Source organism: Diplotaxodon limnothrissa, linkage group LG11 (genome assembly GCF_057381915.1).
Source record: "Diplotaxodon limnothrissa isolate DT_005_m linkage group LG11, D_limnothrissa_male_GT1.1, whole genome shotgun sequence".
Classification (NCBI taxonomy): Eukaryota; Metazoa; Chordata; class Actinopteri; order Cichliformes; family Cichlidae; genus Diplotaxodon; species Diplotaxodon limnothrissa.
The window spans coordinates 8,839,406-9,126,082 of NC_140606.1; the positions used below are offsets into that span (position 1 = coordinate 8,839,406).

Below are 286,677 nucleotides of genomic sequence, written 5' to 3' on the forward strand. Positions count from 1 at the left end.
AACCTTATTACCAAGTACACCTCTAAAAGCGTTGATGATTACATGTCAGACAAATTACAAGAAAAAAATAAATCTCCCTCTAATGCAACTGTTCCTTTCACAATGTTGAGTCACAGGTTTCAGTCACGATGATGGTTGGACTGGATGTTTAAGCTCTGCTGGTTACTGGAAATGAGGAAAGCAGATTTTATTTTGCCACGGTCGCCCTCTAATGACCTGAGCTGCCTCCTGTACTGTGAGCCAGGCAGGCTGGGGGCCTTTCTTACATCTATCACCACAGTCAGAGGGTAATGATACAGGCGAGCCAAGGGGAGGCAGCTGAAGGGCCAGACATCTCCATCTTCCTTCTCAGGAGTCATGCTGACCTACACACACACACACACACAAACACACACATACAAAACCCAGACACTTGGATGACATTGTGCAAATCTACTCTCTTTATTACTGTTTCTCCTTGGCCCGCAGTCCTGGAGTACATTTATACATTTCAATTTTCTCTCAGATTCTATAATTACTTTCTTCTCCCTGAGATGGAAAAGATTGACTGTTGTTCTTATTTTGGGTTGGCCCTTTGTTGATATGTTAAAATGTCACCCGCTGTCACTGTGTACTCATTTACTGATTTTTCCATGCTGGTTGGGTGCTGCAGTGGCGTTTTGGATTTTGTCCCAGGGGGAAAAGTCTTTAAAGGTTTAGGAGTAAACAAAAGCAGACTGATATAATTGGACTCTGAGGGTAAATATTATTTCAAATGAGCTCCCCAGAAATCCTGGGAGAAGATGCTGGATATACGCAGGTTTCTCATTAGGATTTGAAATGTGAGCACAACTTTGTGGCTGAAATGCAGTGAAATGATCTCTGTGTCGCTCAGTTATTCTGCCAAATGTGTGCCATAACCTTATTTGTACACTTGAAAGCTCTTTGATATTTGAAGACATGTTTCATTATTTAAACTTGTACAATAATACATAATTCTTTAAAAAAAACAACATATTTTGGTATTGTTGGGATTATCCTTTACACCAGGTGATAGTGACTGAGCTGCAATGTGTGGTTTTTCTGTGCTCAGACTAATTAGTTATGAGCAGCAATATGTAAAATCCTTCTGCCTGTCTGCTCAAATTAATCTTGAGACAATGAATTTCAAATTATCTCTCTGCCACAGGAGCAAATGAGTCTGATTGTTCGAGTCACTGAAATGTGCATGCATGTATGAATTATTTGTACGATGAATAAAAACAAACAAAATACTGACACTGATTAAGTGACAATTTTACCAGTCACAGCTACACAATGATGTGGAGAGGATTCAGCTCAAAGCATTAATGATCATTTCTCATTTTAAGAACTGGTGTCAAAATAAAAATGGCCTTCAAATTAAAAAGATGGAAATCGATGCAGTTAACTGTTCTGAAATATGAAATGATGCAAAACTGACTTTTTCATCTGGTTTTATTTTTGTTTGTTTTTTTAAAGAGCTGCTGCCTACTTGTATCAAATAGCTCTTTACCCTTTAAACTGAAATCAATAACACTAAGTGAGTGTTCTCTGTTGAATTTCTGCTGCTGTTATTGCGTCCAGTGGGATAGCTCCTTATCGCAAATGCTGACCAGAAAAAGGGAGAGGGGTCCAAACAGCTGCATGCTCCCCCTGTGGGATCATAAAACTTGTTTTTATCTGGACACAGTAAGAAGAAGAGGGAGAAAAAAAGAAAGAAATATGCAGGTTTGTCACAGCCATTCATCTTCTGAGTTTACGGGCTGGAGACAAATTGCTTTCTGTGAAAAAAATAATTGAAATGTAGCACTGAGATAAGTAAAACTAGAACTTTATCTCTATGGTGTATTCTCCGGAGAGCAGTGATAACCATAAACTAACTACTGAACTTTCTCTTCAGTTCTCCCTTACTGTGGACTAACTTCTATTTTATGACCATAGTTTTATAGTCTTTTTAGAACATGTACTGATTAATATTTTAAAATTGTCTCTTGGGAACTGAAATGGTGATGCCATTAAAAAAAATCAAATCCTTAGCGAATAGATTTATTCAACATGTCAGCTCTGAATGGCTGTTGCCATGCCTGTCAAACTGTTTCAGATATTGTGTCAGTCACTTTGCTGCTATAAATCCCCCTTCCAACCCTCGGGCTTACATGTGTTCCCTCAATCAGGATCGGAGTTAGACCCTAACTCTCGTATTAAAAAAACAAGGAAGTATGTCATGTATTTTTCTGTTTGTTTGATTGTATATTTAATACACTTTGCTTTAACCACACATCTGAAGTACTGTTGCAACACCACAATTATACATCGAGACTCTTTTGAAAGAGATACAGTTACTTCAGACATACTTATACAACATGTATAGCTGGAAAGTGGACTACAGTGTGACACTGTAAACAACTACAGCATTCTTTGTCTTTTTCATCAGATGGGGTCAGATTTTTAGCCTGTTTGTTGAGCGGCCGTATTAGTGCACAGCGAGACGTGATGTTCAGGCTGTACATTTGCTTATTTTTTCATTGTGATAGACACAGAAATGAACACATTATTGCACTGAGCTACAGAGAGGCAAACGGTCAGACATCAGTGGAAGGAAGCAGGCTCTCAGTCCAGAGAATTTCAGCACTCTGGAGAGCTCCTCGGTAGGCCACATGTATTGAACAGCGTCACCCGACCTGACTGACAGAGTGTCCTGTTTCAGTGTATTGATTCGTTTAAACTCTGTTCACTGGGTGAACTCCGGCTCATGTTTGACAAGCTCGCCATGAGGGATTTGACTTTGTGTGCGTAATAATTCCTCAGGTTGACCGAGGGCACCTCTTTTATCCCCTCGTCGAAGTCGCAGCTTCTCATTGCGATCTCCAGCTGTTTCTGTCTCTTGTAGAAGAGGGAGAATTTGTTGAAAATGAGCGTAATCGGAAGCACAACTACTAAGATCCCGGCCAGGATGCACGCAGAGGCGGTTAGTTTGCCGGCAATAGACACCGGCACCACATCACCGTATCCCACGGTAGTCATGCTGACCGTGGCCCACCACCAGCATGCCGGAATGGTGGTGAGATCCTCGTTATCCTCTTTCTCCACCGTATAGGCCATGACGGAGAAAAACGACACCCCGACTGCCAAGTAGAGGAGCAAAAGCCCCACTTCTTTGTAGCTGTTCCTAAGTGTGGCTCCCAGGGAGCGGAGCCCCGTGGAGTGACGGGCCAGCTTCAAGATGCGGAAAATTCTCATCAGCCGCAGCACTTGCGCAACGCGTCCTAGATTTGCCAGTGCGGGGCTGCTCTCCACCACCAGGTTTATGAGAAGTGTCAGGTAAAACGGAAGTATGGACACCAGGTCTATCACATTTAACGGATGATCGAAGAAGTGCAGCAGATCTGGCGCCACAACGAACCTGGCCACCAGCTCCAGAGTGAACCAGCCGATGCCAAAATGTTCCACAGATTCGAAACGTGGGTCCTCTGTTGGCTGGCCTTCGCTGTCCAGCAGGCTGAACTCACTCATACTGTTCATGCACATAGTGGCTATGGAGCCGAGCACCACCAGGATGGAGAGGATGCTGATGATGCGGCTGGCCACGGAGTAGCCGGGGTTATCCAGCATCAACCAGATGCGCCTCCGTGCGCTCCCGAACAGCTGCTTATCAAACTTGGAGGCGTCGTTGTAAAACTCCAACAGCTCGTCAAAAGATGAAGTGGTGCTTCCTTCATCGCTGCGGTCATCCCAGTCTTCCCGGTCCTGGTCCATTTTCCTACAGTGGTAGGAGCTGCTGCAGCAGGAGTCGATGAAGAACTCGTTAATGCCCCAGTACTCGATCTCCTGACTGAAAGAGAAGATGCACAACTCTGCCATGACGTGCAGCCGCCCCGTGTTGTAAAAATTCAACACGTAGGGAAAGAGCGCTGGGTTCCTGTCGAAGTAAAACTCTTTCTCCGTGTCGTCGTAGTCATCGCACAGTTCCAGGATGGACTCTTTAGACTGGCAGTGGAGCAGACGCGCGAGCCTCGTCTCGGGAAACCGGGAGAGAGTGTCCGACTGGAGACGTTTCTTGAAGCCGCCCACGTTGATGCGGATGGCGGCGTTTTCATCCGTGTGAGCCCCGCCGCACGGTTCCCCCAGGACCTGACCTGTCATATCTGGAGAGAGGAATACACAGAGACACACGAAACACAGAGAGACAGAAAGAATGGGCGACAGACGGCAGACACAAAGCGGAAAACACAAGAGGAAGTTTTTGTTTTTCGAACTGCAGTTTTATCAATTCACAGGCTAATAAACCTTGTTTTTAAATGTGAAAGACCAAAGTGATGAGCCTTTGTTAGAGCCACGTGGGTTCTATGAAATAAACGAGAAGAAAACAGGAAGGATTTCGGCTTTAGCCGCGCCGAAACAAAGACAACTGTAAGAACTTACTTTAAAGCGCGTCCAGTTCACCGAATCCTCCGGAAAGAAGACTCAACAGCATTTCAGCTCCAGTGATGGCACGTTTTAGTTTGTGGGTAACCTGCGCGCCTGCAACAAACGCCGAGACCTTTGTTCACTGGATTCCAGAGAAGCGGCTCTGTGCCAGGTTTATTTGGTAGAGGTGGACGCCTATTTCAAGCGCAGTCGGCGCGATATCAAATATAATTTCGCCTCCAGGCAAAGATCTTCAAATATACCCGAAGGCTTGTTGTAGATAGCAGCCCTTACATCCTTCATCCATTGGGCTTTCCCCCTCCTCCTGCTACAGGTATCGGCTACACTTATCACAGGAAATTCTGGGAACCATAGGAACTGATACACGCCCTGGCAGACGCTTTTATTTCTGCGAGGGAATTCCTCTCTCTCTCTCTCTCTCTCTCTCCTTTCTATCTGTTGCTGAGCAGCAACACGTAGCTCTCCCTCTGCACCGCCCTCCCGAAGTGATCTCAGCATCACTGTGCTGAAGGGCGAGGTGCAGATTCGGGTAGAGAGGGAGTAGCCAACCAACGAAGGCGCACACACAGGCAGACACAACATCACAATAACTGGAGAGTGGCTTTTTGGAGCCAGCAAATGTGGTAGCATATAGGTTTGATGTTGTTACCGTAATAAAAATACACACACACACACACACACACACACACACACACACACACACACACACACACACACACACACACACGGTATTCATATCTTGTGGGGACATTTAATTGACATAATGCTTTCCCTAGCCCCTTACTCTAACTCTAACCATGAAAAATGGATGCCTAACCCTAACCGTAACCGTAACCTTGTCACTAAAACCATATTTTGAGTCTTAAAAATCCCTTCAAACTTGTGGGGATTGGATTTTGACCCCCATAATGGCTGTTGGTCCCCACAAGTATAGTAAACTTCCAATTTTTGATCCCCACACAGATATAAATACACGCTCACACACACACACACACACACACACACACACACACACACACACACACACACACACACACACACACACACACACACACACACACACACACACACCATTCAGCTAACATAAATGAAAAAAAACAAACAAACAAACAAAAATCTTTAAATGGCCAAAATAGCCATAAATATGTCCTGATTTTTATGACTGCTATAGCTCCAGCCTCATTTCATGTGACTCGTTTTTGTCTTGCTAACTAGATAAATGCACACACCCTAAAATTCACTTTCCGATTTTGTAAGAATTCTCAAGGCCCAAACTGAGAAAGCCAAAGTAAGGCCTTCAGTTTCTAGTGCATCAAATTTCTAAAGCTCCATCAGCATCACAGAAGACACCAAAATAACAGACTGAGAAGAAACTATCATGATGAGTAAAATGAACTGGGTTTCCAAAATCTCGAGGCTGTCTGCTCATGTTAGGCTGAAATAGCCCTTTTTGAACTAGAGAGAAACCTTGTACGCGTCCTGAATGCCCTCTGTTGTTATTTTTGCGCAGATGTATGTAAGTAAGTAAGTAAGTAAAATTTATTTATATAGCACTTTTTAAGACAAAAACTCTGTTACAAAGTGCTTCACATGAAGACATGTCAAACAAACAATATAGCAACATAGAGGAAATATAAAAGCATATCAAACAAGCAATAGTACAATATAAATATAAAATAAAACAACATATTACGCATTAACATTACCCAAATGCCTGTCTAAACAGATGAGTTTTAAGCTGTTTTTTAAAAGAGGCCACCATGTCGATGGTGCGTAGTGAGGAGGGTAAAGCGTTCCACAGTATTGGAGCCAGGGTTTGAAAAGCGTGATCCCCCTTTGTTTTCAGACGAGTCCGTGGAATAGATAGACGACCACTATCAGTGGATCTAAGAGTCCGCTTCGGAGAATAGGGTTTGAGAAGCTCCGAGATATAGATGGGGGCCTCACCTTGTAGAGACATAAACGTAAAGGTGAGGATTTTAAACTTATATCTATACCCAATCGGAAGCCAATGCAAGGATTTTAGTATAGGAGTGATATGGGAAAATTTATTGCTGTGGGTTAAAAGCCTTGCTGCAGCATTTTGAACCGCTTGGAGCCGATTTAGTGAGGCCTTAGATACACAGGAGAAAAGTGCATTACAATAGTCTAGCCGGGAGGAAATAAAGGTGTGGACAAGCATCTCCAGTTCGGTTGTGGAGACAATAGTCCTGAGTTTGGCAATATTTCTTAAGTGAAAAAAGCAGGAGCGGGTCACGGATTTAATATGAACGTCAAAGGACAAAGATTGGTCGAAAATTATCCCAAGATTTCGAGCAGTGGCTTTTATTGTCGATGAAAAAGCACCCAGATGTTGACTAATTTGGGGCTTGATATTCTCTGGGGCAAGGATTAAGCACTCGGTCTTGTCTGCGTTCAGTTGCAGGAAATTGTTTGTCATCCAAAGATTAATTTCCTTAAGACAGTCCATAAGAGTGGATAGCTTGTCTAATTCCCAAGATTTAAAAGAAATGTATAATTGGATGTCGTCTGCATACAAGTGATAAGAAATATTTTTGAAACCGCTAATGATCCGGCCTAAGGGAAGAATATATAGTGAAAATAACAGGGGGCTTAAAACCGAACCTTGTGGGACTCCACATAGAAACTTCGCCACGTCTGATTGGAAGTTTCCCACTGAAACTAGGAGCGTCCTGTCTTCCAGAAATGAGGTGAACCACTTTAGAACAGATCCAGATATCCCTACCATGCAATTTAAGCGATGGATTAAGATCTGATGGTCAACGGTATCAAAGGCTGAGCTAAGGTCCTTGCCCAGCATCCCTGGTTTTATTGATTAAGAGCTGAAGGTTTGGTCTCACACATGGCAGCATGTCTAATGAAGGCGATAGTGCCTGCAGAGAAAAAGCTGCCTTTTCTTGGGCGAATTCTTAGTGGTATACCATCAGTTAGGTCTTTGTCACGAGAGATTTTGCACATAAAAAAGGTTTGATGCAGGTAAATTGTTTGTGACTAAGCTGTCGAATCAATCCACAAGAAAAATAGAGCATTATTGGTTTGTGCTGTTTGAAGTTTTCCATCGCAGCACAAACTTATAAGTTGCCGCTATAAAGCTCTGTTGAATCTAGTGAAAGCTTTGACAGCATCTACTTCTCCCCCAGCTCGTGCCACTACCATCGTTTTAGCTTTCGTTCTTTCCAGCATCATTTACTGGCCATCTTGTTGAAGATACCGGGCCTTAGTTCCAATTTGAAATACATTTAGGAGCATTGGATGCAATTTCCTACTCACTGTATTGTATTGCAGCACTTGTTTGGAAATATAATGGCCACAGGCAGCACTGGAACTGTTTACAACTAAATAAGATCTTTCCCTGCCATATTTTTCCCCAAGCAGGCAGAACATTAATATTTCATCACGTTTTTTTTGCCCAACAGTTGGAGCTTAACATGAGTGTGCAAACTCATGAGACTGCCTGAACAGATTGGGTCTTTACAGTTTCTTTCATGCACTGCATTGTCATTCTGCTTTTAGGGTTTTATGAAAACCAAAAAAAGTGCTCTATATGACGGTATTATAGATCATCTTGTGGGCCTCTGCAGATCCTTGACACCCTCTCACAGCAGCTCTGCAGGATTTGGAAAGCTTAACAAGAGCCTAGAAAGGACAAACAACCACTCTCTGCTGATTACAATATTGCAAAATTACAGACTTTCTCTTTTCGCTTGTGGGATCCATCTGTGTTTGCATGGGAATGTAGTGCTGTGGGTATAATCCTATTTAGTCTATCATTATCATCATTCAGCAGGATCTCATTGACTGCCTCGGTATCATCCTCTGTTGACTGTGATTCCTTGTTTTTTGTAGTCTGTATTATTTGATTATTTCTTATAGTATTTCCTCTCACTGTGCAGGAGTGCCTTTTAAAGCTAATGTATTCAGCAACATGTCTTTGCATTTGGATGGCTTTAGATGTCAGCATCTTGGGATTAGAGGGCAGTCAGTTTTATTTGTGTGTGTGTACACGTGTTGGAAAAGGCCCATTTTCTGTGCAGGGTATCTGATTTAGGTGATAATATAGGTGCCTCCTCACTCTGCAAGCTTGATCGGTCTTGAATGCTATCTCCGACAGCACACACATACACCTCCCTGGATTTAATTAACGTTGGTGAGCAAGCTTGATGTTTGTAATAGCAAATGACGTTAGGACTTTGTTCAGGATTACTGGGGCGGTTTTGTGCTAAATTATTTGTGATAAAAGACTATCATCTGCCGATTATTCACCTTCTGCTTTTCATCAGAACTGGCTGCTTTTGGTTCATTTTTCACTCGCATGGTTGGGTTTAATGTGCCGCTTTTGTAGCAGATGAACTATTGCCCGTAACTTGTTCCTCAACAAGTCTCTTTAGATCTTCTGTCACGATGAAAGCAGATCGCACTTTCTAGATCAATCCTTAAGTCTCATTTTTCATTCCATGTTTGGTTTAGTCAGCTATTAGAAACCTGCAAAGGTGGAGGAAGTACTATCCACTCCCAGTACACTGAAGTAACGATACACAAGTGAAAAAGTGAACGATCTTTATTTATGAAAAGTATTATCAGAGTATGAAGTGTAAAATCTGCACAAAAAATGTCTCTTGCAGTTGCCTTACATCGGGATATCGGCACCAGTGCATCTGTGATTTAATAGTCTTTGGTGTTGTTGCAGATCGAGGTGGGAATTATTAGACCGCTGTTTACAGTTAGGCAGTTTAGCCTAAAAGGTCAGGCTGTCTCCAAAGGCTCACAAGACACATGAGAGGGCTTCTGACATGATTAATGACAGCACATCACAGGGACATGTTTGGGGATTTTTGTCTATTTGTTGCAATTGCTTGTAAAATGCAGAAAATGTGCTTTCATAGGCAAACATATTTTATAATCACCTAAAAAAGTTTAGAGAATTGTCTCCCTGACATCCAAAATATGTTCACCTTTTAGGCCTAAAAGGTCAGGCTTTCTCCAACGACAGCTACTTTTTTGGTAAGAGATAATGAGCTAAAAGGTCAAAATCCACTCATAAGTCTGTGATTTTATATGAATTCACATAAAATCATAAACTAGACTGTTTAAGAACTGTCAAATAAATGATGTGAGGCACATATTTTGCTCTGAAATGCCATACTTGGATAAATATATTTCTGTACTTTAAACTCTGACAAACAACAGTTCAAATATCTAGATACAGTGCACTGTAGTTAGTCAGCTGGGTGGGTTTTTCAGTTACTGGCTCTTCAGGAGGAGCAAAAACTGTGACAAAAAACACATATATACACATATATGCAGGCCTTTGTTTTTCAAAGTCTCAATAAAATGCCTCCTGAACTTTAAATCACTCCCATTTTCATTCTGTGCACTCTTGGTGAGCTTTCATTCACATCTCATATCTTTTGATGGAGCTATAAATTTAATCATAAAATAATAGACAGCTTTATTTTTATGTCTTAACCAAAACAGCTGAACAGTAGATAAAGAAAATAAAATGTCCTCTGCATTAAAATGCTTGACAGCTTGAATTTTAAGCCACGACTTTAAACCTTTGAGACAATTTACAGTGTGTCTGAATTAAATACAGAGCTGTTAATCATTCTGCCAGTTTCAATTCTTCAACTTTGAATTTCATATTCAGTAATCATACCCACATGGTCGAGATGAGGCGGTACATTTATCTCCTAAGAGAGACATTTTCTGCTGCCTATTGGTAAGCGAGCTAATTTGAAGAAGATAAAGCAAAGTGTACATAAAGCATGCATAGAGAGGAGAGAATGAGAACGAGACAGACAACAAGGAAAGAAAAACATATGGCTGCCGTTATCTGTCTATTCTTTCTTTTAAAGCCTGAGGTGCAGGCTCAAGTGTGAGCGTGTAGGAGTTTTTGTGTGTCTGTGTTGACTAAATCTGCTGCTCCCTATCTTTTGCTTGGCTGCCTTTATCTCTCTTTCCTTTGCTTTCTTTCCCAAACCTCGCTGTTTTTATGTGTCTCTCTTAACATTTTATATCCCTCTTTTCCCCCTTCACATATATCTTTTATTCTTCATCCATATCTTTCCCCGCTTCAGTCTGCCAACATCTTTCTCTATTAGAGGTCAGAGTTCAACAGTGTGTTGACCTCATCTTTGACTGAAAACATCAGTGTGTCATCTGAAGCCTCGCTGGGCGGGGGGGGGTCAGCAACCACTGGGGAAAATGTCACGGCCCTGTATCCATGACAAAGGTTGTCATTCAAAGCTCACTCGAAATCTCTGCCAGCACTGATGGATAAACCAGCAGGGTCCTAGGAGATTTATGGAAATAGTAAAGAGGGAGAATCTATTTAGTCATGTTATTTCAACATGTGAAATAAAATGTGCTTTCAATCGTCTTCCACTTCACGCCACAGTAATCACATCAAACGGCTCTTGATTATTATGGCAGAGAGAGCTGGCTGACTCCGGACAGAGCGCAGACAGAGAAGGAGCAGGATGAATACAGATGGAAATCGGAGACGCTTATTCTTCTGCTCCCAGCTCTGAGAGTATGAGTGTAAGTTGAAGTCCAGTAACTATACATAAAACATATTAAACATATTACTAAGCCTGTGTCCATCTGGCTGGAGTCTACACGCTGAACATGGCAAGCACAAATTGGCTCAGGTATCAAGCATTAACATGGAATAATGTGGAACACTTGCAGCATGTTGACCTACATACAGACTCAGATACATGATAGTAATTGGAACAATAACATATTGTGCACAAGGTAGAGGTCTGCCCACACAAGGAAATGAGTGTTTAGTGCACAGATACCAGTGTTTATTTCTGCGCTTCACCTTTATGTAGTTCTGGGTTTAGTCAGATGGGAGCTGGTCCACCGCATCTTTCACATTAAAACACTGACTGTCCTCAACCCTTTAATGATGTGGAGACTTCTCGTATTTCTATGTTTTCATCTACTTTGAGTCCATTACTAATGCTGCTCAGTGTTATACTGATGATAAACATTACCAGTAAACTACACAGGCTCTGCTCGGGAATCTGACCGGCCACCACAAATTACCAAAGTGAGGAGGAGTAGATAGTTGGTGTGTTAGTATCACTTATTTCTGTGTAAACCATTATTATTTCTTGACAACCAGAATACTTCAGAATAACTTTATAATACATCTTATTGAAACTGATTTGCACAAAAAGCTTCTAAGTTGTTTAATTGCCTTTAAAAAAAAAATCAGTTATAAGTGTATTGATACCAAGAATGAGTTTTTAAATTGTACATTTTATAACTGTTTGTAAGATCTGTCTCTCAATGCAAGTGTCCAGTACTGGATATCAAGATGCAAACTGCAGTAATTTGTCACTAATTGTGTCTGATGTTAGCAATGTGCCAATCAATATATGAGGTCAACCTGAGAGTTTTAAATGTGACCATAGGTGACCATATTAAGGATACCCGGTCTCACTGACATCACACAGTGAGAAAACCATGTCTGGAAAAGAGCAATCTTAAGTGGATTATGTTCAATATGAGAATCCATTATTTTAATAGTGTCTGTAAATGACAGGGATGAAAGAGAAACAGCATATTCAGTCCATTTTAAAGACGTTTTTGCAGCTATAAATATCATAGTTCCCTCTGATCATGAAAAGCATGTATATGTGTCAAGACAGACTGCTCATACTCAAAAGAAGGCAGCAGCCCCATCTGCACAAGCTAATTTTGTTTGTGCAGAGACAAACACTCTTCTCTTCACAGACGCGGATCAGAAAGATGCCACAAAAGACGACACAGCGATGTATCTCAGTTCAACCCTTTGACTGGGATGTGGAGCTACTCACAGCTGGACCCAGACTGAATAGAGATTAGATGCGGTCCTACTGATGTAGCCGGACTTGTCTGCATGCCCATTTGTTATGATGATTCTTATTTATTTATTTGGTCTTTCTTTCAGCTGCTGATGAGGTTTCCAAAGGGGTGATGAAGAGCGAATAGGAAGAGATTGCAAATTCAGGCACAATGACACACCTGTTGTCTGTAGGTGAGAACATTACCAGCCTAATTAGAAGAGGGACATCATGTGGCTCTAATCAGATGCGCTGTCGAACCATCTGCAAAACTGCCACTCTCTCTCTCTGTGTGTGGCCAGCAGGTGGCAACATGTTTAACAAAAACTGGAGCGCTGACATGCCAACTTGTTTGGATTTCAGGAGAATTAGTATTTCAACTTGTACCCCATCTTAATACACATTTCGACGCACTAAACCAAACAGGACAGCGGCTTGGTGTTTGTCTTCGTCAAACTTCTATCCTTTAACTAGAAGCTTGCGCATGGCAAGTCCCGATCCAGTGGGTTCAATACTACTGCCAAGCAGAAAGTTAAATTCACTTTTCATTTAAACCCAAACACTATAAATCTTCAGGTCATGGGGCCATTTCAGTCTAGCCTGAAACAAAAACAAGTGAAATCTCTAACTTTACAATCAGTTGGATTCTGTTTACTTCCATTCTAAGCCATCTGATCGATAATGACGCTCAGTCTCGCATCAAAGTGAATGTGTCCCAGTATTTGTGGTCAGTGCGCTGCTTTGTGTGCGCGACGATAACTGCGGCTTTCCTGATGCCTACTTCAAGTCCACAGTTATGTCGTACATCAGAGCGTCTAACTGCCAATGAACATGACTGAAAACATCAGTGTGTCATCTGAAGCCTCGCTGGGCGGGGGGGGGTCAGCAACCACTGGGGAAAATGTCACGGCCCTGTATCCATGACAAAGGTTGTCATTCAAAGCTCACTCGAAATCTCTGCCAGCACTGATGGATAAACCAGCAGGGTCCTAGGAGATTTATGGAAATAGTAAAGAGGGAGAATCTATTTAGTCATGTTATTTCAACATGTGAAATAAAATGTGCTTTCAATCGTCTTCCACTTCACGCCACAGTAATCACATCAAACGGCTCTTGATTATTATGGCAGAGAGAGCTGGCTGACTCCGGACAGAGCGCAGACAGAGAAGGAGCAGGATGAATACAGATGGAAATCGGAGACGCTTATTCTTCTGCTCCCAGCTCTGAGAGTATGAGTGTAAGTTGAAGTCCAGTAACTATACATAAAACATATTAAACACATTACTAAGCCTGTGTCCATCTGGCTGGAGTCTACACGCTGAACATGGCAAGCACAAATTGGCTCAGGTATCAAGCATTAACATGGAATAATGTGGAACACTTGCAGCATGTTGACCTACATACAGACTCAGATACATGATAGTAATTGGAACAATAACATATTGTGCACATGGTAGAGGTCTGCCCACACAAGGAAATGAGTGTTTAGTGCACAGATACCAGTGTTTATTTCTGCGCTTCACCTTTATGTAGTTCTGGGTTTAGTCAGATGGGAGCTGGTCCACCGCATCTTTCACATTAAAACACTGACTGTCCTCAACCCTTTAATGATGTGGAGACTTCTCGTATTTCTATGTTTTCATCTACTTTGAGTCCATTACTAATGCTGCTCAGTGTTATACTGATGATAAACATTACCAGTAAACTACACAGGCTCTGCTCGGGAATCTGACCGGCCACCACAAATTACCAAAGTGAGGAGGAGTAGATAGTTGGTGTGTTAGTATCACTTATTTCTGTGTAAACCATTATTATTTCTTGACAACCAGAATACTTCAGAATAACTTTATAATACATCTTATTGAAACTGATTTGCACAAAAAGTTTCTAAGTTGTTTAATTGCCTTTAAAAAAAAAAAAAAATCAGTTATAAGTGTATTGATACCAAGAATGAGTTTTTAAATTGTACATTTTATAACTGTTTGTAAGATCTGTCTCTCAATGCAAGTGTCCAGTACTGGATATCAAGATGCAAACTGCAGTAATTTGTCACTAATTGTGTCTGATGTTAGCAATGTGCCAATCAATATATGAGGTCAACCTGAGAGTTTTAAATGTGACCATAGGTGACCATATTAAGGATACCCGGTCTCACTGACATCACACAGTGAGAAAACCATGTCTGGAAAAGAGCAATCTTAAGTGGATTATGTTCAATATGAGAATCCATTATTTTAATAGTGTCTGTAAATGACAGGGATGAAAGAGAAACAGCATATTCAGTCCATTTTAAAGATGTTTTTGCAGCTATAAATATCATAGTTCCCTCTGATCATGAAAAGCATGTATATGTGTCAAGACAGACTGCTCATACTCAAAAGAAGGCAGCAGCCCCATCTGCACAAGCTAATTTTGTTTGTGCAGAGACAAACACTCTTCTCTTCACAGACGCGGATCAGAAAGATGCCACAAAAGACGACACAGCGATGTATCTCAGTTCAACCCTTTGACTGGGATGTGGAGCTACTCACAGCTGGACCCAGACTGAATAGAGATTAGATGCGGTCCTACTGATGTAGCCGGACTTGTCTGCATGCCCATTTGTTATGATGATTCTTATTTATTTATTTGGTCTTTCTTTCAGCTGCTGATGAGGTTTCCAAAGGGGTGATGAAGAGCGAATAGGAAGAGATTGCAAATTCAGGCACAATGACACACCTGTTGTCTGTAGGTGAGAACATTACCAGCCTAATTAGAAGAGGGACATCATGTGGCTCTAATCAGATGCGCTGTCGAACCATCTGCAAAACTGCCACTCTCTCTGTGTGTGTGGTCAGCAGGTGGCAACATGTTTAACAAAAACTGGAGCGCTGACATGCCAACTTGTTTGGATTTCAGGAGAATTAGTATTTCAACTTGTACCCCATCTTAATACACATTTCGACGCACTAAACCAAACAGGACAGCGGCTTGGTGTTTGTCTTCGTCAAACTTCTATCCTTTAACTAGAAGCTTGCGCATGGCAAGTCCCGATCCAGTGGGTTCAATACTACTGCCAAGCAGAAAGTTAAATTCACTTTTCATTTAAACCCAAACACTATAAATCTTCAGGTCATGGGGCCATTTCAGTCTAGCCTGAAACAAAAACAAGCGAAATCTCTAACTTTACAATCAGTTGGATTCTGTTTACTTCCATTCTAAGCCATCTGATCGATAATGACGCTCAGTCTCGCATCAAAGTGAATGTGTCCCAGTATCTGTGGTCAGTGCGCTGCTTTGTGTGCGCGACGATAACTGCGGCTTTCCTGATGCCTACTTCAAGTCCACAGTTATGTCGTACATCAGAGCGTCTAACTGCCAATGAACATGAACGCAGCGGGGCTCGAAACAAACAATCTGCTGTTTGTCTTGCTGCTTCCAATCCCATCGTCACAGAAGTGATGAGCACAAGTAAAACATAAAAAAGATGCACATGTTTGTTTGCTTTTTTCTATGACTTTGTTAATTTAAAATTCTATTTTCCCGATCGTACCTGAAGCCATCACCAACTCCTGATTCCTGTCCTCAACAATGAAGAACTTTTACCCTCCGAGTTTCCACTGAAGCGACAAGGACGTGTGGGATGCCTGGGACGGGATGAGGTGAAAGTGAGATGTAACGCCAGACATGTGAAGAAGGAAGGAATCGCGACAAACAAGTGTTTCCTTTTTACGTGATATGGAAAAAATGGCGAATTCAAGTTCTTCTCATGTGTTTCCTTCCTTGACCCCGGTCCTGGCTCACCGCGCAGAGGTCCTGGAAAATCCGCTTCAGGTGAGTTTGTTTAACTTTGAAACGTTTTGGCAAGGTGAGATTAAAAACTAATATTTAAAAAAAAACTTTCATAAGATGTATAAGTGACAAACTTACAGGTAACTTGTTCTAATTTAACAAAAACCTAAAAACACAGAATGCGTCGTAAATTTAAAAGAAAACCATTTCTTTTTTGAGCCATATTCTGTGCACCGTAGTTATATTTTTGCCCGCTTGTAATATAAATGATATTGAGCCTGTTCCAGCTGCAGCTGCGGAGATGAGAGCAAAACTTTTTTAATTTTCAGAAACTTCACTTTTTAAACTCCATTTAGAGCAGAAATTTGCACTCCAATATCCGAGAGAAGATTTAGTTAGTGCCTAAAAAATAATCTTGAAAGTCAAAGTATAACCTCAGCCTCTAAAGCTCTTTAGGTAATGAGCACTCAGTGTGGATGAGGAATCTAGACAGGGCAGAGATCTATTGGTGCTGGCACCTGTCACAACTATTTTTTAAAGCAATCATGACTAAATCATTGCGTTGAAAGGCTCTCTCTTTCTTTTGAACTTTTTAACTTTGTCAAGTGGGTTTGATTAATCTGTCCATTAAACAGAGTATGCAGACTGCGTGCACTTCTGTTTGTGTGTGATAATAAAAAGCAGTTTCCTTGAATGTGTGTGTGCAAACGTCCTGTTATGTTATGCCAGTCCTCTTTCCTCCCACTCTTATGTAACCACACATTCCTCTCACCCTCATTTTCCCCTGTCACTGTGTTTCGCCATGTTTCCTAAGTGTGACATTACCACTGGGGGCCAGAGAGAGAAAGGGTAGCAGAGGAGGACTGAGAGGCGTGAGTAATGAGTAATGACCCATTGGTGGGTTGTGAGAGAATAGATCTACTGTAAGAGTCCTGAACAGCTGGCTAATGGTCCCAGCTCCCCCTCTGTCCATGGCTACCCACCATCCCACAGAGCATCTCAGGATGGGGACAATATCTGTCTGTGTCACACTTTGACAGCGTTTTAGAAGTGAAAAAATGCTGCTGAAAAAAATGATGATGATTTGTCATCTTGGTTATACTTCACAAGTGAGACTTAGTCCCAGTATCTTTGAAAGATAGCTACTTCCAGTGATGTGATCCGTTACGTTAGGTAACAGAGGATGGGTAATATTTCCTAAGAATTTCTTTACCAGTTTTTGCCTTATTGCAGTTAGTGTGGGGAATAGCGGGCAGCGGAGCTTCCAGGCTGATTCAGTCTATGGACAAAGCTGTTCACTTTAAGCTTATTCAAACTCGACAACTGTATTTTATCTTTGAAAATTGCAGAATGCATGTGCTGCTGAACTAAATACTGCCAATTTCTATTGGAGGTAAACGAGGTGGGTGATGGGAGACCTGTACAGAATCTGCTGACAGCAGATAGCACAGCGCAACAGTAAACCCAAAATTAGTGTCCAGTATACAAGAGATTAGATTTTAACAGATAGGACTTACACATTTTCTCCCTCAAATAATAAAAAAGAATACATTTTAAAGATCTAATTCCTGGACCTCTTCTCAGCACTATTACTTGCAGAGATCTATAGCCAGCTGTGTTATTTATCCTGGCTCTAGATCCTGATCAGAGCCTTTACTCAGTAAACATACGGTTTAAGGTTAAATGTGACGCAATCCACAAATACATTTTGATAATGGTATTAAAATGTCTGTTTTCTTTCTACTACTGGTATCCATGTTTCTTCTGTACCCACCACTCACCCGGAGCAGAAACTGAAGGGCTGCATCCAGAGATCAGCCCATCCCAGTGAGGGACAGATCCCTATTGTCAGTGGACACAAAGGACCGTGCTGTCTGTACGTCTGTCGGTCTTTCTCATTGTTGGTCAATGTCCTAGTGAGGAGGAGGAGGAGGATCAGTGCTATCAGGCCCTTCATCAGCCTTCAGATCCATTCAGATTTAAATTATTTTACTCAGAACAGTCACATGTAGTTTCCGGGTTCTGGTCTAATCCACTAATTGGAGTTTGCTCTGTGCTTATGAAACGTTCCTGAGCAAAAGAAGCTCAGGCTGTCTTATCTCTGACATTTAAGTAATGGAGTTTATACAACACACGGCCCACAATTGGTGGTAAATTCCCTCATTGTGTCTCGATGATGAATGTTCTCACGCACAGAGTTAGAGCCCACTTTTCCTTTTGCTGATAGCGATATTCACGATATTGCTGGACTGCTGCAGTGGGAATCCTTCTTGAGTTTGTGTCATTGTGACTTTTAAAAGCACAAGAATCTTTATTTGATGCTTTGCCTTTCTCACAGCCAGTATCAGTATCAGCTTATTGAATCCAGCCCTCACAATAATCGTAGCATTTCTTGTTAAATCTGGCAGCAACATTAAAAACTAAACATGCTGCTCAGGGGCTGCATTATTGTGTTGCTTGCCAGTTAAGTTGTCAGGTCTTCAGAATCATTTGCTCTGAAATGATGTACAATCGAATTCCTTGACTGTAACAAACAAATTACATTTTGAGGAAGCTAAAATAAGACCGCAGTAAAAGCAGATTTCTATTTTGGATGGCCTCAAACAACCTGTAATTACAGAGGACGGGAAAGACAAGAACTTCTGGATACCTGCTATTGTCCAAACATAGATGCAGTGGAAGGAGGCGTATATAGATCCTTTACTTAAGTGAAAATAAAAATACCAAAATGTTTAATTGCTCTTTTATACTGATAAAATCACAAAGACAGTCTTACTGCTATTATAATCATTCAGCGATGAAAACCTCACAACCATATCCTAGAATTCCTTGAGAGTAGCCCACTTAATATATGGACAGTACAAAAATACTCTGCTCAGAGGCACTGTTAATAAAACTCTGGCCAGTATAATTAAGCAGCTGATATTACTATTACCCTGCTGATAAACATCATTACCAACATGGGAACCCATCAGCCAAGATTTCAGCTCTTCCAGAAGAGATTTGGGCAAATAATTCACATTTTATGCACCCACTGTTAGGATATGTTTTAAAAAGCTAAATGGCTGAAACCAGATGATAGCCAGCACTTCCTATATTCAGATGTTTTTCCTCTTATTTTCCCTCTACATTAAATGTTTAAACTGCTCAAACGTGATAAATCAGTACTGCCTGGACAAAAACAGAAACCAAAAGCCTCCAGTATCAAAAACTGTTCCTTGCCTACAAATTCTGCATATTTATGTGCAAATATCTCTTCTTAATGCACTTGGATATGGATGTAATACAGTATAAGCAGAGCACAAAATGGACAGGCTCAACTAAATTCAGATATTTTAAATAATGTAGTTGAGTAAATATAAGTGATTATTTCTACTTCTTTACGCGTTAACTGTCCTTATATTAAAATAAAGTAAGATGAAGAATGTGCAGCAGTTTAAACGGTGCTGTGGTGTGAAGTGTGTCGCTTTCCTTAAAGTGTGTAATGTTTGCTAAGCAAGTCAGCCAACAAAAGACGCTCCCAGTATACCAGCCTCGCCTGATCCAGCAGCTTTGTTTGCTCTTCCTCTGACAGGAAAAGTCTCTCCCTTTTAACCCCCCCTCCCTTTCTCACTTGCTCTCCTGCTTCTCTTCTCTCACACTCTCGCATGAATTTGTCTCCCTCGGTGGGAAGAGCGTTAGGCTCCTGCAGCCTTGAGTCTTGGCCTTGATTCCCGCAGTGACCACCTGTACCGCAAATGCACACCCTCCAACTTTACACCAACAAACGAGAGGAATGATTTATTATAATAAGGCTGAAAACACTTGCTGGTCAGCTTAATATGAAGTGAATGAATCCAATAGAAGTTAAGATGAATCCTTCCTCACATTTCAAATTGCTATCTCCTGTGTGAAGTCTGTGGAATGAACTGTCCTCAGGCTGCACATCCACCACCACGTATTCTTAACACACTGTTTCTCACGCACGCACACACACACGCACCCACGCAAAGTTAAACACCCTGTTCTGCCCCCGGCTTCTCTCAGCATTAACCTGCAGCTTCCCCATGGGCTCAGTAACAGCAGCGGCAGGGAGCCACTCACACTCTCTCCTGCAGAGCTTGACAAGGTTATTGATCTTGGTTTAGTGTACAGACCACAGCTGCCTGATAGGTGTCTGATCATAAATTACTAGGGTCATATTCTTCTTCCGTACAGTCGGGAGTCACAGTCCACTCTCCCCGTCAGTCTGTATGCCATATCATTAGAGGACGCCGTCTATCACTTCACACCCACACACACAAGTTCAGGCTTTTTACCTATCAGTCCCCTAGGAAACCCATCAGCAAGCCGCCCATCTCCTCCCCTCCTCCTCCCAAATCCTGTTTACCTCTCCTACTCTGCAATCATCGTGCAAGTGTAGGAAAACACACATGAACTAAATCCGGTTTAGCACTAGCGTCCTCGCTGTAGGTTTCAGGTGAGTGATCTCATCCAGCTTGGTGCCAAAGTGAAAAGGGAGAGAGAGGGTGAAGAGAAGATGGGCTTGGAAGAGAGACGCGAGAGAAAAACTGGACTGTAATGTGGTGGTTTTGAATGAAAAATTACCCATAAGTCCCCTAGACTTCAATTTCTTATCAAGCTGGCGAGGAGCTGATATGCTGAGTTATGCAATAAAAAGTAGTAGTTTTACTTTATAGTGAGCTGCTGGATGGAATTAGGAGTGCCATGAGCAGATAAATCAAAACTAATTGAAAGTTGGCTGTAGGTTTTCTTATAGCTTCATATCTACTCTGGTGCTTAAAAGCAAGGAACACACTTTTGTCTTTTCCTTGTAGACTAACAGCTGATCAGAGTTTTCAAAGGGACCCATGTTGTAATTGACCAGTCTCATCAATATGGATTTATTATAGACTTTATATGGATTCACTTGACATTTTATTCAGACATCAGTGTCGCTTTAGGGTAACATTGCAGTATCAATCCTCTGGGTTTTCTTCAGGCGCCTTTACCAATTTAAATAGTTAATTTGCCCTCCAAAACCTCTCAGTGGGACTTTGCGTTGCTTTCTTACTTGCTCTGACTAGTGTATTTAACTAGGGTTTGCAGCTGTGAGTTGTACTGAACCTGACTGCTGTGTCAAGGGCAAGGACAGCTGAACCGCAAGGAAATCAGGTGTGTGAGCTTGTCGCCACATGTGTATCCAAGACACGCATCATGATGCAGTTCACTGGGAGTAGGAGTGGCTAATGGTTCATTAGATGGGCAGAGGGGTTGTCAGGATGATTGTGGAAATATCTGTGTTGCTCTACTGTTCCTGGTGTCATTATTATCTGTAATGTGCTCTGCGGTGTTGTTTACACGTCCACACTGTTATACAAATAGTCAGTATATGTGAATGATTACCGATAAGTGATGTGCATGAAGCAATTTAGTCAGACATTCCTGACAGTTTTCTGGTAAGTCGGACACCATTAATAGAGAAATGAAGTCCGCCAGTGAATTCCATGGAGCGAGAAACAGTTTTTTAAATTTATTTTTGTGCCTAATTCATTTGATCATAAGTAAAATCACAGTCAGTCTCCATTAGTCTTTAAATATATAAATTACACTAAAAAGGATGCTCTCCTCAGAGCAGCTGCTGTTGTTGTGTGAGTGCATTCAGTCTCAGTTAGTTATGTTTATCTGATTTTGGTATGAAGCATGATTCGAGGATGTCATTACACCGTCACTAAATATTTGAAAGTTAGTGATTAATAAAAGGATCTGAGCTCTATTATCTTGTTCAAATATTAAACTTAATGAACCTATTTCAGGTCTGCAGCAGGCTCGAGTTAAATCTTAGAAGAAGTGACGGTAGTTTAGGTTATTTGTTGTGCACACAGATAAAACTAAACCACAGTGAGCAGCTTTTCTGACAACAGAGCAAAGGAGCGCTTTGGCCTAAAAGATGCAGTATAAATTCATGCTCCACATTAAAACTGCAAACAAGCAGCATTTTATTGTCTTTGCTAGAATACAGTGTTTCTTATAACCTCGGCCTTTATTGCTAAACAAACATGAAAGTGTATGACTCATAATTGTGCTGGAGTCATATTATACAGTGGGGCAAAAAAGTATTTAGTCAGCCACCGATTGTGCAAGTTCCCCCACCTAAAATGATGACAGAGGTCAGTAATTTGCACCAGAGGTACACTTCAACTGTGAGAGACAGAATGTGAAAAAAAAATCCATGAATCCACATGGTAGGATTTGTAAAGAATTTATTCGTAAATCAGGGTGGAAAATAAGTATTTGGTCAATAACAAAAATACAACTCAATACTTTGTAACATAACCTTTGTTGGCAATAACAGATGTCAAAGTTTACTATAGGTCTTTACCAGGTTTGCACACACAGTAGCTGGTATTTTGGCCCATTCCTCCATGCAGATCTTCTCGAGAGCAGTGATGTTTTGGGGCTGTCGCCGAGCAACACGGACTTTCAACTCCCGCCACAGATTTTCTATGGGGTTGAGGTCTGGAGACTGGCTAGGCCACTCCAGGACTTTCAAATGCTTCTTACGGAGCCACTCCTTTGTTGCCCGGGCGGTGTGTTTTGGATCATTGTCATGTTGGAAGACCCAGCCTCGTTTCATCTTCAAAGTTCTCACTGATGGAAGGAGGTTTTGGCTCAAAATCTCACGATACATGGCCCCATTCATTCTGTCCTTAACACAGATCAGTCGTCCTGTCCCCTTGGCAGAAAAACAGCCCCATAGCATGATGTTTCCACCCCCATGCTTCACAGTAGGTATGGTGTTCTTGGGATGCAACTCAGTATTCTTCTTCCTCCAAACACGACGAGTTGAGTTTATACCAAAAAGTTCTACTTTGGTTTCATCTGACCACATGACATTCTCCCAATCCTCTGCTGTATCATCCATGTGCTCTCTGGCAAACTTCAGACGGGCCTGGACATGCACTGGCTTCAGCAGCGGAACACGTCTGGCACTGCGGGATTTGATTCCCTGCCGTTGTAGTGTGTTACTGATGGTGACCTTTGTTACTTTGGTCCCAGCTCTCTGCAGGTCATTCACCAGGTCCCCCCGTGTGGTTCTGGGATCTTTGCTCACCGTTCTCATGATCATTTTGACCCCACGGGATGAGATCTTGCGTGGAGCCCCAGATCGAGGGAGATTATCAGTGGTCTTGTATGTCTTCCATTTTCTGATGATTGCTCCCACAGTTGATTTTTTCACACCAAGCTGCTTGCCTATTGTAGATTCACTCTTCCCAGTCTGGTGCAGGTCTACAATACTTTTCCTGGTGTCCTTCGAAAGCTCTTTGGTCTTGGCCATGGCGGAGTTTGGAGTCTGACTGTTTGAGGCTGTGGACAGGTGTCTTTTATACAGATGATGAGTTCAAACAGGTGCCATTCATACAGGTAACGAGTGGGGGACAGAAAAGCGTCTTACAGAAGACGTTACAGGTCTGTGAGAGCCAGAGATTTTCCTTGTTTGAGGTGACCAAATACTTATTTTCCACCCTGATTTACGAATAAATTCTTTACAAATCCTACCATGTGGATTCATGGATTTTTTTTTCACATTCTGTCTCTCACAGTTGAAGTGTACCTCTGGTGCAAATTACTGACCTCTGTCATCATTTTAAGTGGGGGAACTTGCACAATCGGTGGCTGACTAAATACTTTTTTGCCCCACTGTATATGATATCCCGTCGACCTTAACGCACCACTTTATGTTTTTATAGGATTTTTTATTTTTTGGTTTTGAACTGGATAGGTAGCACACTAAGGCAGGTAAGGAAAACATCATTTTAACCTGTATTTCGTGGATGTTTACTCTCATGTTTTCATGTGGTGCTCCTGTGTACGCTTCCGTGTATTCTCTGAGCCTGGCAGTAAGAGTAGAGGATTGCTGATATTTCCATTGTTTGCACGATGAATTGCGACTTATGCTTAAATCATCACAGCTATTCCCTCTCAGTCTGGCAAAGAGATGCTTCATATTGTCACTGAGGATTTCTAATGATGCGCACTGATGGACAATAGGCGACCTCTGGATCGTGCGGTAGTGAGCAGCTGTTTTTGGAGCTGTGTTTGGAGACCAGAGGAATTAATTTACACTCCATTCACTCCCGTGTCCTTTGACCACGGCGGTGTTATCTTATTGTCAACAACATCATTTGAGCGCCTAGTTCTCTCCCATCTCAAGACCCTCACGGCCCCCCTCCTGGACCCCCTGCAGTTTGCATATAGAGCCAACAGGTCTGTAGACGACGCCATCAACATGGCCCTACACTTCATCCTGCAGCATCTGGACTCCCCAGGAACCTACGCCAGGATCCTGTTTGTGGACTTCAGCTCTGCCTTCAACACCATCCTTCCAGACCATCTCCGAGGCAAGCTTTCCCAGATGAATGTGCCTGATCCCATCTGCCGGTGGATCACTGACTTCCTGACGGACAGGAAGCAGCACGTGAGGCTGGGGAAGAATGTCTCGGACTCCCGGACCATCAGCACCGGCTCCCCTCAGGGCTGTGTTCTTTCTCCTCTGCTCTTCTCCCTGTACACCAACTGCTGCACCTCCACCCACCAGTCTGTCAAGCTAATCAAGTTCGCAGATGACACCACCGTCATTGGGCTCATCTCTGACGGGGATGAGTCTGCCTACAGGAGGGAGGTTGAACGTCTGGTGTCCTGGTGCAGCCACAACAACCTGGTGCTGAATGCCCAGAAGACAGTGGAGATTATTGTGGACTTCAGGAAGCACACAGCCCCACTCCCCCCCATCATCCTGACTGACACCCCCATCACCTCTGTGGACTCATTCCGCTTCCTGGGTACCACCATCACCCAGGACCTGAAGTGGGAGCCCACCATCACCTCCGTCATCAAGAAAGCCCAGCAGAGGATGTACTTCCTGAGGCAGCTGAAGAAATTCAACCTGCCAACACGGACGATGATGCAGTTCTACACTGCAATCATCGAGTCCATCCTCACCTCCTCCATCACCGTGTGGTACGCTGGAGCCACTATCAGGGACAAACAGAGACTGCAGCGTGTTGTGCGCTCTGCTGAGAAGGTGATTGGCTGCAGACTCCCATCTCTGCAGGACCTGTACACCTCCAGGACACTGCGGCGTGCAGCCCGGATCTCAGCTGACCCTTCTCACCCTGGACACAGTCTGTTTGACCTGCTCCCCTCAGGCAGGAGGCTCCGGTCCATTCGCACCAGAACCTCTCGCCACAAGAACAGTTTCTTCCCCTCTGCTGTTGGACACATGAACAATAACCACATGACTGTCCCCGCCACTAACACATGACCCTACGCTGTGTCACTGCATCATTTCATGTCTGGCACTGATCACCACCTGCACTCATGTATATATCTTTCTACGTAGCACTCTTAATTCTTATTCTCATGTATATATCTCATGTATATCTCATGCACATATCTTTCTTTCTACATAGCACTTTAATTCTTATTGTTTGCACTGAAGCACCGCAGCAATTTCCTAATGTTGTAAACCTCAACATCTGGCAATAAACCCATTCTGATTCTGATTCTGATTCTGATTCTAATACTGACAATAACCCACTGTCTGTCTTATCAGACAGAATGGACCACTGAACCTGAACATTAATACTTATTTCCTTTTTTTTAATCTATTGTTGCTGCATGTGATTAAATTTCCCTCTTATTCTCCACCTCACTGTTGTTTCTCATCCTGTTGTTTTAACTCCCATCACCATCCACCTTCTCCTTGTCCATCCTCCACCTCTCTTCCTTAAAGCAATTTCAAGGGATAAATGCTTGGCTGCACTTTCTTTTACTTCTTCAAGAGTGATTGAGTTCTCTTCTTTAGGTTTTATCCTTCACATTCCACCCCCACTCTGTGCTATCGTTCCTTTATAAACTTTGTCCACCCACAGCCAACGGTATGTTAATAACCCAGAATTCAATTTTCTTTTGGCAGTCATTTTCCTGGGATATATCAGGGACAAAACAGCCAAGTATACTGTTCCAGCACTTTAAGTGAATGTATCTCGTTTCTCCCTCCATCACTTATACACCTACTCTGAGGAAAATTTGCTACAAACATCTGATGATACTTTTTTTGTTTTAATTAAGGTTGCACTAAAATTGAATTTGGCTGTTTTATATAGCAGTTTTACTTTGGATGTCTCAAAATCTTTGTATTTAGTTACCCAAAAAGCCCTGCATAGTTTGAAATTATTGTATTTATGGTGTACAGTGAGACATCCACTTTTCCTTATTGTTCAGGATAAATTGCAGCTTTTGCTAAAATGCTAGTTTCTTGATGTGGATGCTATTTGCAAGTCAGAAAGTCCTAATTGCAGTATTTACAATATGAAATGAATCCTGGGAAAGTGTTACTGTGAGTATGTTGGTATGCAAACACTAAAGATGGTAAACATGATAGTTATAGTTGAGAATCTCCATTTTTGCCTTTGTCAGCTTGAGTGTGATATTCCTAGAACTTTGTGCGTTTATTTGTCTGAAGGTGTGCACCAGCCTACATCCAGATCTTAATGAGGTGTCAGATATTGTGTGAGAACTTGGATTGTTTTCATTTTTTGGCATATTTGTGTCAAATGTCTGTTTGCTGTTTTTGTTTTGTTTTTTTACTACGTGTGAGAATACAGATTTCGGTGTTACGAAGCCTTAAAAGCCTCTGTTCCACAGGAGTACAAACAATATCTACACACGCAGTTGTGCCTTTGAACACAACACCAATGGAGCAATGCTCTCTGTGGTTGTCATGGAAATGACAGATGCGACAGCTGGAGGGAAGACTTGCGAGAAGTATTATGGGGTGTTTGGAGTCGTGTGACAACTAGAGCGTCACCTAATCCTCTGTCTGTTTACTGTTTGTTTCCACAGACTTATCTCCTGGGAATCATCATCTCCATATGTGGGAATGTCCTCATCAGCATCTCGCTCAACATACAGGTAGGAAACACTGGAATCCAGCTGTGTGACAGACACTCAGCACAGTAGGCGTTTAGCGCCTGTAAAGTATTTCTAGACTGTCTTTCTCCTCATGGTTTGCTCTCTTTAGCAAACTCTGTGTGCTCATCAGGATTTTAGTGCGTGTACCCTCGGGCACTGTGGCTGTGTGATGTTCACAGCAGGCAGTGTGCATTAGAAATGACTGCATTTCATGACAGAAAAGCCTGTTTGAATTAAAACGAATAGAAGTGGGTGTTAAAATATTGCAATTCAGTTTTAATATAGTGCAATTAAGTATTCAAACAACACATTTTCTGCACAGTCTGGACCTGAGTAGGGTATTAATAAGCTGCCCTTAGGTTGATAGCTCTAATTCAGGTGAAGTTTTACCATTTTCTGAGCATCACAATGTTAAAAAATAAGGACTTCATTGATTAAATGTAATGTAAGCCTACAAGCGCTAACATTTACCAGTCTGAGAAGATTCATCTAAAAACATTATTTGTCTAAAGTGATCTTTTTTTCTGGGGAACTGATAATATGAAATAAAGTCTGCATGGCAGCAGCATGCAGAGCAAACTTGGATGCCGTGACAGCTTCAAGTAGATGTGAAAAAGTGCTAAAAGAGGTTGATAACCCTTACTTAGAAGCCAGTATAAGCTTCCAGAAATAGAATTGTTAATGATTATGAGGTATACTGTAGACTTGTGTTGGGATCATACAGCTTCTTAATTGGTGTCATGTCTCTTCTGAGATGAAATGGTAATCAGCAGAGAGTGTGATGCTGCGTTTAGAGTTGTGTGACAGTCGGTGTAATGCTATATTAAATTGATTGATTAATATGTTAAGTTGCACCTACTTTTTTAGGATTTGCACAGTGCGGTGAAGTTATTGTCTGTGTTGTGTTGCTGTAGTTTGTACAGCTCTGTTGGGCCCACTTTATCTGACTGTTCCCCTGGCTCCTCTGGCTCCCGTTCCCTCTCTTCCTGACAGAAATATGCCCATGTACGTCAGGCACAGCGTGGATCCAAACCCTACTACACATCCGCCACATGGTGGTGCGGAGTGGTTCTCATGGGTGTTGGGGAACTGGGAAACTTTGCTGCCTATGGCTTTGCTCCAGCATCTCTCATAGCCCCACTGGGCTGTGTGTCTGTTATAGGTAAATATAATCTTTTTTGTTTTTTTAGTGTCATGCATTATCCAAGTGTGAAAGCAAAACTAACAGTGGAAGGTGTTTCCATGCAAGGCCTGTGTTCTTTCCTTCTGATCCTGTTGACAGTGTCATGCCAACCAAAAACTAATGATGTTTTATCCAGTCATTTTCTATTAAAATTTTTTTCTATAGACTTTATTTAATCTGTAGCACTTTATAATGCTTATTTGTATATTTTATGCATTAATAAAATTATATGTGCGAATAGTAGTCTCTTAACCAGAGGTGGCAAAAGAACAGACATTCTGTACCTAAGTACTGATACTAGTGTTGAAAAATACTCCAGTAAAAGTTGAAGTACTGATTCAACTTCTTTACTCAAGTAAAAGTTAAAAAAAAAAAGTACAGGCTCTGAAATGTACTCTAAGTAAGAAAGTAAAAAGTAGCTCTTTGGAGGACATTTCTACCAGCTGTTTTTATGCAAAGCTAACTGAACCTTGTGCTTTATTAATGTAACAATAATATTAGAAGAGCTCTATTTTCTGTTACCTACATTGTAGAGGGTGACTTTGCCTCTAAGCAGGAAATGAGTAGGGAAGAGATTAAAGTGGATTCAGCAGATGGGGGAACCCTAAAATTAGTTGAAATGGCTCAGTGTGGGGCAAAGAATCACAGCTCAGTAATTTCTATTGAGCGCTCCAGTAGATTGTCTTATTGTACAGGCTGTGAGTAGCAGACCTGCTGCTCTTTGTGGATGTACACAACGTGTTACAATAAACACGTTACTGTAATCCGATTACTTTTTTCAAAGTAAAGTAAGGGATTACTATTGCAAAAATAATTACTTTCCCGTAAGCACACTGCATTTCTGCGTTACTAAACCGTGATTTTGTTTGTGAAAGGGTCTCGTGACAATGACGTAAACACATGCAACGTTCGTGGTAACAGATGTGTGCAGATCAACAATGGATAATATGGAGAGCAGGAGCGAGTACGACCATGCAGGGTTTAAAGCTTGGAAGTGCTGACATTACTTTGAGTTTGATTCTGTAAAAAGTGACAAAAACATTAATGTATGCTGTACACTCTGCATGGGAAGAAAACTTCTTTTTACCGTGAAAAATTAAACTGCAAATCTGAGCAAGTACCTAGCACGCTGCCACGGGAATGTGAAATTCACAGAGAAACCCCCCCGGATCCCCCCACTGACATGACCGGGCAGACCTCCACCCGCCCCACTCCTGCTAAACAGGTGAAAAAGAGCAACGGGACTTAGTGCCACTGAGACTTTGATTTTATTTATTTTTTTGCTGTGTTTTACTTGCATCTATTTGAAAGAGAGTGTAAACACAAAACATTATTTTATTTCATATGCTGGAATATGCAGAAAATAGGTTTAAATGTTAAACAAATTTCTTTCTGTGAGAGACTGTTGCATATAATTTAATTTTTGCTTGATGCAATGCGCATGAAGGTAAAAGATTAAAACTAATAAAACAAGTTTTAAAAAGAGATTTTTTCATTTGATTCAATTTTATATGATGGATTATGCAGAAAAAATAGAATTGGGCTGAAAGGTCTATTGCTTTATTACTATTCAGGTTATGTGTCATGTTTTAAAAACTAACTGGTCAAATGTGACCGAAACATTAAGTAAGGCGGTGGGGGTGCACACAACCACAGGGTTAAAAAAGTAACTAAGTATCGAATTACTTTTGAAAATAAGTAATCAGTAAGTAAAGGGATTATTTTTTTGGAGAAGTAATCAGTAATTGGTTACTAATTACTTTTTCAAGTAACTTGACCAACACTGTACACAGCTGAATTCAACCAGATGTCAGCAGATGTTTCATGAGTTGTCCTGGCAACACTGACAGTACGCTGTTTATATTAACTTTATTCTAGACGACCACTGTGCACCAGTCACACACTGTTCCTTTCTTTGAATCCATCACAGTACAGCAAACTAACCTGTTCATGCTACACTAACCTGCTGAGGATTTTCATGCAACCTTTAAATAGTGAAATACAGCAGCTGTATCTTTAGCTAGCAACACAGTGTGCGACAAACTGCACACAGACAGTTTGTGTGTTGAGCTCATAGAAATGCTGCGTTTGACAGTGACACCAGCTCAGGTATTTGGATTAGCATCCGAGTGGCTTCCAGATACGGGTTGGTTGATTTCCTTAGAACCATTATTGTTATATTTCACTGTAACACCACAGTAGGCTGACTGGGTTTATTTTTCCCACTTAGCTAGGTAAGCATTGATAACTTAGCTAACATCACTATATTAATGGGAATATGAATCATTGTGAGACTTACTGCTGGTAAAAACAAAACAAAACAGCTTTCTTCTTTTTGGTACTGGGAATTAAATCTTTTTGCTCTGTCTTTATTACTTGCAGAAGAAATCTCCTAAGAAACGTTGTAAAATGTACGGTGGCAGACCTGGGTAAAGACTTGTGTGTTTCACATTCATTTTTATTCCAAAGTTGACGTTTGCTGTTGTTTGTGGAGCATCTGAGAACTGCAAAGACTCTCTAGGATTTAATGTATATTGTTTGCAAAAGAAGCATTTGATTCAAAATAGGAAATAATAATCATCTTAAAATAGCTTGCATTTAAACATACACAAGAAGACTTCACGGCAGTAATGCAACTTATCGATTATACAAATTCTTCCCCACATTCATTGGCTTTCAGTTTTAGAGGGATATATAATAATATATAATATTAGGGCCTTTATAATAGGGATGCAGAACATATGATGTATTTTTTAGATTGGAGGCATAATATTGGCCTGTATTATTTATTTATATGAGAACCTTAACTGAAACATGTGAAATTCAACACATAGACATTAGTTAGTAAAGGTTTAAAAGTGACAACAGAGCTAAGTTACTTAGGTTTAGTAACTGTACTCCTTTTATTAATATTTTAAATGTAGAAGCATTGCAAGGAAGTACTGAAAAAGTACCTTAATCTGTTTCTATAAGACATTGTTTTTACAGAATCACGTAAAATCTATTCTTATCACGTAGTAATGTTTCTTAATAATCATTATATTTAAGTCCCTTATTGCCTAATAACCATTACATATTGTAAGGACATTTATATTAAATGTCACAATACACTGGTACTTAAATGTGTCTATTATCCTATTATTTTGTGCTGTACTGTACTGTGCTGCTGTATCAGTGAAGTTCTCCATCTGCAATAACAGTTTTATTTCTCTCCTGTGTTTCCAAGCTACACAACTGCTTATAACTGATGAGACTAACAGTCTTCACTTTATTCACTGGAATCTTCAAGCTTACAAACCATTCTTTGTTATTTAAGGTGTTAATTCAAAAGTAAATTTAACAAATTTTAAACGAGCAGAAACAGTGGGTCATTGTGTGAGAGTGGAAGAGTGGTGGCGGCGGGGGGAGTTCATGTGTCATCGTTTCAATTCCTACCTTATACCCAGCACTGAACCCAGAAGATAAATCTCTACATTTTAGCTCCAGAGATTAAATTACATAGGAAGTCCAATTATTCCTGACATTATGAATCTAACACCACACTTGAGAAACAATCATTTTTACGGCCCACAGTTGAGCTAAAGATGTCACAGACTAAGACGGACTCATTAGCCAGTCAAAACAAAGCCTGCCCCATTGCTACAGCTGGCAGCTGCTCAGTGCAAACACTCTAAACGCAGGTTAAATATTGAACAGGTTCACTTCTTACCTTCCACCGCGCATCACTCACGGCGCTGGAGGTGGTGGTGACTCATGGATATTAATGACAGCTATTACCTCCACGCTTCCTATAGTCACGTCTTGCCAGTGGATGAATGGTTTGAATAAAGCACTAAGCGAAACCACAAATCTTGCTAAGAAGGCTGCACCTCTTGTTCATTGTAGTTTTGCTTGCCACTGTATTTGCTTCAGTGAGCACTTACCAAAGAAAAAAATGCTTTTAGCAGAAAAATAAAGCCTCAGTTCGGTGTTCTGTTAAGACCAGCAACCTCCAAATGTGTTGTCAGTGTGTGTAAATCTAACCTTGTGATGAATCTCTTTAAAACCACAACCATTAACAATTACCGTACTCATTTCCATTTTACTATCAGATCCTCGTGAAACCAGCCGATTGCTAGTGTTGCACTGGAGTTTGAATGAATATTATGCAGCTGAAGTGCGTTTTCAAGGAGCCTTTTAAATAATTAATGCATCTGAGATTACGGGGTGAAAGGAAGAGAAAGAAGAGGAAGATGTCTGCAGTCATGACACAGTCTGTCCTCAGCTACAGGGGAGAATCTGCAGGTTGGCTCCTTTCTTTGACTGACTGTACCCCTCAGCTCACACTGACTCACACGATATGCAAATGTGTAAAGCACATACATACACACACATAAAATTTATGCATAACTGTAGCGGTGTGTAAAAGGTCTAGAGGATTGTGTCGACTTGGGATGCTCCTCTGACATATGCACACACAACACACACCCTTCCTGCTGTGCTGTTGTGCCTGTTTTCCGAGAGCTGTGTGAAGGCACAGAAGGGGGTACAGACAGCAGGATGCCTTCACTGGGTAAACAAGAGGGAAGTGAGTGGCTGGCTTGGAGAAAGGCTGAGGTGAGAGGAAGAAAATTTCAAGGAAAGGAGAGCATAAGTATGTGAATGAATAAGACACAATAGGCAGAAGCAGAGGAGTAAAGGGCCGGGATCGAGAGAGCTGACGATGCCGCTGTCATCCGCCTGTCCGTGCATGTCACGCTGGCACTCGTGACGTTCCGGGGAGAGCAATTACTACTGTCCGCGTTCACAGAGCCCAGTCCTCTCTATTAGGAATGACAGCATCAGCCCAAAAGCTGTTGTGTGGAGCAGAGAATCAGCTCTCTCGTTCAGATACCGATGTCATCGCATGCAAAAGAGGAGGGGAAGCTGGCAGTGTGGAAATGAACAGAAACCTGACTGCATCACTCACGGATGTCAGACCTGCAGCACTGTATTATCCATTAGGATGCGGTGTTAGCGCAGTGTGAAGAAGTCAGGATGTAATGTAGATGTATAAATAACACAATGATTTTAAAGAATGACTTTACAGTGTGACTGTATTTATTCAGGGTCAGGACAAGATCTCATTTCAGATTTCAGAACTCCTTTACAACGTTTGTGTAATGTTTTCTTGAATAGCTTCTGAAGGACGGTTTTGATTCAAGTTATCAAAAGTTCCTGTTTGGGAAATTGTGAATACAACTTTTGTTTTCTTTTACAAATTACACGTGCACAGCTCCTATATTTGAGCTTCTCTGGGTGATGGCAGTCAGACTTTTGTTGCTTTCATCTTGCTCATGACAGATTTGTGTTGCACAAGAATGATTGACACTGTATGTTTCGTCCTCACTGGTAGGTACCCATTACTACACATCACAAAGAGCATGTATAGAGGTGCTGCGCACACAAGGACACAACGGCAGTGACAAAACTGCGTACCCCAGAGGTTCCCGTTGCCACATTTCTCATTATATCAAGCCGTGCGAAGCTCACTTTGTATGGAGTTGCTATGGTTACTTGTTAGATCCAGCTGGTCCCAGAGGCAAAAGAGTCGTCCAAAATGTGAGTGCGAACATGCTCTCAGTATGAAATATTTAACAACTAACTGTTTCATCAGAATATTAAGGAGAATCTTTATAAACTTCCAATTAGAGCGTAGGGTCCTTGCGGCATTGTGCACATCCATGGCCTGTTCTTTCGGAAAATGTGTGTTTGGAGATACATAGCCTATTTGAAAGAAAGTGTGGCTTTAAATCATGGTTTTAAAATGGCATTTTTGCTTATATTTGATTTGTTTCAGATAAACTTGCAACTATATATCTTTAATATCCATGTTAAGAACCTGTCACTGCCTGTCATCCAACACTGTGTCTCTGACACATTGAGCTGTTTACACTCTGTATCTAATCTCCTTATGGCGGAGGCAGAGCCCATACACAGACTCAAATGCTCTGTCTGTTTCTCTTCCAGTAATTTCCAGCAATTTCTTCCATTCAATTAGTCCCCGTGTCTGTGTGCCATCACCTGCTCACCCAGATTGCTGTCTGGCAGTCGTGTCGGCAAAACATAGCGCCCATAGTATGCTCTGCTGTGATATTGGTGAAAAATGCAACATCATAATTCCAACTGGTTATATAAAAATGAGCTTTCCACTTGTGTTGTTTAGTGAGGAGACCTCCAGCACGGCAGCGTCAGCGTGTTATGCAAACTGACCTCTTCACTGTGACAGGCCGCTGTCACTTGCATGTCAGTTTGCCTCTCTGTCCACTGGCCGTTTGTCTCGCAGTTTGTTTTTCTGTCTCAGCCAGTTAGCGTGCCTGTGTGGCCATCCATCTGTGTGTCTGCCTGTTTATCGGCATGGCTGTGAAGTCTGCACGCATTTCTGCCCGCCTCGCTATTTGTCTCCGTGACAGCCGAATGCCGTGTTTCTCCCTTGGTTCGGTGCAGATCCCGGGGAAACATTAAGAAGACTAATCTGAGGCTTAGCTGATGTGAGACTGATTGCTTTTCAGTGTCGCAGTTTTTGACAATGATATTGATGGATAGGTTTGCAAAAAACGTGGCGTGGAATATCATAATTTCATGCTGGTGCTATGAAGTCCTAATGAGTTCCATTTATCCAAGCATACGGACCGATTTATGTTGGTCTAATATAAACATGTCAAGCATTGTGTACATGTATTTATGTGAACACGCATTTACATATAATAATATAGTGTCACTGTGTGAATATGTGCATAACTAAATACTTGTATCACTGCTGCTTGTGTAGACATAACACCTTAAAAAAAACCTAAAGATGGCTTGTTCTGATGTTAGTAGCCTATTTGAATATGGCTGCCATGAAGGGTGTGTAAGTGGTGGTTGGGAATGTTTAGGAAGGAGGTACATGTCAGTGAAATATCCACACGAATACCAGGACCCAAGGTTTTCCCTCAGAACAATGTCCAGAAATCGCCTTCCTTCCATAGTGCGTCCTGCAGCCTTCTGTTTCCCAGGTAAACCATGCAATCAACGTGATGTAAAGCAAAGCACAATTTTTTTTAGTATGTGCCTCTGTACACTGCAACAGTGGATTTTAAATCAAACAGTCAATGTGTGACTGAAGTGTAGACTTTGAGATTTAATTCAAGCAGTTTAGGAAAATTTTCCATGAACTGTTTGGGAATTACAGTCATTTTTATAAATCGTTTCAGAGCGTCAGGAGTAATTGGACAAACTAACATCATTTTAAACATGAGGATTGTTTTTAATACTTCGATGAAACTGCCTGAAGTCTCCAATCCGTGGACATCATCACATGCGTTGTTTACTCCCTTGAGATGTTCTGCAGTCACCCTTAGATGCAGCTTGTTTGTCAGTCTCTTCAAATTTGTATTTAATAACTAAAAAGCATGCTCTATAGGGTTGAAATCAGATGACTGACTTAGCTGTTGAAAAATATCACATTTTTTTGCCTTGAAAAATTCTTTCTTTGGTCTTGCAGCACGCTTTGGGTCATAATCCATTTGCTCTGTGCAGCGCTGTCTGATCAGATCAGAAACATTTGGCTGAAGCAGAAAGCGTAGCCCTGTACGCTTCAGAATCTATCCCTCTACTGGCCAGTGCATTCCTTCTTTGTAAAATATTAGTGATTTGGCAACTCCCAAAATCTTTGATATCTCTATTGATTGATTGATTGGTTAATTGATTGATTGATTACTTTATGCATTATGATTACTTGCATCAACATCTCCTTTGACTTCATATTGAGCATTCCAGTAACAACCACCAAAAACAACTCTATACAAATAATTCTGCTTCATTATTTTAAGACCTCACTGCCTCACAGATGCTTTGATGTGGTTGACGTGTGTGTGTCTGCAGTCAACAATGTAGACTACCTTCAACATTACTGATGTGATTCTTATGGAAATATAACTATGTTGGTATTTACTTTCATTGTAGTGGACTGAATGGTTTGAATTGCAGTTAAACTAAGAGACTTTTTTTTTGTTGTTACAGCCAGTGCTATCATATCTGTGGTTTTTCTCAAGGAGACGCTGTGTGCCTCTGACATCGTTGGTAAGTAAGCATTCAGTAGCGATGATGGCACTTACAGTATAAGTGTCCTCTTGCGATGGTAGTTTGAGTTCAGAGCAAATCTGAATGTAGTTTGTATATATGCCAAACTGAGTTTACAGATGATAATTCAGTCACAAGAGAAAAAATATCCTGAATTCCAGTTATGTACTAGTAAAAATGCCCTCTTGCTTTTTTATCTTTGTAGCTTCGGGAAAGCGAAGGCACACTCAGCACAGACATATTTTTTGTTTTATGAAAAGCTTTTGTTTGTCATAACAATTTGGTGATTCTGCTGCTAAATGGCATAATTGTGATGACCATTCCTACTCCTGGACTGGAAATTCATATCAGCATCACACAGCTCTGTTTATTGTTGCTTTCTTGGATAAATCGGCTGCAATGTTTTTGCCATTTTGTTTTACAATTGCCGAATGCCATTATCAACCGCATATTGGAAACAGTTAAATGCATGAATGTTTTATTCATAAAGGGGCATATTAGTGGGAACAAGCTCTGTTTTTCTGCCTGTGTGCAGCCAGCGGCAGAGGTAAAACCTCGAAAATGATCATTTAAATAACAAAAATAAAGATGAATATTAAAAACCACTGCAAGAATGAACACAGTAACATTTTAGGCTTCATTTCAAGTTCATTTTTCAAGTTGAGTTCATTCTTGTGTCAGAAGTTAGGAACAAAAATATGACACAAAATGTGTTTTAAAGTGAAGCCCATTGGTAAGATATATAGTCACTGGATCATTTGTAGGAAAAAAAAGAGCATTCGTACCATTTCAATAAATGTCCCGTTTATCTTTTTAGCAGGATGCCTATCGCAAACAATCAAATAAATGTCAGTGTGTGCTGCAGGGCTGTACCAATTTAAGGAATGGAGTGTATAATAAACAAGAACTGGGCCAGTTCTTTTCTTTTTCTATCAATCACTGCACTACTCATTTTGCATCTTGGACAGCTCTATCAAAAAATACAGGGAATCTCTATATTCACTTCGCTTTTTTAAAAAATGACATCAAAATGAAAACACTTCTTTAAATAGCCATATGCAGTCATGTGGAAAAGAAAGGAGGCCCTCTTTCTGTTGTAAGGTTTTACGTCTTAGGACAAAAAAAAAAACCGTGTGGTGAGGTGTTACATGCGACACTGTGTCAGTACTTATTTAACAAAAATGAAGCCAAAGTGCAGAAGCAGCGTGTGAAGAATTACTGTAAGTACGATCTTACTGTTTCCATGGGGATTAAGAGGGGAAGTGGCAGCCAGGTGCTGATAATCAAATTAAGTTAATTAACTGATCATCAGCAAGTGTGAGCGCTGCTAAAAGAAAAGCTTTGCCGTTTTCTAGTCTCAACCATTCACACGTGTTTTAACAGACTGCCAAGAAGAAGAGAGATCAGTAAAGATCTGAAAAAGGCTTTGCCCATCACTGCCCAATAGTATGAGTTATAAAGCCATTTCCAAACAATTAAAAGTCCATCATGTACAGTCAGAAGAACTGGACACAAGTGTAAAACATTCAAGACAATTGAAATATTCCCAGTAGTGAGCGTCCACACAAATTCACCCTAAGGTCAGATCGTGCAGTGCTCAGAGAAACTGCAATAAATCCGAGGGCTACAACTGAGACTCTACAGCTCTTAGTTAGCTGGTTGCATTTTTAAAGATCATGACATTACAGTTACAAAAAGACTGAACAACTATCACTTGTTTGGAAGGGTTGCTGGCAGCGTGACATCTGAACAATCCACATGACTTCTGGAATAATGTCTTTTGGAAAGACGAGACTAAAGTTGAGATGCACAGCGCTGCGTTCGGCATAACCCAAACAGTATATCAGCACAAACACCTCACACCAGCTGTCAAGAACAGTGATGGAAGGGCGAGGATTTGGGCTTGGTTTATAGCCACAAGACATGGGCACCTTGCAGTCAGTGAGTTGACCATGAACAGCTAAAGTCAGGTGTGAGGGCATGTGTCCAGCAGCTTAAGGCAAAAAATTGGCTGATACAGCAGGACAGTTTAAATGTTTACATAGTTGTTCAAACACTGCTTCTGCAGTATGGCTACATTTTAAAAAATTACACTGTAAAATGTGATGGGGGGGGGACATAAAACCTGAAGAGGGTACATTTTCTTTCTCACATGACCGTAGGTGTTATGGATTTTAGCTACTCCCAGTAGTAGTAGCAGAACTACTTGTAAGATGAGGTCAACTGAGCTGTCAAATCAATATAAAAACCACCTCCAATAAACTCACCACTCTGCTGTCTTTCTTTCTTAGGTGGTACCCTGGCAATAACAGGAACATACGTCCTGGTGACCTTTGCCCCCCACACCTCCACACACATCACAGCCCATCTGGTCCAGTACTACACTATCAGCTGGCACTTCCTGCTTTACCTGGTGTGTCCTTTAAAATGCTCCCTTATAAGTCAAGTAATACACATTAATGTGTATTCGTTTAACAATATTTTTTATTTATCAGTAACAGAGAAACCACATGTAATCATAGAATGCATCATTGTGAGCTTTATTGCACAACACCGTGGTCATGTCACTGAAAATCCTAATGTAGCACACCACTGTTGGTCAAAGACAAGGTCACTCTTTACAACCAGCTGCTGCTTGGTAACTTTTTCCAAATGAGACGAGGTCTTTTCTACCACTACTCTTAGGGGTCGTTCCCTCAGCTCTGTTCTCTGTTGTGTGTCTCTGTTGTGAAAGTGGTCAAGTGGGAGAGAGTCCTTTTAAGCTTAGATAGCGTTTTCATACTCGGTAGTCACGAAATACTCCCTCCAACAAACAGGCTGTGAGTGCATTAACACTTACCCATGTACCCTCCTAGTCCAGTTTCACCTCAAGCAGCAGTGGCATAAACATAGCTGTTGCTATAGTGACCAATCAGAAGACAAGTACAGAGCTAAAACAACATTTTTTGTTTTTGTTTTGTTTTTGTTTTTTTGTCCAAACCCACTCATCACAAACGTAAATGTTGGCTCAGAGCTAGTCTTGATTGAAAGCACTTCTTAGACGCTTTTAAAGGAGCATTTCTGTAGACTGGGGTCATTCACATCCATCCAGCTGTGTCTGAGTCATTCCCTGACTCTCATGCACCTTGCATTTCATGTTTCAGGTTAAATGTCTCCTGTACCAAACACTGCGTTTTGTGCCTTTTAGCTGTGATGTCTCAGTTAGTAACTAGTAAGTCCTGAGCACCACATAAGACCTATAGGCTATCAAAATACACTGCATTTTTTTCATTTGTTTCCTATATTACAGAATATACCACAAATACAAAAACACTTTTCTACTGACGCTATCTTTCCAAATCCTAAACATTTAATTTACTTTTTTTGAACAACTTTTTTGAACAACTGCACATGATCTGTCAAGCTAAGTAGAAATAAATGTAAAACGATGCTAGCCAATGGCGGAGAAGGAGAACGTGCCCCAGGTGGCAGTGCCATCATTATTCAGGGCACAGCATGTCACTCACGATTCTTTTTCTATTTAGTAAACCATTACAAAAAAAAATCCATGAAAAGTGCATAAGAAGATATTGGGCAAATACAAATGGATAACTAGAAACGCAGAGGCTACGCTGTTTGTGAATACTCATCAGCCTGCAGAGGAACAGCCTCCAACAAGTATGGGATTAACTTTAGTGGGTGATTAATCAGAGGGAATGAAATACCCATTGCCCCTTCTTCTTATTACCAAAGATCATTCTGTTATCAGTTATCATCTGGAAGGACCGCTGTAATGTCAATCTGAACATGGATTGGGGTATCTGCCACAAATGCCTGAGGTCTTTGTTAATCCATTTTCAAATCATAATTAATCCTTTTATTTAAAATACATACAGAGATACATGGATGATAGCTGGAGGCATTTTAAAGGTCAGCTTGCCCTTTTTCCCCACTTTATTCTGCTTTACACTCTGTTGTTGTTCTTTATCTACTCGAGCTGCATTAGAGGATCCTGGAACAGCTGAATGCTATTTGACAACCCCGAGCTCTTTTCATTTAAAACCCAGCAATTCATTTCATTTTTCCGCCATAGTCATTTATTTCAATTAAAGTGTCCTGCTCTCTGGCTACATGCTGCACTCTCTTCCACTAATAAGACAGTCAGTAAAAGTACAATTCAAGTGCAATTCAGATTTTCAATTTCTGTGCAGCTTCGAGGAAATGGAATCTGCATTAATGATTTGTACGTCTCTTTCTCTCTCAACAGTTTATAGAGATCGTCATCTTTTGCCTTCTGCTTTATCTGTACAAGAGGAGGAACATGAAGCACATCGTCATTGTGATGCTGCTGGTGGCCCTGCTCGGTACGAAAGAGTGGAAGTTGCCCAACTGAGGGCAGATGCTGTAGATTAAGTTGGAGGTTGCTTTTGTTGCTTGGCTACCGTATAGAGCTGTTATCATTTTTGAAGAGAACCAAGTTGAGAACAATAGAAGGAAATAATTCAGCGTGTTCACTAAATTAACCGCCTCCACGATTTAGCATGAACTTGTGAGGTGCTGCAGCTAAATGTTAAAGCGATGTCTTGCTTGTGTGTTGTTGCAGCCTCTCTGACAGTGATCTCAGTCAAAGCCGTGTCAGGGATGATCACAGAGTCGATAAAAGGCCAGCTGCAGCTCATCTACCCCATCTTCTACGTCATGTTTGTTGTCATGGTTGCTTCTTGCGCCTTCCAGATCAAGTTAGTCAAAGTTTTCTGTCTCTAGTTCTCATCTTTAAGCTTTTTGTCATCGCTTAGATCTCACGTTTGTCACTGGCTCGATGGCTGTTCAGTGAAGAGTGAGGGAAATCACATATTTTACATGATGACCCTGTACCTGCTGCATTTCATTCACCAAACTTCTCAAATGTTGCTTTGTTCTCTCTCTCTCTACAGATTTCTCAATCAGGCGATGAAAATGTTTGATGCCACAGAGGTGGTTCCTATCAACTTTGTGTTTTTCACTGCAAGTGCCATCCTTGCAGGTCTGTTAAACAGAAAGCTGTTGAACAGCTATGTGGCTAAATGAGCAGAACAGTTGCTTCTCTGGGCCTCAGGTTTACTCTGTGGTCCAAAAATCTTAATGACCTTATAGCACCATATCAGCCTATTAGAGCACTTCGCTCTCACACTGCAGGCTTACTTGTTGTTCCTAGAGTATTTAAAAGTAGAATGGGAGGGAGAGCCTTCAGTTTTCAGGCCCCTCTTCTGTGGAACCAGCTTCCAGTTTGGATTCAGGAGACAGACACTATCTCTACTTTCAAGATTAGGCTTAAAACTTTCCTTTTTGCTAAAGCATATAGTTAGGGCTGGACCAGGTGACCCTGAATCCTCCCTTAGTTATGCTGCAATAGGTGTGAGCTGCTGGGGGATTCCCATGATGCATTGAGTGTTTCAGTTACCTTTCTCACTCACTATGTGTTAACAGACCTCTCTGCATTGAATCGCACTTGTCAATAATCTCTGGCTGCCTTCAAAAGCATGTCTCCTATCCTGTCTTCCTTCTCTCTCCCTAACCGGTCACGGCAGATGGCCCCGCCCCTCCCTGAGCCTGGTTCTGCCGGAGGTTTCTTCCTGTTAAAAGGGAGTTTTTCCTTCCCACAGACGCCAAAGTTCTTGCTCATAGGGGGTCATATGATTGTTGATTATTGTAGGGTCTACCTTAAAATATAAAGCGCCTTGAGGTGACTGTTGTTGTAATTCTGCGCTATATAAATAAAATTGAATTGCATTCAAAAATGATTTAAAAGTGCAAGATTTAGCCACACTCGAGCCACAAAGTGACATATTCCTTTATGGCTCTTATCAGTGCCAGCTTTTTGTACTGTGGACATTGTTGTGGTGTCACGAACACTCACCACCAAACCAAATATATATTCATCGGTTGCTAGGAATTGCAACTGCATAATTCATTCATTATTTCTTAAAGCTACGGAAGCCTGTTAGACAGAAGTGTTCTAAACTGGACCAGTATAAGTACAGAGTAATGACCTAGTTTAATAAACCAACAACTTCCCTGGTTTTTTTAGTATAAAAGAAGTATTCTCAAAATGTTTGCATTTAATGTATCATACAGTGTGGATGTTGAAGAGCCTGAGATGGTAACTGTGTGTCACAGTAAATCTATGCACAAAGCCTTCACATGTAGAACATCTGGGAACTAAACAATAGCCCATTAATCCCCCTACATGTCAACATGTAGAAATACTCGTGGCCTGCAGGCTTTGTTTGTCACATCAGTTTTACTGCCATGCTAGCAACATTGTCTGCACTGGATAGATACTGATCACTGCAACGCGGGAACACCTCATGAAAGCAGTTTTGGAGATTGATTCCTACTAAAGAAGCAAATTAAAGGGTTTTAGATGTTTCATAAGATTTACTGGCAATAACAGACAAAGATGTGCTCCAGCACTACAATAGCTGAAATCGGGTACACATACATTACACACACAGGGCACGATCAAGACAGTGACTCACTGCTGTGAACCACTTAGGAGTCCTTGCTCAGCAAACGCTGCAAGGTATTTATAGTGTGTGTGTTCTGCCAGGTCAGGTTTTTAATATCTAATCAATAAACCAGAAAAACAGACAAAAGTTTCCCCCAAGTATTTTGGCTTGAAGAGAAAATCCAGAGTAAAACACTTCATCACAATGTAAAACCCTTTTTGGCAGGACACCTTGTGTTACAAAATCCATTTTCTTGTTTGCTTTACTTCTGGATAAATTGCCCGAGTGATGTCATTTCAACCCATTTGCAGCATGGCTTCAGTGGAGTGTAAAAGAAGAAAATGTTCCAGCAGTACAAAACATCAGGCTCAAACAAGATCAGCTCCGGTGTCGCTCTCATACTGCAAATGCACAGCAGCGTCTTTCACAACGCCGCCCAATACAGAGAGACGCCTGTGATAGAGGCGGCACAGGCACGAGATGAGCTGTAGTTTGAATTACTCTTTACTTTCTCCGATATTGCTCTCAGTATTACTATTGCTCTGTCCGCCTACACGAATAACCCACAATTGATTGCATTGAACAACAAATTGCTGATGTATTATATCTGGCGGTGTAAGAACATCCGTGGGCGGACTTTTACTTTAAGATTAGTTTAGCTCCACATTGAGGAAAAATATTGTTTTGGTCCTAACCCGGTGACGGTCACAGCTTAAGACAGTGAAGTGAGCACTGGAAAAATGAACTCGCTCTCTGAGCCAACAGTGGCTCTCCTACAGTCTCTGCACAGAGGACATTGTTTGTTTTTGCATTCTGTCAATATGCTGAGCAGTGTTTACTATTCATCTCTCAAAACTGCACCCTTTCACTTAATAATTCTCCCCAGTGTAATGCATGCTTAGGGTTTTAGGGCCATGTTTCACAAAGAAAGCCGCAGAGGTGATGTGCATGTTTTGTTACTCTGTCACATTAAATGGACTTTTTCATTTTGCAGGGATTGTATTCTATCAGGAATTTGAAGGCTTGGCCTTGCTGAACATCGGTATGTTCCTGTTTGGGTAAGTGTTCAATAAGCTACCAGCCACTGCAGCTTATCAAATTATGCTTATTGCAAAATGTCAACAAACTTCTCAAACTGTTTCCCCCCCAGTTGTCTTCTGTCCTTTGTTGGAGTTTTCCTGATAGCCCGAAACAGGCCAAAGATAAAGCAGCAAGATCGCAATTTTATCGCAATGAATAAAATTCCTGGTAAGATCTATTTATCGTTTTTTATTTTGTTGCCTTAGAACCTTTTTTGGTTTTTATGGTTCACTTATTAGCAGATAGCTTTTGAATTATATCTAGTGGCAGTGATCCTGGAATCACCCAGCTGCTATTGTCTGCCACCCGGGCAGCAGACTCCATCTAATGAGCTGCACTGTCCATATTCACAGGGAGAAGGCACACAGACAAAGTTCAGCCTGAGGCAAAGACTACAACATACGGATCACTGGCAGCCAAACTTATGTGCAACAGATCGGGCCAAACAGACGATTCATAGGCCCAGCTCCATCTGTTGAGACTGTCATTTTGATGCGTTTGTGTGTGCGTCTCTCTTCTTGGTTCATTTAAAATGTGTTTATAGAAAGAAATGATGGCCATCAGTTAAAACCAGTGCCAGCTGAGCATCAGAACTGGTGGCCATATTGATTTTACATTTTATGCTCCAACTATTAAGTACCTCTCATTAGGTAAAATATCTATTTGTGTCTGAGCATCATTTCCCACACAGGTATCAGAAATACCTCAAGAGGAGTCACTCCAACATAAGGAAACACCTCAGGATGAAAGGTCAATATTAGATTGTTCACAAGCAACAATTTTTAATTGTGAGGAGAGTAGTGGTTGAACAAAAAGGTCCAGGAGGGCACTCTGACCGAGCCTATCAATATAACATAAGGTTATATGTCAATGAGCTGAATAAACCGCTCTGTGTTGTGTGTAAATAAATAAGGACAAAAAAAAGTGTTCCTGTGGTCTGAGGGTTTCATTTGTTACAGAAAAATAAGTGCACTACTGCCCTCTAATGGTGGGGGAGGGACTCCCAAGAAGACTAGCCAGCCCAGTTTGTGCCATGTTGATCTGACATGGCCTAATTTTAAAATGGGGAGAGAAAAAAAAAAAAAGTGCTTCAGGAGCCATGTTTTTAAAATCTTCTGTCACAATAAAGTGGCTCGCACCGAGGCATCGCTCCGAAAATCTGTTACCAATAAAAGCAATAATGTTCACCTCGAACTACATACTAAACTTTAATGTTGCCAAGCAACTATGCTCTTATCTTCCACCTACATATTATGGGATGTGCAGGAAACTGCTTTTCCTGCCAGTGTGACTATAAAAAGAATGAATGTTAAAGCATCAGTTGTTCTGAGCACTTATGTTGATTGTAGGTTAATGGCTGTGGTTTCCCACAACAGCAGTTCTGTTCAGTATAGTACGCCTATTTCATAGCATATACTCAAAACCTCTTCAATGCAATGGAAGCTGCAAACACCCTCTTAAACACAAAGTCTGTAACATAACTCATCAAATCCATTCATTCAGGAAACCCAAACTTAAAGTTTTAATCTTTCTGAGACAAACCAAGGCTCTCATTCATTTACAGTATTCAACCGATTCTTTTACAGATTATTGATTTAACTAAGTAAAACAAAAGGTAAAGATGTATCTCAGAGTATACTATACTCAACTAAAAAGTCAATTAGTTGCTTGTTGTGATGCCATGCAAGTCAATAAATCTTCAGTCAAGGCACACAGATTCCATCAAATCACTGAACAAATGAAACATCAAACAATTTACTGAACTCTTGGCATTAACTTGCATAGACTAAAACAGACCTCAGACCTCTATGTTGATCTTAGCAAAGCGGTAGTGCAAGGAGGTGGGGTTCCGAAGCAGCAGCTTTCCTTTGTGTTCGCAGGTCTGATTGAGGAGTGTATTAAGGAGCCCAGCAACGCTCACAAATCCAAGAGCCTCCCCGCAGCCTGCAGACATGGAGAAGTCACCCTGAGTGACCCAGCCCACGGTCACCCGGGAGCAGTGAGAGGCAACACTGGGCAGAGGATCCGGCCACAGCCCTAGGACGAGGTCTGAGGAAGACTCCGAGAAGGATTTAGGGTCTTTGGATGCGTTGGTGTCTAAGTCAGAAGCAAAGATGAGGTCTGCCTTCTTGCCATCAGGCTTATCAGGAGTTACAGAGGGTGTTGCAGCCTTCTTAGGGTCCTTTTTTCTGCGTTTAATTCTGCCTTTAAAGTGGTCTCTGTGTGGTGGCTCCTGAGGACCGCCAGTTCCTTGTCGATTTCCTAGCGCCTTTAGGTCATCTGGAGTTGGCACGCATAACATGGCATGGTACTCCGGTTTGCCCTTTGACGGCAGCGACACATGCACCCACACCAGACTCATCGCATGTGCTGACAGGAACGACGTCACAGCTTCACAGCTGATAGGCGGTAGCTCGCCAACACGGCATGGCCTCTGACCTTTGGATGTTGTGGGTCTGCACCAGGCAGAAAGCAGCTTCAAAGCCTTTCTGTTCCTAGGAAGCAAAAAAGAAATTTGTTTAAAAAGCCCCATTTAAATCAGGTGATTAATACTAAAAGGAAAAGTAGCATTTTCATTGGCCCCATTAGCCATCCTCATAGACCAAATTTTGTTGGAGAACATTTTTAATGCCTAATGTTGAAAACAAAAAGGGAGCCAATGGACGGTGAAAATCAATCCAATTTTTTTCCCATAAAGTCAGTCATTACTCAAAGCTTATGTGATGGTTTTATGAGGATAGATGCTACTTTTCCCCTCCACTAATCACAGTGATGTATTGCAGCAATTTAAGGCTGGATGTACTTTGGGTATTCTCATCGGGGACATTATGATGAAAGGGGGGTAAGACTGGAGAAGCAGCATGCATCAAAGCTGTCAAAAGCAGCGATTGTGTCTCTTAATAAAAAATACAAAGAGGAGGAAAGAGATGATTGGAGTCCACGGCCTCCCAAAAACACAGCACATTAATCTCAAGGGACTCTAAAAAGTCTGCTGCATTAATATTTCTAAAAGTGCGATTTAGACGTGTGTGATAAAGGCACTTTGGGAGCACCAGTGCGTGTATGTTAGTGTACACGTCAGTACTGATAAAAGTTTATCTTCACTCTAAGAAAAGAACACCACAAACGTTTAAAACATGTACCTCAGTACAGTGAATCGGCTCGGAGGTTTTGTTATGCTGATCGCCTGTTGTGATGTCCTCTCCTCGGTCACAGCGTCAGCCTGCGCTGTGGTTCGTGTCTGGGTGCCTCCTTCCCGCACGATGATCTCCCACTCCTCTGCCAGCTGTTGCCAAGGGCAACAGAAAGGAGCCACACAGCCATGCTTAATGTAATTGGTCCTCTTGGCGGGTGGATGCCTACGGAGAGGTCAAAAGGGCAAACCTTGTCAAACCATTGGGCAACCTTGCCAATTTATGCAAGACATCACAAGTGTCGAGCAGTGGATAGAAGGGGACAAGCGACTTTATTAGCATCTCATCTGCATGGCGACAGAGAGCCGCATTATGAAAATTAACTGGGTCACATCTTTGGAGTGCTTCCTCTTATCAAAACCTCTAATCTACTGCTGATCTCACCACTCAGGCTGTAGATTATGAATATTATTACCCCCGTTTATGACTTTACACTAAAAACAGAACACGGCGAAGAGTTTTTAGTTCCAATAAAGTCTCATTATCACCTCAGCTAATGTTTATGTAACTAAAAATATTTTACCATCACATTTGAAAGATTGCTTTTAACGTTGCCAGCAGTTAATTAAAACAAATTGGAGAAACATATCCAACATGTATAAACGACTTTGAGATTCTGGGCAAGTTCTTAAGATTCTGTTTTCTGTCTGCAGGCTGACATAGTAGTTAGACGCCAGAATAATATTACAAGATACACAAAAGCTTTGGCAGGACAAAACGTCCCCACTGAAAACGGACCTCACCATGTTTGATAAAAATTAATCACACACTGCATTAATATTTTTCTTCCTTCCCTACTCAGTATCCAGCTGACCTTTTAAACTTGTTCAGCAGCTCGGCCTCCTGCTCCTCCTGAAAACGCATGCCTGCGGGGCAGTCTGGATAATCACGGGGAAAGTGAGGCGCTGCTTTGTTTTGAGAGTGTTTCAGACTCATATTGAGTCCACCTATGCGAACTCCTCTGTACACCTGCAGGAGGGAGAAACGACACAGAAGAGATGGATTTTTAGCTGACTTCAGAGGTAAAGCAAATCTGAGGGCTTCAGTCAATTCAACTTTATTTATATAGCACAACAGTCACCTCAAGATGCTTCATTTTGTAAGGTAAAGGCCCTACAGTATTATAGCATATCTTACCAACATCACTCTACATTTTCAATAAAATGAGGAAGCAAATATAAAGTGAAAGCCTGAGAATCTCTGATATCACCATCTGGCTTATTTGCAACCAGTCTAGGTGATCCAGCCTTAAGCAGTTGGGTAGTAGGTTATCAGATGAAGGTGGTGTTATCGACATGTCAAGTGTGCTTCCTTTCATGCAGTTTAGGTTATTTGGGGGGGTTAAACCAAGAAAAAGATACATTGTTACATTTTTCATCTGCAAACCAACAGACAAACAAGAAAAAGAAGAAGTGACCATTATTAAATGTTTCTGCTTCTAATGTGCACATGTATGTTCTGTGGAGTCAGGATTCAAGGAAAAACAACTGATTATTAACTCTCAGAGCTTACAGTCCACAACAACTTGATGGCAAACAAGTAAAGTGGAAATATAGTTACCAAGTGACCCTTTATTGTATTTTTATTTTTTTTTAAAACAGGCTAATTATAAGATCATTTCTTGAACAGCTGACAAGCAGATGTATTTTTCTATTCTATAGTTTTTTGATTTTATCATACACAAAGGGGGAAATGGTCATTTGATCTCCTGCAGAAACTGTAAGTTAGTTTAATTACAAAGAAATTAACAGCCTTTATTTTCATGGAGAGAGTTGGAACATGAACCAAAATCCAGAGGAAATAAATTACAAAAGTTATGCACCGTTTTACTGATTTACGAGTGAAATAGATGTGAAGTAAAACAGAACTTGCTTACTAGGTTTGCACTCATCTTTACAGCAGCTCTAAATGCTTTACATTTCTTGGCTGATTCTTGGTAACTCAAAGCATACGCTCCCTCCACAGACTTCATATTGAGGATTGAGAACTGGTTAGCTGTGATCTTAATGAGCTTCTTTTTTAGCCACGTTTGGGTAATGGTCATGCTGGAAGACCCATCCTTTAGCCGTTTTCATCCATGATTTTTATGCCAGAATTCTGGATCAAATACCATTTCACTCAATGACATGTAAATCAATTTATAACATATGTAATGCATTTATTCTTGATTTTTGGTTGATCTCCCTCCATTAAAATTAAACTTCCATAAAAACTGCTAGTACCTAGAAGACACAACTATGGTATCAATTTTAGATCCTATGTGGCCTTGTTGTCAAGTTACCACATTCACAAGATTGTCAGAAAACTTGACCTCTGAACTTGAGGTCAAGATGAGCCATATTCGAACTTGTCCAAGATTTTAATGGTATCAATTTATCGGATCCACACTGGCCACGGCGCAGGGTGATGACAAAATCCCATAAGTGTTTTTCAGCTGTGGAGGAACAGCAAAGAGAGCAAAGCTACAAATTCAGTATGGGATCAAATAATCATTCCCCCCACTGTATCTGCTTTTGCCCCACTCAGGGTTCATACACATTTTTCAGGGTCAAATTCAAGCACTTTTTAAGCACATTCCAGGTCAATTTTCAAGCTTTTCCAGCACATTACCAAAAAAGAAGAAAGCATGTTTCACTTTGCATCACCTCAGTAAGACCTTGTAAAAATTTAAACAAATCATCTTAGGTCGACTTAAATGTCTTTTGTCCCCCTTTTGTTAAAAGAGAAAAATGCAGCACACAAAAATAGTGAAAGAGGAAACGGTTGCCTTACATGCATATAGTGCACAAACTCAAAAATCACATTCCTCTTAAAAATTAAGATGTGCAAATGTGAACAAATCAACTTGTTCGAGATCTTCATCTCCACTGTAAATAAACAACCCAGAAAACAAGAAAACTGCACCAAACACCACAAACACCAACAAATTAATGTCTTCTCATCAGATATTGAAGCTTCTTTCCTGTGTGACATAAAAAAAATAGGAGACAGATGTTTGTTTGTTTTTTTGTTCTTTTTAACTAGTTAAGCACCCACGCCCAGAAAAATGGTAAATGGCCTGTATTTGTATAGCGCTTTACTCAGTCCCTAAGAGCCCCAAAGTGCTTTACACGTTCAGTCATCCACCCATTCACACACACATTCACACACTGGTGATGGCAAGCTACATAGCTGTAGCTATAGCTACAGCTATGTAGCTATAGCTACAGCCACCCTGGGGCGCACTGACAGAGGCGAGGCTGCCGGATACTGGCGCCACCGGGCCCTCTGACCACCACCAGTAGGCAACGGGTGAAGTGTCTTGCCCAAGGACACAACGACCGAGACTGTCCAAGCCGGGACTCGAATCGGCAACCTTCCGATTACAAGGCTAACTCGTGAGCCACGATCGCCCAGTGGGGACATTTCATTTTCGAGCAGGAAGCTCCCCCTTTTTGTTATACCCTTTAGATCAGGGGGCGGCTCTTTAGTCCTTATAGTGCGGCTCCGCGTGGTTTGGGAAAATAAATTAGTATTTAGCTGAAGTGTATTTTATTTATGTTAGTTCTTTTTTTTTTTTTTAAACTTGTAGTTCTAAATTGGAAGATTATTGTGATTTTGCAATATACAAATAAAATTATATTTTGTTATTTTTTCATAGCTCAAAGTAAGCGTCACACTCGCGGAAGCCGGTGTACTCGGTGAAACGCCGTGCATTTATCGAGACTTTCAACCCCAGATAGGCCAATTATGGATCTTCGGCTCTTTGGGTCTTAAAGGTTGCTGACCCCTGCTTTAGATGAACAGAGTTTTTTAATTAAATACATATTCTTTAATAAATGTTCTCTTTTATAAAAAGTAGGATAATTTAAAATAACTTTTATTATAGCTCTATTGCATAGAAAAAAAAAAAACTGTCTTGTTTTCTGTTGTCTGTTATATAATATTAGGGATGTTTGTGACAATTAATTTCATAATCGGCTGGACTAACCAATAGTCCACAACTAGGAAACACTGAAATTTTAAGTTAAGTTTGAAAACAGTTTAAAAAACAGTTTTAAAAAAATACCCCATTCCAAAATGTCTTGTGACAATCTCATTGGCTTAGGGAGTGATGATTAGGGGTGGGTATCATTTAGGTTTTATCCGATACCGGTGCCAAACCGGTATTTTTGAAACGGTGCCGGTGCTTAAACGGTGCTCAAACCGGTGCTTAAAGAATGGAGAACACAAACTTTGTCCAAAAACCTCTCATGTTTAACTGTTTTCCACTTTTTCTTTGGTCATTTTAGCCTTTTTGGCCAGGGTGAAGGGAATATCTGCCATCAAACAAGAAGACAGCCGTATGTAGCTATGATGATGTTTGCTAGTTCACCTTACATGCATTAACGTAATAACGTGGTTAGCCTACTCAACGTAAATTACACACGAACAACATTAAGCTACTCACGCAGAGAAGAACGGCTGCTGCTGCTACACTGGCAGGGCTAGGGGCCAGGACTCTACTCTTCGGGTTTTTGGGGGATGTTGCAAACTCCAGGTCTGATAACAGGCAACCCACGCACAGTAGATGTGCACGGTGTGAGGTCTCGCAGCAAGCTATCAAATACGGCGCATTTCTCGGCTTTTAAAAAAACCCGCTATGCGTCGCCAGGTGTTTCATCGGATTTGAGGTGTTACCTCCTTTGCACAGTATCACAGTATCAGCTTAAAGCACTTGTTGCAGGCTGCTGAGTTTGCATCTTTTGCTGTGAAGTACAGCCAGACTTTTGACCGCTTCGCCTTGGGCATTTTTAATCTGTAGCTCTGCTCTAAAAGAACGTACATACCTGGGCCCGCCTACTATCCTCGGAAACGTAAAATGATTGGCTAGAATCTAAAGTGTATGACATCTCAGGAAGAAAAAACACCGAAATAAAGCACCGAAATGTGCGCTGCTTTTCGGTCTGGTTACTACCGTTTATGACAGAACCGGACACCGGTACCCATCCCTAGTGATGATGTCATAGGGAGATCTTAAGAATCTTAGGTCCTTTGATGCGTTTCCTTATGTAGGGGTGAGAAACAGCAAGTTTTAGTTCGTTTTAGCAGCATCTGTGTTTGCAGCCTACAAACGTTCACCACAGAAACAAAGTCATCGTATTGAAACTCGAACATGTTTCCAAGAAAAAAAAAACAAAAAACAACCAATTCAAAAAGATTACGCCGCCTCTCCTTCCTGGCGTGGCCGGCCAATTTCCCCAAATGGCGTGTCATCCTTCCAAAGGGCGTTAGAGGAGAGTAGGAAAGAAAACTACCTTCTCCAGAAAAAAATGCAACAAATTGAAGAAGAGAAACTTCAACTGGAGAACAAGTGTAGACGAATGGAAGCCCAAAGTAAAGAGCTGGAAGACAGACAACAGCGCCAGCCGGACATAAAAATTATTAATGAGGGCTGGGGAATCAAGTTTGCTCAAACCCGAGAGCAGATTGTGCACCTCATTAAAGAAAACAGGCAAAAGAGTGCAGAACTAAAAGAAATGACCAACCAGCTCCAAGACAAGAAAACGATGACTGATAAGATACAGTCTAAAACTGCAAGAGTTTTGTAATCAGCTGGAGGACAAAGCAACTAAAGCGGAAGAAGAAAAGGACAAACTGGAGAAACGCTGCTCACAGATGCAGCAAAGGATCGAGCAAAATGCGAGAAACAACTCAGAGCTCGTTAAGGTGATTTTGGTGGAATATAATAACTTGAAGCGTGAAAACACTCAAATGCAGGCACAAAAAGAACAACAAGACAAAATACATGAAGACCTGCAGCTCACGCTCCAAGAAATCCAGAAAAGAAACGAGCAGTTAGAAGACAAGCACAAAGAAGTGCAACAGAGAAATGCAGACATGCACAAGGACAAGCTGATACAGGAGGCAACATCCAAACAACTCCAAGACAAGCTTGAAGAACAACAAGCAACATTAGAAGAGGTGGAACAAAGATGTGAGAGACTTGAAAAGCAAAACACAGAAACAATTGATGAGTTGAGAAATCTCATCCTGGAGAAAAAAAGCGCTCGTGGAAAAGTGCCTGAAAAAAAAGAAAAAATGGTTCCACTTGTTCCGGAGGAGAGACGCTACTGCTTCCTCACCTGATGTAGCCTCGTCTTGCTCCACCTCTGTTAACCCCCCCAACCAGTCCCAGCAGTTGACTGTCCACTCCTGGTTCCTGCCCGTTTAAAGGCAGTTTTTCCTCCCCACTGTCGCCAAGTGCTTGCTCAGAGGGGATTGTTGGGGTTTTCTCTCCTCTACCTTGTTTCTTCATTTACTTGCTTGTTTAACTTTTTTTTCAACTTATCTAAATAAACCATTTGAATTTATCCTTTGAGTATTTTTCATCTCATCTTTACAGAATTTTTCCAAAACACTTTCAAACATTCAGATCTGTCTTTTATTTTCTTCTTGAAACCTCCACTGTAACAAGAAATAAACCACACCACAGTGCACTGTGAAGCAAACTAAAACTCACTATATGAGTTCACAGTACATCAACCCAACAACACAGCAAATAAGTAAACGTGGCAGCATTCGATTTAACCAAACCAAGTAGTGTGAAAGCACCCAAACCACTCCAAGGAAAAGTAAAAAAATACTCCAAAACGTATTACCAGTGGGATCCAGAAGGCCATCCCCCAGCCTTTGGGAAGCAACAGGTCCCATCCAGCACCCCACGAGCTCATCTCATGCCCAACCTGCTTGCCCGGCTGCTCAACAAGGAGAATGGGGACACGACCCTGCAGGGGAGTTGGGCTCAGCCTGGAGCCTGGCACCAGCACCTCACTCCTCATACGGTTCAGCTCCTGCAGGCGGTAACAGAAAGTGTAACAAGTAAGAGCCACATGTGCTCTTTCAGGAATGGAGAGGCTAACGCACGATACGACGACAATGCTAGTGGCGGGAGAATAAGCTACCTGCTCAGATATCTTGTTATCGGTGACATTGTCTCGCACAGACTGTTCCCAAATGAAACTCTGACAGCAAGGCTCTGGTACTCCCTCCAACATCAGCTTCCGCCTCTTCTCTTCGTCCACCTCTGGAAGAAACACACATACATGGCATACCCCTATATAACCAGCATCACTAATGTGAGGTGAGACAGAGTCCCTCGACCTCTGCTTTATGATCTAAAATTTTGATAAGCAGGTGATTTATCAATGATTTAATAAAAACAAAACAACAAAAAAAACGTTGTTACATCTGCAGAGTTTTCATTTATGCAGCCAAAGTCATGTTTGCATCTCTCACACTGGGTTTGGCCTTAATAGAACTTGATTTGCCAAAATAATTCAAAACACAGAGCGTTAAAGTAATAACATATCACGGTGCAATGCAGTGCTCTGCTGGGAAACCTTGGGTCCTGGAATTTATGTGGATGTTACTTTAACATATACCACCCACATAAGCATCGGTGCAGACTAGCACACACCACCATGGCAACAGCAGGGCAGGTTGTTTTAATGTTGCAGCTGATTAGGGATGGCCACAGAGTGATCAATCATAATGTTATGCCCCTGTGGGTCCCATTTCACCACCGATTTACCAAAGAGAAGCAAAACACCCATCTAGTACAAGAAAATCTGTACTGTGTCTAGTCATCTGTATAGTCAATAAAGTCCAATATGAAGATTTAAACCTGACTTAGTTCAGATGCTAGACATCAAATATGCATTTTCTATAATAACTCAGTACTCCTACTGTAAAGCAGGATGAGGCAAAGAAAAATAGTACTGAGCAATATTACCCAGATATCACAGCAAACCTGTTTGTCAGAGCTCCACCCACATGAACAATAAAAGGTTCCCAATTTACACTTATTACAGCCTCATGATGCTGCGAAGCCATTAAGGCTGAGGGAAAATATAAAGGCATAAATTTATTAGCCAAGCAGTTCTATTTTTAATTGTAGAATTTTCCTGTTTATTCATATGTTCACATATTTTTTGTTGCTTTTCCCTCACAGTCTGAAATATGCCTGATGATCAACTTCCTACTGAAATTTGATAAAAGAAAAACTAGAAACTAACAGCTTGATATAAGACATTGAATATCAAGTATAATAATTATGTTAAGATAACAAAAGAGACTTTTATTCTATTTTTCCATTTATGCAATGAGAATGGATCATGAATATGGTACATCTGATTTAAATCACTAAAGGGCCCTTTTAAAAACAGACCTCTTTCAAGCATCTTCTCATAAGTCAGCTGTTGTCAGTCACTAAGGGTGTGTTTCGAGTACAGGGTTCTGCCAGGATTCGAACCTGGAACATCTGCATGGCGAAGCAGAGGCTCCCCGGAGCACAGAACCAGATGTGTACTCACTGAAACAACCTCAGGACCAGAAACAACAGACTGACTCTCTGCTATGTCAGATTTTGCGGCAGGAGAGAAGCAACAGTGTCGATATACTGTGAGATGTACAAGTACTCGACTTTAAAACCCCTTTCCCCTCCTCCACCGTCATATCTGGTATATCTGATTTTACCTTGTGCCTGCTTTACACAAGGCAAAGCTTTAACTCTCTTTCTTGGTAAAGTGAGCCTCGGGTCATCCACAGTCAGACCCAGCACCGTGCCTGAGGGGAGCTCGGCGGTCGAATAGATGCCTATGTGAACGACAGTCAGGGTGAGACAGAAAAGCCTGGACACACAATCAACTAGCAAAATAAGTAATCAGGGATTTTAAAAAGTAGAGGAAAAACAAACCTTTCAGGATGTTAAAGATATCAGCTTGTTGTTGATGCAGAGTCATCTTGGCCTCATCTGAGCAGTGCTGAGGCCACCAGAGGGAGCACGTCTGGGATTTCAGCACTTCCTTGTTTACAAAAAACAAATTCAAGCATGAAGTGTAAATGAAAAATGCCTTTTGGGAACAATTCAAGTTAATAACATAGTACAGTTCTTACATCACAGCCTGTAGCAGCTTCTAAAGTGTCTACCAACACCGAATGGGACTGTGGTCCAATCAGCCGATAGCGTACAATCTCCATTGTGAGATCGCTGCACGCACACACACAAAGAATAAAGTGAATGAAACAATCATCAACATCTACAGTAAAATCCAATCTCCTAAATAAACGTTCAATCAAACGCTTCGGTTTGTTCCTGAAATGACACAAACTTTATAACTATTCCATTTGAGCTGGACCTCCAGCTCACTGGGGTGGAGCGTAATCTTGTTCCATCACCCAGGATCTTCTTTGCAGGGGGTCCAGTGGCATCTTTACAGCTACGCTTTCTCTTGGTTCCAGGTACCGGCTTGGCCTCAGGTGTGTTTTCAGGCTCTGACTCTGCCTCCAAGGTGGGATTAACCTCTACTGGTGCAGCCGGAGGTAATACAGCCTCACAACACTGACACACAGTTTGTAATTCAGGCAGAAGATCCTGGAAGGAGGATACCGTATATGGAATTAACAGTCCTGCTGGAGTCATTTGTAAATGTAATAATATCAAGTAAAAATTCGAAAGGCCAACCATAAAAATAATTTACAACCAGCAGACCTCTAAAACCAGTCACACCTGCTTAAGAGTGGGATGAGCCCAGATCCACAGCTGCCTGTGCACTGAGCCCTGTGTGCGGGGTCTCCAGAGGAAGGTGACGGGCCCCAGGGGCTGTGAGGGGTACCGTCCAGCTCTGTACACCATGACACTGCCCTGTCTCCTTCCTGACAGACACAGTGCTGCAGCAAACGTAGGGCCTAGAAAAGAAAAGAAAAGGCATATAACTACACTACTTAAACTAAATGTGTAAGTTAGCAGGAGTTGCTGATAAAAACCCGTCTGGTTCTTTTGCCATCAGAACTATTGTCTGAAGGCAAAGAGAGAAGCCCAACGGAAAACCTCAATTATTTCTTACCTGCTTCCTTGCTGGTCAGCTGTGAAAGAGCAGCTAGAAGCTTGTCTTCGTCCCCCTGCAGCTCTATGCAGCAGTAATAAGAGAGATCCTGAGCAGAGATAATGCAAAATGTAAGCTGATGTTCCAGACAGCGACATTACAGTACGTAAAAACAAATTATTCACAGAGTCTGTGTGAACAGCAGGTGGTTACCTGTAGGAGGCAGTGGCTGCTCATTGCTCTGTAGCAAGCCCGGTAGCATTTGTATGTGGGCCTGTCCCCGAGGCAGTAACCCCACTTTTTAACCATGTGGAAGCGCTTGGCGTGCCAAATGTGCGTTTCTAGCCAAATGTTCTTCCGCTGACGGCGATTGAACTCCAGCAGCAGGTTTCCGTGACGCCGCCGGGCCTTGCGGCTCTTGCTCTTTGCTTGCTCCTTCTTTTTGGAGCCAGCCTGGAGGCCCTTCTCCCGCTGACAGAGGAAGGACAAGTGAGTGGACATGTCCCAGGTACTCAGAGTGGAGGACTTTGTATATAAAACAAGGGTATGGAGGTGTTTGTGAGACATTCAAGTGCTGAAAATAAAATACGTCCAGAAATTTACCATTCTGTTGGCCACCTCTCTCAGTCTGTGAGGAAGCCGCTTGGTGTTGTGGCTCATGGCTCGTCTCCTCATGTGTTTGGGCAGAGCTTCAAACACACGGCTGCTGCTTGTGGTCTTTCTGACAGCTTTCAACATGGCGCTCACCTCTGCAGCCCTGGCCCTTGCAAAAGCTCCAGCTGAGTGAGGAAGGTAAAGATGGAGATGGAAGTCATTCACTGGACGGTCTCTGTTCATGAATACCTTTACAATTCATTTCTTTCATGACTGTCTATGCTCTGAATTAAACTTAATATGTAAAATATGGGGATAGGTTAATTGGATAATCCAAATTGTCACTAGGTGTGAATGTGCGAGTAAATGTGAGTGTGAATGGTTGTCTGTCCCTGTGTGTTGGCCCTGCGACAGACTGGCGACCTGTCCAGGGTGTACCCTGCCTCTCGCCCTATGACAGCTGGGATAGGCTCCAGCGCCCCCCGCGACCCTGAAAAGGAGAAGCGGAAGCGAATGGATGGATGGATGTAAAAAATGTTGAGATTTTACCAGTGACGTATTTGGGCATCTCCTTAGTGTAGCCACCACCATCTTTATGATGTCCACGGACCCATCCGCTCTGGTGGGGAGTTTTCTTCTGCCTTTCTGTAGCGGGGTGCACCTCCGAAAGACCACCTTTGAGAGGATCAGCATTTTTTCCTGTCGGGGTCAAACAAAAGTGAGAGTGAGTCAAGTGTGGTCTGCCTCTACAAATGCGTGAAAACTCGCCCAACTTAATAAGGCATCTAACATCTTTGTCCTCTTGTTTATTCTGTTTTCACATGAATCTCATCATAGAAACAACCTTAATAAGAAGGGATTCCTCCCTTGGAAAAAATATGTTCCCTATATTCACTGTATGAACAACACATGACAGAGGAAGATGAGGAACTAGAAAGACAAAAATTTGGAGGGCACTTAAAAAAAGTTTTAAAGAAAAAAAAAAAATCATAAGAACCAAGTGACAGACAGTCCATAGGGAAGACTCACAAAATCTTGAGATACTCCTACCAGAGGTGCAACAAAACAAAGCAACAGTAATAATTTTCTTGAAGGTCTCTTACACATGAAATAAATTCTTGCATAAAGTTATTAATGTCAATTGGAAAAAGCTATGTTAAACAGGAGGTGCTAGACCTGAACTCAGGTTATTTCACTATAAATGCTCTGATTTGTCCCAAATTAAGTGTGACCATGGACAAGGGGGTCCTCTAGATGCCCGAAATGCCCTCTAGATGTCCTTTGGACAGAGGCGGTGCCTTACGACACCAACTGTCTGCCATCCATAATCCAGTTTTGAGATCCCTTTCCAGACGCCCTAACGCCCACTCACATCCTTGGTCATCTGACCTCAGTAAGTCACATGACAGGGTGGGGCTAGTTTTCACAGTGGGTTCACCCAAAACCTTGGCTGATTGTGACCCACACCCGTTTTCACACCTTGGCTCATGTGATTACGTAAAGGATTAATAGGGGGTCAATGACCCTCTTGGGGGGGGGGGCACTCCCATAGGGCTTAAAATCTGGGACTCTCCACCATTTGACCCTAGAACTGAAAAAGCTTCTCAGATGAAACGTCTTCAAGAAACTTAAAGAAGTCCAGACGCTTTTCTTTCCAGGCTCCTTAGACTATGATGAGCTGGATGATTGAGAACCTTCACAGACAGATGCAGTCCTATAAATGCATACATGTACATAAGTACTCAAAGCCTTTGCTCAGGACTTTGTTGAAGCACCTTTGGCTGCAATTACAGCCTCAAGTCTTTTTGAGTTTAAGCTCTGCACACCTATTTTTGGGCAGTTTCTCTTATTCTTTTTTGCAGACCCCCAAGCTCCATCAGGCTGGATGGGGATCAGTTATGTTTGTTATCTTGGATGTGTGCTTAGGGTTGTTGTCCTGTTGGAAGATGAACCTTCATCCCAGTCTGAGGCCCAGAGCGCTCTGGAGCAGGTCAGCATAAAGGATGTCTCTGTACACTGCTGCACATGTACAAACATCCCCCAGCATGATGCTGCCACCACCATGCTCCACTGTCGGGATGGTACTGGCCAGGTGATGAGTGGTGAATTTACCACAGGTGGGCTCCAATCAGCTATGAAAACAGTCGATCAGTTGAAACAGGATGCACTTGAACTTGACTCTGTGTGTCATGGCAAAGGCTGTGAATACTCATCTACAAGTTATACCTTTGTTTTTAGTAGATTTGCAAGAATTTCAAGCAAGCTGTTTCACTTTGTCATTATCAGAGATGTCATGTACAATTTAGTCCATTTTGGAATAAGGCACAACTAACATGTTTTCATGAGTCTTCCATGACAACACATGGAACAAGTGACACACTGTGAATACTTTCTGGACGCACTGCATGGCAAGTAGCAGAAATATCAGATATGACATATATCCATTTACTTAGACAGGAAGAATGTTCTGTTGTGTTTGATATTTAATGTATAGCTATATCAGATACAGTCATGTATGACCTTATCTTTCAAGTATGTATGATACAGTCCAAGGAGAGCAAAACTGTTCAGTTCACCTTGGCTTTATTCTGCTTATGTGGTTCATATTATCTGCCGATTTAACTATTTTGGCAGTAAATTTTTATACAAGAATCCATTTCATACGTGGAAGAAAACACATGTGTGCTTTGTTCTGCATTACTGTAGGGGACTCGCTGGCCGTTCTTCCAGTTTAATATGTAATAGGCTACGTGAAATAACCAGGGAAGGCAAGAGTACCGGTGCCAGGGGCGTCTGCTCCATTCTGTGTGCTGCTCTCCACGTTAGATGAAGAAGATGGATACTGCACACTGGCGGGCTGATTTCTCATCTTCTTCTCCCGCATTTTGACTTTAGCCGCAGACATTTTCTGTAAGATACAATAAGACGCTTGAGACCTCGCTATGTGAGCACCTTCTAACCCAAACAGTTGAATGCTGAGCTAAAACGCAGGCTTGCTAGCAACGTTACCTGGCGTAAAGTTGGGGAGTTGTTTTAACTAACAAAACCAAAGCAAAAACATTTCTATACCAAACGTACAGAGGAATTACACTTCATAAGGTTACCTCAAGGTTCCCCAGTGTGATGTGTGTCAGAAACGCTGTTCCAGCTGCAGGGACCCTCTAGTTTTACGTTTAGCAACCATGTGAGGTTTCCTCACGCTGGTGCTGGTCTTGTTTGCTTCCGGATATGACGTGTTCAGGGGGCTTTGGAGAGTATTCGCGCGTCAACAAAAAAATCCAATAAAAACCAAGGTACGTTTTCGTAAGATTATGTGATATGTTGTCACTATTGTCTCTTACTTGAGTTTTAAAATGTCTGAAGTGACCAGTTTTGGAACTAAAATCTGTAAAGGCAAATGTGTTTGCGCATGTGATATGTCTTTTACGGTAAAGTAGCTCTGACGTCCTTCTGACATCAGCGCTTTTTCTGCTTGCAGCCTTCTGTTGTACAACTTACTTCTTTCACTTGGGCCGATAGATTTCCAGTGAAATGGCTGCACTAATCAGGAGGATTATCAGTAGTGATGGTGAGATGAAGCCTCATGATGAACTGAAGCTTTCCATCCAATTGGTCGACTCATGGTTCGAAGCATTGTGATGATTCATTTGCTCTACTGCGCCATCAAGTGGACAATTCAAGTGAAGCAGGCTCTTTGATTATAATGATGTGTAAACCTTATGTACATCTGGATAATGACACAAACTAGTGTTTGGTGCTTCACTTTTTAATAAACTAAAAGACAGAAATCAGATTATAGGATGTGTAGTGTTGTTTATTTATATTTTGGTGTTTATCATTTGTGATATTTATTACTGTGTGCATACTTTATTAGGAGAGACAAAAAAAAAACAAAAACATCTCTTCCTTGCTGGTTCCATCGAAGAAGAAATGCACAAGTAACTATGTAGCACGTACGTAATCCAATTCCACAACACGGTGTGATGGGGAATCAGCTGTTTTCCTGCCCATGTTATTTCGAATCTGGCGCGAACCGATGAACCAGTCCCTGAATCAGTCACGTGGTACGGACTGCCCGCGAGGCCTCGAACGTCACTGCATACGTAATCAAAGCAAGCCTCGATACGCGCTTCAGAAAAACGCCCCCGCGATTACCCGACGCACGATTCGAAGCTTCGACACACAGGACACATCACTAATTATCAGCACAGCTAAAGCTCCTGCTGCTATCGGTCCGTACAGGTGAGAAGAGCTTTGAATCATTGCCCTAAGGTTAAAGTTGCAGCTGGCACACACCTGCCGCAGCACCAACCTACATTACATTTGGACTGTTAATAGCACTGACTGCCAATTCATTGATGACACACCACGACTTTTTTTGCTTAATCTGGTAATACAGCTATACTGAGTTCACTGTTTCGTCCATAAGATTGCTGCTGGGAGAGGTGGGATAGCATATGCTCTCAGAGCTTTTGGGAGCAAAGTTCAGATTTTTGGATGCTGCACTTTAAACTCTACACACCACTAAAATGTTAAACAGCAAACTGTGCCCGAGGTTTTTCAATACTTTAGTCTGCCATTAATTAAATTCAGTTTAATTTTATTTATATGACGTCAAATCACGACACCAGTCGAGTTTTTTTTTATATTGTTATAAATGGTAAAGAGCCTAAAATAATACAGAGAAGACCCCAAACAATCAAACGACCCTCCTGATCCAGCTCCAACTTAAGTTTAAGCCTAATCCTAAAAGCAGAGAGGGTTTCTGTCGCTCACATCTGCACAGAGAGCTGGTTCCACAGAAGAAGGGCCTGGAAGCTGAAACCTGTGCTTTGAAACATTGTAGGAAACACAGTTATCCCAGTTGTCTGAGAGCAAAGTGCTCTATTGGGGTGATATGATACAATGCTCAACTGAAGGCTTTTTAGGTAGTTTTTAGGACATCCATATAATAATGAGTTACAATAGTCCCACCTAGAAGAAATAAATGCATGAATTATTTTCAGCATCACTCTGAGACATGATGCTTCTAATTTTACAGTTACTGTACAAATGCAGGTAAGCAGTCCCAAACATATGTTTAATAGGGGCACAGAAAAATGACTTCAAGACTCCTCACAGGTATAGAGAGTGTTCTCTTTATCGAGAAAAGAAGCTGTGTATATATTATTAAAACAGGGAAGATGCATAAATGCAATTTTATGAATCTATTATTCAAAAGGAAATAAACATCAAAAAACAACCCTCAGTTAAAACCCTACACATGGAGAGATAAGTGACGTAATAGTCAAGCAAACATACAACTTTTTTAACCTCACTTCCTTCATTATTAGTAAATCTTTACTTAGCAAAGATCAGCAGAAAGGACAATAAGATTTAACACTGTGAATGAAATAAACCCAGAGTAGCTAAGTCTTTGTCTTTGCATGTTTGTGTGTGTTTTCCAGCCAAGCAGTGGTGGTGGATCGAACCATGTATATTTCAGGACAGCTGGGAATGGACCCTGCCAGTGGACAGCTGGTGGAAGGTGGTGTTCAGGCTCAAACCAGACAGGTGACACTGGAATCCCCATCATCACTGATTCATTCTTTCATTCATTCATGAACATGGAGTACAGCGACACTTGAAAGCGATCCAGATATCAGTAGATGTTCCTAATTCCTAACTGCTGAGATAATTGCAATGGAGTTGAGCTCACAACCAAGCCATTGGGAGGCTGCTACAGTGTGAATAAATGCAGTCCATTATTTAAAAGAAAATCTAGTGACAATGCTTTTAAAAATAGTGCCTTTTGAAAAAACCCACCAGTTTTCCTGCGGGAGACCAATTCCAGGTTAATTCCTTAATTCTCTGTAATGCTGCAGAATAAATTTAAGACTGGTCTAACGCATCCTTCCTACAGGCTGAATGAGGATCTGAAAGTCATCCCAAAGTGAGAATTACTTTTGCACAATCGTGTACATGACTTCTGTTTCTTCAGGCTCTGGTGAATATGGCTGAAATACTCAAGGCTGCTGGGTGTGGTTACACCAACGGTGAGAGAGCCTTGCCTTTCTTTGCATGTGCACAGGACAATTCTTTCAACTTTTCAACCACAGACCCGATCATGCACTATTTTCTTTCTTTTCTTGTTACTTCCTGAAGTTGTCAAAACCACAGTGCTCTTAGCCGATATGAACGACTTCACCAGTGTCAATGACGTGTACAAGCAATGTGAGTATCAATGATTCAGTCATTAACGTGTATCAGTATGTGTTTGGAGTTATCTGCTGCTGTTGGCTTTCATTTTACAATACAACGTTAGCCACCAGGTGTCAGCACAGTCCAGACGACGTACAGCGCTGCTGCATAACAAGCAGATTTTATAGACTCTTTAATTTTCCAGTAATGTATTCACCCAGAAGGCCTTTACAATAACTCAACTAGGGCTTCAATTTGCCTCTTTATATTCTAAATATGCTGTGGAAACTCCAGAGCAAGTTGAATTATGAAATAAATATTCAGAAACACAGGGGCAGAAACACTCGCAGGGAACGCTGACATTTGCTGAGTCACTTAGCAGAGTGAAACCTGAGCTTCCCCCACCAACGGGTCTTAATCTTTATCTAAATGTCAGACGACAGACTGCCACATCTGACATTCCATAGATTAAATTTTAAAAAAAGTTTAAGTCTATTCACAAAGCCCCCATATCCATTTCATTGTTTAAGTAGTATGGTAGAAAAGATAGCTGGGCATTTTTCTAATGCCAGTTAATTCAGGTATTGCTCCTACAATTAACTGATCCAAGCACCCAGGTTGATGCACTCTGTGTTGAGTCCATTATCCGTGATTACATCAGTACAGTCAAATCAGATTATTCTTTCAGTCCACCTCTGTCTTTAAAGGCCCTGCACCAAGTCACAGGTGTTTTCACTTTATTCTGGTTGATTAGGCTTTTGCTATGGTTGAAGTTGGGTGCAGCTATGCTGCTGTTACATGAACCGACAAGAACAACAATGGCATAAATTCTGCTGCCTGAGCAGAGGCCTGTACTACAAAACAGGAACTCATCTTATCCAGGTAGCTTTGGGGTTAACCCCAGGTTTTCTGTACCACAAATGTGGTCACTTCTTACCAGGGTACATCGCCATGGTAACTTGTGCTTCCATATTAGAGGTCAACAGGTATGAAATCACCACCTACTGACCAGTCAAGTCTCCAGAAAATAGCGTCACCATTACTTGAAGATCCCTCAGACCTCTGAGAATAGGAGTGTCTAAAGTTTTTTAATAGCATCAGTAATAAATACCTCGATCGGGAAACCCTTGGTTAACTCAGTGAGTGGATAACCAGCTTTGTGATCACGAGTGTTAGGTTCAGTGAATCCAGATAACAGAGAGATAACCAGAGATAACTTTGTAGTGCAGTGCCCAGCACAATCAAGGACACTCTGTAGTAACTCATTAATGTGTCTTAATTATTGCTGCGGCTTTTCATTGTAATACATTTCCCATTGTGCATCTAATAATGTGTTGTTTTGGTTTTTGTACTGATGAAACTGTGTGAATATATATGATAATTATACACTGAATTTTAGATATTTGATGTATATTGTGTCTAATATGTGTGAACATAGTTAAATTGTTGTGCAGATTAAAATTGTCACAAAGACAAATGTTCTGTTGATTCAGTGCTATTTGCAGGTTTATGTAAATCCAAAAGTGTAACTAATAAGATGAATAACTGCTTGTTCAAGCTGACTGATGATGACGTAGAGCCCTGATTTGTGTACTCGCACACCTGTGTTTCTCCTACTCTGACAGTCACTATAAAGAGCTTGCTTGGTTTATCAGTTGATATAAAGGCATGTCAGACAAGGACAACACTATAAATGCCAGGTACCAGTAGTTAATTGGCTGCTTTGCAGTCCTGTAAGCTTCTGTAGATTCTGTATCTGTGAGTCATTGAAAGTCTGTATGTGTAAATGTGTTGGTGGCCTAACTCAGCTGCTTTCTTTAGTCTTTAGCACCAACTTCCCAGCCAGGGCTGCCTATCAGGTCGCTGCTCTCCCTCGAGTGAGTACTTGACAAAGACTTTTTATGCAGTTATTCTTTTGTGCTTTGAACCCAACAGAAAACCACAATTCTCACCGTACTGATGCTGTCTCTTTCTCCAGGGTGGACTGGTTGAAATTGAAGCAATTGCTGTTTTGGGCCCTCTGACCGACACTTCCTAACAAGTACATTAAACAAGCAAAAACTAGAAAGAGCTAAAACCACTGAAAAGTGTGAAACTGATGTAATTATAGGTCTAGTATCATCAGCGATTTAACGCTGTTTTAACATGCCACAGGTCACCTAGCAGACTAACAGCAGTCAGGTGTGGAGCACTTTCTCCTCCCTCACTGACAATGATGAAATGTATTTGAAGACAGCACTGCATTTTAAATCCACTCTGCTCACATTTCACTTACAATAGCTGAGAAGTACCTAAGCTTGTTTGTTGGATTGGATTACACTACCGTCCTGTGTTGTCATCATGACAGTGTATCCTCTCTCTTTGTACCAGGTGATAGATGATCGAGCATAACTGAATAATAAAAGGTTTTAATTTTCCTTAATTGCTTCTTAATGTCAAGAAAACCGCCTGTAGATGATCACTGTAATCTCACATTGTCTCATGTACACTAAAAAGTCCTCAGCAATTCTGCAATAACTATGAACAGAGTTTGTTTAACAGGGTTAACCCATGCCAGAATGGGTTGTTTATTTGCAGGCTTGCAAACCCATAAAGAACTATATGATTTGATTAACTCCTGTTGGATTAATGTGTCTGAATCACTCAGTATACTTTGGGGCTAAATAAAAACCTTCAGCCTGTTGGAACTGCACAACGCAAACTGATTTTTAAAACAGCAGTTCAAGTCTTCATGTGCATACTAAGTATTAAATATTCCAAAATAATCATTTTATTTTCAGAGAGACTTAGCTTCTCATTCTGGTACTCCGTGTTCACATGCTTCATTACATGCATGGTGCAGTGTGTCAGCAGGTGAGTCAAATATCGGTATGGGGGGGAAAGAAGAGCAGCGAGCAGCTCGTATGCAAAGCCTGAATTCATTTAAAGGATGTAGTCGGACCAGGGCGCCTTTTATCCCCAGCGCCACACTCTAATACAGCAACAGAGTATTGTGACTGTTCAGATATCTTATGCTTGAGTGGTTTTAAGTACGTATGCTTCTCTAAACACACTACAGTATGCACTGAGGTCTTGGAGAGACTGTGGTCACCATATACTAAAAGCCAATATAATCTCCAGTCACAATTCAGTTACAGAGACAGAGTATTAGTGAGTAAAACTTTATTCTGTACACTAACAGGTTAGCAGAATCATAGACACGGTCAGAGAAAATGAATATATTACAGAGAGTGAGAAGTAAAATGAAAAAGATCAAAACAAAATTTGTTCCCAAAGCATCATCACATCTTATGAGGTTGCAGTAATTTTCTAATGCCCTTACACTTTTAAACTCAGCATGTAGAACTAATTAGTTACATATTCTGCCCACTAGGCAATGCAGTGTAATGCCCTCAATCTAAAACTGACAAGCGTATGACATCAGTGTTACCCCGAAGTTCCTTTTGTTGGAAGGTTCATTACAAAGAGAAGTTCACAAACACCCACCAGCTACGGAGCAACCACAGAAGGGTTTCACAGAACAGCAACATGGCCTCGTCTGTATCCTTAACCCGCCAACGACTGATTATAAAAGTATATATAAGTGCTAACCCTCTGCATACGTGATCTTTGCCCACTTTTCATTTAAGCAAATCAAAACACTTTAATGTGAACCAATTAAATGTTGAAATATTGAAACCATGTGTGCCGAGTTACTCAACACTTATTACTGTCATTCCTATTGAATAAATGAGCCCCTTTGGAAAGGCTGCAATTAATGTGCAAACAGTTAACAAAAATATATGGTTTAATGTCAGAATTATAAACTAGAAATTCAACCAATTACAAATCAGTTTAATACAGCCTAAGTACAGTGTACACCTAGCCAGTGTGTGTCATTCCAGGTTTGTATTCTTGTCAGTTTTGAGTTCTTTAAGTTTTTTTATTCACAGCTGTATTCCTCAGAAGCAGCTTCTTTAAATAACCGAGTATCCTTCCCTGTATTTCAGCACACTGCCATTCGAAACTCAAAAGAGTTGCTAGCAAGAGTTGACAGATTTTACAGAGGATTGCACCCTCTTGTCACAGGCCACATGTGTAGTACGTGGATCCAGAGACTTGATTTCCCATTAAAAAACACATACTCCTCCCGTTCCTCTCCTGAAAAGGTTTATATACAAATATGGGAAAGATTCTTAGGAAAGCTTTTAAGGCACAGTGAATATTAGGAAATGTGGTGTTTGGTGAGTGCTGATGAGACAAAACTGAAAATCAGTTGTTTTATTCTTCTGTTTACTTCATCTTGTCCTCCTTCCAGTAGGTTTACAGTGGTAGCTTTGGGCGTTTTGTTGCATTCTTTCCTCTCTAAAAGGAAAAGAAAAAAACATGTCAGCACTTCAGCATCTGACTCACACTTTCACTCTTCAAGTTTATCTTTGTAACTGAGTATAAACAGAATTCAACTTAATTCTGTTTTTTCTACCAAAATGCATCCAGTCCACCTGTAGGAGACTATTTTTTACAAGTATGCACTGACTGCAGAGAAAAGTCTAATCCTTCAGAGTTTGCACTGGATTATAGTTTGGTTTGTGGCTGTGCTCTTACCAACTCAGTCCTCCTTTTTGGCTTTCTCACCCTCTGTATCCTGAGACACCTCGCTTGCAGACTCCACTGCATATATATGTAGACACAAACATTAGCATGGCATTTTCATTAACTATGATAATGTCAAAACTGACTGGCTCTGAGGATTTATAACTGCCAAATTTATAACCAATACAAAACAGCATGAGTCCCTCTGAACTCGTTTACAAGTTACTACAATGTACACACACATTTGCTTCTATATCCTTGTGGAGGGTATTCAGTGAAATAATGCATACCTTAGTGTCTTACCCTAAAACTAATTCTTAACCATTAAATAAACAGCTTTTTTGTGCTTTTATTGTCCTTACAGCCCCTCTCATTCTTACATGTGCAGTTAGATTGAAGTCCCAACCAGGATATATAAACGTGAAACACAGAAACTAGTACATAGCCTCAAGCAAAAAATTCTCATAAAAATTATGCAGTACAGCACGTCTTCCATGCCAGAAGTCCATTCGTCTCATGCTGCGTGGAGGCTTGTTTCTATCCTGAAAGTACAACATGTTCTCTGAACATAAAGAGTCGGGTGAAGGTCAAAAAAGAGATCGTGTGTGCAAGGCCTTGCAAAGCACTGGTGACAACTGGAGGTGCACATTATGATTTAATATGCAAGGTTACCCAGTAAAGTGTAGAGAAAGTGTAGAGATGTAAAGGCTTACTTTCTGAAGTTTTAACTCAGTCACTGCACATTGTAATGAAATGTATAGGTATAAAATCCTGCTTGTTAGAGTGGAGCAAATCACCGTGCATTCAAAATCAAGTTGACTCAATTTTTCTTTCAAAATGAGCCCTTAAAATGATTTTTCTTCACAAATTTGCAGGATGAACTTCAGTGTGTTTTAATAGTCGTATAATTGAAAGCAGCAGGGCATGATCGGTCTGTAGACAGTGCATAACAGAGCACAATGAGTGAGAGTTGCCTGACTGGAGCTGTTGTGCAATAATTGACACTCTCAAGACGAGCCTTCATTTCTCTTTCTGAGTGTGTGTGCTTTCTGTTTCTCACACTGCACTATCTGTTCGGCCTCACAGCCCAACAATAGCCCGCTGATCCTGTCAGCTCCAAGCAGTCACATTAGTACACAGAGGAGTGTGTGGACGGTTGATTAGAATATGGAGAGTTTGGGGTTATTAACCACATGTGTGTTTAATTACCAGAAGTCTCTTGCTTTGGCCGAATGTGTTGCAACAAGATAGATCTGGTGTTTGACCACCTGACAGACCGTTAATTGTTTACTTGGATGCAAACATACTCTTGTCCATTTGTTACTCATTACCAGGTTTGTTTCTGCTCAGCTTTTTCATCCCCCTCTGAGCTTGTTCCTACATGCTCAGCATCTATCACATGTTTGCATAGAGTTCTGCAGCTATTTCAACCGGCAATAATGCTGCTGCGCCTGACCTCCACCCAAAAACTGTCTCCAACATCAGGATGATGGGTTGACGTGAAATTTAGCGTGACAGGTTAATCAGTGAAACAACTCTGTGTTTAGTCAAGTAAATAAATCAACAAGAAAACCTGTCATTATAAACTCCCTCAAGAGGCTCAGTGGCAGCTATCATCCTCTAAAACCCAGTTGTAATCCTTCAGCTCTTATTAGTTTTACTCTGCAGGGCATGTGGCCGTGGCAAATTGCAGAGTATGAACTGTGCCAAAACTGTGCCAAAAATCTGTTTTGACAAGTAAGAAAGAAAAGGTAAGTAAGAAAAGGTAATCTGGAGCCATTAATGGTCCATACCACCTGGTGAATCTTCAGGAGCTGGATCGGTAGATGGGGCTGGTGCTGAAGGTGCTTCAGTTTCTGTAGGGGTGGGCTCAACCACAGGAGCCTCCACTGCTGCTACACTGTCTGCAGTGGACTCTTGGGTGACACAGGCTGGTGGAGCTTCTGAGGTTACCCCAGAAGGGGTTTCTGAAGCAGCTGGAGCAGGAGCTGGAACCTCTGCATTCTGGACCGGCTCAGTAGCAGCAGGTTCAACTCCTAAAGCTGGAGCAGGGGCATCCTCTGCGGTGCCAGGTGCCTCTGCTGGAGCAGGAGCTGGAGTAGGTTCTGTCGGCTCCTCGGCAGCAGGCTGTGGCTCAGCTTTGGTCTCATCTCTGACAGAAGGTAACGCTGGCATCTCTGGGATAGTTGCAGCAGCAATCTCTGTGTCTATTACCGGCTCTGCAGCTTCAATAGGCACCGAGGGTTCAGCAGGTGGTGCAGCTTCAGTTGGTTCTGAAATTTCAGCTGGTGCTGAAGACTCAGCTGGTGTTTTTGTTAAAGCTTCGCTTGGTGCAGGTAAAGCAGCCTCTGGTTCAGAATTGTCTGCTGAGGCCTGCACAGGTGCAGCCACTTCAGCAGGCGCCCCCACAGCCTCGGCTGAAGCCTCTTCTGTAATAACTGGGTTCACAGTTGGCTCAGATATAACCGGTTCAGCGACAGGCACTGCAACCACCTCCTCAGTGATGGCAGAGGCCTCTGCCTGCACCGCTTCAGCTGATGATTCAACAGCAGGGGCCTCTTTTGCAGTCTCAACAGGAGCTTCAACCTCAGGAGGGGCTTCTGCCTCTACAGTTTCTACAGGAGCAGCTTCTTCAGCCAGGGGTAGTGCCTCAACAATTGCTATAGCAGCCTCAGGCTCAGCAGGAGCAGAAGCAGGAGCAGAAGCAGCAGCCTCTGGCGCTGTCTCTTCAGTAGCAGTAGGTTCTTCCTTTACCTCAGAAGCAGCTAGAAGGTCCTCCCCAGAGCCAAGGTCCTCTTGGGCCTCCAGGGCCACTAACACAGCCTCAGCTTCATCATCAGCACCCCTCTGAAGATCATCGGGTAACGCAGTCTGCACAGGAAGCTGCATCTGGTCCTCGATGGTTTGAGGATCTTCTGCAATGATGCCGTTTTTGACTGCTGTCAATGCAGAGATGACAAATGAAGAACTCAGTTAAGACTTATGACTGACACAAGTTCAGCATTGATCAGCAGGCTCAGCTAATGATTATCATGTTAGTGTGTAACACTGAATTCATGACAATACTGAATAACAAAAGAAGGACTGTAGAAGGTTCTTCAGGTAGTTACATGTTTAATGGTTCTTTCCCAGTTGTTTTAGTCCCACACAAAAAATGTTTTGTAAATGTATTGCATCTATATGTGGACCACTAAAACTGTAAAAAACCCTAAACCTATCAATAGAGCAAAACTTTTAAATCAAGTTAACATGAAACGCAGGGGAAAGGAAATTAGCAATAAGGGGCACACAGAATGCGTGCTGAGGAAAACTTCCTTTCATTTCCGTAGTTGAGAGCTCGTGTTTGTCTAGAGCCCTGAGGACACGCACTCTCAGAGGAAGAACAATACACGCGATGATGATTTGCTGAATTTAAAGAGATGTCTCTACCTTTAGTCTCCCTCCCCAGTCTCTGCTCTTCCACACACTTTGGGTGTGAACAGGCTGCAGTATGCAACAATAGTGGGCTTGAATACTTGGACTCAAATATCAGAAATGTCAATGCACATCTCAGTTACGGGACTCGCAGAAGCTTAACAGCTTTTGCCCTGTCTTATTTCACAGCTAAAACACCAAAAGGATATTGTTCACAAGCAGAAGGGTTCAGTTAGCTGAATGGGTGGATAGTTTGGAAGCTGCAGCTTCCTGATTTTATTTGTCTGTCAGAAGCACAAAAAGGGCTGAGAGTGATGGGTGGAAGGGAATGTGACGGCCTGGCAACTTGAATGAAAATGAGCCAGTGGAAGAACACGCAATGCATAGAGGTGTTTATGTGAGCTCAGTGTTGTTATTAACATGGTGACTGAGGGAATAGTGTAAAACTGCATAAGAGTGAAGGTGTTTTCAGATATTTTTATCGGTTTTCCACCAGGTCCTACTGTTTAATCAATGGCACCCACTATCAACAGAGACTAGAAAGCTGTTGTCCGGACAATAACCGAGAACTTGTGTTAAAAAATATGCGAATGTGTGTGTTTGGGTTGAGACAGACACAGCCACTCCAGGCATGGATGACTTGTGTGTCAACATGATTTCACAGCCAAAGATGACAGAGATCCCAGTCAAAACAGTGCCATTAGAGGGAGGAGGGGGGCACACAGACCAGGGGCCCAGACTGGGGATGGGACCATTGGTGGCTTGGATGGTACACAGCTGGTTTGTCAGACAGACCGTATACTGTACGATTTAAAACCTCCACCCATTCAGACACATTTAGAAAAAGCCCGCCCAGGCAAGGAGCACAATAACTGGTTTTCTTGCCGGAATGATGTAAAAGCCTGGAAAAGAGACCCATGCTTTTCCAGGTGACTCAAGCTGGTTGGCAGGAGAGACAATACTGTGACACAAGAGCAGTGCAGTGGCACTGGGGAAATGGAACACCTCACAAAAAGAAACTGTGGCGGGCAGGAATATGTTTAGAACATTTCAGGTTACTTCCTCAAAAGCGAGATTACATCTTTCGACTGCTGTCACACTCTCTAACAAGGCCTGCGTGTGTCCTGCTGCGTGTGTGTATGTGGGGAATGTCAGTGATAACATGCCGTACATGCAGCTGTGCTGGCATGGCCAAGACATGTGTCACAAAGTTGTACGGAGCCGTGAATGAACAATCATGGGCTGTGGCAGGCCATTTGATGGGTTTCTGCACAGGCTTGAATACGGAGCACATATACTGTATGCAAAACCTGTCAAACCAAGGCAATTACACAGAGAGCAGGACTGCATGTTTTGGATGCAAAACTTTTTAAGAGCTCTGCTGTGCAGAATATCAGAACATCAGTGTCCAGGCTTGTAAAAGAGCAACTTTCAGACACTCCTTAATTATAACTGAAGTGTTGCATGTTTTGATAAAGGAAATTTTTAAACATCAAGCAATCATATCTGTTTGATTTTATTTCTTTAAACTACTGTTTGAAATATCAGTTAAAGATCCCATTACAGTACAAAACTGTCTGGATTTGCCTCAGGCTGCAAATAGGCCTCTAAACACTCCCAGCTGGCTTTCACACAGCGATATGCTTTAAGAGCTGCACTCAACCCCCGATGGGTTCAAGCAAATCTAAACGCTGAATTATCTTTAGGGAACGCTTTTTGAGGATTTCTCAAAATTTCTCAGGTCACATTTCAACAATAAAACATAGTGATGTTCACTGTTTTGTCCTGATACATTCAACCATCATTCTGATGAGTTAAAAATGATTCAATGAAAAAAGAAATAATAACAACCACTTATGGGTTTGATAAAGTGGATAAGCGTGAATGTTTCTTCCGTGAGGTACTAAAGTATGCTGCCTAGCAGAGTATAAGTGAGAAAGCACAACATGTACTAGAGCAACCAGCAGCAGCACCCCTGAGCAAGACCTGACTGAGTAAAGTAACAGGAGCAACCACTGTATACATTTTATGAAATGCATACATACTCATGATCACTACTTACCCACTGTGTCTCCATTGCTCTCCTCAGGCTTTGTGCCTGGTCTTTTTTCTTGATCAACGGTCTGTGCACTGGATGAGGAGCACCCCATGTTTGGGGGGAAAAATGGGTTGAGATGAATCAAAAACTTGGAATAGGAGCAAGCAAACACGAGTCTCAGCGCTTTCTGTTTTCAGAGACTGTTTGGCAGTGAAAACGTGGAACGCTGAACTCTCTCCAGTTCCTAAGAGTAACTGAGCACCATTATATCCCCTTGTCTGTCTGTGTGTTCATGCATGGCCTGCTGCCCTCTTGCCCCAGACAACGATGTGTTATGACCATGCAGCTAGGCAATGCAGGCAGTACTGCTGAATGCTCCCTGACTGCCTCCTGCTCACAGTCACACTATTCATACAGGAGGAGGAGGCAACATGTGCATGAAATGTGTGTGCGTGTGTCCTCCCCTCTATAGGAGTGCCCCCTCTCGATGAGATCCACCACCTTGTGGTCATGTTTATAATAGCAAATTCTTAATAAGTAGATATTTTTTTAGTTTTATTGTTGTAATATTTTTCGTCAGCAAAACCAGCAAAAGTTTAAAAATGCTGAATGAATCCATTGCTTGCTTTTTTACTTTTAGTCAAAAGTTTAAGTGCCGTAGATGACTGCTTAGAATCGTTTATGGTGAAAATATCATTTTTAAAAAGCCAAAATTATGAAGTGTAAAATGTTTATTTGTCAGTCTTCTGTACAAAGAGTTAATTATGCGATATTCCATTACATAACATTAACAATACTTCAGAAGGAATACACTGTAGTTTTAGAAGAGCTTATAAATATCTTCAGTAAGAAGAGCTGCATTTGCATATGTTCCATCATAGCGTGTTGAGCAGGATTAAAGGGATCCTGGAGATGCCGCAGAGTAGAGACTGATGAGTCTCGACCTTTCATTTATGCACAAGTTGATTCTCAAGAGTCTCCAGCCTCTTTGACATGGCTGCAAGTAGGCATGTTAAGGAGTTACTTATACCTCTCTGGCCAGTGAAGTTTTAGACCTGTTACTGGGAAATGATTGGATTTCCTGATGTAGTGTAAGTAAAATGCATTTGCCACCCTTAAAGCTGTTTATACTGTCATGTCATCAGTGTGATTGAGGTAACTGAGAAATCAGCTGACAGATCTGGTATTTATCAGCCTCTGCCTGCTCCTAATCAAAGTTTTAAAACCTTCTATGAAGCAACAATTATGCTGATTACCTGCAACAATAAATTTAGTCTTTTGATCACAAGTTATATATGTATATAAATTTGATCTATGCAGACTTTTCCCAAAAGGCTTTCCCTCTACCAGCTGCCGTAAGATGAAAGGAGGGCTACACCCTGAAAATGTTGTCAGCCTATTAGAGAGCTCCCAAGTTTAATATGAGTAACCAGGGTCCCTTTAAAAATGTGTCATAATTGAAATTTTTGACGCATAATGAGAGTTTTCTGAGATCACAGGACAAAAGAGACATCGTGGGATTAACCAGCGTCTGATCCCCACTTAACCTACATTTTAAAACTTGTCCTTAAGCGAAAGTGAGCGTCAATGGAATAATCCAATTTAGCTGCAAACTGTGTTCAAGGTTTTAAAAAAACACATAACAAAACACATGAATGACACATGAAATAGTTTGTCAGTGGCAATCCTGAACATTGGTATCTGTGCAGTGAGCACAAAAGGATATTATTCTGAACCAGGCTCTTCAGCTTCTCTGTGACTTGGTTTTGAAACATTATCATGTTTTCACACTGGCACATGTTTTCATCAGATGGTTTATCTGCAGAAGAAAAGTTGATAGGTTGTGAAAGACTTTCGGTCCCTGGATTCTTTTTCTTATCTCGTCCTTTCTCCCCTAATCCTTTTCTGCTTTCTTGTCTCTGCCTGTGGAGAATGTGAGGGACATGCAGGAAGGACATATGACTGCAGAGCATAAAAGACTGATGAGTTACTTGATATAATACAGTAGACGGTATTGCACAGAGTGGCTGCTCTGCTCACAGGTTACCATGGCAGCAGCAGATAGGTGGCAGTAACGCTACATTTTTTCACCAATCTGCCCTTATTATAGCTCCACTTTACCTGAATAGCCTCAAACATAGCATTAGTTTCATCTATTAAGAAAGATCACACATATTTTTGAGACCCTTGCAGGGATTCCTGTACTTCTGCCTTGTGTGGAGTACCTGCACATATCCTGGACTTGAGTTTCTTTGTAATTTCTGCCATTTTTTCAAAATCCTCAGCGTAATACAAGTGCTTCTCATCTGGCTCCGACGCAATTTCTCTCAGCTCCTGTTCGATGGCTTTGCCAACTCCCAAAGCGTATATCGTGATCCCTGAAAAGTATCAGAAAGCATCATAACAACATGAAACTTGTATTAGGAAGAAGATACTCTGAGGTTGTCGTACATCGGGATGACTAGAAATACCGGAATTCTTTGCTTTCGTGGCCCATTCAGAAACATCATCTTGTGATCGTCCATCAGTGAACACGATGCTGACACGGGGAATGTTGAACCTGCCGCCTTCTTTGGTTGAAAAACTAGACTCAAACATGTGGCGCAGGGCTGAGCCAGTCATGGAGCCCCTTCCCATGTATTGCATCCTGTTCACGGCACTCTTGATGTGTTGTGCTGTGGAGTACTGGCCCAAGGTGAACTCTGTGCGTACCTTTGTGGAGTACTGAAGAAGACCCACATGAGTGCCCATCTTAGAAATGTCCAGCGAGTCCACAATGCTGTTTACAAACTGCTTGACCAACTCAAAGTTGTTGGGGCCCAGACTCTTGGAGCCATCGATCACAAACACAAGATCCATGACTCCCTCGCTGCACTCGGGTTCTGCCGGAAAAAGAAGGATATTTAAAATATATACCTTTATTTATTTCACATTTTATTCTCAAGAAAACAGTCCATATAAGAGTAATCCTACTTTTGCAGCTCTTCCCATCCTCAGCCAGCATGAATCCTTCAAAACATCTACAGATGTAGGAATCATTGGTGCTGACACACTGATGCTCACAGCCATGGTGCACTGTCTGACACAGATCCAGACCTTTCAGTTTAATTACACAGAATCAAAGATTACCATGATGTTGCTGTAGCAATAGTAGTGTAAGTGTATGGCAGAATTAGCATTTATATGATATATTGTGAGGCTACAAATACAATAAATGGTCTAATAACTCTCTGACATTATGAATGCTGTGTGGTGGTAAACAGAATATCCCTTAATCCAGGGGAGGGAAAAGATATATCTTTTGGTGAGCCATGGATTAGCACTGACCTCATAACTGGGTTCAAAAACACACTCAAAGTTATGCAACACATAAATACCCAAATAGGGGACATAAACAATCATAGAAACATTTGAAAACATGCAGATGAAAAACGTCACACTCTGAATTTGGTTTATTTTTGTGTGTTATAGTTCTGCAGATGAGATGCCTCTAGAGAAAACTAGTAAAAGCAGAGAAAAATAATAATAAGACTCAGTGCAACACAGCTTACTGAAAAGATTCAAACGTAGTTCTATGCTTAACCCACCGAATGCCTGCATTTCAACATCTATCATGTATGTGATGTTCACTTAACACTTACCCCCAACAATGATTCCGAAGTATTTCGGCAATCAGTGTTTTCACATTACAGTTGTGATTCATGGGTCACTAGAAAGTGTTAAACAATTCTCTGGTGGAGAAACTGTTATTATTTATGACACCGAATGAGCTCAAACTCACTCTGACATGTTTTCCCATCAGGTCTGAGTGTGTAGCCTTTCCTGCATTTGCACACACAGCTGTCTTCAGTGCTCATGAACTCCTGCTCACATCCGTGGGTGCCATCGGCGCAGTGATCGATCTCTGCAGGAGAGCAGCGCTTCCATTATTGCCAAGTTCTTTTAATCAAATTCAGATAAAGCTGAATTCAAGACTCAGTTCAATGCAGTGAATCTATAAATCTGTAATTAATCTCTTGCTGTACTCTTACTATAAGTGATGAACGGTGGAGGATAAATGTGTTGCATCATCATGACTACAGCCTCTACTGTTATCAGAATGTGAAAGAAGTTTATTCAAGAGTGGGTAACCCTAATTATTACATTGCTTATTGTGCTTTAACAACATTTTTACAGAGGCATGTGGATGTCAGTTTGCAGCATAACACATGATATAAATCATTCAAGTGTTGCCTCACATTACAGGTATAAGCAAAAGTGTTTTTGTGACAAACCACAGCAATGACGCGGAAACACAGTTTAGCTGCACTTACTTTTGCAGGTTTTCCCATCAGGTTCGAGTGTGTAGCCTTTCCTGCATTTGCACACACAGCTGTCTTCTGTGCTCATAAACTCCTGCTCACATCCGTGGGCGACATCAGCGCAGTGATCGATCTCTGTTAGGAATCGTTTTGACGGATCACAGAGACAAAGGAGAAATTAGGTAACAAGCAAAAACAGAAGGTTTTAACTAAGTGTTGAATTTTTACATGAAAAATTGTGGATCAAACTGGTTAAACTGGTTTCTATTATTTGAAAAATACGCAGAACATTTACATCTTGCAGTTTTTATGTTTGTTTTATTTTATTTTATTAGTGAACACAGAAACAGAGGTAAGTTCACATAACTGAATAATCCTCCCAGACATCAATGTGACACATTTCTATATCAGCCAGTCGAATTCCTTCCATATGCTGAAACATGGTTAGAATTATATGAGACAATAGATGCAAATGTACACATCATTAGACAAGCTATGAATCAATACTTGGGTGTTTTTATGCTCTATACGTATGAAGAATATGTGGAATAACTTTAGAAAAATATGGATAAAAACAGCACCAATAACATGGAAACAGCTCATTTAAAATTACTTTTGCAGGTTTTCCCATCAGGTCTGAGTGTGTAGCCTTTCCTGCATTTGCACACACAGCTGTCTTCTGTACTCATAAACTCCTGCTCACATCCGTGGGCTCCATCAGCGCAGTGATCGATCTCTAGAGGAAGTCATTTTATCAGTACAAAAAGACAGGTAGTGATTACATTTACTAACTTGCAAATTTTGCATTAAATTGTAAAAATAGTTTCCGTTTTCGAAAAATACTGAGCACATAAGAGCCTGCTATAAAGAAAGAGCTCTTCAGGCTTTCCTGTATATTCTTTTATTTCTCAGCTCTGAACAAACAGAAGCAATCCAAAGACCCAAAAAGCTAGATAATCATCCTAGACCTCATGTGACACTTTTACATCTCAGAATCATCCACCAATGTGTCAATTTCTGTACACTCAAAGTTGGCTGGAATGGTATCAGACAGTTGTTGTAGATGTACAAAGCTTTACATGCGTTGTGCAATGTAAAACAGGCGGCTTTCTATGCTCTCTATATGAAGAAAATGTGGAGCTTTTTTTTTTTTAGTTAAATATGAAAAAGCACTAAATTTACTTTGGCACGTTTTCCCATCAGGTCTGAGTGTGTAGCTTGTGATCGCAGTGATCGATTTCTGCAAGGACGCATTGGGTGAAATTTATGTCGTGGTTGCTGTAGCAGCACCGTTTGAATGTTTCATAAGATGCTGTATATTTGCTGTGTTTTCACTTTATTTTGCCGCATTATGAATGATAAAAAAAAAGTACTTACTGCTGCAGGTCTTGCCATCGAGATTGAGGACGTAGCCCCTTTTACATGTGCAGATGTAGGACTCTGGAACGGTGACACAGTTGTGCTCACAGCCATGATTTCCCAGGTCACAGTGGTCTATTCCTGGAGAGGATGAATCTCTTATTAGATATTCCACTTTTTCACTGGTTATTTTGTTGTTGTTTTTTATGACAAGACTTTTCAGATTAATAAAAACATGCCCAATACAGAAGAATAAGACTGCTAAATCTAATTATTTCGTTTAAAAAAAAAAAATCCACTCTAAAGGTGCAGAGTGTGAACCCACTGTGATGATTGAACTCATTCTTGTTTGGATTGGGATATACTATGACACTCCAGATACACCTCTACATTTCAGCAGCTGCACTGCACTGATGATTGCAAAAGCACACTTCCTTCAGGAAATCTCCCCCACTTTGCTTTTTGTTAACATCCACCGAAGGAGCAAAGGGAAAATTTTCCATCAGTGGGTTAACAGACATCACTGGTAGGAAAAAAACTTCTCACGGTGACTGTGCCTTTGGGCAGTGTTGGCTTCATGACGCTGAGTTCCTTTATCCAAGACCAGATAAATTATTGTACTTTATTCCTACTTGCTATATATGATGATTTAAAGCCAACACTTTACTCCACAAACACAACATTGTGGCAGGAAGCAAGTTGTGTTTCCATTATGACTCTAACAATAAGTCATGAAATTTGAATAAAACAGTTTCTTATGAGTAAAAAAATGTAATATTACTGTTGCACGTCTTCAGGTCTATGGTGAGTTGATATCCTGGACGGCACAGACACTCATAACCACGAGGCAGGTTTGCACAGATGTGTTCACAGCCGTGATCCACCACAGCACACGTGTCCTCAGCTGCAACAGTGTGGAGAACAATCACCTACAGTTCAGTGTGCAGAAGGAAACCTGCAGTAACCAGTCAGTCAGGGACAGCAGAAACTAAATATAAGCCAACGAGTGAGACTTTTTAAACTGACACTCCCATTTTACTTTGCTTTGATCTGAGTGAAACTCATGAGTCACAAGTTGTGTCAGTCTGGTGTAAAAAGGCAACATGAGGGTTTCAGTGATTGTTTTTGCAGCCAAACCGTGAGAGTAAACCAAAAATGAAAATAAGGTGGCCAGATGGGCAAAATCTGTTATGCAAAAGGTCACGTGATCCATTTTTGGTCCTTAAGCCATCAGACCATCATCAGGTCCTTTGTACAAGTTTTGGGCAGCGTTAAAAGACTGTAGCTATGTAAATAACAGAAGGGAGGGGGTTACCTGTGCACGTCTTGCCATCAGGGTTTAGGATGTATCCTTCCCTGCACTTGCACCTGTATGAGGCAGGGCTACTCACACAGATATGCTGACACTGATGGTCCACCACCTCACACATGTCTGAACCTAATACACGCAAAAACATTCACAAACACTCAAGCATGATTAGACACATATGCATTTTAGAAATAAAGAGAGACATTTAAAATAGACGGGATTATTCACCTCCACACAGTTTGGACTGGAACACAGAGATCAGGGTTTCTATCTGGCTAAAGTTGGCCACCAGATGCACATGCTCCGAGTGCGGCTCACTCCCTATGGCCCTCAGTGTGTTCATATCCACCCTGCCTACTCCAATAGCAAAAATCTGGATGCCAGCCTGTCTTGCCTGAGCTGCAATCTCCTCTACTGTGTCCTGAGGTCTTCCATCAGTCACAATCATAGCAATTCGTGGGATGTGTAGGTTCATTGGTCGGGCTCCATGTTCCTCGGTGAAGGCTGTCTCCATGGTGTACTGGATGGCCAGACCCGTCATGGTCCCTGTGGCGAGGTGCTCCATATTCCTCACTGCCTGCTCTACCTCGCTCTTGGTGGTGTAGGTGCTGAGGGAGAACTCAGGCTGGACCACGCTACCATACTGCAGCAGACCGACCCGTGTTGCATTATGGCCAATCTTGAGGAACTGAAGCAGGTTGATGATGAAGGTCTTCACTTTCTCATAGTCATTGGGACGGATGCTTCTGGAGCTGTCAATCACAAAGATGAAATCCAGCGGGATGGCTTTACATGGATTCTCTAAAATCAAAGACAATGAGGAAGTTTGGGATGAGTTTGGGATGAAATGGCAAAACTGATACAGAAATGCTGTGGTAACCGACTAATCACCTACCAACTGCTTTGATTGGGAAAGTTGTGTTGCTTCTTGCTGTGATGGGTCTGGGGCGGCGTCTGTACGTCTGCGCTGCGTTACAGCACAACAGGCAGAAAAGGCCAAGAGCCAGACACCTCATTGTGATGAAAGACGACAACTGCAGCAGAGTGACGTAAGCACAAAAACAAGAGCTGATCCAGAAGAAACACTTCCACAGCGCAAGTAGGGTACAAACCTGATCACCAGGGAGCAAAGATGGAGAAGAGAGAGAGAGAAGCTGCCAAATAGAGGAACCTACTATTTATTTTATATATGTTTGTCTACATGTAGAAACATGGCAAGAAATCTGCATTATAAATGGACTGGTTCTTATAAAGTGCTTTTCTACTCTACTCGAGCACTTAAAGCACTTTATATTACACACGTCATCCACGCATACATTCATACAAGCACTTTTTCTGTGTCTAAGTCCTCTCTATCTGACATTCTCATTAACACTGAATGAGATGCAGGGATCCATATCTTTCCCGAGGATACTTTGGCATGCAGTCTGGGGCAGCAGGGATCAAACCACCAACCTTCCAGTTAGTAGATGACTCGCTCTGCCACCTGAGCTACAGCCACAGCGTTGTGTTATAATAAACACAAAATCTGACACATGACTCGCACACATGACGGTTGGTTGTGATTAGGTGAAGCACCTAGTATCTGGGAATGATTTGTACTGGGACCAGCTGCACACGAAAGGTGAGGCTGATTGCAACTGATACATTGCACGTTGAGTAATTTCAGTTTAATGCAGTTTAAATCAAATAAGTTTTGGCATAAACTTACGATATGGCAGAATGAAAATGTACTTGTTACATTTTGTGACATTTGCAATACATTTGTGGAAAGAGTGTCAACAAGAGAATAAAAAACAATTCCACCAATATTCTGTATAGTGTTTTGCACTTTATATTCTTCATATGCTTGTTATCTAATTTCCTTGAAATATGGAGATTGTTCTCAGATATTCAGCACTTTAAAATAGCATCATCTGTTCTATAAACTCTGTTTAAAGACGTGGGCTGTACAGTACACCAGTGTTGTGCTTCCTAAAGCATTCAAAGAAAGTCAGTGAGCTTCTGTGAATGAGAATGCTTTGCTGCATAGGAGGTTTACAGTGATTTAAGAGAGGCTGAAAAACACCAGACTGCTTCCCTATCCCCTCCCCAAGAGACCCACTTGTTACCCGTCATATTCAGACTCCAGCCTTTACTACTGTCTTAGAAATATCTGTGATCAGTGCAGAAATTACAAATATATTCAAATTTGAAAAAGGAGAAAAGAACAATACAGGAACAATCTTACGTGAAGGCAACATAAAACTTTTGTTTTGGATTCCCAAATGAGAACTTCAGCAGCTTCCGTGTGTTCAGTTAATAAAAAATCAACACTTCTACACAGAGCCAGGTTTATATGGTTGACCTGAGACCTGCAGAGGTCACACATGCAAACCCTCATGGAACACTTGCCCTCTGAACTCACATGTGTTTTACGTCTCTCTGCCGCCACCCTGATAGTGTTTTCATCTTCAGATGGCAATCCCAGCAGCAAAGGTAAAATCTTGTTATGTGCTGTAGAATTTCATGACACTCCACAGCGTCCTAAAATGTTTTTTTTAACTGGCATTTCCTCTAAACACATGAATCAAAGAAATGAAGAAAGTTTAGTAATTACAGCATTTTGGTTATTCCACAAAAGAGCAGCTCCTTTCATATTTCCCCTGTGAGTGGAAGCCAAAGTTGTGTGTTTAATATGAAACACAAAAACATCATGTACTGAGCAGCATTTATGACACTGTGTCTGTTTTGCACATCCAAGTTCTCTGATGAGTTTTCATGATGCAGGTGAAAGGAGCACAGGATGTGTCCTAACGCAGATAAGAAGTCAACACCACACAGGTGACTGGTGGTGATTACTCTTTCTACCCTGCTATTAAAACGCTAAAGAAAAAGGATCGGTTCTTTTAGAAAAGGGAAAACCCACAGTATAGCATTTTCAAGATAACAATTTGAAATCTACTCACCATTATATAAAAAATTATTTTGGAATTTTTAATTCAGCGAATTAAAATCTCTGAAAATCCAAAAACTGAGCCAACAGTTGAGCTCCAGCAGGAAAAGTCTGTCAATGCCTTAGCTCCGCGTTGCAAATGTACATATATCCCAGTCCTGTCTCTATCTCTGGAGGCTATTGCATTGCCTAGTCCCTTACTCCATCCACTATTTCTCTGTATACTCCCACTCTGACTCTGACTTTGGAGACGCCTCTTGTTCTGATCAGTCTGCTGGTAAAACAATAACTATGAGTGTTTTATTCCCATTCAGATCATCTTACTCATATTTATTCCAGATAAGTGGAACTAAACTCCCAATTTTACATATTGAAAACACTTTAAACATTTATTATTTGGAGGAAAGTAGAGACAACGTAAATGTTTCATGTTGTTCTTACATTAAAGTTTTAGAGACGTGTACTTGGTCAGCCTGGCTCCTGTTTTCAAACTAAGGAACATGAGTAGCTCATCAAATGATAGATAATAATGTAATGGAGTCAGACTGTCAGAGGCCTGATAGATTTAAAGTCTAGTGTAGTCTAATGGGTCATCACTGCTCTGAAAGAGGCGGATTGTACTTTTACAAATTATGCTCAGAAGAATTGTACAAAGCCACAGCAGCAGTTTATGGAAAGACCTGGTAAGTAAAAGTCATCACAATTCCACTCTGGGGGTCCCTGCCTCCCACACAGTAGACACATTTATACACAGACATGTCTGTGAAGGTTCTCAGTCATCCAGCTCATCGTAGTCTAACGGGCTTGGAAAGAAAAGCGTCTGGACTTCTTTAAGTTTCCTTGAAGACGTTTCACCTCTCATCCAAGAAGCTTCTTCAGTTCTAAGATCAAATGGTGGAGAGTCCCAGGTTTTAAGTCCTATGGGTGTGTCCCTCTTAAGAGGGTCATGGACCCCCTATTGATCCTCTACCTAATCACACTAGCCAAGGTGGGAAAACGGGTGTGGGTCACAACCAGCCAAGGTTTCAGGTGAACCCATTGTGAAACCTATCCCCACCCTATCATGTGATATATTGAGGTCCATTTGACCTCAATAAATCACATGACCCTCTTGGGGACACTCCCATAGGGCTTATAATCTGGGACTCTCCACTAGTTGCTCTTAGAACTGAAGAAGCTTCTCAGATGAGAGGTGAAACGTCTTCAAGGAAACTTAAAGAACTCCAGACGCTTTTCTTTCCAAGCTCCTTAGACTATACAGTCACTGCTCACTTCAGTGACCAAATATATTTTTCGACATCACATCTTCCATTTAAGCTAGAGCTTAACTCTTAATAGCAGAAAAAAAAACCCTAACCAGATTAATTTAAATAATTCCTGCAAACACACACACACACACACTGAGCTCCATTTGACCCTTGAAACATGTCTGCTCAAGTTCATATACATGTTTGACAAAATAAAACACACAACATCTATCAGTGAAATTGGATTTTAATAGATAAATATATGTCACATCTTTGTTTTCCATACAGAAGGTTTGACATTTGAGTCCTTGCAGGACATTTTGTGTCCAGGGACGAGTGGTTTGCCAGTAACTCCATCTGGTGGAACAGACTTGTGTAATGTTTACACAGACAAGAAAGCTCCCATTAGGCTTAACTGAAAAAACACAACCACAGTCCATATTTATTGGGCTCCGAGTCCTCTGTCCAGCAACCAACTTATAGTGACTTCAAAGAGCAAGCTGATTCCAGATCAGTGCTTCTAGATAAACAGCAATCCAAGACATTTGTCATCAATCAGTAGAAAGACACAATTACATTAGAAAGTTATGAATATCAGTCAACGCAAATCAACACTCCTGATTTCTAGAACACGAGACCGTGATTATGTCTGTGGTAGAATACGCTGATATGTTTGATATACACTAGGTTGCTCCTTGATCATGTCAGAACACAGGCAGGTGCATTTCTTTGGGAAACTTCCCGTCAAGGTGACACTTCACACGTGGCTCCATGAAGTGCACCCCATGAGAGAGAAAGCTATGAATGAAGGCAATCCAACCCTGATCACGAGCTCAGACGAGACAAACAGGAAACACGCAACGGCTCCTCACTCGTTAATGTGAGCCATACGTTGGGTTTTTTGCATTTCTGCACAAGTTAAATATGTTTGTGAAAAGGTAGGACCCACAGAATACGATTACAGACACAGAGAGCATAAATAGAATTAATAAAAATATATATCATCTATCGAACTTTCTAGTGCTTTTGTCTTGTTTCGCTTCAAATGCATAAAAGTGCACATCGTTTCTGGATGAATACTAAGACACAGAGATACACAGAGAGCTACAGGAGAGAAATACATAAGAATAAGTAAATAACAGGAAGGGATGAGAGGTCACGGTGGTGTGTGTCTGTATATCTGTCCAAGGTGTTTTTGTACATATGCGTGTGAATGCATTAAGAGAACGGTAATGTGTGTGTAGCTACAATATATCCAGAAATATACTGTACAGTGGAGAGGCAGTGTGGTGCATCAATTCTGCTGTGCTTTTATCAACAGCAGTCGGCAGGATCCCGGGAATGTTTTCATGCTGTAACAGTGGTGTAAGGTGGAGGAGCCTGCTTGGGAGGGACACTGACACTGTCATCATAAGGAGGTAACAGCACCTGGAAGACAAAGAAATGAGGACATGACTCAGAATAAACACCATGAAAATCAGTCTGATCAATATGAACATGTCTTTGGTAAAGTTGCATAATATTACATCACTTTTGATGTAACTTGAAACAGAAAAAAATGAAATATTAAAAATTTATTTTGGATTAAGTGAAATATTTGTAAGCCCAGAGAGAACAGCTTGCACAGAAATCAGTCTGATTCCCCAATAAAATAGGCTAAACTGCAGGGCTGCAGTTAAATATGATTATATAACATGTAAAATGCAAGTATGGCAAGATGACCAGTCTTATTTGCACTGCACATTACATAAGCAGTTGGAGCGGTTGATTGGAAGCCTTCTTAGACAAAATATTAAAATAAATGTCATACATAAGAAAAAAAGGCATGCAAGCAGCAGGCTGTACTTCAGCACAGTGCGGCTTTGACCTACCATGCTTACAACAGCAGTGCTAACATGTAGTAGCCATCAAGCTTCCCATGCTCATTTTTGAATTTATTTGCAGGACTTTTCCCTGTTATTTTATGTAAAAAAAATTTTTTTTTAAATCTACTACTGAAATACTATTACTATTATATCAGGAAGGAAATGTAGTACATGAAGCAAGTGTCCTAAAATTGTGCCACGTGAAAATCAAAAGCATCTGTCAGCAGCCAGATTTAGTTTAGAGCTGTATACAGATAACTAGAGAGGACAGATCTACTTGTTCATCTTTTATTATTCATCCCCTACACCAAAAGTAAAAGTAGGATAAGTGGGGAGTTCCAAAATAAATTTGGCTAATGGTTGTCTATATGCATCACATAAGGCACAGTCTTAGCTGGACTGATGTCTCCACTCAATGCTGAGTCCCGTTATGTGATATGAAAAAGCCAGAATTGAGGTCCCACCATGAAGGAACTTAAAAAAAAAACCTGATGAATTTTAAGGCTGTATAATGTTTTCCTGGATCTGAAAGATTTCTTTCAGCATTCCAGCACTCATTCTCACAACAGAAATGTGGGCTTCCTCAACAACGCTATGTGTTTGACCGGCATGTGGTATTAAGTATTTAACAATGAGTCAATGAGGGTACAGTCTTGCCTTTGTGACAATAAACTTTAATGATGTTGAAATAAATATGTGGGATATTAAGTAATCAATAACTTCCTTTAGGCCTGTACTTGCATATATTAGATCATTTTAAAGAGTTTCAGCACATACTGAAATCGTTTTAAAGTGCATACTGTAGCATGTGGTATGCATATCATGAACTTTAAGGTTACTACACAACTTCAATCATCTGTCTGTGCCCTGCTGTGACACATGTGACATCATCTGTTGTCCAGAAAAAGAACAGTGCATTGCATCTGGTCACATCTGGTGCATTAGATTATAAATAAAAAAGAATTGACCGAGTGCAGGAGAGCCAGCACAACAGTCGGCGAAAACAAAGTAATTCAATGGAAACAAAACACACCATATATAATTTAAGGGAAAGGAGAAAGAAGGTACAGGTGGATTCAACTGAGACAATTGTGAGCTGCAGAAAGGGAGGGTGCTAAAATAAAGAGAAAGGAATATAAGGACGCTAAGCCCAAAATAATAAAATAGGAAGCAAACTGACAGAGAGGGAAACACAGGAGTCAAGATTACAACCGGAAGCAAGCAGCACAGGAATCACTATGGCAATATTGGGGTATAATAAATCTTCTGCTGCATTGTGTGTGTATTGGAAAGCATCTATGGATACACAGTGGATCAAATCTAACAGTTGCTATTCCATTCTAGCTAATAAATCCCCAGTCTGTTACTGTAATCCCAGTAACCACCATCAAGAACTGCATGTGTGCCATGCCTGAACGACACCGTGATCTGTGGGGAGTGGGGCCAAGCAAGAGTCAACACCCACACCAACTCCATGAAGAGAAATTAAGCATGCTTTCTTCTATGATGCATTTATTTATTGTTCCAATAAAGCACCTGTGTGTAGGTGTCAATTACTTTTCTTTATGCCCAAGAATACAGTTCACATGCAATGCATTAGTGGACCATCTAGACCTAACCATCATATAATTGATGTAACACCATGCAAGCTGCTAACCAAAAGCCACAAACCCGGCTGTGGTATGTGGGGGAGCTTCCATTAAATATGGCTAGCTCTAATTGAAAAAGCATCCCTGCAGACGTGAGGCTGATGTTAGGAAATAAATGGCTGCTGATATTCTGGCACTCCTCACTGATGATGTCAGTCAGCTGGAAAGTTGCCTCCTGGGTCTCTCTTTACAGCCCACGTGTTTTACACATCAGGAGCGAGTGGAACTACAGCGCGTAGACCATCAGGTGCTGTTTTAAATTGTGTGCAGTGTTACGCCCTGAGGGGTCTTAAGTTGCAGACTGGGAGCACAGGTTTTGTCAAAATACTTGTGAAACCCAATATATTGCAAGGTCAAATATCAGTCCTGATGGGGCCAGTTACTGGCAGCTCCTTATGTGTTCAGACCGAAAACCACGTTTTGCAATAGTCAAAATAGTCATTAGTGTTTCTATAGCTCCATTAGTCTTCTCCCCTCTGTCAGAGTCAAGCAGTTAGCTGTGTGGGCAGTGGGGTAACAGTGAACTGAGAGCCAGGTCCGGTCAATAAGACACCAACATGAGGCCCTAAAAAGAGCTTACTGTACCCATCTAATGACTTCACCAGCATGGATCCTCGTCTCTCTTTCCAAGTCTGTCCATTCATCCATGCTACTGTAGCTTCTGTAAAACTACGCGCTACTACAGCACAGCTTTAAATGTTCTTTCTCTCATCAACATAGTGACTTTATGGCTGCCAGACTGGCCTGAGCAGAGGAAACCTACGCAGACGATCCAAACGTGACCTGCAGTCTGGATTGCACAGAAGCTGCTTTTCTACTTCTTGGAAAATGCAGAAAAACAGCAAAGATCAGAAACTGTTTAATGTTAGTTCCCTAAATGATGATTTAGACATGAAAGAGGGTTTAATGGACTTTGAGTATAATATATTATACTTATATTTGTATAAGTTTATTCTTATTTGTCATACATTAATAACTGCTGACTTGTAAATTACAAGTATTTGGACAGCTGTACACTGCACGTGAGGAATGAGTGCATTATTAGTGTTGAAGCGAGAACCCTCACATGTCTGGCGAGCTCTGCACACAGGCGTTTGTAGCAGCTCACTGGAAACATTTGCACAGGTGGTCTGACAGCAAAATAAAGTGCTGCTAAAAAAAATACTTTTTTCTTCTGCTAGTCTGATTTATTTCATTCTTCTGTGCTGTAGAAGTTCAGTGTTGGCTAAAACCCATTGAGAAAAACACATAACGTTGTGTTTTATGACCTTAATTAGCACACACAATCATTTACTCTGGCTCAGTCCCACAGAAAGTGTGCTGCTGTTGCTGTGAAAATGTTTGGAGTGCCAAATATATATTAATTTCCTGTTGAAAATAGTTCCAAACAAATGCCAAACAGACCACTGCATTTGTCGCAAACTGTTACAAGTACAACTGGAAAAAGTGGGCTTGATGCTAAATGCTACCAATATGCATGGAAAAGTCCTGAACGGACATGATATCATGACATCACCAGTCTTATCATTTAAACAAAGAAGTCAGCGTTGTTCTCAGTACTTACGGTGGTGTCATTGGTCGTGACGTACAGCAGGATTTCAGAACTGCCCCGTCCGCTCACATATCTGTAGCAGTTCCACACGCATGCTATCAGGTATGCCTGAGAATGGGAAGAAAGAAAACATAAACACATGTTAGACACATGGACTACGTAACACAGTTATGGTAAATAACAAATCATAGACAAATTATTATCAGCCCCGTTGGTAGCACGGCTCAGTGGATGCTTGTATTAAAGCTTTAAGTCAAGCAGCTTCTCCTCGTTACTATGCAAATGAATTTTCCAAGGTGTTCCAGATATAACTGGGTCATCTTGCCCCCAGAGAAGCTGCGGTGTAAAAGTAAGTTTTCTGCACACCTACTGACACAGATGGCATCACTGTCACCAGAATGTAAGGCTGGAGTAAAATTGTTGTTATTCTAAATAAACTCTCGCTCTTCTTTAGATTCAGATTGTGTTTGCAGAATCTGTCTGACGATTAGACGTCTCTTTATAGTAGCAAGTTCCTGTTGTTCTCTGTCATCCAGAAATCATCTGGCTCTCAGCAGGCGGCTTGCTACTGAAATGCCTCGGCCAAACACAACACCATCTGCTACATCCATCCGCTAGCAGGAACCAAAGCCAGGCTGAGCTCTCAAACATTCTTACCATAAGAACCAATTAAGTATCAGCCCTAATGCTCTGACAGCTCTGTTATTCAAACAACCTCCACAGGAAGGTGCAGCAATCGCTTAATTTACTTCATGGTCCACTGCAAAACCATGCTGACAGTGTGATAATGATGCTGATTGTGCAAATCCAGTTATTTGAATCAGAAATTATTCAGACAGTGGCGCTGATTAAAAAGATGGATTTGGGGTAATTACATGGGGTTTGCAATCTAAAAAGGCCCTGATCGACTATAGTATGAAACATATGAGCTTCTATTAACCGTTACAGTTTATTTTATCTCAGTTTATCTCAGGGTTAACTTTTTGTTGTTAAAGACTACAAATGTTTTGGTTTTAAGCAGAATCACAGCAACTATCTGACAGGATTACTGGCTTTAGATACATAATACAAACAAGTTATTTTTTAGGATTTTTCTTATGTCTTCATGGCTTTTTAAAGTACTTTGCAACTTTTTTTAAGAGGCTAAATATTGCACTGACGCTAAAGCGCCCTTTACCTTACACAGGTTTATGTCAGAGCACAAACATCAACTGCATCTGGACCACAAATTAAACTATCTTTAACCTGCTCTCAAGTACAAAGCCTGTGCGATGTCCAACTGCACCCATGTAAGAATAAGGCTGGTGAATGTGCAGTGAACTCACAGTGAGCATATGAGCATCTTGTGTGACACCTCGTGCAAGCTCTACCCAGGCAGCACGCTCACCTAAGGTGACCTAGCTTGCCCCTCCTATGTGCTTAAAGTGAGAAATGTCAGCTTTGGACAATGGCCTGACCTGATTCCGTCCGAAGTTCATTAACAGCTCAACTCCACAGGATTTAACGGGTGCGCCCACACTTTGCAAGTGGCCAAGTGCCTGCTTGTTTTGTGCACATTTCCAACTGCCACACTGCCCAAGTGACCATTAAGAGGTTTATTCTAGAGCTCCCAGGGACACACTTGGATAAATAAGGAGTTTGCTACTGCAAACACACTTAGTGTGCATGGCACAGGCCAACTTAGATGATGCAAGGAAGTAATTGGTTGCCTTGGAACCATAAATGTTTGCTTAATTTTACTAAACAGTGTTCAGTAATTGAGTATCAGAACACACTGACCCTCAAAGAGCCACTTTAATAGTGTGGCTGAAAAAAATTAATAAAAAAAGAGGAAGTAACTCGTCCCTAGGGCTGGTCGATTATATCGGTATACAGTTTTACATGATAAAAAAAATATTGCAGCGTCAATGAGATTGCAAAGCAAAGAGTTTACGTTTAGGCACAACAACACGACAAGCCCAGAACCTTCTGGAGCGAGAGCCGTATGTCAGCCAATGATGATTTAGTAAAAAGTGAGCTACTTCAACAACCTTCATCAAACTCTGCAAAACATGCAAGAAAACTCTTCCTGCTCCTGGTTGAAAAAACAAACTTGTTTCACCGCTACAGGTTTAAAACGGCCCAATTTCTTGATTTATCGGCTATGGCAGTAATCAGGCCTGGGTGCAGCTAGTGAAAGTGAACTCCTTTCCAAAAAACTGATTTAACAGGGGGAGAATTACTTTTTCACGCAGCACCGGGTCGGGTTGGATAGGTCTTTCCCCTTAATAAATGAAATCATGAATGAAAAACTGCATTTTGTGTTTACTCAGGTTATCTTCATCTAACATTCAAATTTGCTTGAATGTGACAAATATGCAAAAAACTAAGAAATCAGTAAGGGGACAAATATTTTTTCACAGCACTGTATATATGAGTTATGCTGTGTCACCACTGTAGCTGCTGGCACCTCGTGGGAATAATTCATACTTTACATTGCATAAATAACCAAAGCTCATTGGAAAAGAAACATTAAACATGCCTCCTTGTGTTTTTTTCACTGCAGTCACCACATTGTTCAGCCTTTCTTCTGTGTTGTCATAAATACCATCATCACAAATTTCCTAGAAACACTGTAATATAATTTTGAGACTACACATATGTACACTCCTACACCCGACTCTGACTTTAAATCTTTCAGAAGGAAAGCTGAGAGTAAACCTTATATTACAAGTATAGTACTACACTTCTTCCTTCTCACTTTGACATATAAATAATAAAAGAAATGGTGTCTGAATTCAGTGTAGCTGCTTTGGGGTTCTGGTATTGTGCTCTCCGCTTTTCCTGCTGTGATAAATCAAATATGTCTGCTGTGAAAAATACAGTCCCATTTCCAACAACTGTTGGGATCATGTATAAAATGAACCAGCAACATTTTTCTAAACATTTGAGACAGGGGCAGGACTGCATGAGCAAATTCAAAATAATATACTTAAAAGAGAATCTGGAAAATCTGCCTGATTACAGTTTTTTGCCATCAGTGCCTGAGTCCTAACGGGATCCCATTTTTGGGCCCGATCTCAGTCAGGCTGGACTGAGACTGTGGTCTGATGAACCAGAAGCTAAAATTCTTTTTGGAGCTTTCAAAATGTCTAAATCCTCCGTCAGAATGAAGAGAACAGCTAGCTTATTATAATAAAGTTCAAAAGCTAGCATATGCAATCGAATGGAGGTCCATTGGTGCACATATTATGTGAGGGCATCATTAATACTGGATGACAAACAAAGTTTGGAACAATAAGAGTCCAGAGTTAGGGGCCATATTGGCCTACTGAGAGTCCAGACACATTACTCACTGAAAACATTTGACACAAAATACAACAAAGGAGGCTTCAAACTGTTGAGCATCTCAAATCCCACAACAAGGAGTGGGAAGCACTTACAGAGTGGTGTAAAACAAAAAGGTGTCCAGACACTGAAAACGAGCACAGTCAAAACAATACAAAATGTCTAAAGTGTCAACATTTGACATGTTGTTTTGAAGGTTTGCAAATCATTGCATTCTGAGTTTTTACACAGCTTCTCGGCTTTTTTGGAGCGAGGTTTTATCCACAGCACGCTTTCAAGATTCATTCCTGGGCTCTACTTTACCTAGAACCAGTGAAAGCTAATCAATTTCCACCTCACTTCAGTCACATCACAGAGCCACATGTGAACAGAGGGTTACGTAAAAAGGCAACAGCCTGTGTAACAAGGTTGCATAATATTGTCAGCAGACCAGGAAACATTTCTAGGTGCTGCTAAGCATATGAGACAAATATGTAAACTGGGCGCAGAAAACTTTACCTTAAAGCCGAGAATACAGCCGATGAAGAGCAGCACGATGACGACCAAGCACACGTTACTGAGAGCAGCAACTTCCTCTTTGTAGGGAAAGTTCTCAGGCTGAGGAGGAATCAGAAAGACAGCAGTGATGTTTTCATTTCATGTCAAATTATAAATGATGAGTAAAATAAATATATACATATATCAGATGTTTCTCACCAGTTGCTGCAGGTAATCCTGAATGGTGTTTGGGTAAACTACGATGCTAACAGCCACCAAGGTGTTAAGGGCAAAGTCAAATATTTGGTAGCAGAAAAAAGGGATGATCCAGGCGGGACGTAACTGAAATAAAGACCTTAACGTTAGATATTTGGGACACAATGGCTTATTTATCAAAGAGCAGAGAATCAACAGGGAAACAGCAACACGTGAAATACAATTATGAGAGTAAAATAAATGTTTTTTTACCTTGTAGGCACCATATGTTGCCATCCCACAGATAAGTATCATCAGCAGAGAGATCGCTGAGGCGATGCACATGTCTGAAGCAACAGGAGAAAAGGTAGAAATTCAAAAAAGCTGTACAGATCTTTGCTTTCTATTTAATTCAGGCTGTAGTCACATTGGCTGTGGCGCAATCAATCCTGAATTACATTTATGAAAATGTTTAGAACATGGTGTCATCAAGGGACCACAAATGGAGAGCAGAAGAAAACAATGGCATGATGCATCTGTCAACTAGAAAAGGATTTAACCTCTGCTCTGGGATACACATCGTGTCAGCCTGACCTGAAATCAACTCAACAGAACAGAACTAATCATTCTGTTACATAAGCGCAGGGCCGAGCAACCTTAAAATAAAAGTGGCACTACAGGGAAATAATAGTCACTTCAATGAAACGCCACTTTTTTTTCCTGCCTGACCCATTATTTTCCATATTCTTTTAATAATGACCTGACAATCAGTGTTTCACAGCTCTGAGTCACAGGATGGATCAGATTTGTGGTTTAAAAAAAGAAAAAAGACAACTCAGAAGTGTGACACTTTATTCCCAGAATCTAATTCAGGTAAATGGCAAAATACCAGCATAAAAAGCTTTTTGATTTTATGCCATCTGGGGCAGCAGAAACAATTTTGCCGCCTGGTGATGTTCACCCCTTTTTGTTTTATTTTACCAGCTAATGAGTAAAATATCTGGCAACAGCTGAATTCTCCATTATGTTCACAGGCTTGTTGCTAACCTTCCCTTCTTGCTATTTGGTGGTGAATGCTTAAGCTATTATACATTTTACACATAATTTCAGAATATAATAATATTTTGTTGTATAATGACTGGAAGCCAGGAAACTGTGCCCCAAATCGATATAGCAACAAGTATAAAGCTCATCCATTAGCATGTTATATCTTGTCTTTAAGTGCCACCACAAAACATAAAAATGTGGCTAAACGAAGGTTAGCTAGCAGAAAGACTAGCTTGTCTTTCTTCCCCCAACATTTATAAATATACCCAAACATTGATTCTGTTTGGTAGATTATAGCTAACCAGAAAATTTGAGCTTAAAATCTATCACAAAAGCTCAATATTTATATCATATACCTCGTGTTTAATTTGGCCTAAAAAACATTAAAATGTGACAAGCTAGTTGTTAGCTTCAGTGTGTTTATAATAAGCTAATGAGCTACGGTAATTCCCCTTCAACTCCAGTTACACGCTGAAAAAAAACAAATGGAACCAGTAGCTTTCTTCTCATCTAGAGTCAAAGCCCTAAGGATAATGATGTTGTTTTTCTCAGGGGAGAATTATTTTACTAAGAAAAGATTAAAACAAAAGATGTTTACTGTTATTGCACAAAAGCAAGCGTCAGTGCATGTTACTGAGTGAACTGATACTTATAAACCTCAGAAATCTGAACATTCTATGCATGTGATTGTAAAACTGCAGTGGCACCGGCTGGTCCAGCATGTACTAATGGGTCACAGGACAACGCTCATCCTCTGGAACTGGGACAATAGTCGTTCCCAATCAGAGACTACCAGCACCATGTGCTGTGAGTCACCCCTGGTCAGACTGTTCCAGCACGCACCTGGTGTGTTAAGAAGGCTTTTCAAATGCTCTGCACAGATGGACATTGGGTTTTTGGGAGGCTGTGGCTTTGGGTGTTTTTACTTATACAGAAATGAAGACTGTCACTTTAGACAATGTCTGAGGTCCTTATAATAACACAGTAAATTATTCCATTAGTTACATGACGGATCTACCTACACGCAAGAGTTTAAGAAAAACACCACAGAGCCCACTGGGTTTTCTAGCAAATCTCCATCAAGATTTAACCCTCGTATACAAAAAGATACATGGATGTAAAAACTCCTAACAATAATCTACTTCATAACTCTTAGAGACAACTTATGATACATTTACTGCAAAACACTACTTACTGGCATCATCCATGACATCCAGGTCATTAGCCAACTCTGCACTGGTCAAGTGGTACTGCTCAGGATCGTTGAGGGCAGTGAGCAGGATGAGTAACACCACAGCATTGATGAGCTTAGGGACAGAGAACATATGGACAGATGAAGGCAACAGTATGCACAGATGGCGCACCAGAAATGTAAACCTCTTCACCTGACATTCCACACATAATTAATAATCTGCAGAGCAGTGTCTGTTAGTGCTCTTTACATTACTTAACTTTTTATCATCACAGACTGCAGCCAGTAACCGTCCTTAAATTCTTAAGTCTTGGCGTGGAGACAGTGCAGCTATGTTAAATGAAGTACCTACAGTAGAAGTCTTTGTTTTGCTCTGGCCAGCACCTCTCATTATTCAGGTGACTCATACATCCCCATTGATCAGGTGAGTGTAATGGAAAATTCTCCACAGTCAATTGGCAGCCTGACACAAAACCCTACCTGAAGAGGCCCACTGCTTATTTATTCATAGGGAGCAGAGAGAAGCTTTTTCCACATGTGGTGTTTGGTTTAGTCAGTCTGATATACTCAACTACACCAGCATTAATTCACAGACATGCTCCACAAGAGCTTAGTGCCACAACACAGAAAAGACAGAATTGTTTCATTAATCAATTTTAAAATACTTGATTAAAGTGTCTATACTATAAGTAATTTCTTAAATTAAGTATTATCAATAATCCTGTATTTACAAATAAAAGTTTGGATAAAGTAATTTAAAACAATGTCATCTTTATATTTTGATTCCAGCTATATAAATATCAAAAAGGCAAGTACAGATCAAGTCTGACGTGAAATGATTTTAAATGACAGATTATATACTCTTAAATCCTGTGCTCATATCATGTTGTCTCTGGCTCTGCTGTTTCTTGAAGTCTACACGCATGCAGTGAGTGACAGAGTTAGGCGATGCTCACCATGTACCAGACCCCCAGGATGATGGTTCCCGTGCGGACATGGCAACACAGGCAGCAGCGCGTGGAGTACCAGCGGTCCCACGGAGAGGCCGTCATCATCATCTTTTGTGTGTCTGCAGGCATTTACAAACGGTGTCGGTGTATGTGAAGGAAGAGTCCCCGCTGTCCTATCGACGTCTTCACCGAGCAAGAGTTGACGAACAGGCTCTGACTGCCCCTGACCCGTCCGGTACTTATCACGGTGAGCAGCTTAGCGGACCAGAACGCGACAAGCCCGCGTCACAGTTAAAATCACGACTTCCGTTTTTTCAAAATTAAACACCAGCGGTCTCACTGTGCTCTTTAAGGTGAATATTTATTGCTTTATTACAGCAATATTGCAAATACTGATGTATTTAGCAAATACATCACCATTTATTTTCCTTAATCTACGGATTCAGTAATTTCAATTCATTGTTCTTCACTGCGTTAAGCCAGTGTGAGACATTTACATTATTTTAAAGGAAGACAAACTCTGTCCCGCCCAATATGTGTGTCACATATTTTAACATGGATGTGATTTGATGTACATTTTGTAATGATAACGATGACATACGGAGCAAATAGTTCCAGATTAGTAAAATAAGATTAGTTTGATGAGTAATCAAATCAAGCGGACCAAATTCAATTTGTCAAAGTCATCAAATGGCAGGCTAATGTGTGCTTGTGAAATCAGTCGTATAAAACTTTTTCCTCCTCTTTTCTGCACACTACCCGAATGACAACTTGAGCATGCTACTATTTTGAAAAGAAAAGGATCCCGATGCTTCCGGTTATAGTCTGATCAGCTTTGCCGATCCGCTGCAGAAGGATGCATTTACTCGTCCTGAGGATGATAAACACTGGAGCGTGTGACAGATTAGATCGGATCAAATCCGATGATGTAACCCGTCATTTCCATAAAGTTATACAGCCGGGGATTAAAATAAGTACTTTAATCTGAAAGTTACTGGTCGCGTCTTTAAAAAGCACCACTGCCTTATGCAAGGGCGATCGTGGCTCAAGAGTTGGCAGTTCGTCTTGTAATCGGAAGGTTGCCGGTTCGAGCCCCGGCTCGGACAGTCTCGGTCATTGTGTCCTTGGGCAAGACACTTCACCTACCGCCTACTGGTGATGGCCAGAGGGGCCGATGGCGCGATATGGCAGCCTCGCTTCTGTCAGTCTGCCCCAGGGCAGCTGTAGCTGCCTCCACCAGTGTGTGAGAGTGAATGAATAGTAGAATTGTAAAGCGCTTTGAGGGTCCCGAAAAGCGCTCTATAAATGCAGTCCATTATTATTAAGGAGAAACCTGGCTACTTTTGATCCTTGCAAGTCCACTTTTATTTTCCCACTTCCACATAAAGTGAATCTTCTAAAGGTGAGGTTGCAGGCCTGAGGCCTGAGCTCAACAGCAGTAACACTGTTTCTCAGAGTGATGGGACAATCCACACTGTGCTATGAAGAAGCCCAAATGTAGAAAAACTGGCCTTTATTTAGTCTTTTTACATATGGCTTAAGCTTTTCTTTTGTTACAAACAGGTTTTACAAAAGGTTCTGAAGACTTCGGAATCACTCACTGGTGGAAAATCATGAGGAGGTTGATGACACTGCCGTGACACGTGTACGATCAGAGGCTCCCACGCGGCTGCGCTCCTAAGAGCAGTCACAGACAGTAAACACGGCAAGGAAACTGTTGTCTCGACACACTGCAGTACAACAACAGACAGGGGACAGACCAGATGGAGAGTGTGTCCATGAAGTGTTCAAAATTACATGGAAAAAAAAAAGTAAAATAAAAAATACAGTGCGGCTCATGAGTCCCTTTTCCATGGTCTCACAACGCTCACAGCTCATTTCATGTCACAAATGTTTACGTGCCGTCGAGCCCAAACCGCTGACACAAACATTTGATCTTCCTGCTCTTTTCACCGGTGCCACAGCTTACAAACATCAGAGCAATTTAAGAAAAGAAAAAAGAAAAAAAAAAGGACAGCAAAGCGAAGGCCTAGTGTCGTGTAACCTGATGCAACCGTTTGCATTCTCTACACAGTAATTCTGCGTTCGACAGCCACCATGATAACACACTTCTAAACATGATCAGTAATTTCTACACGTCTAATTACTACAATACAGCTCCTTCAGTTATTGGATTCAGTGGAATTAGAAGACACAATCAGTATCAAATGCATACTTAAAAATCATCAACACCGCATTACATTAGATTGCACTGCATCTAGTTTCAGTTTTCAACGATGCGCCTGCTGACACGTGGATGTGTATAAAAGTTGTTTCGGTTTCCACACGTTTTCAAGGTAGAGTCCATCGAGAAGATCTTTGTTCAGAGTTCCTGCCACCAAAGGTGTTGCATAAACAGAGTATCAAGTCTCTTGCATACAGAGGCCTGCAGAGTGGACTCCGTCTCATGTCTCTCTCCTCGCCTTCTTCTTCTTTGCTGGTTTGGGCGCTTGGCTCTCCTCAGGTTTTTCTGTGGAAACACACAAAGGTAGGAACACCTTTAAACATCTCTTTCAATGAGCATAACCCCACATCTGTTTGATTCACTGGTGAGAAAAAGAGTTTGACTTCCACTGACAAAATTTTAACCCATCATTCCCAGAAAAAGATGGCGTGGGTAATAGAAATGAGCTGAGCACAGATTTAAAGAGCTTGATCAAAGCATACAGTATCAAGAGCAAATGATCCAAGTTGTTGCAGATTAAATTTCCTAAGATTATTAACAAGCTTAACCTTGAAACACACACTTCAGCATTGTCACATGAACGTGATACTTGAGTAACAAGTTTATAGAAAATGTGATTGTACTCATTTTTCAACGTTATAATTACTGGAGACACTGGACACCAATAGTTGTCCCAACTTCAGCAACGGATCTACTTGTTTTTTGTTTGTATAAAAAGTAACATAAAAAAAAAAGGTTTAGACAAAAGTAAAGGAGAAAAGCTTTAAGACCCACATCTGGATTTGGATACAGATTTGTTAGTGAAGGAGATTCAGTTTGCTTTATATTAATTTGCTTTACATTAATAGCACGCTGCCAAACTGCTCAGAACCTGAAATTGTAAATGCTTCAAAATATGCAGCTTATGTGCATCTGATACTCCAATACAAGTAAATCAGAGTTAACAACTAGACAACTGGGAAAGTCATATTTAGCTGCACCAAATGCCTCAGTACCAGCATGCACAAGCTTCTGGTGTCACATCTGACAGTGTTTAGCGCTTACTTTGTTGTGTCGGAGCAGGAAGGTTGTTCTGCTTGGCAGTTGGTTCTCCTTCATTTGGCTTCAGTGGCACTTGTGTGACAGGGGATTTCTGGGATATGTTGTCTTTCACTGGACGCTCTGCTCTCACCTGTTAGGAAAGGGAAAACAGCAAGTTAAGAGCGAAAAACAGCTGCAAGGCTACGGGTCAGAGAACAGAATAGCCGCGTTTTTCAAGATCATCTTTGATTCCTTCTTGCCCGTCAGCCCACTGACCTCGACAGCTGCTTTGACAGGCTGGACGGCAGCAGCGTTCTCCTGAACAGGTGGCTGCTTCTTCACCGAGGCTGCAGGTGCAGTTTCCTTCTCCGGCTCCTGAGCCAACAAACAAACAAGTGGAATTTAGACAAAAAAAAATATCCAGGAGAATGAACATCTCACCACTCTTTGTTTTACACCTTTTAAGGTTACTACACTCAGCGGTGCATTTGCTCACAAGCTGTTACCTGACCAGCTGTTCCTCCCTCCTCAGCAGCCTTCTTCTTTTTCTTTTTCTTCTTTTTAGTTTTAGCCGCTCCATCAGCAGTGGTCACTCCCTTATCCTTCTCATCGTCACCATCCTCCTGTGAACCCATGAGGATAAAACATGACTTAAAAACGCAGGAACAGACACTATATTAGAAATTCTAGAGCAAATGGGAATGCTTTGGTAATTCCTTACTTTTCCACTGTCTGTTGGCAGAAGCAAGGCACAGTAGCACATGACAACATGTCATCGCATCAACATTTAAGTAAACTGCTATTCACTGCAACATTTATTACACCTGTGTTTGTCATACTGTAGAAAAATGTCCGCTATGAGAAAGGCCTTTGAAGTCTATATGATCTGTACACATCCACATACTGGTTTCAAACAGCCGCCATAATATGATAAACTATGTTGTCTATTCAGTCTACTGTGTTGAGCCACTGAGCTGCAGGGTCACAGTCAAAAGAAAGAACGAGGACAGCTCATTGAGTCTAAGCCCTGATGACTCATTAGTTAATGGGTTGTTATTTTTAAAACTTCTATAATGCTTATTTTTGTCCAGAGCTTGGCCACACTTACTGCCACTCCGATCAACAGATTAACCTTGGCTGGCTCAGGGAGGGGCTGCTCCTGTGCTGGAGGAGGCTCGAGGGTGGGCTCTTCATAGTTGCCCCATGCTTCAGAGGGGGCGTTCCAGTCAGAACTGGTGTCCACAGAACCACCGTCTGAGAGACAAAAAGGGTGTCACGAGACATAAACGTGAAGGAGTACCACAACAGAGATGACATCAAGCAACATCAAAATTAAACAGTGCGGTGAAAGAAAACCAGTAAATGGCACTTACTGAGTCCAGACCACTCATCATCTAGTCTGGGCTGACTGATCCACGGCAGGTCGTTCACAGGCTTGGGCTCTATGGAGACAACAATTACCGCGTTAATACAACCAAATCTGGGCAAGACAAACAGTGCCATCTAGTGGCAGGACTCAGTTTTGCTGCAGTGTATACTTACCAGCAGTACCAATTCCCAGACTCGGTAAAGACATCAGATTTACCTGGGTTGTTGGCATTCCCCTTTTACTCACAGTCCACGCCTCTGAAAGACACATTTCACAGAAGTTGTGTCATCACTGCTCAAAACATTGACCTTGGGGATTTTAAATTGTCTGAATGGGGCCTTTAAGCAGCTGTATATTTAAAGTAATAAAAAATAATAATTCAAGAGAATTTTACTGTCAAACTTTAGACAAAAACCTATCAAAAACAGATTTAACGCCGTCTGTGCGTAAATTTTTAAAAACATGTATAGCACTATCTTCTGTTAGTACAGAACGTGATGTCATGTTGTTGGTTGGTTGTTGCTAATAGACCTACATTAGCTTATGTTGGCTAACTAGTGACAAAATCGATAACTCAGGGGAAAATAAGGACTGGGTTCACTTTTGTGCTTTCCCTGGGAGCAACAATGAGTTTTATGTTACGAAACCAAGGATATATTGTCCACTTTCACTCTGTCTCTTTAGCAGTAAGTGGCTCTGTTGTTTGACCAGTTACACTCAAACGGGAAAAATCCACCTGGCAGCTGTAATGTTCTGATTTGTAAAGCACTTTATGAATGAGGACTAATGTGCCCTAACAGACTAGTTGGTACCGTTGGTACTGAGGGTGAGTTAATATTCAGTAAGCCATTTTTAATATGAAGCTCTATTACACTTATAGTTTCTTTTTCTCCCAAACACAACAAATCTAAAGATGTGTTCAGGACAATAATGAAGAATTAATTGTTTTTTGGAAAACCCAATATAGCAGGAGCCAAAAGGAGAAAGAGTAGACTGGAATCAGGTTCAAACACCATCTTCAGAATTTATAAGAAGTTTTACAAATTCCCAGCCTTTTCTCTAAGCCCTACACTTTCTTTGTTCTGTCTCAAACTCAACGATTTATAGATCGTTTGCTAAAGATGAAATGTTTTCACACTTGTCTTTGCACCTGCTTTGTATGCACCTGCACCATGTGAAAACTTTGCTTTGTTTTTGATCTGAATACACCATGGGGGATATTTTGTAGATGTGTGACTTTTTAAACGAGCCAGTTAATTGTAATAATTATTTTAAAGCACTATGCTTAACAGAAGTCAAGATCAACAATGAAGAGTTTAGAAGTACCATCAATCCCCGTCTTCCACAGTGGTGGTTCCCTGCTGGTGGTACAGGAGGCAGTCTTGGGAGCAACAGTTTGAGCAGGAATCTTTACCGGCACATCAGGTACAGCAGAGGACACCTCCACCGCATTGTTGCTGTTAACTAATACCAAGAGAGAAACATTTGATTCCACTTGACAGGCTAGCGGCACATCAACCCAGACTTTGCTGTAATTTACTTCTAGTACGTACTAATATCAATGTGTGATGTCTTTCTCAATTTCATACTGATAATTACCTTTAGAGACAACAGCCTCCACCTTCTCAGGCTTCACTTTTGTGGATTCTCCTGAGAATAAAGAGCAAGGTCAAGAAAAAACACTGCAAAAACAATTCTGAGAAAGCTCACTCGAGACTCAAATTCCCATAATGCCTGTATTCATAGACTGTTTTGGCCACGAGAGACCAACGAAAGGCAACAACAATGTATACAGAAACAACATTTGTGCAACTGTCTACAGGATCTTTAAAAAGAACTCTTCAAATGCAGAAAGGACACTTAAAAAGCCACCTTTTTTCTTCTTCTGGTTGGTAGGTGCAGGGGCTGTGGAGGCCTTGGGCTGCTCTGTGGGAACACTCACAGGTGTTCCCCCTCCACCGGGGCTGGCTGAGCCATCGCTGGAACTCTTATCCTTCTTGCGCTGCTCCCGTTTCTCCTTGTTGCTGACCTTGGTTTCCCATGTGCCTGAAAGGTAGCACTAAGTTCAGTGTAGAATTTGTCACAAAATACTGCAGGAGTTCATTACAGGATTAGTGAGGGGGAAAAAATGGTACAGATTAAGCAGGGCGAAGGACTGGATGTAGACTTGAGGCTAAGTGAATTTTACTAAGACACCGATTGCATGTAACTAAACCCACGCTGTTAATTATTCCCTTTGTGGTTCACTGGTCAGGTCACTGGGTATGTCTTCCTTATGAGGTAAGCTAAACAAACTAAAACAGTCAAATACCACAGATAATACCAGAGTATCACTTTGAAAACAGCTAAATGATGACAGGACTCAGAACATTTTACCTTCTTCTGGTTCTTTGCCATCTGTAGTCACTGTCTTGGTCTCCTTCACAGCCTGTTTGGCCTTTTTCTTTGACTTCTTCACCTGGAAAACAAAGAGCGGACATAAAGTTGCAAACAAAAGCCAGTATATTTGACAAAGACATAAACACACAAGGTTATATGACAGTTTACAGAATCAGAAAGATGTTGATAGTATGCAGAACATATGATTTATTAAGGAGGGGGAACGCGACCACATGCTGAATGAACCATGCTGCACAGCAGGCTCAGGCCTCGTCTATTTATAAGTGAAACTACATCCACTGTACCTAAATCTTCTACATGTACTTTTCGTGAGCACTACTTTATCTCCTGCGTGATTCCACGTCTGACTGCCGAACCTTCCGGGTCACCAATACTTTTATATTGTGGTCTTTAGAAGATGACACTATGTGCTGTGATAAGCGGACATCTCCACATTTGTGCTGCATATGACAGCTGAAGACTGTAACCCAACACCAGTGGCCGGTTGCATCATTAAAGAGTGAAAGGGCGAAAATGTTCTTTTTTTTTTTTTTTTTTCCTTGACTACATTCAGTGAAGACGTCAAAGTAGTAACGCGAATGATAGAAAATGCTACAAAAGACAAGCATTATCGTAGATAAATTAAAATAGAAAAATTAATTGGTTTGAGTCCTAACAGAGTGTGATTCTGGCACGATTTTAAATTACCTCAGCAACCTTCTCCGGCTTGACTTCTGGTGGGGGCGGTTGGTGATGTGGCACTATCTCTTCAGACGCTATGGCTTCTTCCTGTGGCTCAGCGATAGCTCTCCCGTTTGGCTGAGATTTCTGGAAAGGTCATTTAAAATTCACGAGTATCATTACAAGTTATACCGTTGTTACTTATGCATAAAACGCCAACCATTAACGGCATAGCCGGACAGAACACTAGCCTGAAGCTTGTTTTAGCCATGACATGAGATTTAGTTGTCACCGTGGCGTTAGCCTGACAGCTAGCCCTGCTAGCGGTATAGGGAAAAGCTGGAAATAAAACAGACTTCATTTTACGTGCCTTTTCCGCTTTCTTTTTCTTTTTCTTCGGTTCCTCGGATTTGACGGGTTTACCGACAGTTCGCTTTAGTTCAATTCCGTCGTCCGCATGGCTCATAACAGGGCGCTTCTTGAAGAGACCCCGACAGACTGAGGCCCACAGAGCGACCATCAGCAGCAGCCCAGTACCTGCCAGCAAAAGGATCATCCATGGCGGAATGAGCTCCGGCTTCAGCCCCAAATCCACGCCGAGTTCGGAGCGCAGTAGCTCCAGACCTCTGGACAACAGTTCATTCACACGATCAGTAAGCAGGCTGACCTGCCGAGAGGCCGCGTCCTGCCACTGCTCCATTCCTCCGGTTTCTGATAGACCGATTAGTCACGCTTTGCTTACCACTATTAGCTGCGCTAGCATGCAGTGCTAGCTAAAAATAACGGAACGATTTCGACATTATGAAAAACAACGAATTCATCCGCCAGCAACATCAGCCAAGCCGATCAGCCAAGCAAGCTAGCGAAATGTTGTAAGCGCTGCGGTGGCTAAACAAATTAGCTAACTGATATCATCATAAGATAATTTGCTACCGTTAGCTGACCACCACAATGAGTCCAGTGTGAGGAGCGCGAGTAAAGCAGGTTCACCTCATATGGCTCCGTTCTGACTGGAAGAGAGACACGCTGCCTTCACGACAGTCGTAAACCTGAGTTTCCGGGTTGTGAATTACAGCTACGTGTTATAGCTGTCTTAGATTATTTATCAAAAAATACATTATGAACTTGAATTGTTTTGATAGTTTTTTTTTATTTCAAGTACAGAGTTGCACACACGTACTGTGTGCATGGTGTATTATTTCTATACACTTTTGTATCATATTTTTGTTGCCTTGGTCCTACAAATGACAGATCCTGATGTTGATACCTAAAAGTCTCTGGTCAAATTAACAGCTCACGAGTTTTTATTTTTTATTTTTTTCCGCACATAAAATCATTGGAAGAAATAAAAAAAACGGGTTATTGCAGGTCCGTTGAAATAGGCAGGGCTACAACTTTCTCCATGCTGATTGGTCAAAATTCTTGATTCAAAAATGTTTCCAGTACGCCTTTAACACAGACCTGCCCCACCCCCCTTGTACAAAGATTATCAAAAGGACAAAAATTTTAATGAAAAACAACAACAACAACAACAAAGTAATAGAGGAAAAATGTTAAACAAAAATAAGTTAACCTTTGTTTAAAGTTTTTAATCTTTGAACAGAGGGGGGTGCCTTAGCTAGCACATCAACTGCCTGCCACCTACAATGCAGTTTTGAGATCTGTTCCCAGGTGCCTCAACCCCCACTCACATCTTGCATCAGGTGATCTCAATAGGTCACACGATAAGGCGACGCAAGGTCGCCTTGTCATGATAATGACCCGCACATTTTTTTCACATGAGCCAAGTGACTCCACTATTTGGTTTCAGAACTGAAGCTTTTCGGATGACAGGTGAGATGTCTTCAAGAAAATTAAAGAAGTCCAGCCCCTTAGACTACCATGACCTGGATGACTGAGAACCTACATAAACATATTGCATCAAATGTAAAACTTGCTGGAATGATGATGAATTTCATGACACAATCATAGAAAAAGAATCCCATTTATTATATTAGTATATATATATATATTAGGGCAGCACGGTGGTTAGCACTGTTGCCGCACAGCAAGAAGGTCCTGAGTTCAATTCCACCATCAGGCCGGGGTCTTTCTGTGTGGAGTTTGCATGTTCTCCCCGTGTTTGCGTGGGTTCTCTCCGGGTACTCCGGCTTCCTCCCACCGTCCAAAGACATGCAGCTTGTGGGGATAGGTTAATTGATTAATCCAAATTGTCACTAGGTGTGAATGTGCGAGTGAATGTGAGTGTGAATGGTTGTCTGTCCCTGTGTGTTGGCCCTGCGACAGACTGGCGACCTGTCCAGGGTGTACCCCGCCTTTCGCCCTATGACAGCTGGGATAGGCTCCAGCGCCCCCCGCGACCCTGAAAAGGATAAGCGGAAGCGAATGGATGGATGGGTGCAACGATACTTGTATCGATATTGAACCATTCGATACAGTGCTTTCGGTTCGGTATGCATATGTATCGAACAATACAAAATTTGTAATTTATTTTATCAACTTTCCTTCTGACGATGCTGTCTGTGTTGAGCGCTCAGTGAATCTGCGTTCGACTACTCCGCCTAGGCTGCACTGTCGAGCGCAGATCCACTGAGCGTTCAACACAGACAGACAGCATCGTCAGAAGGAAGAGCGCAGGGCAAACTAGCGAGACAGAAGTTAAGCTCTCCTTGCAAGATGGACCTCCCCCACCCTCATTCAGATCTGGCGTTTGGAATTATTTTGGTTTTCATGTGACATATGACCCTGAAGGTAAGCGCGTCATGGACTAAAGTAAAACAGTATGTTGGATGTGCCACGCAATGCTCAATTACATGGGTGGGAGCTAGTGTGTTAGCGCAGTTAGCTCGTTAAGGTGTTGGCCGTCTAGCCCCACGCAGGGGTAGCTCGTTAACGGAGATTTGCCGTGTTGTGGCGTTAACGTCATTTCAACGAGATTAACGCTGACAGCACTAGTGGGAACACAACGAATATGACTGCACATTTACACCGACATCATCCTAGTGCAAAGACAAGTGGAAGCAGACAAAAACAACAAGCATGCATGCTACAAACTTTACCCGAGTCATTTAGACAGCCGTTAGCACATGATTCTCCTTATGGGGATCTGATATGTTTAATATTGTGGCGAGCTCAGACAAGGAGGAGACGGAGGTATCGTTTGGTCTTGCTTCCCGTGAGCTAGCCAGGGAGCACAGCCGTTTATTGACATCTGCAGAAGAACACTGCCGCTAGCTAACTGCTCAGCGCGGCAACCGCACAGCAACAACAACAACACACAGAGCGCCCTCTGACTCCGGAAGGACACACCGTTGCAGCGAGAAGGCGTCACCCGTCACTATGGCAACATAAACAAAACATAACTGTACAAACAGAACCCCGAACAGCCCTGACCCGCTACATAGCCCCCACCTAAGGGGTCAGTCATCCCCGACGACCCCATTACCCCACACAAAGTCCTGCAAATGTCCAGGTGCCTTCTTTTGGCGCACCGGCTGGTCACGACCGGCGGGGGAAAAGTCACTCGGGTCAGAACATGGGGTGCCACCATCATCCCACTTCTGACACCAATGTGGCGAGCTCAGACAAGGAGGAGACGGAGGTATCGTTTGGTCTTGCTTCCCGTGAGCTAGCCAGGGAGCACAGCCGTTTATTGACATCTGCAGAAGAACACTGCCGCTAGCTAACTGCTCAGCGCGGCAACCGCACAGCAACAACAACAACACCACACAGGGCGCCCTCTGACCCCGAAGGACACACCGTCGCAGCGAGAGGGCGTCACCCGTCACTATGGCAACATAAACAAAACATAACTGTACAAACAGAACCCCGAACAGCCCTGACCCGCTACAATATGCTGCTGAGAATATAGCCCAGAAGAAGCGTATAGTATAGCTTTTATTTTGGAAAGAGCCATTTCTCTGTAATAAACTCTCTTTTCCAAAGATGAGTGATTCAATCAGATACAGGGCTCGCAAAATCGCTAGCCCGACGTCCCGGGGCTAGCGATTTTTCCAGTCGGGCTACCAAAATCTCTCTCTGCCCTGCCCGTCGGGCTATTGTAGGAAGGAAAAATATATGCCAATGCTTTTGCATTCTTTCAGAAATGTAGCTGGGTAATTATGTCATTGGCATCGGTGAGCCACTGTCAATATGTGACATATTGAAATCGCGTTTGAATTTGCGCTTGTTTTTTGCTTTCACTTTGCAATCGCGCGAACTGTGTATAGAGAGCGACAGTACTGATTGGTGAGTGATGATAATTTGCGCACCAATTCCTCTGACATCGTCTTATCAATCGTTAGCTTACTATGCAAACATGACAAGTGAAATCTCCCGCAGCAAGCTTAAACATATGAGAGGTTGATTGAGCAGAGAATCGCTGACCGTTATGTGTGTGTATGTAAAAGCAGCAGGATATATATTTTAGTTCTGCTGAGCCAAATAAGACAGGTCAGGGTGAAGAAGTGACAGCCAAAGAAAAGCTTACCACAAAACGGAAAAGTTATGACAAATCAGACTATAAGGCAAAAAGAAAGTGCAGCTTTATGGTTTCATGGACAAAAGAATTTCTGTGGCTGCAATATGACGAGCTAAATAACCAGGGCTGCACATAAGTGGTCCGCAGGTGCGCATTCGCTGTCAAAATAAAAAACGCGCACAAGATATGAAGTTGCAACGCGTGTTTGCATACATAAGATTTTCTGGAGGAGGACAGACATTTGTTTAGAACTCTTAAAGATGTCGAAGAAGCTCCTTTAAGCAATTACTTTGGTGTTCCTCCACCTCCAAAGAAATGTCAGAAGGAGTCCGAACCACAAAAGAAGCGCGTATTCTCAGAAAAGTGGTTGCAGGAGGTGAGCTGGCTTCAAACAAATGATGAACGCACAGAGATGTGGTGCGGAATGTGCCGTGAAAATCCCACTCTAGCGGACAAAAACAGTGCTTTTTATATGGACGCAAACGCGCGTTGCAACTTCTTATCTGGTGCGCGTCTTTTATTTTGACAGGGAATGCGCACATGCGGACCACTTATGTGCACCCGTGTAAATAACATAATGTTCTGCCGGGTGTGTTGTTGGTTTTCTCTCGATTTCTGAGTCGACAAGCGCCTTTGTTACTGGGACCAGTCATTTTAAGAAAGGCCCCCATTAGAACCCATGAGAAATGCAAGAAATGCATTATTGCTCAGTCTGCAATATCTTTCCCAGAACAAACACCAATTGCAAATAACATACTAAAAATAAACCTGAAAAATCTGTTTAGAACAGCGTACTATGTTGCAAAGAGTGAACTACCACTGGCAAAATTTAGCAGTCTTTGCAAACTTCAAAAAGCAAATGGCCTCGATCTTGGTTCCACTTGTCTCTTACCCGTGACTTCAGCGGAAATTTCAAAGTCAGGATCTGACACAGACTGATTCATGTCCTACAGTTCTTACAAGTTCATAGAAATTTCTGTTCAATTAGAACCAAGTATTTGAGTTGATGATTGTAATTTTTATACAATGTTGTAATTTGTTTTTCAACATTTTTTTGATTAATGTTTTGTTTCCTTTACAATATTATACTTTAATGTATAATATTGTAAAGGAAACAAAACAGGAAACAAAACATCAATCAAAAAATTGCTCTCTTTTTTTATTCGGGCTACTTACATTTATTTTGGGCTACCAAAAACTGAAGAGTCCCTGCCCGAAGGGCTACCAGGGATTTTGAAATTTTGAGAGCCCTGAGATATATTTATTTTTTTAATTACTTTTGTTTCAGCAACATTAAATTTAAAAACTGTACTTTTGAGTTAAAATATATATTTATAATTTTAATAAATGACAAATTAAAAAGGCATGAACATTTTTTTTGTATCGAAAAAATATCGAACCGTGACACCAAAGTATCGAACCGAACCGAACCGTGAATTTTGTGTATCGTTGCACCCCTAATATATAGCTATAATATATATAAACTGGTATGTATTACAGGTATTAACACACCATTCTGCAGCTCTGTGCAGCTGGACAAATACATAGTGGATGAGATTGAGAGCTCCACTGCTGGCTCCAACAAATGAGTTCACAGAGGCCAAGAGCAGATTCATCCACCTGATGGTAAAGAGGCCAAGTAAAACCAGTGACTGAGGAAGGTTTTTTTGGTTTTTGTCCCACAGGAGCTGACTGGAGGGTAAGTAGTTGGATTAGCTGCACCTGAACCTGAAGTCGCTCACATTCACACTTACTGCCTGGTTGAACTGGCGTATGTTATTGTGTTGTAGATAACTGCACATTCCTTTTTAATGACATTTTTGCAAGTGAATATATCCGTTATCCCTCCTGTTGTCTTACAAGCTTGTCTTCCAAGCAGTTTCTGGATGGATGCAAACTGCATTTCTTTGCTTTGAACTTGTGACATGTGCAATGAAAATAAAGTTCAATTCTATTCTATTCATACCTTGTCACAAAAAGAAAGGAAGAACACTACAAGGATTTTGTACGATTTTTCTGTATATATTTTTGAATCCATGGGTGGGGAATTCCAGGCCTCTAGGGCAGGTGTCCTGTAGGTTTTAGATCTCACCCTGGGTCAACACACCCGAATCAAATGATTAGTTCATTACCAGGCCTCTGGAGAACTTCGAGACATGTTGAGGAGGTAATTTCAGAATCAGAATACTTTATTAATCCCGAAGGAAATTAGCCAGTAATTCAGCTGTGTTGGATCCAGGACACGTCTAAAACCTACAGGACACAGGCCCTTGAGGCCTGCAGTTGGACACTTGTGGAATATACAACTTTGACACTTTGTGTTTGCTCTTCTCAGGTCAAAGCCCTGAGAAGAGCATGCTAAGTTTAATAATTCAACATTATAACGCATGCGATAAATTGTGTTTTTACAACACTGCATTATACATTCTTTTTTGGGAGAAGTTTTCTGGCATGTGGATTAGTATGGAAGTATCATTACTGGAACATTAAATTTTTTGCTGGTGTTATTTACTCTTTATATTCCTATACTTATTGTGTACACCCCTTGGTTTGTAAGCTCATCAATCTATTAACTACTACTAATAAAATGTATTACCTGGTAGTCTATTGAAATAAGTAGTAACATAACTAGAGACCACACACAAACAATGACAATGTATTTGCATCCAAGTTTATTTTGAAATTCCCTACTCCCCCTGTACAAGAAAAAATGACTTTCCACAAAGGCAGCAGTGAACTGTCAGTGATAGTACGTTTCTAGGGAAGGAAAAGAACAAAACAAAACAAAAAAAACTTATAGTCACAGTGTGTCTTAAATATTTCTACTGCTGTCATCTTTGGCTGGGTTTTCGGCAGACAGCTTTTCTGTCAAGCCAAATTCCTGGGAAGCAAAGGTTTAAGCCAATAGAGCAGAGCTGTGGGCTTTACATTTTACAGTGCCAATGCAGGAATGTTCTGGACCGTATACCTCTTCTTCATTAACACAAAAGAAAAATAAACAATTAAAACTGAAATAAAAATAACAAGCTGTTTGTGTTCACAACACAAACATATTACCGCCCGGGGAGATGGCGACAGTATGTCGAATTTCATAAAATCGTTTAGACAAAAAATAAATCTACAAAAATGGAGCTAGGTAAATATTACACAACAGTAAACATGTTTTTCTTCTTTTCCTTTTTTAAACTCTTCTTTGTTGAACTTCTACACAAAACCAAAATTCTTGGTCTTAATGGCTAGCAGGAGTTTCTGTTTGAGTATCTGTTTTGAAGAGTAGAGTGGCACGTAGAGACGGGAGATGCAGGTGTTGGCTGTGGGGAGGTGCTGGTCGTCTGGAGGCCGGATCGTGATGGAAGGCATCGGCTGGAAGCCCTCCTCGCTGGCTGGCAAAGATGGGCTGGAGGTCCAGAAGTACACCTGAGGAGTACACAAACGACTTTTTTAATCCCGTGTCTGATACACAGGAAACCAAGTACTTGTACACCGAGGCTTTTTAATTTAAGACTGGTGTCTGATCAGTACCCTGTATCAGCAGATACCCACAGCCAAGGTATGGAAAAAGAAAGAATTCCTAATTATGATGGGAGCAGACTTACCAGATCTTGTCTCTCAGTCATGCTCATCTTCTCCACTATGGACCAAAACCAGCGTTTAAACTGGAGAAGTTTGTCTGCATTTTCCCCTGTTGAATGAAGAAGTCTTGAGTCAGTATATGACAGTCAAATGTACAATAGTAAATCCTTTACTGATTAAGATGGACATAAAGCGATGTAGACAGATCAACATACCAGACTCATCGTTGAAGGAGGTGAAGCTAATAAGCATCTGGACATTGACTTCTCCACAGCCGTTGACCAGCAGCCTGAAGTCTTCAGCTGTCAAGTCCTCTAAGGCGTTCTTGGGCAGTACATCGAGCAAGCCCTTCCTCATTGCCTATGAAAGACAGCCGGTGTGAATACACATTTTGATAAATGACAAAGCATTGATCTGCATTCACACAATTTAAGGTTCGGTAAAATTGCCGTTTATACTTACATGAAGCGGCTGCTCAGCAACCACCAGCATTCTGTGCTCTGCGTACCTCCTCACATATTCGTAAACATTGAGGGGAGTTACTGGCATGTTGACCCCTCCAGACAGGAGCTCAACCTGAACAAGGCAGAATGAGATATAAGCTTCACTTAAGTCACCACCTGCACATTAGTTAATTTAACTTGAAGAGAATTTTCAGATGTGCTGCCGCGTTTTTCACCTTGCATCACATACACATTTGCCAGCGCTGTTTTTCCATCTTAACAGGACAAGTGACATCTGATACTGCTCAAGTTTGACACTTAGACAACCAAGTCCATTACCTGTCCAGCTCCTTCCTCTTTGCAGAGATCAATGGCGAAAGCCAAATCCATGGCAGCAAACACTGCTTCGGCTTCACCAGCCTGTGAATGGCGGATTAGCTGCCGCAGGCTCTCATACATAACCGGGTCAAAGAACGCAAAGTCGTGCCAGTTCACCTGCAGTAAAAGAATAGTTAGCAATTGAATTATTTAAGAACCAAGCATTATGCAGCAGGTGCATTTTTTTTTTTTTTAAAGGCATATTTTCTACTTACCTTCCTACCCAGCAGCACCTTGATGACATGTCTGTTCAGTGTGATTGGACAGAGTTCATTCTGCAGCAGACATAAGCCCAGTATTCTGCACAGAGAAATACATTGTTTCATACTCTGCTAAGGACACAGCTGATTTCACAAAACATTTTCCTTCTTGAATTTCATTTTTATCCAACCGAACATCATGTAAATCTTTGATTTTTTTTATTATTACCTTCCAATATTACGGAAGCAGTTGAGTCTGGCCTCTGTATTTTTGCCGGGTCTAGGGGAGTAGAAGCCTCGTTTGCCAGGCTGGTAGAAGAGAGGAGCGTTGTCGTCACCGTCATCTGGGTCGTCCAGCTCCATGTCAACCACACTGCGTGTTGAACCGTGACGTTTGCGGTTCTCCTGCTGCTAAAAATGATTGAACGGAGGAGGGGGGCAGTGTTTATAACAACTTCGTATTAGGATGATCTGTGTTGTGCAAGTGTTTCTGTTAAGTGTCAAAGTCATTTTAGTGTGTCGTGGTTTAGCACACTTTGCTAAAATATGGCTAAAACATTTTTAGAAAACAAGAAACTAGTTAACAAATAATGGAAACAGGTTATATATTTTGTTCACTTGTGATTTCTCTGGAGCCTCTGGGAGACCGAGGTCCAGAATACTGTCAGCTCCATTTTCCCTGGGAAAGATAAACAGAATATAGTTAGTTTGCTAAATGGCACAGAGTATGAATATGAAAAAAAATACTGTTCTTAATGGATGTATATTCATTAACAGGTACTTTTTTTGCCAGCTAAATGAGCACTTTATTGTCAGAGGCACCCGTGGTGTTGGTGATTTGTCTTACCTTCCATGTGCAATAAGTAGCTCCATGGCCTCTTCTACTCTGGCTCTCAAAGAATCCTCACTAGCTAGCAGCAGCAACAGCTGGGCAGGAGACAGCTCCAGCAACATGCCGGTGATTTTACTGGCGAAAGCCTAAAGACACAAACACAACTCCCCTCAGTATGATCAAGGAAAAATTATAAATGCAGACAAGGAAGCAAAACATTATGGATCACTCAAGTTCCCTGTCTTAATGAAAGAAAACAAACAGATATGCTGATGGTTTATTACCGGCTGCATTGCATGGACTCGTGGATAGAGCCTTTCACCCAGGGCTTGTCTGTGTGCAGGCAGAGGGTCAGGCTCATCACTGGGGTTTCCCTCTGATGACGGCCTGAAAGGCCTGGTGTCTATGGACAGCTGCCTCCTAGAGTCTCTGTTAACATACAAACAGGTTAGCAGACTTTTTCTCTAAATATAAAGAAAGGTCATATAGGCTACCAAATAGAGTTTACCTGTCTCGGTCTCTCCGAGATCCTGCTCGAAGCCCACCACTTCTCCTCTCCCTCTCCCGGTCTCTGTTCCTGAGACGCTGCATTAGATCTGCACAAACAAATCGACCAGGGCAAGTTCATTTGTGTTGAAAATATTTTTTGTCAAGTATCTTATATTGTTGCTACTTTAATGATTTCTTCCATCATCACAAAAACAAAAAGCAAACATTTATTGTAATAATGAACACAAATGTCATAATATGCAGTATGCAGTAGTTTCTATGTATTGTCATACTTGAATTGTAATCGTGATGACACGTACTGCTGGCCTGCATGCCCTTGCTGACGCTCTGAACACAGTCCAGGTTGGGCAGCTTTTCATTGGAAAGGAGGGCCAGAGCGATGGCCGTGTAGAAGCTGCGGGCCACGCCACTGCCCTCTCCAGGCTCATCTTTGAAAGTCACTTTCACCCGGTGTACCGCCATGGGTGTGGTTGTACAACGCCTGCCAAAGTGTGTGTTTAGCTGACGCATAGTCTGTTGTATTAGCTGGTCTCGATCACGGTCCACTTCCAGCGCCAGGTCACGGGACTGCAGGTTCCTCAACTTCTCCATCTCTCGACGGAACTTGGATTCCTTCACCTCAAAGCCGCCAAGCTCTGTGAGGATCTGGTTCAAAACAATGAGGGAACAACAACACGGTCAGTTAAAGCTACATTAAGTTTCATATGCTATATAAATACAGGCCATTTAACATAGCAGCAGAGGAGTGTTTTAATTTCAAAGTCTGTATGATTCATTCTGGCTACTCATGGCTCATCGCCTCACACAAGCTGATTTTACTCTAAGCAGCATTTCATTTAAGAAGCCATCAAGTACAAAAACGTACAGGGACGAACTCCATTTAAGTATTGAAGTATATGTTGAAGGCATGTTAAAAAAAAATAAAATATTTTTTACCGATCCAGGCTCAGCTCCAACATCCTCCATGAAGACACGACCAAAAAGCTCCAGTGAGAGGCGCCAGCGGCCCAGCAGCATGTCGTGTGAGATCATCATCCCCATAAAACTGCAGTGAGGTCTGGACAGAGGACACAATAAACACTATTTTAAACTTTTCCTCATCTTCATAAACTCTTTATCTATAATTACATTTTCTGTGTTTGAGAGCAACAGACAGTTTTCACAGCAACCATTCTGACTGGGAAACAGGAAGAGGTTACATGTGCTAATAATGAAGGTTCTAATTAATGCGAGTACAGAGGCTTAATTAATGGGATGACAAACATCTATAGGTGATACCATTTCATATCAAGCTGCTGAGATCAAGGTCAGTCCTCTCTGCAAAAATCAGCCCCACTAAATGCAATGACTGGTTACCTGAACGATGGGAGAGGAGGGCCATCACTCTCAGTGAGGCCAATCTCAGCAAGCAGGCTGCTCTTTAGCTGGGCAGCAAGGTCGTGGGGTGATGGGCCAGGTTTGGAAGCCTCCAGCTCCTGCTCTGCCAGCGACTGGTTCTCGGTGCTCCGCTGGCCTGTCTCCATGCTCATCACATTCTTCAGGTTAGCTGAGTAAGACATCTTAGTGGGCAGGATCTGTTTGAGCAGGAGTCAGAAGTGTCGTTTAGTAATGTGAACAAGTGAACTTCTAAAGATGATAGCAGTGTGGCCACAACAGAATGGAAATGGGACACCGAATACAAACTGTGCTCCAATATCCACACTCGTATGAACACAAGAACACGACCCAACCTACCTGTCCTTTCATAAATCAAATAGCACGAAGAGATAATGAATCCTTAATAGTCAAGTTATTTTAACTGGGAAAATGCTGCAGTACTTTATTATTTCAGGGAGATTTGTTATGCATGGATATTAGAACACAACTACCAGCGTGATAGCACGGTGTAGAGGAGTGGTATACCTGAGAGGGGGAGGGTAGAGAGGAGCCCATGTTTACCTCCAGGCAGTTCCTGTCCATGGTTGCCTCAGCCAGGCCTTTGGTTGCCATGTAAGAGGAAGAGTACAGGCCCTGAGAGGGACGACCAAACAGATCTTCCTTTCTGGCATTGGGCTGTTGAAGAAGAAGCAAAATGTATTTAAAATCACAAAGGCTGACTTGCCATTCTATAATGTAAAGACAGCTAAATGTAACAGTTCAAGTGTTTTACATTCTCTAAATAGTGCTGTGATTTTCTTTGCTGCCAAATATCTCTGGCATGTAGTGATACTTGAAGGAGTTCGCACAGAAAACAAGATGAATAAAAATGCAATGCCACAAAGCTGAGATGACTCATAAAAAATACTTAGTATGACACGTAAGGAGGTTGAACATCAGCAGCAAATCTAACCTGCAGGAGGTGGGGCTGGTCTGCCAGAGGGATGGCCTCAGCCAGAGGAACATCGAAGGGATTTGGTGGGATGCACCCCAGGAAAGTCATCGAGTCAGAGCGACGGAAGAAGGGGTGGTTCTGACCCGTCTCAGCTGGAACTGGGTCCTCATCCTTGTCCTGCAGTGTTGAACCTGAAGTGAAAAAGAAACACAGCAGATCTTAAAACAACTATGTAGTTCTTTGATATTTATTATGGACTGACTATAGTTTAGTTGTCATTTAGTCGTTTTATTTTTTTGCCTTACTCTGATTGGTGTCCTCATCATTCTCATGCTCAGAATCTTCATTGTCCAACCCAAGCTCCAAAATCTCTCGATTCCTACAAGTGAAAGTTACGGAGGATAAACATCGTGTTAAGACTCACATTTATTCTGAAGGCCCATAAAACAAATGTAATTACCCCCCTGTTGTTTGAATGAACTGTATTTTTTGCTCCTAACAGCAGTTTATTTAGATAAGCTTTCACATAGGATGTGGCACGCACGCGCTGTGCTCTAAAAAACTTTGATTTCTATTGCTTGCGTGCAATGGTTTCTTGCTGCGCTGAGCAATCGTGCGACCAGTAGAAACAAAGCCTACAGCTGCACTAAGTTCAACCAAACGATGAGCGAAAACATTCCATGCGTGTCCAAGTTCGGTGAACTTTTTGACACAAGCTTACATGCATATACAGGGAACTCCAGAGCCCTTAAGCCATTCAACGGTTCTGTGGACCTCAGGAGAAACGCAATGTTGTGGAAACAACACAATCTTCACTAATCGGGATAATTAAAAGCTTTCTTTATGAATGTGCAATACATTTTTTTTAATTAAACATTTTAACATTATACAACACAAACTCTCAGAGGGGATGTCAGAGACGTGCATGTTTTTAAATGACAGGGAGCAGGTGCATCTAATACACGTAGAGTGGCTGCAAAAAAATTACGTATAAGCAGAGCGGAGCAGCCAGTGCAACACAAAATTTGTGTCCTTCGCTCTACCTAGTGGTCAGTGCAGCACATGCTGTGTCCATAACCTAGCTAATTAGCATCACTTAGGTTTATTTCAGCTGATTTTGCTACAAGTTACTGAAAGTCACACTGAAGCTAGTCTCTTTTAGTGTGGATCCTGTGAACTGTTTAATTAAATATTAAAACATTTACTGTCTTATGATTTAATAAACAAAGTATGCAGCCTCTGTGTAAATCCTGAATTGGCATTTTCTACTATTTTTCATCATTTACCTCTTTCTATCCATCTGTGGCGTGTCCAGGGTGGTCTGCTGATTCATGGCTTTAATCCAGTAGATGAGAGCCTGGAAAACGTAAGCCACATGCTTCAGCGAGCACACGTCCAGCACCGGAAGCACATCAGAGTGCTCATCATTGTGGGAGCGCATCAGTGACAGGGCGTAGTTCAGGAAGTCACCACGTGCAGACATCATTCCTTGACGAGCCGTTAGCAGTGTGGCTGCCCTCCTAAAACAAATACTAAATTAAGTGTGGGAAGCAATCATTTGTTTGCATCATGTAAGAGTAAGAGTTCAATTAATTCATTGACCACATTAAGTGAAAAAGCTTACCTGCGTCCTTCCAGAGTGCGGAGGCTGGCCTCCTCTCGAGCAGTCATGCGCTCCCTACGAGCTGAGTGCTGGGAGGCATGGAGCGGGTGACTGGGGTGACCGGGATCTCCAGCAGATGACAGGGCTGAGCCGTATCGCAGCTGAGCCTCAGTGGAATCCATGATGGACACCATCCAGTTCCAGGTGGGAATTAACTTTTCTTCTACATAGTTCTGGTTCACACAACAAACATTTCACTCTTTGCTCACATAATCAGCTTGATTCCAAATTTTGTTTTGCATTCCTTTTAAAAAGCACTAAATAGTATTTGTGGTAGGGTTGAATATTCTATAGTTATGCGTTATGTAAACTATTGCTCTTAGCATTGCACTGTTAATAGTGGAGACTAATCAACATGAACTCCTTCTGCTGAAAACACATAATGCAGATCTTAAAAGACTCCAAGCCATTATACCTGCAGGTTGACAGCATCCTGGTAGGTGAGCTTGACAGCAGCAGGATACTGGGAGTAGACAAGATGGTTATATTTGGGAATCAGACTCATGAGGTCTGAGATCTGCCTGATGACAATGCTGTAGGCGCGGGCGAGACTGCTGGCAGACGTCAGGTAGCTGCTGGAGTTGCTGGCCTCCAAAGCTGCCGCCGCTGCAGCGGCACTAGAGCTGATTGCACTTGAGCGCCGCAGGTTAGTGGGGTCAATATATATCAGGCCCGTGGAGCTTGCTGTGGAGGGGGGAGGGGAAATGTTAGTTCTGAGACAGTTTAAATTTTAAATTAAAACTGCAGAAGCAGGTGGACATTTGCTGACCGGCTGGTGTTGAGGTGCTGGAGGGAGCGCTTCCCGGTGCCCTTTGGCTGGGGGTGTTTCTCACAGCCCACTGCATGGAGCGAGGAGCCTGAGCTGCACTGTTAGCATGTGACGCATTAGTTGTCCTTTCCAGAGGCTCATCCAGCAGAAACGTCTCCTGGTCAACATCGTCACTTTGGCTGCTGCTGCTGTCTGAGTCACTGGAGTCATTGGACTGAGAGTCATCCTCTGAAAAGAAGGCAGGGACACTGCTGGCACCTTTAAAGTAGGGATGAAGAAAAAAAATAAAGAAGACCAGTTTAATGTTCTCGTATTCAATTTGACCTACCAGTCTTTCGCTTTCACATCAGACTTATCCAAGCAGGAGTGCGGGTTAGTGAATCACACCACTACAAGGCAAAACACCACCAATACGAAACTGGACACACTGAAACACCGAGTGAGAACAAAACTGGACACTCTGGTGTTCAGCTTGTGCTAAATCATACATGGTTTCATTTTCTAAATATTTTCAAGTAAAAAAAAAAAAAAAACTATTCAAAGAGAAAGAACATCAATCTCTAACTTGACAGAATAATCTACAAGAAAGTTTAACATCATCGTTAGTAGCAAATACACTCTTTAGATGACCAAGCAGGAAAAAACCCACACCACTTGGAAAAGCTAGAAGTTGATTAGTGTGTTATTTGGATAAAAGACCAACAAAGCTACACTTGTGATGAGGCATTAGTTAAAAACGGCAGACAACAACAGAGAAATGTGAGAAGGGGACGGACTGAAGGAACTCTCAGCAGGAAACTGTGTATGCACTTTGCAAATTCACTCTTGCCCTGATATCTGTATATGCATTAAAGTAAAGAGGAGCTCATACCAAAAATAGGAAATGCCAAGGACACCCTACTGCCTGCAAATGAAATACATTTGGTATTCAGCCAGGGACCACTTTTCCTTCTCTGCTGTATCATTATCTCTCCAAATATAAAATCCCCACAATCCACAACGCTGACTGTCGAGCATTGTGACTCTGACTGATTTACAAACAAAATTTATTTTTGCAAGCGATTAGACCAAATTAGACCGATTCAACACAAAAATGGTTACGATTTCAGTCAAAGGGAGTGACAGTTTAAAAAAAAAAGAAAGAAAGAAAGAAAAAAGGGCGGGGGTCATAAAACATTGAGATTTTCAGGGGGTTTTTTTTAACGCAATTAAGGTATTAGGTAAAAGGTGATGGTTTACATAAAAGCAGTTGACTAACCTGCTTCAGAACCAGCAGTAGCTGCTGTAACAACGCTCCTGCGACCGCTGGCGTTGTCCTGATTGCTGTGGTTGCTTTCGCTGTCGCTCTCCGTTTCAGCTGCTGCCAACAGGTCCAACTCCATGTCACTTCCTAGAAAACAGACATGACCCCATCCTAAACTCATCTGACTTTGATTCATAAAGATGAACAACTCCAACTATATCTTACCATCCTCATCGTGCTCATCGTGCTGGCCTTCTGCTTCAGCATTTTCCTCTCCCTGCTCTTCCTGGTCGTCGTGATGGTCTTCCTCCCCAGCTACACCCTCTACAACTTCAACCTGTTAGACACACAACAGATTGTCAAATAAAAAAAAACTTTGTGGCAAGACATACCTGAAATTCTACAGTAACAGGAGGACAGAAAAAAAATACAAATATGAATAGAGTAAGCTTGTGGGCTTTAGCCTCAGAAACAGTAACCAACATGCAGTGCACACATGCACATCCAGAATTCATTATGGCTCTAATGATTTAATAATGAGGCTCCCCACCTCTTCCACATCTGCTGATACAATGTCATCCTGCTCCTCATCTCTTCCTCTGACAGGCTGAGACTGGCTGCTGCGCCGGGGCTGAGGGTTCCTGATGATATAAGAGGCAGCTGTCTGGCTGGAGCTGGAAATGTTAAACACAAGCTCATTAAATGAAATAAATAAGGAAAAAAAAAAGGAGAGTGGATTCTAATTATCCATAATTTAAGTACATTTTACAAACTACTTTATCACTCCACTTGCAATGAGACAAAGTCAAGAAAACCAATAACCTGCTGGACTGGTCAGGTGAGGGTCGTGGTGGCAGCGGTTCAACAGAGAAAAGCTCCTCGCTGCCCTGAACAGCATCAATGCTGGTGCTGGCCAAAGTGAAAGGAGCGGTCGGTCTTGCAATACCCATTCGCACTGGGACAATTAGTGACTCTGCTACATTACACAGCTCCTCCACAGCATAGGGCAGCAGAGCCTGGAAAACACGCCGACATTTCCCAATGGGCTGAGGGATGAAATTGCTGTATGAGGAAAAATGGAGAAGAGTTGAGAAATGGTTGTATTACATAAGAAAATCTTGTCTAACTGGTATCAAGTATGTCAGCAAATTATAAACAAGCTTTAGCCTTGGGCCGTTCTTTTCATTTGTTCTGGTATAACCTTAAGTGGGATTTATGCTTCTGTGTTAAGTCTTTGCTGTAGTTAAGTCTCACGTGGAAACCATTTAGAAACCCTACACCATAATTTGTGCTGAAACCTGATGTGCACCTCTCTAGAAATGTAACTAGATGTTGCATCGACGCAGCCCGCAACATCTGTGATTGGCGTGTTTGGTACCGTTGGACTGGAAATGGAAGAGAATGAATCATCTCAAAGGGAGAAAGTCCACTTACAAGAGATGTGTTGGCCATGACAATGCAGAGCAATTGGCACAACTATAAATGCTGGCAATATCACTGGCTACTTGTATAGGCCATTGGTGGCTCTACATAAATTTAACACAGACATTCACATTAGTCTAAAACTGAGCTGTTCTCAAAAACCTTAAAGTCGATTATCCAGTTCTTGACCACTAGGTCAATGATGACACTAAAACTGTCATAAAAGAAAGCAGGGACTTTTAAATGCAACTTCATCCCCGGCTTTTTACAGTAGATTACTTCAATGTTAAATCCACGACAGAAAACCCTTCTGAAACCCTAAAGCGTAACCCAAAGTGCTGCTACCTGCAAAATCAAACCGTACAGGTATAAATGCTGGTAACAGCTGCTTGATGGTCATGGATTCAAAGCAGAATTGTAAATTAAACAGATTAATGTAGACAAGAGAATTCTTTAAAAAGAAAAAAAAAGAAAAGTGTTCGGCAAATTGTGTTCTTACTTTTTCTTTTTTGATGACGCCATCTCCACACTGAGGATGACAAAAACTCGGGCCACAGAGCGCAAGAACCTTCTGGTGACGTTGATAGCCTCCTCTCTCCGACCGGGTGTGTACTTGTTCTGCAGCTCCTTTACCAGAGTACCCAGTAACGTATCTATGAACTAATACAACAGGGAGATAAAACACCCGATGAGGATTGTCGTGCATGAATACAAGTCAGTAAGTTACAGAGTGACCAATCCCAATAAAATATGTTACCAGGGTTACTTATTTACACTGAATGTGAATTTTACACTGTGTGCACTGGAAACGGAAGACTAACTGCACTTACAGTGATGTCAGGAGCACACTTGACAATGAGGCAGTGAGTAAAACAGTCAAGGCGAATGGTGCCACTCTGCTGATTCAAGTAGACCTGCTCTTCAGGTAGGAGGTGAGCAATTCTGCTGCTGGCACTAAGTCTGGGAAACAAGAAATACAGGATTGAGATACAAGCTACACAAATTACTACATCACAGCTATAGTTGATTGAATATTTGATTTGGATTATAACACACCATTTAAAATCGGGTCTGAATAGTGCAATTAGTGGATCAGACTTGTTCAGGAAAAAAAATGCATTCTCAAACTCCAATGCTTCTGATACTTACGGGTCTTTATTCTCCTGAGAACCAAACATGATCATTGACTTTAGGGCATTCCAATCCTGCAGGACTCTCTCCAGAGCCAGCTGAGCAAAGCGGGGAGGTTCTAGATCGTGGTCTGGCATGTCAGAGTCTGAAACAAGAACACGACAGCTTTCTCTCAGGATCTGTGTTCTGCTTTCAAATGAACTCTTGTAAAATCTCTAATTAGCATGGACCTAAAGTTAAAAAGGTGGGTAAATGAGACAAAGGTCTTGAACCAACCTTCTGCATTAGCAGCCTTGCGGTTCCTATCTTCTCTGATGCGCGGTGGTCTGTACTGACAGTGCTCAACACTCTGCCTGGCAACAGTCTGCACCAGGAACAGTAATATATGCTCTCCCCTGCAGATAGAAACAAGTCAGACAGACCTACCACCTCTGCTCACTTATGTAACACAATGGAGCTTTAGCAGAGTGGCAAGTTAAATTCTAAATTCATTTGCCAACTATAAAGAACAAGAAGCACTTCTATATGAAGCAGACAAATTAAAGCCTGGGGCAGAGTTCACAGGCTCACCTGCTGTTTGGTGTTGTAACCAGGTTTGTGGTGGTGAGTAGCCTGTACAACAGATCCAGGCGAGCTGCCTTCTGACCAGCTATGAGCGTTTTACACTTGCATTTCTCCCAACAGTCACAGTACGCTGTAGGTGAAGTCCTTTTCAACCTGGGAAAGAGGATATACAAAGTCTAGTGACTTAGTTTCAAGAGCTGGTAACAATGGTAAGAGAGACGAGCATTAGCAAGGAGTGAAAAAGCCCACACTGAAAACTAGGACTTACTTGCAGTCATGTCCTTTGTGACACACCCTTGCACATTCAGTGCAACAGCAGAGGGACTCCAGCAAGCCACATGTTCGACACTCAAAGATATCCTAAATACAACGCAAGTGTCATGAAAAATGTCAACATCTATAGAAATATATTCGCAAAAGAGTTTGGCCATTCTAAAAGTAGACCGCTTACTTTCCAGACACACAACACTTCTTCTAGCGAGTACATTTTAGTGTAATGGGATTGTCACAGGCTGACCTGGTTAATGTGCTCAGCTCCAGTCCATGTAAAACTGCAGGTGTCGTTGCAGCAGAGAACATACAGGGGAGAATCATCTGGGTTTGTACCCGAGGGGCAAATCATTTCCATGAACACCGAATCAGCATCCTCCTTCTCTGTGATACCCAGGTCACCAACTGTGTTCAAGACATTTGGGGAACAACAAAAAACCATGGAAACACGGGAATGCCACTTATAACACTTCAGTTAGCTGCTGGAAGCAGGGCACCAAAATAGGTCAGGATTCACATAACTCATGGATAACCTCCAATGTTCCAGCTATTTCCTAACCACTTACAATGATATCAGATGTACTAAAAACTCTGCTGCTTTCCCAGAAACTGTTCAGAGATGGCAGCTGGTTGGTAACACAATATTAGTGCAAATGTCTCCATGCCTGCTCCGTTTGATTAGTGTGAAGATGTTAATGCAATACATGTTCTTGAATTTAGACACTTTAACACAAAGGTTTCCAGCGAACCAGTTCTCAGCCAGCTTGTTAACTCACCCTTGGCCATTTTCTGTGCAGCCTCAAGCACGGTGATAGCTGCTGGGTAAGCTCTCCCACTGACAGCTAGCATGAACGGGGTCATTCCTCGGGCATCCCTGTCAAACAAAGGCAACAATATGCATGAGCACTTCCAGGAGAGCACCTGAGCAAACGATAGCAGGGGAGAAATAAGCAGATTTTCAGTCAATTTTAATGCAGTAATAAAGACTCTTACTTTGCAGAGAGCAGCTCCCGTAAGTGTGGCCTCAGAACAACGCTGTCACACATCAGCTTAAGGATAAGGTGGGCATTGGCCTTCCTGTCTTTAGACTCAACCACAGAAGGCTCAGTGGACGGCCCTGCTCATATGGAAAACACATACAGTTAGTCAGTAGGCGTTACAAGATTTAAGCATAGAGCTGGCAATTCATTTATATGATTTATTTATATTTATAGTTCTCATTGATACAATCGTTCTTCTGGTTTGAATTAGGCGGATGCTACTGTTGTGCCGTCCTTTTTTGTTAGGCGGTCACAATGTGACTTTATCCCCGTTCCTCCAAACACCCTGACACAGCATGTTATAGGTTTCTACGTTTCTAAGTTACCAAAGTGTTGGCTCCACTGCTACACAAGAATTTCCGGCAAAGACTTGGTTTTCCAAGTGTCAAAAGGTTTTCTTTTTAAATTTACCAAACTGCTTTAGTGGAAAAGAGGCACGTGATAAAGAAGGTATGCACCTGGTATTGTGGAGGTGCTCGGTCCCTGGCTGCTACCAGTGGAAGCAGTGGTGAGTGAACCCACAGCTGGTGCTAAAATGAAGTCGATGTCTCCATCTTTTCATGAAAAACAAACACAGTTTGTATTTTTAATAAAATCAGGATTATGAAAATCAAAAGACGGTTGTTATTGTAATTCTATAAAAGGAAGGGAGGGCACTTAAATTTTAAGGCTCCACTTTCCAGTAAGGTGGTGCAAAACTACCTCACTGATTAACAACTATGGTAAAAACAAAAAAAAAGACATTGCACTGGTCTGGGTGGATTTCTACAAGTACAAGTGAAAAGACCATCAAGAACTCCATAGTTGCTAAAATAATAAAAAACGCCCACACAATGAGTCAGAATCTATTTATTTGGAAATCTCAAAAATGATGACTGTAAATTAAACAGCAAAATAACTTCTGCAATATTCTACAAATGGCTACCACTGTGTGTTTTACATTACATTGAAAAAAAATATCAAATTCGATGTGTTGCTGGAGAATGGTTGTGTCAGAAATAAAGATGCATTTAATTTATTTTTCTTTGTTCACTTTAAACACCACATAAAAATAATCTAACTCTACCATTTTTTTCAGATGCACTCACCAGGGTCCATGGGTGGAGGGTCAGGAACCCAACTTGGTGGAGCAATGGGTGGGGACACAGGATCCTGATGGTCACTGGATGACGGGCCAGATTCATGTCGACCAAGACCTGCTGCTCTTAAAGACCTCCGCATCATCTCCCTAAGACGAAGGCTAGTGACAATCCCCCCAAAGACAAACGAGTCAATAACTTAGATCCTGTTTCGGTGGTACTGCCAAAATGGACAGCCAAAACATTTCTTTGCTGTAGGGCATTTTTTGTTATACATTCTGTGGAGCTCATTTACCCTCTGCTGCTGGAGGAGCCGGTCCTATTTCCAGAGCTATTGCTTGAGACCACAGAGATGGCATTGGCAATCGCCTCCACAGCAGACAGACGCTCTGCAAATGTGTTCCTCTCTGACCTTTCAGCTTCTGAAATGAAATAACATGGTCACTGAGCGTGGAAAGGAATTAGCTGAAATACATATACATATATAATACATATAACATATAATATCTATATGTTGATGGATTAAAATACTTGCTTCATTAAAAAAAAAAAAAAAATACTGTTCCTTACTCTGTGTATTTGTATATAGAAACTGCATGATTGAGGATCGTTCATGAACGTACAGCGTGTTTTTTAATGCATGGAAACTGCCTGCAGTTGGATTACATGTTACATATTGTTTTAAGAGTCACCACAGGGGTTAAAGTCTTTACATCTGGCAAGTTTTTAATTTCCTATCAGCCTCACTTTTCCCATTCTACTACATTAACTGAGGTTGAAAGATGGTCACAGCAGATGGCAGAGGAATCTTTCTGGACATTTGCAGGCTACTTCCAAAGAACATAAAAGGCGTAAATCACTGCAAATGGCAGGTGTGGCCATTCATTCTTTTGAGGTAAAGTATTGCCATGACTTTTCGGGCATTTCCAACTCCATTTCTATTTTTACTACTTCAAGTCCCTATTATTGATATTAATGTGAGCGTTCGAGTGAAAAGTCACCTTGCTATTGTATTTCTAACAGTTCCAAATTGGCAGGGGAGAATCTGATCGATCCTAAAAGACTTTTTTGTCCACACAGTCCACAACCACACACACACCCACTTACCTTCCTCTTCTTTGGTCTCCTTGTTACTAACGGGGAAGCAGACTGAGACGGCAGCATGGAGGATGTTGCGGTTTCCATCACATCGATGACCCAAAAGTGCTCCGAGGGCTTGGCTGCCCTGATCTAACAGGAAGGCCTGCTCAAGGTTGACCAGGTACTGCCGACACGCCTCATAGTCGCAGCGCAGCACATGCTGCATTAGCGTCTGCTTCTGAAAGTGAAATAACTTGTGTGAGTACTCGTTATAATCTACATAGCATTCTGGTCTTCTATAAAGGAGGAGAGCAGGGGCACAGAGCAACACTGATCACATTGACTTGTTCTACTTGGTCAAGTACATGTTAATGTTATTAGCACCCGAGCACTAAAGTTTATTCAGGCTTTTTGAGGGGTTTAACATACTCAAAAACTCCTGACATTTTGCACACAAAATGAAAATCAGAGTATTTTAAAACAAAATTTGGTAAACACGTGTAAAATGCCAAAATGGAGAAAAAAAAAAAAAAAAAACTAAATGGGACCCCAACAGGAAGTCCACCATTTTGAGTTTAAAATGGCAATTTTGCAATTTCCAGGCGATGTAATTATGCAAACTCCTCACAGGGATTTTATCAGATCAACTTTATATTGTGTCCATCTAAACTACAGAACTGGGCCATATTAAATCGCAGCGCTTTTGAGCTTTGGTTGCAGGTGGCGTCTGTGATTCGACCATTTGTCATGAAAATTTAATTTCCTCTCATTCACACATAATGAATGACATACATCAGAGTGACAATTGGAAACGTTCAGCAAAGCTTGACCGCAGCATGCTCTGACGTACGCCAGGGTCCGATGGGCATCTCATCGCTGCTTGAAGCTTAAATTTTTTTTGTTTTCTATGAATGAATTAATAAAGGTTGCGTTTACCTCGATAGCCATAATAATAATAGCAGCTTTCTTTTTAATGGTGGAGTTTGAAGGGAGATTGGCCAGAGAGTGCACCCCCATTCCCAGGCTGTTTATAGGTGGGAGGTCCAACCAATCAGGATCTCGAATTCCACCCATGCAGTCTTTGGCCATAGGGTAGATTGTGCCATTTCCATCTCGGAGGATGATGGGAGACTCCTTGATAAAAATTAAATATTAAACATTTAAAGTGGAGCATTGGGTAAATATTTGTACAACGTGTAGTGAAAACATGCTGGTCCTCAATAGCCTGTCTCACCTGTCCTGCAGTAAAGATAGCCACATTGCGCTCATTCTGCCCGAGGAAGGCCAGGTTACTAGTAGGGAAGTTATTCTCCTGCTCAGCTTTGCCTGTGGCCAGGTCAAAGATGCAGTACCTTACCCAGTTACCAGTTTTCAGCACTGCGTGGACTCCTAGAAGATGACGAGATGATTAAGGTCAGGAGATATTGCAGATAAAGAACTCTATAGAAGGCTGACCTTCAGAAAAAACTCACCTTTGGAGTCAACATTTACAGCCAGAATCTCAGCCTTTTCTGGGATACAGAGCTTTTTAGGTGTTCGCTGAAAACAGTCTGGAACTTTTGGAGTGCCACCAGTTTTAACCACCTGTCAAGCAGATGGAGATGACAAAGTCAGTGAACCAAAATATCTGTAGATCATCAGTCAGATACATAACTCAGTGACTGAAATTAAGTTTCATTTACTGGAATGAAAACAAGCTGTGTTGAATCAGTTAATACCTGTAGCTCATCTATTCTGAGGAGCCTACAGTCCTGCAACAGTGATGACGGGTCTGAATCAGGGGGAGCGGCAGTGCTCTGGTTGCTCATGCTGCTTGATGTCCCAGGAAACTTGACAGCAACATATGCGCCATCGACTTTAAGCACCTACGGCATAAATAAAAGTAATAAATTGTTAAACTGAGATGCAGTTAAGGAAAAGCAAGAGTCAAAAAAATAATAATCAAAGTTTGACCTTCTCTGTATTCAAATATTTGCTTCAGATGCACTTACCTTTCCCACAGGAACATTTTTAACATCTTCCACAAAGACTACCTCTCTAAGAGGCCACTGCTCCTCATTGACCTTTTCTTCCTCTTTGGGAGCTGGTGTGGAGCGTCTTCGCTCTACAAGCGGGACAGCACATTTAATTTTAGTCGTTTTATCATTGTATATCATTTACATTAAGGTACTATAAGCAGCTCAGAAAAATACTTCGAAATAGGCCTGCACAGTACAAAAGAAAAGAAAAACAAACAAAAAGGTGAAGCTTTAGTGTGTACTTGTGAAAAGTAATTAAAACTGACAGTTTGCCACATGGTTCATGTGATAAGCAGTTGTAAGAAGGCAACCAGATATGCCACAGTATATAGTGCGAGTTGGCCACATTTCCTTCACAGGAAAACAGGCGGGGGGGAAAAAAAAGTTGCTGATAAAACCGTGTGCACCATCTGTTTCAAAGTCAAAGGGACTAATGAGAGCACAGAGAGAGGAAGAAATTGGTTCTGTGCCTGGGAGATAGGAAAGTCAAGCCTTGGATGTTGTTGATACAGCAAATAGTTAAAGAGAGAGATGGTATGAGACAAGATTACATACTGTAGGGCAGAGAGGCACTGCTAGCAATGGAAGAGGTATCACTGCAAGTAGATGCTGGGGAGGGAGGAGGACCCATTTCAGTCTTCACCAGCTCTGGCTTGCTTTCAGTCCTATGAGAGGAGACCAAGACAAATGGATTCATTTTCCTGCTGTTTTTTTGAGCATACTACTCTCTGCAACGGCATGTGTATTTCACTTATTTCTATTGACACAGAATGAAAATCTTATGATCAAGGTAAAATCCATCTTGCCAGGCTTCAAGCTACACACCTGTGGCTGGCAGTTAATTCAGGTCTATTACTATCCTGACAAACTACTGACTAACAAAGCTGCACCAAGAGCATACTTTCAGGTGCAACAGTACATAAGATATAATTCACCCAATCACCTACCAAGTCCTTTTCCCCCAATTTGACTTCATTTTAATAGCAAATTTTGCTTAGAAAGATGCCAAGAATTGTCTAATGATGAGCTTACTGCACAGCTACCGCGACTACCTGCTTGGTAACTTTCAAAACTAGCATATGGTAGACCCATCATTGGCTTACTGAACTAAGTATGTGTCCTTTTCCAGGCAGTTACCAACGACGACGTAACATAACAAACCATCTGCTGAAACACTATTCAGATCCAAACATGTAAAAGCTTTCTACTAAATAAAAATGAAACTGACTTGATTTCCTGGGTCTTAGTGGTCTTCTCCATGTTCTTCAGGCTCTCTGGTGAGCGCAGCTGGAACCTGCAGCTGTCGTTCATGTTCCAGACAGACTCCAAGAGGACACCCACTTTGGGAATTCCAGCACTGACAGAAAAGGCCACTGCACCGGCATGGTAAAGGGGATTGTTTCTCAAACACACCTAAGGAAAAAGAAACTCGTGAATTGATCGGTGCCTAGTGTTTATTACATACTTTAATTCGACAAGCTACCCAAGTATATTTCGTTACTCATTTTAGCATTTTTTAAATATTCTTATTTGGTAAGGTAATTCCAGAGCTAAAGCTAGAGTAAACTTTGAGATGGCAAATTAACTGAGGATGAACTTGGGTCCCCATTTCCCCCCCCCCAAAAAAAAAAAAAAAAAATAATAATAATAATAATAATAATAAAGAAATAAAATCTCCTCAAAACAAAAAAGCTAAAAAAAAAAACAAAACAAAACAAAAAAACCCAACAACATACAAACAAAAACAAGTTTCTTCCTACCTGTGTTCCCACAGTGATGTTGGGTATTGAGGAGATGCCAGCACTGGATTTTGGCTTTTTGTTCTTGGCTCTGGCCTTTTCAAGCATCTTCTTCCTTTGACTGAAAGGCACAACACCCCTGCAGAGAGATGGAAGCAGTAAACTTAAAACAAAAACAAACAAATAAAAACAAAAAGCAAAACACTTCACTGACATCTACACTTTTCCTATGATACAATATACAATGCTCTCATGCCGACTGTGACATCACTTGGTAATCTTTGCATTGTACCAAAGATTACCAAACTGTGTGACTCCTTTGTGTGTTTTGCCATAAGACAGAGGTTACTGAAGTTGATGTACAAATTTTCAGGATCTTTTGACATTTTAAAAATATCTCTTTAGCTTTTTCTTTTTTTGTGGGGTGGGGGGGTTAGCATAGAAAAAATCATTTCAATCAAACTATATGAACAGGGAACACAAGGTGTACAATTTTCAGACACAAAAGCTGGAAAAAATAATACATGCATCACTGGTAGCACTTAGTAATGTTATGGCACGTAGACACGTAAGTGCTACAACTAACACGGACAATTCTTGATTTAACCTATTGTTCTGCTCGTAATGAACAGTCCTGGCTCGTAAGACAAACTGAGTGGTACGACAATGTTATGGGGACGCTTTCAAGCGAATGTTGCCATTTCCCGTAAACAACTAGAAATCAATGTAACTTCACAGAAAAACAACATTTTCTTCTCACCACCAGTAGAGGCTATTCTCCAGCTGTGCACATGTGTAGAGTGCACAGCAATGCAGCGACACCATGCGTTCCCCCTGCAGCTCAGGGAAAGCCTGTGCACTGTGCTCCAGCTTTGAGGCTACGGTGCTCAGTGTTTCGTCCACCCAGGTTGCCACCTGCATGACATCCATACAAACATCAGCTAATGAACAGATGATTAAATAAATGTCAATTGTTAGAATAGTTCATGAACAATTAAAAAAAAACCCAAAACAAACAAACAGCAATAATTGTCTCAAGGCTGCACAAACAACATTGTTCTAATGTAAAGAAGAGCAATTAAAAACCTACCTTGTTGGTCTCTGTAGCTACAGTGGCCCTGATGCTATTGGCAGACAGTAAGGTAATCTTCTCATTAGCCAGCCCCAGGAAGGACATACGTGGGTGATGAATAGCAGGATTCTGATGTGACAAATACCAGGAAGTTAGTGATTTAAGCTCTTGCTACAATAAAAGATACATATATATCTTATTTCACTAGATTTTAGTTTTTCTTCCAGTAACACGGGTTGAATTCATCACCTGTGGATTCCTGTAGGGTTCGGATTCACTCCACTTCCACTGATACAGCTCTCCTTTGGAGCTCACAGCTACCAGCTCTGAGAACATTGCTCCAATGCTCACAAACTTCACACCATCCTAGAAAGGAAATTGAAGATCTCAGCAAATGTAGGATCAAGAAAAACTTCAATCCAACTCAACTCCAATCATGATGCACAGACACCAGACGAACAAAGGAAACAGGTGAAATCTCCACTTGCCTTGCAATAATGACGCAACTTCCTGTTTGTTTGTTTGTTTTAAAAAGACAATCTCTGAACAGTCTTCTGTGCTTTTCTTACCTTGTCAGGCCACCACTGGAGCTCCTCTCCCAGGGAAACGGGGCTCTGCACAGGGATACTCTTCTTGTCAAGACTTTGTTCCCCCTCACGGCTGGTGGAACCGCGCTCCGTGTCAAAAGAGGCCCCGTCGAGCCACCGACGCTCACGTAACCTCAATACAGACTCACGTTCACGCAACAGCTCTGAGTCACGCTCTAAGGGAAGAAGGAGAACTGGTATGCAATAAGGTCACACCAGTGGGATAGAAGTAAGCCACTCTCTGGGAAAGACCCGTCAACATCGTTTTAAGAATAGAGAGAGAAAGATAGATTCTTTAGAATCACTATAATGAAAAATCAATCAATTTCAATACTTGAGATTGAGTGGGAATCTAAATTATACTGTGGTGAGTCACATTGCACGCTCATTAAAATGCGAGACAGAAGAGGAAGTGGATAGACAGAAAGAAAGCATGCATATGGGCTAAAAGTGGGCTAGGGAGGGTTTTAAATAGACCCTTGAAGGGTCCTTGTTAGGACAGGTGGGCCTAGCGGGCCTTTCTCAGAGAGCTCACAGTATGTACTACAGCCATGCAGCATAAAACACCAAACATTCATAATATAAACTCAGCTAAACAAACTAAAGGGAAATGTACACTGTAGACCACGAGAACCATTTCGCTTTCACAAGCTTTACAGAAACACCTGAACGGTGGTTAACTGTAAGTGCAGTATTTGGCATTATACCCACAGTCGCCTTGATTTCCAGCTTTTCAGTAGTATTCCCTTATAAAGCCATCCCCAGATGAACAAAAGCCATCACCAGTGCTGCCACCAAAGCCTTTAGAACACCCTGCCTTCCCATCACTAGTCAGAAGAGAGTTGTTGAGTTACCTCTGGAGGATCCCAGACGAGACAGTGACGAGCGTCTAAAAGAGGGATAGCCAAAGTAACTAATGTCCTCAGAGAACATGGCATCAGCATCAATGATGACGCTGGGATGGGCTGAATGGATATCTGCATCCAACAGGGACATCAGATCCTCTGTACAAGGGAAGCACACATAAAATTTCAAATTTTAAGACAGAATCATAAAACCCCTCAAATCTTTTTTTATGATTATGGTAAAACAATTTCAATTTACAATGATCAGAATTTAAAACAGCAAAACCTTTTGCCAAAAGCCTACTTATATCTTAATGTGCTGCACTCAAATTAAAAGTACACTGTTTCAGTGTTAAAGAGTAGTGATTTCACAAAACAACGTCATTACATATGAGCCATTTGCCATTTGTGTGACAAACCTCCAGGGAGGTAAGACTCGCTGGCAGTGTCATCGCCATCATCTCCATCTTCATCATCCCGGCTCAGCAGGTTATTTACGGCGAGGTTGACATCTAGGTTGGTTCTCTGGAGCTCCCTAATGATCACACTCCTGGATTTCCCTTGAAGAACTACCTGGGCCTGGGGAATGTACAAGGTCACAAAAGTAAAAAACATTTCTCATGAATATCACTGTTAATTACTGTAAAGACAGGATTAAAAGAGGCTACAAAAACATTCTTAAGAGGAAGGGTCTGTGTAAAGGCTGAGCGTGCTGTACCTGAGTAATGAGTTCTTCGGGGATGACAGAAGCAGGTATGACAGGCTGAGGCTGGCTACTCAGAAGTCCTGAGCCTCGGTCTCTTCCTGTACGGATGACCCTGGTCTGTCGACGGGAGTCACGAGCTGCTGTTGACGACCTACCCGATGTGCCTCCGCCTCCTCCGCCTCCTCCTCCACTGCTTCCACCTCCTGCTCCACCTCCTCCTGCTCCTCCTCCACTTCCACCTCCACCACTGCCTCCATTTACACCAGAGCTCCAGCGACTCCTGTTACATACAGTTTAAAGCCACAATCAGACACAACCGCAAAAACACACCACCTGACTACAAACACGCACACATCTGATTACAAAGGAATTTGGTCTTTGTGACAGCAGAGACGGGTTAGTCCACACTGAGATGGAATCAGCAAGACTTAAAAAAAAATTAAAAAACCCACAAAATTCTGATTAAACTGGTGCCCCTTTTCCTCATTTAATTAGGCAAAGTGAAAGAAAAAAATTTCATTGTAGAATAATAGCATATACACAGATTAATTTCCTCCAAGAGGAAGTAATAGATTTGTTTATTTGGGATGTTCGAAACCATTGTTCCTAGGCATTGAATTGTATTAAGGTCTTACAACAACAATATTTTGTAGTAGCAAGTGGTTCTCCAGTGGTCACCAATATGAAAAGCAGTAAGAAAACCACAAGGATAAAAAAGCTGATGCTTTTTGATGCGTCCGCTGGGGATACATTTATTTACATTTTACAACACCCTAAAATGTTCTCACCAGAATGTGTGGCAGTGAAAAAAAAGCAAGGAAAACACCACTAACTCACTGCTGAGCCACTGTTAAGCTCTATACACTGAGCTTTCACAGGACCATTCGACTGTCAGCCCTGCCAGAACTTACCCAAGGGTGTTGCCTGCCAGTCTGCCCAGTGTGTCAGAACCAGACAGGAACCAGGGTGGATCACTGGTCCTGCCTGGCCTGGAGCTCCTTCCTGTCCCTGAACCACTGCTCAACTTTGAACTGGAAACAAAAGATGGGAGATCAGTTACAAACCTACAGATGTCCCAAAAGGACTAAAAAACAAACAAACCAAAAAAATCCTCTCGCTTTTTTATATATATATATATATTTTTTTAACCTTTATAACCTGGGTTAACAAAGTAAATTTACCCCAGGTATTAGTTAATTTACACCCCTTGGTTCAGGATTCATTTTATTATTAAACTATGAAACAGGAGGGGGTATTTTGGAGACTAGCATGGCAACACCCTTGGGAATCAGAATTGGCTGCAACTCATTCCTCCATCAAGACTTTCCATTTTTAAAAGTTCTTGGGTTTTGGGGCTGCGAGTGCTTTCTCCTAATAATTGAATAATGTATGAGTCTAAACAAAAGTAGTTTGCTGCAATATTCCTAAGTGATGTGTTGTACATTTGTATAATTTGTCTTTTGAATGAAAGAAAAAAACCCTTTAAACGAAACATAATCAGGTATTACTACACTGTTACAGAAGGAAATGCAATACAGAAAAGGAAAGTCAAATGATTCAGATATAATAGAAGCAAACAACAAATTCAATCCACCAGTCAACAAACTGACACAATCCATTACAATTCAAAACCACACAAATGTGTTTGTTGAGTATGCTGACAAACTTCCCAAAGACAACTTGTCAAGGCTCTTTTCGTTGGGCTTCCCAACAACCCACAATAGTGCCAAATGAATAGCTAAGCCATGTCCTGTTGTTCTGCGAGTCTGTGGCAGGGAACGAAACATATGCTCTACAGCAAAATCTGGAGCAGAGGGCTCCTTAGTCTCTTACTGCCCAACTCGCATGCATATTGAACAGCTAGTATATGAAATCACTGTTGGATGTTGGTCTGCTGGCAGGACATCAACAACTATCAATGAGACACTCACCAAAATACATGTACATAGCCAACGAGAAACAAAGCAGCTAGTGAAAAGGTATTTTTATAGAAACATACAAACAAACAAAAAAAAAAGTTGTGGCAAATGGCGCACACACTTGCTCAGCCAAAAAGGGAACTGGCTTTCAGAACCTTACAAAACAATTTTAGGGCTGCTATGTTTTTAGTCTATTGGTGTCAAAAAAAAAAAGAAAAAAAGAAGCTTTTTCTTTTTATATTCGAGGTACAAAAAAAATTCCTAAGACAGAGCTATACTGAGAAGATTTGATTTGAATTAAACTAAAACAAGAGCATCTGATATTCAAACAGCAGTTTAGGTAAGATAATGTATAGAAATACATGTTTACAGCTATAGATTTAAGACTTTGGAGCTAATCTTTGTTGAAACAGACAATACCACAGTAATATGCTAGAAATGAAACCATGTCCAAATGTGTTATACTCGCCAAAAAGGGCATAAGTATTGACTAGAATTCACATTACAGCAACCAAGATCCATGAGCCTGAGCATATTCGCTGCATCTTGAACGAGACGTCTCCACAAGCAATCTGTTTTCCAATTCAGTGCCAAAGCTAAAAGCTAAAAAGGTTTCCTGGGACAAATCCCATTATAAACAAGTCTCTCACCCATCGCTGCCATCCGGCTTGTTGAGCTCCAGGCGATCCGGCTGGACAGCAAAGCTGATTCTGCATACACGTCCATCCTGAAAGAGTCGCAACAGTGACTTTTAATGTATTACATTAATCAAAAAGGGAAAACAAATACATTTACATTAATTTATTACATTAGGAAATGAAAACAAAACTGAGTAAAATACAGTCTTTTCTTTAAACTATTTTTCTAAGCTAGTTAATTAGCATGTTAACTACACCATACCAACTCATTTATCACAGTGCAATCTATAATTCAACATCATCATAATGTGGCATCAGCTTGACATGAATAAACACACTCAACACTTCAGCTAAGCATCTTTCACCCACTTGCAATATACAAACTGAGGTCAACTAACTAATGACTCTTCACTGCAGTGTTCAAACTGAGCTGCACCAACTGCAGAATTATGACGGATATTAACAACATATTTAAAAAAAAAAAAACCTAGTCCATATCTACATCTATTGAAGCATATTATCTCATGTTGTACAGCAAAGTCAGAGGGCATCTGATAACTGTGACCTGGCAGCAGATCAGCAGCTGTTTGATTTGATGACTTATAGCATTACCTCAAGGAGAAATCCGGCATGGTTTGGACCGACAACACACTGTTTTAGGGTGGCCTGCTCCAGCAGACTAAGGTGTGGATGACTGCATTAAAGGAAAAAGAAAAAAGTGACCCAACACAGGACAGCAAGCAAAATAATGTTTGCAATAAGTGATCACACTGAATAAAACCACCTAAAAATACAACGCAGATACACACTCACCTGTTATAACTATACTTGTTGAGCTTCTCTGAGACTTCACGGAGTCTGAGAAAAAAACAAAACAAAAACAAACTACATTAACATATCACCCAGACCAATTTAAGACCTCAATACAGGTTCCTGTGTGAGAGTCAAAAAAGCATACTGAGAGAAATGCTGTAACATGAGTTACTGTTTATATACACAAGCCCTTTTAATTTGCATACAAATTACTGTAAAACATTTTTAAAAGCGCAAAGAATATAGGTGTATTTCAGAAGGCTTTAACATATATGCATCTTTTCAGTTTATCTGAATGATCATAATGATCTCAGGACAACTTGTTAATTCAATTCAATTCAATTAGGAACTAGGAAAACAAAACCTCTTTTCTACCTTATAGCAAGACAAGAAAGAAGCCCACGATAAAAGATGACAATGTTAAACACTTGATAATGTTTTGCTTTTAAAAAAATGACATACAATAGGTTGCTGATAACACACACAAAAAAATAAATGTTCTTGATCAGCACTGACGAAACATCTGTGGGAACTTGTATGTGATGATGTTTGTGCAGCAAGCATTATGAGCCTGTTTGAGTGTGTAGAGTCAATGGAATGACTCAGTGTTACCTTTTAAATTTCTCACTATTTGAGAATAAAAATGTATATTATACTTAAATTAATGAATGGTTACAAACTGGTAAAAACTCTCTCTTATAGTTCTGTTGATTTTTGTTTAACTGTAGCTAAAAGGCTCTTTGTTAGGCTCCAAAGTTTCCTCTAAGAAGGACGATCCATAGGAAGATATCAGTCAGAGGCACAAGCCAGAGTTGTAGTATGCATTTGAAATACCTTGCAGCAAGTTCCCAGACATGGTTTAAGTCAATAACCTTCATTAAAAAATAAGTTTATGATCTGGGACTAAGCTTAATCCACGCCTGGAAAACTGGGCCTCAGTCAGTTTTTAATGTACTATATAGTTCAAAGGTTATGAATCCACAACCCACCATTACTGGCAATGTGGAAAAAATTACACTTCATTGATTTTCACTGCTTCATGCCTTTTATCAAATAGACACAAAGCAGTTTAAAGAAAATATAAAATAAATTATAACAGCTCTTTCAAGCTTTGCTTCGAGTTGCCCCAAGTGTAAAGTAAACTATTTTTGGTCCCTTTTCCACTTGACAATCCTGACAAATGTGCTGTAAGATTGCCTATATTAACATTTAAGATGAGTCATGACCACCATCCAGCTGTCTGCAGGCAACTGAATCTTCTATCTGCAACTCTAGTAAGAACAATGTGAGGATGGTATGAAAATATCACATGCTTAGCCCTACATGGTGTCAACGAGAAATTGAAATGGTCCAAATAGAAAACAGATACTGATTTTTTTTTTTTCCCCAGAACCACCTGACAATAAAAAAATAAAATAAAAATCTTCCACTGACACAATGAAAAGCAGTTGTCTGTCTTGCCAGTCCAAAATAATCGTTTTAATTGGTAAAAAAAAAACAAAACAAAAAAACATTCAAGGATTGCTGTAAACTTTTAATACTCTGTTTTATAACTTTCTGAAATAGGCAGCCTAACTCTGTGCTTCTGCAGTCCACTAAAAATCAGCACAGAAAAAGAAAGAAAGAAATTAGACATCAACTTCCATACTTAATTTAGACTATCAGTCTCTTTTATGAAGAAGTGTCCCATGTCATGAAACCCATTTGCACCTCACACACTCAAGGAAATGCAGTTATCCAATCATGCTTCAGCACACACGAGGTCTGGATTGCACAATTTCCTGAACTCTTAAGTGCAAAAGATCACTGGTGATGTGATGAGTGACCTAACTCAAAATGCAAACTCCAAGATGTGAGAAAAACAAAAAGCATCACAATGTACATGTTACTGTCAAGGCCAAACATGCAAAATCACATAAATCTCACTACTTAGACATACAAAAAAAGATATGTATACTAAAATAGATGCACAGCCTATGCAGAATGTCAGAAAATGCCAGTAAATATGCAATCTAATTCCACCCTTTAGAAAGCAATCAAATGCAAGGTAGAATATAAACAGGAAATATTTTTAAATTACATCCAATGCCTCTAAACCACTGGGACATAACAACAGAACACGCAGAATTCTCATCAGACACAGAACATATTAAAAGCTCATGCCTCACTCCTAACACTGCAAAAAAGTAAGAGAAAATGACTCACAAAGCATCCAGGTCAGCCATTCACTACCCTTCCCATCAAACAAATGGTAGTACCCTAGCACAGACAAGTCTATTCCCTTCAATGAGCCATTTAAAACTGTTTCACCGCAGCAGAAAAAAACCCCACATAAAATATCCATCTCACTACAGGGGAATGCCATTTGCCATTTCACTGTCCTAAATGAATGTGTGCAAGCAAACCTCAGGTCAAACAAAGAAATCTGACCAGATATTCATGCTAGGCAAGCTGGACTAAGCCTTTTTATGTCAGATAGAAGCACTTATCTGCTTTGACAACTGCAAATTCATGGAGAAGATGAGAGAGAGAGAGAGAGTGAGTGAGGAGGAGGGGGGGGGGGGGGGGGGCATAGCACCACATGGTGACAGCAGCATGCAATGACATGCATGCCTGGGGATCGAAAAAGCCTGACCTCTTTTAAGGAAGGAATAGTCCATACAATCAAGATGTTTCAGCGGTGCCTCTGACCATCAAGAGCAAACTGCGCTTTCCTGTCAATCAGACCAAAGCTGATCCCCGCAGATTTGGACCGTACATCAACCAACAGAGGATGTTTAAATCCTCCCGTGCCCATAACCAGTATTTAATCTCAAGGTCATTCTAAAAACACTTTGACTTCTTGACCTCTTTGTCTTTAAGTAGTGCAGCTCATTAATCAGTTAAGTCTCAATGGGTGTTATAAATAGTTTTATCATAAATCGCATGTTCTGCCAAAAAAAAAAAAAAAAAAAAAAAAGGGTCGTAAACAATCTCCTGGACACCCTCGCTAAACCCACCGATAAGGGACCGCTTCAGGCCAGAACTAAAAATCCATAAAGTCAGAGTGATGTATAACAGCACTTTGTTCCAAGCAACAATGTAGTATGTGGCCAAATACACTGTGCAGTGCCACATTGTATTAAGGCAACAGTGAAAAGACTTAAAATGTCGCGTGTGAGCACTCAGGGCAATTTAGAATCCAGCACAGACCGTAAACTTTAAAAGCCTTGGTTTGCCACCTTATTAAAGTCAATAACAAGATTAATTTGAATGCGATGGTGCTAACAGTACTTCGCTGCATATTTTAGATATTTATCTCAGTGCGCAATGCTAAAAGCAGACAAGCGGTGACAAAATTTCAAATGATGTTAGTAATTAAATGCTTAATGAAGCGTCAAGAAAAAGAAGACCCTTCCACAAACGCCCTGAAATGCAAATATTTGGCTTTCTTAAGAGCGTGGTAGCGAATTAACTAGGTTGCTAGCATTAGCAGCTAGCTATCGGTAAGCTGACGTTAGCCGCTGCATAGATCACGGTAAATCAACAAGACGCTCGCAAAGAAAACAATGACACTTGTCAAAGAGCGTATATGGTAACAGTAAAAAATTGAAATCTTTTTCGTGTACAAAGCTGTGTTTTACAACCTTTAATACCCTCTCTTTACCCCATCCCCCAACCGCGGAACTTTGACTAAGAGCCAATCCATCCAGAGAACCAAGGAAACCGACAGCTAGCGTTAGCTATTCGACTGAAAGCCAGTTAACAGGTTAGCATGTTAGCAAATGACTCTGTTTAGGTAGCAGCAAGCTAACAAGGATCCCTCAAAATGCCGGGCCTCGTTTTACCCCCCGAGTGGGGGGGTCATTTAAATAATTTAAACCCGAACATATTCACATGACAATGTCAACATCGAGCACAAATATTACCTCGAATACTAAGCAATGCTGCCCGCACATAAATATTGATTTCAAGTCTTCTTTTTCTACGGGCCGCAACAAAATACCTGTCATTGAGCTGATCCTCGGTCCCGGGCAACGGGTGAACCACGAAGTGTATAGATGTCATTGGGCTAATCCAAAATCACACCGAGACGTGTGGAAATGGGTACTCTTTCGATTACTGTATATATGAGGATTCATAGGAATCTTTTAAGGGCGAAAAAGCTCGAGTTAGATCCCAGCCTCCTCACCCACATGCCGCCATCTTAACTCTAACCAGCTTCTTCTGTGTGTGTTGATTAGTGCACATGCACTCGCTCCGCTGGTTGGACCTCTAGCACAAACAGGAAATAAAAAAATTGGATGGGGCTGGCCTCGAGAAGAAAGACATCTGTAACAAAAAGCCAAGCGTTGCACTTCCACACTCCGAAGGCTTTGTTCTAATCCAGTGCACCTATTGCATCTTAGTATGTTTTGTCTGTTAGGCAGTCGAGGTGTTCATATGTTCACTAAAGCACTATGAAGGTCAAAGAAAGGGTTAAATTTTGCGAGGTTACCTCTTTAAAAGCTGGAACAATAGAATAGAAAAAGATGAGACAATTGGTTTTAAAATAGAATATCAACGAAAAAGAAGCAGCACAAATTTGTGCCTTTTGTGCAGTTACAAGCGGTATAGTTTTTTTCTATTAAGAATTGCGTCATTATAATCTAGCTTTATTGTCTGCTTCCAAGTCAAAATGTTTAATCATAGATAAAATATTCTTTCTAAAGCCATTCAGTTAAAAAAGGTATGTACAATGCATAACACGGTAACTAATCAGTGGTAAGAAATGTATTAATGTCAGCCTAAAATGCTAACACGATGAACTGGACTGCTGTTGTTATAATAATGTTTCACAGCTAGCACTATTAGCTTTAGCGTTTAAGCTACCCAACTTGAATTCTTTGCTACCGTCCACTGTACTGTGGCTATTTTCTCCCTGTGAACACGTGTGGTTATGCAGGCCTCTGTGCGTGTCTGTAACTAGTAACTGAATTGAATTCTTTGCTTGTATGTTGTTTGCGATTTGCTTTTGCTCGCCTCTTTGTAAAACAATATTTATGAATAATAAAATATTAATGAAGAAATTAATGGCAAGTATACTTTGCCCCTACTTGCAAAATTTCATCCTTGAGTTAAATCAAATGAAAGGATGATGAAAAAACAACAAAATAATAATAATACTAATAATAATAATATCAGATGTCATTCTGCTAGACAGATAAACTGTATTATATAGAGTGATAGCACGAGGTGTGAAAGATTTCCTGTTTCTGTAATAGGTGTGTATCTGAATCAGCTCCTTGAAGCCCCTCTGCTTCCTGTCTAGTTAAGTGCTGCAGTCGAGGATTACTTAAGACTGATAATAGTTTGTTCAGTGATCTCCTCACCACCACAGTTTCAAAAGAGCCAGCCTCTCTAATCATTTTATGCTACCATCAGAGGTAGCATCACCACCTCTGATGCTACTCCTTCAGCCGACCACACCAAAGTACACTGCACTTGCCAGTACAGACTGATATCTCGAACAATTTGCTGTGGACACTGAAAGCAAACAGAGCCTCATCATCCCCTTTTGTATATGGCCTCTTTATTGGTCTTCCAATTCAGTCTGTTGTTTATGTGGATCCCCAGATACTTGCACCCTGGCACCACACCAACGTCTTGTCCCAGGATTGGGTTGTGTGGCTGTCCTCTTCCTTCTAAACTCCATCACCATCTCTCGGAAGCAGATGATTCCTCCCAGACCACTCCACAAAACCGTCCACTACTGCTCTGTACTCCCAATACATCCAACCACCTTACAGTTGTCAGAGTAATTTTGCAGACTGCTGATGTTTCTGAAAAATGTTTAAAATTGTGATTTGTCCTGTTAATTTACCGTCAGCTGGTAAACCAAATATTATTTGTTGCAGATAAAGTAAGAGCAACATCAAAATCTGAAAATAAAATTATAATTTTTTATATAAGTAATTATTTATTACTCAAAAGTACTTGCAATATGGCGACATGGGGATTGTTGTTGGGTTATTTGGGGCCTCTTAAAAAGATTACGCATTTTGATTTATAATAGCAAAGTATAAATCTGTTATGACTAAAGTAAAATTATGACTAAATTAAAAATAAGAATAATTATTATATTGAGATGCAAAACTACATTTTAAGACCTTCATAAATTCTGCTCAGGGATAAAAACAAAATCAGATTATACTCTCAATCCATTTGGAAATAGGTATATTTAATCCTGTGTTTGGTTTTTCATTTTTTTTGCTATATAACAAATATCCAAAACAACAACAGCAACAAAAAAACCCAACCAACACTTACTATTAATCCATTATTTTGGCATATAATGAACATTATTTGTAATAAAAGATCAGATGTACTTTATTCATCCCTAATTCTGGGCAAGATCATAAAACAAGACAGCTCCTAAATTAAAAAAAGAAAGAACTCAATTAAAAATAAAGATGAAGAGCTCATTAACTGACAAATGTAAGTAAATAAGTTAATATGTATTTATTTAAGTAGTATCTAAGTAAAATTAATAAGAATACCCATCTCACTACAGGGAAATGTCTGTTATATAATAAAGTAAAAGTAAATATACATTAAAAATGTATTCATTAATAGCAATAATGTTGATAAAAAATGCAACTGAAATATATCAAATCAAATGTTTTTGTTTTTTTTTTAAATATCTAATAATTAAGAAAAAATATGCTTGGTATAAACTGAATGTACACCAATCAAGTAAATGTCATTGTTCTATTATCATTTGTACATTGCTCTTATGTAACAAAATTACTTGTAAGATTTACATTATATCAAATTAAAGTCAGCATTTTGGGCATATTTTATTTTTGAGTGTATAAAGCAGGAACTCCACTTTTCTTCTCCTCATGCCACAATACTCGTATCTGTATTTGTGGCAGCAGAGATGAAACAGATGTTAAAAAAAGTGAAACAAAAAATCATGACCCTCAGATCATTGCTGCTATTCTTACACTGGTTTATATTTCAAACTGAACCGCCTAAAACCTGAGCTCTATAAATGGAAGACCACTGGGAGTCTGTGCACAGCTGATCTCCCTCCCATAGAAAACTGTGTTAGTGCGGTATTCCCAGTCTATTTAAGCCCTGTTGAGTTAAGGAAATAATTTTCTGTTGTTTGAAAGAAAGAAAAAGTAGAAGACTCTAATTTAAGCACAAGGTTACCATTATAACATTGTCAAAAGGAAACTCTAGTTTAAGCAGAGCTTAAAACTTGACCCATGCATGTCCTGGATGTGAGCAAAGGAGCTATAGTCAAGAGATAGCCATTTGGGAGAGGAGGGGTGAATGAGCCTCTGTTCAGTGCATGGTGCAAATGATAAGATTAGAATTTTCCAATTTCCTGAAATACAGATTTTGTGTTTCCTGTCCCCTCCCAAAAATTGCATTGTTAAAAGACAAATAAATAAATGAAAACAGCCTATACAAAACAATGATTTCCTACTCATATTTTGGTTATACACGTACAATCCCCCGAAAGCTGCAGTTTATCTCACCAGTAGGTGGCATGGTTTACCTTTGATAATAATGTGAGACAGTTGTAGTGATGACAGCTGTCCTTCCTGCGCTGCTCTTCTGATTATTTGCCAACACAAAAATGCTGCAGAGTTTTTTCAGGATATTTATGCATTCTGATAAGCTCATGGAGAGTCGCCCTTCAAAGCTGGAACTGAAAATAAGAGTTTGCACTTCTGCCCCAAGTCAGGTTCCTCTTTTATCTGCAAAGTACAGCACAAGTTTCCACTCAGCTCTAGCAAAGAGAAATGCAACCATCTGACTCAAAATTACCCACATGGATGTTACTGCATATGTAAGTGAGCAAATTTTCACTAGATTATTCGATCATACGTTGTTCTTCAAGTTTGTATGCACCACATCAACCAACCAGATGAGAGAAGAGCGTAACTTTTATCTGTGTTTACTGAATTCAACACAGAGGTTATTTAAACCAAGGCCATTGCTCCAAAAAAAACACCCTGTACCTTTTTTTAAGGGAGTAGACAAACAAACCAGAGCTATTTTTAGGTAGGAGGTTACTGGGTTATTAAATGACCCCTGGAGTTCTTAAATATGGGTACAAAGAGTCAGGGCCAGAAAACTGCATTATCATCAGAGAAAGGTTAGCAGGTTTGAGGATTTAGAAAGTGTGCACATTTTAGGCTGCAAATTTAACTCAATGAATAAAGTTTTATTGCACGCAGAGACACCAGAGACAAGATATCCTACTCAGTATAATCAGAGGTTTTCCAGTTGTTACACCTTAAAACTAGACTGTTTTCATCAGTGAACCCAGACAAGCTGCTGTCAGTCAGCCCACAATCACTTCAGCCCATGTTTTACTGACTGGGGTAACATGATCAATAGCTGAAGAGTATGAGTTTAAAATAACTTCTCTTAGTGCTGGCAGAAGCATATCTTTGCAGGACTAGGGAAGGACAGAATGTAGCTCTACCTCTTAACATGCACTCGCCTGCACAAACCAAAAAAAAACTATATAAAAAGAGAGAAAGAGCATTCAGCCAGTCCTGAAATGTAATCTATGAGGAAAATCCCACACCAGCACAGATAAGATGGTGCTTTATTTGGGGCACAGTCTTCAAACTATTTTAAGCGGTTTTCACCTGATTTGACTGGCGACTATTAAAGTACTTTATAATGGTTCAGAATAACTGCCCATTAAAGGTTTCAAGAAGGGTGCTGAGCGGTGAAGGACTTTGCACAAACTGTGTGCACAACCTACATCAAATCATAGATTTCTGCACAGCTTACAAGGCAATATATTGTATATGGCTGGTGAATAAAGAGATGTAGTGAGTAGTCTCTTTCTGGACATAGCAACACATCCATTTCTGAAACAGCTAAAGAGAACCCAAAGTCCTTGGTAATCTAGTCGAAGTGGAAACAAGCTAACAAGCTCCAGTTATCCATTTGTTACTTGCCATCTAGGGGTCAGGTCATAATATGAATGAAGCACTGGTCGTAACACATTGCACAACTGTATACACATGTTGTGAGGCTCTGCTCTAAAGAGCTATTCTATGATTGGTCCAATGCCACAGGATCCTCTTTTATGCCATAACCTCTCACTTAAGCTGAGCTGTTTTGCAAACCAAGGATGAGGTGGAATTAAACTGCATGCTCATGCAGCAGCTGCTTGTCAATCACAAAGTACACCCACCTTAGAGAGTACCACATTTATCATACATTTCTAATATAATGAAGACCCCTGTGTACAACAGGAGTCTTCATTATTTTTCCTCCTATCTTTCATCTTTAAATTGTTTGCAATAAACTCAACATGCAAACATGATTCATGTAGATTTATGAGCTGCGGATTGGCCAGTTGCAATGCACTATAAGTTGGATTACTGATCAGAAAATACTTAATTCATATTTTTTTATTAGTTCTGAGACACTGAATGCAAGTTTCAGGGAGCTTGATAAAGTTACAAATGAAATCTTTATGCATTGCATGGTCACACTTTTATTCTGTTCCAGCAAATATGCTTTTGAGGAACATCCCAACAATGCCAGACACAGTCAAATGGGCTGTGTGTCTGTGTGTGTATTTCCCCATTGTGTGTCTACAACCAGCCTTTTGTCCCGGTTCTCTGTGCTGTGCAGGAAGGTCTAGACAGCTGACACTTACCTAATCCAGAGGGGTGGCTGAACCCATCTCCTGTTGGCTGACCTCTTTCCACAAAAGACAAGGGTCTGCTAATTTAAACACCAGTCACATTAATATATATCTATATTGGGGGAGATTTTGAGAAGAAATAAAAAACCAAAAATTACTCAAGAGATGTAGCCTATTCACATTATTCACTGGTAGCATTTAGTATCTTTAATATGTGAAATGTATTGTTGTTGCTTTAAGCACCAAATTATCTGAACCTTCTTCCTGTCAGGTGAAATGATTAAAACACAGCTGCCTTGCAACAAAGTGGGGGACGAGATTTACACACAAAACATTGGCACTAACAAAATGTAGTCTGGTTGCAACTCTGAATGAGATTAATGGTAATGAATAATAGTAGAAATTATTTGGTGTTATTTCACTTTTGAAAAGTAAAGGAGGATTAGTTAATTGCAGTGAAGGGGTGGGGGTATTATACAAAAAGGGGGTGGGGGGTCTGAAGCACTTGTTCACATAATTTCCACTAATGGATGAATTAAGAAGATATATTAGGAAATATTTCCACCATAGGTCCCCCCCTTTATCCATGGCCCTGCCTCTCTACTTTAATTAAATAGTAGCTTCATTTAGATAGATTTATCTGAAGATTGTTAAATAGTAACAAGTGCTATATTAATTACCTACCTGTTGCTATCTCATAATGAGCATCTTTTCTCACTGTCTTCACTCCAAGTGTCATAGTGATGATTAGCCAAGACAGATGGTGAGCGTCTGCTCGTCAGGGCAAAGTTACTCATTAAAAACGCCAGTTATTTGCAAGGTGGGTGTGTGGGTTGGGGGGTGGGGGTTTTTCTCACACTCCCTTGCTGTTGTGTACCACGCAGTCTCCACGGTGCCTTCAGCCCCTGATCACGCACGGTGCCCCCGCACCATTGGTCTACCCTAAAACACACCTTTGCGTCCCATTGGGCGCGGCTTCGGGCCACGCCCATCTGTTCCCCCACCGCATTTGAAACGATGAATGGAAACGAGGCTGTGGAGGAAATTAGGAAACATACTTGCCTGGTCTTAAGTTGTTCGCACGAGACTTGTGGACGCGCGTCTAGGGATTAAACCTGTTTCCTGAACACTTGACGCACTCATACATATATGTAAGTACATATTAGCTTCGTCATATTTACGGTTTAGCATAGTGTTTTCTTTTCTTCTTACGTGTTTAATGTTCGTGTAGAAACACGTTGATAAAGTGGTTGTCAGCAGCTAATTAGTCAGACAGTCTGGTGGGCTTCATCAATAGTTATTGAGGAGTATGATTACGGGTGCAGCTTGTGTGTGGTGATCCGGGTCTGGGCAGGGAGGAGTTCTTACAGTAGGTGTTGTGTGTCTGTTTTGTAACCACCACACATGCTGCTTTTGTCCCCCAGCAAAGTAGGTGAAAGGGCAACCGCGCTGATGAGCAGCAGCTGATCATGCTTATCTCTCATGCTCTTTGGCAAAATCTTTAAGGCCCTGAGATAATGGTCATAGTGTAAATTTGATCGTAGGTGATGTATTCACTTATTTTTAGTGAAGGCTATCATTGTTGGATTACGTTGCGTGAAATGTTATGAATTTAAATTACAGTTAATTTGGTCTTTGCCAGAGTTACACTATGAAGTCTGAGGAGCATCACTGTAACATCTCAGACGTCCAGGGTGAATCCCAGCCAACTGACATGGGTGCAGGTGATATGGAAGCTGTGCGGGCTCTGATGTCCATGACTAAGCACTGGAAGTCACGAAACTTCAGGGTGAGGCACTACAGACCTCTGTCTCCCTCCTCAGACTCCTCAGAGGACGACCAGGTCACCACCAGTTCTGCTGTGCTGCAGGACTCTCTGTTTGTAAGGGATCCTTGTTTAGGATGAAATGGTTTCTATGTAACTGCGTGATTCTAGTAAATGTAGATGTATTGGGACAGAAGAGAAACTTTATTACTGACTTTGATAATGTGACTTTTCTTCTCAGTGCATGACACCACCATGCAGCCCGCCCCACTTTGTGACGGCCTGTCCAGGTCCAGCTCTGAAGCCTCACCGACCTACAGAAGTGACGTCTCTGCACAAACACGCTGCTCAGCAGAGCTTCCAGTGCACCAGTGTGATCCGTCACACTGCAGATGGCCTCCACTGCTCCTCCAACCTTAATCGTTCCTCAAAGGAGGAAGAGGTCGTTCGGGTTCACATGCTGGACTCTAAAACTGATGTGAACTGTAAAGATGAGCCGAATAGCAGAGACTCTGAGGAGACTGTTACAACACAAGCTTACACTGAGACGTCCCCAAATGTTGTTCAGTCTGGAGACAACCCAGGAAGCCTTTTAGGCTTAAATGAAAATAAAAATACGCCTCAGTCTGTCCCAGCTGGAGATGCTCTGGTCTCGCCTGTGCCTGTCTACTGCCACATTGTTCCTGTCTCTTCTTTGGCCACCCTTGTGCAGAACGCTGTCACAAACTCGCACAGTCAGCAGCAACACCTACTGCCAGCAATCACCATGGTGCACACGCCACTGCAGCTGCAGCACAAACAAGAAGGACACACGGCTTCTTCTGCTCAGGTCTTCCTTGTAGGGGGTCAGGTGGCAAAGGGTCCCGTCATGCTCCTTGTCCCTCAGCCGCCTGTTCCTCCTGTCTACATTCAACCAGCACCGGTGACCAATGGTGGACCAAAGTTCGCTGCCATTGCCCCGGCGCCTCATCGCACCTTATCGGAGCAAAGATGTGTCCCACAGCAGCCAGAGGTGGCCCGCGCACGCAATCACGTTTGTCCCCGTGAGAACTGCAACAAGACTTACTTCAAGAGCTCTCATCTCAAGGCCCACATGAGGATGCACACAGGTAAGAGATAAATGAATTAAATGTTAATATAACGCATATGTATTTGAATGCTATGGCAGTTTTTAAGCAAATGGCACAAGTGTGATCTTCTAGTCATGATAGCAATGTTTTACCTGTTGGAGTATGTTCAGAAAAGTCCTTATTCCTGCCTCCACTATCCAACAGGTGAGAAACCTTATAAATGCAAGTGGGAGGGTTGCGAGAGGCGTTTCGCTCGCTCCGATGAGCTGTCCCGGCATCGCCGAACCCACACGGGAGAAAAAAAGTTTGCCTGCCCAATGTGCCTCAGCCGCTTCATGCGTAGTGACCACCTTGCCAAGCACGCCCGAAGACACCTGGCAGCGATGAGGGGACGCTGCTGAACTCCCTGCATGCAGTATCGTCTTCAGCAACAATAACAAACAAACCCCACTGTGAAACCAAATGACATGCTCTACGCTGTTGAGACTGACTCACACAAGACTGTAGATGTTTTTTACGTCACCTTATGAAAGGGCTATTGTGCAAACTTTGCTATACTGCTGTTCTGTAATCATTCTAATTGAATATAAACGAGGTAATCAAAGTGTTTACATTTAACTACTGCATTAGCATAAGCTGAATAGTTACGTATTTAAATGTTACTGAGTTTACTTTTTTGTCAGTGATATTTGACCAAAAAATGTTACATGTTGTTCTTTTGTGCCATGACAATCAGTATAAAATATTTTTGCACTTTTTCTTGCACAAAACACAAATTCCTTAATAAACCTAAACATATTTGTCTAGATTTTTTTTTTTTTTTTTAAGAGTTGTAATTTAAAATCTTTTCTGTGGTTCCCACATGCTTCTGATACCTGAAAATGTATCCCACTTCAGCTCATCACATGATAACTGTATAAAATTATCAGGCTGTGAAACTGAGGGGTACCAATTCTATCTATGCATACAGCTGGAGGAAGTTACAATTTACAACATTTGTGCATTTCTGATAAGACACACACACTGGGATTTACAGTCCACTCAGTGGGGTGTTTATTACTCTTCATTTAGACAAGCACAGCTACACGTTAAAAGCAGGCAAATGCCTGATAATTTATCATGCCTTAAGACAGATTTATGACAGTTTCACAGATATGATACACACAATGCAAGTATACTTGGTGTCAGGAAATACTGCTATTTTCTATCAACACAGATGTTGGAAGAATATTTCAAACTATATGAGTAGAAAAAGAACTTGCAGTAGTCTTTTAAATCATTTTTTGTAAAGAAACAATGTCATTTTCAGTGTAAGTCGATTCATTATCCACCAGCACTTCCTGTGTTCCATCTGCAGCACATGCTGTCTAATAAAACCTGCTTGGCTGTCAGGTAGCAGAGCACTCACCTGCCAGTCTTGGAAGCAAGACGCTCAGCACTTTGGAAAAGCACGCAAACACCACCTTATTTAAGGACACTCACCTTTTAGCTTTCAAATAATTTTCAGAAACTGACGCCACGGTGACGCCAAACATTTTGTATGTACAGCAAAGATATGCTGCAAGCTCTCAATTTAATATGAAGATGCCACTTTTTAAATGTAATAATGGATTCTAGCCTTTGTGCACACACAAAAAAAACCTACACAACAAATTAAAATACAAAATACAAATCTTTTGGCAAAACTTTCTATATAATCTCAGAAGTGTTTCTTTTTATAAATACACTGCTTCAATCAGGGATACACATAATATACAAGACTGACAACAGCAAAGGAGATATGAATAATAATATCTGTCAAATATAATCATTTAAAAGTATTATATGTCTACTGTAGGGGTGTAAACTGTAGTTCAAGAGGAGTCCCCAAACTGTCTTTTCTGGACTCATCCATTTTGTTGCATACTAATTAACACCTACTTAGGGTTTCCAGGGCTGACCACACAGAAGTGCAGTGCACTGGGGTCTGTGAGATGAATATGGTCTGGTCCAGGCAATTTCAAGCACTACTGGGAGAGTTGACCCCAGGGGAATGTGAACCAAAGGAAGCTAGCAGCAGAAACAAGTGAGAAAAGTGAAAAGACTTCTGGTCCCAGTCAGATGTTTCCTAAGCTGGGACCGACAGTGCAGCCTCTGTTTGGCAGGAATTGAGGAAGTACGGGACCAGGGAGAAGTTCTTAAGCATAGCCTCGTTGGTAACACCAGTGTCCTGCATCTCAAACCTGGTGAATGAAAATAAACAGGAATCAAGGACCATAACCTCCACATTCTTGCACAGAAAAGATTTTCTCCATCACTGCCAAACTTACCAGTCTCTAGAGGAGATGACGTAGTACACAGGGGGTGGTGGTGAGTCAGTGGGGGAGCACAGTGGTTGACCCAGACTGTAGGAGCCAGCATGTGTGAACATGAGCCAATCTCCAATGTTGAGCTCAGGTAAAAGACAGTGCTCCAGTACCTGGTCCAGATCATCTCCAGAGGGACCCCACAAGCTGCTGCTGAACACCGGTACATCCAGGGAAGTGTTCTGCTAATAAGGCAATAATTATTTTAGTCATTTTACAATGTGTATATGTGTGGGCAGTAGCTGATTAAGATGTTGTTCCTAATTTAATAATATAGTCCGTATACACATTGAGAAGTATAGAGAAAGTATTGTGTGTTGTGGTTACACATTCAACTGGCCCTTTGTTAGGTAAAGGTCCTTTGTTGGCTGGCTGGATGGATGCGTCCGTCTCGCTATCCATCCATCCAACAGAGGACCTTTGTGGTGGAACAGATTTGCATTATGAATTTGCAGCCAACAGATCTACAGAAACTGCTTGCTGCGATCTTGTCAGTGTGGCCCAAAAAGTCTTGCACAAGTTTCAAGCACCTTGTTAAATCTATGCAACAGTTTTGTAGATAAAAGTAGTCCAACCTGGTACTGCCAAAGTGTACCTATTAAAGTGTCTAGTAAGTGTATACTGATCCATTGAGAATCTTTGAGACTCACCTTGTGAACAGATGGGGCAGATATCAGTCCTTCAGAGAGTTTGCTGGCAAACGATCCATACACTCCTTCGTTCATAGTGTACTGGAACGCTGGCTCTTCATTGGGAGACAGATCTGTTCAGAAGAGGGCAGAAAAGTTTCTGAATTACATTTTACTGTTTGATTCATAGCTGCACTGCTAATTCCCAGTATAATAATACATTTCATGCTGTACAACACTGGTTTCTGCATGAAAATGCATTGTGTACTGCTCGAGTTACAGCTGGAATGCAGTTTTTACAGAGTATGTCCTTAACAATCATTACCGTTCCTAAGTGAGTATCTTGCCACTAACCATGATCCTGGTCCTGGGGATCACGTGCCACCACCTCCTTGGAGATGACATTGACAGCTAGTGTGAAAGCAGAGGACACGAAGAAGTTACCAGGCTCAGCAATGATGGAAACTCCTGAAGATGGAGGGAAGTATAGGTCCACCATAGACATGACTGCACTATTAATCTGCAAAAGAGATGACAGAAGCCGTTACAATTAACATTAAGACATTCCTTCCTTTTCCCCCCACATGCCTCTGAAAAGTAGTTTAAATCCAGCTTCACAGTGAGCAGCTAAAGCATGAATCTATATTAGAATATTCTCAACATTTAAGACAGACACTTTTATCTTACTGTTCAGCTAGTGCTTACTACAGCTACAATGTACAAAGCTTGTCTTTAGCACCCATATGGAAAAGAAATAGTAAAAAGATATTTGATTTACTCATGAAAGTGGCCACTTTCTCATTACTTTCATATATTTTTTTAGTAAGTATACAAAACATACAAGTTTCATTATATAATTTTTCAAGGGATCTTATACACTCAACAAAAATATAAACGCAACACCTTTGTTACTGCTCCCATTCCCCATGGGATGGACGTAGAGACCTAAAATTCATTCCAGATACACAATATAACCATCCCTCCCAAACAGTGGTCGCAAATCAGTCCAAATGTGTGGTAGTGGGCACATCTGCTATATTGAGATAATCCATCCCACCTCACAGGTGTGCCACATCAGGATGCTGATCTGACATCATGAGTAGTGCACAGGTGTACCTCAGACTGCCCACAACAAAAGGCCACCCTGGAATGTGCAGTTTTGTCTCACAGCAAAATGCCACAGATGCCACAAGCAATGAGGGAGCGTGCAATTGGCATGCTGACAGCAGGAATGTCAACCAGATCTGTCGCCCGTGCATTGAATGTTCATTTCTCAACCATAAGCCGTCTCCACAGGCGTTTCAGAGAATATGGCAGCACATCCAACCGGCCTCACAACCGCAGACCTCGTGTAACCACACCAGCCCAGGACCTCCACATCCAGCAGGTTCACCTCCAAGATCGTCTGAGACCAGCCACCCAGACAGCTGCTGGAACAATTGGTTTGCACAACCAAACAATTTCTGCACAAACTGTCAGAAACCGTCTCAGGGACGCTCAACTGCATGCCCGTCGTCCTCATCGGGGTCTTGACCTGACTCCAGCTCGTCGCCGTAACAGACTTGTGTGGGCAAATGCTCACATTCGATGGCGTCTGGCACGTTGGAGAGGTGTGCGCTTCACGGATGAATCATGGTTCACATTGTTCAGGGCAGATGGCAGCTGAGAATGTCCCAGTTCTTGCATGGCCAGCATACTCACCGGACATGTCACCCATTGAGCATGTTCGGGATGTGCTTGACCAGCGTATACGACAGCGTTTACCAGTTCCCACGAATATCCAACAACCTCGCACAGCCATTGAAGTGGAGTGGACCAACATTCCACAGGCCACAATTGACAATCTGATAGACTCCATGCGACGATGTGTTGCACTGCATGAGGCAAATGGTGGTCACACCAGATACTGACCGGTTCTGGGTCCCCAGACCCCCAATAGCGCAAAAAACTGCACATTCCAGGGTGGCCTTTTGTTGTGGGCAGTCTGAGGTACACCTGTGCACTACTCATGATGTCAGATCAGCATCCTGATGTGGCACACCTGTGAGGTGGGATGGATTATCTCAATATAGCAGATGTGCCCACTACCACACATTTGGACTGATTTGTGACCACTGTTTGGGAGGGATGGTTATATTGTGTATCTGGAATGAATTTTAGGTCTCTACGTCCATCCCATGGGGAATGGGAGCAGTAACAAAGGTGTTGCGTTTATATTTTTGTTGAGTGTATGTGTTTTCATTCTTGTATGCTTTTCATACAAGTCAGATAAAAACTTTATAAGATTTATATATATCTTTTCCATATGGGCAGTATCTGATAGAAATGCACTGACCAGTTCCAGTTGGGCCTCAGAGCCACTGAATCCGCCTCCAATGTCCAAGATTTTCATGCTGAAGCCAATTTCCTCCTGAAGCAGACAGAAAATTGTTAATAACTTGGGTCTATACAAAGTACCTTGTGTTTATGGAGCATCCAAAACATAAAATTGTATTCAACAGAAATGCAAATAACAGTCATAGAGCTGACTGCAAATAAAATGCATCATTTAACACCACATACCCCCATATCAAAGACACAACGGGCATCGGAGATGGCATGAACATACACCTGGTCATCGTCACAGGAGTTGGAAATGTGAGACCTGAGGAGTAGAAGAGGTAGTCGGTGATCAAACTGGCAACTTAACGTTTAAATTTCATTTGCAGACAAACTGACTAAATAATTTGTTCAGGAGAACTGTGCCATCCTTGCAGTGGTCTAAGTACAAAACCTGGATTTGCATTTCTCTTCATGTCCTTCCTGTAGTCCTTACCTGACCCCAGCTACCTGCACACCCAGCTCCTTAGCACTCTCCAGCAGATGTCTGCAGTCCTTGAGTGAGCAGCCAAATGTCATGCTCATGTCATCGTCCGGGTTTGACGCTTCCGTTGACACCTGTAGCAGCAGCCTAAATTATCACAGAGGAAATAGATAACTTGGTTACTGTTTTGGGGAAACAATCAATCCAGATTAATCTATGATATAAAACCAGAGCAGTAAACTACACAGAACCAAACAGTTTTGCAGGTAGATTTCTTATCAGAATGACGGTCGATAGTGTAACCAACAGATAATTACTATGGACTGATAACATGGTCAGTTGTTTAACATATTCACTGGCACTTGGACTGATGCTTATCAAAAACTTACTTGGCATTGGGGTGGCAGCGAGAAATCTTGCGCAGCTCTGCTTCATTATCACACACCAGGAGGTCAATGCCATTTTTAGCAGCATATTTAATCTGGGAAACTTGTTTGCAAACACCACTGTAGATGATATCTTCAGAGGGAATACCATGGCTCTGCACCAATTCCAGTTCAGACTGAATTACAAAGATACACAGACAAAGCAATATTCCATTAAAGGGAACCTATTATGCTTTTTTGTCATCTTTTGCTTATATTACACTTAGTTTGAAAATTTCAGTGTATGTACAAAGAACTGTGAGCTAGAAGGTCAGTCTCTAAGCAGTTTTTTTCTACTCTTCATAGGATATCCTTTAAATGATCATCTCAGGATCATTGCTCTGGCTGTAAGCATAGAAATCTAATCCACCTGCTGTCCCAACCTTCCATTTGTAAGGGGTAGGGAGCCAATCCTTTGTCAATCCATTGCCAGACGGCGGCTTAACAGTGGGGCCGCACCAAAGCCAAATATAAGATAAATAAGGATTATTTTCAACTTTGAATCAGCCAAAGCTGCTCTAGAAGAAAGAAAATAGAATTTGAAATAAGTGTAATAGATCTCCTGTATCTATCTTGCAATGCCCATCAGGCAGATGCATTAGAGACAAATATTTATTAAATAATGTTTACAAGGTGGGCATTGACATGTGGTGACCACTTGGTGGTGCTTTTAAAAATATTTAAAGATCTTGGAAAGACACACATTAAATAGCCTTGGGGTGAATTCGTACCAGGGCCTCAGCCTTATGAAACACGGGTCAGCTTGATGATCAACACTAGTGCTAAATGTGCTTTTATATTTAGCAGAGAAAAGCCCTAATGACAAAAACACACACTGTCAAAGAGTACCTTGTTGGTGCATATGAACCCAGTGCCAAGGGCAGCAAGGACTTCAATCACAGCTGGGCTGCTATTGCACCTGACAGCATAGTATGGTCTGATCTGGGACATGTGGGTCCGCCAGCGAACATGCTGCCTCATTATGACTCCCAGATCTGCTACAAAGAATGCATTTTTCTCAGACTGGAGAAGAGGGAAACAAACAGGTGTGGAAGAGTCAGAAAACACATTAAGATTGTATATCCATTAATCTACAATACAAGCATAAACAAAAGTGTGCCTGTATGTCAATTAACAACCTTTAGTTAACAATGCATTATAATACAATTGTTGGTTTTGAGACAATATTAAAACATTAAGAAATAGTACATATTATTAAAGATGAAGCCCATACCAGTGTTTGCTCATAAATGTGATTGTCAATAACATCACAGAGGGCCATGCCTCCTTCCAGCAGGTCAACAGAATACTGCGGTTCATCAGCGATTCCTTTCATCCTCTCAACCGTTTTCTTCAAATCCAACAGGCATAAAGAATGTGGCTAGTGCGAAGTGGTCTTGCTCGCTCCCTCTCGAGCCCCTGGGGTCCTAGACTTATGCAACAAACTGTACAAGGAAAAGAGAAAAGCCAACATAAAGCACCAAGTTCAGCACCAAAAATCACTTTTGGATAATGCATATTCCATGATGTTCTCTGCTGCTGAAACCTAAACGCCTCTTTTGAAATCCTGAACTGAAGTCATTTCCAACTCAACGGGCATCCAATCAGAGCAGAGAACAGGTTCTGCGTTATGGGATAGCTTTGTGGAAGAGGCCTATTCTTCCTAAAAGCCGCTGTGAAAACACATAGTCTGGGGCACAGGGTTCATTTACTTTATCATCAATTACCCCTTACAATCGCCATTAATCCCTGAGCCGGTGACCCGAAAATGTTCCGTTTGATGGCATTAACAAAGGTACAATACTGGCGGCATCTGTGCCACAACTTTACTTTCAGTACTGTTGCACAGTACTTCAACCAGTCATGGTAGTTTGGACCAGACCAGATGTAGAAAGGTTACATGGGGAGACTAGCAATATGCCAACAATGACTGCTGTGGTGTACAGTAAAAAATAAATACATTTAAAAAATTTAAATAAAATCACTGCTCAAACACTGGTTAAAAACACAATGGAACAAGGCTGAACACTAATATCTCTTTGAAAATAAACCAAGACCTTATGTAACTTAGAAAATGCTTAACTGGGTCACTTGTTCTATCTTCACAAAACATACAATATACAATGCAACCCAGCTTTAATCTCAAGGAAAATACATGCATATTAGTTGGGTTATAGCTCAGATTATTTCTCTCTGTTCCTGAAAACAAATCTAACAGCAAAGCCAGTGCAGATAAAAGCAGTCCTGAACAGTGTCCTGTTATTTTAATACAAGTGCTGAAAATAGATCTGAAACAGTAGATCTAAAATAACTGAGTGATCTGGGACATGCTGAATGTTTACTCCTTTTGTCAGGACATGACAGTTACCGTAGAACTGCAATAATTCTTCACCATGCAAACACAAATACTGTACCACACATTCAACGTTTTTGCTATGAGATTTTTCTCAGCCCTCCAATTAAAGTGGATACATAAATTCCCCAGCTAGTTTACTCACATGGATGAGTCCTGGGATGAACTCCTCCACTATCAGCTAGGATCCCAAGGTGGCTCGGCGTTGAAGTCAAATGGCTCTCGGTATAGAGCTGCCCCTAGATCCTCTGGGTAGTTGTTGTACACCTGCAAAGGGGCAGATGAGGACGTGAGGCACAGCAGATTCAGTCAATGATCAGTCAATTGTTTCCCCTGCTAACACATGTTCCAGTGGTACTCCAAAGTACAATCAAATCTGTAAATCTGTAGAGGAAACTGGGTTTTTTCCTGGCTCCAAATGGATCTTTGGGTTATGACTACACACATTAGCACGATAATCCAGAATAGAAAGGCATTCCCTGATTTCCATATTTTTCGCCATTTGACAAAGACGAATTGTAAGCTCGAGTTAACGAATACCCGCATAAAGCACTGATACAGAAAACAGTATTTACATGCTGTACTTAATATGTGTTTTTTAAGGTGGTTTTTAATGTGTGAATTGTTAGTCTGAGTTACTCTGAACCAACCACCGGAACTGATGCAATGATGGCCAGATTAGCAGGTTTGAATAAATTAATTAGCAATGGCTACAACAACACTCTTGCCCCGTGTTATTTATCATGCTGCCCCTTATAACCACGTTTAACTACAACTTAACATTCATTACCAATTACTTCAGAGTCAAATTTCTTGTTACTGTAACAGCTTGCTTTCAATTCATGGAGCACATTAGCATTAGTGTCCGCGGTAGTTACACAGTAATATACGATGTATTCCTTACGCAGTAATATACGATGGATTCCTAGTACCAACATGTTTTATAAAAACAAAGTTTTTTTTTAAGAATGCTACTGACAACAACGTTATAGCTAGTGTGTTTTATTTAGTATTTAGCTAGACAATGACACGTTACTCAGTGCATTTAGCTAATAACATGCTAACACTCATAGGAAGCTAACAGCGCGGTTAGCTAACGTTACTTACGTCCGCTGAAAACCCAAAAGAGGGGACAGAACGCTTTTTCTTTTTAGGCGGAATTTTTAAAGAGTGGTGGGGAGACTAGAAGAGAAAACGATATTTGCCATGGAGTAGTTCAAGTTATTGTCGTTCGACGTTTTCTCGATGGCACCTATAGCGGACCATTTGTTACAACCGAGCAGACGACAGCAGCGGAGGGCGAACGGCAAGACCGACCCACAGACAGAAGCGTCATATTAATGCTGACACATCCGGTTTAAAATGTCAAAATAAAACCCACATTAACCGACATATTCGTTTTGAGTAACGGAGAAACCGTCAGAGTGAAATTAAACAAGAATTACAGCTTTTATTAACATTTTCCGGTTTGGCTCAACTGAAGTATGGTGAACTTGACAAACACTTGCTCGGAGCTGTCAAACCCTCACGCAACGCGATATTAGAGCTCGCATAGGAAGATGTGGAGCATTTATTAACATAATTTAAAAAAATCATTACTGACCTGCAACAGCCACAATAATAACAGTTAAAAAAAGATTATTTTTTTCTATGCTGCAATATTTTGTGCACACAATTTGAAGACATTCTAACCAACTGGAAAAACAAAAACAAAACAATAAACCCCACAACTTTGTTGATCTTAGACTATATTTATAACAGAATAGCTATATAACCTATGCTCCGTGGTAAATAGGTAATTTCCCAAAAATTACCTGTGTTATGTCTTCACTGGATCCCCCATGGTTCAGTGATAAGGACAAAATATTGTCCAACAAAGGTGGCACAGTCCTCCTTATTTTCTCTAGTCTCAGTCAGCACTCGCAGACATAAGCCCTAGACGCAATGGCTAGATGGAAACATGCATTTTGTCCTAAAGTTCAAGCTCAGACTATACTTTCCCTTCCTTTTGCCTTTGTTGTTGTGAAGTTGTGAAGTTGTGCCTGACTCTGAAAACGCTTGGTATGAGGCAGTTTTTACCCCCTCCAGGAGATAAATTTGCATGTCTCCCTCCTCAGAGCTGAAGGGGGAGGGTGCAAAGAAAAGCTCGGCAACTGTTAGCTGAAGGGGAAATCTTTTTTCTGGGGCTGTTTGGACTCTGTGCTTACATTAAACATAGGAGAAAATACCCCTTTATCATTCAAATATAAAGTGTTTTACTGCACAGTATCAGCATTTCAAGGCTTTGGGATTATTATTGCCATTTCTAAAATAATACAAATAGGTTATAAAAATACAATTGATTTTCAACTATGTTCAGAAAAAATAAAAACAAGTATAGGAAAATAATTTTCAAATGCAATCCACTAATGTCTGTCTTCTACAGTAAAAGCCCATTTTCTGCAGCATCTCTTCAGTCTGTGACCCTCATAGTTTAATTTTCACTTCATTTTTACAGCGTGACATACAGACACAAGTTCTCCATACCTGCTGTGAAGTTTAGGATCCAGGAATTTGTGACCTAGGACTACTGTTCTTGTATGAAAACCCTGTTTACCAATTACAAAGCATTATCCCTTAAATCCCCAGCACCCTGGCTGACCCACATCATATTTTTCTTATTTCACAGCAGTTCATGATGTCTTGTTGTTGTTGGGATTTTTTTCTTCCACATATCTATAAAATTCCTCAGAGTGTTAGATGAGAGTTGAGTGCTCCTCAGGGAAAAAATAAACAATAGCAGTGCCTGTTTCACTAATAAACCTATTTCGTGGAGTCCATTGTAAAGGCTGCGGAGGCGATGTACTGCGACACAAAAAAGTTGTTCCGTGTTTTGTGCCTGTTCTCTCTAACACTACACGAGTTATGTATATATAAGGCTAATCACACATAGCATCTAAAGTGGCTTCCAGTAACGCACAATGTTTGATTTCCATTGTTTGGATCATAATAGCCATCGCTGCCGTTGGGTATGCGACAGGGAGACATGTGTACCACCCACTGTGAGGGCAAATACTCTAGTGGCTGCATTGTGCAGCAGGAATTCTTATTTGCAAACATTGCAAACAGATTACATCAATGGACCGATATAGAAAGACCCTGAATCACCCCTGAGTGACCAAGGCAGGCAAAAAAAAGGAATAAACAACATGTTCCAAGAATCAAAAGGTCAGACAATTACATACAGCCAACAATATTGATTCCCTTCATTTTTCAAACAGAAGAAGTTGTTATGGGTATTTGTTTAATGAATATTCGTAAACAATTTGAATTTGTTAAGAGAATATACACATTATCTATTAATTTTCCATAACAAGCCATGTGCATTTTACAATATGTAAAATGACTCATGTAAAATACACTTTTCTAGTGCTCAGCTCCACACAATTACAACCCCCATATATACATATATATATATACACATAGCATATAAATAACTCATCTTCAGTGAGGCTGTGCAATATTAACTCCCAGTCTTATATAGCTGACAGCTTTCAAATACCTGTCAGTAAATGAGTTTAAATATTGCATTTATATTATGTCAGTACATTTATGGTATTTAAGCCTTTTCTTCTTCTTTTTTTGCACCATGTGAGTGAGTGTTGTCTGTTATGGTTGTATAATCACAATGACAAGTCATAAATTTACCATTTTGGTGGACATGAATAGTTGTTTAAAAACACCATACATTAGTCGTATGCAACAGGCACTTGTTAAGTCTCTCCCGAGTGGTTTCCCCTCTTTTTTTTTTGCCAAAGAATGTTGCTAAGTAAAAAGAGAACTCCAAACAAACTTCTCCTCACACTGACCTGAATGTTAAGCAGGGAAATATAAAGCAGCTGACTGCAGGAATATAGCAAATATTCAACAGGTATATCTTTAGAAGACTTAAAGCAGCAATATCAGATTAATAAACACCCTGATACTCCTTTTTTCATAAACACCACAGCCTTAGGTCTCACATAGCACCAAGAGGACCCACGGTAGTCTTATGAAGACTAATAGATACTTGAGAAATGTTAATGCACCCAAAAATAAACTGGAAAAATGGCTCCATATTTCTGTGATATGCCATGAAATGGGAATAGTCTTTATCACTGGGCTTTCCCAGGACATGTCATGTATAACAATAGTATCAAAGAGGTGGAGAGATACAACGCGATACCATAACGACTAAACAATAACAACGCCCAAAAAAATGATGCACATTTCACCCTCATTTCCCTTCTTGCAAAGATAGATTGCACAAAAATTATTTATCATTGTTACAGAACTCTAAAATGACTGGAATACTTTTGAAGTGCATTGTTTCTGGGGAATGGTAAATGGCCTGTATTTATATAGCGCTTTACTAGTCCCTAAGGACCCCAAAGCGCTTTACACATCCAGTCATCCACCCATTCACACATACATTCACACACTGGTGATGGCAAGCTACATTGTAGCCACAGCCACCCTGGGGCGCACTGACAGAGGCGAGGCTGCCGGACACTGGCGCCACCGGGCCCTCTGACCACCACCAGTAGGCAACGGGTGAAGTGTCTTGCCCAAGGACACAACGACCAAGACTGTCCAAGCCGGGGCTCGAACCGGCAACCTTCCGATTACAAGGCGAACTCCCAACTCTTGAGCCACGATCGCCCCAAAACCAAATCATCAGGTAGTTCCCATGAATGACACTAGAAAAGCTGCTTATGTAAATGCACTGAGTTTGGTGTGTGCATGTTAAAAGGCTACATGGTACAAGCACACCTGTAAGCATCAGTTACTTTGGACCAAGCCGAAACAGGTGATGTGGAATGTACAGTACACAAAGCATTTAGAGAGAGACCTTCATCCTTCACGTGTAGTTCTACGACACACTTGTGTGGCCTGTACTGTTAACATGGTTTTTATTATTAGCATTTTCTAAAGAAGCTGAAGGAGGGCAAGGGGAGAGCAACACGCTTGTTACAGGAGTTTTATGCTTCTATACTTTATCACTTGCCTCTGTTTCTGAACCTCCAGAGATCATGCAGCTGAATCTAAGCAGTAGCTGGCCTTCTGCAGACTGGCTGATTGTGGTGTGTGTGTCCCCTGATAACATCCAGGGAGACTGGCCTCTAGCCAGCTATGGGCAAACTCAACCCTGTCGTTTGATGTTGAGGGTTGGCTCCAGGCAGACCAAGCATTGTGTCCCAAAACAATGAACCCCAGACCCACTGAACTATAAACATGTCCCTTTGGGGGGCGTTTTCCTCAGTATTCTGTACAGGAGACACCCAAAGTCAGGAAACCTGACCCAGCTTTCCTAAATTTAGTTACTCTAAAGGCTCAAATGCTGCTGACTTGGCATCCAACATTGTCTGCCTTCTTGTCTAATAGGGTAATAATGAGTTTGGAATGTTGACCCAGGATCAAGTCTGAGATTTGGGGTTTATAATTAAGGAAATCTGTTGAAAATCCATTAAAACAATTATATTTTTTCTCATCAAAACTTACATTAATTTTGTTTGCTGTTACATAAGTGTCAAACAATCTTGGTGTTTTATTTCAGAATGTGGCCTAGCTAAACACACTCTCTTTTATCCGGATTATAGTCTAAACTATCCACATAACTCAAGCGTTTTTGAGCCTGAGCACCACCACCAGTCAGGGTTTTTGTGGGTTCAAGCTGAGCCAGGCTGCAGTACTCGCTCACCGCCAGCTGGGGTCGTTGGTGGGTCTCCGCAGCGTGTGTGAGAGGCCTTCCGGTTCCTCTTGCAGATCAGCTGACTGGTACTGCTGTCAGGAGCTCACGAACTGTACTGAATGGCAACTATGAACGCTGTCAAGCTATAGAAACACTATAAACACCTTTATTTTCACTAACAACTGTAACGTTTTAATACCCCGGTGAGTGAACAGCTAAAACGATATCAAAAAGTACCTGAGTTGTTGCCGTTAATAACAAAGCTAGCGAAATGGCTAACGATAGCTAATCCCAGCTGGATGCTGCTTGACCTTAACCATGTTTTTGTTTTGCCAGCTGCGGTTTATGTAACATATTGCTTATTTTTTTTATTTACGGTATTGTAACGTTAGTTAGTAGTCGGGGAGTGAAGATATGGATTGTTGGTGAAAGAGAAACGTCAGCATGTAGTTGTCTTGAATGAATTGAATGAATTGTTGCTAGTGTAGCATCACTTGTTTAGTGGGGAACGGTGTCCCTGTAAGCAAACAGTCTTTTACTTGTAATCAGACAGACAGTGTTGTTTAACTAAATGCTGAGGCTAATAATATTAGAGAAAGCACTAGTCTAAGTCTGGATTTCCTTTCCAGCTTTCTCGAGCTGCACCAGTGCTGGAAACATGACAGAGTTTTGGTTGATCTCTGCACCAGGAGATAAGACCTGCCAGCAAACATGGGACAAAATGATGGCAGCCACCACGCGTACCAACAACCTCTCCACCAACCACAAGTTCAACATCCCAGACCTTAAGGTTAGTATGGGTTTATACACTTTTCAGGACAGTGTATAAACCCTGTGCTTGCCACGCTGTCCTGCTGTTCCCTCCAGTGCTGCAGCGCAGAGCTGTTACACTGTAGTAATTCATAATGATTTACCCCATTCATTTCAAAAAGTCATTTAACAATCGTTTAACAATCAAAATCACTCACCTTCTGCATCCACTGTCAAGAATAAACCGATTCTGTGTATCGGAAGCAGCCTGTACACAGATCTGTTGCCTTCATGTTGAAGCAGCGGGTAGAGGAGTGTTTCATCCACAGAGCAGCTCTGCTTTTCTGAATTGGTCACTCTCCGTGCAGAAGCTGAAGTAACCCCGCTGACCTTGGTGCTACGCGGGGTTCTAATGTCCCACTGCTGCTGTTAGCAATGCACGAACGCCTCTGGACAAAGAGGCGCCGTCCAAAGCGCACAGGGGCCCCCTGGATGTCACTGTAGGCAGACTGAACCCCAGACGTCCCTGTTTAAACACAACCCTGCTGACACTGCTGAAAAAGACCCAAATCTCAGCACTGATAACTCAAAACATGTTTAATTTTTGTTTTTGTGTCCAAAAACAGGTTGGGACACTGGATGTCTTGGTCGGGCTGTCGGATGAACTGGCCAAATTAGATTCCTTTGTTGAAGGGTATGCAACCTGTTAATTTCTGATTTGTACCGAACATTATTTTTCTCATTAAAAAGTTATTTTCTGTTTATAATGGCTCTTACTATTGACCTATTAATGAGAGTTGAACACAAAACCTGCATTCCCAGTCCTCTGCCACTCTGTAATCTTTCCTCTACTTTGTAACAATGAGGAATTTCACAGGGACCTGAGGCTAGTGGGCCCTGCAGTCTAAACTTGGCAATTTACAGTTGGGTGATACACCCGCAGCTCCTTCTGTAGTCATATTTATAGCAGATGACTTCACTCTCATGAGTATGTTCGACTGTAATCTCTAGTCTTTTGGAAACATTGACATCCAAAGCTCACACACAGCTCTTAGTGCCTGAGCTCTGATATGCTTCCTCTGCTGACTGTGGGAAAGGCCAACCTTGCAACACCGTTTCACTTGTTTGCCTACAGCCTCTCTTTAACCCAGTTCCTTTTTGATGTTTCTGCACGCCATATCTGAAAAAGAAACTGCTAAATTCTTAATTTCTTTCAGTTAAAACGTTAAGTTGATTTTTGACACTTGATATTATAATAACATTGCAAAATAGATGGGTAAAAGTTGAACATTAGTGGCTGATGTACTTTCTTAGGAACTTTTAGCCATCAAATGTGACTTGGCTCTTGGTGTTTCCATGGCTTCATGGCTGCTCTGATGAGCCATGGAACAGCGTGGTTAAAAATCTTGAGGACTGAAAGTCTGCTGTTTTATAAATGACCTTGTCAGGAGATTATCTTTACACGAATATGTGAAACCCTTTGATGTGTGCGTCAGTTTGTGTTAAATCTGGTTGGGGGAAATCAGTTCCTGGGGGTCATGTGATGCTTAGTGCATGCAGTTTGTGTTGAGATGGCATTTTTGCTCTCTCCTGGGTGTTCACAGTGTGGTGAAGAAGGTGGCTCAGTACATGGCTGATGTGTTGGAGGACAGCCGGGACAAAGTGCAGGAGAACCTACTGGCTAATGGAGGTACGCTGATGGTTACAACACTCTCTGTTCGTATTATGTAAAAAAAAAAAAAAGGAAAATATAACTGTATTTTTAATTGGGGTAATGCAAAGAATGGTTAGCTGCAGAATAATGATATTAACTTTAGGCTGCCGTGAGATAATAAGCAGGTAATAGTGTTGCTTTTACAGCTTTTGTTTTCTTTCCCTTTAGTTGATCTTGTCACCTACATTACAAGATTTCAATGGGATATGGCAAAATATCCCATAAAACAGTCCCTTAAAAACATCTCTGAAATCATCTCAAAGGTAGGTCTGTCACTTACACTTACTTACTTACTTACACTACCAGTCAAAAGTTTGGACACACCTTCTCATTTAATGTTTTTTCTTTATTTTCATGACTATTTACATTGTAGATTCTCACTGAAGGCATCAAACGTATAAATAATAACATATGGAATTATGTAGTAAACAAAAAAAGTGTGAAATAACTCAAAATATGTTTTTTTATTTTAGATTCTTCAAAATAGCCACCCTTTGCTTTGATTATTGCTTTGCACACTCTTGGCATTCTCTCGATGAGCTTCATGAGGTCGTCACCTGAAATCATTTTCCAACAGTCTTGAAGGAGTTCTCAGAGATGCTGAGCACTTGTTGGCCCTTTTGCCTTCACTCTGCGGTCCATCTCATCCCAAACCATCTTGATTGGGTTTAGGTCAGCTGACTCTGGAGGCCAGGCCATCTGGCGCAGCACTCCATCACTCTCCTTTTTGGTCAAACAGCCCTTGCACCGCCTGGAGATGTGTTTAGGGTCACATATCCCCCAACAGTGTCACCAGCAAAGCACCCCCTGACCATCACACCGTTGGTGGGAACCATGCATGTAGAGACCTTTTCTGCATAGTACAAAGGCACGGCAGGTGGAACCACAGATCTGAAATTTGGACTCATCAGGCCAAAGCACAGATATCCACTGGTCTAATGTCCATTCCTTGTGTTTCTTGGCTCAAACAAATCCCTTCTGCTTATTGGTTTTCCTCAGTAGTCGTTTCTATTTGGCCATAAAGGCCTGATTCGTCTTCTCTGTACAGTTGATGTAGAGATGTGTCTGCTACTGGACCTCTGGCATTTATCTGGGCTCTAATCTGAGGTGCTGTTAACTTGCGGTTTCTGAGGCTGGTGACTCGGATTAATTTATCCTTAGCAGCAGAGGTGACTCTTGGTCTTCCTTTGGTCTTCATATGAGCCAGTTATATCGTGGTTCTTGATGGTTTTGGCAACTGCACTTGGGGACACATTCAAAGTTTTTGCAGTTTTCCAGACTGACTGACTTTCAGTTCTTAAAGTAATGATGGTCTGTCATTTCTCTTTACTTAGCTGATTGGTTCTTGGCATAATATGAATTCCAGCAGTTGCCAAATAGGGCTGTCAGCTGTGTACCAACCTGACCTCTGCACAACACAAGTGTGTCACCCAATCCCATTAAGAAGACAAGAAATTCCACAAATTGACCCTGACAAGACACAACTGTGATGTGAAAACTATTTCAGGTGATTACATCATGACGCTCACTGAGAGGCCAAGGGTTTGCAGCGCTGTCATCAAAGCACAGAGTGGCTGGTTTGAGGAATCTAAAATATAAAACATATTTAGAGTTATTTATCAATTTTTCTTTGCTACATAATTCCACATATCTTGCTTGCATATATTTGATGTCTTCGGTGAGTATCTAAAATATAAAAAGTAGTAAAAAATAAAGAAAAAAATAGTAAATGAGCAGGTATGTCCAAACTTCTGACTGGTAGTGTATGTATTGTTTTATTTATTTTTTTTAATTTTATATACTCATGAGTAGCTGCAGAGTTTAATAATATCTTCTCACTCATTTAATCGAGGTCCCTCACTGCAGTTATTTTATTCTGTGGTCTTTTGTTGTATTTTACTTTGTCTGTCATTAATATTTTTTGCCATGTTTTTTTTGTTTTTGTTTTTTTTTTACAGCAAGTAACTCAGATTGACAATGACTTGAAGACCAGAGCATCAGCGTATAATAACCTAAAGGGAAACTTGCAGAACTTAGAAAGGAAGAATGCGTAAGTTACTCACATGGACAAAAGTGCACCTGTAACATTACATGAAGGCTGCAGTGCCGACCTGGAACATCCTTTAGGATGACCATTCGCTTCCTTTATTTTCCTCTACCTCATTATGCTTTACCTTGACCTTGTCTGTATACTCTGACTCCAAAAAGCTTTTATCAACAGCAGGACCCTCATATGAGTCTGTGTTGTTGTAATGCTATTGTGTGCCAACAGGGGGAGCCTGTTGACCAGGAGCCTGGCTGACATTGTCAAGAAGGATGATTTTGTACTTGATTCAGAGTACCTCATCACTTTGCTGGTTGTCGTACCAAAGTGAGTCAGCCCCAAGTAAACACAGCTATGTCCTGATTGATTTTGTATTGAATGAGAAGGAATATGAGCATTAATGAGTTCTGCGCTGTTTTGTTTGTTCAGGACGGGATACTCTGACTGGCAGAAAGCATATGAAACGCTTGCTGAGATGGTGGTCCCACGGTCTTCACAGTAAGTCATGTCATCCATGAGACAGATATTTTGTTAATGCCCTTATCAAGCATCTATTGTTTAAGTTGCTCTTTGTGACAATTTAATTTATTTTTGTTCATATTTCTGACCACAAGTATTTAGAGACTTAGTATGCGATTAATTTACATTATGAACTTCCTATTATTATATCACTAAAATAGTACCTGACCTTTCTTCTAGTCTGCTATTTGAAGACAGTGACAGTGGGCTGTTCAGTGTCACTCTGTTCAGGAAAGCTATTGATGACTTCAAACACAAAGCTAGAGAGAACAAGTAAGTGATGGCATTGTGTTATTATAACCACCATTCTTCCCAGTGAATATAAACAGCTCTGTGTATATAAATTATATACGTGTCACATATCTAAGTGATTTTCTTACGTATGTAGATGTGTCTTGCATTATGTTCTCACAACTGATCTTCAGACATTTAAATATGTGAAGGATATAAGCTGGTGTCTCTACACATAAAAATCACTTTCTCGTTAAATGAAACTGGTTTTTGTGTCCTCTTCACGATGTTCATAGGTTCACGGTAAGAGACTTTCAGTACAATGAAGAGGAGATGAAGGCAGATAAAGAAGAGATGACACGGCTCTCCACAGATAAGAAGAAGCAGTTTGTAAGTTCTATAGTTTTTTTTCCTCTAATGTCATGTATTTGTTCTATTTTGTGTTTGCTGTGGAAGTAATAGAAAAGTCAAAAGACCCAAATGGTTTGGGATGTTCTAGCCCATGAGGTGCTGTTCACATAAATGTAGTACTTATATGTTGAATTATTAGCCTACTGTGCTATTCTGTTTAATTTACTGTCGTCCATGTGGTTAAGAAAAAGGTTTGGATGCTCTGTGTGTGGTAGACTGATAAGATTCTACCATATATCACACTAATTTGTATTTGTATTGTTTATACTTGTTTTCGCTGGATTGATCAATATTATTGTATGCATATACAATCTTTTTCTTTTTGTTAAGCCTGATAACTGTGTGGATTTCCCCCCACTGTGTTCTGTGGAAGAAAACTTGAGTGTGTGCTTGCATCACAAACAACCAATTAAAGGCTGAAGCAGTTCACAGAAATTCAGTTATTGTGCAGCCAGCAGGGGTCAGAAAGTGCTGAGTGCACACGCACCCAAAGAAAGTTTGTCAGTGGCTACAGAACACAGCTGTTTAGGAGAGAAAGAGGATCTGTCAGCAGGACTTTTATAAAGCACTTTCATTAAAAAAAAACAGATATTTTGAAGCACTTACTGTGAATGAATTTAAGATTCATGACTCTGACACATAAAACTGATGGTTACTGTTGTTCATCTCTGTAGGGTCCACTTGTCCGGTGGCTGAAAGTGAACTTTAGTGAAGCCTTCATTGCATGGATTCACATTAAAGCACTACGAGTCTTTGTGGAATCTGTTTTAAGGTAGGCCTCTTGAATAAACATCGCAGTGCCAACAAAACCAACTATTACAAAGAGAAAAATAAAAGCTAAAACCTGACACTGCTTGCCTTGTTTTTTCCCCACTGATGACCGTACTTGTAGTTTAAACATTTTAAGTCTGAAAGTGGAGTTGAACATGTTCTGGTTTGCAGATATGGGTTGCCTGTGAATTTTCAAGCCATGCTCCTGCAGCCAAACAAGAAGACCATGAAGAAGCTGAGGGAGGTGCTCAATGACCTTTACAAACATCTGGACAGCAGTGCAGCAGCTATCATTGATGTGAGTGCTTCAATAATCCTCAACACTGAGTAGGAAGGGAAAGTAGATGCTGCAATCTCTCCATCCATCCTTGTGTCAGGTTATAACAGCTGCTCCCTCTCATGGCAGGAGCTGGTTACTGCAGATGGGATATAGGTTAAGTTGTGCAGCATTGTTTCTGTTTGTGTAATGCATTTATAATGTGACAGTGGAAAAGAAGAAAAAAAATAAAAAAATTCTTCTTAAATATTTAAAATCTAAAGTTTCATTTGGTCAAACCTCGGAACAGGTAAGTAGCACATTTGGTGTAGCTGTGTCGGTTCCATTCCATGTATTTTTTTTCCAAGCATTTGGATTGTGAGGGCAAATTGGATTTGGTGTAAAGTTTCATTATATGACACACACACACAGATATTGCATTGGCTGCTCACACCCACTAATATCCTGCTTCTTGTGTTTTCTCTCCAGTCTGCAATGGACATCCCAGGCCTGAACCTGAGCCAGCAGGAATATTATCCTTACGTCTACTACAAAATCGACTGCAACCTGCTGGATTTCAAAGTTTAACACTTTAACTGATCGTTTGTCTTTCTGAGTGTCTATTAAGTTATGTTTTTTCTTCATCGGTCAAACCTCCGCCTCCTCCCACTCTCTCTCTCCCCTCCCTCGTCAGCTGCTTGAATGACAGAGCTGCATGTTCATTCCTTGTGGTGAAAAGGCTTCAACCACTTTTACAACCAAGTCAAAAAAAAAAAACAACAACTTTTGAAATGTTTTTGTTTACAGTTTTTCTTTTAAAGGCACGCTGATAATTAGCTTTTTCTCAACGTGAAATCAATTAAGGAAAATGTACTGGAGAGCTAAACGTATTTACTGTGTCATTCCATGTGTGCTGGTGTGAAGTGATTGCCATCTTCTGTAGCTGTGTTCAGAGATTTGTGTTTACATTTGGGCGATTTCATCATTGTAGCCATGGCCACCACATCTGGTATGTGTTTCTGAGATTCTGCACACGTTGTGAAACACAAATGACTGTATGTTGTCGTCTCATGTTGTGTATTTACTGTAAAACAAAAGAAATCTATATCTGAGTATTGTGTAAGCCATTGATTGAATAAATGTGATGGAGACCACAGCATTTCAAGTGATAGAGACAGAAATTACAGGGATGGTCCAGGGATGGACAGACACACCAGATGACACCGGGATTGCGGTAAGGGTTTATACCATGTTTTTGGAATCTCTCCCATTGACTTTATGATTGAGGTTCGAAGAATTCCAAGGAAAGTATCCCCTTCCAATTTCATACATTGGTGGGAATATGGAATTTGGAATCTGAATTCCATTCTTACTCTACCTGAAAATCTTGTACTGGGACGAGGTTACAATCCTCAGCCAATCACTGATTGTTACAACCCGTCTAGAGGCCAGGTCCTAGCATGAATGAGGCACTTGCTGCCCCCAAGACCCAAACAGCCACAGACAACAATCGCTTGTCATTACACGCCGTTTATTTACAAAGTAGTGAGGAAAGCAACAAGACATGAGGGGTGAAAGGAAAAGTCGTCTACAAAACTGTATATGGTTGCACTCTGTGCCCATTCATCCTTAATACCATATTGTGTGAAAAGCACTGACTGTACGTACAGATGGATGGCACAACTCAACTTCATCACACTGTACAAAATATCAAGCGCAGCCATCATTTTCTTGTAACTGAATCCATAGTCTGCACAGCAGTCGTCACGTAATGGAGCAAATCATACTACTACATACTGGAGTATGATTACAATGAACCCAATAGAATTCTATTTGAACACTTCATCCCATTGTCTTGCTCCTCACCTTAAGCCTCATCCTCTAAACTGAAATTTAAGGCTCTAACATACAAAAACACTGGTAAACATGCTCCTTTATTCACAATATTGTCGCAATTACCAGCAGATTAGACACGTGGCACTTTTCCCTCCAACAACGGCTCAATATAAGCTTTACATTATGTCAACTGATGTTAGTCTGAAGTGTTTTTCCCCGTGGTAAACAATTTGATTATATTCTCACATTGTATGAGTTTATTCACCAAGTTTCAATAATGACATCTAACAGCAGCTAAAACAGTGCTTTCAAAAAGTACATGGGGCAATCCAGATGTTTTAGTTTTGTTGTAGTCATTTAATCCATGTTAGTTACAAATATAACATACCTGATGCTGAGGAATATAAAGAGGAGTCTTTCCACGTCTCCTGCACTTCCTCTGCAAAGCAGTGATATAACAAAAAGCAAACTTCATAGTACAAGACATTTACTCTGAAACAAAGAAAACTGAGATCAATCTGGATTTGATCCAAGCTCATTCCATTGAAGTCTGACAAGCGGGCAGCCTTCTTCTAGAGCAGGGGTCCCCAATCCCAGTCCACGAAGGTCGGTGTCCCTGCAGGTTTTAGATCTCACCCTGAGTCAACACACCTGAATCACATGATTAGTTCACTACCAGGCCTCTGGAGAACTTCAAGACATGTTGAGAAGGTAATTTATCCACTTAAATCAGCTGTGATGGCTCAAGGACACATCTAAAACCTGCAGGGACACGGGCCCTCGTGGACTGGGATTGGGGACCCCTGTTCTAGAGCAATCAGCCCTTTTGTTGACTTTAGGCCAACTTGATAAAGCCGGTTCCTTTAGGCAACCTATAATACTGTCTGTGGACCCAGATATTATGGCCTAGAAAATTAGCAAGAATGTCCATCACATTATCTTTCAGGGTTAGGACTGTAGACAGTGTGGATACATGCCTTCTCAACTTGGTTGAGGACAGTGTCTCTCGATGCTTGGCTCCACATTCCCTTGTAATCTGTCTGGTGGGACCCGATCCTCTTAAGTGGGTCTCCCCTTCAGGTCTGGAGAAGAAAAAGGGATTTTTATCAGGCACACCACAGGCCTGCCAACGTGCAACCAAGGCTTCCATTGAGGAAAGCGTCCCAGGCATTAAAAGGATAGGACCTTTCCTATTCCTTTTTCCTCTTATATGAATGTGCTCAAAATGTTTTTGCTCAAACTGAAAATCCTACTTGCCAAATCCAAATAAACTCCCAAAGTGTCACATAGACTGAATGCAGTCATTGGCATTTTTGATACCTTACCGTCTCTCCTGTGGTTAAACAGGATTACTTCACAAAGAGTCAAATTGGCCAGCTTGGACCGGTTCTTCTTATTGGGATCATTGTTAATTTTGTTTTGGTATTCCTTTTCTGTACTTATCAAGATGCACATGTATGCTTCTCTCTTTTAGAGTCTGTAGAGGATGGGATGAGACACACACATCCCATTTCATCTCATAAAGACCTCTGCTTCTGTCCAGATTCTTAAGAAATTCCTTGTTGTCCAAATCTAACATTTTGCTTTGTGCTCAAAAATAACTGCAATCTTCTTGAGGCTATGCCCCAATTTTAAAGGCAGCGATGGAGTTTTGTAGATGTTTTTGTCTTCATCGAAGCCATCTTAAATGGGGATTCATCATAATCTTCTTTGTTTAAAAAAAATAAAAAAATAAATTGTTTTTGTTTTCTTTGTTTTCTTTTTTCTTCTGTTATCGTTTTTGAATTTTGTTTCCTTTGGTGTTATTTTCTGTAATTTTGAAGTTAAAATATTATAAATAGACTTTTTAAAAAAACAAAAACAAAAACGAAACACTCAAAGGGGGAAACCCGATCCAGGCACGGGTCCGCCCCGCTGCAGTTCTTGGCCAAGTGATCCAGTGGGCCCACTCCACAAAGTTCTCCTGTCACCTTGGTAAGAACCGCACCTGCCCACTTATACAACACTTCTTCTGGTGGCCATCTCTGGCTCGAGACGTCCAGGAGTTTGTGTCTGCTTGTCCCAACTGTGCACAGAAAAAGGTGTCCAACTCCCCGCCAGCTGGTCTCCTCAGACCACTACATGTTCCCTGGAAGCCCTGGTCACACATCGCACTGGATTTAATAACTGGACTGCCACCATCTTCAGGTAATTCTGTCATTCTCACCACTGTTGATTGCTTCTCAAATGCTGCCCACTGCCTTGGAGAATGCGAAGCTGTTGACCAACCACTTGTTCCGCCTACATGGCATCCCAAAGACATTGTGTGTGACAGGGGTCCACAGTTCTCGTTGCGGGTGTGGAAGGAGTTCTGCTCGGTATTGGGAGCCCAAGTCTTTCCTCCGGATTTCACCCTCATACAAACAGACAGACTGAAAGGACCAATCAGGAGCTGGAGGCGATGCTCCGTGTGTTGTCCTCAAATCAGTCCCAGTGGGGCTCTCAACTGGCGTGGGTGGAGTACGCACACAACTCGATGACATCCTCAGCCACGGGCCTATCAACCTCCTCTTCTTTCCATCTCTCACGAGGTTCCTTTCACCCAGCACCATGTCCGTCGCTGCTGGTGTATGTGGAGAGCCACTTGAGCAGCCATCCTCCAGACCGGGGAGCAAAACAAAACAATGGCCGACCGCTACAGGATTGCTGCTCCACCCTTCGCTCCAGCTCAGAAAGCCTGGTTATCCACTGCTAACACGGAGTCAAAGAAGCTGGCTCCTCGCTTCAATGGGCCGTTCTGCATTGACACTGTGATTAATTCTGTGACGGTTGGGTTGAAATTGCCTGCTAAGAGTCATAACGTGTTCCATATCTCCCAGCTGAAACCTGTCTGGTCGAGTCCAGCCGTGCCTGGGGCATAATCACACGCATCTGCAGCTGATCAGCCTCATCTTTGGGAGCTACTTATCAGAGTAACTGAGCTCCCATCGACGCTGCACCAAGCACTGCCACTTGTTTAATCAGCTCATTTTAACCTCTACAGTCTTTTCTTTTTACTTTACTAAACTCTTAAAATTCAACAGACAGCTGGTGCTTAGAATTTCTGGACAGGCTGGAGTCTTCATGATCAACCTGGGTGGTTCAGACGCTGCTCCTCTTGGTGGATGTTGCATCTTCAAAAAATAAAAATACAATAACTGAGACTTACAATGAAGTATCGTTGCAACTGGTTCACTGAACCTTCTTTTCAGTGCATATACAGAACAGGAGTATCCATTTTCTACTGCCTCCTACAGGACACACTCTTCTTCCACTTCCTTACACATTAATGTAACACAGAACCACTACTGCCTCTCCTGGCATTACCATTGTAACAACACACTCATTCTGTTTCTTTCAGATGAATAACAGGAACTTAGGATGTAGGTATCTATGAATAATAACTATTATGCATACTCATATATTTATATAACCACTAATTTCTTGCGATACCACAGTGGAAATGCGCATTTCTCGTTCCTCCTTGTATAAACAAGACTTTTTATGTTAGTTTTAATTCAAAATTCACAGTTAAAAAAATCAATACAGCAGGGTTTGCTGATTCAGGAAACAGTGAACATTCAACAAACAGAAATATAAAAAATTTTAAACAACAAAATTGTCTATCAGCTAGGACTGAAATATACAACAAATCCAAAAAGTAAAAAGATAAAACTCTAGGAACAAACTAAAGGACAAGGCCACTTTTATATATTAATACTGTCCCAAAGCTTTGTGGAGCAGGCATGACTGGACGGAAATCTAAAAAAAACCCCACAGCTTTATCGCTTGAAAGAAAAAATATCAAACTAAACAAGGAGAAACTCAACATTACACACACAGAGGAAACCACAGCCAAAAGGGTGATCAGGACAACAGGCAGGGGGGAAGAGAGGGCTTAAATACATAAGGAATAAGAGGGAGAACAAGAAACAGGAGGGAATAACAGCTGGGGCTAATTAGACACAACAAGACAGAGGAAGCAAAACTAAACACACTGAAAATGGAACACAACACTGTCACAATAAAACAGGAAACACTGAAACGTAGACTGACACACCAGCTTGATGTTACAGGCCCCACTATGGTGGGCGCATAGCCAAATTACGATCCTGTAAAACATGAGAGAAAGTGAACACAGGAGACACGCTGCTGTTCGCCAGGTCAATCTTGCCAGAATGAAACACCCAGTCAAATGACCCAGAACCTTGACAAATAAAGACCAAAGAAGAATACAAGATAGCTGACAGGAAGAGGAAAAGAGACCAAGATTGCAAAACAGGATGCTGATAGTAGGACCCTGCTGCTATGAAAAGATAAAGATGTTCTAATTCTGGATTTTAGATGTCTTTTGCTAGTACAGAAATTACCCGTCTCCCTCTCCCCGTCTCTTTCTCTTGCTTTATAGGCAGTCATATTAACCAGTCAGTTTGATCAGACATTATGATGCTACTAAGCTTAAATTAGCAGTTGCTTTTCTTTCTTTTTCTTTTGTTTCATAATAATAATAATAATAATAATAATAATGGATTGGATTTATATAGTGCTTTTCAAGGCACCCAAAGAGCTTTCATGACCAATGTCTTTCTCCCAGTTATATATCTTCACCTGTATTGTACAGTTGTAAATACATTTAGAAATAAATGCATAACACATCTAACCCTGAATAATAATTTATCATTATGAAATACCCAATGACAGAACACAGAGCACATGCATTGTTAATATAGTCGTAACCTGTAGGGAGAGGTGTTTTACATAACAAACACAGCAATATGACAGTAGTCATAAACAAAGCTGCACACTGCGGCAACATTTAATAGATTTAATTTAGCAAACCTTACGGCAGACATGAAGGCTACAAATCATTCAGGGTGCTTTCTTAATCTCTTATTCTCCATTATGTGCTAACTAGACAGGCAGTAATGAAATCCTCTGTTATTCATGAAGCATAAATATCTTTGGTAAGAAGTACATAAGTGCACAAGGGTGTAAAAAAAAAGAGAGTGCTGATAACGTGAAATAAGGTATTGATATTAAACCTTGTGAGTATGACAGTGTCAACAAGTATGTCAGGTGTGCTGTGAATGCTGGGGTGCTCTTGTTCTGGATGTTAGACGCTCCCAATATGTGTTGGTGGTGGGAGTCAAAGAGGAGGTACTGGTTCTTGTGTGTGGGCTTCCGGTAACTTCAATGTTGAGGTTTTGATTCCCTTCAACAGTCCAGCAATGGCAAACAGTTATCCTTTATGTCTTCCCTGGTGAACTTTATGTTTTTATCCCCAGTGTTGATATGGGCAGTGAAGGATTCTACTTATATTTTGCATGGTTGGATCTTAACAAGGTTACAAGTAGAGCTTCAACATTCAACAAGAAGAAATGGGAGTTAACAAAACATTATTTTGAGCACGGGGCTGCAGCCTGTTTCATTTCAAGCACTGTTTTCAATAAACTGCATGCTCAAAATAATGTTCTGTCTCACTCCCATTTCTTCTTGTTGCATGTTGAAGCTCAACCTGTAACCTTGTGAAGGTCCAACCATGCAAAATATGAGTTTTTGCCCTTTTTCAGGTGGTCTTAAAATTTTGATAGGGACTGTGCTTTCATTAACAACAGCAGCCATCTGCTCTGCATACAATTTTAAAACAATTAAAAGAAAAAGATTTAAAGTTTTCAAAAAAATGAAAAGACAAAAACATCAAAACAGAAAAACAGTGATAGATGATGCATCTGTTGATGAACTGTGATTTATTATATACTTTTGTTTTTGGTAGCAATCAGTCAGACCTAGTAAAACTTTTCTTTTCTTTTCTTTGTTTTCTTTTCTTTTCTTTTATTGATTTGAGAAAACATCTAGTTTTCCACTCAGTGAAATAGAGTTACCCGTCCACTGCACAATCAATAAAATTCATCTTCTCACCCAGCATCAGACAGCCACCATTACCGTGTATGGCACTGGCCACAAATAATTTCATATTGTAATCCTTATTTCTTTATTGAACTGAAAACCTACTTTTATGGTTCCGTCAACAGAATGAAACAAAACTGCCAACGGTACAGGTGCTTCTCCAAAGGCTACAATATTGTAGTCTGTACTTCCTCTGCCATACTGTTCAGGTAAAATTTTACCAATTTTTATGTTTGACAGTAGTAAAAAATACTCTGTCATTCTTTTAGGATGAAATTTGGTTACTTTTCTCAACGTGACTCAAACACAGTGACTTAGCAGAGTATCTACACACTATGTTCCCCCCAGTCCCCAAAAATCCAGGCACCTGCCCATCTTTCAGAGATCATGGGAGAATCTGATACATGATGAATGATGATACATGGTGCATGAAGAAGAGAGTCAGAGAATGGTTTTAGAGTTGGTGGCTTAACACAAAGCACTATCACTGTCACGGTGCTGAGTCTTTGACACAGTGTTTGGAGTTTTGTGTGGATTTATTATTTTTCTTTCCTTTGCGTTAAGATTATTTAACTGTACAAGGCTTGTCCAGTTTAGTTCTTTTGTTCTCTGACTTTCAAATAAAACTTAATACTTACCACACACATGAAACAACAAAATAGTTGACCTCAGAGTTTCACAACTTTGCAAAATTCTGACAGAGTCATACTGTTGCAATACAAACTATATACATATCCAAATTTAGTCATCTTCAGCCTGCAGAGAAATTCAACAGTCTTTTTTGTAATGACTTTGTAATGATACAGTGACAACAACAGTCAACCCCCCACCCCTTGCACAGAGTTATATTAACCTGTCAAATCTTTATTAGGTATTTTTCTACAATCAGTCCATCCAAAACCAACAAGGCAACTTTACTTAAGGTACGTAACCTTTGTTATTTTGCTGCAGGATCTGTTAGGCAAAAATGTTAACCATTAAACTCTGCAGATACAGATATATTTTGATTTAAATAATAAATGACGCTAATCAATTAACATTAAGTAACTTGACTTTGTGAAACTTCTTGCTTGTAATACAGTAAAATACTGTAAAATGTTGGAATTAGGTCTTTCTTTAAAGCACTTTGGAATGGATGAAATAGTTGAAAACATAAAAAAAAGCATTTTACGTGATCCGAGCACATATTTATCATGGTCCAGTCAGTGCAAAGGAGCAAAATGACTAAGGTGCAAGTGTTTCATTTAAATATTAAACATCTAGTTGTAATTTATTAATATAAAAATTAAATATAAGTATAACATGTATAAAAAATTAAAAATGACTTTTAATTACATTTATGTCGTAGGTCTCAAGACAATGATGGAGTTGACCACAAACTCCCTCAATCAAATCAATTCAACTGCTGTACCTGATGGAAATGGCCATATATTTAAGTATCCCGGGTTGAAGCAATCTCTCAACACCATGTCTATCATTGTTTATTCCCTGATCTTTCTCCTTGGTGTGGTCGGGAATGGAGTGGTTATCTGGGTCACCGGGTTCAAAATGAAGAAAACTGTTAACACAGTTTGGTACCTCCACCTTGCTGTGGCTGACTTCATCTTTGCGGCATATCTGCCTTTGAATGTGACATACAAGATTTTGGGGATGCACTGGCCGTTTGGTAAGATCATGTGCAGGCTGAACACCATGGTGCTCTTTCTGCACATGTTTGCCAGTGTCTACATTCTGGTGGTGATCAGTGTGGATAGATGTGTCTCTGTAGTGTGGCCTGTGTGGGCTCAGAATCACAGAAATATGCGTAAGGCGTCCTGTGTGAGTCTGTGTGTTTGGATACTGGCTTTCATTCTCAGCGCTCCATGCTTTTTCTTCAGGAACACTGAGAAAGTGTTTGAGAAAGGCAAAATCCTCTGCTTCAACAGCTATGCTATTTCTGATAACTATGAATTACCATCTGTTATTCAGATGCAAAAGTTTCGTCATCAGGCCATGATCATCACCCGTTTCTTCCTGCTTTTTGTTGTTCCCTTCACTGTCATTGTGTCCTGTTACGCTGTCATCATCAAGCATCTCAAAAGAAACCGTGTCCTGGCCAGCAAGTCAAGTCGCCCCCTCAAGATCATTGCTGCCATTATCATCACTTTTTTTCTGTGCTGGGCTCCCTTTCACATCATGAGTCTCATTGAGCTGGTGAAATTCAGAGCTGCTGCTCCAAATGAAACTTTAGTCTATGTCATTGCTGTTGGGAATCCTCTTACTAGAAGTTTGGCATTTTTTACCAGCTGCCTGAATCCACTGCTGTATGTGTTCATGGGACAAGATTTCAAGAAAGAAATCCGCAAATCCATCCTGAATTGGCTTGAGACTGCCTTCCAGGATGTGGAGGCACACTCTCACACTTACTCAAAGACCGAGGACACCAGTCAGAGCAAAGATAATCAGATTTGAATATTGACATGTGAAGCTGTCACCGACATGATACATTATTCATGTTATTTTTGGACTTAAAAAACACATTCACACATCAAACCTTTTGCATAATCTTACAGTTTAATTTTAATATTAATATATTTAATATTGTTCTTTTCAATTAAAAAAAGTTACCGTAGAATAACAACAGTGAATTTATCCAAAACCATAATGTTGAAAATTTACTGGGTAATTTGCATTATGATATGAGATTTGAAAACAAAAAAGATTGTACTTGGACTTAATATTTGATGCTAAATAATAAAGAGTGCAAAAGATACTGACAGGAGTAACATCATAAGCTTGACTTTAACACTGTGTATTATAATGTTTCCTTCAGGTAGAGAGAAATGAGTTATTGATGACTGCAGCAGCTATTGTGACTGCCTTAGAAACAACAGCAAAACCGAAGGTTTGAATAACATAACATCTTGCACATTAACCTTACAAACTTGAGGGGTTATGTTTTTTTTGTTAGCAATAGCTAAATGTTCTGTATTCAAAAAAGTGACTGGGGTATACTCCCTTGGCATTTTAAAGGAGTGGCACTCCAGTTAAAAAAAAATGTATTGTCATTTTAAGGATTATCTCTAGCTATTCAGACCTATTTAGATAAGAATTTGTTGGTTAAATTTCATATCATTTTTTAAATCATCATCATCATTGTTGTTTATTCTAAGTGATATTTGATCATGTTAAATCTGTACTTACACAAATAAAACCTTAAATATTGCAAAACCTGTGGGTTTTTTTTAGGAAAAGCTCAAAGTTCATTCCCAAAAGGTTGATTCTGTTCATCTGGAAGTCGCGTTTTTTGTGGGAGAAGCGTTTTGTCACTCATCCAAGTGACTTCTCAACTTACTGCAGGCTTTTCCAACCTCATAAAGAGTAAATTGACACAATAACTGAAACTAGCCCACTGAATGAACATTGGGCTGTGAAGTCAGCTGCTTGATCAAAAATATGCACATAGCAGCACTGACAAATCCAAATATCTATAAAACAAAATGCACATTTCTTTGTTTCCATTAACACAGATTTGGGAATTTTTCCAATTATGGCCTTCAGAATCAGTTCACTTTCACACTCACCGGTGATCTTGAGACAGCGCGAGAAGGCCTGCAGTATACTGCAGGCCTTCTCGCGCTGTCAAAATTGGTCATTGTAGCAGTTTGTAGCAATCGTGGTCTTAACTTTTGATCTGGACTCTCAAACTGCTACAATGACCAATTTTCAAACAAAAATAAAACAACATTAAGAAGTAAAAAAAATATGTTTACAGCATTTTATAGATGAGAATCTAAATTTACTTCATTACAGGTTGACAAATTTGCATTTGTTAAAAGAAAACCTAATAATATTTCCATTAAAATATTAAAATGTAAAATAATCATCAATCTTGCACAAAATCCCAAAAATCTATTTATGCAATTCCAGTTGCCTTTTTCACTTCTAACACAAACTTCAGAGGGCGCTGCTGTTCACTAAGCGGAGAGAGAATCATCAAATACAGTCCTGATCAGAAGTTTCAGATCAAGCGCTGTTTTTTTGTGAGCATTGCATGCTCACAAAAATGTTTCTCTTTGGATGTTGAAGCTCTACTCAGAACCTTTTTAAGATACAATCGTGCAAAATATAATTTTTTTTGCCATTTTTCAAGTGGTCTTAACTTTTGATCTGGACCGTATCGATGGGATCTTAATAGTTGTGGATTTTGCTTAGAAAAACTACAAATGACAGTTTAAATATTGAAAGTAGTTTGAGCCACTCTTTTAGACAGTTTTCTAGTCGAGGTTTGAGTTGTGACTTCTACAAAATGAACACTTTCATAGATGCTGTTATGCCAAAATCTTCATGCGTGTACATGCACAGACCACATATGCATAATGTTGTGCACATAAACTCACCGATGTATATGACAACTTTGTGGCATTAAATTTGTATTGTAATTTTAAAAAATGTAATACATACATTTAATAAAGTTTTAATAGACACCTTTCAAAACACTCAAGTACTCCTTATAAGCAAATCAAATAATAAATTCAAAGTCTGGATATTAACAGCTGGAAGACACAAAAACTCAGAGGACACAAAAGGCAAGAAGTAAGAAAGAGGAAAATATCCACAGGCAAATCCAGTGAACTGCACCTCAACAGTGTTTGTGGTCTTATAAGCTCTTCTGGGATTTTTAGTTTGCATACTTGGATGATTCAAATGAATGATTCATATATTATGCTAAATATATACAGATCTTTCTATTAAAGTCCCCCTCTACAGCCTGTTGTTTCTTAGATTCAGCAATGAAACTGAGGCTACGTCCACACGTACGTGCGATCGTGGCTCAAGAGTTGGGAGGTCGCCTTGTAATCGGAAGGTTGCTGGTTCGAGCCCTGGCTTGGACAGTCTCGGTTGTTGTGTCCTTGGGCAAGTAAAACTTTTCTTTTCTTTTATTGATTTGAGAAAACATCTAGTTTTCCACTCAGTGAAATAGAGTTACCCGTCCACTGCACAATCAATAAAATTCATCTTCTCACCCAGCATCAGACAGCCACCATTACCGTGTATGGCACTGGCCACAAATAATTTCATATTGTAATCCTTATTTCTTTATTGAACTGAAAACCTACTTTTATGGTTCCGTCAACAGAATGAAACAAAACTGACAACGGTACAAGTGCTTCTCCAAAGGCTACAATATTGTAGTCTATACTTCCTCTGCCATACTGTTCAGGTAAAATTTTACCAATTTTTATGTTTGACAGTAGTAAAACAATACTCTGTCATTCTTTTAGGATGAAATTTGGTTACTTTTCTCAACGTGACTCAAACACAGTGACTTAGCAGAGTATCTACACACTATGTTCCCCCCCAGTCCCCAAAAATCCAGGCACCTGCTCATCTTTCAGAGATCATGGGAGAATCTGATACATGATGAATGATGATACATGGTGCATGAAGAAGAGAGTCAGAGAATGGTTTTAGAGTTGGTGGCTTAACACAAAGCACTATCACTGTCACGGTGCTGAGTCTTTGACACAGTGTTTGGAGTTTTGTGTGGATTTATTTTTTTTTTTTCCTTTGCGTTAAGATTATTTAACTGTACAAGGCTTGTCCAGTTTAGTTCTTTTGTTCTCTGACTTTCAAATAAAACTTAATACTTACCACACACATGAAACAACAAAATAGTTGACCTCAGAGTTTCACAACTTTGCAAAATTCTGACAGAGTCATACTGTTGCAATACAAACTATATACATATCCAAATTTAGTCATCTTCAGCCTGCAGAGAAATTCAACAGTCTTTTTTGTAATGACTTTGTAATGATACAGTGACAACAACAGTCAACCCCCCACCCCTTGCACAGAGTTATATTAACCTGTCAAATCTTTATTAGGTATTTTTCTACAATCAGTCCATCCAAAACCAACAAGGCAACTTTACTTAAGGTACGTAACCTTTGTTATTTTGCTGCAGGATCTGTTAGGCAAAAATGTTAACCATTAAACTCTGCAGATACAGATATATTTTGATTTAAATAATAAATGACGCTAATCAATTAACATTAAGTAACTTGACTTTGTGAAACTTCTTGCTTGTAATACAGTAAAATACTGTAAAATGTTGGAATTAGGTCTTTCTTTAAAGCACTTTGGAATGGATGAAATAGTTGAAAACATAAAAAAAAGCATTTTACGTGATCCGAGCACATATTTATCATGGTCCAGTCAGTGCAAAGGAGCAAAATGACTAAGGTGCAAGTGTTTCATTTAAATATTAAACATCTAGTTGTAATTTATTAATATAAAAATTAAATATAAGTATAACATGTATAAAAAATTAAAAATGACTTTTAATTACATTTATGTCGTAGGTCTCAAGACAATGATGGAGTTGACCACAAACTCCCTCAATCAAATCAATTCAACTGCTGTACCTGATGGAAATGGCCATATATTTAAGTATCCCGGGTTGAAGCAATCTCTCAACACCATGTCTATCATTGTTTATTCCCTGATCTTTCTCCTTGGTGTGGTCGGGAATGGAGTGGTTATCTGGGTCACCGGGTTCAAAATGAAGAAAACTGTTAACACAGTTTGGTACCTCCACCTTGCTGTGGCTGACTTCATCTTTGCGGCATATCTGCCTTTGAATGTGACATACAAGATTTTGGGGATGCACTGGCCGTTTGGTAAGATCATGTGCAGGCTGAACACCATGGTGCTCTTTCTGCACATGTTTGCCAGTGTCTACATTCTGGTGGTGATCAGTGTGGATAGATGTGTCTCTGTAGTGTGGCCTGTGTGGGCTCAGAATCACAGAAATATGCGTAAGGCGTCCTGTGTGAGTCTGTGTGTTTGGATACTGGCTTTCATTCTCAGCGCTCCATGCTTTTTCTTCAGGAACACTGAGAAAGTGTTTGAGAAAGGCAAAATCCTCTGCTTCAACAGCTATGCTATTTCTGATAACTATGAATTACCATCTGTTATTCAGATGCAAAAGTTTCGTCATCAGGCCATGATCATCACCCGTTTCTTCCTGCTTTTTGTTGTTCCCTTCACTGTCATTGTGTCCTGTTACGCTGTCATCATCAAGCATCTCAAAAGAAACCGTGTCCTGGCCAGCAAGTCAAGTCGCCCCCTCAAGATCATTGCTGCCATTATCATCACTTTTTTTCTGTGCTGGGCTCCCTTTCACATCATGAGTCTCATTGAGCTGGTGAAATTCAGAGCTGCTGCTCCAAATGAAACTTTAGTCTATGTCATTGCTGTTGGGAATCCTCTTACTAGAAGTTTGGCATTTTTTACCAGCTGCCTGAATCCACTGCTGTATGTGTTCATGGGACAAGATTTCAAGAAAGAAATCCGCAAATCCATCCTGAATTGGCTTGAGACTGCCTTCCAGGATGTGGAGGCACACTCTCACACTTACTCAAAGACCGAGGACACCAGTCAGAGCAAAGATAATCAGATTTGAATATTGACATGTGAAGCTGTCACCGACATGATACATTATTCATGTTATTTTTGGACTTAAAAAAACACATTCACACATCAAACCTTTTGCATAATCTTACAGTTTAATTTTAATATTAATATATTTAATATTGTTCTTTTCAATTAAAAAAAGTTACCGTAGAATAACAACAGTGAATTTATCCAAAACCATAATGTTGAAAATTTACTGGGTAATTTGCATTATGATATGAGATTTGAAAACAAAAAAGATTGTACTTGGACTTAATATTTGATGCTAAATAATAAAGAGTGCAAAAGATACTGACAGGAGTAACATCATAAGCTTGACTTTAAAACTGTGTATTATAATGTCTCCTTCAGGTAGAGAGAAATGAGTTATTGATGACTGCAGCAGCTATTGTGACTGCCTTAGAAACAACAGCAAAACCGAAGGTTTGAATAACATAACATCTTGCACATTAACCTTACAAACTTGAGGGGTTATGTTTTTTTTGTTAGCAATAGCTAAATGTTCTGTATTCAAAAAAGTGACTGGGGTATACTCCCTTGGCATTTTAAAGGAGTGGCACTCCAGTTAAAAAAAAATGTATTGTCATTTTAAGGATTATCTCTAGCTATTCAGACCTATTTAGATAAGAATTTGTTGGTTAAATTTCATATCATTTTTTAAATCATCATCATCATTGTTGTTTATTCTAAGTGATATTTGATCATGTTAAATCTGTACTTACACAAATAAAACCTTAAATATTACAAAACCTGTGGGTTTTTTTTAGGAAAAGCTCAAAGTTCATTCCCAAAAGGTTGATTCTGTTCATCTGGAAGTCGCGTTTTTTGTGGGAGAAGCGTTTCGTCACTCATCCAAGTGACTTCTCAACTTACTGCAGGCTTTTCCAACCTCATAAAGAGTAAATTGACACAATAACTGAAACTAGCCCACTGAATGAACATTGGGCTGTGAAGTCAGCTGCTTGATCAAAAATATGCACATAGCAGCACTGACAAATCCAAATATCTATAAAACAAAATGCACATTTCTTTGTTTCCATTAACACAGATTTGGGAATTTTTCCAATTATGGCCTTCAGAATCAGTTCACTTTCACACTCACCGGTGATCTTGAGACAGCGCGAGAAGGCCTGCAGTATACTGCAGGCCTTCTCGCGCTGTCAAAATTGGTCATTGTAGCAGTTTGTAGCAATCGTGGTCTTAACTTTTGATCTGGACTCTCAAACTGCTACAATGACCAATTTTCAAACAAAAATAAAACAACATTAAGAAGTAAAAAAAATATGTTTACAGCATTTTATAGATGAGAATCTAAATTTACTTCATTACAGATTGACAAATTTGCATTTGTTAAAAGAAAACCTAATAATATTTCCATTAAAATATTAAAATGTAAAATAATCATCAATCTTGCACAAAATCCCAAAAATCTATTTATGCAATTCCAGTTGCCTTTTTCACTTCTAACACAAACTTCAGAGGGCGCTGCTGTTCACTAAACGGAGAGAGCATCAACAAATACAGTCCTGATCAGAAGTTTCAGATCAAGCGCTGTTTTTTTGTGAGCATTGCATGCTCACAAAAATGTTTCTCTTTGGATGTTGAAGCTCTACTCAGAACCTTTTTAAGATACAATCGTGCAAAATATAATTTTTTTTGCCATTTTTCAAGTGGTCTTAACTTTTGATCTGGACCGTATCGATGGGATCTTAACAGTTGTGGATTTTGCTTAGAAAAACTACAAATGACAGTTTAAATATTGAAAGTAGTTTGAGCCACTCTTTTAGACAGTTTTCTAGTCGAGGTTTGAGTTGTGACTTCTACAAAATGAACACTTTCATAGATGCTGTTATGCCAAAATCTTCATGCGTGTACATGCACAGACCACATATGCATAATGTTGTGCACATAAACTCACCGATGTATATGACAACTTTGTGGCATTAAATTTGTATTGTAATTTTAAAAAATGTAATACATACATTTAATAAAGTTTTAATAGACACCTTTCAAAACACTCAAGTACTCCTTATAAGCAAATCAAATAATAAATTCAAAGTCTGGATATTAACAGCTGGAAGACACAAAAACTCAGAGGACACAAAAGGCAAGAAGTAAGAAAGAGGAAACTATCCACAGGCAAATCCAGTGAACTGCACCTCAACAGTGTTTGTGGTCTTATAAGCTCTTCTGGGATTTTTAGTTTGCATACTTGGATGATTCAAATGAATGATTCATATATTATGCTAAATATATACAGATCTTTCTATTAAAGTCCCCCTCTACAGCCTGTTGTTTCTTAGATTCAGCAATGAAACTGAGGCTACGTCCACACGTACGTGCGATCGTGGCTCAAGAGTTGGGAGATCGCCTTGTAATCGGAAGGTTGCTGGTTCGAGCCCTGGCTTGGACAGTCTCGGTTGTTGTGTCCTTGGGCAAGACACTTCACCCGTTGCCTACTGGTGGTGGTCAGAGGGCCCGGTGGCGCCAGTGTCCGGCAGCCTCGCCTCTGTCAGTGCGCCCCAGGTGTTGGCGTTGGGCTCTTTTAATAAAACTCCTCATTTAGGCGATAACGTGGAATCCCACCATCTTTATTCCAGCTCACTCTATGTTCATGACATAGCATCACCTCCTGTCTAGAAGGGTAAGTACTGCCCCCTAGTGGCGCATGATATTCACCAATATAGATTACACCACATCCCCCTTACTGAAGTCAGACTGGTACATTCTTTTGTTCTTCAAACAAAACATAACTGCATATAGCTTTTTCAATACAGGCATACCCCAACATTTCAGGAAACATAAAGTCAGTATTGTCATAAACACTTTTTCTTTTCCTCCTGTAACAGAATAAACACTTTTTTTCTTTTCAACATGCTACTCTTAAAACCACAACTTAGCATTTGAAACACACTTTTCCGTTTTCAAACAATCAGCGTCACAGATCAAGTCTTTTCGGTTTAATCACCTCCCTACCAGACCGGGTTCTAACCACACCTGGTGTATGGGGTGCGCTTGGCTCAGAAACTGTCTCTGTAGGAGTAGCTTGGATCTGTGTGGCTTCGGTTTGAGCCTCTGTTTGCGGGATCGGCACAAGATGACTGCGGTTCCTTCTAATTGTCCCTTGGGGCCCACTGATGACGTACGATCGTGGAGTCGGGTGGACTGCTGTCACTGTGCCCTGTGCTCTTGCGTCCGTGATCCAGACTGGTTGTCCTGGCACCAATTTATCCAGTTCTCTTGTTCTATGTCTCTTGTTAAAACTTTCGGTTTGTCTCAGCCGTTTCTCTCTCTCCGAACAACTAACCTGCTGAAAATCAGGCATACGGGGCTGTAAGGTTTCAGGAAGCATTGGCAAGGTAGTACAAAGCCTGCGCCCCATGAGAAGTTGAGCCGGGCTGTAGCCATTTGCCAGTGCTGTTGTTCTGTATGCCAGCAACGCCTTGTATGGATCGCTAGCCTTTTTGAGGAGATTCTTGATGGTCTGGACGCCTCTCTCCGCTTCGCCGTTGCTCTGCGGGTACCTGGGACTACTGGTAACATGCTCAAAGCAGTAGTCCTTTGCAAAGTCTCTCATTTCTTGACATGCAAATTGTGGCCCATTATCGGTGATCAATACTTCAGGGATTCCATGGCGTGCAAATATTGACTTTAAATGCACAATCACATTGGCTGAACGAGTTGGACTGAGTTGAGCAATCTCGACATATCTCGAGAAGTAATCCACTACTAACAGATAGTTTTTGTCTTTTAGTGTGAACAGATCAGCTCCTAAGTTCTGCCATGGCCTCTCAGGTAAACGTGTGGGCATAAGAGGTTCCCTCACATTAACTCTCTCCTGAATGCACAGCCTGCACTTAAGGACAAGTTCACCGATCTGGTTACTCAGGCCTGGCCACCACACTGCTTGTCGCACACGTTCTCTACACTTGACTACTCCTTGGTGTCCCTCGTGTATTTTGTCCAGAACTGCGTTTCGCATGTTTGCAGGTATGACCAACCTTGTACCTCTCAGTAGTAGTCCATTGTGTACACTCAAAACTGCTCTTTCAGACCAGTAGTGCTTTACCACTCCCTGCAGCTGGTTCCTGTCCGGCCAGCCCTCTGCACAGTACTTCATGACTTGCGAACTGCAGCTGCTCATGGAGATCTGAAAGGTATTTGCTGCTAGTAGGAAGGCCCTCCAGCACTGTGTCAACGTAGATATCAGTGTCCTCCATAAGGTCATTGTCTCTGGGAATCACGTTGCCTGCCAACGGCAACCGTGACAGCGTGTCGGCTGTGGTGAGGCTTTTGCCTGGAATGTGCCTTATAGTGTAAGAATACCTCATCAGGCGCATGCGGAATCTCTGTATCCGCGGTGGAAGCAAATCCAGGGCTTGTCCTCCGAGTAGGCTCACTAGTGGCTTATGGTCGGTCTCAAGCTCAAAGTGTAGCCCTAGAATAAAGTCACTGAATCTTTCACAGGCCCAGGTGAGCGCTAGCGCTTCTTTTTCCAGCTGAGCGTAGCGCTGCTCTGTGGCTGTCAATGATCGCGAGGCATACGCGACAGGTGACCACACGTCATTGTCTTTCTGTAGTAAGACTGCCCCCAACCTGTATGAAGAAGCATCTGCTGAGATCTTCTGGGGTTTGTTTGGGTTGTAGAGCTGTAGCACTGGTGCAGATGACAGTTCTTGTTTTAAACTGTTAAAGGCGTTTTGTTGCTCATGCCCCCAGTACCACATGTTTTTAGTTGAAAGCAAGTCTCTCAGTGGTTTGTCTTTTTCAGAAAGGTTTGGGATGAATTTCCCCAGCTGGTTCACCATTCCTAAGAAGCTCCTAAGCTCACTCACAGTGCTTGGCTCTTTCATCTTCTGCACCGCGCTAGTTTTGTCAGGGTCGGGGCTCATGCCTTCAGATGACACAATGAATCCTAAGAATTTCACTGTTCTTTTGCCAAACTCACATTTTGACATGTTCAGGGTGACGCCTGCCTTCTCTGCACGGTCGAGGACAGCGTGGAGTCTCATGTCGTGCTCCTCTCTCGTAGATCCCCAGACCAGGATGTCGTCCATGTGGCATACGACTCCCGCGAGGCCGGCTGTCACTTCTGTCACCATCATGTTTTGGAAATGCTCTGGTGCACTGGAAATACTAAATGGCAGACGGTTGAAATGGTACCTCCCAAATGGCGTAATAAATGTGGTGAGGAGAGAAGATTCTTTGGACAGCGGTATTTGCCAAAAGCCCATGTTAGCATCGAGCTTGGAGAAATACTGCGCCCCTGTGAGCATGCCTAGTGTTTGGTCGACAGAGGGAAGAATATATCTTTCACGACACACCGACCCATTTAAAGGTGTCATGTCCACGCAGATGCGGACTGTCTCTTTGTCCTTTTTAGGGGCTACGACCATGCCGCAACACCAGTCTGTGGGCTCCTCCACACGACTGATCACCCCCAACTGTTCCATCCTCTGTAGCTCTGCTTTGACTTTGCCCAGTAGTGGGAGCGGAACACGCCTGGGCACTTTCAGTGAATAAGGTTTAGCGTCGGGCTTCAGCTTAATCGTGTACGGTTTTTGAACAAGCCCGAGCCCATCCCATAGCTTCGGGTACGCTTTCTTCACTGTCTCAAGGTCAACATTGTCCATTCGGGCAATTAGTTTCAGTCTCACAGAAGCTGTCCTGCTTAAGAGAGCTACACGCAGATTTCTGACTACATAGATTGTCTCTGCAGTGCTCCTGTCACTGTAGGAAATGTCCTCCTTTGTGGACCCAAGCACGGTCAGTGCTGCACCTCCTGGTCCATACAGTGGCTTTTCAGCTTTTTGCAGATGCTCATTTGGCTGCTTAATGTCTTTGAATGTCTCTTCTGAGATAGCTGTGACATCTGCCCCCGAGTCTAATTTGAAGGTCATGCTTTTGCCTCTCACGCAGATGTTAGCAAGCCACGGGTCTTCTCCTGAATCCAGTTCACCTAGGAAGAGTCCATCTGCACAGTCTGCCACCTCATGCACAGCTGTAGACCTACAAACTCTCCCGTAGTGTCCACGTTTCCCGCAGTTGTGGCATTCTGCATTTTTAGCTGGGCACTGTGCTGCTGGGTGCATCTGTGTTTTTCCACATTTAAAACACGTTTTATTTTCTTGTTTTGTTATTTGTGGTTTTCGTGGCTTGAACTGCTTTTGCTCTCTGCTTCTGAATTTATTGGGCTGTGACTTTCTGACATGCACTTTCAGGAGAGAAGTATGTGACCCTGTCATATGTCAGACCTGTGCTACACCTGTTTAACACTAGCCTCCTGGCAACTGGAGAGGAGGATAGTGAGCTGTGTAAATCCATCAAGACCCGCATTGTGGATTACCTCAACAATAAATATGCAGATCCATCTACCAGTGACCTGTTGGACATTGCTTCTTTTGTGGATCCATGGTTCAGGGCGAAATACACCCCAAGTGAGAAGATTAATGCACTAAAACATAAACTCATCTTGGAGGCAGAGTCTCTGCTCAGCTATCAGGGTACGTGTTTGTCTGAGCTGCCTGATCCAGCCGTGCCTGAGTCTGCAGACCGAGAAGAAGCAGCAGTAGAACACAAAAGAGATCAAAAGAGATCACTGGCAAGCTTCTTCCAGCACAGCACAGCCACCAACACTGGTTTCACAAAAAGGGAGGCAATCGAAAATGAATTTTCTAGCTACCTGTTGTCAGTTTGTGTAGAGAGTGATGCTGACCCTCTCAAATGGTGGAAGGAACATGAAGTTGCCTATCCAGCACTGAGCCGGGAGACCTTTGTGTGCCAGCTACCAGCTCCCCTTCTGGAAGGATTTTTAGTTGCAGTGGAAACATTGTAACCTGCCACAGGGCATCCTTGAAGCCTGATAATGTTGACAGATTAGTTTTCCTGGCACAAAATCCGTAAACTGTACAGTTGTTGGCCTTGCCAATTGTTTGTGTTCTTTCTATATTGTTATTGTCATTGGAGATTTGCACAAACACCCACTGACCAAAGAATGGAATTTTGTTAATTTCATTCAATCTGTTTACATGTTTTGTTTTTTTGCACAAAGTACCAGATGATTGTTCAGGAATACACACAAAGAAGCACTTTAGAAAACTTTACTTCAGTGTAAGCACTTTTTAAAGAGCAAGTTGCCTTTGTTATTTTAGATCTGCATCTTTTTAGTTTACATTTTACATTTAGTTTACAATTTTTAGCTTTTTGTTATGTATGAAAAGAAGAAATGGAGCATTATTACTTAATAAATGCTGACTATTTATTTTTGACTATTTTTTTCATGTACATCTACAGTTGTATCTTAATAAAAGTTCCATGTGTGACATCTGGGACAAGTACCTTTGACCAAGAACTCTCTTTTTGTTCTTACTTTATGGGATTAAAAAATATCGAGATATATATCTTATATCGCCATCTAGCTAAAAAATATCGAGATATGAATTTTGGTCCATATCGCCCAGCTCTAACGTCTTCGCATGCTAAAGTCAGTGAACATGGCTATGCTAGCATCGAAGCTGCTAATGTGGGCCTAAACAAATGAGAACGTGGAGCAGACTCAGCACCGCCAACTCTATCACAACAACCACCAGAGAATAAAAAAAGAACAAAATCTTCAGAGAAGGAAGATGATATCTCCAATAAAACTATTTTTGAAGCCATTCTGGGACTCGAGAAGAAATTTATAACAAAACTGGAAGATATCAAGGGACAAAACATACAAAGTGCAGGTATGGTTGCCAGTAGGGCTGCCACAAACGATTATTTTGGTAGTCGACTAGTCACCGATTATTTTTGGGATTAGTCGACTAATCAGATCATGCGCCAATACAGCTTATTGCACCAGCATGCCTCTGCTCTTATATAACTATTATTAGCTTGCAGCTTGATATGTTTAAGGTATGTGCTAACTAAAAATAAAGAGCAGATGACAGTTTATTGAACTTTCAATGAAATTTGTAGATTGTCTCGGTGGAGTTTAATAAACTTGGTCGTCTGTTCTTTCTATGTAAAATATAACAGGACACTGGAGTAAATTCTCTACCATTTCACACTTCTGTTTAATATGTTCTCTGTTTGACATTTATTCAGCTGTGTAAAAACTACAACTTTAAACTCAGCCAAACCGATTTACTCAGGAACAAATAAAACACTGAAAAAAGCCAAACAATAACATTTATAAGTTATCTAAGTGACTTATATATCATGTTTAACCTGAGTAGTAAAACACCACGGGGGGTTTGAAAATGATGTGCCGGGAGTTCGCTGTTCTCGCTGGCTCCAGTGACCCTTGAACCCTCTAGCTATCGAGCTGGTGTGTAACAGACGTCTCTGAAAATGTCGGAGCACTTTTGAAAAAAATATGTGACGTCTTGATAAACCGAGCAGATATTTGAAGTTTACACAGCTACATTCTCGCCTGAAAATATGTTAAAAGTTTATTTTGTGACCTAGAAAGAGTAATAGGAGTAATATTAAAACTAACTAGCAACCACCATTGTTGAAAACTGGAATTGGCTGGGCTGCACTATGAATCCTGGAATAGATTGGGCCAAGAAGGATGCACCCGATCCTTCAAATCTGGGGAAATGAAGGACACATTTTTCGGCCGTGTTTGGGGGAGTCTTCGAATTTGGACAGGCTTCGCTGCGTCGCTGTACATAATTGGCCTACAAATGCGGCCTCTGAAGGATGCAGCTGCTAAATTTGGACACAGCTATGAAACCGGGCACTACTTCTTCTTCTTCGGGATTAACGGCAGCTGGCATCCCTGGACATGCAGTGCTGCATGTCCAGCACTGTTTACATTTTTCTGCAAGAGACTCATTCATCAGATAACGATGCATCTTTTTGGTCAAACCAATGGGGCAGCAAAATCCTGTTTAGCCATGGCTCAATGAGGTCGGGGGTGTAGCAATGTAATTTAATAATTTTCCTGGGGATCTTGTAGTGCAACAGACTGACTTGAATGGTCATTGGTGGATTGCTGTAATAAGAGTTGAAAGTTTGTTTTTCATTTTAGCCAACGTTTATGGATATAATAATGAAAGTCAGTATGAAAAGAAAAAAAAAAACGCTTGGACACTGCGAGCATAATGGACAGGCTTTTGACGGGGCTCCCACACCACCGCAAAGCAGGAGATGAAGCATCGCCAAATATGTTTCCAAACCAATTTCCTTCCAAGCCAAAGACTAGAAAATATGGTGAAGCATATCTTCCCTTTGGCTTCACCTGCACAAGTGCCAAAGTAGGCCTACCCTGCAGAATTGGGTTTCCCTGCGTCGGGAGCACGCGCTGGGGTCTCCAAATCACGGACAAACAGTATCCCACATTCTTTTTTTTTTTTCAACATTATGTTTATTAAAGTTTTACATATATACATACATAAAGTACATACACAAACAAATTTACACAATAAACGAAACACAAGGTACATTCAATGAAAGCACTTGAGTCCCTCTTCTGCGGCATGCTCAATCGCACAATGCTGGCGCGGTCTCTGCGCACAGAAAATCTGCATTGCACACACACAAAAAAAAAATCTAACCTGAATTGAAATGAAAATAAATACGTTAACAATTAATTCTGTAGTGTGAGTCAGTAAGTGACTGGTGACTGGTATATACGCAGCCAATCAACGTCGTTGACAGGCTACGACAGCGTCCTTATGTGCCGACACCGGTGTTTTAGCTAGCAAAGCGGCGTGGCTGATGTGGAGTGAAGCCATGTTAATGACAACGTGTACAACCACTGGAGATGTGAGGACAGACGGAACAATTGACGGAAAAAGTGTGGACTTTATACCAGTTTTTAAATTGTGTTGATAGGCCACGTAAAACCAGAGTTATGATAAAAAATATGTGCAACATTTGTTTTTTTCCTGAATACTATCGTTGTTTATATTTACTGTGCAAAGAAACGGTAAAAATGTGTTTTATAAGGAAAGCGCTCAAAAGCACTCTCCGCCTGTGAGCGTAAACAAAACCAAAAAACTCCACCCTTTCCTATTGGTGGAAAAATGTACCATGTTGACCAATCAAAAAAACTTATATGGCAACGCAGCATTTAGTTGTTTAGGAAGGGGGGAAGTTTTAGGAGTGATGGCGGTGTTTTGAGATGTGAGAGATTTGTGACGTTTAGCATGTTTGGAGTGTGTTGTCTTGTGTAGTTAGTGTGTAGTGTAGTCAATAGTTTTGTTGTGTGTGTCAGAACAACGAGGCTACTGCTGAATGTTACAGGTGTTACAGGAGTGTTACATCTCCTGTTGTCAGGCCTGCAGGTATCAGGCTGTTGTTCACCTTTATCTCATAGTGGACAGAAATTATTTTTTGCAGTGGCACAAAAAATTTGTGTGGCATCAAATTTGATGCAGAACAGCTGATTGTTCTGTAAAGAGTGTGAAATGTTTATTTAAAAAAATGCCTTGGCTGCATTTTAGGTAAATAGCTCCAAAAAACTTTGTTTGCATAACTCAGTTACTTTTTTGAAGAAGTAACTATAGAATTAACTGCCCAATATTGGTCATTATATACTGTATTTTGCAGCCAGAGTTACAGGACTGTCTCCCAGACCACAGACTCATACTCATTTTCGTGTTTTCAAAATTGGTGTTCAAGTTGTTTTTACTTCCAATAGTGTTAACATACAACACAGGTCATGAACGTTTTTTTTAAAATTTTCATGTAAGTGGGCTAAAGCACTTAATTAAAAGTAGTCTAACATAAATGTAAATGCTATAATTTGATTATTTTAATAAAGCATGTAACTTGGATGGATTCGATGCTGATGTGACCACAGTGCACATCTAATGTTGTTCACAGTGGTCCAAGGGAGCGCTCAGGGAGTTTGTGTGTTTACTCAGATACATGAAAAATTAGATGGAACATTGCACAGGAGCCAAAAGAACAGAATTCTACCACAGCAAATGAAATGCAAAAATCAGAGCCTATGGAAGCAAAAGACACTGGAGGACGGGAGAAGATAGAAAAAGAGGACTCGCTGCCATCAACTGCAATCTCTGTGCAGGAGCCTCTGAAAGGAAAAGACACTGAAGGACAGGAGAAGACAGAAAAAGAGGACTTGCCTGCATTGTCTGTACAGATTCCTGTGCTCTAATGATGGATGAAATGTACATCCACAAGATGACTGAGTTTGCAGGGGACCAGTTCCATGGCTATGTAGATATAGGCACTGGTGAAATTGACAACACACTTGCCACCCAGGCCTTGGTCCTCATGGTTGTGGCTGTTAATGAGTCATGGAAAATTCCCATTGCGTACTTCCTCATCGATGGTATGGATGGATCAGAGAAGGCCAATGTCATTCGGGAAAGCCTTAGCAGGCTTCATGAAGTTGGTGTTAAAGTTGTCTCCCTTACGTGTGATGCCACTACGAGTAACCTCGCCATGATAAGGGAACTTGGCGCAGAGTTAAATATTGACAACATGAAGCCCTACTTCTTTCATCCAGACAATCCCACACAAAAAGTGCATGTGATCCTGGATGCATGCCATATGCTAAAGCTTCTTCGTAATGCCTTTGCGTCTTCAATGGAATTTGAGACAGAAGATGGGAGGAAGATTAAGTGGAAGTACTTTGAAGCCCTTAATAAAATCCAAGATGAAGAGGGTCTGTGACTAGGTAACAGGCTAAAAATGGCTGATTTACAGTGGAGAAAACAAAAAATGAAAGTCCACCTAGCAGCACAGCTCTTCAGTAGAAGTGTAGCGGATGCAATGTTCTGTGAACAAGGCTTGAAATTGGAGGAGTTTAAAGGTTGTTCTGCAACTGTGGAGTTTGTGCACACTGTAGATGCAGCTTTTGATGTGCTCAACAGCCGTAATCCTCTTGGAAAAGGTTACAAAGCTCCAATTAAGCCATCAACTAAACACAGGGGTGAGACAATCTTGAAGGATGCAGAAACCTTGCTTCGTGGGTTGAAGGTCAAGCACTATGACAAGATGGTACCACTTCACACAACAAAAAAGAAGACTGCCATATATGGCTTCATTGCTAATGGCATAAGTGCACTTAACATTTATAATGAACTTGTTGAGAGGACCGATGCCCCATGCAGGTATCTTCTGACCTACAAACTGAGTCAGGACCACTTAGAGGTCTTCTTCTCTGCCATAAGAGCAAGAGGTGGGCACAATGACAATCTTAATGCCAGACAGTTCAGGGGAGCCTACAAACGTTTACTTGTTAGGCACCAAGTTAAAACGGGTACAGGCAATTGTTTACTTCGAGACAACACATACATTCTTGATTCAACATCTGCAGCTGTAAATGTTGCCCGCAGAATGGAAGTGCACTTTGTGGAAGTAAATGACCCTGAAGATCACTTGATTCCTGACCTCCCAGATTTATGCAACCTGTCTGAATACAAAGAGGCAGTGATCAGCTACATCGCAGGATTTGTAGTAAAGAAGATCAAAGAGAAAATCACCTGCTTGTCTTGTTCACAGGCCTTGACAACCGAAGGTGCTGTGCATACTTTTATTAAGCAGAAAGACAGAGGTGGTTTCCAAAAACCTTCACCAGACATGGTTACTGTCTGTATCACAACAGAAAAATGCATTCAGAGGAAAATCAAAACCAATGGTGGTCAGCTACCCAGTGGACGTGGAGTCACAGCAACCATTGTCACCCAGGTTCTAGAAGAATGTGCTGAAAAAAACCTTTTCCCTCATCTTCAAAGCCATATGCTTGACACATGTGTTGAAGTCAACCACATTCATGTACTTGTGAAAATGGCCTCCACATGGTACTGCAAAGTCAGATTTAGTCACTTAGCAAGAAGAGAAAATGAAATGGCAAAAACGGGCAAGTTGGTTCGCAGACAGATGACCAAACTGATCCATTTTTATGGAGAGTAATGGGCGATACCTGATGCCTTTTAGGGCTGAATGATTTATTGACATTATTTCAGATTGTTCGAACATACATTGTATTTTAGATTAGAATTGAAATATATATAATATATAACTAAACATATGGTCAAAGAATATAACTAAATTTTGATTTAAATTACAATAAATCACTAGTTGTTCAGTCCTAGCTGTCGTTATCAGTTACTGCCAGTTATTCCTCTGCTGCCCATGGTTTACAGTCCGCATAAACAGGACTGAATCATCAGCAGAAGAAACAGAAAAAATGTCTCTTTCCACTGTTTGCTACTTTTGTAATTGCTGATATGAATTTGTGACAGGTCGGAGGCACGACACGACCACGACTCACCATTCAGTGGCATTTCCCTTTTACTCGCATTTGCTGTACACACACTCACAGCACAGCTTTCCAGCCAAACACATACCACCAACAACAACAAACACACAACAAGCCCTAGTTCATTCATATGGAGGGGAGGAGTGATGCACTGATTGACCTCAGGTGCGCCAGCCTCCCCCACAGCCACGGCACGGATTACGCCCCACAACAGGATAGTTTTATTGCACTTTTCTATAAATAACACCACAGTGTTTTCAATTTGAGATTTCACATTGTTCCTTAGAAGTGTTATTGTTTATTTCCTTATGGGAATTAAAAATGAGTTTGCATTCAGTATTTAAAATTCAAAATGTTAACATAAAATGCTATTGTTAATAAATTGTTATTGTTTAAAATTTTTTCTTGTATTGCTGATGTGTATGAAGTATATGTATATCTGTATCTTGTCCTGTCTTAGTTTGTCTTGTTTGCCAAGTGTGTCTTGTCCCGTGTTCCCACTCATGGCCTGCACCTTGTCATGGTGAGTGGGCTTTCAACTAAGATGGGCTGTCATTCTGTTGTCATATGTTGAAAATAAAGCAAAATGCTACTTTTTACTACTCAGATTAAATGTATTCATGTTTAAATACTGTGGATAATGTAATCTAAAGAAGTAGTCAGGGAGTGGTCCTTCTCAAATTTCCTTCATCCAAGTTTTTGCGCTTGTCTGTCTGCCTCTGTTCTAGGTTCACTGGACATTCAGATGAGATGCTTCTCGGACGAGACGTGAAACGTCTTCAAGACACTTAAAGAAGTCCACATGCTTTTCTTTCCAAGATGCTTAGACTACGATGACCTGGTGGACTGAGAAACTTCACAGACACACTAATTAATCCTTGCCAATTATCAGCTTAGTAGAATTGTGTAACAAAATGTGCTAAATGTCATACAATTAACAAGAAAGCAGAGAAAATAAGGACTTATGGTTTGAGGCATAAACTTCTTAACAAACTGATTTTAATTATTCTCTCCTCTGTCTGTGATTTTTTTAGGAGCCGTCTTCAGATTGAGACCTCAGTGGCAGTTAATGACATGATGGACATGCCATCTATTTGAAATACTGACTTTTTAAAAAAAAAATATATTTGGCATGCAGACTGTGGGGAGCCAGGATCAAACCACCAACCTTCCAATCAGAAGATGACCAGCTGTACTTCCTGAGCTACAGCCACCCCAAATTAACAATATAAGTCTTTCTTTAGTCATTAGAATAACAATGAATTTCAAAAATACAAAGGCTAAAACACCACATTATGTTTCTTAAGAGAAACATGCAACTGCATGGAACAGTAATATGTTGAGGACAACAGTCACTGTCTCAATATACATATAATTGGCTTCTCTTAAAATTGTTATCCTGCTAATGATAGAACTTACATGCAGCTTTTACTGTTATTTCACTTTCCTAGCATAAAGTGCCATGTATTTAAGTTCTAAACTTGTTAATCGTAGACTGCAGCTTCTCTTTTATTTTATGAAAGATGTAAATGGAATTTTCTTGCATGTTGTCTTTAACAGCATTCAATAAAACAGTGTAATGAAAAGCAATGGTGTTTCTAAACAGTCTGAAAATTTGCTGAATGTACAATGCAATATTAAATCGAAATCATGCATGTCAGAGATGATTTAAAAAATATTTATTACAAGAACATTCAGCAGTAACAAATTTAGAAGAGAATGACAGCAAAAGAAAGAACAAGGGGAATAATTGTGAAATCACTGAAAAGTGTGACGGCTCCTCTGGCATTTAAAGAAAAATTAACAAATGAGTTTAAAGGGGGGAAAAAAACAGCATAAAGAATATAATTCCTGATTCAGATTTTGCTGCCAAAATGTTAGTGGAAAGTCCAAAGCCAGCATCACCCTACTGGATTGGGTCTTTCAGACACAAGGCAATATTATTTAAAAATACATCATTTCCCAAAGTGGTGAAATGAACTCCATCATGCAAAAACTGGTCAGGATTTCTATGCTTTATCTGTGGATGATGTACAATACAACCACAAACAGACAGAATAAAAGTAGTCATCACATTGTTTACAAAGCGTCGAGCCTTGTCCACCTTCTTTGGATTAACACGCCTCCACTGGCATCGCTGGGTGATGACAGAGAAAATAATTTCCATCTGCGGGAACTGCTGGTGGAGATCACGCAAGTCCTGCTTGATTGCTGCCACAAGCCTGATGCTTTTGACATTGCCAAGGTGGGCAGAAGATGCTGACGTTGAGGTCTCCATTTTTGATTCCTGGTCTAACAGCAGAATAAAATAATTCAATATACATTTGCAAAAGCAGCGTTTCTAAGTATGAATTTGTTGTGATTACCTGTTTTAATGGGTCCTTCTCTTTCAGGAATATTTGCGTAGCGCAAGCAGCGGGAAAACGGACATGCTACGTAAAAGTTAAGAGGGGGGGTGTACCGACGTATGTCTGTGGGTGGGAGTTCCATGCCACGGCTCCACCCGTAGTTACTAGGGGTGCAACGATACTCGTATCGATATTGAACCGTTCGATACAGTGCTTTCGGTTCGGTACGCATATGTATCGAACAATACAAAATTTTAAATTTATTTTATCAACTTTTCTTCTGACGATGCTGTCTGTGTTGAGAGCTCAGTGGATCTGCGTTCGACTACTCCGCCTAGGCTGCACTGTCGAGAGCAGATCCACTGAGCGCAGCGCAAGCTAGCACGACAGAAGCTAAGCTCATTGCAACATGGCAAATTGAACCTCCCCCACCCTCATTCAGATCTGGCCTTTGGAACTATTTTGGTTTTCATGTGAAGTATGACCCTGATGGTAAGCGCGTCATGGACAAAAGTAAAACAGTATGTCGGATGTACCACGCAATGCTCAATTACATTGGTCGGAACTACTGTGTTAGCGCAGTTTGCTCGTTAACGTGTTGACGCCGTCCAGCCCCACACACGGGGCGATCCACGGTAGCTCGTTAACGGAAATTTGCCGTGTTGTGGCGTTAACGTCATTTCAGATTAACGCTGACAGCACTAGTGGGAACACAACGAATATGACTGCACATTCACGCCGACATCATCCTAGTGCAAAGACAAGTGGAAGCAGACAAAAACAACAAGCACGCATGCTACAAACTTTACCCGAGTCATTTAGACAGCTGTTAGCACATGATTCTCCTTATGGGGATCTGACCTGATATGTTTAATATGCTGCTGAGAATATAGCCCAGAAGAAGCGTATAGTATAGCTTTTATTTTGGAAAGAGCCATTTCTCTGTAATAAACTCTCTTTTCCAAAGATGAGTGATATAAATGACAAATTAAAAAAGCATGAACAAAATATTGAACCATGACACCAAAGTATCGAACCGAACCGTGAATTTTGTGTATCGTTGCACCCCTAGTAGTTACTACTGCCCAGACTCTGGCTCCAAATTTGCAAGATGGCAGTCTCCACAAATGGGATATTTTGGCTTCATTTTTGCACAATGGTAGGAGGCGGTGTTGCGTCGTCCATCTTTTCTACAGTCAATGGTCCTGACCCGCCACAATATGAAACAGGCCATGGATCGTCTGTGGAGACACACAACAACACATTGTTCACTTAAATTATACAAGAAATTCACTATAAATGGCAACAACAGTTACCTAATTTGAAGTTTTCCACTCAAATTCAGTAAGCTGCTGGAGGAAAGTTGTGACATGAGGGTTAATGTGAACAACCTTTCACTTCACAGTGGTCCCAGTCCTTCTGCTTGTCCCAACCTTGGAGGTACATTTTGTTCCCTCTTCAGGGTTTATCCTTACAAAAAAACTTAAAGCATGCCACAATAAATAGTAACATACAGTAACATTGAGTTGTGATGTGAAAAAATGACCTACTTAGGGATCATTTCTTCATCATCTATCACAATTAGCTAACTGTTCAAACATACCTCTGAATTAGTTCCAATGCTGCACACGCTGACTCCTGGTATTAAGATAAGATAAGATAAGATAAGATAAGATAAGATAAGATAACCTTTATTAGTCCCACACGTGGGAAATTTGTTTTGTCACAGCAGGAAGTGGACAGTGCAAAAGTTATAACGCAAAAATTAGAATACAGTAAGAATAAATACAGTACACAGCTGTCCAGGTTCAATACATAGAATGAACCAAAGAAGACTGACATTGCATCAGCAAAGGTGTTCTCTTTGTCCAGTTCAACAATTACACGCCCCTCTGCACTCACCATCCAGCAAGTGGCAGTCATTAAACTTTGTCCTTAAATGTATAGGGGCAACGTTGTCATTATGCAACATAAAATAATTTCAATACTTCACTTCTTCACACTGTCTAGATAAGCAAAAAGCAAATAGCTATCTACAGTTAATTATTAATGGCCTTATGTAGTCCGTGTTAACATATCATAATTGTTCATAATTGGGAATTATTCTGCACATTAAACACACCTGACAAAGAATCAGCCCAATTAAATTACCGGAGTTCCATCAACTATATGGTTATTTTGGAGTTTATAGTTTGTGCTGCTATAAATCAGTATTGACTTCAGTATTTCTGCTGTAAGTGTAGCTGGACTACCATGTTGATCAGTAATATGTAATGTGAAATTTTGATATTGTTACTTTGCTGGATTCACTGAGACACATGTCCAACAACCTTGGTTTATAAAGGAAATTACAGAAATGTGAGCTAAATAAACAGAGACCGGATACCTGTCTCCACAAAAAGCTCCTGTGCCAAACAGAAATTGTAATATGGTCTAATCAGCTCTATTTCATAAATAACTTCTTACCAAGCATAATCAGCCTTGGGGTGATTGGCAGGTTGCTTTCTGCTTCAAAGGACATTCTGGTAGATGTTTCCTGCCAGATAAAGAACCAAGACATTTTATGTAGTGGAAAACAAAAAAAAAACCAAACAAACAAAAAAAAAACACAGGACAGCAAGCAACAGCATTAAACCTATGAAAAAAGCTTACATCTGCTAAGACAAAGAGGGAGTCTTCGTTTTCTTTGTAATACTTCATCATGAGAAGCATGGCTGCTGTGCCAACATTGTTGTTGGTCAAAACATCCTCACTTTCTATCTGCTGGAGAAGTGTCCTTATACCAAGTTTCCATTTGAGCTTCTGGCTGGAGAAATAGTTAACAATCCTTCTGCCTTTGGTTTTGAGAGTCTGACTTAAGTGCTCACTGATATCAATACCTGTGAATTTGTAAACAAGAATGGCCACTGCTCCTGAATTTCAGCACTGAAAGTGAGGGACAACTGTTGATAAGCTGCCACTGAGAAATATATGTGAGGCACATGAAGTCATCCACATCTTTTTTTTTTCTTTTTTTTTTGCCTGTCCCGTTTGGCTCTTTTGCCATCAGAATTGTTGTCTAAAGGCAAAGAAAGATGCCCAACGGATTTACTTTACCAAATTGACCATCCCAGCCTTGCCATAATGGTCCATTTGATTCACCTTTTATTGTTTATTTTATTTTCACTTACTGAACATGGGACAGACTTGACTGGGGGAAAGAAGGTGAGAAAGAAAGAGGGAAAGAGAAACAGCTGAGAAGAGGGACGGGGGAGAAGGGCAAAAACCAAAAACCAACAGAATGAGCAGAAAAAGAAAAAAAAGAAGAAAAAAAGAAAAAAAAATGCATATATCAATCACCTGGGTCACCTGCTGAGAAAGAAAAAAGAAAACAAGCAGAAGAGAACAAGAGTAATAGAATAAACAACATCACAATGATATATGGGAATATGACAGTAAATACTAAATATTAAACATTATTGTGCAGCACATAAGATCAACAGAACACAGTGTGCTTTGAGGTAGGAGCCAAAAAGGGTGTAGTTTGTGGGTGTGATCACCCGTGTGTACACCTGTGAGCATGGACGCGCTTGTTTTTTGTTTTTTAAAAGGTTCCTTCATGTAATGATCTGCTAGAGGGTGTGGGGGGGCTACAGCCCCGTCCTCCAGGGCATGAAGCAGGTATGGAGGAGATCAAAACTCCAGACATCCAGAGGCCCCCAGAACACAAGAGACCAAGGAAGACCAACAGAGGGGCAGCCGCGCCACTGTCCCAAAAAGAGCTGAGGAGAGTCCCAGATGAGGGCTCACTCAGCAGCCGCGGAGCAGAAACCAGGGGGAGTTGCAGTGACGCGCCCGTGAGCTCCGCCGGCAGCCAGCCGTGCCTGAGTGACCGAGCCCCAGGCCGAGAGGCCGGGGGCACCCCACCTCCGAAGTGGCCCGAGCAAGCCCCAGGCTCCAGGCCCCGATAAGCGGCCGCCAAGGAGTGAGCCGGTGTGTACCTGGACGCCCATCCCCGGACACAAAGAACCACCAACGCACCGACGTCTGAGGGAGTCCGCCACTGGCAGGGGAAGTGGTGGTAGGGGGAGATAGGCCTCCATACCTTGGATGGCCTAAGATGTCCCCAGAGAGGTGGCGCCTGACACCCAACCTGACATATAGACACAGAAATACAGGCACACACATATACAAACATCCATTCCCACCCTCATGCTCTCATATACACTTACTCCACACTCAACCAACGTGGAGACAGACATAAAGAGACGCTGTACACACGATCACACTCCCCAAGCGTACTCTAAGCCCCGGGTCTAGGTACCCTTGCCCCTGGAGGGGGGGGAACTGCACCCAGACCCAGGTGGTGTTACCCTTTTCCCTGCGGTGGGGGGAGGCAGACCGCCCCGACTCCGCAGCAGCAGGGAGGCCCCACACTCCAGACCGCAGTCGGACGGCCAACTCCTCCTCCTAGCCCCCCCGCTCCAGCAGGTCGCAGAGAATGGGGGTGAGAGAAGACTCCAAACCTCCCTCCACCCGCTCATTGTAGTGTTGATGCATGTGTGTTCTAAGGTGCATTTAAAACCCAGGAGGGCATGGAGCTACCTGCCAGAGAGCAGCAGGTAAGCGCATGGTCCCTCCTGCTAGCCTTCAATGTCTACGTGTATTTAACATTGAGAGGTGGGCAACGACGCCAGGGGTGGGGTGTACACCCTGATGGTACTTTGGATTCCGTGTATCGTGCCCACCCCCAAGATCCTATATGTATGTGTAATGAGAGTGTGAGTAATGTGAATGTCTAAGTTGTGGGATAAAATTGAGGCAGGGGCAGCCAGAAGGGGACGGGGGGGGGGGGGGGGGGGGGTGGCCTCCTCTGCACCCTGGTGACATACCCCTACTCCAAGGTCCTGCATGTGTGGGTGGTTGTGTTGGAGCGGGAAGAGGGAGGCAGCTGGAGATGGGGAGGGAAGGAAGGGAGGGGCAAGTGACCCCTCCCTGGGGCCAGCTCCCCCACTGACCCCAGTAGGCACCCCCATACTCCGCGACCCACCAGGGAAAGGGGGCCCAGGCCCATCCAGACCGGGGCCCAGCGCAGCAGCGCCTCCCGGCCCCACAGAGCCCAGGACAGTCCACCCAACCCCACCACAGGGAAAACTGCACCCACCCCACCATCCACTCTTCTTCCAGACTACATAAGACAATAAACACCCAGGCTGAGATCTTCCTCCACCTCTCCTGTATCTCCCCCTCCTGTAGAGAGAGCCCCTGAGGAGAGGAAAGCTCCTGCAAGATGTGACAATCTCCCCCACCAGTTGAAGAGCCCCCCAGGTGGCTCGACGCACCGGCGACACCCTGCTCCAGGGCTGGGCCCCCATGCACCCACCCGCCCACAACCCCGGCAACACACCAACCAGGACCCAAGCCCCCGAGGCCCGGCCCGGGCCCCAGCCCAGAAACGGAGCGCCCCCAGAACCTCACGCCCATCCCGGACCCACCCAGGGGCAGCCAGGCTACCAGGTCAGTAACCCACGTCCGTCAGCACAGACCCTCCCCTAGTCCCGCTGCACGCAGCCGCGAGGAAACAGTCACCTGAGAGCCAACAGAGCCCCTAACCGGACATGACCGCTACCCCGGGTTGAGCCCCCCAAGGAAGATGCCTCCGGGGAACCCCCCGACGCCCTAAGCCTGTCCCTACCCCCACACCAATCACAACAGTGAAGGCGGGACCAAACTATGACCCCCCACCCCCACTAGGTGATGGAGCTGATCAAAGGAGCCCAGAGCAATTGATCTGATGTGGTGGCAGAGGCTGTATCAAGACTAATGTAATCTAATAGATAATTTCTATATTGGTTAGAATTAAGATTATTTTTATTTTTCCAGTTCATGAGGACTGTTTTCTTGGCTATGCATAGGGCAGTGAAAACCATATGGGCGATATTCTTTTCTGAAGTGACATTATCTAAGCTGCCCAACAAACACACTAAGGGGGAAGTTGGAATGTTACATTTCAGACACTTCGATAAGTCTTCACATATCTCGCGCCAAAACTTCTGAACTGGTGGACAGAACCAAAGAGCGTGGATATAATTGTCCGGTGAATTGGTTTGGCAATGTGAGCAGTTGTTGGTAGACGTAAAGCCCATCTTGAACATCCGATGACCTGTATAGTGCACTCTATGTAATATTTTGTATTGAATTAATTGAAGACTGGGATTTCTAATTAGATGAAAGGTTTTTAAGCAAATCTGAGACCAGAAGTTTAGGTCTAAGTTAACTGATAAATCCGCTTCCCATTTTGCAATAGGAAGTGATATTGATTCATCTGTTTTAGAAAGCATTCTGTATATTTTGGATAGTAATTTGGGGGTTTTAAGAGTAAGAAATTGAACCACACTTGGTGGTGTTTGTAGTTCAACTTGACCCGGTTTAAATTTCTTTTTTACTATGGATTTAATTTGTTGATATTCTAAAAATCTTTTCTTGTTGATCCCATATTGTGTAACTAGTCTGTCAAATGAAATAAATTCTGTTCCTTCTAGTATATGTTCTAAATATTTGATTCCTTTACCACTCCAATCTGAAAAGTTTATCATATTATTGTTTTGTAATATGTCAGGGTTGTTCCAGATAGGTATACGTTTGCATGGGATTAATGAAGACGCTGTCAATTTTAGAAACTCCCACCATGCTGTCAGAGAAGCGCTGATGTTGATGCTTTTAAAGCATTCATGTCGTTGGATGTTTGAGCTGATAAATGGTAGGTCTGAGATCTCTAGATTATTGCAAAGTGCTTGTTCTACATCTAGCCAAGGTTCATCTAAGAGGGTGTGTTTTAGCCATCCTGAGATAAACTGAAGCCTGTTGGCTAAGAAGTAGTGCTGAAAGTTAGGCAGTTCTAGTCCTCCTTTATCCTTGGTCTTTTGTAGTGTTTTTAAGCTTATACGTGGGGGTTTATTTTTCCAAAGGAATTTGGACATACATGAATCTAGCGATCTGAACCAATCTTGTGGCGGTTTAGTTGGGATCATTGAGAATAAATAATTTATTTTTGGTAAGACCATCATTTTTATAGCGGCAACCCTTCCCATGAGTGATATGGGTAGACATTTCCATCTAGCCAGATCATCTTCTACCTTCTTTAAAAGTGGGATATGGTTTAATTTAGTTAGATCTGCAAGCTTGGGAGAAACATTAATACCTAAATATTTTATATTTCCCGATTGCAGTGGTGTAGAAGAGGAATTATGGAGGGAGCAATTAATCGGTAGAACTGTAGATTTTGACCATTTAATTGAGTAATCTGATATTCTTGCAAAAGAGTTTATCAATTCAATCACCCCAGAGATATTGGTTTGTGAATTTTGGAGAAAGAGTAACACATCATCCGCATAAAGGCTGATTTTATGTTCCACGTTCTTGCATTTTATGCCCTTAATTACTGAATTCTGTCTAATTGCTGCTGCTAGTGGTTCAATAAAAATTGCAAACAGTGAAGGGGAGAGTGGGCATCCCTGCCTGGTGCCCCTCAAGAGACAGAAGCTGGAGGATGTCTGGTCATTTGTTCTGACACAAGCTGTTGGGGAGTTATATAATATTTTTAACCAGTTTATGAAAGAGGATCCAAAACCAAATTTGTGTAAAGTTGCAAATAGAAATTTCCAGTTAACTCTGTCGAATGCTTTTTCTGCGTCTAAAGAGAATATTGTAGTTTCTAGGTTTTTACTGTATGAGTAGTCTATCAAATTAAGTAATCTACGTGTATTTGTTGATGAGTGCCTACCTTTTATGAAACCAGTTTGGTCAGGATGAATTAAGAGGGGGGTTATTTTCTCCAGTCTCTTTGAGAGAGCTTTGCAGATTATTTTAAGGTCTACGTTTATAAGGGATATTGGACGATAGCTTGAGGGATATACAGGGTCTTTGCCTGGTTTTAGCAGGAGATTAATGTTTGCAGAATTCATATTTGATGGAAGTCTGCCCTTTTCTTTAATTTCCAACAACGTTCTGTAGAAAACTGGTGCTAGAATCGACCAGAATTCTTTGTAGAATTCTGCAGGAAAGCCGTCTGGACCTGGAGCCTTATTATTGGGCATACTTATCAGGGCTTCCTGGAGTTCACCTGGTGTCAGTGGTGAATCCAGTGCCATTGCTTGAGTGTCCAATAATTTTGGAAGAGTTATGTTGTCCAAAAACTGATCAATTTCTTTTTTAGATGGGTTTATTTGTGGTGAATACAACGTTTTATAGAAATCCCTGAAAATGTTGTTTATTTGTATCGGGTCATATATTGTGTTCCCAGATGAATCTTGAACAGCACATATAGTTGTTTTTTCTTTATTTATTTTTAGCTGGTTTGCTAGAAATTGACCGGATTTATTACCATGTTCATAATTTTGTAGGCGTAGTCTTTGTACTAAGAATTTTGTTTTTTTATCAATTATCTCATTTAATTCTAGTTTTGTTTTGCGTATTTTGTTCAATGTTTCCTGATCTCGGTGGGACACGTAGGCTTCTTCTAGTGATTTGATGTTTTTTTCTAATTCCTGAATATTTTTGTTTTCTTTTTTCTTTTTATGTGATGAGAAAGAAATTATTTTACCTCTCATCACAGCTTTCCCTGCTTCCCATAGAACAGAAGCTGATGTTTCGGGAGTGTCATTATAGTCCAAATATGAAGTCCACTCTTTTTTAAAATATTTAATAAAGTCTTCATCTTTAAGTAGTGATATATTAAATATCCAGTTTTTTCTTGGCGTAGTATTATTCTTGTGCATTAGTGTTAAAGATACAGGACCATGATCGCTGACAGCTATAGGATGAATCTCAGTGTCTGAGTCATCCACATCAGGTCTCTCCACAGCTCCAGGTCCTTGTGAATTAAAAATTGTTAACAGGATGTCTTTCGTTTCTTCTAAAGAAGCCAGCGTTTCCCCCTCAGGAAGTTCAAGTGGCTGCCAATTTATACAACCATAGCTATCAACAAAGCATCTAACTTTTTTTAGGTGAGGTTGCATTACTGTTGGGACTGCAGTCGTCCTCATTCCTGGTTCTCTTTATTTGACAAAGTCTATGTGTTGTATTATCTCGATTAACATGTTCAACTCTAGATTTGATGCTTCTTAGTAGTGAATAATGTCCACAACCCAGTCTTTCTCCCTTTTCAGTAAAACCTGCAAATGTTTCAGGGTATCTGTTTACAATGATCTGAGCAACCTCTTCACAAGATGCATGTTTAGGGTTTCTGGAGTGAACTTGCATGGCCTCCACAACAATTCTAACCATACTTCTCCTGTCCTCTGGATGAGCTCTGTCTCCTCTTGCGACAGTCGGAGTGGAAATCTTTCCCAAGGAATCTGTAAGTGTGAGACCCAAGAGCTGGAGTAATGGTTGTACATAGTGGTGGACATGGAGGAGGAGGGGTAAGGTGGATGCCTTGATGTTTCAGCTGATGCAGCAGGGCAAAGCTCCAGAGTAATTGTGTCATTCAGGTTCTCTGGTCTGTTGCCATCTAAAAAAAAAGAGAGAGAGATCATTGGAAAAGTTACTTTATATGGCTATTTCAACAAATATGTCCTCACTAAAAGATGAATCCTGCAATTAGGATAGAGTAGTAACAGAAAGGCAGTTTTTATGAACCTTGTCTAAAGATCAAAATGATCAATTCCAGGACTGCAAAAGAACTACAAACTCAAGGTCTTGCATTGAAATGTTGAAAAATACAATGAAACATAAACTATATTTTACAGTTTGTCACACCTTTACACCCTTAGTCCTACCACTACCAATGAAAGGTTAATGGCATTAGATTCAGAGTCTACTTTTGTTTAGGTTTTCCATGTTAATTAACTACCAGAAAATGTGAGCCCCAAAAAGCTCTTCAATATTACACTTTCAAAGAACATGTGTAGAATGGTATGGTGAGGAAAAAAGGGCTCATCAGTGACATATGAGTCTATGAGTGACCTTCAAATCATAGACTCAAGTCTATGAGTCTGTGGGTTGTAGAGAACCTACACAAACCTCCTTTAAATGCAAGTAGAAGTTTACGTATTTGAATTGGTGTGAGAAAGGGTTTGAGATCTTCTGCCTCTACAAACAAAAGGTCACTTTTTTTCGTACACCAATGACGTCCATCAGATGTTCTACAATGCAGAATATTTTCTCTCTGTCTAGTGCTGGCAGGACGCTTGTGAGTTCTTCTTCAATTTCCATCCCTGAAAAAGAATTAGTAGGAAACTGAATGGTGTAGGGAGACAACAAAAAGGCCTACCATGTTATAAAGTGGTAGTGGGTAATAATACATGTTCTTGTGCATTTATACACACACATACACACACACTTCTTTCTGTAGGGCAACGCAAGCAGTGAAGTCCAAGGTCAATGAGGAGTACTGAGTGATGCAACTCGAGCACAAAGTATAATTCAGAATCATTAACAAGTATCACAGCTATCTTCCCAAAAACCAAGCCATCATCAGTGTCATCTACAATGGAAACATAGCCTTTGACATACTTGGTACCTTTGTAGACAACTGCTGACATCCAAAGTGGTCAAAGTTTAGTGGCATGGGATTTCTCTCGTGGAAATATGCACATTATCTTTTCCTTTCTATTGATAGGTGGCACAGTGCACTTGTGGCAAGTAAGCAAGCTAGAAGACTGGCAAAGTTATGGAAGCAACACATTAACAAGAGAATTCTGAGTAAAACCAAAGTTACTTTCCCTAGTAACTAGTTACTTTGAAAGTAACAAGTAACTTGAAGTAACTGAGTTACTTTTGATAGAAGTAACTAGTAATGTAACTAAGTTACTAATTTAAAGTAACTTACCCAACACTGGTCTCGGCCCCTCAGGTCCTCTTCACCCCCCTCCCTGTGGTCCACGTCTTTGCCGTCAGCTCAGCCAACATGGCCGACAGTAAGCGTCCCCCTGGTGGCGGGGGGGCGGTCAGCCTGTACTCGTGTCCCGTCTACAAGAAGCCTCGACGCACCGAACTGAACTTCATCTTCTCCCTGCAGCTGAGGAGCCTGCAGCCGCCCGAGCGCTGGACGCTGCTCTGCGCCGCGCTGCTCTGCGCCGCGCTGCTCTGCAACTGCAAGTGATCCAAACGTTGTTGTTCCACAGACACGGACAGACACTCACCGTGGGGCTCTGCTGTGTCTCACTCAGACCTCCCCACAGGTTTCAGTTTGAGCTTTTTTATTCTGATGTTCTGATAGTTTCCATTTTTCTTCAGCACCAAATGTGTTTGTAGGTTTTTAGCCTGTTAAATTTATGAAAATCAAAATGTTTCCACCTCTTCTCTCTGCAAGTCTCTAATAATAATAATAATAATAATAATAATAATAATAATAATAATAATAGTAACAATAGTAATAATAATAATAATAATAGTAATAATAATAATAGTAACATTAATGATCGTGTATGTGACCTCACACAGTAAAGCTGATGTGAGGATCATCACAGTTTTGGTGGTTGTATGAACTTAATGCATAAAATAATAATTTGTTTTAATTAAAAAACTTTCCATCTGTCATTTCCTGAGTGTTTCAAAATAAAAGTCCTGTCTTTCATGTTTTGAATGTGAAGCTGTTCCTGTGATGCCTTCAAATCTGTTTCAGTCTGCAGTTTTTTACAGTTCAGACCCAAAGTGACTCAAACATTTACTTAAAAGAGGTTTTTGTTCGTCTGGGTTTTCCTGCTCAGCAGCGCTAAACAGGCAAAAGCATAAATTTGCATATTACATTTGGCCCGCGAAGCCATACCAAATTATTATTAGAGATGGCCTACTGGTATTATACAGCTAATATATATATTGTTTAGTATTAAGCTTTGCTTGTTCCATATTCAGTTTTTCAGCAAAACTTGTTTTAGTCCATAAGAAGAGATTCATTCTTAAATCTGGAGGAAGATTTGTTTTTCAAAAAATATTAATGTTAGCCCGCGACCTTGTTCCAGTTTTGAATTTTGGCCCACTGTGTATTTGAGTTTGACACCCCTGTTTTAGAATAGGTTTAGAAATTAAAAATACTAATAACACACCAGGAAAAAGCCAACAGCACGAGTCCTGAAAGGCTTAAAGAGAAAATAAACGCACAAAGAATGAAACAAAAAGGCACAAAACCTCAAAACAAGAGTGAATTAAATCTGACCGACACACAAAGATGCTAAAAGCCCCAAACATGAACCTGTGAGGTCATTAATATCTGTGTGTGTGTGTGTGTGTGTGTGTGTGTACTTGTTTACATGTCTTTGTGGGGACCAAAATGCCCGTCCCCACAAGTTTGAAGACATTTTTGGGACTCAGGATGTGGTTTTAGTGTCAGGGACAGTCAGGTCAGGGTTAGGCATGCAGTCTTAATGGTTAGAGTAAAAGGCTGAGGAGAGCATGATGTCAAATAGATGTCCCCACAAGGATATGAAAACACAACCGTGTGTGTGTTACTGTGAATTTGTGAGAAAAGTGAAGATTTCAGAATCAGTGAGAAATGTTTCACTTCCTGTTGGTGAAGAAGAGCAGACTCCTCTTCAGCCACAGAAATGAAGAAGCTTTTATTTTGTCAGCCTGACAAACACGAGCTCAGCCACGAGCAGCGGCGACCCTGCAGAGGTGAAGGTCACAGTCAGAATCAGCGCTGGTGCCAGAGAACCGCTTTTCACTGGCTTTAATCTTGAAGGTTTCTCCAGATGTGGAACATTCATGCTAAACATTCAACATCTGACGACCGTCTCCGTGTAAAACACTGACAAACTCAAACTTTATACGGTAACTGACAGATTTATTCCTCCATTTTCAGGTATTTCACAATGAACTTGGATTAGTTTGATGATTTTATTCACGTTGGGTGAATAAAACCAGCCAAGAGGCTGATTCCTGCAGAGGAGAGTGGAGGAATCTGCAGGTTCTGTCTCTAACACACAACCAGAGCTTCAATCATAACAAGCACATAATAAAACCATGATCCCCCCCTGATCGACTCTTTTAGCCTGTTTCCTCTGGATCGAACAGGATCTAACAAACCCCAGCTTCTGCTGGGACACTGGTCATCATGGGAGGAAAAAGATGGCTGCCGTGTTGCTGTTTCCTGTCTTACACCAGGGTTATACTTCCTGTATCTGTTTTTAATCAGAGGATGAACCTAAAGCTTTTAGTCTGCTCTACAACCCACCACCTATCCACACGTCTTCTAAGTGACTGGAAATCAGTAAAACTTCTACCAGACTTTAGTAAATATTGCATTAAGATGAGCAGACAGATTTTAATCTCAGCATCGCAGATTTTTCAGGACACTGGAAGAGTTCCTGCCGTGGATTTAGATGTTAGTGTTGTGTGGATGATCCCATTCTGTGATCTTTGTGTTACTAACACTGATGTTTTTACACTTTAGGACCCTCGAGACCTCTGCTGCTCAGCCGTCCTGATCGCTGTCTCCACTTTAACCAGTACCAGAGGCTGTAACCTCTGATCATTTCACCTGCACCGACAGTAAAACTCTTCTCCACAACCAAACGTGCCATAAACCCATCACAGCTTCATCATCAGCTCAGTCTCAGCAACATGCAGACATGCAGCAGAAACTCTGCAGGGAACGTCTGAAGTCTGTTCTTCAGTTTTCCCAGCTCACTGTTTATTGAACATGAGACAGAAAAATAACTTCACCTTTAATGTGAAACTTTTATCGCCTGTGACATGTTTGCAGGTAGTCTTCGTGCTGTGATTTAGTGTCACAGCTATAAATATCACACAAGGTAAAAACTACAAGTCCCAGCATCCTCTGTGTTTAGGGAGGAGCAGTGAAAGTGAAAGTGTTGATCCTCCGTTCAGAGCAGCAGGAGGAGGAAGGTGGAGCTGAGGCAGGTGAGTGTTAACATGAATATGTTTCTTCTTATGTCATAAAATAATTCCATGCTGTTCGTGTCTGTGGGTGAAACGTGAGGCCGGTCGGCTCCTCTGAGCGCTGGTTTCCTGTAAGTAGTAGTGATGGGCAGATGAAGCCCCATGAAGCACTGAAGCTTTTCATCCAATTGGTTCACCCCAACGCGAAGCTTCATGAAGCTTCATTTGCTCTAGCAGGACACCTACTGGACGTAAAAATAATAGCTGGCATGAATTTGAAGAGTGTGGCATTTTGCACACAGCCTGTAAATGTCAACAACAAAAGGAGTGTGTAAAACATGTATATTGTAGTGATGGCAGTATACTGTGTATATTTATAGTGGCAGTATGGGAAATGATTATTTGGAAATGCTTGAAATGGAAATGATCATTTACTGTGAGGTGAGGTGTGGTTGGGGTGTGGACAGTAGTTGTGCTTTTGTAACGTTGAGGTATGGACAGCTACACACTGAGGCTTTGAGCCTCAGTCCTGCCTGTTCACATTTTATTCTGTAAAAACTAAATTTTCACTGCTTTTATAACCTTTAGTGGGGAGAACATAGCTAGGATTTAATGATTTCACAAATCTTTTGAATCCTTTGTCCTCCACAATGCTAAATGGCTGGGAGTCCTCAATCACCATGCTGACCAGGTCTTCATCTATTTGAGATTGTTCTCCTGAGGAAAGACAATAAAACAAAGCACAAATATAAATATCACACACGTAACTTATAACAGTTGTATAATATTGTTATATCATTTAGTAACATTACTGCATCCTATATTATCATTGCATTTGATGGCTCACCTGGTCTTGCTCCACAATCGGTGTCCCCCTTATTCTCATGCAAAGCTCTGTAGTGCCTAAGCATGGATGAGGTGTTGTTGCTATATCCCAGCTCCCTGGCACATAGCAAACACTTCACCTTGTACAAAAGTACAGACATCTTAACATAGGTTTTATTGCACCATCAGTATCATGACAATGCATCTTCTTTAGAAATTTACATACCTTGTTGGGAGGAATAAGATCAAAATGTTCCCACACAGGGGAGGACATCCTCCTCTTCTTAGCCGGCTCCATTCTCTCCTGACTTTCTCTCCTCACTCTCATAAACCTCCAAACTGTCTCCAAACTCTCACTAACCGCAACTCTCCATCAAACACCCACATTTTGAATGAAGTCTGAGGGGTTTATATCTGTCATAGCTCGCGGCAAAGTTCGAACCACTTCATGAACCAGTCACGTGGTACAGCCGGGCAGCGAGGCTTCGGACGTCATCATTTTCAGCTCCTCCCATAAATGAAGCAAGCCTCGATACGCGCTTCGCGGAAACGCCCCCTCCAGTACTCGACACACGCTCCGAAGCCTCGATACAGAACGTCACATCACTAGTAAGTAGAGAGGAAGTGAGTTTAGCTGAGAGAGCAGGAGGAGAGTGAGAGCTGTGCTGAGGCAGGTGAGTGTTAACACCGCTCTGACATTACTGTGTCTCTGTGGCGGGAACAACAGGCTCCATCAGTGGAGGCAAAAATAATCAGACTTTGGTTTTTCAAAGGAAACATCTTTATGTCGGGAGAAGCCGCGCGCTCATTGGATAACGACTTGTCACTCTCAAGTTATTAGCCAATGAACGCGCAGTTCACAGTAAGACCCGCCTTTAACACGACATTTTTAAAAACTAAAATGGCGACAGAAACTCTGAATGGAGTTCAGGCTGATTTTATGAAAGTGCGACGTTTGAGCCACTTCCTGTTCTCAGTCCCGGCGTCCTGATCACCGAGGTTTCTGTTGCTCTGATATCTGATATTGATTATATCGGTAAACAGGCTGTAGGCAGAAACATCAGGTCTAATCTGAAAATCCCTTCAGAAACAAACTTATGGCCGTGTGATGCCGCACGCTGATTGGATAACCACCTGTCAGTCTCAGGGTATTAGCCAATGAGCGCGCAGATTCACAGTAAGACCTTATCAAGTCATTCTTTTAAACTAACACATCGACAGTAAAACTGTAACGTGTCCTGTGATCTATAAACACTCTGTGATGAATAATCTGAAGTTTTTTTGATCCTGGCAGTAGTTTCCTGTCACAGAGCAGAAGCTGCAGGCAGTTTTTGGCAGCTTTATATTTAATTTTTTCCAAAATAAATCAATAAAGGTAGAAAAGAACTCTCAGTGACATTAAAAATCTATTTTTAAAGACAGATGTGACCAAGTGCAACAAATATAAGATGATATGTTTACAGATATTTGAAGTATTGATCATACTTCAGATCAATAGACGAGCACCTCTTCAACCTGAGCCTGAGGTTGGGAAGAGTCCCACAGCTCTGGAAAACCTCCTGTGTTGTACCAGTGCCAAAGACTTCACGCCCCAAGGACCTCAACAGCTACAGGCCGGTGGCTCTGACATCCCACCTGATGAAGACCCTGGAGCGGTTGGTCCTGGCTCAGCTTCGGCGCCTAACAAGCTCATCACTGGACCCACTTCAGTTTGCCTACCAGCCTGGCATTGGAGCGGATGATGCCGTCATTCACCTCCTACATCGTTCCCTCGCTCACCTGGAGACCGCTGGAAGCACTGTGAGAATCATGTTCTTTGATTTCTCCAGTGCCTTCAACACTATTCTTCCCTCGGTTCTGAAGGACAAGCTGGAGAACTCTGGAGTGGACCATCACCTCACTACCTGGATTTTGGACTACCTCACCGACCGACCACAGTATGTGAGGACTCAGGGCTGTGTGTCGGACAGGGTCGTCTGCAGTACGGGGGCCCCACAGGGAACGGTTCTGGCTCCGTTCCTCTTCACCATCTACACTGCAGACTTCTCCCACAATTCCACCCAGTGCTTCCTGCAGAAGTTCTCTGATGACTCTGCAATAGTCGGCCTCATCACTGATGGGGACGACAAGGAGTACAGAGGACTGACTCAAGACTTTGTGGACTGGTGCCAGCTGAACTACCTCCAGATCAACGCCAGTAAAACCAAGGAGCTGGTGGTAGACTTCCGCAGGCACAAGCATTCTCCACTGCAACCACTGAACATCCAGGGTATGGACATTGAGGCTGTGGACAGCTACAGGTACCTTGGTGTTCATCTGAACAACAGACTGGACTGGACTCATAACTCAGACGCCCTCTACAGGAAAGGGCAGAGCAGGCTGTACCTGCTGCGGAGACTCAGGTCGTTTGGGGTGGAGGGCCCACTCCTGAAGACCTTCTATGACTCTGTGGTGGCTTCTGCTATCTTTTATGGTGTGGTCTGCTGGGGCGGCAGCATCTCTGCTGGGGACAGGAAGAGACTGAACAGGGTGATCCGAAGGGCCAGCTCTGTTCTAGGATGCCCTCTGGACCCAGTGGAGGTGGTGAGTGACAGGAGAACGGCGGCTAAGCTGTCATCCCTGTTGGACAACGTCTCCCACCCCATGCAGCAGACTGTGACAGCACTGAGCAGCTCCTTCAGAACCGAAAGCACTGCATCGAACGGTTCAATATCGATACGAATATCGTTGCACCCCTAATAAAAAAAAAAAAAAAAAAAAAAAAAAATATATATATATATATATATATATATATATATATATATATATATATATATATATATATATATATATATATATATATATATATATGCATGCATGCAAACTGTATCTTGTTGCCTTGTACTTGTGACATGTGCAATGTAGAGCTGGGCGATATGAGATTTTTTCATATCACGATATGTTTTTTTTCATTTCAGGCGATAACGATATCTATCACGATATAAGCCAAATACCTATATTTGTACGATTTAAATGTGCCGTTGCTCACAAGTAAAATGTGAAATAATCAGCAGCTTGTTTTTATTTAAATATTTATTTCCCATAATAAGTTCAACAGGGTAGATGTACTTAAGGAACATGAGACTTTTTCAGATAAATAAAGGCAAATATTGCAAACTACACAAAAGGCAGCCGCTAAAGCGTTTAAGTTTCAAAATAGAACAAACGAAACAGACTACTAAATTGTCAATTCCACTTAGAAACAAAATATTAATTCTAAAAATAAATCTTAGTTTGTTTTACAGAAGAACAGACAAAACTGACTAACTTTTGTCAATATCAAATAAACTGAGAACTAAAAGGAAATTCTCAATCTCTCCTTGTTGTATAGCTGAGCTTTTCAAACAGTTTTAACAGTTACTTTAGTCTGACAAAAGCCGAATGACGAATTAGCCTTTCCAGTCAGAGACTGAGGCTACGTCCACACGTACACGGGTATTTTTGAAAACGGAGATTTTCCGTTTTCGTTTTAAAAAATAATCCCGTCCACACATAAAGGCAGAAATGAAGGAAAACGCTGCTATGAACATGCCAAAGCAGCAGGTGGCGCTAGATTCCTAACCGTGCAGAAATGTTGGCCAATCAGAAGTCTAGAAGCCTCGGTGGGAAAAAGTAAACAAAGCTGGGGCATAGAAGCAGAACCGAGCCGTATGTGTGGAGGGACAGTAACTGTGTGTATATGTAAGCATTTAAACACTGCAGAGAGTAGAATTAACAGTAACAGTATTGTAGAAATTCATTTCACCGAAACAATAACGTGGCGCACAGTGTGACGCATGCACCAGTTTATTGTATTTCCAGACTTGCTTTCGGCACAATTTACAGGCTCTGTTTTTTGTCAGACTTGAAATAGCCGAAATACCTTCACACTACGGAGCTTCTATGGCTCTTCCATTCGACAATCTCTCCGGCATTGGAACCATCATCTGTTTTCTCTTCGGTCACGCTCGGTTGATTTTTCTAGTCGGCACACTCATTTCCTCCATTATGCGCTGGCTCCATTACCTGCTGGCTGCTTCCCAAACAAACACACGTGCGGCTTGGCACTTGTGCTGTACGTAACGCGACGTGACGCTGCGGCTGTGATTGGTTCGGCTCTGCGCTACTTGATTTGGATTGGCTGACCTTTTTTTTTTTAAAAATTTTTTTTATTAAGAGGACAAGAGCGGCGAGGTCTATTGCGATACCTTGATTTCTCTATCGAGTAAAAGTTATATCGCGATACATATCGTTATCGTTCTATCGCCCAGCTCTAGTGCAATGACAATAAAGTTGAATTCTATTCTCTACAGCCTCATCAGTACTGACTTCATCTTCACTGACTGATGGAGGCTGAAAAGCTGTCCTGTCAAATATCTCCCCGTCACCACTCCACTTCTGTAAATCTTTAAATGAACCCTTGTCAAGTCTATCACTTCTATTTGCAGCCAAAAGGAAAAACTGTTGCTCAGTCGTTTGGAAAGACACAACATTTCTGAAAGCACTCAAACTTCTTCACATTTGTCTTCAGACACATCCTGAACATTTAGGAACTAAAGAAAGGTTCAAACATCAATCAAAGATCTGAAATATAGAAAAACAACAACAGCTGCAGTCAGTGAACTCACCTCAGAGTCTCCAGTCGACAGTTTGGACTCTTCAGTCCAGCACACAGACGCTTCACTGCTGAATCCTGCAGCTTGTTCTCACTCATGTCCAGCTCTGTCAGATGGGAGGGGTTGGACTTCAGAGCTGAGGCCACAACTTCACAGTGAGTCTCTGAGAGTCCACACTGAGTTAGTCTGCAGTGTTGGGGAATAACGGAATACATATACCGGCGTTACGTATTTAAACAAAATATGAGTAACAGTTTAAAATGTGGTATTCAGAACACAGTTACTTTGTTGAAATAAATGGATTACACAGCAGTCTTTTTCTGTTTCATATATTAGGCTGTCCCCTCTCTATTTTTGGGAATTCCACGATGGGGGAAACCCAAACAAAACACGCATTAAGAGGCTCTAATGCCTGTGTCTCAATCTTGCGGCCCATGTCACCTCTACTTGCAGTCTGCAAAATGAAAAATTATGATTCAAAAAACTATTTAATATGAAGGCAATAGGCAGAGTGTTACAGGCATCGCCCTAAAGAATGTAGCCTCATGGGCAGTGTAGTCCGTGCTGCAGGGAGAATGGACTGTCATACCCGTGATGTGTCGGTGAACGAGGGAGGGAGAAAAAGGTGGTGTTGGCCGTCTGATTGGGATCTGGGATGCGGGGCCTCCCTGCTGCTGCGGAGCCTGGGGCAGTCTGCTTGCCTCCACCCCGGGGGAAAGGGTAACATCTCCTGCGTCTAGGTGCCGTTTCCCCCTCTGGGGGCGAGGGTACCTGGACCCAAGGTATAGAGTATGTTTGGGGAGTGTGATTGTGTGTACATGTCCATTTATGTCTATCCCTACATTGGGTGAGTGCTAAGTATTTGTACATGTGTGCATGAGAGTGGGAATGCATTTTTGTGTCTGTGTGTGCCTGTTTGTCTGTGTCTATATGTCAGGTCGGGTCTTAGACTCCACCTCTCTGGGAACTCCCAGGCCCTCCAAAGTATGGAGGCCTATATCTCCCCTCACCACACTCCCTGCCGGTAACTGATACCCTCAGGGGTCGGTGCGTTGGTGGTTCTTGGTGTCCGGGGCTGGGCTCTCACGTATGTACCAGCTCACTCCCGGTGGCTACTTTGCGGGGCCTGGCGCCTGTTGCTCGGTCAGGCCTCTTCCGGTGCCGTAGGGGGCCCTTGGGCCTCCGGCCTCTGGGCCTGCGACTCGGTTCACTCTGGCACAGCTCTGTTCTAGGATGCCCTCTGGACCCAGTGGAGGTGGTGAGTGACAGGAGAATGGCGGCTAAGCTGTCATCCCTGTTGGACAACGTCTCCCACCCCATGCAGCAGACTGACAGCACTGAGCAGCTCCTTCAGTGGGAGACTGCGGCACCCATGGTGTGGGACGGAGAAATTTCGCAGGTCTTTCCTCCCCACTGCTGTCAGACTCCACAACAAAGACTTTAACTGAACAAACACACACATCCACACATGTGCAATAACACTAAGTGCAATAATCTTTTCTGGCATCGTTGTATTTTTACTCAGTTGTATATAGCATTCGTATTCTATTTTTATCTTATTGTATATTTTTATTCTATTTTATTCTACTGTATATAGTATATTATTTTATTCTATTCTGTACAGTTGTGTACTGTATTTATTCTTATTGTATTCTAATTTTTGCGTCATAACTTTTGCACTGTCCACTTCCTGCTGTGACAAAACAAATTTCCCACGTGTGGGACTAATAAAGGTTATCTTATCTTATCTTATGTAGAACACAGAGCAGGTCCAATAACACAGAGTCATCCTGCTCACAAACAGCACTTTGGTTTCATGAGCTCACTTCCTGCAGTGACCCTCAGCTTCTCTCCAAAGGAGCTGTAACATGTGGGCTCCTCACCATGATGATGATCCCAAACACTCTGAGTTCCTTCATCCACCTGATCATGTACTTATTAAATAATGTGATAGTTTTGGTGTTTTTTAAAGACTTTGAGCCTCTAAAACAACTGGTTTGGACTTTAGGGCCAAAGCTCCAACATTAGAATCCCGTCAGTGTGATGCTTCCAGTACAACAACACCTCTGAGTGTGTGTGTTTACCTCTCAGACTAACTCCACCCTGACATCAAGAAGATGGAGAAAGAGGACGGAGCAGCATCTGCAGCATCCAGCTGTGTGTCTGTGAGGAGTGACGGGGTTACACAAACACCTCCACCTTACAGTCATGGACCTGCAGCAATAATGTAAGAACACTCCTAACTTTATTAGTCATTTCAACTTAGCCATGACAGAATCATTGATCTGTGATTGGTTCAAACTGTTTGATCTGAGTTTGATTTTTATTGACTTGTTTTCTTGCTAAGATCTGAACTCTGTAAGTTTAAGTGAAGTCAGTGCAGCAGAATCAGAGAGGAGAGCTGAGAACAAATTGAGTTCATTCAGAGACAGAAAAACTGGCTGATGATTGTCTGACCTGTCAGCGTTATGAAGCAGACACAATATCACAGAGTAATCAGCTGATCATATGGCTGTCAGAGAGAACTGATCAGTTATTGATGTTTGTGTTTGCAGAGGTCAGCGGTCACAGTCTCCAGCATCCAGCTGTGCGTCTGTGAGGAGTGACTGGTCCAGAGAAAGACCTCCAGACTTCAGTAATGAACCTGCACCAACAAAGGTCTTCAATCATGGAGCTCAGCTGACCATGTAAGAGAGCTGCTGACTCAGAGTTCAAAGGTTGTTTATATAAATGTGTTCTGCCAGTGACATCATAACTTAACCTAACACTGGTCTGTGTATGAAGTATAATTTAGTGGCAGTTGTTAAAGTTGTATAATGATGATGCTAGTTTGGGGTGTATTTTCCTGCTAATGCAAATGCATCTACTTTGCCCTTCATCTGTCGCTTTGGACAAAGACATCCAATGAAACTATTAATACAAACTGTGTTGTATTAATAGTGACTTTGTTTCTTTGGACCAAATTATTTTGTTTTTCAGTTCATTTGCAACATTGACTAACACTAATGCAGGGGTCGGCAACCTGCGGCTCTGGGGCTGCATGCGGCTCTTTAGTCCTTATAGTGCGGCTCCGCGTGGTTTGGGAAAATAAATTAGAAGTATTTAGCTGAAGTGTATTTTATTTATGTTAGTTCTTTTTTAACTTGTAGTTCTAAATTGGAAGATTATTGTGATATTGAAATATAAAAATAAAATTATATTTTATTATTTTTTCATCGCTCAAAATAAGCGTCACACTCGCGGAAGATGGTGTACCCGCTGAAACGCCGTGCATTTATCGAGACTTTCAACCCCAGGTAGCCCAATTATGGATCTTGGGATCCACATTATGTCGGCAGCTGTTCTCCACCGTGAACTATGTTAAAAACAAACACCGCTCACGCCTCACAGATGACAGCTTACAGTCCTGCATAAAGATGAAAGTGACTTCGTACAGCCCCGATCTGCAGATGCTGTGCGCAGAGGTTCAGGAGCAGAAGTCCCGTTGTAAACCTATCACGGCAGACCCAACGATGTTTGCATGAACACGCTTTTCAGTATCTCTTTATTGACCACTTTTCACACACGGTTGCTGTACGCATACAGCCGGATGTAGCTTTGCAGCTCACAGCCCAACACACACCAACAACAGCACAGACGTTAAGGTGGCGAGGCGTGATTGCAGGTGCCACTCAGGTGCGTCCGCCTCCCCTGCAGCGGCGCTGCAGACCACGCCCCGCCACACACAATAACCAGGTAAAATACATATTTAGGCAGAATTTTGCAAATATCTGTTTTTCATCTTTTAACAGCATAGTGCTTTTTTTCAATTATCTTTTTAAAAGTCAGGTCAAGGCTCCAAAAGCCCAAAGGTGATATAAGGGTGGTGACTCACAACAGTTTTTGTTTGCTGGATCATTTTAGTTCAGCTGGGTGTCTTTCCTTTTGTTATATTTCTTTAAGAGTTCAAAATGTGTTAATTACATAAATAAAATGTAATTTTCTCTGTAGCACTTCATGGATTTCACAAGCAACACACCTTAGTTGTTCACACAAAGCATAAAGGTAAAAAACAATATATACAGTGTTATCTTCATTTTAGATGTCAAAAAGTATTTGTGGCTCCCAGTGTTTTCTTTTGCGTGGAAACCGGCTCCAAATGGCTCTTTGGGTGTTAAAGGTTGCTGACCCCTGACCTAATGGTATATTTTTTTTGGCTGGATTGTTCTATAAAAACCTGAATCAAATCTGAGAAAAGTTTCCACCTGACCTATTGAATGTTATTGAAGCCAGAAGTTTGCCTTCATACTGTGTTTCTTGCATGTCTTTTGTGGTATACTAATTGATGTGAAATGAATGCAATGTGGTTGTATTTGCAGAGGTCAGAGATCACAGTCTCCAGTATCCAGCTGTGTGTCTGTGAGGAGTGACGTGAGTGAAGACAGACCTCCATATGTCAGTGATGAACCTGCACCAACAGTGAATTTCATTCATGGAGCTCAGCTGACCATGTAAGAGAGCTGCTAAGTCAGAGTTCAAAGGATGTTTCTATAAATGTGTTCTACCAGTGACATCATAAATGATTCCTAATGGTGGTCCGGGTACGATAATGCTAGTATTAATCCTAGTAGTAATGCAATCCAAGGTAATGATTTCTTCTCTGTTGATGTGAACATCTCTGCAGCAGTCTGTACTCTAATCTGAGACAACTATTACTGACAGAAACCATCACATCATCCAGTTTGTGTGTTTGCAGCTGCTTAAACTATTTTAAACAGAGATTAATCAGTAATTCATGTCATATGAATGTGATGTGTTTGTGTTTGCAGAGGTCAGAGGTCACAGTCTCCAGTATCCAGCTGTGTATCTGTGAGGAGTGACTGGTCCAAAGACATACCTCTAAACTTCAGTCATGAACCTGCAGCAACAATGTTCTTCAGTCATGGAGCTCAGCTGACCATGTAAGAGAGCTGCTGACTCATTTACGGGTGTTTGAAATTCTGTGACCACTTTGTAATTTTATATGTCTACATAAAAGTGATCTTAAACTTAAAGGAGACAAAGATGACCCAGAACACAAATGAGAGAGGAATATTGGACTCAGGATAATAATCTGAACTGAGTCATCAGAAACAGAAAGATGGTCTCAACAGGCCACTGAGCTGATCTCCAAAGAAAGAAGAAGATTGAAGAGTCCGAGGCTGTTTATTTGTCACAGGCATCGTCAAACACGTACAACACAGTGAAATGTGCTGAGCTGCTCCTGTGACTGGACAAAACATTAGAAACAATCATTAAATGAAATAATGAAACATTGTGCAGATGTAATGTTAAAGTGCTTTGTGCCACATTAGCACAGCATGTACTGACAGAGCAGTGCAAGCAGAACAAAGCAAATGAGCAAAGTGATGTAAACAGAGTAACTGAACAGAGTGAGCAGAGTAATATCAGCAGTAATGAAGCAGCAGGATCAGTGTAGCAGCGTGTGACGTCATAATGAATCAGGTATGATCTGAAATATGACAGTGAGACAAGAACATGATGTAAGGTCCTGTTTAAACCCTGATGGTGATGCTATGAGGGGAGCATGTTCTGATTTAGGACTTGGATGGTCTGAGGATAGAAGCTCCTCTCTGTTTGTGTCCTGATGGTGCAGAAGCTTCTGCCTGATTGTGGAAGGAGCTGAAGCCAGCATCATCCCAGAGGTGAAGCTCCTCTGTGTGCAGACCTGAGGTCAGATTCCTCCAGGCTGATGTTCAGGATCTACAGAAACGTGTGGTTGTAGTTATTGCTGCACTGTGTGCTGACAGCAGATACTCAGAACAAAGCGCTGCACACGTGTTCTTTACAAACATCTCTACATAGAAAATATGGATTATGGCAGTGAATGAACACGTTTCTGTCATTTGTTTCATTGTCTTCTTTTTTCTGCCTGTGTTCATGTGATTAATGTCTAACACATAAACAGGTTTGTAATCAAACATCACATCATCAGGGAGGCATCATGAAACAAAGTTACTGCTGGAGGCTGAACTCAATTTGGTGGCAATGTTCAAAAATATCACTCGGATCATTTCAAAGCTTTTACTTCTTCTTTTTCACTTCTGTAAAATAAGAGAAAGAAAATCAGAACCCAGAAGTTCACTTCCTGCTGACTGAACTCTTTCAAAATAAAGCTGAAAGCTCTTAATGTGACACCGCTGCTCCACCACAGTTTTTAGAGGAGGTCAAAGGTCAGTTCAAAGTGATGGATCCCAAACTTCCAGTACATCCAGTGAAGGACATAATCAGCTCTGTGATGAAGGCTTTTACTGTGGAGTTTGTAGGCTGATCACTCTGTGTTTAATAAGACAGGAACAGCAAAGGAAACTTGGATTCTGAACTCAAACTCAAGTTTCTCCACTTTGACTTTTCTCTGTGACCATCAGAGCTTCTGCACAGTGTCATCAAATCTGGATGTTTGTCACTGACAGTCAATGATTTTAGTGATAAAGAAATGTGTTCACAGAGGGAGGAAGAGGAGTGGTGTCTGTGAGGAGGAGCAGCTGTCCTGCTGTGCTTTGTGTCAGAACGTCCTGAAGGATCCAGTCTCTACCAGCTGTGGACACTGGTTATGCAGACAGTGCATCTCCTCATACTGGGACCAGTCTGCTTCATCAGGAGACTCGTCCTGTCCCCAGTGTGGAGAAAGATCCAGAACCAGAGCTGGACTGCAGACAGCCAGTCAGAGCAGCTGTGTACAAAGTAAGACTGAACATCTGTCTGCTGATGGACTCATTTCTGAAAACTGGACTTCTTGTTGTTGTTCAGACATTAAAGAGTTTTATTTCTGTTTTTCTTTCTTTCAGCAGATGTTGGTCTGCAGGAGGTTTTAGATGAACATAAGATCAGTCTGAGGAGGAGATGTGAACGTGTGACTGAAGGAAGTGATGAAACAGGAAGTAGAACCCTCCTCAACAGGATCTACACTGAGCTCTACATCACAGAGGGACAGAGTGAAGAGGTTCATACCCAACATGAGGTGAGGCAGCTGGAGACAGCTTCCAAGATGGACGCCCTCCATGACAGTCCAATCAGGTGCCAGGACATCTTTAAAGCCTTACCTGACCAACAGAGACCCATCAGAGTGGTTCTGACCAATGGCGTGGCTGGTGTTGGAAAAACCTTCGCAGTGCAGAAGTTCACTCTGGACTGGGCAGAGGGCTTGGAGAACCAACATGTCAGTGTGGTGGTTCTGCTTTCATTCAGGGAGCTGAACCTGATCAGAGATGAGCAGTGCAGTCTTCTGGAGCTGCTCCATGTTTTCCATCCAACATTACAGAAGGTCACAGCAGAGAAGCTGGCTGTCTCTCAGCTTTTGTTCATCTTTGACGGCCTGGATGAAACCAGACTTTCATTGGATTTCACCAACAGGAAGCTGCTGTCTGATGTCACACAGAAGTCATCAGTCAGCCAGCTGCTGACAAACCTCATCCAAGGGAATCTGCTTCCCTCGGCTCTCGTCTGGATAACTTCCCGACCTGCAGCAGCCAATCAGATCCCTCCTACGTGTGTTGACAGGCTAACAGAAGTACGAGGCTTCAATGACGCCCAGAAGGAGGAGTACTTCAGGAGGAGATTCAGTGATGAAGAGCTGTCCAGCAGAATCATCTCCCACATGAAGACATCCAGGAGCCTCCACATCATGTGTAGTATCCCAGTCTTCTGCTGGATCACTGCTACAGTTCTGGAGCACATGTTGACTACAGAGCAGAGAGGAGAGCTGCCCAAGACCCTGACTGACATGTACTCACACTTCCTGCTGGTTCAGACAAAGAGGAAGAAGAACAAGTACCATGAGGGACGTGAGACGAGTCCACAGGAGCTCACGGAGGCTGACAGGGAAGTTCTTCTGAAGCTGGGGAGGCTGGCGTTTGAACATCTGGAGAAAGGAAACATCATGTTCTACCAAGAAGACCTGGAGCAGTGTGGTCTGGATGTGACAGAGGCCTCGGTGTACTCAGGAGTTTGTACAGAGATCTTCAAAAGAGAGTGTGTGATCTTCCAGAAACCAGTCTACTGCTTTGTTCATCTGAGCATTCAGGAGTTTCTGGCTGCAGTCTACATGTTCCACTGTCACACCAACAGGAAGACAGAGGTGCTGAAGGACTTCCTGGAAAATAATCCAGATGATCCTTACTATTACATTTCATTTTCGGATGATTTGCTGATGAGAGTCATGTCTAAATCCCTCCAGAGTAAAAACGGTCGTCTGGACCTGTTTGTTCGCTTCCTTCATGGCCTTTGTCTGGAGTCCAACCAGAGACTCTTAGGAGGTCTGCTGGGTCAGACAGAGAATATTCCAGAAACCATCCAGAGAGTCATCAAGAGCCTGAAGGAGATGAACAGTGATAAAATCTCTCCTGACAGAAGCATCAACATCTTCCACTGTCTGATGGAGATGAACGACCTCTCAGTACATCAGGAGATCCAAGAGTTCCTGAAGTCAGAGAACAGATCAGAGAAGAAACTCTCTGAGATCCACTGCTCAGCTCTGGCCTTCATGCTGCAGATGTCAGAGGAGGTTCTGGATGAGTTGGACCTGCAGAAGTACAACACATCAGAGCAGGGACGACACAGACTGATTCCAGCTGTGAGAAACTGCAGAAAGGCTCGGTGAGTCCAGATGTGATCATTAACACCTTTAATTAGTGTAGATCAGTAGGGCTGTGCGATATGACCAAAATCTCATATCCCGATATAAGACATCTATTGTCCCAACAACGATATAAATCACAAAAAGTTTACATTTTCTGTAAATTCTGTGAATCTCGGGCAGCTCGACTTGTGTGAAGTGTTTCCAGCTGGGCGTCATGTACCTGGAGTCGAGTGTTTTAACCTTGTTTTAGACATAAGTTGTAACAGCCAATATTTCTTTGAGTATTTATTACACGGCGTGCTGCGGGGAAAAGCCTGTTCTAACGTTTGAGTCTAAGGCTTATTTTCTAGCACCTGACGGCTCTTTTTGCTTGTCATCCGTAAACACTCTGCATACTCTTTCACATGATTCCGTTTATTTTGAAAGGTCTCAACAGGATCTTGAGCTTTATTGTGAAAGGTTTATGTGGAAAATAAACAAGCGGACACGCAATGGTTTTACCGTCGTTGTTGCTAACGACAACACATAAAAACAGGCACTTTTCCGTGCGTAGTGTGGTTATATTAAATATAAGAGAAAGAGAACTTAATTAACTAAATTAATATAACAAGTACAGTGACCATCAAAACCATGAAAAATTATTGCCGTAAACAGTTAATTTTGCGAACTGCGAAACAAACGATAGCGTAAAATGAAACCATAGACGTTTTTATATCGTCATCCAATATATATGATTATATCAAACTGCCCAATAGATCAGTACATTTTTTTTCCTGACTTGTTAAAAAAGTTTATTGAAAATCTTCATTTTTTATCATTTATAGAGAAATATGCCACCACATAGGTGTGTGTCTTTGTTCAGCACCTTAGAAACCAAAATCTGCTTCTTGTAGTTGTTTCCCGTCACCAGGGGGCAGTGTTGCAGCGTGAAACATCTGTGTTGTTTTTGTTAATTTTACTGAGCTCATGCTGTGTACCTACTGCTGGCGCACAGAGCTCGGACTGATCCTCCAGGAATGGTGGCAGCTTACTGGCCAAGAGGCAGTGATGTCATACCTGTTGCTCTCTAATCTGGATCTTAAACTGCTCTGGCATAAGTTCACAGCATATGTTACCATGGCAATTTACCCCGGTAAAAACTAGACATGGAGAGATCCGATATAACGTATCGGTCCGATAGTGACCTAAATTACTGGATCAGATATCGGAGACAAATAAAAAATTTTTTAATCCGATCCGAAGTATCACAAAATCACCTCACAAAACTTGCTACATGGCATAACCCAGCTCATGACCTTAGCACAGTAGATCAGTATTCGTCACGTGATAGAGCGGCTGTTGCGTGCGAGGCCTGTCGGCGGTCTGGTTGAGCATTTGGAGCCTTTCTACGTGCCTCCAAACTGCAGCATTTCATCTCGGAGAAAACTACAGGGAGTGCAGAATTATTAGGTAAATGAGTATTTTGTCCACATCATCCTCTTCATGCATGTTGTCTTACTCCAAGCTGTATAGGCCCGAAAGCCTACTACCAATTAAGCATATTAGGTGATGTGCATCTCTGTAATGAGAAGGGGTGTGGTCTAATGACATCAACACCCTATATCAGGTGTGCATAATTATTAGGCAACGTCCTTTCCTTTGGCAAAATGGGTCAAAAGAAGGACTTGACAGGCTCAGAAAAGTCAAAAATAGTGAGATATCTTGCAGAGGGATGCAGCAGTCTCAAAATTGCAAAGCTTCTGAAGCGTGATCATCGAACAATTAAGCGTTTCATTCAAAATAGTCAACAGGGTCCCAAGAAGCGTGTGGAAAAACCAAGGCGCAAAATAACTGCCCATGAACTGGGAAAAGTCAAGCGTGCAGCTGCCAAGATGCCACTTGCCACCAGTTTGGCCATATTTCAGAGCTGCAACATCACTGGAGTGCCCAAAAGCACAAGGTGTGCAATACTCAGAGACATGGCCAAGGTAAGAAAGGCTGAAAGACGACCACCACTGAACAAGACACACAAGCTGAAACGTCAAGACTGGGCCAAGAAATATCTCAAGACTGATTTTTCTAAGGTTTTATGGACTGATGTAATGAGAGTGAGTCTTGATGGGCCGGATGGATGGGCCCGTGGCTGGATTGGTAAAGGGCAGAGAGCTCCAGTCCGACTCAGACGCCAGCAAGGTGGAGGTGGAGTACTGGTTTGGGCTGGTATCATCAAAGATGAGCTTGTGGGGCCTTTTCGGGTTGAGGATGGAGTCGAGCTCAACTCCCAGTCCTGCTGCCAGTTTCTGGAAGACACATTCTTCAAGCAGTGGTACAGGAAGAAGTCTGCATCCTTCAAGAAAAACATGATTTTCATGCAGGACAATGCTCCATCACACGCGCCCAAGTACTTCACAGCGTGGCTGGCAAGAAAGGGTATAAAAGAAGAAAAACTAATGACATGGCCTCCTTGTTCACCTGATCTGAACCCCATTGAGAACCTGTGGTCCATCATCAAATGTGAGATTTACAAGGAGGGAAAACAGTACACCTCTCTGAACAGTGTCTGGGAGGCTGTGGTTGCTGCTGCACGCAATGTTGATGGTGAACAGATCAAAACACTGACAGAATCCATGGATGGCAGGCTTTTGAGTGTCCTTGCAAAGAAAGGTGGCTATATTGGTCGCTGATTTGTTTTTTTGTTTTTGAATGTCAGAAATGTATATTTGTGAATGTGGAGATGTTATATTGGTTTCACTAGTAAAAATAAATAATTGAAATGGGTATATATTTGTTTTTTGTTAAGTTGCCTAATAATTATGCACAGTAATAGTCACCTGCACACACAGATATCCCCCTAAAATAGCTAAAACTAAAAACAAACTAAAAACTACTTCCAAAAACATTCAGCTTTGATATTAATGAGTTTTTTGGGTTCATTGAGAACATGGTTGTTGTTCAATAATAAAATTATTCCTCAAAAATACAACTTGCCTAATAATTCTGCACTCCCTGTAGAAGTAAAGCAAGTGTGTAAGTTCAACTCTGAATGTTTGTATAGCTTTTCCACATTAAGCTTAACAACTGATTTATGGAGCCACAGCTGGACTGGCCATCGGAATTTTATGTTTAGGCGAAAAGGAATCGATTTCTCCCGGACTTCAGCGAGAGTGAAACAAAGACACAAAGCTGGAGTTATTCTGTGTCTTTGCTGCACAGCTGCCTCTTCTCCTCTCATTCTCTCCCCCTCCCTCTCCTGTTGCTACTTCAATCATGAAACTGATCAATGATCAGCTGATCGGCTTTTCTCTCTTGTTTGTTTATCACCCACTTTGCGCCAGAAAGAGGAAACCGCCGGATGTTGCGTTAATCAACAGCAGCACGTTTAAGCTTGATCAGCTGTTGTTAGAATTTATTTAATATTAATTTCTAGTATCAGCTGGTGTTTGCTGGAGCCACAGATGTAAAGCTGCTGGTCATGATGTCGGTTTGGATATGTGGTAAGAGGGAAACATGAAGATGAAACCAGGAGATGTCCTTACTGAATCATCAGAGCTGAACAGGTGATGGAGAAACAGGTTTACCTTTTAGGTGACATGAATGAGTTATGAACTGTTTCTGAGAGACAAATAACACCAGGATCCTTTTCTATGTAGCAGACAGGGAGGAGGGTGGGTGGTGGTTCCCTATTTTGTGGCTGGTTATTAGTTAGGTTGTTTAATATTTCCGCTAAGTACTCTTTAGAATACCAGAATTGGGAGGATGGTGCAGGTTTAAGTTTATTAGATTGATCAGTGTAGCTGAACTATGAAATATTTTGGGTGCAGTGTATTTTTTGGATACAGCAGGGTTCGTACGGGTGCTTGAAATCCTTGAAAATGCTTGACTTTTAATGTTGTCCTTTTAAGGTTTGAAAAGTGCTTGAATTTCAGATGTGGTGCTTGAAAGTGTAACTGTATTTCATTCACCACAAATAACTATCTGATTGAATAGTTTTCTTATCAGACAGAGAAATAAAATGAGTCGCAAAATGTAAAAGCAAATTTTCCCCGCCTGGGCTGCCTTGCACCTCTGTCTGTTTCAACGTGTGACCCCGCCCCTCCCTCGGACAGTCGGGGATGAGTGCGCTAACATACCTGTAGGTTGCTGTTTTAATGAGTGTTTGATGGAAAACGACAATGGCGGAGTTTGCGCTCTGCATGATAGGTGAGTCCTAGTAAATAATTTTCCAGTACGTGTACGTTACTGGAGAAATGATTGAAATGCACTGAGTGTGATGCAGTATTGCAGTGCTATTATGGAATATGCTGTGAACTTAGGTAACATCACTTAGCAGTAATATGAGTCAATTTACTCAAGTGAAAGCTTTAAACATTAGCCGATACATAACTAGCTAACTTAAGGCTTTCTGATTAACCCTCTGGGGTCGACGGACTCAGAGTCTCCGTTTCAACTTGGGTCGAACGTGCGGACTTCAAGCTATATACCAACTTTTAAATAGTGTTGATAGGCCACGTAAAACTGATGTTTTCTTGTTTTGTTTTTTTCTGAATAAGACAGTGGCGTTTACTCTGGGAAGAAACGGTAAAAACTGTGTTTTCTAAGGAGAGCGCTAGCAAACACGCTTTGCTTATGAGTGAAAAAAAAGAAAAACCCTCCATCCCTATTGGTGGAAAAATTTACCATGTCGACCAATCAAAAAATGATATGGCAACATGTGGCATTCGTGGCTCAAGAGTTGGAAGTTCACCTTGTAATCGGAAGGTTGCCAGTTCGAGCCCCGGCTTGGACAGCCTCGGTCATTGTGTCCTTGGGCAAGACACTTCACCCGTTGCCTACTGGTGGTGGTCAGAGGGCCCGGTGGCGCCAGTGTCCGGCAGCCTCGCCTCTGTCACTGCGCCCCAGGGCGGCTGTGGTTACTATGTAGCTTGCCATCACCAGTGTGTGAATGTGTGTGTGTGAATGGGTGGATGACTGAATGTGTAAAGCGCTTTGGGTCCTTAGGGACCAGTAAAGTGCTTTACAAATACAGGCCATTTATCATTTGGTTGTTTGGGAAGAGAGGGAAGTTTTAGTGACCAGCGAGAGAGAGCGAGAGGGAGAGTGTTTTGATATGTGAGAGATTTGTGATGTTTACCGTGTTTGGAGTATTGAGTTAGTGTTCTCTAGTGTAGTTAGTGCGTAGTGTAGTTTTTTGTTTTGTTTTGTGTGTCAGTTCTACTAGTGAACGTCACAATTGGTGCTAAAAAGCCACCAAAGGCACATTGCAGTGACACAACTGCTGTCAGACCTGCAGGTTTATCCCTGTGCTGTTCTCATCTGTCTTCTAGTGAACACAAACAATTTTTTGGAGTTGCATAAATAATTTGTGTACCTTCTTATTTGATGCAGAACAGCTGATTATTCTGTAAATAGTTTTAAATGGTTATATGAAAAACGTCTGAGCCTTGGCTGCATTTTTAGGTAAATAGTACCATATAACTTTGTTTGCAAAACTTGTGCATTTTTTTTAAATGTACAATTTCTATTTGTATTTCAAGTTATGAAAATGATTCGTTAAACATGCTTGTGGTTTTTACAGTCAAAAATATCACTTTCTACTCGTATTTTAAATTTTAAAATGAGCGACTGATCCATATGGTCACAAAAAATAGCCACTTGTTTCTGTGCTACCAAAGTTCCCTGGCTTTCATTCAAAATGTGTTTATGGTCAGCACCTACACATTAAACTACTTAAACATTATAAATGTCTTCAAGCTCACACAGAGGCCTGTGGTTCATTATCAGCCACTGAGACAGTACACACATTTATATGTGTATTTGTATATGAATATTTCATACTTTTAAGGCTGCCTGTGTATTTAAGGGAGATGAACAAAAACCATTGGAACTGTACATAATAATATCACGGATAATAAATTCAATAGATTTTAAGTAGATGCTTGTGATTTCTTAAAGTGTTATATGTTGAATTGAACTGTGATCTGTTCATATAGTTCAATTCACATGGGGGGTGCTGGAAAAGCTTGAAAAGGAACCTTGAAAGTGCTTAAAAAGTGCTTGAATTTGACCCTGAAAAAGGCATATGAACCCTGATGCAGGTATAACAGAATAGCTTTAATGTTTTGTTTTTTAAAACTTGAGTATGAACTTGTACAAAATGTAGAAAAATATTTATAAAAACAGTTTTATTGATTATGAAATACACTATTGGATTCACATCAGTATCGGCAGATTTCCAAATTTATAATATCGGTATTGGACATAAAAAAGTGGCATCGTGCCATCTCTAGTAAAAACTGAACCGACTTCGTGGTACAGAAAATTCAGGTTTAACTGTGAAGTTACTTGGATAAGTCAAAACTCTACTTAATGGTTCAGTTTGGTTCTGTTACCATGGTAACTGAATCAGACTTTAAGTTTACTTTCTTTATAAAACAGTAAACCCAATTTCCGTCAGTTCAGGGTGAACAAACTCGGAGCCTCTTAGCTTCCTGTAACAGGGTCCTGGGATTGTACCAGGCGTGATATTTTATTTTTTAATCATTGTTATTTTAAATGTCATCACACCCCTAATTCCAGGAAATAAAATCTATTTCTCCGATACATCCTTGTTAAATACAGAATTGAGTTTAGAATTCCTTTAACATGTAAAGTCCAGGATAATCAGTCCATCATATAGACCAGCTGAAGTACAGATGTGAAGATGTTCAAGAGATTATGACGTCACTCTGTTTTGTGTTTTGTTTTTTGTTTGTTTGTTTGTTTGTTTGTTTGTTTGTTGTTGTTGTTTTGTCCTATCCCATTTGGTTCTTTAGCCGTCAGAATTGTTGTCTGAAGGCTAACAAGAATACCCAATGGATTTACTTAACCAAGTGGATCATTGCGGCCTTGCCGTATTGGTCCATTTGATCGACCTTTGTTGTTATTATTATTATTTTATTTTCAGTTGTTACGGACGGGACAGACATGACTGGGGGATAGGAAAGGGAGAAAGAAAGATGAAGGAAAAGAAAAACAAAGGGAAGAGGGACAGTGAGAAAGAGCACTTAAAAAGAGAGAGAAAAAAAATCTCCTGGATCACCTGTTGAGAGAAAAAGAAGAGAAAACAAGCAAAAAACACAGAGCAACATACTAAACACAACACCATCGCGTTAATCTAGATAAGTGTAAACAGCAGTAAATACTAAATATTGAATGTTGTTGTGCAGCACGCAGGACCGACAGCGCACAATGTGCTTTGAGGTAGCAGCCAAGAAAGGTGTAGTTTATGTCTCTGAACACCCGTGTGCACCCCTGTGTGGATCAGCATGCTTGTATTCAAAAGGTTTCCCCATGTAATGGTCTGCTATAGGGTGTAGAGAGCCATAGCCCGTCCTCCAGGGCATGAAGCAGGCATGAAGGAGATCTTGGCCCCAGTCATCCAGAGACCCCAGAATACGAGAGCCCAAGGAGGACCACCGGAAGGGCATCTGTGCCACCCTCCTGGCAAGAGCTGAGGAGAGCCCCAGACGAGGGGTCACCCAGTAGCCACGGAGCAGAAGCCAGAGGGGGCTGCACTGGTGTGCCCGCCGGCTCTGCCGGCAGCCAGCTGTGCCAGAGTGAACCGAGTCGCAGGCCCAGAGGCCGGAGGCCCAAGGGCCCCCTACGGCACCGGAAGAGGCCTGACCGAGCAACAGGCGCCAGGCCCCGCAAAGTAGCCACCGGGAGTGAGCTGGTACATACGTGAGAGCCCAGCCCCGGACACCAAGAACCACCAACGCACCGACCCCTGAGGGTATCAGTTACCGGCAGGGAGTGTGGTGAGGGGAGATAGGCCTCCATACTTTGGAGGGCCTGGGAGTTCCCAGAGAGGTGGAGTCTAAGACCCGACCTGACATATAGACACAGACAAACAGGCACACACAGACACAAAAATGCATTCCCACTCTCATGCACACATGTACAAATACTTAGCACTCACCCAATGTAGGGATAGACATAAATGGACATGTACACACAATCACACTCCCCAAACATACTCTATACCTTGGGTCCAGGTACCCTCGCCCCCAGAGGGGGAAACGGCACCTAGACGCAGGAGATGTTACCCTTTCCCCCGGGGTGGAGGCAAGCAGACCGCCCCAGGCTCCGCAGCAGCAGGGAGGCCCCGCATCCCAGATCCCAATCAGACGGCCAACACCACCTTTTTCTCCCTCCCTCGTTCACCGACACATCACGGGTATGACAGTCCATTCTCCCTGCAGCACGGACTACACTGCCCATGAGGCTACATTCTTTAGGGCGATGCCTGTAACACTCTGCCTATTGCCTTCATATTAAATAGTTTTTTGAATTATAATTTTTCATTTTGCAGACTGCAAGTAGAGGTGACATGGGCCGCAAGATTGAGACACAGGCATTAGAGCCTCTTAATGCGTGTTTTGTTTGGGTTTCCCCCATCGTGGAATTCCCAAAAATAGAGAGGGGACAGCCTAATATATGAAACAGAAAAAGACTGCTGTGTAATCCATTTATTTCAACAAAGTAACTGTGTTCTGAATACCACATTTTAAACTGTTACTCATATTTTGTTTAAATACGTAACGCCGGTATATGTATTCCGTTATTCCCCAACACTGCAGACTAACTCAGTGTGGACTCTCAGAGACTCACTGTGAAGTTGTGGCCTCAGCTCTGAAGTCCAACCCCTCCCATCTGACAGAGCTGGACATGAGTGAGAACAAGCTGCAGGATTCAGCAGTGAAGCGTCTGTGTGCTGGACTGAAGAGTCCAAACTGTCGACTGGAGACTCTGAGGTGAGTTCACTGACTGCAGCTGTTGTTGTTTTTCTATATTTCAGATCTTTGATTGATGTTTGAACCTTTCTTTAGTTCCTAAATGTTCAGGATGTGTCTGAAGACAAATGTGAAGAAGTTTGAGTGCTTTCAGAAATGTTGTGTCTTTCCAAACGACTGAGCAACAGTTTTTCCTTTTGGCTGCAAATAGAAGTGATAGACTTGACAAGGGTTCATTTAAAGACTTACAGAAGTGGAGTGGTGACGGGGAGATATTTGACAGGACAGCTTTTCAGCCTCCATCAGTCAGTGAAGATGAAGTCAGTACTGATGAGGCTATAGAGAATAGAATTCAACTTTATTGTCATTGCACTAGAGCTGGGCGATAGAACGATAACGATATGTATCGCGATATAACTTTTACTCGATAGAGAAATCAAGCTATCGCGATAGACCTCGCCGCTCTTGTCCTCTTAATAAAAAAAAAAAAGGTCAGCCAATCCAAATCAAGTAGCGCAGAGCCGAACCAATCACAGCCGCAGCGTCACGTCGCGTTACGTACAGCACAAGTGCCAAGCCGCACGTGTGTTTGTTTGGGAAGCAGCCAGCGGGTAATGGAGCCAGCGCATAATGGAGGAAATGAGTGTGCCGACTAGAAAAATCAACCGAGTGTGACCGAAGAGAAAACAGATGATGGTTCCAATGCCGGAGAGATTGTCGAACGGAAGAGCCATAGAAGTTCCGTAGTGTGACGGTATTTCGGCTATTTCAAGTCTGACAAAAAACAGAGTAGCGCGCACTGTAAATTGTGCCGAAAACAAGTCTGGAAATACAATAAACTGGTGCATGCGTCACACTGTGCGCCACGTTATTGTTTCGGTGAAATGAATTTCTACAATACTGTTACTGTTAATTCTACTCTCTGCAGTGTTTAAATGCTTACATATACACACAGTTACTGTCCCTCCACACATACGGCTCGGTTCTGCTTCTATGCCCCAGCTTTGTTTACTTTTTCCCACCGAGGCTTCTAGACTTCTGATTGGCCAACATTTCTGCACGGTTAGGAATCTAGCGCCACCTGCTGCTTTGGCATGTTCATAGCAGCGTTTTCCTTCATTTCTGCCTTTATGTGTGGACGGGATTATTTTTTAAAACGAAAACGGAAAATCTCCGTTTTCAAAGATACCCGTGTACGTGTGGACGTAGCCTCAGTCTCTGACTGGAAGCGCTAATTCGTCATTCGGCTTTTGTCAGACTAAAGTAACTGTTAAAACTGTTTGAAAAGCTCAGCTATACAACAAGGAGAGATTGAGAATTTCCTTTTAGTTCTCAGTTTATTTGATATTGACAAAAGTTAGTCAGTTTTGTCTGTTCTTCTGTAAAACAAACTAAGATTTATTTTTAGAATTAATATTTTGTTTCTAAGTGGAATTGACAATTTAGTCTGTTTCGTTTGTTCCATTTTGAAACTTAAACGCTTTAGCGGCTGCCTTTTGTGTAGTTTGCAATATTTGCCTTTATTTATCTGAAAAAGTCTCATGTTCCTTAAGTACATCTACCCTGTTGAACTTATTATGGGAAATAAATATTTAAATAAAAACAAGCTGCTGATTATTTCACATTTTACTTGTGAGCAACGGCACATTTAAATCGTACAAATATAGTTATTTGGCTTATATCGTGATAGATATCGTTATCGCCTGAAATGAAAAAAACATATCGTGATATGAAAAAATCTCATATCGCCCAGCTCTACATTGCACATGTCACAAGTACAAGGCAACAAGATACAGTTTGCACATATATATATATATATATATATATATATATATATATATATATTTTTTTTTTTTTATTTATTTATTTTTATTAGGGGTGCAACGATATTCGTATCGATATTGAACCGTTCGATACAGTGCTTTCGGTTCGGTACGCATATGTATCGAACAATACAAAATTTGTAATTTATTTTATCAACTTTCCTTCTGACGATGCTGTCTGTGTTGAGCGCTCAGTGAATCTGCGTTCGACTACTCCGCCTAGGCTGCACTGTCGAGCGCAGATCCACTGAGCGCTCAACACAGACAGCATAGTCAGAAGGAAGAGAGCAGGGCAAGCTAGCGAGACAGAAGTTAAGCTCTCCTTGCAACATGGACCTCCCCCACCCTCATTCAGATCTGGTGTTTGGAATTATTTTGGTTTTCATGTGACGTATGACCCTGAAGGTAAGCGAGTCATGGACTAAAGTAAAACAGTATGTTGGATGTGCCATGCAATGCTCAATTACATGGGTGGGAACTAGTGTGTTAGCGCAGTTAGCTCGTTAACGTGTTGGCCGTCTAGCCCCATGCACGGGGCGATCGGCGGTAGCTCGTTAACGGAGATTTGCCGTGTTGTGGCGTTAAGGTCATTTCAACGAGATTAACCTGAAAGCACTAGTGGGAACACAACGAATATGACTGCACATTTACGCCGACATCATCCTAGTGCAAAGACAAGTGGAAGCAGACAAAAACAAGCAAGCATGCTACTAACTTTAGCCGAGTCATTTAGACAGCTGTTTAATATGCTGCTGAGAATATAGCCCAGAAGATAGTATAGCTTTTATTTTGGAAAGAGACATTTCTCTGTAATAAACTCTCTTTTCCAAAGATGAGTGATTCCTCAATCAGATACAGGGCTCGCAATATTGCTAGCCCGACGTCCCCGGGCTAGCGATTTTTTCAGTCGGGCTACCAAAATCTCTCTTCCCTGCCCGTCGGGCTATTGTAGGAAGGAAAAATATATGTCAATGCTTTTGCATTCTTTCAGAAATGTAGCTGGGTAATTATGTCATTGGCATCGGTGAGCCACTGTCAATATGTGACATATTGAAATCGCATTTGAATTTGCGCTTGTTTTTTTGCTTTCACTTTGCAATCGTGCGAACTGTGTATAGAGAGCGACAGCACTGATTGGTGAGTGATGATAATTTGTGCACCAATTCCTCTGACATCGTCTTATTAATCGTTAGCTTACTATGCAAACATGACAAGTGAAATCTCCCGCAGCAAGCTTAAACATGTGAGAGGTTGATCGCGCAGAGAATCGCTGAGCTTATGTGAGTGCGTGTGTAAAAGCAGCAGGATATATATTTTAGTTCTGCTGAGCCAAATAAGACAGGTCAGGGTGAAGAAGTGACAGCCAAAGAAAAGCTTACCACAAAACGGAAAAGTTATGACAAATCAGACTATAAGGCAAAAAGAAAGTGCAGCTTTATGGTTTCATGGACAAAAGAATTTCTGTGGCTGCAATATGACGAGCTAAATAACCAGGGCTGCACATAAGTGGTCCGCAGGTGCGCATTCGCTGTCAAAATAAAAAACACACACAAGGGTTAGGGTTAAATTTAAAAACTGTACTTTTGAGTTAAAATATATATTTATAATTTTAATAAATGACAAATTAAAAAGGCATGAACATTTTTTTTGTATCGAAAAAATATCGAACCGTGACACCAAAGTATCGAACCGTGAATTTTGTGTATCGTTGCACCCCTAAAATATATATATATATATATATATATATATATATATATATATATATATATATATATATATATATATATATATATATATATATATATATATATATATATATATATATATATATATATATATCATGGCGGCGGGGGCGTGGCCCGCCTCCTGTGACATCACGCTCCAAAGCCCTATACCAGTCTGTGTTTTTAATCTGTCCTGGAGCACTGCGTCTGTCCCCTCTGGCCACACTTTAATTGTCCTCACAGCAGGTTTCACACGTTGGATGAGTGGTGAATAGAGATTGACAGACCACGTGACTTTCGCGCATTGCTTTGTGGGTACCCGTGGCAACAAAATCAAAACACTGCATCAAGCGCTAGTATTTCCAGCACCAGTAATCATTAATTCTGCAGTTTTAATCGCTACTTGCATTTTATTTGCCCCAAAAACAGTTATGTACAAAACGACGGAGAACACGGCAGGTTCGTACAAAGACAGACTTGACGAAAAGGCAAAAAAAAGTACGAGGAAAAAATCAAAGGAGTGAAAGGGTTAGACCTATACGAGCATACAGAGTGGAGTAAGGACGTTAGCGTGCTGCCCAACTTTCATCACGCACATATTTATTATCATATGGTCCTAAGTGTGAGTACATACACTCACAAAATGTTTAGTAACTTCAGATCCCTGCAACAAGCCCAGGTCCAGTTTACTGGTGATTTGGACTATTCCATTTCACAGCTGTTGTTAATTTTTTTTCCTTTATCTCCTGTACAGGCCAACGCGTCTATTTGTTGTTTCAGGTTGTAGTATTACACAACATTTTCAGATCTAATAGAAATAAAATAAGTGTTTCGTAATTCATTCAATTTATTGTCTTTATTTATAACTGGCATTATTGTTTCATTCTATTATAGAATCTTACAAGAAAGAGGAAAAATTCTATTCCATTATGCTTTATTAGCTGCTTCGGTGAAAAACAAATCAACAATGCAAAAAAAACAAAAAAAACATTGCAAAATAACTGGAAAACAGTTATTCATCACTTGATTGCTTCAATACAACACTTGGGCACATATATGTGGGACTTTTCGTGGCTGTTTTCATCTCGCACTCTCTCTTAACCAATCAAATCCCGCTGTGGTAGCAGCTATAAACTCTGTCTGACCCAGGTTGATAGAGGGTGCCCAGTCTGGATCGCATTCCAGCATTTTGTAGGCTGGTTTTCCTACAAAACACAACAAACATTAGCCCGCAAAGCCACAGTGAACAAAGCAGCATAGCGCAACGAATTCAATTCGATTCAATATAAGACTTATTTGTAACCTACATCAACAATTATGTTATGATAAACTACGTAACAACTACAACAGGATGTGAATGAGGCAGCGCAGAGCAGCCTAACACAGGCACAAACATAACAACAAAGCAGGCTCTGTGAGAGGATTTCAAACAGAAGCTGGAGAAGAGAAAGGACTCTGTTGGAATGACTACAGAAAGCAGGCAGCTGAGACCAGTCCAAGTGTTTCCATGGAGCCCAGTCTAACATTCATTTATACACTAACGTACAGAAGTGAATGAATCCATAGTTTCAAATGTAGAAATAGTACTCAGTTCATTTACAGAGTTTAATACAGTTCATGAGGAAATGTTCAAAACAGCAGCTGAGAAGAAATCTGCTTCACAAAGTTGGATCCAATTCCAATAGTTTGTGATGCAATTGAATGGAGCATGAGCAGTTCACTGCCTAACTCTAATGAAAATGTTTATTGACGTGTGAATTCATTCTTCAACACTCGATTCTGCCTGAACAACGTGAAAACTTTTCTTATTTTTTGTAACACAATTCAATGCACTGAAGCATCGAATTGTTCCATTATCCAACAATGAAAACAGGAAACAGAGACAGCTGGCCTTCAAAGTAAAAGCTGCTCCTTTTGAAACATATTGGTGGTAAAATGTAAGAAGAGCTGAAGCACATAAATGATCTACGTGCCAAAATATTAAACACAGTTGATATATTTGTGTGAGTGTTGCACAGCTGATGGCCGATGGCTGCTCCTACTGGAGTGTTGTGAGTGTTGAGATTCAAATGTAGATATAATAATGTACATATAGCACAGTTTCCTGTTCCAGATCAGCTGATCAGAGTTGGGCCAATCTGCTCTGAGCATGCTCAGTCTGAGTTATGGAGCCGCATACTACGAATCACCATGGCAACGAGTAATTATAGAGCAGAGGCTCCGTGTGAATCCAGAGGAGCAGAAATATGAATAATGACAGTAGATGTTTGTGTGCAAGTGCTGGAAGCAAATGAGTGTGTGATGTTCTTTCAGTGTTGCACTTTGTAGACGCTCCCTGAGCACTGGTCTCACAGCCAGCTGCACATAGAGACCAGTGTTGTTAGTCCAGGTCAGAAGATGACTTGTTGGAATGAAAATGAGCTTGTAGTTTGTCTGCTTTAATAATGTGACTGGAAAAAGGTGTCTGACTTCAAATATGTCCATTTCTTTCACACTTCACCTTTAAAAGTGAAGCCATGTGGTTCCTGGAAGGAAAAACACGACTTTTTCAAGTCGTTGTCCTGTTTTTATGAGAAATGTACGACTTTAATGTGAAACATTCAGAGTTTTTTCTCTTGTTGTGTTTGTTTGAAGCTGCTTCCTGTTGGCTTCAGCTGTTTGGAGTTTCCATTTTCTAAACTTCTACATTCTGAACCTTCTTCAGCTCTGAACAGATGATGAAACACTGAATGATTTCAAGCTCACACTTTGTCTAATAAACTTGCATGTTTCATTCTTTATACAGATTGAAGGACTGTGGTTTGTCAGATATTGGCCTTGATTATCTGGCAGCAGCGCTGAAGTCCAACCCCTCGTATCTCACAGAGGTGGACCTGAGTGGAACCTACAGAAACTTGAAGGGTTCAGGAGTGAAGCATCTGTGTGGTTTTCTGGAGAATCCACGATGTCGATTTGAAACTCTGAGGTCAGTCAGCATGTTTTAGTTGTGCTGAGATGAATATGATGTGAAAGTTGTGCTGACACTAAACTGCAGACATCAGGCTGATATTATACTGATCCACACTGAGGATCTTCATGGTAAAGTCTGTTTTCTTCTTCTCTGGTTTAGTCCATTGACTGTAGCAGAACAATGTTCACATTTCAAACAGTGGTACTCAATGTATGGCCCGCGGCCCACACGCGGCCTGCCCACCTTTCCTAATTCAGAGAGAGGGGACCCTGATTAACTGTGCAGCTTCTTCCTCACAGTTCTAAGTATCAGACACAACAATGAATAATCCACAGCTGACTGTCTTTAGCAGGTCAAAGGTCACAGCACACAGCAACCTGTGAAACAGTTTGGAGCAGGAATTCTTGCACATTTGCAAACTGACACTGCTGCATGGCATGCTGGGTAATGCTAGCTGCTCAGGTATGGGCGTGCTAACGGCTGTGAGGCTCCGTGGCTGCAGAACACTGAAGAAGAGAAAAGAGAGGTGGAGGATGAAAAAAAGAGGCGGAGATGAAGCAGAAGTTTAGCTCCAGAGAGGAGCTGTCTGTGTGGGCGGAGCTGCCTGAGCCCCGCCCACACAGTGACAGTGAAGCAGGTGAAGAGTAATAAATAAAGACGGCAGACAGGATTTGATAAGCTGATGTACAAACATGTTGAATGATGGTGGCAGCTACAGAAACAGGTCCATACATACATGAAGCGTGTCTCCTTTGCATCGTCCACATTTGATACTGAGAGTTTCCAGAAGAGCAAACATCAAACACGCCTCCAAACATGTGACGAGTCAGACTGACATCATTTCTACAGATGGCTAACCTGAGAAACAGTCAAAGTACTGATGATTCCTACAAAGTGTGTGTGTTCAGTATGAGATGAGTGTGAATGAAACCATGGAAGAGCGGGCCGTGGCTGCTCTCACACACGTTTGCTGCAGGGGCGGATCTACAGAAATGTTCTTAGGGGGGCAAAATCAAAGCCGTTATTGTTGACACATATGCAGCTGTTACATCCTGTAATATGCATTAAATACGGTTCAAATACATTAAATGCATATATATACATGTTTCATATAAATATAGTCTACAACTGTATTTTCTTCAGCCCACATAATGAAACCGTTCAGTCAGATAAAGACAGAAGGCCTTTTCCACGTCCCTCTGCTCAGTGTTAAAGTGTTGATGATGTTCAAGCTCAGACAGCAGGAGGGATTTCTAAGCATCCTTCACTGATCCACAACAAAGGTCCAGAGTTTGAGCCCTCCTAGTAGGACAGGAAACATACTGATAAGAGTTTCAAAGTGTCTTTGTAAGCAGACATGATTGAAATGAGCCAGTCTGAGTTTGGTTCCTGCAGTTTGTGCTTCATAAACAGAGCTGAAGCAGAGGCAGCGTGTGCCTGCAGGTGAATGTACACTGCTGTTATAAGAGCTGTGGAAACTCTGGTCAAAAGGACGTAACCATACTGCTGACAGTTCCAGGACAGTCACAGAGTTACAGCATCATTTGTGACGATAAAGACAGAAAGCTCATCCAAATCCTGGGATTAAAAGTCTGTCCTGGTGGTGTCCAGTCAAACACGTCTCTGTGAAAGCTTCAATCCAACAGGCTCCAAAATCCTTCTGCTCATTTCCTCGCCGGGTTCTTGATGCTCCTGTACCATCTCTCTGTCATCCTCCTCGCTCCGTCTTTGCACTCACAGTCTTTGTGCATCATTAACACTCACGTGTGGAAAACCAAAGTTTTACTGAGCCGAAGATGATCATCAGTGACGCTGTCTTCGAAATACTCTTGTTAGAAATGTACGACTTTAATGTGAAACATTCAGAGTTTTTTCTCTTGTTGTGTTTGTTTGAAGCTGCTTCCTGTTGGCTTCAGCTGTTTGGAGTTTCCATTTTCTAAACTTCTACATTCTGAACCTTCTTCAGCTCTGAACAGATGATGAAACACTGAATGATTTCAAGCACTTTGTCTAATAAACTTACATCTTTCATTCTTTATACAGATTGGAGAGATGTGATTTGTCAGAGATCAGCTGTGATTATCTGGAAGCAGTGCTGAAGCTTAACCCTTTGTATCCCAGAGAGGTGGACCTGAGCTCCCACAAGCTGCAGGATTCAGGATTGAAGCAGCTATGTGTTCTTCTGTGGAAACCACAACATCGAATTGAAACTCTGAGGTCAGTCTCCACGTTTTAGTTGTGCTGATACTGTCGATCTGTGGAACTAAAACCTTTATACAGGAAGTCTGGTTCAGCTCTTTGTAGACCTTCTAATCTCTGATCCTCTGAGTCTTACTCAGTAGATGATGCAGAGTTGTGAAGCCGATGTGGGTGAGGACACTCGCCCAGCTCTAACTACCTTGACATCCAGGTCTCTTCCCTGCTTGTCCTGATACAAACAAACCTGAGTAACCTTGCAGGTCAGATCTCATCAGTCACACCTGTTATGGCAGCTCTCCTCTAGATTGTAGTTCTTGTTAACCTGGGATGGTTTTAGAAGCCTGGACCACAGACTCCAAGGGAGGATATTACTGGGAAAGGCCAAAGCAACCTATTAGACCCATTAAACACTAACATAGATGAATACTCAGATTTAAACCTTTATTGTTTCACAAAGGGTTAAAAAGGGAACGTCCACAGTTTAGACTGGAGCACATTTTATTAAAGCAGTTTGACAGGAGCAAAGCAAAATACAAAGAATAAGTGTTTAAAATATTAATACATATAACATAATAATAAAAGAAGAGCCAAATAATGATAAAAAGAATGAAAAAGTTGTCCAGAGCAGCAGGATGTCTGAGGTCTGCAGAAACACAGAAACGCAGCAGCTAAAAATAGTTGTTGAAAGAAAACGAGGTGGGAGCTGCTGATTCCTGAGCTTTGATACTGGATTAGCTTCAGTAGTTATTCCCATCACTGCTGTAGGAGCTACATTTAGTCACAGCTGATTGTCTTCTTTGACCAGTCAGAATGACTACTGTTGTAAAAACAAGCACACAAAGAACCAATGAGAGTGAAGAACAGGATAAAGAGCTTGTGTGATGGAGGCAAAGCAATAATCAGCAGACTGTAGCAGTTTATATCTGCCTGAAAGTAGGAGCTCAGCGGAGCTCAGTCCCATATCTTTGGTTAGAAACAACATCAGTGATTTACTGCTGCTCGAGATGATTCCAGCAGCTCTCATTACAGCAGCTGATGAGAGAAACAGCTGATGGCTCACAGCTCGTGCACTGTTGGATCTCCAGATGTTCACGTGGCTGAAGTCTGTGAAGAATTTGTTGTTCATGTAGTTCACACAGCCTCAGATTGGACCGAGCTCCCTGGATCACTGCAGCATCCTCAGCTGGTACACGGACGTCTCTGTTCCTCAGTCTTGGAGCCCCTGCAGGACCGTCCACACCACCAGCGTCTCCTCACTCACCTTTCCTTTGTCCTCGTCCTTCATCGGCCGTGCTGTGTCTTTGTTCCTGCGGTGTTGTTCCCACGATGCAGTGCTGATGTTCCCTCCTTGAATGCACAACAAGTACGGTGCTGGTCTTTCTCGGGTGGAGCAGAGACAGATTGAAGTCTTCCAGGCTTTAGTGCAGACTTCCCTGACAGAGGCTGCATGGCTTCTACACTGTGTGGAGGTGACTCCTGCACTTGAAGACAGGCTGCAGGTACATGTGTGATGAAGAGGACCTGCAGCAGTGTGATGGAGCTGCAGGTCTTAAGGAAGTCCTGCTGTCCTGTCCCACCCTCATCTGTACTTCCTCTGTCTTCTCTGGACTTGTCCTCCTGTTTCAGGAACAGCACTGCTTCATGCCGAGGGTGGACGGGAGCGTTGGCTCTGATTCTTTTACCGTCCACCACAAGGAGACACTGATGCTGACCTCCTGATTCATCTGCATGTGTTCTGCTTCACACTGCTCACCTCCACCAAAGACTTCACAAACATCTTCTTTCTTTGAGTCCAGTTTGTCCCACAAACACTTCCAAATGCCCTCCTCTGAGATTCTGCAGCTTCTTGCAGTGTGACTCAGCTGACTTCTGACAGACCACAGACTGGCACAGCATCCACATGTGTCTCCTTTCAAACAGGCTCTTGATGTTTCCTCCCACATCATGCTTGCCAGTCAGTCTCCTTTGTTCTCCAGCTCTGTAGCTCCAGCTGATGAAGCTTCAGTTTTCCATGTTGGTAACAGTAAACTACAGCCTCTGCTGTCAGCTGGGTAACTAAACAGAGCTGCAGCACGTCTCTGCGGTGGTGCTACATCCAGCCTGCAGACGGCCATCTACATGTTGTAGTTATTTACAGTCGCCATGCGGGCAGTGGGCTGCTCTGCTTGTGCTGTTGTTGGTGAAGCTGAAGTGAAAGCGAGAGTTAAAGCACTGAACAGTGTCCACTGAGCTTCTCATGCTATTCTCATGCTCAAAGAAGTTTAACAGGAAAGCAGGAGGCAGACGTAAACTCAAAGCACAAAGCTGAACGCACAGACATAAGGCACAGACCTACAAAATAAAACAGGAAGTACACGACAGACAGAGAGATCCAGACCAGACACAGAACTAAACATATGCAGACTCATGAGCAGACAAAATAACACCATGGACAGACAGAAGGAACACAGAGAACAGGGAGCATGGAATAAACACTGGGAGTCCAAATAACAAAACCTAAAAACAAGAACTCAGGAAGTACTGTGTTGGAACAACATCATTTGGACAGGATGATGTCTTTATACCATCACATCGTTCCTCCACCTGGTCAAACCACACAGGCTCAAACTGATCAAAAACAGCTGAGCAGGTGAATATTTTAGAAAGGTCATGTGAAGGCAGGCCGATCATAGATCGAAGCTGTTTTATCTTATTGATAAAAACTGCAGGAACCTTTCACAAGTTTCTGAGGAACTATTAATATGACAAGCTGGAGAAATAATTGAACAAAGAAGCTGAGGATTGTTGGAGCATTTCTCAATAATATTTTGACAGCTTTTGACTTCTCTGCGTTGACAGTGTCCTGATACCTGTACAGACGGTCTCTCAGCATCAGAAACACACCTGCATCTTTTTCCCACTTACGTTCAGCCTTCCTGCTCTCTCGTCTGGCTGAATGAGCGGCCTCGTTTATCCACGGGTCCGATTGTGGTTTCATAGTTTTAAAAGGAGCAACCTCATCAAGGACAGTTTGGCATTTATCATAAAAATTAGATGTCATCTGCTCGGTACCATCGCCGAGGGGAGATCTTAAACTTCTTAAAAGCACTAGAAAATAGTTCTGTTGCAGATGGGTTAAATAGACGACAATGGGGTGTTGGAATAAGAGGAGTAAAATGGCAGTGAGATAAAAATATATCAAACACAACACTGAAAAAACAGCATCACATGTTTCCATGTTTAGGACCGGTAACCCTAAAGACAGCACGAGATCCAACGTATGAGCCTGTTTCTGGGTTGGGCCCAACACAAACTGAGCACGACTGAAGGAGTCAAACTTAAAAAATCTCTGGCCAGAGGATTGGAGGAACAACACGTGAATATTAAAATCTCTGACAATTAAAGTTTGATCACAGTTTGGCACGAAAGCAGCTAAAAAGTCTTGAATAAAATCCTTGTGATGTTTTGGAGGCACCCACATCGGCTCATCGGCCGATGTGGGTGCCCGACCTATCGGCCGTAGGTTCTGAGGGTTTACTCCACCTGAGCGTTGACGGGGAGGACGCTGGGCGGGTTTATTGTAGTACGCCCAACAACAGATGTCAGACAGGCGTAAGCCATATCCAGAGAGCGCCAGTAGTTGATGCGGTCGAATCCAGTCGGGTTAGGCTGAGGTGTTTTTCCAAGTTGTATCCAGGTAGCTTTCATTCTCACCAATAAGCCACTGCATTTCCCACGGCGTCTGCGACACCCTGTCAGTTGAGGTGGCGCTGAAGCACAACGGAGACAAGCTGGAACTCCTGACAGGAACAGTGCAGAGAAGCTTCCCTGATATCCACGATTGCAATAAACACGTTTTAAATGAGAAGATCTTAAAGCCAGCAGTGTTTGGTGATCATATACAAGCAGAGAGTTTGCATTTTTGAAGACAAATGAAAACTAAAACATGAATACAAACAGAGTTGGACAGCAGGCCGTACACACTGCTGCCATCTTGACTCTCCGTTAAGAAAAGACTGTCATGTGACTGTCATAAAAGTCTGTATCCCAGAGCAGGTGTGGGACTTCCTGCAATGGAGTAACACGTGTCTCTGAAGCCTCCCGCTGAGTTTCAAAAATAGTTTTTTCTCAACCTACAAAGTCTTCATTTGTGCTACAGCTGAAGTTAACAGTCTTATACTTTATATTATAACTTTATTTGAGAAGAAATGGCATCCAACCCTTGAAAATACAAGCTCACAGGAGGAGCGGCGACTAGGCCCGGTGCGATCTCGGGCGAGAGTATCGATGATGGCCAAAGGGCAGCGTCCAGCTCTACGGCCGCTGAAGAGCAGACTCAACAGACGTGATGTGGATCCTACTGCTCTAAAATTGGAGCTTCTTCAATCCATTAAAGAGGACATTAGTACGCTGTTAAAAGAAGAACTCAGAAATGCATTGAAAGAAGATTTTGACAATATAAGGGCTGACGTGCAAGGACTGAGAAATGAGATCGCTAACAGCATGGCGGCGACGCACGTTGAAGTTGATGGAATAAAGATTACAGTGAAAGAAGCTGAGGATGGGCTGTCAATGTGGAGCGATGAGGTGACCACCCTGCAGTCTACAGTAGAGAGTATGAAGGAGGAGCTGTCTGACCTGAAGGATAAATGTAATGAAGGCAGGAAGCAGAGAGCTAACATCCACATCATAGGCATCCCAGAGGGCCTGGACTCGAGCTCCTCCACGGCCGTATCTGTGCTACTACGTGAAATGCTGGGTATGGATAAAGACGTTATTGTTGACCGCTCACAAAGGAGCCCTATCCCGAGAAAGCCAGCTGGTATCCCGCACGCCGTCATAGCCGAGCGTCACTACTACCAGGATTGTGTGGCTACGCCGTGCCAGGGCCCAAGCCCCGCTTGAGTTTAACGGACAACCTATTGCAATATTAGGACTGGGTGATATGACCCAAAATTCATATCTCGATATTCTTTAGCTGGATGGCGATATACGATATATATATCGATATTTTTAAAGCCAGAAAGTAAGAACAAAAAGAGAGTTCTTAGTCAAAGCTGTGTCCCAAATCTCACACAGGCACATTTATTAACATACAGCATAGATGTACATGAAACAATTACTCAGAAATAAATTATCAGCATTTATTAAATAATAATGCTCCATAAATAAAAGAAAACAATGTTGTTTTTGTGCATAACAAAAAGCTCACAATTGTGCAGTCAAAATCTAAACTAACAGACGCTGAGCATAATAACAAGCAGCTGCTCTGTTCCCAGGTTCTACTGCGTGACTGACAGCCTGGAGTTTGAAATCCTCTTTGTAACCGTGTCTCTTACAGGTGCCATTTATGGTCCTTATACACACTCAATAAAGTAATATTACTTTAGAGCAGAGTACGTACCACTCCGCGAGGCTCCTCGGTAGCTGTAATGCTCCAACAATCCATCAAGCGGTGCGGCCTCGTAGCTTAGCAAAGTCGTACCAAAACATTTTTTGAAATGTTTCTGAGCGCCGTGTAGCACATAAAATCGGTTCGAGGTCAGTAAGCACAACCAGAATTCATCCATAAGGCGCACTGTCGAATTTTGAGAAAATTACAGGATTTTAAGTGCAACTTATAGTGCAGAAAATATAGTTTATGGTTTTCCTTTGATCTTAGCAAATACCTACGCCTCTAATTGGGACGATCACAGATTTTTCACTAAAGTCTTTACACGGCTCCCCAATATGTCATCACACAATATCATCTTTGAGGGAGACCTAAACTGCTCATTATCTGCTATGGACCACAGTTCACACAAAAGTTACAGAATGTGATTATAAGACTCTGGTGATTTCTCCTCTTGTTTTTTCAGTGTGTATTCCTGATGCCTGCTCCAACTATCAGCCATGGAGATTCAACTCAGTGTTGTTAGCAGATGAAGAGTTTGTCAGTTACAAAAGGTCTGAGAGGCCAAATAATTTCATTTTGTGCAAAATAGAATAAAATAGTGACCGAGCGCCTTTCTCAGTTAGCTGATGAAATTACTAAACTACATGCTGTGTACAGCCACTCTCCTGAGCCTGTATTATATACACAGCGGTTACAATGAAAAACTGAATACAATCTCATATCTACAAAACAGGCTGAGTCAAAGTTGCAGCTACGCTTATGAACATGGAGAAAAAACAGGCAAGTTATCAGCTCACCAGCTACGACTAAGAACAAACAACCAACTATCCTTGAGATCTACAATGATTTCAATAAGTTTTTTGATATTCCGTCCTTGGGAGAAGATGCGATCGCTAGTCTGGAGGAACCTGTCTCTAATGTTGAAACTGAAACGGCCATACGGAGCATGCAGTCTGGAAAATCAGTTTTCTGACCGACTGAATTCACTGTTAAAATCAACTTTTGAAGAATCCTTCCTCTCACAGTCGTTGCCTCCAACAATGCATCAAGCAGTGATGTGTTTAATTGTAAAACAGGAAAAAGACCATTTAGATTGTCGTTCATGTCGTTTAATATCTTTGTTCAACACAGACACCAAGATCCTGGCTCAAGTGTTGGCCCGTCGGTTACACAAGTATTTGTCCTCCATTATTTCACAGGACCAGACGGGCTTTATTAGGCACTCTTTTTTTAACATTAAAGCTCTATTAAATATAATTTATACCCATGTTAAAGGTGATACATTGGAAACTGTAGTTTGGCTTGACGCAGAAAAGGTGTTGGATCGGGTGAGATTGGATTTTTTTTTATTTTTTTATACGCTTAAAAAATGTGGCTTTAATTTTGTATCTTGGATAAAAGTATTGTATTGCTCCCCTCTAACAGCTGTCCGGACTAACAATAATCTGTCCCCCAGGACAGGGATGCCCTCTGTCTCCTTTTTGCCGTTGAACCGCTAGCTGTTGCTCTGAGACAATGTGTTGGTGTTGAGGGAAAACATCGAGGGGGTATCGAACATGAAGTCTCTCTTTATTCCGACGACATGCTTTTATTTATTTCCAACCCATCGAATAGCCTCCACAAACCTTTGGATAGACTTACAATAATAATAATAATACGTTTTATTTATAGGCACATTTAAGAGCCTCAAGGTCACCTTAATGCATACTTAAGGAATTTGGGACAATTTCTGGATATAAAGTGAATTTTGGGAAGAGCGAAGCAAAGTCTATCTGTACGACAACTGGCGAGTTTTGTGTATTTTAGCACCTATTAAACCCAGCTATAACAAGTTTAAGTACTCGGGCATCTGGGTGACACAAAACCACAAAGACTTGTATAAAACGATCTTCCTTTATTGTCGAAGCTTAAAGGGGATTTTGGAAAATGTGAGTTTTATATTTATGGTGGGGATGCAGAACAAGGACCAAAGATGAATGTGATGCTGAATCAGCAGAACACTTGGACTCATTTGATTCCAGCTTTGATATCATTGATTTCAATATGTCCATTTCTTTCACACTTCACCTTTAAAAGTGAAGCCTTGTGGTTCCTGGAAGGAAAAACACGACTTTTTCAAGTCTTTTTCCTGTTTTTATGAGAAATGTACGACTTTAATGTGAAACATTCAGAGTTTTTTTTCTTGTTGTGTTTGTTTGAAGCTGCTTCCTGTTGGCTTCAGCTGTTTGGAGTTTCCATTTTCTAAACTTCTACATTCTGAACCTTCTTCAGCTCTGAACAGATGATGAAACACTGAATGATTTCAAGCTCACACTTTGTCTAATAAACTTACATCTTTCATTCTTTGTACAGATTGAAGGACTGTGGTTTGTCAAAGATCAGCTGTGATTATCTGGCAGCAGCGCTGAGGTCCAACCCCTACCATCTGAGAGAGCTGGACCTGAGTAACAACAAGGAGCTGCAGGATCCAGGAGTGAAGCATCTGTGTGGTTTCCTGAAGAGTCAAGGATGTAAACTTGAAACTCTGAGGTCAGTCAGCATGTTTTAGTTGTGCTGAGATGAATATGTTGTGAAAGTTGTGCTGACACTAAACTGCAGACATCAGGCTGATATTATACTGATCCACACTGAGGATCTTCATGGTAAAGTCTGTTTTCTTCTTCTCTGGTTTAGTCCATTGACTGCAGCAGAACAATGTTCACATTTCAAACAGTGATACTCAACGTATGGCCCGCGGCCCACACGCGGCCTGCCCACCTTTCCCGATTCAGAGAGAGGGGACCCTGATTAACTGTGCAGCTTCTTCCTCACAGTTCTAAGTATCAGACACAACAATGAATAATCCACAGCTGACTGTCTTTAGCAGGTCAAAGGTCACAGCACACAGCAGACAGTCAGAAATATTCTAACTCTGATCATTTATCAGTTGTGACACTGTGAGACTTGATCAGAGGTGTGATCATCACAGCAGAGTCCTTTTGTGTCAAAGTCACTGAGGATCAAACAGAAACACATGAAGCAGATTTTCCTCTTCTGGCTTTTTATAGCAGATAACCTTCAAAATATTCTGCAGTCGATCAAAAACTGAAGCAAACCATGAATCAACATGTGAACATGACCTGATGCTGCTGAAGTGAAGCAAAGTTACAGAGGTTTGATTACAGACACAGATGAGAGTTTGTAATCTGTCATCATTTTAAAAAGTTTCCATGGAACAGCAGAAATGAGGCTTTCCTGTCAGAGGCCGACAGTTCAGTTCAGTTCATTTTTATTTCAAACATTTCAAACATGTGCCTTCACAATCATTACAAAATATCATTCCATTATTTGTTTGAAAAGGAGTAGGCTGAAGTATTTACTTATTTGTCCCTACCCCCTCAAGTTTTACCTCTCATTCATTTAATTTTTTTTTGTCTTAAATTAAACAAACAACATATGAAACATATAAACATATGAAGTAAAACAAAACATAACATACATAAATCAAAACAAGAAATTAGCAAGCCCCACCACAGTATAGTTTCTTTCATATGAAAAATACAGAATGTGTATATTTGCAGATACACAAGTTATGGAAAAACAACAAACCAAAACAAAACAAAAAAACAACCAAAAAAGAACCGCAACACCATTACCAGCAACATTACAGCACTGAACACAACAGCAGACTGGTGGCTAATAAACAGTGAATGATGCAGAAACAGATGTTTGAAGCTGTTCTTGGAGTACACTGAGAGAGAGAGAGCTGTGCAGGCAGGAACAGCCAAAGTCAGAGAGAATTCATGAGCATATTTATCAAACGTGAAGCAGAGTTTGGATCTTCTTCTGCTGCTGGTTCACTCAGTTTTGGTTGGAGACAGATGAAACCTGCAGCTTCAGGATCTGTGAGCTGTCCACTTTCAGCCCCGACGGCGTGTCCGTGTACGTGCCGTCGAGTGAACGATCCACGCTCTGTGTTTCCATCTTTATGTGTTTAGTTGCTCTCATTTACTGTTTTAGCTGTTTGCTGCTTGTTGAAATCGTTTGTGAGCTTTAACCTGAGATTTTGGCAAAATACATTTATATTAAACATCGATTCAGGATTGAATGAGTCAACATCGTTTTATTCAAATTAAAACCATTTAAATGGGAAAATCTATTTTTTTACACCCGCCTCTAATGCTTGGTAATGTCAGCTGGTCCATGTGCAGCTGGCTGTGAGGCTCAGGGAGCGTCTACAAAGTGCAACACTGAAAAAACATCATCCATAAATATTGAGTAATAACTGGACTCTCATACAGCGAGACTCAAATGCCTTTAAACATCAGCTTATCCTGCTGATCCAAGTCCAACACTGAGTTTGTAAAAACATGTTTGTCAATCATTTTGTTTGGTTTCTGAGGAAGATGATTCAATAACTTGCTGCTAATACACAACATTTCATCATATTTCCTCATAACCCTCTTTTGTCTGACCATTTGATCCCATTTGAATTTGCAATAAAGGATCCACAGAGTTTGGTGACAATAATGACAGTAGATGTTTGTGTGAAAGTGCTGGAAGCAAATGAGTGTGTGATGTTCTTTCAGTGTTGCACTTTGTAGACGCTCCCTGAGCACTGGTCTCACAGCCAGCTGCACATAGAGACCAGTGTTGTTAGTCCAGGTCAGAAGATGACTTGTTGGAATGAAAATGAGCTTGTAGTTTGTCTGCTTTAATAATGTGACTGGAAAAAGGTGTTGGACTTCAAATATGTCCATTTCTTTCACACTTCACCTTTAAAAGTGAAGCCATGTGGTTCCTGGAAGGAAAAACACGACTTTTTCAAGTCTTTTTCCTGGTTTTATGAGAAATGTTAGACTTTAATGTGAAACATTCAGTTTTTTCTCTTGTTGTGTTTGTTTGAAGCTGCTTCCTGTTGGCTTCAGCTGTTTGGAGTTTCCATTTTCTAAACTTCTACATTCTGAACCTTCTTCAGCTCTGAACAGATGATGAAACACTGAATGATTTCAAGCACTTTGTCTAATAAACTTAAATCTTTCATTCTTTATACAGATTGAAGGACTGTGGTTTGTCAAAGATCAGCTGTGATTATCTGGCAGCAGCGCTGAGGTCCAACCCCTCCCATCTGAGAGAGCTGGACCTGAGTAGCAACAACAAGGAGCTGCAGGATCCAGGAGTGAAGCATCTGTGTGGTTTCCTGAAGAGTCAAGGATGTAAACTTGAAACTCTGAGGTCAGTCAGCATGTTTTAGTTGTGCTGAGATGAATATGTTGTGAAAGTTGTGCTGACACTAAACTGCAGACATCAGGCTGATATTATACTGATCCACACTGAGGATCTTCATGGTAAAGTCTGTTTTCTTCTTCTCTGGTTTAGTCCATTGATTGCAGCAGAACAATGATCACATTTCAAACAGTGATACTCAACGTATGGCCCGTGGCCCACACGCGGCCTGCCCACCTTTCCTAATTCAGAGAGAGGGGACCCTGATTAACTGTGTAGCTTCTTCCTCACAGTTCTAAGTATCAGACACAACAATGAATAATCCACAGCTGACTGTCTTTAGCAGGTCAAAGGTCACAGCACACAGCAGACAGTCAGAAATATTCTAACTCTGATCATTTATCAGTTGTGACACTGTGAGACTTGATCAGAGGTGTGATCATCACAGCAGAGGCCTTTGTGTCAAAGTCACTGAGGATCAAACAGAAACACATGAAGCAGATTTTCCTCTTCTGGCTTTTTATAGCAGATAACCTTCAAAATATTCTCCAGTCGATCAAAAACTGAAGCAAACCATGAAGCAACATGTGAACATGACCTGATGCTGCTGAAGTGAAGCAAAGTTACAGAGGTTTGATTACAGACACAGATGAGAGTTTGTAATCTGTCATCATTTTAAAAAGTTTCCATGGAACAACAGAAATGAGGCTTTCCTGTCAGAGGCTGACAGCACTGAACACAACAGCAGACTGGTGGCTAATAAACAGTGAATGATGCAGAAACAGATGTTTGAAGCTGTTCTTGGAGTACACTGAGAGAGAGAGAGAGCTGTGCAGGCAGGAACAGCCAAAGTCAGAGAGAATTCACGAGCATATTTATCAAACGTGAAGCAGAGTTTGGATCTTCTTCTGCTGCTGGTTCACTCAGTTTTGGTTGGAGACAGATGAAACCTGCAGCTTCAGGATCTGTGAGCTGTCCACTTTCAGCCCGACGGCGTGTCCGTGTACGTGCCGTCAAGTGAACGATCCACGCTCTGTGTTTCCATCTTTGTGTTTAGCTGCTCTCATTTACTGTTTGCTGCTTGTTGAAATAGTTTGTGAGCTTTAACCTGAGATTCTGGCAAAATACATTTATATTAAACATCGATTAAGGATTGAATGAATCAACATCGTTTTATTCAAATTAAAACCATTTAAATGGGAACATTAATTTTTACACCCGCTTCTAATGCTTGGTAATGTCAGCTGGTCCATGTGCAACTGGCTGTGAGGCTCAGGGAGCGTCTACAAAGTGCAACACTGAAAAAACATCATCCATAAATATTGAGTAATAACTGGACTCTCATACAGCGAGACTCAAATGCCTTTAAACATCAGCTTATCCTGCTGATCCAAGTCCAACACTGAGTTTGTAAAAACATGTTTGTCAATTATTTTGTTTGGTTTCTGAGGAAGATGATTCAATAACTTGCTGCTAATACACAACATTTCATCATATTTCCTCATAACCCTCTTTTGTCTGACCATTTGATCCCATTTGAATTTGCAATAAAGGATCCACAGAGTTTGGTGACAATAATGACAGTAGATGTTTGTGTGAAAGTGCTGGAAGCAAATGAGTGTGTGATGTTCTTTCAGTGTTGCACTTTGCAGACGCTCCCTGAGCACTGGTCTCACAGCCAGCTGCACATAGAGACCAGTGTTGTTAGTCCAGGTCAGAAGATGACTTGTTGGAATGAAAATGAGCTTGTAGTTTGTCTGCTTTAATAATGTGACTGGAAAAAGGTGTTGGACTTCAAATATGTCCATTTCTTTCACACTTCACCTTTAAAAGTGAAGCCATGTGGTTCCTGGAAGGAAAAACACGACTTTTTCAAGTCGTTGTCCTGTTTTTATGAGAAATGTACGACTTTAATGTGAAACATTCAGAGTTTTTTCTCTTGTTGTGTTTGTTTGAAGCTGCTTCCTGTTGGCTTCAGCTGTTTGGAGTTTCCATTTTCTAAACTTCTACATTCTGAACCTTCTTCAGCTCTGAACAGATGATGAAACACTGAATGATTTCAAGCACTTTGTCTAATAAACTTACATCTTTCATTCTTTATACAGATTGAAGGACTGTGGTTTGTCAGATATTGGCCTTGATTATCTGGCAGCAGCGCTGAAGTCCAACCCCTCGTATCTCACAGAGGTGGACCTGAGTGGAACCTACAGCAACCTGCAGGGTTCAGGAGTGAAGCATCTGTGTGGTTTTCTGGAGAATCCACGATGTCGATTTGAAACTCTGAGGTCAGTCAGCATGTTTTAGTTGTGCTGAGATGAATATGATGTGAAAATTGTGCTGACACTAAACTGCAGACATCAGGCTGATATTATACTGATCCACACTGAGGATCTTCATGGTAAAGTCTGTTTTCTTCTTCTCTGGTTTAGTCCATTGACTGCAGCAGAACAATGTACACATTTCAAACAGTGATACTCAACGTATGGCCCGCGGCCCACACGCGGCCTGCCCACCTTTCCTAATTCAGAGAGAGGGGACCCTGATTAACTGTATAGCTTCTTCCTCACAGTTCTAAGTATTAGACACAACAATGAATAATCCACAGCTGACTGTCTTTAGCAGGTCAAAGGTCATGGCACACAGCAATCTGTGAAACAGTTTGGAACCGGAATTCTTGCACATTTACAAACTGACACTGCTGCATGGCATGCTGGGTAATGCTAGCTGCTCAGGTATGAGCATGCTAACGGCTGTGAGGCTCCGTGGCTGCAGAATACTGAAGAAGAGAAAAGAGAGGTGGAGGATGAAGAAAAGAGGCAGAGATGAAGCAGAAGTTTAGCTCCAAAGAGGAGCTGTCTGTGTGGGCGGGGCTCAGGCAGGTGAAGCAGGTAAAGAGTAATAAATGAAGACAGCGGACAGGATTTGATAAGCTGATGTACAAACATGTTGAATGATGGTGGCAGCTACAGAAACAGGTCCATACAGACTGAAGCGTGTCTCCTTTGCATCATCCACATTTGATACTGAGAGTTTCCAGAAGAGCAAACATCAAACACGCCTCCAAACATGTGACGAGTCAGACTGACATCATTTCTACAGAGAACAGTGTGAGCTCTCAGCAGGTCACTTCAATAAGAAGGACAAACAGTGCAGCAGGAATGACTAAACCCACTAACAGTCTGATATCCCCGTGTTCCTGTTGTTCTACAGCATCATCATTAATGCTGCTCCACCACCATCACTGCAGCTGACCAATCAGCTTCTGTCACGTCATGTGACGCTCTGTGACTCAGACTGGAGAAATGCTAAATGGCTAACCTGAAGCTAACCTGAGAAACAGTCAAAGTACTGATGATTCCTACAAAGTGTGTGTGTTCAGTATGAGATGAGTGTGAATGAAATCATGGAGGAGCGGGCCGTGGCTGCTCTCACACACGTTTGCTGCAGGGGCGGATCTACAGAAATGTTCTTAGGGGGGCAAAATCAAAGCCATTATTGTTGACACATATGCAGCTGTTACATCCTGTAATATGCATTAAATACGGTTCAAATACATTAAATGCATTAAATATACATGTTTCATATAAATATACTGTAGCCTACAACTGTATTTTCTTTAGCCCACATAATGAAACCGTTCAGTCAGATAAAGACAGAAGGCCTTTTCCACGTCCCTCTGCTCAATGTTAAAGTGCTGATGATGTTCAAGCTCAGGCAGCAGGAGGGATTTCTAAGCATCCTTCACTGATCCACAACAAAGGTCCAGAGTTTGATCCGTCCTATTACGACAGGAAACATATTGATAAGAGTTTCAAAGTGTCTTTGTAAGCAGACATGATTGACATGAGCCAGTCTGAGTTTGGTTCCTGCAGCTTGTGCTTCATAAACAGAGCTGAAGCAGAGGCAGCGTGTGCTTGCAGGTGAATGTACACTGCTGTTATAAGAGCTGTGGAAACTCGGGTCAAAAGGACGTAACCATACTGCTGACAGTTCCAGGACAGTCACAGAGTTACAGCATCATTTGTGAACATAAAGACAGAAAGCTCATCAAAATCCTGGGATTAAAAGTCTGTCCTGGTGGTGTCCAGTCAAACACGTCTCTGTGAAAGCTTCAATCCAACAGGCTCCAAAGTCCTTCTGCTCATTTCCTCGCCAGGTTCTTGATGCTCCTGTACCATCTCTCTGTCATCCTCCTCGCTCCCTCTTTGCACTCACAGTCTTTGTGCATCATTAACACTCACATGTGAAAAACCAAAGTTTTACTGAGCAGAAGATGATCATCAGTGACGCTGTCTTTAAAATACTCTTGTTAGAAATGTACGACTTTAATGTGAAACATTCAGAGTTTTTTCTCTTGTTGTGTTTGTTTGAAGCTGCTTCCTGTTGGCTTCAGCTGTTTGGAGTTTCCATTTTCTAAACTTCTACATTCTGAACCTTCTTCAGCTCTGAACAGATGATGAAACACTGAATGATTTCAAGCACTTTGTCTAATAAACTTACATCTTTCATTCTTTATACAGATTGGAGAGATGTGATTTGTCAGAGATCAGCTGTGATTATCTGGAAACAGTGCTGAAGCTTAACCCTTTGTATCCCAGAGAGGTGGACCTGAGCTCCCACAAGCTGCAGGATTCAGGATTGAAGCAGCTGTGTGTTCTTCTGGGGAAACCACAACATCGAATTGAAACTCTGAGGTCAGTCTCCATGTTGTAGTTGTGCTGATACTGTCGATCTGTGGAACTAAAACCTTTATACAGGAAGTCTGGTTCAGCTCTTTGTAGACCTTCTAATCTCTGATCCTCTGAGTCTTACTCAGTAGTTGACGCAGAGTTGTGAAGCCTATGTGGGTGAGGACACTCGCCCAGCTCTAACTACCTTGACGTCCAGGTGTCTTCCCTGCTTGTCTTGATACAAACAAACCTGAGTAACCTTGCAGGTCAGATCTCATCAGTCACACCTGTTATGGCAGCTCTCCTCTAGATTGTAGTTCTTGTTAACCTGGGATGGTTTTAGAAGCCTGGACCACAGACTCCAAGGGAAGATATTACTGGGAAAGGCCAAAGCAACCTATTAGACCCATTAAACACTAACATAGATGAATACTCAGATTTAAACCTTTATTGTTTCACAAAGGGTTAAAAAGGGAACGTCCACAGTTTAGACTGCAGCAGATTTTATTAAAGCAGTTTGACAGGAGCAAAGCAAAAAATACAAAGAATAAGTGTTTAAAATATTAATACATATAACATAATAATAAAAGAAGAGCCAAATAATGATAAAAAGAATGAAAAAGTTGTCCAGAGCAGCAGGATGTCTGAGGTCTGCAGAAACACAAAAACACAGCAGCTAGAATAGAATAGAATAGAATTCAACTTTATTGTCATTGCACATGCACAGGTACAGGGCAACGAAATGCAGTTTGCATCCATCCAGAAGTGCTTTAGTGATATAGATATATTACAATATATATTAGCAATAATATAGATATGTGAGTATATTACAGAAATGGGTCTATTATGGTATGTTATAATGTACACGGTATGAAGTATGTTGTGAATATTCTATAACTATAAGTATGTACAGGCTGTAGTGAGTACAAGCTATGTACAGGCTATGAACAGGATATAAATATGAAAAACTATACAGAATATGAAATAAATAACTTTACAGAATCTGAGATATACAGCTATACAGAAATGGGAACTATGGAAGTTGTAAACAGTTGTAGGGTTAAAGATTATCGAATGTACAGAATGATTATTTACACAGAGCTATACAGTAGTGCAGTTAAGATAAGTGAGGGTGTAGATAGTTTCTACAGAGGCTATATAAAGTGCTAGTGGTTGTGAGTGGTGGTTCAGTCCATGTTATTATTGTGTGTTTGAGGGTACAGTTGTCCATTGTGGGGGTGTGTATGTTCAGTCCATGAGTTTAACGTGGGTCAGATGTCAGGAGGCAGAGTTCAGGAGTCTGACAGCTGTGGGGAAGAAGCTGTTCCGGTACCTGGTGGTCTTAGTCCGGAGGCTCCTGTAGCGCCTCCCAGAGGGCAGGAGGGTGAAGAGTCCATGCAACTACTGTTGTAAAAACAAGCACACAAAGAACCAATGAGAGTGAAGAACAGGAAAAAGAGCTTGTGTGATGGAGGCAAAGCAATAATCAGCAGACTGTAGCAGTTTATATCTGGCTGAAAGTAGAAGGAGCTCAGCGGAGCTCAGTCCCATATCTTTGGTTAGAAACAACATCAGTGATTTACTGCTGCTCGAGATGATTCCAGCAGCTCTCATTACAGCAGCTGATGAGAGAAACAGCTGATGGCTCACAGCTCGTGCACTGTTGGATCTCCAGATGTTCACATGGCTGAAGTCTGTGAAGAAACTGTGGTCCATGTAGTTCACACTGCCTCAGATTGGACCGAGCTCCCTGGATCACTGCAGCATCCTCAGCTGGTACATGGACGTCTCTGTTCCTCAGTTTTGGAGCCCCTGCAGGACCGTCCACACCACCAGGGTCTCCTCACTCACCTTTCCTTTGTCCTCGTCCTTCATCGGCTGTGCTGTGTCTTTGTTCCTGCAGTGTTGCTTTGTGAGGATGGATCATCTACTGCAGCTCCAGATAAAGACAGATCACAGTTTTGAATAAAATCCTTGTGATGTTTTGGAGGTCTGTATACAGCTGCACCGAGTGTCGGCCGGGACGCCCCAAACAACAAACATCACAAGTTCAAAACTTGAATAAGAGTCAGTTAAGAGTTGTTTGCATGCGAGCTTCTTCCTAAAAACAGCCTCCACTCCACCACGTCCTGTCATCTCACAGTCAGAAGGTAAAAGTTCAGTAAAACAGCTGGACTCACTGGCTCTCTGCCAGGTTTCCAAGCATTGGAGCCAGTTCCTGATTAGTGAAGAAGTCCTTTAGAAGAAAAGTTTTGTTTGCTAGCGATCAAGTATTAACAAGACTGATTCTTAGTGGTATCGGTGGCTCATCGGCCGATGTGGGTGCCCGACCTATCGGCCGTAGGTTCTGAGGGTTTACTCCACCTGAGCGTAGACGGGGAGGACGCTGGGCGGGTTTATTGTAGTACACCCAACAACAGGTGTCAGACAGGTGTAAGCCATATCCAGAGAGTGCCAGTAGTTGATGCGGTCGAATCCAGTCAGGTTAGGCTGAGGTGTTTTTCCAAGTCGTATCCAGGTAACCTTCATTCTCACCAATAAGCCACTGCAAAAGTACACTTAGTCCAAAGTCACCATGTCATTCAGAGCTTTCTTGATAATTATGGGCTAGCTGATGTATGAAGATTTCATAATCCTGCTTCACGTCAATACTCTTTTTTTTCTAATGTCCATAAAACATATATTTGTATAGAAAAACGTCTCCCTTTAGTTACAGAATGTGATTATAAGACTGGTGATTTCTCCTCGTTTTTTCAGTGTGTATTCCTGATGCCTGCTCCAACTATCAGCCATGGAGATTCAACTCAGTGTTGTTAGCAGATGAAGAGTTTTTCAGTTACAAAAGGTCTGAGAGGCCAAATAATTTCATTTTGTGCAAAATAGAATAAAATAGTGACCAAGCGCCTCTCTGTTAGCTGATGAAATTACTAAACTACATGCTGTGTACAGCCACTATCCTGAGCCTGTATTATATACACAGCGGTTACAATGACAAACTGAATACAATCTCACAAAACAGGCTGAGTATCTGATTTCAAAGTTGCGCAGCTATGCTTATGAACTCAATCTAATTCTGAAATTGAAACGGCCATACGGAGCATGCAGTCTGGAAAATCTGCTGCCCCGACGGGTATCCATCTGGTTTCTTCATAAAGTTTTCTGACCGACTGCATTCACTGTTAAAATCAACTTTTGAAGAATCCTTCCTCTAATAGTCGTTGCCTCCAACAATGCATCAAGCAGTGATGTGTTTAATTGTAAAACAGGAAAAAGACCATTTAGATTGTCGTTCATGTCGTTTAATATCTTTGTTCAACACAGACACCAAGATCCTGGCTCAAGTGTTGGCCCGTCGGTTACACAAGTATTTGTCCTCCATTATTTCACAGGACCAGACGGGCTTTATTAGGCACTCTTTTTTAACATTAAAGCTCTATTAAATATAATTTATACCCATGTTAAAGGTGATACATTGGAAACTGTAGTTTGGCTTGACGCAGAAAAGGTGTTGGATCGGGTGAGATGGGATTTTTTTTATACGCTTAAAAAATGTGGCTTTAATTTTGTATCTTGGATAAAAGTATTGTATTGCTCCCCTCTAACAGCTGTCCGGACTAACAATAATCTGTCCCCCAGGACAGGGATGCCCTCTGTCTCCTTTTTGCCGTTGAACCGCTAGCTGTTGCTCTGAGACAATGTGTTGGTGTTGAGGGAAAACATCAAGGGGGTATCGAACATGAAGTCTCTCTTTATTCCGACGACATGCTTTTATTTATTTCCAACCCATCGAATAGCCTCCACAAACCTTTGGATAGACTTACAGTGATAATAATAATACATTTTATTTATAGGCACCTTTAAGAGCCTCAAGGTACACCTGTGAGCATGGACGCGCTTGTTTTTAAAAGGTTCCTTCATGTAATGATCTGCTAGAGGGTGTGGGGGGGCCACAGCCCCGTCCACCAGGGCATGAAGCAGGTATGGAGGACATCAAGACTCCAGACATCCAGAGGCCCTCAGAACACAAGAGACCAAGGAAGACCAACAGAGGGGCAGCCGCGTCACTATCCCAGAAAGAGCTGAGGAGAGCCCCAGATGAGGGGTCACTCAGCAGCCGCGGAGCAGAAGCCAGGGGGGTTGCAGTGACGCACCCGTGAGCTCCTCCGGCAGCCAGCTGTGCCAGAGTGACCGAGCCCCAGGCCCAGAGGCTGAGGGCACCCCACCCCCGAAGGGGCCTGAGCGAGCCCCAGGCTCCAGGCCACGACAAGCAGCCACCAAGGAGTGAGCCGGTGTGTACCTGGACGCCCATCCCCGGACACAAAGAACCACCAACGCACCGATGTCTGCGGGCGTCTGCCACTGGCAGGGGGAGTGGTGTGGGGAGATAGGCCTCCATACCTTGGAGGGCCACATAGGTGATGTGTCTAACAGCTTGATAGGATCCAAAGGTGACTGCCATTGGAAAGAGTTATTTTTTAAACACAGGCTTGAAAAAGTCTTCAAATATTTTGTTTTTAATTATTTAAAAGTTGTTAAAAGTAAATTGAAATTGTTATAATTGCTATAAATTCAACAAAAAGTGATGTGTTACCCCACAATGGTTCAGACAGCAACATTGTTTTCTTGGCCTTATAATCACACTGACAGTTGTTTTCATTACTACAATTTAGGATTACTAGTAAAAAATACGTTTATCATTATCTTTATCTACATGTAAATTTAAAAATGAAAGTCTGTCCTGGTGGTGTCCAATCAAACACGTCTCTGTGAAAGTTTCAATCCAACAGGCTCCAAAATCCTTCTGCTCATTTCCTCGCCAGGTTCTTGATGCTCCTGTACCATCTCTCTGTCATCCTCCTCGCTCCCTCTTTGCTCTCACAGTCTTTGTGCATCATTAACACTCACATGTGGAAAACCAAAGTTTTACTGAGCAGAAGATGATCATCAGTGACGCTGTCTTTAAAATACTCTTGTTAGAAATGTACGACTTTAATGTGAAATATTCAGAGTTTTTTCTCTTGTTGTGTTTGTTTGAAGCTGCTTCCTGTTGGCTTCAGCTGTTTGGAGTTTCCATTTTCTAAACTTCTACATTCTGAACCTTCTTCACCTCTCAACAGATGATGAAACACTGAATGATTTCAAGCTCACACTTTGTCTAATAAACTTACATCTTTCATTCTTTATACAGATTGAAGCGCTGTGGTCTGTCAGAGATCAGCTGTGATTATCTGGCAGTAGCACTGAAGTCCAACCCCTCCCATCTGAGAGAGCTGGACCTGAGTAACAACAAGGAGCTGCAGGATCCAGGAGTGAAGCATCTGTGTGGTTTTCTGGAGAGTCCAGGATTTAAACTTGAAACTCTGAGGTCAGTCAGCATGTTTTAGTTGTGCTGAGATGAATATGATGTGAAAGTTGTGCTGACACTAAACTGCAGACATCAGGCTGATATTATACTGATCCACACTGAGGATCTTCATGGTAAAGTCTGTTTTCTTCTTCTCTGGTTTAGTCCATTGACTGTAGCAGAACAATGTTCACATTTCAAACAGTGATACTCAACGTATGGCCCGCGGCCCACACGCGGCCTGCCCACCTTTCCTGATTCAGAGAGAGGGGACCCTGATTAACTGTGCAGCTTCTTCCTCACAGTTCTAAGTATCAGACACAACAATGAATAATCCACAGCTGACTGTCTTTAGCAGGTCAAAGGTCACAGCACACAGCAGACAGTCAGAAATATTCTAACTCTGATCATTTATCAGTTGTGACACTGTGAGACTTGATCAGAGGTGTGATCATCACAGCAGAGGCCTTTGTGTCAAAGTCACTGAGGATCAAACAGAAACACATGAAGCAGATTTTCCTCTTCTGGCTTTTTATAGCAGATAACCTTCAAAATATTCTGCAGTCGATCAAAAACTGAAGGAAACTGAATGTGTTATCTACCACAAATTCTTTAACATGGCAAGATTTTGGATGGAAGAATTTAATTAGATTCTTCATCACACCAAAGCAGAAATCCAAAATAAGTGGTTCAGGCGCTTCATGCTGGAGGGAGTGCGGGGAGGTCGCTGCAGGTTGCTTCCGTGTCTTCTGGTCATGCCCTAAACTGAAGACCTTTTGGGAAGAGATTAAACAAATGGTGATGGATGTGCTGGAAGTAACACTGGACTTCTCCTTTAGTACCATGTACCTTGGGAATATCCCTGAGGATATAAATAACAGAGACTCATACTTACTGAAAATAGTTATGGTTGCATGCAAAAAGGCAATTACTAAGTGTTTGTTGCAGACAAGCCCCCCCCCACACGGAAGCTGGTCATAGACATTATTAACACAATTCATCATATGGAACTGATCACCCTCTCACTGCGGCTACAGAAGGAGAAAGGAGAGAAACTTTGGGAACGATGGGATCGTTATACGTCAAGAGACTAGAAACTGATACCTCTGTGATGCAGAGGGACAACTGCGAATTTGTTTGAATGGAACATGCACCTGTGTAATATGTAGTATGTGTAAGTAAAACAAGGCGTTGTGTATTTTGGAATATGCGAACATATGTGACTGTGTTGGTTTCCCTTGCCCTCCTTAGTTCTGTATGTAAAATAAGATGAAAATCAATAAAGAGAAAGTATTAAAAAAAAAAACTGAAGGAAACCATGAAGCAGACTGGTGGCTAATAAACAGTGAATGATGCAGAAACAGATGTTTGAAGCTGTTCTTGGAGTACACTGAGAGAGAGAAAGCTGTGCAGGCAGGAACAGCCAAAGTCAGAGAGAATTCATGAGCATATTTATCAAACGTGAAGCAGAGTTTGGATCTTCTTCTGCTGCTGGTTCACTCAGTTTTGGTTGGAGACAGATGAAACCTGCAGCTTCAGGATCTGTGAGCTGTCCACTTTCAGCCCCGACGGCGTGTCCGTGTACGTGCCGTCGAGTGAACGATCCACGCTCTGTGTTTCCATCTTTATGTGTTTAGCTGCTCTCATTTACTGTTTTAGCTGTTTGCTGCTTGTTGAAATCGTTTGTGAGCTTTAACCTGAGATTTTGGCAAAATACATTTATATTAAACATCGATTCAGGATTGAATGAATCAACATCGTTTTATTCAAATTAAAACCATTTAAATGGGAAAATCTATTTTTTTACACCCGCCTCTAATGCTTGGTAATGTCAGCTGGTCCATGTGCAGCTGGCTGTGAGGCTCAGGGAGCGTCTACAAAGTGCAACACTGAAAAAACATCATCCATAAATATTGAGTAATAACTGGACTCTCATACAGCCAGACTCAAATGCCTTTAAACATCAGCTTATCCTGCTGATCCAAGTCCAACACTGAGTTTGTAAAAACATGTTTGTGAATCATTTTGTTTGGTTTCTGAGGAAGATGATTCAATAACTTGCTGCTAATACACAACATTTCATCATATTTCCTCATAACCCTCTTTTGTCTGACCATTTGATCCCATTTGAATTTGCAATAAAGGATCCACAGAGTTTGGTGACAATAATGACAGTAGATGTTTGTGTGAAAGTGCTGGAAGCAAATGAGTGTGTGATGTTCTTTCAGTGTTGCACTTTGTAGACACTCTCTGAGCACTGGTCTCACAGCCAGCTGCACATAGAGACCAGTGTTGTTAGTCCAGGTCAGAAGATGACTTGTTGGAATGAAAATGAGCTTGTAGTTTGTCTGCTTTAATAATGTGACTGGAAAAAGGTGTCTGACTTCAAATATGTCCATTTCTTTCACACTTCACCTTTAAAAGTGAAGCCATGTGGTTCCTGGAAGGAAAAACACGACTTTTTCAAGTCGTTGTCCTGTTTTTATGAGAAATGTACGACTTTAATGTGAAACATTCAGAGTTTTTTCTCTTGTTGTGTTTGTTTGAAGCTGCTTCCTGTTGGCTTCAGCTGTTTGGAGTTTCCATTTTCTAAACTTCTACATTCTGAACCTTCTTCAGCTCTGAACAGATGATGAAACACTGAATGATTTCAAGCTCACACTTTGTCTAATAAACTTGCATGTTTCATTCTTTATACAGATTGGAGGACTGTGGTCTGTCAGAGATCAGCTGTGATTATCTGGCAGTAGCACTGAAGTCCAACCCCTCCCATCTGAGAGAGCTGGACCTGAGTAACAACAAGGAGCTGCAGGATTCAGGAGTGAAGCATCTGTGTGGTTTTCTGGAGAGTCCAGGATTTAAACTTGAAACTCTGAGGTCAGTCAGCATGTTTTAGTTGTGCTGAGATGAATATGATGTGAAAGTTGTGCTGACACTAAACTGCAGACATCAGGCTGATATTATACTGATCCACACTGAGGATCTTCATGGTAAAGTCTGTTTTCTTCTTCTCTGGTTTAGTCCATTGACTGCAGCAGAACAATGTTCACATTTCAAACAGTGATACTCAACGTATGGCCCGCGGCCCACACGCGGCCTGCCCACCTTTCCTGATTCAGAGAGAGGGGACCCTGATTAACTGTGTAGCTTCTTCCTCACAGTTCTAAGTATCAGACACAACAATGAATAATCCACAGCTGACTGTCTTTAGCAGGTCAAAGGTCACAGCACACAGCAGACAGTCAGAAATATTCTAACTCTGATCATTTATCAGTTGTGACACTGTGAGACTTGATCAGAGGTGTGATCATCACAGCAGAGGCCTTTGTGTCAAAGTCACTGAGGATCAAACAGAAACACATGAAGCAGATTTTCCTCTTCTGGCTTTTTATAGCAGATAACCTTCAAAATATTCTGCAGTCGATCAAAAACTGAAGCAAACCATGAATCAACATGTGAACATGACCTGATGCTGCTGAAGTGAAGCAAAGTTACAGAGGTTTGATTACAGACACAGCTGAGAGTTTGTAATCTGTCATCATTTTAAAAAGTTTCCATGGAACAGCAGAAATGAGGCTTTCCTGTCAGAGGCCGACAGCATTGAACACAACAGCAGACTGGTGGCTAATAAACAGTGAATGATGCAGAAACAGATGTTTGAAGCTGTTCTTGGAGTACACTGAGAGAGAGAGAGCTGTGCAGGCAGGAACAGCCAAAGTCAGAGAGAATTCATGAGCATATTTATCAAACGTGAAGCAGAGTTTGGATCTTCTTCTGCTGCTGGTTCACTCAGTTTTGGTTGGAGACAGATGAAACCTGCAGCTTCAGGATCTGTGAGCTGTCCACTTTCAGCCCCGACGGCGTGTCCGTGTACGTGCCGTCGAGTGAACGATCCACGCTCTGTGTTTCCATCTTTGTGTGTTTAGCTGCTCTCATTTACTGTTTTAGCTGTTTGCTGCTTGTTGAAATCGTTTGTGAGCTTTAACCTGAGATTTTGGCAAAATACATTTATATTAAACATCGATTAAGGATTGAATGAATCAACATCGTTTTATTCAAATTAAAACCATTTAAATGGGAAAATCTATTTTTTTACACCCGCCTCTAATGCTTGGTAATGTCAGCTGGTCCATGTGCAGCTGGCTGTGAGGCTCAGGGAGCGTCTACAAAGTGCAACACTGAAAAAACATCATCCATAAATATTGAGTAATAACTGGACTCTCATACAGCCAGACTCAAATGCCTTTAAACATCAGCTTATTCTGCTGATCCAAGTCCAACACTGAGTTTGTAAAAACATGTTTGTCAATCATTTTGTTTGGTTTCTGAGGAAGATGATTCAATAACTTGCTGCTAATACACAACATTTCATCATATTTCCTCATAACCCTCTTTTGTCTGACCATTTGATCCCATTTGAATTTGCAATAAAGGATCCACAGAGTTTGGTGACAATAATGACAGTAGATGTTTGTGTGAAAGTGCTGGAAGCAAATGAGTGTGTGATGTTCTTTCAGTGTTGCACTTTGTAGACGGTCCCTGAGCACTGGTCTCACAGCCAGCTGCACATAGAGACCAGTGTTGTTAGTCCAGGTCAGAAGATGACTTGTTGGAATGAAAATGAGCTTGTAGTTTGTCTGCTTTAATAATGTGACTGGAAAAAGGTGTTGGACTTCAAATATGTCCATTTCTTTCACACTTCACCTTTAAAAGTGAAGCCATGTGGTTCCTGGAAGGAAAAACACGACTTTTTCAAGTCTTTTTCCTGGTTTTATGAGAAATGTTAGACTTTAATGTGAAACATTCAGTTTTTTCTCTTGTTGTGTTTGTTTGAAGCTGCTTCCTGTTGGCTTCAGCTGTTTGGAGTTTCCATTTTCTAAACTTCTACATTCTGAACCTTCTTCAGCTCTGAACAGATGATGAAACACTGAATGATTTCAAGCACTTTGTCTAATAAACTTAAATCTTTCATTCTTTATACAGATTGAAGGACTGTGGTTTGTCAAAGATCAGCTGTGATTATCTGGCAGCAGCGCTGAGGTCCAACCCCTCCCATCTGAGAGAGCTGGACCTGAGTAGCAACAACAAGGAGCTGCAGGATCTAGGAGTGAAGCATCTGTGTGGTTTCCTGAAGAGTCAAGGATGTAAATTTGAAACTCTGAGGTCAGTCAGCATGTTTTAGTTGTGCTGAGATGAATGTGATGTGAAAGTTGTGCTGACACTAAACTGCAGACATCAGGCTGATATTATACTGATCCACACTGAGGATCTTCATGGTAAAGTCTGTTTTCTTCTTCTCTGGTTTAGTCCATTGATTGCAGCAGAACAATGATCACATTTCAAACAGTGATACTCAACGTATGGCCCGCGGCCCACACGCGGCCTGCCCACCTTTCCTAATTCAGAGAGAGGGACCCTGATTAACTGTGTAGCTTCTTCCTCACAGTTCTAAGTATTAGACACAACAATGAATAATCCACAGCTGACTGTCTTTAGCAGGTCAAAGGTCATGGCACACAGCAATCTGTGAAACAGTTTGGAACCGGAATTCTTGCACATTTACAAACTGACACTGCTGCATGGCATGCTGGGTAATGCTAGCTGCTCAGGTATGAGCATGCTAACGGCTGTGAGGCTCCGTGGCTGCAGAATACTGAAGAAGAGAAAAGAGAGGCGGAGGATGAAGAAAAGAGGCAGAGATGAAGCAGAAGTTTAGCTCCAAAGAGGAGCTGTCTGTGTGGGCGGGGCTCAGGCAGGTGAAGCAGGTAAAGAGTAATAAATGAAGACAGCGGACAGGATTTGATAAGCTGATGTACAAACATGTTGAATGATGGTGGCAGCTACAGAAACAGGTCCATACAGACTGAAGCGTGTCTCCTTTGCATCATCCACATTTGATACTGAGAGTTTCCAGAAGAGCAAACATCAAACACGCCTCCAAACATGTGACGAGTCAGACTGACATCATTTCTACAGAGAACAGTGTGAGCTCTCAGCAGGTCACTTCAATAAGAAGGACAAACAGTGCAGCAGGAATGACTAAACCCACTAACAGTCTGATATCCCCGTGTTCCTGTTGTTCTACAGCATCATCATTAATGCTGCTCCACCACCATCACTGCAGCTGACCAATCAGCTTCTGTCACGTCATGTGACGCTCTGTGACTCAGACTGGAGAAATGCTAAATGGCTAACCTGAAGCTAACCTGAGAAACAGTCAAAGTACTGATGATTCCTACAAAGTGTGTGTGTTCAGTATGAGATGAGTGTGAATGAAATCATGGAGGAGCGGGCCGTGGCTGCTCTCACACACGTTTGCTGCAGGGGCGGATCTACAGAAATGTTCTTAGGGGGGCAAAATCAAAGCCATTATTGTTGACACATATGCAGCTGTTACATCCTGTAATATGCATTAAATACGGTTCAAATACATTAAATGCATTAAATATACATGTTTCATATAAATATACTGTAGCCTACAACTGTATTTTCTTTAGCCCACATAATGAAACCGTTCAGTCAGATAAAGACAGAAGGCCTTTTCCACGTCCCTCTGCTCAATGTTAAAGTGCTGATGATGTTCAAGCTCAGGCAGCAGGAGGGATTTCTAAGCATCCTTCACTGATCCACAACAAAGGTCCAGAGTTTGATCCGTCCTATTACGACAGGAAACATATTGATAAGAGTTTCAAAGTGTCTTTGTAAGCAGACATGATTGACATGAGCCAGTCTGAGTTTGGTTCCTGCAGCTTGTGCTTCATAAACAGAGCTGAAGCAGAGGCAGCGTGTGCTTGCAGGTGAATGTACACTGCTGTTATAAGAGCTGTGGAAACTCGGGTCAAAAGGACGTAACCATACTGCTGACAGTTCCAGGACAGTCACAGAGTTACAGCATCATTTGTGAACATAAAGACAGAAAGCTCATCAAAATCCTGGGATTAAAAGTCTGTCCTGGTGGTGTCCAGTCAAACACGTCTCTGTGAAAGCTTCAATCCAACAGGCTCCAAAATCCTTCTGCTCATTTCCTCGCCGGGTTCTTGATGCTCCTGTACCATCTCTCTGTCATCCTCCTCGCTCCCTCTTTGCTCTCACAGTCTTTGTGCATCATTAACACTCACATGTGGAAAACCAAAGTTTTACTGAGCAGAAGATGATCATCAGTGACGCTGTCTTTAAAATACTCTTGTTAGAAATGTACGACTTTAATGTGAAACATTCAGAGTTTTTTCTCTTGTTGTGTTTGTTTGAAGCTGCTTCCTGTTGGCTTCAGCTGTTTGGAGTTTCCATTTTCTAAACTTCTACATTCTGAACCTTCTTCAGCTCTGAACAGATGATGAAACACTGAATGATTTCAAGCTCACACTTTGTCTAATAAACTTAAATCTTTCATTCTTTATACAGATTGAAGGACTGTGGTTTGTCAAAGATCAGCTGTGATTATCTGGCAGCAGCGCTGAGGTCCAACCCCTCCCATCTGAGAGAGCTGGACCTGAGTAGCAACAACAAGGAGCTGCAGGATCTAGGAGTGAAGCATCTGTGTGGTTTCCTGAAGAGTCAAGGATGTAAATTTGAAACTCTGAGGTCAGTCAGCATGTTTTAGTTGTGCTGAGATGAATGTGATGTGAAAGTTGTGCTGACACTAAACTGCAGACATCAGGCTGATATTATACTGATCCACACTGAGGATCTTCATGGTAAAGTCTGTTTTCTTCTTCTCTGGTTTAGTCCATTGACTGTAGCAGAACAATGTTCACATTTCAAACAGTGATACTCAACGTATGGCCCGCGGCCCACACGCGGCCTGCCCACCTTTCCTGATTCAGAGAGAGGGGACCCTGATTAACTGTGTAGCTTCTTCCTCACAGTTCTAAGTATCAGACACAACAATGAATAATCCACAGCTGACTGTCTTTAGCAGGTCAAAGGTCACAGCACACAGCAGACAGTCAGAAATATTCTAACTCTGATCATTTATCAGTTGTGACACTGTGAGACTTGATCAGAGGTGTGATCATCACAGCAGAGGCCTTTGTGTCAAAGTCACTGAGGATCAAACAGAAACACATGAAGCAGATTTTCCTCTTCTGGCTTTTTATAGCAGATAACCTTCAAAATATTCTGCAGTCGATCAAAAACTGAAGGAAACCGAATGTGTTATCTACCACAAATTCTTTAACATGGCAAGATTTTGGATGGAAGAATTTAATTAGATTCTTCATCACACCAAAGCAGAAATCCAAAATAAGTGGTTCAGGCGCTTCATGCTGGAGGGAGTGCGGGGAGGTCGCTGCAGGTTGCTTCCGTGTCTTCTGGTCATGCCCTAAACTGAAGACCTTTTGGGAAGAGATTAAGCAAATGGTGATGGATGTGCTGGAAGTAACACTGGACTTCTCCTTTAGTACCATGTACCTTGGGAATATCCCTGAGGATATAAATAACAGAGACTCATACTTACTGAAAATAGTTATGGTTGCATGCAAAAAGGCAATTACTAAGTGTTTGTTGCAGACAAGCCCCCCCCCACACGGAAGCTGGTCATAGACATTATTAACACAATTCATCATATGGAACTGATCACCCTCTCACTGCGGCTACAGAAGGAGAAAGGAGAGAAACTTTGGGAACGATGGGATCGTTATACGTCAAGAGACTAGAAACTGATACCTCTGTGATGCAGAGGGACAACTGCGAATTTGTTTGAATGGAACATGCACCTGTGTAATATGTAGTGTGTAAGTAAAACAAGGCGTTGTGTATTTTGGAATATGCGAACATATGTGACTGTGTTGGTTTCCCTTGCCCTCCTTAGTTCTGTATGTAAAATAAGATGAAAATCAATAAAGAGAAAGTATTAAAAAAAAAAACTGAAGGAAACCATGAAGCAGACTGGTGGCTAATAAACAGTGAATGATGCAGAAACAGATGTTTGAAGCTGTTCTTGGAGTACACTGAGAGAGAGAAAGCTGTGCAGGCAGGAACAGCCAAAGTCAGAGAGAATTCATGAGCATATTTATCAAATGTGAAGCAGAGTTTGGATCTTCTTCTGCTGCTGGTTCACTCAGTTTTGGTTGGAGACAGATGAAACCTGCAGCTTCAGGATCTGTGAGCTGTCCACTTTCAGCCCCGACGGCGTGTCCGTGTACGTGCCGTCGAGTGAACGATCCACGCTCTGTGTTTCCATCTTTATGTGTTTAGTTGCTCTCATTTACTGTTTTAGCTGTTTGCTGCTTGTTGAAATCGTTTGTGAGCTTTAACCTGAGATTTTGGCAAAATACATTTATATTAAACATCGATTCAGGATTGAATGAGTCAACATCGTTTTATTCAAATTAAAACCATTTAAATGGGAAAATCTATTTTTTTACACCCGCCTCTAATGCTTGGTAATGTCAGCTGGTCCATGTGCAGCTGGCTGTGAGGCTCAGGGAGCGTCTACAAAGTGCAACACTGAAAAAACATCATCCATAAATATTGAGTAATAACTGGACTCTCATACAGCGAGACTCAAATGCCTTTAAACATCAGCTTATCCTGCTGATCCAAGTCCAACACTGAGTTTGTAAAAACATGTTTGTCAATCATTTTGTTTGGTTTCTGAGGAAGATGATTCAATAACTTGCTGCTAATACACAACATTTCATCATATTTCCTCATAACCCTCTTTTGTCTGACCATTTGATCCCATTTGAATTTGCAATAAAGGATCCACAGAGTTTGGTGACAATAATGACAGTAGATGTTTGTGTGAAAGTGCTGGAAGCAAATGAGTGTGTGATGTTCTTTCAGTGTTGCACTTTGTAGACACTCTCTGAGCACTGGTCTCACAGCCAGCTGTACATAGAGACCAGTGTTGTTAGTCCAGGTCAGAAGATGACTTGTTGGAATGAAAATGAGCTTGTAGTTTGTCTGCTTTAATAATGTGACTGGAAAAAGGTGTTGGACTTCAAATGTGTCCATTTCTTTCACACTTCACCTTTAAAAGTGAAGCCATGTGGTTCCTGGAAGGAAAAACACGACTTTTTCAAGTCTTTTTCCTGTTTTTATGAGAAATGTACGACTTTAATGTGAAACATTCAGAGTTTTTTCTCTTGTTGTGTTTGTTTGAAGCTGCTTCCTGTTGGCTTCAGCTGTTTGGAGTTTCCATTTTCTAAACTTCTACATTCTGAACCTTCTTCAGCTCTGAACAGATGATGAAACACTGAATGATTTCAAGCACTTTGTCTAATAAACTTAAATCTTTCATTCTTTATACAGATTGAAGCGCTGTGGTTTGTCAGAGATCAGCTGTGATTATCTGGCAGTAGCACTGAAGTCCAACCCCTCCCATCTGAGAGAGCTGGACCTGAGTAACAACAAGGAGCTGCAGGATTCAGGAGTGAAGCATCTGTGTGGTTTTCTGGAGAGTCCAGGATTTAAACTTGAAACTCTGAGGTCAGTCAGCATGTTTTAGTTGTGCTGAGATGAATATGATGTGAAAGTTGTGCTGACACTAAACTGCAGACATCAGGCTGATATTATACTGATCCACACTGAGGATCTTCATGGTAAAGTCTGTTTTCTTCTTCTCTGGTTTAGTCCATTGACTGTAGCAGAACAATGTTCACATTTCAGACGTTCAAAGAAAAATCCTCCACTGGATAATTCACTGTGAAACTCTCAAACTCTTCATTGCACCTTAAAGTCTGTCTGACACTGAAATCCAAAGCAAAATGTGCGTTTGCTTTACAGACAGCAGTCCAACACAAACATACACACATCATCCAAAACACAGTCCAACATCCAAATCTCCTCCACTGCCAGCATGAATGATGGGAAAGAGAAGGAGGAACACTCTGACATTCAGGGTTAGAATGAGCTTCATAAAGCAGACTGTGAAGATCAAAGCTGCATTAGAAAGCTTACATGAATGAATGAGTGGACAGAGATCATCTGAAGCACTTCAAAGGCTTTAAATCAGCACATTTCTCTTTATTCTATGTCAGCTCTGTTAGTTTCTCTCAGTTTTCTGTGGAATGAAGCTAACAGCAGGATAATAAGAGGCTGACCAACCTATTAAAGGTTGTAATTTGTATATGAAAAAGTGCTTTGGCTCAGCAGGGATCAGCTTACAGGTAGAATACAGCTGCTGGATGCGATTAGCATGTCATAGCTATCTACCAAACTGCTAACTGGGGAATTTCAGGCCATCTATGAATCATTTTTGCTAACTGTTTAGGCTCACAGGGCTGGAGCCTGTGCCCTAGCTGTCATAGGGCAAGAGGTGTGGTCCACCTGCACAGGTGAGCAGTCCATCACAGGGCCAACAGAGAGAGACAGAGAAGCACTCTCTCACATCCACACCTACAGCCAATTTAGAAGCACCAATGAACCTAAGCAGCATTTCATTGGACTGTGGGAGAACATCCAACCTCCACAGAAAGGCCCAGCTGACCAACCTACAACCTTCTTGCTTTAAGGCACTAGTGCTAACCACCTTTCCCCATTTCAGCCCAAATCCTGCATTTTCCTGTTTCTTACTACAGGCCAGCTACACTAACACTTTATCATCAGACACTGCCACCTAGTGGATGAAGTTTTAGTTCCATTTGAAGCTTCAGATTACAGTTAGTTCCTTTACAAAGAGGTGGAGGTGGTGGGGCCACAGCACCATCATCACTGAGTGCCATAGGACACTTAACCTTTGTTTCCATATGCTGGGAACTTCCTGTTGTTCCAAGGAGGACTGGAAAATGTGTGAAAATCTCCCAGTCAGTTCCTCACAGCACACTTCAATTCTTTCCCTCCCACAGCATCAGGACCAGGGCTTTTTCTCTCTTTGGTCCCACTAAGAGATTTCCACACAAACACCTCATCAGTGGGACTCTCAGAGCTACCGGCCCTTTGCTACAATCACAAAGCTCTTCATTGAAATCAATGGTATCAAAGCTGGAATCCAATGAGTCCAAGTCTTCTGCTGATTGAGCATCACATTCATCTTTGCTCCTTGTTCTGCATCCCCACCATGGACTTCATTCCTTTCCAAGCCAGCTTTGAGTGTCCTTTAGTGTATCTTTCATTTTTTATACAGATTGAGGGGCTGTGGTTTGTCAGAGATCAGCTGTGATTATCTGGCAGCAGCACTGAAGTCCAACCCCTCCCATCTGAGAGAGCTGGACCTGAGAGGAAGCAACCTGTGGCATTCAAATTTGGAGCAGCTGTCTGATCTTCAGCAGAGTCCAGACTACAGACTGGAGAAACTGAGGTCAGTAGAGTGATGGAGTGAGTGGGTGGTGCTGTCAGCAGTATTGTACTAAACACAGTCAGTATGAAACAAAGATCCAGTGTTTCCTGTAAAGCTGCAGCTTCTCAGTGAAGCTGTGAGAGGAGAACGGTGACAGGCTTCTGGATTGGACACAAACACTTCCTGTTTCTCACCTTTATGGTCACCATAGTAACGGCTGACACGCTCTGATCAAACACTGTCAACAGCCAATCAGCTCTGAACAAAGCAGCACGCAGACCAATGACTGCATTCATTTCCAAGTTTAAAGCAGTGAAGAACACAGTCTGTTGGTGAGGAAGAATTTAGTGAGAGCAGATGTTTGGATGGAATTCCTCCAGTTAACAGCTGGAACCGTCCATCTGGATTGTTGGGCTTGTTGTTGGGGTTCCTACAGAGCTCAGAGTGGACACACCAAGGTTCTTCTAACGAATGAAAGTCCAAACTCAAACTAGGAGTGAAAAACATTTTCAGCAACTTCAATAAAAATCCAAAGATTAGAGAAAGTGAAGCAACAATGAGTCCTAGTACAGTCCCAGCACTGAAGTCCCTGCTGCTCTTTATACTGGATGTGCTGCATCACTGACTGACAGCTGATGAAGAGTCTCTGGAAACACTCGTTTATCTCCTCTGCTCTTCCTCCTTCTCTCTGCAGGTGGAGGTGATGATGGTAAACAGGACGGTGTGTGTGCTGAGAGAGGAGCAGCTGTGTCCTGATGATCCAGAGAGGTTGAAGCAGCAGCAGCTTGTGTGTAGAGACGCTCTGACTGGGCCATGTTACTGGGAGGTGGAGAGGAGAGCTTCATCCAGCAGTGACTGACAGAGGAATGAAGTGCAGATGACTGTCAGTGCTGCAGAGTGAACTGCTCTGAGAACAGCTCCACTGTCAGACACAATGTAGAGTCCAGCATCAGCCCTGTGTGTCCCTCTGGATCTGACAGAGGATCATCAGTGTATCTGGACTGCTCTGCTGCTGCTCTGTCCTTCTAAAGTCCCTGCACAGTCTCTGTCTCACTCTGGAAAGATTTTACAACTTGTGTAATTACAGAACATTAATATTATATTCAAACATGTGATCTTCTCTTTATTTCTGAATCTTTACCAAATAAAGAAAAAACAAACTAACAAACAGAACCTGTCATGTCCTTTTTCACCACATCTGTGAATCTTTTCTGTGTTTTTCCTCTTTTCCTCCTTCCTGCAGCTCCATTTTCATCATTCCGTGTCCAGTATATGTGAACATGTCCAAAGCATCTGAGCCTCATGTTACCCGTTTGTGTGAGTTACGCCTGTCGTTGTGTTGTGGTATATAAATCAGGGGCAGGAGACAGCGCTGGATCTCTGAGTTCTTTACTGTCAATTTCTGCAACATCTGCAATATCTAGAAATGCAAACCTGTGAGCTGTGTGTGTTGTGCATCTGCTCAGCCACCTCTCCTCCGGCCATGCTGGAAGCAGCTGTGCGTTTGACAGTTTTATCCACTCTACAATAATCTAACAAATTAAATGTTCAAAAATATCAACTTAAGCACTTCAAAGTCAACAAAAAGCTTAAAACAATTAAATAATATTTCACTGAAAAAACAACAGCTCATAAGAACGATACACAAAATAATACAGAAACAAACAAATACAACTTATTAACCAGGATCCATGTTTTTGTCACAAACACTGAATCAGCTGATTCACTCTTTATGTTGCTGAGTTTGTTTTGTGATTATAGTTCTGGTTTCTGTTTCTGTGTCTTCACTGTGTCCCACGTCTCATTACTTTGGACTCTGTGTCATATTTCCTTTTTTTACTTTGACAGTCCTGTGTTAGTGTTTCCTGTCTCGTGTGTGTAATTGGTCCCAGCTGTGTTTCCCTCCTGTCTCCCGTTCCCTGATTACTAAACTGCGTCCACGCCGCCGGCGCTGCTCTCCACAGCTGGATTCCAGGATTTCAGAGCATCCAGACACAGACTGCTAACCTCTCCCTGCAAGAAATAAGCTCCGCCTCTTCCTTTCCTGTATATGAGTGATTTGATTCTGACATGAGACACAATGAGTTTTCTGTTTATTGTGACTTAAAGCGAGCAGGCAAAGACACTAAACTGTGTTTCCAGCTCTCTGAAGCTGCTTTTTGTGTTGCTCCCACAATACTGTCTAAAACAGTCAGTGAGGAAAACTCAGTTTATGTTTTCAAGCTCATTGTGAGAGGGCACATTGTGTTCCTGCAAGTGCTGATTTTGTCTGCATCCCTGAGTTTACTGAGCTGCCTCCAAGGACGTATGAAACCCAGTGTGTTAAGGCTGCATCTCCCAGATGTTTCCACCTTTCCAGCACAGACGATGAATGTTCCCACAAAGGCTCAGCCAAAGACTGTTTTATTTTCTGAGTGTTCGCCTCAAGAGATTGCTCAGTGAGCACCTGAATGTTTCTGGGACATCGAACACTAACTCGAACTTCAAGTCTGGTTCTGAAGCTGCACATGCAAAGACTGTTTCTGGTTGTAGAGACCTGGCTGTTCCAGGGATTGTAACCTCCCCAGGACCTCCCCAGAGGCTGAGCTGCTGACCTCAGCTGACTCTGGAGCCTTGAAGGTAACTAAGTTTGCACCGCTCGGGTGAGCCATTTCAGCTGCAACAGCCTCCACAGAGAGCTCACGCAAGCTTACCCAGGCTGCTGAGGATTTTATGCTGCTGCAGCCCAAAAGGCATCCTGAGCTGGCTGACAGCCACCCACAGCTTCAGCTGCCTCAGCCAGGGGTCTCCACACCTGCTGGCCCTGCATCTGCTCCGACTGGGGGCTCCGGAGAGCCGCGCCAGCCATCCATCTCTGCTGGGGCTCCTGTTTGAGAATGTAGGAGTGTAAACTTCAAATATCTGCTCGGTTTGTCAAGATATCACATATTTGCAAAAGTGCTCCAACGTTTTTGGAGACGTCTGTTACCCACCAGCTCGATAGCTAACTGGGAGGTCGAGGGTCACTAGAGCTGGCGAGAACAGTGAACTCCCAGCACATTGTCTTTGGACCCCTGCAGTCTTTGGCTACTCAGGTTAAACATGATATATAAGTCACTTAGATAACTTAAAAATGTTATCGTTTGGCTTTTTTCAGTGTTTTTTGTTTGGTTTGGCTGAAGTTACAGTTTTCACACAGCTGAATAAACATCAAACTGATTAAACAGAAGTGTGAGACGGTCGAGAGTTTACTCAAGTGTCCTGTTATATTTTAGACAGCAAGGAGCAGACGGCCGAGCTTATTAAACTCCACCGAGACAGCTGTGAGACAAATCTGAAGGCCAGACCATCACAGCCGCTCACTTCCCGCCTACCCGACCTTTTGAGGACCTGGCCCACGTAGACCTTGAAGGCCGGGTCCTCAGGAGGATGCAGCCTGTGAATTTGGACACGCCATGACACATGATGTTCTACACCTGATGTGTTTAAATGAGCTCTACAGGTGAACAGACTTATTAACGTTAGCAGCATAATAAACTGTCCTGTCACTGAAGGCCCAACAAGGACGTGGTGCTGAATGCATCCAGACCCCTGCTGACTGTCTTTTCAGCTTCGGTCAAAGGTACAGTGTCCACTGTGACCCTGAGAGCAGGATACAGCCAGAGGTGAGTCAGCAGTTACAAACTAAATGTTGCTGACATGAATCAAACTGCTGGATAACCCACTGGTCATGAAAATGGCACCTTTCTGTTGGTTTTTAGCAAACACAATTTCACTTAAAGTTTGGCCCAAATTACCATCCAACATTTCAAGTTTTCCTGACTACAAATCCAGAGATTGTGACTCTGATGGTCAAAGACCAAGAGGGGACAGAAACCTGGAAATCATCTGTTTACCTGCAGGTAAGGTTGCTGCCAGAAGCTAGAGTAGAAATGACCCTGCAAACATCTGGTTATTTCATAAAAGTTCAACTGAAATCATACTTAAGTCTCTTTTCATCTGCAGGTCAGCGTCCTGTTACATGTCTGTTATCTATCTTTGTTCCTTCAGCACCAAGAACAGAAACCTTAATGAGGAGTGTCCCAGCTGAGGCCCGAGTCCCAGCAGCTGAGAGGCTGCTCACAGTTCGCTCACAGTTTATTGAAAAAGTGTCTGAACCTGTTTTAAACAAACGTCTGGATAAACTCCTGCAGCAGCGTGTTATCAATGATCAGGAGATGGAATCAGTCAGCTCACAGCAGAGCAAATAAAGCTCGAGACGTGATGGACACGAGGAAGTGAAGCCAGCTCACTGCTGATCGCTGCTCTCTGTGAGGAGGATCGATGCCTTTCCACAGAGCTGAACCTGAATGAAGACAGACTTGGAAAGAGTCTGTGGAGCTGTGACCATGAATCTCAAAGACCACTGACGGTGTCATTGTGATCTTCATGTGACGTGTTTTTAAACTGCACTTTAGTTCTGAAAGTGCCTCTCATTAAAACCTGGACTCTGATTAGATGCTCAGCAGGACATTGGATGGACTGAAGCAGAGTCTGGGACCTCAGTAATTATTAGTGCACAAACCAGCAAATATGTGAAGCTCCATTAATGCTGAACCACATCTACAGGTTGAAGAGCAACACCTCAGGTTATCTGGGACCAGCGTCAGTTTCCAACAATATAACTGAAGCTGTTTTTACCTGTAATGCTGGAATAAGCTACTGAATCACATGATCAGTGTTTACAATCTGTTTACTGAGGTTTAAACTGTCCTCTGTGCTTCTGCTTTGAGCAGCACGTTGTGCTTCTGCCTGTTTAAATAAAGTTTTGCTGCTTGCTTTCTTATGCTGGAGTTTGAATTCAGAGATCAAGAACTATAAATGAATTAACACCCACAGAGGAGGCAGCTTTGTTGTGTGTTTGGTTACAGAGTCACTAAGAAACACACACAATCCCCCGGCCTGGGTTACCATGGAGACAGTCAAACTTTCATTCACTTCCTGTTTCCACTGTTAGTCTGACTTCACTGGTTGGTCCCAGAGTATCAGAGACTCGTCCTCAGACAGACGCACACAGGTGAGTCAGCACAGGTATTATAACCCTGCTGGTTTCTGATCTGACATCGTCTCATTATTATTACTGAGTCTTGTTTTTATTTGGGAGCTTTATTAACACCACATTTATCTTCATTTTATCTGTGGTCTGATGATAGATGATGGCAGCACAGTTTCACAGAAAGATGATACCATCAGTCAAATGTAAGAAAAAAGGAAATTATTGAAATGAAATGTTTATATTAAACATTAAAAAAGAGAAAAAGCTTTTTGTAAAATCTCTTATTTAAAAACGAACAGCTTTCATTGGTAGCAGGTGAGAAACTGTGGCTGTGTGAATAAAGGAGTTCAGCACATGTGCATCAGAGCACACAGCAGGGGTAACCTGGACATCTGTGAAGGTTATTAATGCACAACTATAGCTGCAGGTTTAAGAGCAGTGCATGCTGCAGTCAGAACTGTTACCCAATGAAAAGATCTGCAGCTTCATGAAGCAGCTGAAAGATCAAACAGTCCAACATTTACAAAGTGCTGTTAGACGTCCAGCTGAAGCAGTACAGATGTGCCACTGTCCCACATTCAGTCAAAATGAATGAGCTGCATATTTTAAAAATGAGATTACTGAGAATATTTGAATTGTGACTCAGATGGCAGATCCAGGCTCTCAGCCTCCAGCTGAAGCTTCCAGTCCTCCCCCAGCCAGAAGCTCTGATGCTGGGCTGAGAGACTTTGATCCTTCCCTGGATCCAGAAGTCCAGGAGGGAGAAGGAGAACAGGACCTCCTTCCTGATCTGGAGAGGCCTGAGGGAAAGAAAGACGGAGCAGACAGAGCTTTGAACAAATCCAAACCTCCTGAGCTTCACCTCCACAAAGGTGCAGACACTGATGCACAGATTCACATGTGACACCTGGCAGCGTCCAGCTTGTGCCGCTGACATTATCTCCACTCTGATACAAGCCTCATTCACTCGCTCACACACGTTCATACAATCACCTTTTCCTCACAGTCACACACATGAATGTAATGAGGGGAACTCGGGGTTCACTGTCATTCCTCAGGATCCTTTGATATGCAGACTGGAGGCTCTGTTCTGTGGATGAAACACCGACTGCCTGAACCACTCTGAAGTGTTCATGATGGACTTCATCCTGATTAACACTACAATACTTGTTAGAGGCCTTTTATATGTAATAATATTCTTTTC

At 41.6% G+C, this 286,677-nt stretch overlaps 17 protein-coding genes and 2 pseudogenes across 24 annotated transcripts; 9 read left to right on the forward strand and 10 right to left on the reverse strand.

The window, feature by feature from the left end:
* Positions 1-2,703: 2,703 nt before the first annotated feature.
* Positions 2,704-4,143, reverse strand: kcns2 (potassium voltage-gated channel modifier subfamily S member 2). The gene has a single exon (XM_085365020.1). The coding sequence runs from the start codon at positions 4,141-4,143 to the stop codon at positions 2,704-2,706; it is 1,440 nt and encodes a 479-aa protein (XP_085221146.1).
* An 11,770-nt stretch (positions 4,144-15,913) lies between these two features.
* On the forward strand, positions 15,914-44,733 carry nipal2 (NIPA like domain containing 2). Its single transcript, XM_085365021.1, has 11 exons — positions 15,914-16,097; positions 26,943-27,011; positions 28,005-28,173; positions 36,217-36,276; positions 38,568-38,689; positions 40,523-40,619; positions 40,859-40,994; positions 41,190-41,278; positions 43,738-43,801; positions 43,894-43,991; positions 44,177-44,733. The coding sequence occupies exons 1-11, from the start codon at positions 16,002-16,004 to the stop codon at positions 44,281-44,283; spliced, it is 1,107 nt and encodes a 368-aa protein (XP_085221147.1). The 5' UTR covers positions 15,914-16,001; the 3' UTR covers positions 44,284-44,733.
* An 834-nt stretch (positions 44,734-45,567) lies between these two features.
* pop1 (POP1 homolog, ribonuclease P/MRP subunit) lies at positions 45,568-60,644 on the reverse strand. Its single transcript, XM_085365022.1, has 16 exons — positions 60,561-60,644; positions 60,235-60,364; positions 58,006-58,155; positions 57,466-57,641; positions 57,076-57,333; positions 56,884-56,971; positions 56,547-56,725; positions 56,149-56,411; positions 55,934-56,027; positions 55,734-55,842; positions 55,514-55,633; positions 53,941-54,062; positions 53,638-53,829; positions 47,832-47,986; positions 46,967-47,182; positions 45,568-46,318 (listed from the first exon to the last, which is right to left on the reverse strand). Exons 2-16 carry the CDS (start codon positions 60,359-60,361, stop codon positions 45,622-45,624), a joined length of 2,946 nt encoding a protein of 981 aa, XP_085221148.1. The 5' UTR covers positions 60,362-60,364; positions 60,561-60,644; the 3' UTR covers positions 45,568-45,621.
* Positions 60,645-60,939: 295 nt separating this feature from the next.
* LOC146622281 (2-iminobutanoate/2-iminopropanoate deaminase-like) lies at positions 60,940-66,288 on the forward strand. Its single transcript, XM_085365023.1, has 7 exons — positions 60,940-61,008; positions 61,655-61,698; positions 62,904-63,009; positions 63,437-63,491; positions 63,601-63,669; positions 65,458-65,513; positions 65,615-66,288. The coding sequence occupies exons 1-7, from the start codon at positions 60,988-60,990 to the stop codon at positions 65,672-65,674; spliced, it is 411 nt and encodes a 136-aa protein (XP_085221149.1). The 5' UTR covers positions 60,940-60,987; the 3' UTR covers positions 65,675-66,288.
* A 1,936-nt stretch (positions 66,289-68,224) lies between these two features.
* LOC146622282 (uncharacterized) lies at positions 68,225-73,772 on the reverse strand. Of its 2 annotated transcripts, none has more exons than XM_085365024.1 (3): positions 73,685-73,772; positions 70,005-71,147; positions 68,225-68,286 (listed from the first exon to the last, which is right to left on the reverse strand). In XM_085365024.1, exons 1-3 carry the CDS (start codon positions 73,770-73,772, stop codon positions 68,225-68,227), a joined length of 1,293 nt encoding a protein of 430 aa, XP_085221150.1. The 2 variants fall into 2 exon arrangements, with proteins under 2 accessions (XP_085221150.1, XP_085221151.1); XM_085365025.1 differs by having other exon boundaries at positions 70,002-71,147.
* A 705-nt stretch (positions 73,773-74,477) lies between these two features.
* Positions 74,478-83,714, reverse strand: LOC146622283 (matrilin-2-like). Its single transcript, XM_085365026.1, has 14 exons — positions 83,578-83,714; positions 81,525-81,663; positions 80,858-81,430; positions 80,636-80,758; positions 80,102-80,224; positions 79,339-79,461; positions 78,575-78,697; positions 77,974-78,096; positions 77,442-77,564; positions 76,634-76,756; positions 76,132-76,542; positions 75,886-76,038; positions 75,387-75,479; positions 74,478-74,663 (listed from the first exon to the last, which is right to left on the reverse strand). The coding sequence occupies exons 1-14, from the start codon at positions 83,578-83,580 to the stop codon at positions 74,608-74,610; spliced, it is 2,289 nt and encodes a 762-aa protein (XP_085221152.1). The 5' UTR covers positions 83,581-83,714; the 3' UTR covers positions 74,478-74,607.
* Positions 83,715-86,158: 2,444 nt separating this feature from the next.
* On the reverse strand, positions 86,159-97,194 carry LOC146622284 (lysosomal-associated transmembrane protein 4B-like). The gene is made up of 7 exons (XM_085365028.1): positions 97,072-97,194; positions 96,119-96,230; positions 94,150-94,223; positions 93,901-94,023; positions 93,703-93,801; positions 89,890-89,985; positions 86,159-86,239 (listed from the first exon to the last, which is right to left on the reverse strand). The coding sequence occupies exons 1-7, from the start codon at positions 97,192-97,194 to the stop codon at positions 86,159-86,161; spliced, it is 708 nt and encodes a 235-aa protein (XP_085221154.1).
* A 1,259-nt stretch (positions 97,195-98,453) lies between these two features.
* On the reverse strand, positions 98,454-105,736 carry LOC146622285 (protein LYRIC-like). The gene is made up of 13 exons (XM_085365029.1): positions 105,109-105,736; positions 104,766-104,885; positions 104,055-104,136; positions 103,551-103,724; positions 103,278-103,328; positions 103,005-103,142; positions 101,852-101,935; positions 101,683-101,751; positions 101,418-101,563; positions 100,816-100,932; positions 100,586-100,684; positions 100,334-100,460; positions 98,454-99,574 (listed from the first exon to the last, which is right to left on the reverse strand). The coding sequence occupies exons 1-13, from the start codon at positions 105,436-105,438 to the stop codon at positions 99,510-99,512; spliced, it is 1,602 nt and encodes a 533-aa protein (XP_085221155.1). The 5' UTR covers positions 105,439-105,736; the 3' UTR covers positions 98,454-99,509.
* A 6,149-nt stretch (positions 105,737-111,885) lies between these two features.
* ubr5 (ubiquitin protein ligase E3 component n-recognin 5) lies at positions 111,886-142,265 on the reverse strand. Of its 5 annotated transcripts, none has more exons than XM_085366140.1 (59): positions 142,049-142,265; positions 138,064-138,108; positions 137,863-137,944; positions 137,263-137,339; positions 135,605-135,724; positions 134,706-134,973; positions 134,407-134,566; positions 133,997-134,146; positions 133,125-133,318; positions 132,805-132,921; positions 132,574-132,684; positions 132,244-132,398; positions 131,505-131,622; positions 130,973-131,157; positions 130,300-130,409; positions 129,718-129,830; positions 129,445-129,591; positions 129,199-129,310; positions 128,961-129,115; positions 128,663-128,860; positions 127,754-127,964; positions 126,942-127,068; positions 126,656-126,807; positions 126,026-126,121; positions 125,521-125,644; positions 125,304-125,401; positions 124,775-124,932; positions 124,526-124,617; positions 124,264-124,410; positions 123,970-124,088; positions 123,712-123,838; positions 123,393-123,522; positions 123,062-123,222; positions 121,963-122,202; positions 121,691-121,814; positions 121,366-121,477; positions 121,156-121,287; positions 120,769-120,801; positions 119,898-120,155; positions 119,544-119,812; positions 119,090-119,301; positions 118,752-118,985; positions 117,771-117,844; positions 117,484-117,656; positions 117,057-117,206; positions 116,511-116,728; positions 116,091-116,211; positions 115,427-115,799; positions 115,153-115,240; positions 114,929-115,073; positions 114,660-114,790; positions 114,431-114,491; positions 114,042-114,223; positions 113,828-113,912; positions 113,574-113,729; positions 113,254-113,367; positions 113,007-113,151; positions 112,815-112,900; positions 111,886-112,635 (listed from the first exon to the last, which is right to left on the reverse strand). In XM_085366140.1, exons 1-59 carry the CDS (start codon positions 142,108-142,110, stop codon positions 112,423-112,425), a joined length of 8,550 nt encoding a protein of 2,849 aa, XP_085222266.1. In that variant the 5' UTR covers positions 142,111-142,265; the 3' UTR covers positions 111,886-112,422. The 5 variants fall into 5 exon arrangements, with proteins under 5 accessions (XP_085222266.1, XP_085222265.1, XP_085222269.1 ...); XM_085366139.1 differs by having other exon boundaries at positions 133,125-133,336; XM_085366143.1 differs by lacking the exon at positions 120,769-120,801 and having other exon boundaries at positions 114,042-114,220; positions 115,454-115,799; positions 117,093-117,206; positions 133,125-133,336.
* A 6,513-nt stretch (positions 142,266-148,778) lies between these two features.
* Positions 148,779-151,169, forward strand: LOC146622287 (Krueppel-like factor 10). Its single transcript, XM_085365030.1, has 4 exons — positions 148,779-148,866; positions 149,358-149,597; positions 149,722-150,589; positions 150,755-151,169. Exons 2-4 carry the CDS (start codon positions 149,367-149,369, stop codon positions 150,949-150,951), a joined length of 1,296 nt encoding a protein of 431 aa, XP_085221156.1. The 5' UTR covers positions 148,779-148,866; positions 149,358-149,366; the 3' UTR covers positions 150,952-151,169.
* A 422-nt stretch (positions 151,170-151,591) lies between these two features.
* Positions 151,592-161,132, reverse strand: LOC146622288 (antizyme inhibitor 1-like). 3 transcript variants are annotated; one of them, XM_085365033.1, is made up of 12 exons: positions 160,920-161,132; positions 159,251-159,372; positions 157,987-158,197; positions 157,602-157,775; positions 156,717-156,889; positions 156,340-156,474; positions 156,087-156,168; positions 155,860-155,934; positions 153,879-154,044; positions 153,546-153,658; positions 152,860-153,080; positions 151,592-152,772 (listed from the first exon to the last, which is right to left on the reverse strand). In XM_085365033.1, exons 3-12 carry the CDS (start codon positions 158,086-158,088, stop codon positions 152,658-152,660), a joined length of 1,356 nt encoding a protein of 451 aa, XP_085221159.1. In that variant the 5' UTR covers positions 158,089-158,197; positions 159,251-159,372; positions 160,920-161,132; the 3' UTR covers positions 151,592-152,657. The 3 variants fall into 3 exon arrangements, with proteins under 3 accessions (XP_085221159.1, XP_085221160.1, XP_085221158.1); XM_085365034.1 differs by lacking the exon at positions 160,920-161,132 and adding an exon at positions 160,213-160,416 and having other exon boundaries at positions 152,860-153,077; XM_085365032.1 differs by lacking the exon at positions 160,920-161,132 and adding an exon at positions 160,213-160,416.
* Positions 161,133-164,910: 3,778 nt separating this feature from the next.
* Positions 164,911-172,493, forward strand: LOC146622289 (V-type proton ATPase subunit C 1-A-like). Its single transcript, XM_085365035.1, has 13 exons — positions 164,911-165,018; positions 165,445-165,605; positions 166,192-166,259; positions 167,170-167,255; positions 167,448-167,542; positions 169,238-169,329; positions 169,552-169,650; positions 169,753-169,821; positions 170,023-170,115; positions 170,370-170,463; positions 171,159-171,256; positions 171,427-171,553; positions 172,001-172,493. The coding sequence occupies exons 2-13, from the start codon at positions 165,474-165,476 to the stop codon at positions 172,097-172,099; spliced, it is 1,152 nt and encodes a 383-aa protein (XP_085221161.1). The 5' UTR covers positions 164,911-165,018; positions 165,445-165,473; the 3' UTR covers positions 172,100-172,493.
* Positions 172,494-180,631: 8,138 nt separating this feature from the next.
* On the forward strand, positions 180,632-181,723 carry LOC146622290 (chemerin-like receptor 1). The gene has a single exon (XM_085366794.1). It carries the CDS (start codon positions 180,632-180,634, stop codon positions 181,721-181,723), a length of 1,092 nt encoding a protein of 363 aa, XP_085222920.1.
* A 3,904-nt stretch (positions 181,724-185,627) lies between these two features.
* Positions 185,628-186,719, forward strand: LOC146622291 (chemerin-like receptor 1). The gene has a single exon (XM_085366795.1). It carries the CDS (start codon positions 185,628-185,630, stop codon positions 186,717-186,719), a length of 1,092 nt encoding a protein of 363 aa, XP_085222921.1.
* Positions 186,720-203,619: 16,900 nt separating this feature from the next.
* On the reverse strand, positions 203,620-205,349 carry LOC146622292 (uncharacterized; annotated as a pseudogene).
* On the reverse strand, positions 205,349-212,497 carry LOC146622293 (uncharacterized; annotated as a pseudogene).
* Positions 212,498-216,081: 3,584 nt separating this feature from the next.
* On the forward strand, positions 216,082-255,568 carry LOC146622294 (protein NLRC3-like). Its single transcript, XM_085366144.1, has 11 exons — positions 216,082-216,145; positions 223,675-223,810; positions 224,139-224,270; positions 225,942-226,073; positions 226,392-226,523; positions 228,071-228,306; positions 228,411-230,217; positions 238,798-238,971; positions 245,283-245,462; positions 247,491-247,664; positions 255,373-255,568. Exons 2-11 carry the CDS (start codon positions 223,701-223,703, stop codon positions 255,566-255,568), a joined length of 3,273 nt encoding a protein of 1,090 aa, XP_085222270.1. The 5' UTR covers positions 216,082-216,145; positions 223,675-223,700.
* A 5,479-nt stretch (positions 255,569-261,047) lies between these two features.
* Positions 261,048-271,135, forward strand: LOC146622295 (ribonuclease inhibitor-like). The gene is made up of 4 exons (XM_085366797.1): positions 261,048-261,100; positions 262,746-262,919; positions 268,084-268,260; positions 270,940-271,135. The coding sequence occupies exons 1-4, from the start codon at positions 261,048-261,050 to the stop codon at positions 271,133-271,135; spliced, it is 600 nt and encodes a 199-aa protein (XP_085222923.1).
* Positions 271,136-273,938: 2,803 nt separating this feature from the next.
* On the forward strand, positions 273,939-281,330 carry LOC146622296 (ribonuclease inhibitor-like). Its single transcript, XM_085366798.1, has 5 exons — positions 273,939-274,004; positions 275,723-275,820; positions 278,494-278,670; positions 280,307-280,480; positions 281,154-281,330. Exons 1-5 carry the CDS (start codon positions 273,939-273,941, stop codon positions 281,161-281,163), a joined length of 525 nt encoding a protein of 174 aa, XP_085222924.1. The 3' UTR covers positions 281,164-281,330.
* Positions 281,331-286,677: the final 5,347 nt, after the last annotated feature.

Coding starts and splice junctions, on each gene's coding strand:
- LOC146622288 (XM_085365033.1), bottom strand. CDS start 158,088: ATGAAAGGAATCGCTGATGAACCGCAGTATTCTGTTGACCTGCTGGAA. Junction 156,890..157,601: donor GGTTCATATGCACCAACAAG/GTACTCTTTGAC, acceptor TTTGTAATTCAG/TCTGAACTGGAATTGGTGCA. Junction 156,475..156,716: donor CGCTGCCACCCCAATGCCAA/GTAAGTTTTTGA, acceptor GTGATAATTTAG/GCTGCTGCTACAGGTGTCAA.
- LOC146622294 (XM_085366144.1), top strand. CDS start 223,701: ATGGAGAAAGAGGACGGAGCAGCATCTGCAGCATCCAGCTGTGTGTCT. Junction 226,524..228,070: donor CATGGAGCTCAGCTGACCAT/GTAAGAGAGCTG, acceptor ATGTGTTCACAG/AGGGAGGAAGAGGAGTGGTG. Junction 245,463..247,490: donor TGTCGATTTGAAACTCTGAG/GTCAGTCAGCAT, acceptor TTCTTTATACAG/ATTGGAGAGATGTGATTTGT.
- LOC146622291 (XM_085366795.1), top strand. CDS start 185,628: ATGATGGAGTTGACCACAAACTCCCTCAATCAAATCAATTCAACTGCT.
- nipal2 (XM_085365021.1), top strand. CDS start 16,002: ATGGAAAAAATGGCGAATTCAAGTTCTTCTCATGTGTTTCCTTCCTTG. Junction 27,012..28,004: donor GCATCTCGCTCAACATACAG/GTAGGAAACACT, acceptor TCTTCCTGACAG/AAATATGCCCATGTACGTCA. Junction 38,690..40,522: donor GGCACTTCCTGCTTTACCTG/GTGTGTCCTTTA, acceptor CTCTCTCAACAG/TTTATAGAGATCGTCATCTT.
- LOC146622282 (XM_085365025.1), bottom strand. CDS start 73,772: ATGGGGTGCTCCTCATCCAGTGCACAGACCGTTGATCAAGAAAAAAGA. Junction 71,148..73,684: donor GAGCAATGGAGACACAGTGG/GTAAGTAGTGAT, acceptor CTGCATTGACAG/CAGTCAAAAACGGCATCATT. Junction 68,287..70,001: donor TCCTGAAGATTCACCAGGTG/GTATGGACCATT, acceptor ATATATATGCAG/TGGAGTCTGCAAGCGAGGTG.
- LOC146622284 (XM_085365028.1), bottom strand. CDS start 97,194: ATGCCTGCAGACACACAAAAGATGATGATGACGGCCTCTCCGTGGGAC. Junction 94,224..96,118: donor GGATGTCATGGATGATGCCA/GTAAGTAGTGTT, acceptor CTGTTGCTTCAG/ACATGTGCATCGCCTCAGCG. Junction 89,986..93,702: donor GCTGTATTCTCGGCTTTAAG/GTAAAGTTTTCT, acceptor TCCCATTCTCAG/GCATACCTGATAGCATGCGT.
- LOC146622283 (XM_085365026.1), bottom strand. Junction 80,225..80,635: donor TGATGGCAAGACGTGCACAG/GTAACCCCCTCC, acceptor ACACTGTTGCAG/CTGAGGACACGTGTGCTGTG. Junction 79,462..80,101: donor AGACCTGAAGACGTGCAACA/GTAATATTACAT, acceptor CATCCTCTCCAG/GAATAGACCACTGTGACCTG.
- LOC146622287 (XM_085365030.1), top strand. CDS start 149,367: ATGAAGTCTGAGGAGCATCACTGTAACATCTCAGACGTCCAGGGTGAA. Junction 149,598..149,721: donor TGCTGCAGGACTCTCTGTTT/GTAAGGGATCCT, acceptor TTTTCTTCTCAG/TGCATGACACCACCATGCAG. Junction 150,590..150,754: donor CCACATGAGGATGCACACAG/GTAAGAGATAAA, acceptor ACTATCCAACAG/GTGAGAAACCTTATAAATGC.
- ubr5 (XM_085366139.1), bottom strand. CDS start 142,110: ATGACATCTATACACTTCGTGGTTCACCCGTTGCCCGGGACCGAGGAT. Junction 131,623..132,243: donor GAGAATAGCCTCTACTGGTG/GTGAGAAGAAAA, acceptor ATCTCTCTGCAG/GGGTGTTGTGCCTTTCAGTC. Junction 123,839..123,969: donor CAAGGCTGCTAATGCAGAAG/GTTGGTTCAAGA, acceptor TTCTTGTTTCAG/ACTCTGACATGCCAGACCAC.
- LOC146622290 (XM_085366794.1), top strand. CDS start 180,632: ATGATGGAGTTGACCACAAACTCCCTCAATCAAATCAATTCAACTGCT.
- LOC146622295 (XM_085366797.1), top strand. CDS start 261,048: ATGAAGCAGAAGTTTAGCTCCAAAGAGGAGCTGTCTGTGTGGGCGGGG. Junction 261,101..262,745: donor TCTGTGTGGGCGGGGCTCAG/GCAGGTGAAGCA, acceptor TTCTTTATACAG/ATTGGAGAGATGTGATTTGT. Junction 262,920..268,083: donor CATCGAATTGAAACTCTGAG/GTCAGTCTCCAT, acceptor TTCTTTATACAG/ATTGAAGCGCTGTGGTCTGT.
- kcns2 (XM_085365020.1), bottom strand. CDS start 4,143: ATGACAGGTCAGGTCCTGGGGGAACCGTGCGGCGGGGCTCACACGGAT.
- LOC146622285 (XM_085365029.1), bottom strand. CDS start 105,438: ATGGAGCAGTGGCAGGACGCGGCCTCTCGGCAGGTCAGCCTGCTTACT. Junction 104,137..104,765: donor AGCCGGAGAAGGTTGCTGAG/GTAATTTAAAAT, acceptor TTTGTTTTCCAG/GTGAAGAAGTCAAAGAAAAA. Junction 101,936..103,004: donor GTGGAAGACGGGGATTGATG/GTACTTCTAAAC, acceptor TGTGTCTTTCAG/AGGCGTGGACTGTGAGTAAA.
- LOC146622289 (XM_085365035.1), top strand. CDS start 165,474: ATGACAGAGTTTTGGTTGATCTCTGCACCAGGAGATAAGACCTGCCAG. Junction 165,606..166,191: donor TCAACATCCCAGACCTTAAG/GTTAGTATGGGT, acceptor GTCCAAAAACAG/GTTGGGACACTGGATGTCTT. Junction 170,116..170,369: donor CACAAAGCTAGAGAGAACAA/GTAAGTGATGGC, acceptor CGATGTTCATAG/GTTCACGGTAAGAGACTTTC.
- pop1 (XM_085365022.1), bottom strand. CDS start 60,361: ATGTCTGCGGCTAAAGTCAAAATGCGGGAGAAGAAGATGAGAAATCAG. Junction 57,334..57,465: donor GAGAGGTGGCCAACAGAATG/GTAAATTTCTGG, acceptor TTCCTCTGTCAG/CGGGAGAAGGGCCTCCAGGC. Junction 54,063..55,513: donor TTGTGTAAAGCAGGCACAAG/GTAAAATCAGAT, acceptor TGTTTCTTCCAG/AGGTGGACGAAGAGAAGAGG.
- LOC146622296 (XM_085366798.1), top strand. CDS start 273,939: ATGAAGCAGAAGTTTAGCTCCAAAGAGGAGCTGTCTGTGTGGGCGGGG. Junction 275,821..278,493: donor TGTAAATTTGAAACTCTGAG/GTCAGTCAGCAT, acceptor TTCTTTATACAG/ATTGAAGCGCTGTGGTTTGT. Junction 278,671..280,306: donor TTTAAACTTGAAACTCTGAG/GTCAGTCAGCAT, acceptor TTTTTTATACAG/ATTGAGGGGCTGTGGTTTGT.
- LOC146622281 (XM_085365023.1), top strand. CDS start 60,988: ATGGCTGCACTAATCAGGAGG. Junction 63,010..63,436: donor TTCAGGCTCAAACCAGACAG/GTGACACTGGAA, acceptor CTGTTTCTTCAG/GCTCTGGTGAATATGGCTGA. Junction 63,670..65,457: donor CAATGACGTGTACAAGCAAT/GTGAGTATCAAT, acceptor TGCTTTCTTTAG/TCTTTAGCACCAACTTCCCA.